The sequence below is a fragment of the Oryctolagus cuniculus genome, chromosome 4 (genome assembly GCF_964237555.1).
Source record: "Oryctolagus cuniculus chromosome 4, mOryCun1.1, whole genome shotgun sequence".
In the NCBI taxonomy this organism is placed as follows: Eukaryota; Metazoa; Chordata; class Mammalia; order Lagomorpha; family Leporidae; genus Oryctolagus; species Oryctolagus cuniculus.
Window position 1 is genome coordinate 89402622 of NC_091435.1, and position 243793 is coordinate 89646414.

Below are 243793 nucleotides of genomic sequence, written 5' to 3' on the forward strand. Positions count from 1 at the left end.
GACAAATGCCAAAATACATTGAAAATTGCATTGCTTATCATAGCTTTAAGGGTAGTCATTCTCCAATCCCAATGAAAAGCAGCAAAAATAAACTCACTGAGGTTACACCATACAATAACCACCCCATATTATTGTATTTATGTATGTTGAGCAAGAGCAAGGCAATTAAAGTAGGTCATTTCATCAATAACTTTTTTAACTGTTGTCCACTCTCTGGTTCCTCCTAACACAACTGTTGAATTCCCTATTACAGTAGTCTATACCCACCATTTGCCCTAAGACTGAACCTAAGTACCATCTTAGATTTGCTTTCCTGCCCCATCCAGTAGAGCATCTAGCCTATTGCTTCTTAGTATTTGTATCTTGAAGCCATCCTTTCCTCCTTTTCCATTACAGTTTAATTCTGGTCACTATATTTCTGTTCAGCCTCCCTGCCTCCAGTCTTCACCTCATTCCAATCAGATACAGTTTAGCCAAACTAATCTCCTTAAACAGAAATCACACTGTAGCTATTGCATTGCTTTAAAATCCTTCACTTCTTGTTTGACTGATACACCCACCTGGCCCTAAGCTCTTTCACTCCTTTTCTACTACAAAGGATAGACAACCTAAAGTGGCTTAGGAGACTTTCTCAATTTGGCCCTTTATCTCATGATCCTCCTCTCTCTTCACCTCATTACATACTCTATGTCCCATGCAGACTTAAAAAATTAAGAGTTCCATGATGTCACCTGCTGCTGCCCCCTACCTTTTCCTTTGGCCTACATAAATGAAATTTCCTATACTTGTTATATCGGTTTACCCGACTCCACACTCCATCTCTTCTACTTGCCAGCTTACCTTCAATGACATCGATTTGTGTTGCCAATCTGAGCCAACAAACCAATTCCTTCAGTGTCACTGCACCCCGGAAACTGGGTGAAAAGGCTCACATGCTAGGCTGATTGACAGCTAGTGTTCATTCATAGTAATACAAATGGCATTGTTTTAAAATTGCATATTTATCTGTGCTCCCTACATTGACACCTATTTTGAGGCCATGCCTTTTAATTATTGTGTAATTCCATAATAATTAATACAATTATTACATATTGTAGGTTTTCTTTAAATATTAGTTGAAAGAATCAACACTCTAATTAGTGAATTAAGGATTTATATCCTGGAGGTCCCAAATGTGATCTGGGAGTATTAACATATTAATACCCTAACTCTTGCTTAATACACTTTGATATAATTGCACTGGGGGGTTTGATCCTAAGGGAAGCTTAGCAAGTGTTCAATTTTGCTGCTTTTCACTGGGATTGGAGCAGAAGATCACAGTTGGTGCTGTGATAAGCAAAGCAACTTTAAAATGTTTTTGGAATTTACCTCAACTTTGCCAATATACAAGTTTTTTCCTGGCCTTATCTTAAGGTTTTATCAGTCATGAGATGGGCATTGTGGCACAGCCAGTTAAGCCACTGCCTGGCACATTCCATATCGGAGCACTAGTTTGAACCCTTGTTACCCTGTGTCTGATCCAGCTCCTTGCTGATGCACCTGAGAAGGCAGCCGATGGTGGCCCAAATACTTGGTTCCCTGCCACCTGCATGTGAGACTCCCGTGAAGTTCCAGATCCTGACTTCAGCCTGGCCTAGCACTGGCTGTTGCAGTCCTTTAGGGAGAGACCTGCAGATGGAAGATCTCTCTCTCTCTCTCTCTCTCTCTGTGTGTGTGTGTGTGTGTGTGTGTGTATGCACACATGTATATCTCTCAGTCTGATTCTCTCTGTCACTCTGCCTTTTGAAGAAATATAATAAATGCTCTTTAAAAAGACATTGTATCAACCAATGGAAATTCTGACCTAAATACTTTGGTGCTAATTAAATAGCTATATTTTTATTAAATGAAAAATGTATAAATGTCTCCCAGAGTCTGTAAGGTAGTTCCTGGTAATCATTTAAAACATGCTTCTCAAATTTTAGCATGTATAAGAATTCTGGAGAAACCTGCAGATTCCTAGATCCTACCATAAGAGATGTTAAGAAAAGTCTCACAACAGGAGTCACTGTGCACTTACTCCTCATGTAGGATCTTTGTCCTTAGTGTGCTGTACATTGAGATTTAATGCTATAACTAGTACTCTGTGGGGAGCAACTCAGACTAGACTAAGTTACTGGAATTAAGACTTATTCTATGCATCTGCTCTCCCACAATATGGCGCTGGGAGAGGAGTAAACAACTTCTACACAGCTGCCTCCAGTTTGACCAATAACCTGCAGGAGCTGATCCTGCTCCTGATTGGAGGAGAGCAGCATACTCGGCGTGTGGGTAGCAGAGTTGGGATTGGTGGAAGAGGACTATAAAGGAGGAGAGAGACAACATGCACCAGGAACATCCGGATAACATCTGAGCAGCTCCTGAGAGAGCCAGCCGGTGGTGTGCCGCTCCCCCGCAGAAGTGGCGAAAGTGGCAGGGGGAGCCGCCCTTCCACGGAGGTGGAAGGATCGGCAGCCAACCTGGGAAGAACCAGCAGCAAACCCAGGAAGGGCCGAGCAGACAAAAGAACAGCACAGGGTCTAGTGTCGTTCCTCCGCGAAGAGGGGGAGCAACAGTACTCAAACAGTATTTTTCACTTTATGTTTCTGTGTGGGAGCAAACTATTGAAATCTTTACTTAATGTATGCTAAACTGATCTTCTGTATATAAAAAGAATCAAAAATGAATCTTGATGTGAATGGAAGGGGAGAGGGAGTGGGAAAGGGGAGGGTTGTGGGTGGGAGGGACGTTATGGGGGAGAAGCCATTGTAATCCATAAGCTGTACTTTGGAAATTTATATTCATTAAATAAAAGTTAAAAAAATAAAAAAAGAAAAAAAAAAGAAAAGTCTCAAGAATTTGCATGTGCATGAAGTTCCCAGATAAAGCTTCTGGTAGCATTTCTGTGACCATATTTTTAGTAACACTGATTTAGGCAGAAATCAGCAGCTGCTCATTGAGAGGTTGCAGTGTGAGAGACACAAAGGATAGGAAAAGATCCTGCCAAATGAATATCTAATCAGTTCCATCTATTGAATCCTACTGTGCCATCAAGTGGGCCACCTGGCTTACCCGCCAGAATTCAGGGGTAAATTAGAAACCACCTATCCTTTCCTAGGCCTATGCCTGCAATAACAAAAACTGATACCAGTAACACAAGTTGTGATGTAAATTATCATCCTTGAGATAAGAAGCTTGTCTCCCCCAGACCATAGGTCAATACATGTGATAAACAAAAATAAGAAAGGAGTTTCAGACCAAGTCATGAAAGGCTTTGCATTACATCTTAAAGAGTTTGTACCCATTTATGCATGCTGTAGGGAAAATAAATCGTTGAAAACTAGGATGATAGTGATAGCTTCTTGGAACACTGAAAGGAATTTACATGGTTATGTGGATGGACTGAGACAAAAGGCATGATGAGGAACTGATTGCTGTTCTTCCAGAATTAAGTAAGACAAGATTAAGGTGAGGATAATGGTAATGTTCCAATTTTAATACAAATATGCATAGCCAACAACAGACATAGCACTAGAACTCCAGGGTATGCTTACTCCTCAGGTAATGTCCCAGGACTCACAAAGGTCTTCTAAAAACAATTTATTGGCTCTTTGTTTAATTTGAAATGCATGAAGGAATCAAGTCTATCTTGTTTACTCATATATTCCTAGGACATAATGAAGTTCTTAGCACTTAATAACTGCTAAAAAAAAAAAAAAAAAGTTGATTGATTGCCAAACTGGAAAAGGTCATAGGTACCATCTAAATTTATCCCTACATGATTTGCTTATAACTTGGGAAATTGAAACCCATAAAAGAGTCATGATTAAAATCATACATCTGGTTACCAATAAAAAGCCAGGCTAGAATCCACATGTCTTAACTTCCATCCAGTCCAGTGTTTTTCAGCACCACCTTAAACCATGTTGTCAGGCTTCTATCTTTGTGTTCTGGATAATGAGCTGCTTCTGCATGACCTCATTGTTTTCTGTTTGTCTGCTACATGCTTTGGTCTGGCAGACAGCAGCTCATGGAAATCGTCTTCTTCCAGCCAGTGGTATCCTTAACAGAGACAATAAAGTATGTTTTTCTCTAGTGTGTATCCCATTGAAAGTAGTTTCTTTTTCTCTACTTTGTATTCTGCTGCAAGTGGATTGTAACTTAATTCCACAAGCATTAAAAGTGGAGAAAAACAAAATAGTTTGACAAGCAATAGCTTCTGAGAGATATTAAATACTCAAACCACATCTTCAGTAGAAAAAATCATGTGTCACATGGAAAACACATCAGGGTCTCTTGGCCAAACCTTGTAAAATATCTCTGCTGTGAATGTTCCTGGCTGTGTCCTCAATAAAGTTCCTCAGTAAATGCATTGTCTTGGGTTCAGAATGTGTGTTCTGGAGAAAATAAAGAAGGAAAGGCACAATGGTACCAGAATTTCTGAAGGGAAACTATCCAGGCTCCTATCATTTGCCCTTTTCCATCTGTGCAATGCCTTAATTATATACGTGTTTGACAGTAATACAGAGCTTCTTGTGTCTGAGACAAGAACTAGCACTGCGTTATAATTCCACAATCATGCTTGTTGGTCACTCCTGATAGGGAGTGCGGCCTCAAGATCACTTACATTGAAGTCTTGATGCATAAAAGAAAACTTAATACCTTGCTGAGGCATTAAGAATATTTAGGCCGGCGCCGCGGCTCACTAGGCTAATCCTCCACCTAGCGGCGCCGGCACACCGGGTTCTAGTCCTGGTCGGGGCGCCGGATTCTGTCCCGGTTGCCCCTCTTCCAGGCCAGCTCTCTGCTGTGGCCAGGGAGTGCAGTGGAGGATGGCCCAGGTGCTTGGGCCCTGCACCCCATGGGAGACCAGGAGAAGCACCTGGCTCCTGCCTTCAGATCAGTGCGGTGCACCGGCCACAGCGCGCCAGCCGTGGCGGCCTTTGGAGGGTGAACCAACGGCAAAAGGAAGACCTTTCTCTCTGTCTCTCTCACTATCTACTCTGCCTGTCAAAAAAAAAAAAGTGGTAGTGTATAAATTCAAATACATTATGTCCAACATGTGAGTCCTAATTTCTTTCTTTTGTCACAATAATGTCAGCCTGAGGTCTACATTTCATTTAGAATCAAATATGGGTATTTCACTTTTTAAAGGATGTAACCAACATTGAGTTATCTGAATGAGTGATTGAAATAGCACACTGCTGTAATCTGGGTGCTGAATTTCCCCAAAAGGTCCTTGTGTTGAAGACTCAGTCCCCAGGAAGGCATTGCTGGAAAGTGGTGGAACCTGTGGGAGGTCATGCTTAGTTAGAGGTCATTAGGTCATTGTGGATGAGCCCTCCCATGACAGTGCTTTCGTGGCTCCTTGAGTTCTTTAGATAGAGTTGTCATAATAGTCTGAATTTGGGTCCATTCTTTCTCTTCCTGGCTCGCCGCGTAATTCCTCTATATGACCTCCATCATCTGCGACTCAGCAGAGCCAAAGTCTAAGTCATGCAATTTAGATTTTAAATCTTTGAAACATTTCTTTATTTTTTAATTAGCTCATCTCAGGTAGCAGTGAAAGACTGACCAATGTACATACTAAATGTTTAAATGTTTTCAGTGATCAAAACATTGGTGATAGAGTTGTTGCAGCTTTCTGATTTAACAGAATGCATAAAATGGAATGAAGCAAACAAATAATAGTGTGATATTCTAATTATATCATCACTGATGTCTTTAAGAACCAATATTTTTCCTAAGTTAAAGAGGAAAGAGAGAGATGTAAGACAGAAGAGATTAAGTAAAAATCTCATAGTCCTGAATTTGGACTGGAAATATTGATATAAATTCTTTTAAGCTGTTTCACCTCCAAATAGACAAATATAAATGCCTTTTTCTTTCATTTCCTGTAATTCTCTTATCTAGATTTGGTTTCAGGATAATTCTACCCTCAGAATAATTCAGAGAATTTCAGTTTTATTGAAGATTTTACATAGAATTCACATTATTTCTTATTTACATTATTGACAGATATCACCAATGAAGCCATGTGGTCTAGTTTGTTTATACTAAGTATTTATCTTCTATAATGACAATTTGCATATTTTCGTAAATACTCATAGAAGGCTATTTAAATTATCTTTTTTGTCATGTAAGGATCACTGATGTGTGTCATTCAAGATTTTTTTTGTTTCATCTGTGTTCTCCAAGACATTCTCAAAGACTTGATCATCTCTTTTATGTATAGAACCAACTTTTTTTTAATTTTTTTTAAACATCTATTCAAGATACACAGAAAGAGAAGGTGAGGCAGAGAAAAAGAGAGAGAGAAAAAGAGAGCGAGGCCTTCCATCCCCTGGTTCACTCCCTAGTTGGCTGCAATAGCCAGAACCAGGAGCCAGGAGCTTCCTCCAGGTCACCCATGCAGGTGTAGGGGCCTAAGGACTTGGGCCATTTTCTACTGCTTTCCCAGGCCACAGCAGAGAGCTGGATCAGAAGTGAAGCAGCCGGGACTCAAACCAATGCCCATATGGGATGCCAGCACTGAAGGTGGCAGCTTTATCCACATTGCCACAGCGTCAGCCCCAATAACTAACATTTATACTGTCTGTCTCATTCTTAATTCTGGTGATATGCTTCTTCTTATTTATTACCGGACCAACCTTGCTACATGTTTAAAAATTATTAGTTTTCTTTAATCTTCATTATTGTTTTTCTATTTTAATTTCATTGATTTTTTTTCTGTGATCTGTGATTTTTCTGTGATCTTCATTATTTTATTTTTTTCCTTTTTTTTTTTTTTTTTTTTGACAGGCAGAGTGGTCAGTGAGAGAGACAGAGAGAAAGGTCTTCCTTTTTTCCGTTGGTTCACCCGCCAGTGGCCGCTGCGGCCTTGTGCACCGCGCTGACCCGAAACCAGGAGCCAGGTGCTTCTCCTGGTCTCCCATGGGATGCAGGGCCCAAGTACTTGGGCCATCCTCCACTGCACTCCCGAGCCACAGCAGAGAGCTGGACTGGAAGAGGGGCAACCGGGACAGAATCCGGCGCCCCGACCAGGACTAGAATTCGGGCTGCCGGCACCGCAAGGCGGAGGATTAACCTATTGAGCAGCGGTGCCAGCCTTTCCTGTTTAACTTAGTTTAACTTTGCCGTACTTTTTTCAGTTTCTTAAAGTGAAAGATGAAGTCATTGATTTAAGAATTTTCACCTTTTCTAATGTAAAGAACATATATTTAGGGCTATGAAATTCCCTTATTATGAAAGCATATTACAAATTTTGAAAACACCTTAATTTTCATCAAGTCCAAAATATTTTCTAATTTCCCCTTTGAAATCTTCTTTGACCCATAGATTATTTAGAAGAATGTTATTTAGTTTCCAAATATGAGGAATGCTCCCAGATACCTGTCACAAATAAAACCCAATTTAAGCCTGTCGTGGTCAATAACAGATACTATATGATTTGAATCCTTTTAAATTTGAGAATTTTTATGACTCAAAAAATGATCTTTCTTTGTAAATTTTCTGGGTACACTTAAAAAGAATATGTATTCTGACATTGTTAGGTAGATGTCATAGAAATGTAAGTTCTAACAAGCTGGTAGATAATGTTGTTCAAGTTTTCTATATACTTATTGAGTTTCTCTCTACTTATTTTATCAACTGTTGAGAAATGGTTATTAAAATCTCCAGCTGATTGTGAAACTGTCTACTTAGCCTTGCATTCTTATTTGATTATTTTTCCTATATTTTGTTATTAGATGCCTAATGTTTTCTTGATGAATTAAAAATTATTTATTAATGAAAAATCTGTATTATTCCTAGTAATAATCTTTGCCCTAAAATCTATTTTGTTTGATTTTAATATAACCATTGCAGCCTTCTTCAAATGTGCATTAGCTTTTATGTATTTTTATGTCAATTTATTTTTAACCTATGGCTTTATATATAAAATGAATTTCTTTTAAGCAGTATATAGTTGAAATTTTCATCAATGGACAGATCTCAACTAGACAGAAAATCAACAAACAACAGAGATATTCGACACTATGGACCAAATGGACCTAACTGATTTCAATAGACCTTTCTACTCCACATTTGCAGAAACTACATTCTTCTCATCTTTGCATGGAGCTTTCTCTAAGATAGACCATATGCTAGGTCACAAACCAAATCTCAGCAAATTTTAAAAAATCAAAATCATACCATGCTTCTTCTCTGACCACAATGGAGTGAAGCTGGAAATCACCAATTCAAGAATCTCTAGATCGTATACAAACACATGGAGACTGAACAACATATTCTTAAATGAACAGTGGGTCATAGAAGAAATCAAAAGAAAAATCAAAAAATTTCTGGAAACTAATGAAGACCACAATACAACATAACAAAACTTATGGTATGCAGCAAAAGCAGTGTTAAGAGGAAAGTTTATAGCAATCAGTGCCTACCTGAGGAAATTGGAAAGGCATCAAATAAATGAGTTTTCAGTCCATCACAAGGACCTAAAAAGACAACAACAAACCAAAGCCAAAATTAGTAAGAAGAAATAATTAAAATTAGAGAAAAACTAAGCAAATTTAAAAAAAAAAATCAGTGAAATGAAGTGCTAGTTTTTTTTTTTAAGGTAAATAAAATTAATACACCATTGGTGCAACTAACCAAAGGAAAAAAAAGAGGAAGAAGACCCAAATCAATAAATTCAGAGATGAAAAAAGGAAATGTAACAGATACCACAGAAATAAAAAGAATCATCAGGAATTACTACAAAGATCCATAGGGTACAAATCAGGAAACCTAGAAATAATAGATAGATTCCTAGACATATATAATCTACCAAAATTGAGTTATGAGGACATAAGAAACCTAAACAGATCGATAACCAAGACAGAAATTGAACCAATAATAAAGACCTTCCCAACAAAGAAAAACCCAGGACGGATGGCTTCACTGCTGAATTCTACCAGACATTTAAATAAGAACTAATTCCAATTCTTCTCAAGCTACTCAAAACAATTGAAAGGGAGAGAATCCTTGCAAACTCCTTCTATGAAGCCTACATCACCATTTCCTAAGCCAGAAACAGATATAACAGAGAAAGAGAGCTATAGAACAATATCCCTGATGAACATAGATGCAAAAATCATCAATGAAATATTAGCTAATTGAATCCAACAGCACATTAGAAAGATAATTTACTGAGACCAAGTGGGATTTATCCCTGGTATGCAAGGATGGTTCAACATTTGAAAATCAACCAATGTGATACATTACATTAACAAACAAAAAGTGCAAAAATCATATGATTACTTCAAGATATGCAGAAAAAACACTTGATAAAACACAACATCCTTTCGTGATGAAAACCTTAAGCAAATTGGGTTTTCCCCGATTTGGAACTTTCCTCAACACAATCAAGGCAATTTATGACAAACCCACAGCCAGGATCCTATTGATGGGGAAAAGCTGAAAGCATTCCCCCTAAGATCTGGAACCAGGCAAGGATGCCCACTATTACCATTGCTATTTAATATAGTCCTGGAAGTTTTAGTCAGAGCCATTAGGCAAGAAAAATAAATCAAGAGGATACAAATTGGAAAAGAGGAACCAAAATATCCCTATTTGCACTTGACATGATTCTACATTTAGGGGATATGAAACACTCCACTGAGAGACTATTGGAACTCAAGAAAGAGTTTGGTAAAGTGGCAAGATTAAAATAAACACAGAAAATTTTAAAAGTTAAAAAAATAAAATAAACACAGAGAAAACAATAGCTTTTTTATACTCAAACAATATCATGGCTGGGAAAGAACTTTAACGATCAGTTTCATTCACAATAACTCCAAAAAGAATTAAATACATTGGAATAAATTTAACCAAGGATGTCAAAGATTTATACAATGAAAAGTACAAAACACTAAAGAAAGAAATAGAAGGAGACATTTAAAAATGGAAAAAATCTTCCATGTTCATGGATTGGAAGAGTCAACATCCTAAGAATGTCCATACTACCAAAAGCAATTTACAGAGTCAATGTGATCCCAATCAAATTACCAAAAACATTCTTCTCAAATCTACAAAAAAGGCTAAAATTCATATGGAAACACAAGAGACCTTAAATAACTAAAGTAATCTTATACAATTAAAACAACGCTAGTGGCATCACAATACTTAATTTCAAGACATACTGCAGGGCAGTTATAATCAAAACAGGCTGGTACTGTCACAAAAATAGACATGTAGACCAACGGAATAGAATAGAAACTCCAGAAATCAACCCACACATCTATAATCAACTTATCTTTGACAAAGAAGCTAAAAGCAATCCCTGGAGCAAGAACACTCTTTTCAACAAATGGTGCTGGAGAAACTGGATCTGTGCACTCAGAAATATGAAACTAGACCCGTACCTTATCCCTTATACAAGATTGCATTAAAAATGGATCAAAGAGCTAAATCTATGGCCTGCTACCATCAAATTACTAGAAAACATTGGGGAAACTCTGCAAAACATTGGCATAGGCAAAGATCCCAGAAGCACAGATAATCAAAGCTAAAATGGCAAATGAGATTACATCAAGCTGAGAAGCTTCTGTGCTGCGAAAGAAACACTCAGAAAAGTGAAGAGGCAATTGATAGAATGGGAGAAATTATTTGCAATCTTTGCAACTGATAAAGATATCCTGAATCTATAAAGAGTCATGAAATGCAAAAACAACAGAACAAATAATCCAGTTAAACATGAGTAAAGGACTTGAGCAGGTATTTTTCAAGAGAGGAAATTCAAATGGCCAAAAGACACTTGAAAAAATGCTCAGGGTCACTAGCCATCAGGAAAATGCAAATCAAAATCACAAGGAGGTTTCACCCACTCCACACAGAAATGAAGAAACAACAAATGCTGGAGACTGTGTTGGGAAAAAGGTACTGTTAAAAAATCCACTGTTAGTGGGAATGCAAACTGGTGCAGCAGCCGGGGAAGACAGTATGGAGACATATCAGAAATCTAAATATAGACCTACCATATGATCCAACCATCCCACTCCTGGGAATTTACCCAAACCAAAAGAAATCAGCATCTGAAAGAGTTATCTGCACCCCCATGTTCACTGCAGCACAATTCACAATAGCTAAGATATGGAATCAACCCAGATGTCCATCAACTGTTGACTGCTTAAAGAAATTATGGTATAAATACACTATGGAGGATTACTAAGCTGTAAAAAAAAATTGAAATTTTGTCTTTTGCAACAAGATCTACACTTAGTGAAATAAGCCAGTCTTCAAAAGACAGGTATCATATGTTTTCTCTGATCTGAGGTAACTAATAGAGCACCTGAAATGTAATGTTTAGGAGTGAAATGGACATTTTGAGATTCCATGATTGTTCATAGTCCTTTGTCTCTCCTGTTGGGGAACATTTTTTTTTTCCTTCATACTACTTGTTGAACTCTCTTACAGTATAGGGTTAACTGTATGATCATTATGTAAACTGAAAATAGATCTTTGTAAACCATAAGTGTGGGAATGTGAGAGCGAGGAGGAAGAAAGGTTGGAGCTTGGGTGGGAGGGAGGATGAGGGGGAAGTATCACTATGTTCCTGAATCTGTATATATGAAACATATGAAACTTGTATTGCCTAAATAATTTTTTTAATTAAAAAGGTGTATTAAACAACCAAACTACCAAAAAAAGAAATTAATGAAAGAATACTGCTGCTAAGTTTATATCCAAAGGTCCCAGTATTATGCCTGAGAGTCTCCAGTGCAGAACTAGATAATGTTTACATCTTTAAATAATAATTATCATGATCATCAAATTGGGTTAGTCACCCTCATTATTTAGAAATCAAAAGTGATTTGAAATAATAAAATTTTACTTTTAATTTACTATCAAAAACATACTATTACCTAAAATACCTGAAAATAAATTTTTCTGTCTGGAAATATTTGTACTAACAAATAAAGGTACAATAGAATTATAATAGACCAATTTTGTACTTCCTGTTAAATTAATAGATTTGGCATGGATCATTAGTTACTGCTAACATCAGATAAAGAAATACAATGAGACATTATATATCTACTCATGGAGAAAATCAACAATATGAGTTTGCCTTGTCAAATAAATTAAATCCAAACCTGATTGGGCCTGTTAATCTGACTACCATTAAGGAGATAATGATTGCAAAAACCTACTTAGTAATACAACAAAGAGATACTATCAGCAAAAGCCATCCTGTGATAAATCTCACACAATCAGTGATATGATTATATAATAAATAGACTGTAAAAACAAAGATAGAGTGGCAATCATTAAAGAGACTCAATGGGCATATTCAATTTCTAAAAGTACAAAAACTATAGTATTCAGGGATTCACACTTTGTTGTAAAGCCATAAAGAAGAGGAAAGAAAGTGATTATCATAAATATCAAGGTAGTGATTGCTTTTAAAGTGGTAACATTTACAGGCAAGGGGAAGCGGGAAGAAGGCTGTGAATGATTTTTGGAATTGCCAGCAAAGTTTTGTTTCTGACCTGCATTTTGGGCACAATAACATGCACATTTCACTTAACCATACATTTCTTTCATATTTTTCTTTGTATCCTGTAATGTTTTATAGTAATAAAATCAATTTAGGAAAAGTATACACACAACTGAAAGTAAAGTGAGATGTGAAAGTACATATTTATTAAAATGAGAAAAAATCCTTTGTTACCACAAATTTAACTGTTGGACATAAATCTATAATCTGTGTTTTATGTTTTCCTTACACTCCGGTTGCATGCAATTTGGTCTCTCTTTATGAGACAATAGTTTCACAGTACTGTTTTCTATATACAGTGGAAAGACAATTCAACATTTGCTCTAGCATGATTGATCAAAATTTGTTTTCATTCTTGGATTTTAAAATGTTTCTTTCAACTTTATAACATAGGAGCAATTTAAATGTTTGTGAAGTTGCCTGATACGGTATATTGGGTTACATAATTGCTTGATCAAATAATTACTATACTAACCTGACTTATTGATGGAAATGTTTAGGAGATTTGTCACTGGAACATATTTTTCTTCAGGCCATTTCACAGTGTCAAAAACAATTTTTTGTACTATTTCATGGGGAAACTGCGACTTGTCAGGGCAGGATAAGGCACATATGCTCAGACATGATCCCACTGTTGGGATATATTAAGCATGAATATGCACTCACAGATGCACTCACTGTGCAAGTATGCCTGCAGGTTTGTCCCACCAGCTACAAATATTACAATACATTTCATTTTGCTCAGTTCTTACTCAAATTTTTCAAAGAAGGATGGTGCTTATAAGTGTATATCCTGCAGTATAAAGCATATTTCTGTCAGTAGAGAGTTTCCTTTTAATTAGGAACTAATGAGAACTTAATTTTCTACTTACAGATTTTTTTAGATCTAATATCTGGAAGAGTTTTCTACACACACTCTTCTGAATCAATATGTTGCAAGCCTTGTTTTCCATTCTTCAACCTACATTTCATGTACTGGGTCCTACAAGGCCTATTGTATCACCCTATGATCCCTGTCTCTGCATTTTTATGCCTCATTGCTGGATGAGCGCACAAGTGGCAAAAGAAATACTCCAGAAAATCGTTCATAAACAGGAGAGGTCAGTACTAGCCAACTTTTTATAAAGCTCTTAATGTGGAAATAGCTTCAAACATGTGGAAAAGTTTAAACATAAAAGTGGTAAGGAATAACTTATCTACCTTCCTTGTCTAGATTCACCTATTGCTGATATTTTACCCCATTTGTGTTATTACTTTGTATACTTCTTCTCATTTACTCTAGTTATTTACTTATTTATTGGTTATCAAGTGAGCTGAGAAAGTTCTCTTTATTCAATGGCTTATATTTATTAATGTGTTTTTATTATTTTGGCCAGCAAATTGTCACATAAATATACAGGAGGCCTTCAATTTGGAGGCCACTTTACTTTTTGGACTAACAACTTGTTCAAAAGGCTCACTTTGCAACTGCATCACCTCTGGTACCATCCTAACTCAAAACAGCCTTGATTCCTTTTAGCAGAGGTGGTATTAGAGATCAAGCTATGTAAGGGCTCCTCTTAAGCCTCCCAAAGGATCAGTAAAACATGGATTTCATTAGCTGTGTGGCAAATCTACCTTGGTCTGATGAAAAGTTGATTTCATCCTGATGATCTCTTATTAATTGAGAGGAATGTGTCATTAACAACAGCTCTTACAAAATAAAAAATAGGTTAATCAACTAAGAATCCATGCAAGTTTTACATTTTACATTTGCAAATTTGTTTAAGCTCCTCATCAAATTTTTGGTGTCCAATCATCTTAACTTTTCTCAATGTTTCACTTTTCATCCTTGTTTCTTTTTTATTATAGTGTATTCAAAATTACTGGGAGAGGGGCCTGGCATTGTGGCAAACTGGGATAAGCTGCTGCTTGCAACATCAGCAAACTATGTAAGACTTTCAGTTTAAATCCCAGCTGCTCCACTGCTAATCCATTTCACTCCTGGGAATTTACCCAAACCAAAAGAAATCATCATATGAAAGAGTTATCTGTACCCCCATGTTCATGAAGCACAGTTCGCAATAGCTAGGATATGGAATCAACCCAGATGTCTCTTAGCTGTTGTCTGGATAAAGAAATTTTGGTACATATACATGATGGAGTACTATTCAGCTGAAAAGAAAGAGAAAGAAATAAAGGAAGAAAGAGAAAGAGAGAAAGAGAGGAAGGAGGGAAGGAGGGAAGGAGGGAAGGAGGGAAGGAGGGAAGGAGGGAAGGAGGGAAGGAGGGAAGGAAGGAAGGAAGGAAGGAAGGAAGGAAGGAAGGAAGGAAGGAAGAGAGAGAATGAGAAAGAGAAAGAGAAAGAGAGAAAGAGAAAGAGAGAAAGAGAAAGAGAAAGAGAAAGAGAAAGAGAAAGAGAAAGAGAAAGAGAAAGAGAAAGAGAAAGAGAAAGAGAAAGAGAAAGAGAAAGAGAAAGAGAAAGAAAGAAAGAGAAGAGGAAGGGATGGAGGAAGGAAGGAAGAAACGAAGAAAGAAAGAAAGAAAACCTGTCATTTGCAACAAGATGGATACAACTAGAAACTATTATACTTAGTGAAATAAGTATTTCCCCAAAAGATAGATACCATATGTTTTCCCTGATTCAATATAACTAATAGAGTACCTGAAATGTAATGTGTTGGAGTTAAACAGACATTTTGAGATTTGATGATTGTTTACAGCCCTTGGCTCTTCCATTAAGAAACTTTATTTTCTTCATACTATTTGCTGAACTCGTTTACTTAGTGTAGGGTTAACTGTATGATTTATTTTTATTTTTATTTTTATTTTTATTTTTTGACAGGCAGAGTGAACAGTGAGAGAGAGAGACAGAAAGGTCTTCCTTTGCCGTTGGTTCACCCTCCAATGGCCGCCACGGCCAGTGCACCATGCTGATCCGATGGCAGGAGCCAGGTACTTCTCCTGGTCTCCCATGGGGTGCAGGGCCCAAGCACTTGGGCCATCCTCCACTGCACTCCCTGGCCACAGCAGAGAGCTGGCCTGGAAGAGGGGCAACCGGGACAGAATCCGGCGCCCCAACCGGGACTAGAACCCGGTGTGCCGGCTCCGCAAGGCAGAGGATTAGCCTAGTGAACCACAGCGCCGGCCTAACTGTATGATTATTAAGTAAGCTGAAAATAAAATTATTCTTTTATTTGAGAGAGAGAATGAGAGAGGAAGAGAGAGAGAGAGAGAGAGATCCCATCCACTGGTTCATTGCCCATAAAAGCCTGGGCTAGGCTGGACTGGAGATGGAGCTGGAGCTGAGAACTGGGAAGCCGGAACCCAAATACTTGAGCTATCACTGCTGCCCCCAGTATCTATACTGGCAGAAAGCTGGAATCAGCAGCTGGAGCCAAGATGCTCCAGTGTGGGACACGCGCATCTTCATTGCTAGCCTAAATGCCCACTATTGTTCACATTTTTAAAATTAACATATTGCTAATAGCAATGCTAAGGTTCTACAGTTCTCTGTGTATTATAATTCAAATATTTTACATATTAAATAAATCTACTTAGTGGTTTGGGTACTATGGAATTAATGCATTGATAAGTTAGACACTGAATATATTTTATGGTATTTTCAGTTTTAATGAACATGGTAAAATTTGTTCAATATTGTTAATTTTTCTAATTTAATAGTAATGTGTAAACCAAGATGAAAATTAGGAACTTCAACTAGGTAACCTGGGAGTTCATACATTTTCAACATGCAGACTTATCTATGGAATGGTTTGTTTTGATGATGTTGATGATTATTTGTTTATTCATTTGAATAAATCAGAGTTGTTTATTCATTTGAAAATCAGAGTTGGGGCCAGCGCTGTGGCTCACTTGGTTAATCCTCCAGCTGCGGCGCCAGCATCCTATATAGGTACCAGGTTCTATCCCAGTTGCTCCTCTTCCAATCCAGCTCTCTGCTGTGGCCCACAAGGGCAGTGGAGGATGGCCCAGGTGTTGGGCCCCTGCACCCGCATGGGAGACCAGGAAGAAGCGCCTGGCTCTTGGCTTCAGATCAGTGTAGCTCTAGCCATAGTGGCCATTTAGGGGGTGAACCAATGGAAGGAAGACCTTTCTGTCTCTCTCTCTCTCACTGTCTAATTCTATCTGTCCAAAAAAAAAAAAAAAAAATCAGAGTGACAGAGAGGCAGAGAGACAAGGAGAAAGATATTTTCCATCCACTGGTTCACTCTCCAAATGCCCACAACAGCCAGGGTTGGGCCAGCCAAAGCCACTTGGGCGATAGGAACACCTCCCAGGTGTATTAACAGATGTTCATCTTGGGTGGATTGGGAGCATGGAGTAGTCAGGACTAGAATAAGGCACACCACTCCAATATAGAATGTGTGGGTCCCAAGCAGTGGCTTATCAACTATACCAAAATACTCATGCCATTTCTTTTTTAATCTTCTTCTGTGAATACTTAATGACACACCACAATTACCAGTGTTAGATAGGAAGTCTATTTCATTAGGAGGCCAAAATATTGTCACCAGTTTGACCATCAGTCTGCATGCATAAAGGAAAAAAAAAAAGAAATGCATGAATTACATGGACTTATACATTCTGAGCTCTTAGGTAAAATCAAATGTTTAAGTGATTATATTAAAATTAATTATTCAATAAAACTAATACTCCAGCTTTTGAATATAACATAAATCTTACATTATTTTTCAAAGCATTTTTAATCTGTCAAAATAGTATCTGAATAAATTATCAAGAAAACCAACATTGAAGTGCTTTGGAATTTATACAAAAGTTGAGCCTCTGTGAGCCTAGGTGAGCCAATTTCCCCCAAGTTGTCTCAGGGTTGCTATATATAAAATGAAGCCGTGATCATAATCAATGCTATCTAACACGCACCCACAGACTGGGGTCAATTATTAAAAATTTTGCTACTGATATGAGATGAAATGAGTACAGATATTGAAAGCAAATATCTAAAACCATTTCAAAGCATTGTGACAAAGAAATTCTGTGTCTTCTAGATCTAATAAACCATGGGGCCTAATGTTGAATATTTTTTCAGTAATGACTTTTTATTTAATTTTTCCAAAAATACTGATATTTCAACTAGTAGGGGAAAAATACAACCAAAAGTCTGATCCTTTCTACAAAAACACAAGAATAAATGATCCTAAGAGAGCCTTTTTTTGTTCTAATATAGTGTACCACTTTATGATTCTATGAAGGTCAGAAATGTGCAATTGTCTAACTCTCACTACCCTCTAAACTCGGCAATTTATAATAGCACAGGAAAACATAGCTTGAGCCAAAGTTATTTCCATTTGCCAACCAATTTTGATTATGAAAGACTGCCTGAGCTAGTCATGTAGTAACTAATCTGGACCTGTCCAGACTAAATCAGAAATGGAATTACAAAACCGGTGCTGGTGTGAAGCAATGAATAGAACATGCGCTGTTTCCAGTTGTTCCAGGAAAAAAAATTTTCCTTAGCTCTAGTTCAGGAAGAAATGCAAAGTTTATGAAGGAATATACTCATTAGTGTTGAATGTAGAGATAATGAAAAGATGCCCTATATTAAGTATAATAGACCGAGATACTCACACACTTTAACATTTGAAAAGTAGTCAGGAGATATTTATACACTTACACCACTTGTTCTTTAATCTTACAAGTAGAAATAGTGCATAGACTTCTAGTTGGCCCAGGTCTTACTTTAAAGGGAAATGACCAGACTGAAATTTGGGAGAAAAAGCTCCATTTCTGCTAATGATACTTCATCACTTAACCCTCCAGAACACAGGGTAGATATATGTTGAATGAGAGATTTAAACAGATAAATTGAAAAATGCCTCCTGTCCCAATATTCTGAATTCCAAAATGATCTTTCCTCTGGCTCTAAAGGAACAACATGTTTTTCTTGTTTTTATTAAACATAAGCTAATGATTGACCTGAGCTTTTAGAAAATGAGCAGTTGTTTAAAACAACATCCAAAAAATAGTTTTATCCTTCTGTTTTTAAAGGTTCCTAAATGTTGAAGGTCAAGATTAAAATGCCTAACTCAGCCAGTGTTCATAAATACCAATGATAATGCCACTAAGTGCTGCTCACAGCACACATACTCTTTGTCATAGTAGGAATGGGTATGGGCTGATCTACTTTTATTTTCTCACTTCTTTTCATTTTGTCATCAACATTTTGTAGTAACTCAGACTTAGGGTAAAATGGAGTAAAATCAATTTATCCCTAACTCAGATCTATTAGCTAAAGTGGTTAGTATTATTGGACCAAAGCTCTGAAGTTAGGCATGGAAGGTATTGCTGTACGCTTCTTTTTTTCCCCTCATGATTATTCTTGGTATTTTCTCTGCATTTTAAATATCCTAAGACTTATGTCACATTCTAGAGGAGCTGAAATTAAGCAGACAATGATGACAATACTTATAAGTGCTTCATATAAAACCTACATTTAAAATTATTTTAATTGTATATTAGAAAAATGTCATTGTCTTTTAATACATTTCCACTTAGTCAATGTCTGTGGATTCTGTATCAGGATTCAATGGTAAAATTTTAGAAAGTAGAGATTTTTTTCTCTATGAAACATGCTTCTTCTATTTTCAATATTCCTAATTTTAATATTAAGAACTGGGGTCTAGAAGTCTATTTCTAAGTGCTGCACAGGTACAAGCATTGTGGCACAATGGCTTAAGCTACTTCTCAGGATGAATGCATCCCACATTGGAATGTCTGAGTTTAAGTCCCATCTGCACTTCTGACCCAGTTTCCTGCTTTTACACAACCTGGGAAGGCAGCACATGATGACTCAACTACCTGGGTCCCTGCTATGCACATAGGAGACCAGATGGAATTCCAGGCTTTGGCCTAGCCCAGTCTTGGCTGTTGCAGACCTTTGTGGAGTGAACCAGCAGATAAAAGACATTCATATTCTCTCTCTCTCTCTCTCTCTCTCTCTCTCTCTTCCTCTCTGCCTCTCTCTCTCTCTCTCTACCTGTAAAAGACATAAACATTTTTTCAAAAGTTGCACAAATTAGCCTAAGATCAGTAGTTTGTGGAACATCTAATCTGAAGATTGGATTTCCTATATGACAAACCCACCAGCAGATGATCAGTGTGGTTAGTTCTTGACCCTCTGTTTAAAGACTTTCACTGATGGCAATGATTCATTTGGCACTGGGATGGTTTGAGAGTTGATATCCGATAAATGTGTGATAAATTATGAGATATACTTAAGAAGAAAGAAAGAGAAGAATAAAGGTAAGGAAGGTAGGACAGAAGAGGAAAAGAAAGAAGGAAGGAAGGAAGGAAGGAAGGAAGGGAAATGGAATGGAACATAACTATCTCAAAACATCCAAGACTGTACTAATACTGGACTGCTCACTATGTATGTGTTCAGGATTTCTTTGTCTTCTCCATAATTCTCACACATTCTTCCTACACTACACAACAATCAATTTTAAAAATAATGTGAGGAGCAGTAGTTTGGCACAGTGCTTAGGACAGCCTGCATCATATATCTAGTGCCTTGGTTTGAGTTTTGCTCCACCTCTGATCCAGTGTCCTGCTAACACGTACCCTAAGAGTCAACAGATGATGACACAGGTCTCTGCAAACCATGCTGAAGGTGCAGATTGGGTTCCTGGCTCTTGACGTCAGCCTGACCCAACCATGGAGGTTAATGGTTATTTGGGGAGTAAACACAGCATATCAAAACATATGAGATACAGTAAAGTAAACATTGTTTAAAGAGGGGAGTTTATAATGATAAATGCTTACATTCAGGAAAAACAAAATAAAACATTACTTTTTACCTAAAGACTGGATTGGCTCCAAGACCATGATAAGTAGGTCTTATGGACAAGAGTCCACAGCAGAGTCTACAGATGGTAAATAGCTGGACTGTCACCAGGGGTCCCTGGGTGAGCTTCCACCAGGTCACTGAGTAGATTCTTGTGCAAGTAGGCCGGGCCTGAAACCATGGATGGCGGGGCGGCCGGAACTGAGTCTCAGTGCTCTGTTAGCATCCCTAACTGAGACAGATCTGCATGCCCACCTTTGAGGCCACAGATAGGCATGGCACCTGGTGAGTCGGGACTCCTCTCAAACTACTGCATGGTGATGGTGGGGGAGGGGGTAATGCTGAGTTACTAGGACTCTTTTGGGTCCACTGCCAAGACTAATGTTGACAGGCAGGTCACCTGAGGCATAACTCCTCCCAGGCCTCTTTGCAGAAAATTCTGGTAGCAGGCCCAATGCCTAAGATGGTTGTGTCTGCATCTCCAGAGGGGTTATAGTACCATAACCTGTGCCATAATCAGTAACCCTGTCACCTGGATGTAGACCTGCTTTCTTCAAACAATGCTTTCCAATCTAGGGCTTTGCGTCCTGCTATTTGGATTCCAAAGCTTACAAAAAGCTGCCAAATTGTTTGCTATGGGGAATACTTATGAGGGACTTCTCTTTTGTAGTCTTGTCCTGCTGGCATCACTAAGAGAATGTTTTTAATTAAGTTCTTTAATCCAATGTTTCCAATTCAATCAGAGTTGTTAATTAATCCAATGTTCTCTGTTTCAACTCCACCCTCTGAGATCCCTTTCAGCAAGGATGCGTTAACTCATAGGTTGTATGCAGCAGTCTGTGTTAGCAGCTGGGTAGTTCCCTTAGCCTATTGTTTGCCCACAGAAATTTCAGGACCCAAAGGGATTATTTTTCCTTTTGGATATTTTCAATCTCTTTTAACTAAACCTGATGTGCTTTTCTCATTATAACTTCTTTAAACTCTGTATTTCTGGCAAACCTTATTGAACATCACGGCCTACCCAAAAATCTACATCTATAATTTTATTGAGAAACATCTCTATTCCAGTTTGAATGTAGGATAATGTCCTTTATAAGCTTAAGATTGTTTTCTAACTAAGAAGGTATTGAGAATCAAAAGAAGAAAACAGAAATAGTCGATTCTGATAGTGCTGATTCTAAGTTAAATAGCATTAAGACTGAGAACTATTTTTTGGATTTGTTTCTTCAAGCTTGTTTGTGACCTTGATAAGTGGTTTCTGTGTAACAGTGGGATGTGTTTCTGATTACGGTGTGTTTAGAACTGAATAACAGGTAAGAGGTAGCATGTATAGACTACTTGCTGAAGGACATAAAATATGAAGCCTACAAGGTGTTTTTTAAAGATAAAATATATTTTAGCAGGTTTACGTTGATAGGAATGATTCTTGTTGGAAGTGTCAGATTTATGAGGTAGCAGTAAAGTCCTTGAGAAGAAATAGATTTCAGTACACAAATAAAAATTCTGACCTTAAACAGGAATGGAACTAGCTCATCACTTTAATGGAAAAAGCAACACAGAATATAAATTCTGATGGAGCTAAGCTATAGTCTGTTGGAGGGAAGATGATAAAGCTCTATTCTAATCAGTTATATTTTTCAGGAGAATATAAAAATGAAAGTCATATGCTTTCAAGTAGGAAGTGTTTCAGATAGGAGAAATGAGAGGAGGAGGTGGCATTGACTCCTAGGACTTACATTTTTTAGTAACCCTGAGGTTACATCTGAGGTCTTTGTAGCAAATTATAAATGAGCTGTAAATCTTTTTTAAAAATATTTATTATTATTTACTTGAAAGACAGAGTTACAGAGCGAGGTAAAGACAGAGAGGTTTTCCATCTGCTGGTTCACTCCCCAAATGGCTGCAATGGCTGGAGTTGAGCTGATTCAAAGTCAGGAGCCAGGAGCTTCCTCTGGGTCTTCTACGTGGGTGCAGTGGCCCAAGGACTTGGGCCACAGCAGAGAGCTGGATCGGAAGAGGAGTAGCCAGGACTAGAACCAGTGCCTATATGGGATGCCAGCACTTCAGGCCAGGGTTTTAACTCACTGCGCCACAGTGCTGGCCCCTAAATTTTTTTTTTAAGATTTATATATTTATCTGGGTGGCAAAGTTACAGAAAGAGAGAGGCAGAGGCAGAAAAAGAGCCGTCTTCCATCCTGCGGTTCATTACCCAAAGGGCTTCAATGATCAGGGCTGGGCCAGATCAAAGCCAGGAACTTCATCTAGGTCTCCCACGTGGGTGCAGTGGCCCAAGCACTTGACCATCTACTGTTGCTTCCCCAGGAACATTAGCAGGGAGCTGGATCAGAAAAGGGGCAGCCAGGATATGAACCAGCACTCATATGGGTTGCTGGCACTGCAGGCAGAGGCTTAGCCTACAGCACTGGCCCTGTGAGTTGTAAATCTAAAGTAAGCCCATATTCTTCTCTAGTTATGTTTGGTTACAAAGGAATGAACACAGAGGAATCACGATTGGCTTTTCCTTAACAAACTCAATAGAAAGAGAAGAGTATAAAGTTTGTGATGCATGAGAGCAGTCAATAATGCTACTGCCAGTTGAAGAGAAGATTTGTAAATGAGAAAGTTAAACTAGCGTCCCACCTCCTGTTCTATGCTATTCCCACATAATGTAGCCTATTAAAAGTAACCACAATCTTTATCTCACAAACAAAACTGAAAAAATAACTCATAAAATTTCAGCTCTGAAGTTTAAGGTGGCTACTCAGATGCAGCAGTATTTTTTCCTTGGGTGATTGTACTGAACAATACAGTAATTTGAGCTTATATACTATATACCTCCTGTATTCCAAGTTCTCTTACATGAATCCCCTCCCTCAAGTGACCGTCACAACAATCGTTATAATTAGATATTTTGTTTGATTTTAATTATAAATAATTTGAAGATATTGGAAAGCAAATAATTTACATAAATTTCCACAATTAATAAAAAAAAAGACTTGGTGACAGCTTTTTCCACCTCCTTCTTCCACCACCTTTTTCTGCCTTCCATCTCCTAAGTATGGAACTGAAAGCCCTTGGAAGAGTTAAGATATTGGCTTCGAAATGAGTTTTTTCAAGTAAATTTATTTTTATTTACTACAGAGAGAGAGAGAAAGGAAGAGAAGTAAAAGAGAAAGAGAAAGAGAATCCATCCACTGGTTCACTCTCCCAGTGCCCAGAACCAGCTGGAACTGGTCCAGACAGGAGCCCAGAACTCCATCCAAGTCTCCCTAGGGATGGCAGTTACTCAAGGATTTGGTCCAACATCTGCTGCCTTCTAGGTACATTAGCAGAGAGCTGGACAGAAACAGAGGTGAACTAGATCCTGGGCAATAGGATATGGTATGTGGACATCTCAAGTGGAGGCTTAACCCACTGTGCCACAATGCTGTGTCTGAAAGGACCTCCAGATTACAGGCTTTAATTTCCTTTTTAAAAACACAGGCCTCGGGGCCAGGGCTGTGGTGTAGTGGGTAAAGCCACTGCCTGCAGTGCCAGCATTCCATATGGGCACCTGTTCGAGTCCCAGATGCTCCACTTCCAATCCAGCTCTCTGGTATGGCCTGGGAAAGCAGTGGAAGATGGCCCAAGTCCTTGGGCCCCTGCACCCATGTGGGAGACCTAGAAGAAGCTCCTGGCTCCTGGCTTTGGATCGATGCAGCTCCAGCCATTGCAGCCAATTGAGGAATGAACCAGTGGATGGAAGCCCTCTCTCTACCTCTCCTTCTCTCTCCATGTAACTCTGACTTTCAAATAAATAAATAAATCTTTAAAAAAGAAAAAAAAAAAAAAACAAGCCTTACTTTAAATTCACTAACAGAAATCTAATGTGAAAAATGGGTAAGACCTTCAACCTCATCATAAGAGAGAGGAAGACTCTTTGATGAGACCAGATGATAGAAAAAGAAATAAGAAATATAAAAATAGCCCAAGGGGACAGCCAAGTCTGTAACTTGTTCTTGAAGGAGTTCTCTGGGAAGATTCTGCCCTAAGCAATGCAAAAAAGTTCAGAGAATCCACCCACATACTACTGGAAGAGTCACTTAGAGGAAAGCTCTCAAATTCTTTGGCGTCAAAAAGGCTACATCCATGTACATCAGACTGGGCCTGAACTACCGAGCTCGGCGTGCAATCCTCTAAAGATCTGTCGCCACAACTGAATCAGCACCCCTCTCAAAAAGTAGAAGGTATAGAACACTTTTCAGACACCTCCAGCATAGCAGCCCCTTTGTTTGAGTTGGTGAAAAGGATGTCAAAGAACACTGAATCAGCAAGTCGCATGAAAAAAACTACTGGGTAATGTGATTATCAGATTCTGTGCTGCAATGCCAAGATTCAATTAGTTGAGAGGGAAAAAAAATGTACTTTCAGATGAGGGCCCTAGAGTTCAGGGAAGTGGAGCAGTTTTCTAAAGAACTCATGGGATGAAAGAGTATAAATAAGGCGAACTCAAAGGCCTCTGACATCCAGAGCAGTGTTCTCTGTATAGTTTGGGGGAGAGTGGGGTGGGTGAGAAGGCAACTAAAATATTCTATCTTGGTGCAGAATGTTACTACAAGAAGTACCAATGTCTCTCAGACAAGTGCTTTCAAGGTCCTTGGTGGTTTATTGCAAATCCCTAATTTTCCTGTGGAGGAGTCAGTCTGTGTTACTTTTCCAGCCGTAGGGACCCACCCTTTGGCAGGTTCACTGTAGTCTTAAGGGTGCAGTTACAAAGGGCTCCTGTTTATAGTACAACCATCTGAGAAATCTGGGTTTGTGTCACAAATAAAACCCTCTTTGCCTAGAGAGTTGATTATATATTTACCTATTCATTTTAATGAGTAATAGATGGTCAACAGAAAGCTTTCTCTATTGGGTTAAAAGCAATTTTGTGCTCACTTTCCTGGTTGTTTTGAGGTTGTTACCAGCCATCAACTGGTAAATCCTTCCAGTTCTGACCTTCAGTTCACTTGTAAGATGTGGAAGCTATATTTGGCAACAAGTAAGTTACTCCACTAAATACTGCCCAGTATCTAGTAATGCATGATGGACATCTAACTTAATTTTTTGATTCCTCCTTCTAGACTCACATTAGGTCAATCTATCCTTCAAATCATGAGCAATATATATATATATATATATATATATATATATATATATATTTACTAAATACATCCCTGAACTCCAAGCCCCTTAAGTGACCTGGATTAGGCCTTTTACTAATTATCTCCAAGTTCTAGGTCTATAGTCCTGCCACTTGTCTCTATAAACCATATGACCCAGTCACACTTAATAACTGTTATTAAGGTTGTCTAATTATTTTATATCTCCACACCATTATTCATGCTATTGCCCTTTGCTTAGCCGCATTTGCCTGCTGTAAAAACTAATCTTGCCAAATGACCAATCTAAATAAAGATTTTCCTGGCTTCCTTGTAGTTTTTCTTGACTTTTCTTTCCTTAACAAAAACCATTATCTGCTTCGCAAGCACTTCTGTGTTTATACTTACCCTTGTAAGTGTGTGTGCATGTGTATGTGTGTGTCTGTGTGTGTTTTCCTTATATATCATGAGCTTTTGGGGGCATGAACTAAATATTGTGGGCTTTGGTATCTTTAATTGTACTATACAGTATTCAAAAATTTGAATTAATGCAGTGTTTAGCAAATATTGTAGAGAGTAGCATGTGATTGAGGTTTTATTTTTATTTTTGTATTTGTTTTTTCTTGGTTTGCCCCTAGATGAAAAAAAAAAGACAATATAAACACCAATGAGACTACCAACGTGAATTTACAAATGATATTGTATTAAACAAGAATCAGGTTTTTTAAAGATTTATTGAAAGACAATGTTACAGAGAGGCAGATGGAGAGAGAGAGAGAGAGAGAGAGAGAGTGTGTGTGTGTGTGTGTGTGTTTCATCCTCTGGTTCACTCTATAAATGACTGCAATGGCTAGAGCTGGGCCAACCCAAAGCCAGGAGTCTGGAGCTTCTTCCAGTTTTCTCACATGCGTGCAGGGGCCCAAAGGCTTTCCCAGGCACATTAACAGGGAGCTGGATTGAAAGTGGAGCAGCTGGGACTCCAACCAGCATCCATATGGGATGCTGGCACTGCAGGTGACGGCTTTACCTTCTATGCTACAGCATCAGCCCAGATCAGAATCAGATTTTTAAATATAAAGTAGCATGCATAGTTCTGTGCTATCATCTTATAACCCAATTCTCTCTCCAGAGATGATTGTTGTCATGGGTTTGATGAGACAACATATAATGCATACCTTTTCTAAATATATGTATGCATCAATAAATGAATTATATTGCTATTCTAAATATTTTTAAAATATATGAATGTTACCATACTGTATATGTATTTTGCAATTTTCCTTTTCATTTATTACTTGTGTTATTTCTCATAAGCTATCATAAAGAATAAATCCAACTTATAATTCTTTTTAAAATTTTTATTTATTTGAGAGACAGAGAGAGAGAGAAAACACTCCCATCTGCTGTTTCACTCCCTAAATGCCGGCAATGTCCCTGAGTTGTGCCTAAAACCCAAAGCCAAGAGTTTAGTCTAGGTCTCTTTCCGTGAGTGGTAAGTCTCAATCACTCAATCCGTCACCACTGCTCCCTAGGGTCTGTATCAGCTGGGTGCTGCAGTCAAGAGTGGAGTGAAGTCTGGAAACCAGGCACTCTGATTTAGGATGACAAACACCTGCCTCTAAGCTACTTTTTAGATATGATGTATAGTATTGTTCAATATAAATAAACCATATCTCATCACTTTTCAACAGAGATTGTTTCATTTTTTAACTTTTATTTAATAAATATAAATTTCTGAAGTACAACTTTTGGATTATAGCGGCTTTTCCCCCCATAACCTCCCTCCCACCCGCAACCTTCCCATCTCCCACTCCTTCTCCCATCCCATTCACATCAAGATTCATTTGCAATTATCTTTATATACAGAAGATCAATTTAGTATATACCAAGTAAAGATTTCAATAGTTTGCACCCACACAGAAACACAAAGTATAAAGTACTGTTTGAGTACTAGTTATACACAATTCACATAGTACGACACATTAAGGACAGAGATCCTACATGGGGAGTAAGTGCACAGTGACTCCTGTTGTTGATTTAAAAATTGACACTCTTATTTATGAAGTCAGTAATCACCCGAGGCTCTAGTCATGAGCTGCCAAGACTATGGAAGCCTCTTGAGTTTGCCAACTCTGATCTTATTTAGACAAGGCCATAGTCAAAGTGGAAGTTCTCTCCTCCTTTCAGAGAAAGGTACCTCCTTCCCTTCTTTGATGGCCCATTCTTTCCACTGGGATCTCACTCACAGAGATCTTTCATTAAGGTAATTTTATTTTATTTTTTTCTTTTTTTTTTTTTTTTTTTTTGCCACAGTGTCTTGGCTTCCCATGCCTGAAATACTCTCATGGGCTTTTTAGCTGGATCTGAATGCCTTAAGGGCTGATTCTGAGGCCAGAGGGCTGTTTAGGACATCTGCCATTCTATGAGTCTGCTGTGTATCCCGCTTCCCATGTTGGATCATTCTCACCCTTTTTGATTCTATCAGCTAGTATTTGCAGACACTATTCTTGTTTATGTGATCCCTTTGACACTTAACACTTAATCCTATCATTATGATCAATTGTGAACTGAAACTGATCACTTTGACTAGTTAGATGGCATTGGTACATGCCACCTTGATGGGATTGAATTGGAATCACCTGGTAAGTTTCTAATTCTACCGTTAGGGGTAAGTCCGAGTGAGCATGAGATAAGCATATTTATAAATGTTTTCTTGTGTATATATGTAAGAATTCTTACATCTAAAAGTTTATTGTTGTATCATTTTCTGGGATATAGCAAATGGGACCAAGTTACTCTTCAAGGATATTTTAGAAATTTACAGTATATGAAATAGTTGTGACTTTATAATCTTGCCACATGAGGACTAAAAAACTAAAAACTAAAACTAAAACTAGTTTTTACCTCCTAATACTTACTGGTATTTATATATGTCAGTCTTAGAACTTTTAGTCCTTCTAATTTTCCTTGTCCATAAGTAGTAACTCCATGGATTTGATGCTATTAGCTTCCCCACTAAGGAAGTATTTCTTTCTTGTTTTTCTTCAATAATGTGTTTTAGTTTTGTGGTTCATTTACACTGGGAAAATATGTAAGGATTGTCTCTTTACATTTTCTTAACTTATTCCATGCTGATTCTGATTGGTCAATGTATATGATCTTTCCAGCTATGCCTTTTTGATTTTTTAATTTTAGCTTCCACATATAAGGTGGTATTTGCCTTTCTCTATCTAGTTTATTTTTTAAAATATTTATTTATTATCTGCAAGGCAGAGTTACAGAGATGCAGAGGCAGAAATGTAGGGGGATCTTCCATCTACTGGTTCACTCCCCAAATGGCCACAATGGCCAGAGCTGGGCCAATCCAAAGCCAGAAGCCAGGAGCTTCTTCTAGACTCCTATGAGAGTGCAGAGGCCCAAAGACTTGAGCCATTCTCTACTGCTTTCCCAGACCATAGCAGAGAGCTGGATCAGAAGTGGAGCAGTCAGGACTTGAACCAGCACCCATATGGGATGTCAGCATTGTAGGTGGCAATTTTACCACGTAGGCCACACCACCAGCCTCTATCTAACTTATTTCACTCAACATAATCGTTTACATTTCCATCCATTTTTAGGCAAATAGCAGGATTTCATTCTTCTTATAGATGACTAATAGTCCACTATGCGTGTATATGTGTATGATATTTTCTTTATCTGTTCACCTGATGATTGCCACCTTGGTTGATTCCATATTTTCACTCTTATCAATAGTGCAGCTATAAACATGGTAGAACAGCTATCTCTTTGGTACAGTGAATTCACATCTTTTGGGCATATAGCCAGTAGTAGGATTGCTGGTTTATATGGCCATTCCATTTCTAATTTTTGTAAGAAATAGCCATACTGTTTTCTTAGCAGCTGCACAAATTGTATTCCCACCATATAAGAGGGTAACAGTTCCCCTTTCTGCCCATCCTCACCAATATTTGTTATTTTCATCTCAGTTTTTATTTCAGTATCATGGTGTTTTAATTACTATTGCTTTGTAGTACACTTTGAAATCAGGCATTGTGATGCCTCCAGCTTGAGATTTTTTTTTTTTTCACTAAGGATCATTTTGGTGTTTCTGTCTTTTGTGATCCCATATGAATTTGGGATTTTTTTTTTTTTTTTTTTTGGACAGGCAGAGTAGACAGTAAGAGAGAGAGAAACAGAAAGAAAGGTCTTCCTTTTCCGTTGGTTCACCCCGCAGTGGCCTCTGCGGCCTGCGCGCTGCGGCTGGTGCACCCCCCTGATCCGAAGCCAGGAGCCAGGTGCTTCTCAAGGTCTCCCATGTGGATGCAGGTGCCAAAGACCTGGGCCATCCTCCACTGCACTCCCAGGCCACAGCAGAGAGCTGGACTGGAAGAAGAGCAACCAGGACAGAATCCAGCACCCCGACGGGGACTGGAACCCGGTGTGCCAGCGCCGCAGGTGGAGGATTAGCCTATTGAGCTGCGGCGCTGGCCAGGATCTTTTTTCTACTCCTGTAAAATATCCTATTGGTATTTTGGTAGGAATTGCACTAAATCCTCAGATTGCTTTAGGCAGTATAGACATTTTAGTGATTTTAATACTTCCAATCCATGACCAAGGATTCTTTCATCAATGATTTATAATTTTTACGTAGAGATTTTTCACTTCTTTAGATAAATTTATTTCTACATATTTTATTCATTTTTAACTATTGTGAATGGGACTTATTTTGTGATATCTCTTTCCAATAGGTCAATGTTTGTGTATAAAAAGTGCTACTATTTTGTTTCCTAATTTTGTTTACTGCAACTTTATTCAGTTGATTTTTCAGTTCTAACAGCTTTTTGGTGGAGTATTAAGGATTTTCCATATACAACATCATGTCACCTGCAAACATATATATATTCTGACCGCCTCCTTTCCAATTTTGATTCCCTTTCTCTCTTGCTTTCTTCCTTTTTTCTTTCTTCCTTTTTTCTTTCTTTCTTCCTCCACCCTAATTGTTCTTGCCATACTTCCAGCACTGTATTGAATAAAAGGAGTGACAGCAGACATCTTTGTCTTGTTCCATTATTTGAGGGTACATGCTTTCAGCTTTTCCGTATTCAATGTAGCTGGCTGCTGATTTGTCCTATCTAACCTTTACAATTATGAGATATGTTTGCTCTATAACTAATCTGTTGAGGGGGTTCGGCCTTCAGAGTCTCTGTGCTGTTTACACATCTTGTTGTTTCCTCACTGAAGCTTTTCCCTCAGTCCTCCAGTTCCTAATTTTTATATATGGAACCCTTTCCCTGGCAACATGGCAACCCCTGGCCAGGAGCCAGAGCAGGAATGAGGGCAGCGGCTGCAGCCACCAGGTGACCATGTGCTGTGTTTCTCTCTCTCTCTCTCTCTCTCTCTCTCTCATGGTTTTCAGAGTCTCCGTGTTGTGTATAGTCCAGGTCCCTTCTTCACTGCAGCGTTTCCTCAAACAATCTTCTGGAAATGCAGTTCTCCCCTCACTCTGAAACTTCTGGCTGAGGTGGGTACAGATATTTCTTATTCAGCCATCTTGATGAGCTCTTCAAAGTGATTCTTTTTTAAAAAGATGTGTTTGTTTGAAAGGCATAGTTACAGAGAGAGAGGGAGACAAGCAAACACAAAGGAGGGGGAGGAAGAGAATGTTCCCTCAGCCAGTTCATTCCTCATGTGCCCCCAAAGAGCCACAGCTGGGCCAAGCCAGTCCAGGATTCTGGAACTCCATCTGGGTCTTCAATGTGAGTCACAACGACCCAAATACTTGGGCTATCAACTGATAACTTCCCATATGCATTAGCAGGAAGCTAGTACTTGATCTGTTACTCTGATATCGGATGTAGGAGTCCCAAGGAGGAGGGAGGGCTTAACTCATGGCTGCTTAACTGGATACATTGCAATGCCCACCCCAGTTATGCCTTGTACAAGTAGCTTAGGATCAAAGCACCATCAACAACTATGCCTAAACTGGATGTTTCACTTTACTAATATGAGGGCAGATTCCTCATGATGTCACTCCTAGGACTTCATCTCTAGTTCTACCCAGCTTGCCCTCCCAAGAATACTATGTTTCCCCAAGGATACTATGAAATATTAGTCTAAATTCCTGCCTAGTCCCGTTCTAGTCCTAACAGGCCTCTAGTCATCCTCCTACTTCACTATTCCCCGAAGTTTCCCTCAGCCTTTCCCTCACCATAATCTGGCATGCTACACTGATTAGCTGATACATCATCTTCTTAATGTCTGTTCCCCACAGCCTCTGGGCCATGGCCCAGGAACAACAAAATTCCCAGGCTGCCTCCACCCACTTCTGGTCATCACCAGCAGCTGGGACACCTAGTGTATGTAAGCTCTAGACAAACTGATGTGCTGACAGTTTAAACCACTATGACTTCCAAGGGCGTTGGCCTTTAACACCTGGATAAAAATGTGGGTGTGGTGCACATACCATGATTCATCCAAGAACAGGCACTCCCAAGGGAGGATGAATGTCTCTAAGTGACAAGTTCACAGTCCAGTCCCTATAAGGAACAATCTTGCATCTCTCATCTGACTCCCTCCTCATTATCACCACTATAGACAGGCCTCTGACCAAACACAGAGAAACCCATGGCATCCAATGATTATCTAGCCCATTGGTTGTTACCATGATTGAACATGAGGCTCACCTGGAAAGCTTTTTAAAAATTCACCAATTACAATAAACATAAAATAGAATGAACTGGGGCAAAAGGGGGTGTTAGGCATTAAAAATAATCACCAATTACAAAGTACCTACTCTAAAGAAAATTTTTAAGCCTTGGTCTGGGATGAGCTGCATTGTTTCAATGTCTCCCCTCCTCCAGGTGATTTCATAAGACACAGCAAGAAAATATTGAGAACTAAGAATTGGCAAAAAGAAACCATCTAACACACATCTCGTTGTGTAAATTAGCCTTTACTTAAGGAACTGTAGCCCTGTAGGATAAAGTGCCAGATGGCTTTATTGTTTTAAGAACTAGTCCCCAATCCATGTATCTAAACAAAAGATTGTTCAATTAGCTCTCCTTAGCCCTTCCTTATTTCAGTGGCTCACTTCAGTAGGCTCCTCACAAGAATGTTTCCTCTTTAAGATTCTTGGACACTCTCAACGTCACCATTTCCGATAACCTTGAATTACTATGTTGCAATCATGTCCAAGCCAAAGTTGTCCCAGACTGAAAGCTTCACCTTTAAGTAGACTTCCAAACCCTAAAATCCATTTCCAAAATCAATCCATTCCTCTTTTTTTAAAAGATAGATTTACTTATTCAAGAGGCAGAATTAAAGGGTGGGGGAGCTAGAAGAGAGAGATCTTCCATCTGCTGGGTCACTCTCCAAATGGCCACAAAGGCCAGCGCTGGGTTGATCTGAAGCCAGGAGCAAGGAGCTTCTTCCAGGTCTCCTACAAGAGTGCAGGGGCCCAAGTACTTGGGCCATCTTCTACTGCTTTCCAAGGCACATTAGCAGGGAGCTGGATTTGAGCAGCTGGGACTCAAACCAGGGCCTGGAATGCCGGTGCGGCAGGTGGTGGCTCTACCTACTATGTCCTAGGGTCAACTCCCATCCTCTCTTTTAAGATGTGACTAAGATTGTCAAAATTCTGGTCTCCCTTGTAGTGAACAACAGACTCTGTTGGTCTTCATCAAAATATTATTTTGGTGGCCAATAACTGTCTTGATGGTATTTTCAGGGATCTGGCAAATAGATAGATGTAATCTGGGCTAATTTGATCATATATGCTATCTAAGAGACCCAGAGAATATTGCTAGCTGAAGTTAGGTGCTGCATCTAAGAAATCATGGGGCATAGCCAGGGATCATACTCATGCTGGATTATGTGCAAAATGAATTAGAGAGGAAGTCATATAGCCAAGAGGAGAATGGAGCAAAACTGAGTGGAAGGAGAAAGTAGTGGGGGAAAGGGTGTGGCATCAGAGAATTAGACTTTTCAGTATTTGGTATTCTGACTGTATTCTCCATGAGGCCTGAAAGTCGTACCTTGCTTCCTCACATGGAAATCCCTGTGAACACCAGGGGTATTGACAAGGCAGAGCAATTCTGCTCATATTTTGGTCTTTTACATACTTAACTTAATTTTGTTGTTTTAGCAAGAAGTCCTCACTGCCAACTGTTGATATAGGAAGAATATAAATCAATCTCTCTTCTGCCAGATAGCAAGAAAACAGCATGCTTTCTAAGATTTGACCCTGTTACATTCAATGAAGGTATAAAGAGCATTTTATGTTGCTAAGTCATGGGGCACCATATAGTGAACTATGAAACTTATTCTGACTTGTCATTAAGCCCATGAGAGACAGAAAACCAAAGGAGAGCTTATGAAAGACAAAGTCTAAAGAAGACAGGTCATGAAAGCCGAAAGGAAGTTAGGACGCCTCATGGACTACATCCCTTTTGGGGGACTGTGAATGGTACATGACTCAATCCAGTGATTCCGCACCTGGATGAAGACAATTTGAGTGTCCAGTATTGGGTTCAAAAGAACTGACTCTGAATCTTGAGCAGCTGCTGACTGCTTAGGAAAAACATTATTCTTTCTGTATTTCAGAATCAACATCTGTTCAAACTGTGACTGAATTAAATGCCCTTGTTATTGTGCCAAGATTTTCATACACCAAAGTAAGTGTGCCTTTACCTCAAGCTGAGTTTTGGTTCCTTCTGAATCCTGACTGTAGGGACTGGCATTGTGGTTCAGCAAATTAAGCTGCTGCCTGCACACCAGCATCCCATATCAGAGCACCAGTGTGAGTTCTGGCTGCTCCAGTTTCCTGTTGATGTAGCTAGGAAAGCAGTGGATGATGGCCCAAATACTTGGGCCTCTTCCACCCACGTGGGAGACTTGGCTGGAACTTCAGTCTCCTGGCTTTAGCCTAGCTCAGCTCTGGCTGTTGCAGTCATTTGGGATGTGAACCAGCAGATTGAAGATCTCTTTCCCTGTTTCTCTCCTTCTCTCTCTTGGTTACTCTGCCTTTATAATGATAATAATAATAATAATAATAGGAATCTGGACTATAGTACATTAGTGTATCTCAAGTTCAGAACAGAAAGAGGGAGGACCCATTCCCTCCCTACCATCATGAAGAATGTTACCCTGGGGGCCGGCTCCATGGCTCACTAGGTTAATCCTCCACCTGCAGCTCCTTGTTCTAGTCCCGGTTGCTCCTCTTCCAGTCCAGCTCTCTGCTGTGACCCGGGAAGGCAGTAGAAGATGGCCCAAGTGCTTGGGCCCCTGCTGTACCCACATGGGAGACCAGGAAGAAGCACCTGGCTGCTGGCTTTGGATCGGCGCAGTGCCGGCTGTAGCGGCCATTTGGGGATGAACCAATGGAAGGAAGACCTTTCTTTCTGTCTCTGTCTCTCTCTCTCACTGTCTAACTCTACCTGTCAAATAAATTTTAAAAAATTAAAAACTTAAAAAATTTTAAAAAAGAATGTTACCCACCCACACCTTTATTCAAATTAGTTTCTCTTCCTTGTAAGTAAAATCCATTAGTAGAATAACAATAATCTTTCTTCTATAGGGCATGTAGAAATTTCCTTTCTTTTACATTTTTATTTGTTTTATTTCAGAGATAGAGAGAAAAATCCCTCACACCTCCAGAAACTGGAACTCAATCCAGGTCTCCATCAATTAATAATCAGTACAACTATTAGAGCCATCACCTTCTGCCTTCCAGGATACACAAGAAGGAAGAATCAGCAGGAAAGCCAAGACATAAACCAAGGTACCCCAATATGAGATGTGGGTATCCCAATCAGTATCATCAACACTATGCCAAACACTTGCCCAGGGCATGTACAATTTCTAAGTCACTTAATAAAGATGGACTATATTGAGCTTTAAAATAACTTTAGAAAATAAACAGACTCAAATCCAATTTACTAAACAAACATTCTATTTTATAATTAAAGTTGAGGTTGAATATTGTAGGAGCCCAAAGTCAGATAGCATATTGAAGGTGGAAAGAATCTAACCTAAGTATTCCTTCTCCATATTACCATCCAACACTTTTAGGGCAGTTTATCTTGTTAGGACTTAATTAGGCAGGAAAATATTTCCACAAAAGGACACACTCAAAGTTTCAGCATAAGATTCACAGCCGTTCTTTTTTTTTTTTTTTTTTTTTGACAGGCAGAGTGGACAGTGAGAGAGAGAGACAGAGAGAGAAAGGTCTTCCTTTGCCGTTGGTTCACCCTCCAATGGCCGCCGCTGCAGCCGGCGCACCGCGCTGATCCTGGCAGGAGCCAGGAGCCAGGTGCTTTTCCTGGTCTCCCATGGGGTGCAGGGCCCAAGCACCTGGGCCATCCTCCACTGCACTCCCTGGCCATAGCAGAGAGCTGGCCTGGAAGAGGGGCAACCGGGACAGAATCCGGCGCCCCAACCGGGACTAGAACCCGGTGTGCCGGCGCCGCAAGGTGGAGGATTAGCCTATTGAGCCACGGCGCCGGCTCACAGCCGTTCTTAAAGAGGATCCACAGGGAACTGTGGGCCACTCATGCCCCAGACATTCCCAAATTCTTCAAATCTTATGGAACTACTTACAGGGAACATTTTGGCTTAAGAAGGAAAAGCAAATGAGCAGACTTCACTGTTGTTTTCTCCTAATGATTATTAATGTTTTCTAACAGTTCTACAGCTGCAGAGAGTATCCATTTGAAAAATAACTAAATCATTTCTTAATATCAAAGAAATCAATTTCTTGTCTGTTGTATTGTTAGTCATTCTTTATTTTTAAAGAATGAATTTAATACTAAAACTTCTTTATGAAACCAAAGAAAAACTAATATAATTCTATATTTATATTTATTGGAGTCTTTCATTCTTATTCATTAAAAGCATCAGACAACCCTAATTAAATATCATTTCTAATTTATGTATACCTTTCAAAGTTAATACTCAGCAGTTTCATTATCTAGCCAATTTGATCAATTATAAATTTCCAGGTTCTCTCTGAGATCTAGCATATGATGAAAAGCTAGAATTATTCTTTTGTAATAGGAAGCCTTTGGCTACCATATTTTAGAACAATATTATTTCAAGAAACTACTGCAATGGAATAATTATAGAGATATTTGCTTTTCTTTCTAAATGCAGCTCAGTATCATCAAACATCTAGCAAAGTCCAATGCTTTCTTAGTCTGTTTTTGTTACAAATTCTTATGGCTTTAATAGGAAAATATTGGCACAGTCATGAGTAAACTGTGCATATTTCTGTGCTTTTTGAGACCTTTCAGAGACTTGTTTGTTATGCAGGCTTTATTCATTCATTCATGTACCTTGGTAATGTTTAACATCTACAGATGCTGTTAAGTAAATTGATCTATCTATTCTCAGGATTTAGTCATCCTATCCATCCTGCCTGCTTGTTCATCCAACAAACAAGCTAAATGCTTTGGAAACATAAACCAAATAAAGTGCCTCATTTGAAAAGTTAAAGGGGAAGACAGACATGTGAACACCTAGTTAAAGGAATATGATACATGACTTTGAAAACACAGAGACAAAACCCTCCTAAGTTTCTTGAGAATACCCAGGAAGGCAGACTTAACACTAACAGAATATATTAAGGAAAGCTTATTAGGGAGAGGTCAGTTGAGTTGAATTTTGAAAAATAAATAGAAACAGCTAACACTGAGTTCTGATGACAAGCGAGTCATGTTCTAAGCCAACACATATATTATTAGCTCATTTAATACAACCAACCTATGAGTTAAGTACTATTTACGCTTCAATTACCTCATTCATCCTTATTTTAAATATGAAGAAATGGCACAGTGGTTGAATAATTTTCCCTATGCTATTTGTTCAGGTAACACAGGAAATCAGAATGGAATTTTCCATTCTGACATATTACTAAGGCAGACATTGGTTACCAAAGCATAAAACCATTCCCTACCCACCAGTACAGTGAAATGATACCCAGTCTACATCGAAGTGGTAAGGGTTTCTGCAGAGGCTTTTCTTTGGAAATAAATCACTAGGCTCCAAATCTCAACTCCAGCCATTTGTGGAGGGAAGCAGTAAACTTCTAACACAGAGAAGGGTTTCAAGGAAATAACTGAAAGTACTCTGAAATGTTCTCACAGTAATGCAGAGGTGTGCAGCACTTTGCCTCCATCACTCCTGAGAGTTTGATGTAGATTTAAGCTAGGAAGTCTGGAAATAAAAGCCAGCCCTTGGTGTGGTGGTGGAACTGGAGACAGTTTCTGCATTGGCATCATTCATCTCACATTGGGTAAGAAGGCTGAGACTTCCCAAGGGTAAGGTAAAGGTCATATGAGATAGACAGGAAAGGATCTATTTAGTCCTGCCTAGTAGGGCTATCTAGAGTTGCATAGTGACCCCAGAGAATGAGTCTTGCTATGTAATGACAGATAGCCGGATGCTGAAAGAATTGCAAACAGCAACCAAAAGAAGGGGTGTGAAAGATATTTCAGGCAGAGATTCAGCAAGGAACCTTCAAAGAAGTCTCAAAAACTTCACCAGGGTGGGTGCTGGGGTGGAGGAGGTTAAGCCTCCACCTATGGCACCGGCATCCCATATGAGCACCAGTTGGTGTCCCGGCTGCTCCTCTACCAATCCATCTCTCTGCTTATGGCCTGGGAAGGCAATGGACTATGGCCTAAGTGCTTGGACCCCTACACCCGCATGGGATACTGGAAGAAGCTTCCAGCTCCTGGCTTTGAATTGGCCTTTCTCCAGCCGTTGCAACCATTTGAGGAATGAACCAGTGGATGGAAGACCTTTCTGTCTGTTTCTCCCTCTCTCTGTCTATAACTCTACTTCTAAAATCAATAATTAGAAATCTTAAAGAAAAAAAAAAAAGAAAAGCTTCACCAAGGGAAAGGTTCTCCTCTTCTCTGTTGCCCACAAAGGGCAACAACTTAACTCATCTGTCAGGTCCACAGAGAGGAAAGCCAAGTAAGAAATGTCCTATCCCTTTATCTTGACTTCTTTTTACTGCTTAGACTTCTGTAGGAAATGAAAGCTGAAAACAACAAGGGAGAAGGTGAAAAAGCAAACAGGGAGCAGAGAGAGAAAGAACTTTACAGTCCTCAGTAAACGCCTCCAGCCTGAAGTGGACCAAACTTGACCAAGGAAGCAATGGGCTGAGAACGTTAGGTTAGAATTGCTGGCTAGTGTCCTGGACAGGACATTATATATCATGCCAATTCAGACTGTTTACACTTGAAATCATTAGAAAACTTTAAGACTTGAAGATTTATTCCCACTGACTCAAAGTGGGAGACACGCAGTTATGTATTATTTATGTCACAAGTTCAAATCACAACTTAGACTAGTAAAAGCTAACATAAGTGTTTCCAACTCTCTTTGTCTTTCAGAACACGAAAATCACTAGACTATCTCCAGGGCAATATCGATTAATAATCAACAATAGGGGCCGCCTTTTGTGGTGTGGTGCATTAAGCCTTGGCTTGGGTAGCTAGCATCCCATATCAGAGCACCAGTTCAATACCTGGCTATTATACTTCCTGTCCAGCTTACTGCTAATGTGTCTAGGAAGATAGCAGAAAGTGGTCCAGTTACTTGGGATGAAGTTCCTGGCTTTGGCCTGACACAGACCTGGGTATTGAGGTCATTTGGGGAATGAACAAGCAGGTGGAAGATCTTTTCTCTCTCTCTCTCTCTCTGTCTCTCTCTCTTTCTCTCTCTCCCTCTCTCTCTTTTTCTCTCTCTCTCCCTCTGTCATTTTCCCTCTCTCTCAGTTACATCGCCATTCAAATAAATAAATACATCTTTACATAAAATATCCAATGATGAAATTTCATTTGGTTCTTAAATTTTAGTAAAAACGCTTTTTTGTCAAAGAAAGAATACTAACCAATTCACTAAGTTTAGAATAACCTATCATAAATCTTGGAAATGCTGAAATCTCAATAATACATTGAACTTGGTAACTTATTGAACATAAAGGCAAGCACACCACCCTTTTTCTTTTTTTAAAAAAGATTTTGTTTATTTGAGAGGTAGAGTTACAGACAGCGAGAGGGAGCGACAGAGAGAAAGGTCTTCCATCTGTTGGTTCACTCCCCAAAAGGCCGCAATGACCAGAGCTGTACCTATCCGAAGCCAGGATCCAGGTGCTTCTTCCCAGTCTCCCATGTGGGTACAGGGGCCAAAGGACTTGGGCCATCTTCTTCTGCTTTCCCAGGCCACAGCAGAGAACTGGATTGGAAGAGGAGCAGCCAGGATTAGAACCTGCACCCATATGGGATGCCGGCATCGCAGGCAGAGGATTAACCTACTGCGCCACGAAGCTAGCCTCACACCACCCTTTTTCTAATGTGTTCACTTAGCAACTTTGTCAGAAATCAGCTGACTATAAATATGTGGTTTTACTTCTAGAGTCTCTTTTTGTTTCCATCTAGTGTCTGTTTTTACATCAATATTGTTTTACTTACTGCAGCTTTGTAATATATTTTAAAGTCAGGTAGCATAGTAAATCTTGCTTTTTTACATTTGTTAAAGATTTGTTTTGGTTATCAGAATTTTCTTAATACTGCTTTTTTTCTCTAGTTCTGTGAAAAATGTCATTGATAGTTTGATAGGCATTGCATTGAATCCTTTAGAATGGACATTTCAACAATTTGATCTTCTAGTTCTTGAACTTAGACCATCTTTCATTGCCTTGTGTCCTTTTCAATTTATTTCAAAATTGTCAGCTTTCATTATAGAAATATTTTAAATCATAATAGTAATGTGAAATTTGTGGGAGATTCATAAAACAAACTAAGTAAATCAAAACAATCCATAATTACATTTCTCAAAGATCATCTTAATTTATTTTTTCTCTATAGGTAATTTATATTTTTCCCATACACTATGCTTCTTGATATTACCTCAGTAATAGCATAAGTCATCTTATGTACTTGAGAACACACTGTCACTTTGATATTCCAGCATATGTTGACAACATAGCTTAACTTATATTCTTATGTTCTCTTTATATTCTCCTATTGATGTTCATCCATTAAATTTTCAATTTCTCACTATTAGACTTATACTTTGATGACTATCCTTTTTTATGTATTTATGCATGTCAGTGACTACTTTTTCTTAGAATAGATTCTCAAAATATCCATAACTTTGATATTTTAAAAAGATAGCATGCTGCCATAACCATTTTCTAGGCAAGACATTTCATGTATGTTAAAGAAATACTTCCAAAGACACTACAATTTCCTTATAAAAACATATTGAAAGCCTCATTAAGTAAAATAAATAAAAAACTATGGGATGGCGCCTCGGCTCACTAGGCTAATCCTCCACCTGCGGCACGGGCACCCCGGGTTCTAGTGCCAGGTGGGGCGCCTCTTCCAGTCCAGGTCTTTGCTGTGGCCCGGGAGTGCAGTGAAGGATGGCCCAAGTGCTTGAGCCCTACACCCCCAGGGGAGACCAGGAGGAAGCGCCTGGCTCCTGGCTTCGGATCAGTGCAGTGCACCTGCCCGCCGCAAGGCACCAGCCATAGCAGCCACTTGGGGGGTGAACCAACAGAAAAAGGAAGACCTTTCTCTCTGTCTCTCTCTCTCTCACTGTCTAGTTCTGCCTGTCTAAAATAAATAAATAAAAACTATGAGTAATCTCATAGGAATTCAAATCAGTTTTTAACACAAAATGAGCTATAAAAAGTTTTTGAATATTGGAAATGTAGATAAGCAGTTGTAGTACCATACAAATTCTACTCCACCCCAAGGTAGATGAGAATGTGATTCATAAAATTTTTATTTGCAACTTTTCCAATTTGATAAGCAGTAACAGAGTATGTAAAATTGAACACAGCTTCATGTTATCCATTTATATTTTCTTTTGGCATTCTTACTATGCCTTGAAGCATTCATCTGATTGATTTGTGAAGATGTTTTATATTAACAATAATAACATTTATAATACATGCTGAAATCTTCTCCAGTTCATTATTTGTATCTAATTTCAAAGTTTAAAGTGTATAAATAGCTAAATCTATTAATCTTTTACTTCATAACCTATTTGCTTGTTTGTGAAGAAATTCCTTCTCTTCTTATCAAATATTGACTTGTATTTGTTCTTGTTCTCATATAGCTAAATATTTTATATTTAACTTCAACTTTGTTGGAATTTTATTTGGTGCATGTTTAACAAAAAAAGAATTTTATATTTCTGTTTTCCATATTAAAAAATGGAGTCATTTCAAAGGATTTTTGGAATTTAATCTTGGACTATATCAATATGGGTGTAAGCCACAGCTCTCAGCTGCATTGAGTTTTAATAAATTTGATGGAAAAGGAATGTTTATCAAAAATGGAGTACACAAATATAAAGTATTTAAAGTTATAAAATTTTCAAAACTAAGTACTATTTATACATATTTGTTTAACTTGTCAATTCAGGTTATACTGTATTTTACATGATTTGGCTCAGCAAAGAGTGAGTAAAAATTAATTCCAATTCTATTCAAAATGTGAAAAATCAATTTTAGCCTTTCCTTATGACTTCCACTGTAAACTTTCCCTAGTATTTGTGTTTTCTGTTATTCTTAATGTCATTTGACTTAGGCTGAATTTCCCCTGAAGCAGATCCTAATCAGTGATATGAGAAGAGTTACCACACTTTACAGGTGATCCCAGGAAGAACTTGAAGGTAAGTGAGGAATGGAGAGAGAGAATGGAAGGAAGCCAGTGAAGTGTGTATTATAAAATGTATTACTGCCATGGCAACTGCAGCTTAATTATACTTGGGAAACCTCGCAGAATGTCAAACATATGTCTCAGTTTTATTGCAACCAAGTTCTAGCTTTGCTCTCCTTACCATTTGCTCCGCTACATCCTAGGTTGCTTCAGAGTGTCACAAACAATTGCAGTAACCATCATACTGACACCCCTTCTCCAGGGGTCCAGGGCCTACCTACTTAGTTAAAGTGAGGTACCCAAGTTGAATAGTTTTAGTGTACAATTGTCACATGCAAATGAGTTTCAATAGATACTCCTTCACATAAAGTCTAAATCTTTGGAATCTTTGACCTCCAAAAATTGTTCTTATCCCTCCTTTCCATCCATATCTGGTGCCTCTCATAACATATACTCCAGGGAAATTGGGCTTCTTCTTGTTTCTCCAAAAGGATACATATTTTGCAAATTTGTTCTTCTTGTTGTAGCTTTTTCTCTCCCTGAAATGCCATTGTCTCCCTCCTCTTGTCCTATAAACCCTTCTTGTCCTGCAAAGTTCAACTCAAATACTACCCCTTTATTGAGCTCTGATCACCTTCAAGCTAGAAGTAATTTATTATTGAAATCTATTTTAACAATCTTAATTTGAATTGTTTGTTTCCATATCTAGAGTATATTGTCTTATCCATGTCCTTATGAGATTTGCAAAGTATAAAAACACAAAGAAAAATATTAAAGACAGAGAAATATATACATAGGGTCAGTGCCATGAATGAAAACAACAGTGTATTGTGCAATACAGTACAAAGAGTGGCTAGAAGTAAAAAGGCAAGGAAAATTTCTCTGAAAATTTGGCAGTTAAATTGACACCAGCAGGATAGATGAGCTTTCCAACAAAGAAAGAATATCATGAAGGAATCTAAGGTGGGAAAGACATAGATCAGTTTAAGAAAGTGAAAGCTGTCTGCAGACTCATCCTGCGAGGCCTGCACCATCGTGGAGAGAGTGGCAATGGTGTTCTTCCACAAGAAGCACCTGGGACAGGCAAGGTGAACATGTCTGCTTTATTAATGACCACGTACACTTTTAAAGGGCAGGCAGAAGGGGCATAACTAATTGAGGGCAACACTAACTACAGGACAGAACTGATACTGGTGCCAGTATGCCTCTCCAATCATCTGGAAGGTCACGTAGCTAGGGAGCTTTCCAGGTGTGCCTGGGCCACACCCAGGAGCAGTTTAGCTGATTGGCAGAAGGCAGAGGTGGGGGGAAATGTGCCTGGGGCTCCCACCACCTGCCAGCAGTCAGGCTAACTGCATGGATTAGGCAGGCAGTCGCAGGTGATCACCCACAGGTGTTCAGTAAAACTGGAAGGTAGTAAGTAGAAAGATAGTTGCAAGGAATGTTTGAGCTTAGAATAGGCTAGATCATGCATTATCTTATAGAAAGTTAAGGTTTCATATTTCTTCTCACCTACAGTGAGAAATCATTGAAGAATTATGAGTCGGGCAAAACATGATCTTATCCACATTATGAGAAATTCTCAAAATGCTTATCAATCACAAAAATTGTTTCTTATAAAGCAACAATAGTTTATTCAAATTTTTTTTATTTTCAATTATCTTTATATACAGAAGATCGATTTAGTATATATTAAGTAAAGATTTCATCAGTTTGCACCCACTCAGAACATGAAGTATAAAATACTGTTTCAGTACTAGTTATAGCATTAATTCACATTGGACAACACATTAAGGACAGAGATCCCACATGAAGAGTAAGTACACAGTGACTCTTTCAGTACTAGTTACAGCATTAATTCACATTGGACAACACAGTAAGGACAGAGATCCCACATGAAGAGTAAGTACACAGTGACTCCTGTTGTTGACTTAACAATTTGACACTCTTGTTTATGGCTTCAGTGATCTCCCTAGGCTCTAGTCATGAGTTCCCAAGGCTATGGAAGCCTTTTGAGTTTTCCAACTTCGATCTTATTCCGACAGGGTCATAGTCAAAGTGGAAGTTCTCTCCTCCCTTCAGAGAAAGGTACTTCCTTCTTTGATGGCCCATTCTTTCTACTAGGATCTCACTCGCAGAGATCTTTCATTTAGGTTTTTTTTTTTTTTTTCTTTTGCCAGAGAGTCTTGGCTTTCCATGCCTAAAATACTCTCATGGGCTCTTCAGCCAGATCTGAATGCCTTAAGGGCTGATTCTGAGGCCAGAGTGCTGTTCAGGATATCTGCCATTCTATGAGTCTGCTGTGTATCCCGCTTCCCATGTTGGATTGTTCTCTCCCTTTTTTATTCTATCAGTTAGTATTAGCAGACACTCGTCTTGTTTGTGTGATCCCTTTGACTCAAAATTATTTTTTAAAGATTTATTTTATTTATTTGAAAGAGTTACATTGAGAGAAGGAGAGAGAGAGAGAGAGAGGTCTTCCATCCACTGGTCACTCCCCAGATAGCCGCAATGGCTGGAGCTGCGCTGATCCAAAGCCAGGAGCCAGGAGCCTCCTCTGGGTCTCCCACGTGGGTGCAGGGGCCCAAGCACTTGGGCCATCTTCTACCACTATCCCAGGCCATAGAAGAGAGCTGGATCAGAAGAGGAGCAGCTGGGACTCGAACGGGTGCCCATATGGGATGCTGGCACTTCAGGCCAGGGGTTTAACCCACTGTGCCACAGCCCAGGCCCCTCAAAATTATTTTTTAAAAGTTAGTGTTGGGGCTGATGCTGTGGCATAGTGGATAAAACTGCTGCCTGCAGTGCCAGCATCCTATATGGGCACTGGTTCAAGTCCCAAGTCCTGTCTGCTCTACTTCTGATCCAGCTCTCTGCTATGGCCTGGGAAAGGATTAGAAGATGGCCCAAGTCCTTGGGCCCCTTGTACCTGCATGGGAGACCCAGAAGAAGCTCCTGGCTCCTGACTTCGGATTGGTGCAGCTCTGGCCATTGAGGCCAATTGGAGAGTGAACCAGTGATGGAAGACCTCTCTTTCTCTCTCCCTCTCTCTGCCTCTTCTTCTCTCTCTTGTAACTCTGACTTTCAAATAAATAAATAAATAAATCTTTTTTTAAAAAAAAGCTAGTGTTTTTCTTAAAGATAAAATAAATATACACACTAAAGACCGGCGCTGCGGCTCACTAGGCTAATCCTCCGCCTTGCGGCGCCGGCACACCGGGTTCTAGTCCCGGTTGGGGCACTGGATTCCATCCCGGTTGCCCCTCTTCCAGGCCAGCTCTCTGCTGTGGCCAGGGAGTGCAGTGGAGGATGGCCCGGGTACTTGGACCCTGCACCCCATGGGAGACCAGGAGAAGCACTTGGCTCCTGCCTTCAGATCAGCGCGGTGCGCCGGCCGCAGCGTGCTGGCCGCGCGGCCATTGGAGGGTGAACCAATGGCAAAGGAAGACCTTTCTCTCTGTCTCTCTCTCTCACTGTCCACTCTGCCTGTCAAAAATAAATAAATAAATAAATAAACAAACACACTAAAACAAAATAATATTATTTATATTGGTTTTAAATATTATGAAGGAAAATAAGTAGAAGAATTATTTTTGGTATATCATCACAGACTTTAATCAGTCCTTCTAGTTTGCTAGAGTTACTAATGTTTTTTACTGGAATATATCTTTCAGTATGTCATTCTTTTGCAATCTCAACAACTGTATTGGCCAATTGAGTGAACCTTTATGATATATGGTTTAATGGGATATCTCTGAATTGAAGCCAGACAGAATTACAAGCTGTTTTAAATTACATACTTGCTATTAGAAACTTATTAGTGATTAATCTTCAGACTGTGTTGATATCCACAATCACTCTTTTGTTGACTCAGAATTCTGTTTCTGTGATATTTTCAGATGGCCAAACCTTAAGGCTGTGCATCTAGCACCCTTTGTATTTTACAGTACTGAAATGTGAATTTTAAAGATTGTTAGAGTAAATAAAAGCCTTCTAACAAATGTGTTTCCAAAGATTGGCTACAACATTGCCTTCATTTCCTGCTCTTTTAACAATGTAATCATCCCTTTCATTCCATACTCTTTCTTTGGACCACATGGATTATGATAATGGTTGCAAGTAACAAAGTATTGTGGAATACAATTATGTACCATCTGAGGTAGGTTCATTATGTACAGCCCTTGCTTATATTTCTGCTGAACTATGGGCTTTTTTACTTTTTATTTGTTCAATGTATTTTTATTTTTTTAATTTTTAGCACCTTTGTTGAAACACAATTTAAATGCTTTAAAATTCTCTGTTCTGGCCGGCACTGCAGCTCACTTGACTAATCCTCTGCCTGCAGCACCGGTATCCCGGGTTCTAGTCCCGGTTGGGGCGCCGGATTCTGTCCCAGTTGCTCCTCTTCCAGTCCAGCTCTCTGCTGTGGCCCAGGAAGCTTGTGGAGGATGGCCCAAATCCTTGGGCCCTGCACCAGCATGGGAGACCAGGAGAAGTACCTGGCTCCTGGCTTCGGATCAGCGCAACGCACCAGCCATAGTAGCCATTAGGGGGGTGAACCAATGGAAGGAAGACCTTTCTCTCTGTCTCATTCTCTCTCTCTTATTGTCTAACTCTGCCTGTCAAAAATAAAATAAAATAAAATCCTCTGTTGTGTTCCAACGATTTTTTTGTCTAGTCTTTCACCAGTACCACACAGTCCTGATTACTATAGTTTTATGCTAAGTCATGATGTCTGTTGGTATCAGTCCTCCAATTTCATTCTTCTACATTGTACTATTCTTTCCCCCCCACTTCATATATATATATATATATATATATATATATATATACACTTTAGAATCAGTTGGTTAAAATCCACAAAATAGAGGCTGGCCCTGTGGCTTAGTAGGCTAAGCCTCTGCCTGTGGCACCACCATCCCATATGAATGCCAGTTTGTGTCCGGTTTCTCCTCTTAGGATCCAGCTCACTGCTATGGCCTGGGAAAGCAATAGAAGATAGTGCTAGTACTTGGACCCCTGCACCTGCCTGGGATGCCTAGAAGAAGTTCCCAGCTCTTGACTTCAAATTGGCCTAGCTCCAGCCATTGTGACCATTCAGAGAGTAAACCAGCAGACAGAACACCCTTTTCTCTGTCTCTCCCTCTCTGTGTCTATAAGTCTAGCTCTCAAATAACTAAATAAAATCTTTTAAAAAACCCACAAAATAACTTTCTGGAATTTTGATTGGTATTTCATTGAACCTATAGATCAAGTTATTAAGTTTTCTTACCATGAACACTGGGTATCTTGCTATTTAGTTATTTCTTTGAATTTTATTAATCAAAGTTTGTGGTTATCCTCATGTATATCTTGTATATAATTTGTTAGATTTCTAAGTGTTTCACTTTGTAAGTGCTAACATAAATGGGATTTAAAATATGTTTATTTATGAGACAGAGATAGACGGATAGGAAAAGAGAGCTCTGATCCACTGGTTCACATCCCAAATGCCTATGATGTTCAGGGACTGATCAGGCTAAATCTTGCAGCCAGGAACCCAACTCCAGACTCCCAAATGGATGGCAGAAACCCAACCACCTAGATCATCACCACTGTCTCCCGGGGACCACATTGGTAAGCTGGATCAGGAGCTGGAGCCAGATATCAAACCCAGGCACTCTGGTGTGGAATATGAGTATCTTAACCACAAGGCAAAATGCCCATCACTGACATTTTATTTTAATTTCCACTTCCACTTGTTTTTTTTTGTTTGTTTGTTTGTTTTGTTTTTTGTTTTGTTTTTTTTTTTTTTTTTTTTTGCTGGTATATAGGAAAGTGACTGACTTTAGCATACTAACATTGTATTCTGAAAACTACTATAATTATTTATCAGTTCCAAGACAATTTTATAGAAAATTTTGGCTGCTATATTGAGGCAAAAAATAAAAAGGATAGGAATGGAAGCTCAGAGACCAGAAAGGCAACTATTGCAGTTTCTCAAGTGAGAGATTATGTGGCTCTGGAGTGGAGGCATAGATTAGACACAAAGAGGATTGTCTAATGATATGTTTTTAATTTTGCATGGACAAGGCTAGAAAAATAGATTTCCATAATAATTTTAACATTTTTAGGGGCCGGTGGTTTGGCTACCACCTGTGACACCAGCATCCCATTTGGGTACCCGTTCACATCCAGCTGCTCCACTTCCAACCCTGCTCCCTGCAAGTGGCCAGGGAAAGCAGAGGAAGATGTCCCAAGTACCTGGGGCCCAACCACCCATGTGGGAATCCCAGAGGTAACTCTTGGCTTCAGCCTGGCCCAGGGCTGGCTATTGAGGCCATCTAGGGAATGAACCAGAGAATGGACTCTCTCTCTCTCTCTTTCTCTCTCTCTCTCTTCCCCTCCCACTTCCTCTCTCCCTCCCTCTCTCTGTTTATATCTTTCTTCCCTCCCACTTCCTCTCTCCCTCCCTCTCTCTGTAACTCTGACTTTCAAATAAGTAAATCTTTAAGGAAAAAAAATTTGATTTGACCAATTAGGTGGATACTGATAGATTTAATTATATGGGGAAGACTAGGAAAGAATCATTATATTAAGGGCCAGGCTCAAAATATGGAGACATTTCTTCATTACTCTGTTATTTCCAGGGCAATTTTGTGGGATTTGCCCAGTGGCAAATTTTTCCGAGTCACTTCAACTTGCCTCTTGGATTCAAAATTATTCTCTAGAGTCCATACCTGAGCCTTCCTTGAATATCCACTGTGTTTAGATTCATTTTCTTACTTTGGTTCTGGATCAAATTTCTTTGGTTTGTTTTCTTTGTCATCTTGACCTATAGCCTGGAAGTAAATGAGAATATCCTCTTCCATGGAAATCTGAGCATACCACAAATGCAACAAAAAGTAAAAGCAAAAGCAACTTCTAAACTCTTATGCAATTGACCAATATTGATGTTTTCAGCTTTGTGTCCTTGAGAAATTTTGTGTGTTTTCTTTGTTCCCAGGAATGTCTTCTGCATAGATCCTGCCTAGAATTTCACGGGGATGTATTTGCTAAAAGTGTGGCACCTTTGCAGTGAGAATTTTTTAAAATTTCAAAGCACTAATATCTTGTTTCTTTAATATATTATATGCAAGTAAAATCTCTGGCTGAGGTGAGAGATGTCCAAAAAGCCTGAGGGATTCTAAGTCTAGAGCCACATTTAAGGATCCCATAAATTACAGTAAAATTATGATTTTTTTAAAAATTTATTTTAATTGAAAGATTGCTGATATAGATAGATGATAGACAGATAAAAAGACAGAGAAATTGACCCAGATGGAGTCAGATCTTCCAACTGGTTAACTCTAAATTCCCACGGCATTCAAGGCTGGGCCAAGAGCCCAGAGTTAATTCATGCCTCCTATGTGGGTGGCATGGACCCAAGTACTTGATTCATCACCTGCTGTCTCCCAGCATGCACATTCTTGGGAAGCTGGTATTGGAAACAGAGTAGGGACTTAAACCCAGCATTCTAGTTAATATGTGATGTGGTTCTCCCAGGTAATCTTAACCACTGCCCCAAACACTCACCCCCATACTATGATTTCTGTCAATGAGTATAAACTCAAACTCAGTCTTGATAAGATGATTCTCCTCAAAACAGAGCCTTATCTATGAAAGTGTTATTTTCATGCCAGTTTATTCATCAAATTTCAGTATGCTTGTATGTTACCAAGTCACTTTAGGCTAAACAAGTGACCTGGGCTAGATGATCTTACACATTGCTCTCAGCCTGGGGCATCCTATGAGCCAACCTATTCAAGTTGGTTTCCGTTGAGTTTCATGCTCAAGACAAGTTCAACTTTCCCTTTGGATAGTGGGTGAAAAGGAAAACAGTGGGAACTTAGGACAAGTGTGATAGCAGGAAGCTGTGTGGTTGAGCCATCCACTATTAGAAAGCTAGTTGCTGAACCTCGTTCACTGACTTTGTTCCAGAATCACTGTGCGATGAGATAAAGCAACTCCTCAGGTCATGAGCCATTTCATTATCAGGAAACTTTGAGAAGGATTGATCTATGCTCATGAGGAAAAGAACAGACACTATGAACAAATTCATAGTGTTACATTGTTCTATTCTTTTTTTATATATTTTTATTTTTTATTATTTTTTTTGACATGCAGAGTGGACAGTGAGAAAGAGAGACAGAGAGAAAGGTCCTCCCTTGCCGTTGGTTCACCCTCCAATGGCAGCCGCGGCCAGCGTGCTGTGGCCGGCGCACCGCGCTGATCCGATGGCAGGATCCAGGTGCTTCTCCTGGTCTCCCATGGGGTGCAGGGCCCAAGCACTTGGGCCATCCTCCACTGCACTCCTGGGCCACAGCAGAGAGCTGGCCTGGAAGAGGGGCAACCGGGACAGAATCCGGTGCCCCGACAGGGACTAGAACCCCGGGGTGCCAGCGCTGCAAGGCGGAGGATTAGCCTAGTGAGCCGCGGCGCCGGCCCATTGTTCTATTCTTAAAATGTCAGAAGAAAGGCCCTCTTAAAAGGAAAGTCACTGACAAAAATGAATAAATAAAAATTTATCTCTGACTTCTAATGTCCTTACCAGAAGGCTTCACTGAACTATGGCATAATCTTCTGAGGAAACCGCTGTAAGTTTTGCCAATTAAAATAAGGCAGCAAATGTAATGCAAGGATAAACTCCAGTTTTCATCTGTTCTCTGGTATCCTGCAATGATACATAAACAGATCCCTGGAGAATTACAAATTCTGTCTGACAAAATTTGAGGTTTGGCAGTCTTTCAGATGCAGAGTGTGGAAATTATTTACACTTGTTTCCTTGTGAATTTATCAGAATGAAGTGGGAAAAATAACAAAAGGAGACATTCAACAGTAACTTTTTCATAGATCCCCGAATTTGAGATACAACTTATTATCTTCTTCTCAAGCCACAGCAAAATTCTGGAATTCATAGAATATTCCCAGAAAGTTAAGTGTTTTGCTTTAACAAAATTGTTTCCCTTTTGGCTAAAGTTTTCAATGATGAGGAAGACTTGGTGGGATTATAGCAAAAGAGGAGAGGTGTTTTGGCTTTTTTTTTTTTTTTTTTTTTTAATGTTGAGTCCCTGAGTATGGGTGAGCAGATTGTCTTTGGTTTGTTAAAAGCAGTTCTAGATGGCAAGTGAGATTTTGACTTTCCTCTGCTTTACAACATAATCTAAAACCTTTGGGGCTGGTGTTGTGGTGTAGCAGATATAGCTGCTACTTGTAGTACCTGCATCCCATATGGGTGCCAGTTTGAGTCCTGGTTGCTCCACTTCCAATCCAGCTCTCTGTAATGACATGGGAAAGCAGTGGAAGATGGCCCAACCATCAAAGAAGGAGGTACCTTTCTCTGAAGGGAGGAGAGAACTTCCACTTTGACTATGACCCTGTCAGAATAAGACTGAAGTCGGCGAACTCAAAAGGCTTCCATAGCCTTGGCAACTCATGACTAGAGCCTAGGGAGATTACTGATGCCATAAACAAGAGTGTCAAATTGTTAAATCAACAACAGGAATCACTGTGTACTTAATTCTCATGTAGGATCTGTCCTTAATGTGTTGTCCAATGTGAAGTAATGCTATAACTAGTACTGAAACAGTATTTTACACTTTGTGTTTCTGTGTGGGTGCAAACTGATGAAATCTTTGCTTAATATATACTAAATCGATCTTCTGTATATAAAGATAATTGAAAAGGAATCTTGATGTGAATGGAATGGGAGAGGGAGCGAGAGATGGGAGGGGTGCAAGTGGAAGGGGAATTATGGGGTGGGGGGAAGCCATTGTAATCCATAAACTGTACTTTGGAAATTTATATTTACTAAATAAAAAAAATTAAAAACAAACAAACAAACAAACAAAAAGAAGATGGCCCAAGTCCTTGGGCCCCTGCACCCACGTGGGAGACCCGGAAGAAGCTTCTGGCTCCTGGTTTCAGGTCGGCGCAGCTCTGGCCATTGCGGCCATCTGGGGAGTGAAGCAGCAGATGGAAGACCTCTCTCTCTGCCTCTGCCTCTGTAAATCTGCCTTTCAAATATATAAATAATCTTTAAAAAAAATAACTTTGTATAGGAAATGTTCAGGAGACCAGACCAATGGGGCAACAACAGTTGTATCACTATTATTTCACATGTGTGGAATGGTCTTGAAAATGACCAAGCACTACACAAATTAAGTTGGTATTATCTTTGAAAAATAATAATTATTATTAAATAGAAAATGATTACTCATGATCCAAAGGAAATATTCTGACTTTAGAAGACTGGCTTTAGTCACCAGATTATTTTTAATAAGAGCAAATCTTTATCTTTCAAAGTGCAATTGAAACAGTGTTTTTTTTTTTTTTCATACTATTTGTTGAACACTTTACTTAGTGTAGGGTTAACCTTATGAGCATAAAATAAACTGAAAATAGATCTTCATAAAAGTTAAGAGGAGGAATAGGAAAGGGAGGAGGAAGAAGGGTTGGAGTGTGGGCAAGAAGGAAGTTAGGGAGGGAAGTATCATCATGTTCCTAAATCTGTACATATGAAATACCTGAAACTTGTGTACCTTAAATAAAATTTAAAAACAAAAACAAAAAAACAAAGTGCAGTTGAATTCTGGGAAAATTTAAATGTCATCTGAAATTGGTTTTGGGGATTAAACTGAGTAAGACCCTCTTTTGGCAAAAATTTAGTTTTGATTATACAATAGCATTCAGAATTTATCTACAATTCTTTCTCAGATCATTGGTATCATCAAGGGATAAGAAGATAGCATCCAAATGTGTCTTCTTTGAAGAAAATTAGCTCTACAACTTTTTCCATTTTTCTTTCTAATAAATCAACCTATTTTTGCATTTTGTGTGGAAGTCTTAATTGTGGCTTCATCACTATGCCAAATGTCTACCCCCACATATGTATATTCTTGTGGTACCTCAACACTTGTGATGAAAACTTTAAAAGTCCTTTAGATTTAATTAACTTAATTTTTAAATATAAAATGTCCTCTTTTCCCAAAATTATACTGGCCCAGGTTGGGCCTGTTTACATCCTGAATTTCTCCATGGGACAGAACGATAAAGGAGTCAGTTTTGGTGGAAGAGAGGTGTTAAGATGCTCATTTGACCAATTATTTACTATCTTTTTTTTTTTTTTCAGGTGAGTCACTTTTTATCACTCAGTCTGGGTCCTAGGTTCTGCATTTATAAGGTGGGGTGTGGGAACAGGGCACCCATGCCACTACTATTTTGCCTCGGTCCTGGATTCTTTCCACAATTTTTCTTCCCATAGGTCAAGGGAGAGAATCTGAAGGAGCAGTCATGCTGGACAGACTATATAAAGGAGGTTCCCCAGGGCATATGCATCAACTCCATGGTGCCTAAAATTGTTACTATGCTACCAGTTGGCTCAAAACAATAACAACAGTATCCTGCTCTACTGGCTGAGACCAGCTGGTATTTCGAGGCAAAACCCACAAGCTCTGAGTAAATTGAGACTTTTAATAACCCCAGAGGGAGCTTAGAAATTTGCTTGGGAACCAGAGTTTAACTTTATCCCAGAGATAGAAGAAGAGAGAGGGGCAGCAATGCTTTGGGCACCTCTAGGGATGTGACAACATTTTATTTTTTTAAAGCAAAGAATCAGAGAATACAGAGATCTGGTAGGGGTCTCAGAGGTCTAGTTTCATACCATCCTTTACTGGCAGAGGGTGGTCAAAGAGCTCCAGGGAGCAGTGACATATCTAAGGTAACATAACTACTTAATGGCAGAAGCAGACCAGAGCTGAAATATTCGGATTTCCTATCCAGGACAGTTTCATGTGCACATCTCTCGAAATGAACATTCATTTTTAGTCACCCATCTGAATATTGTTTTTTAGAGTATTGACACAGTGCTGAGATCTTATCAATCTTGTTCTTCCAAAGAAGTTGAAAGGATGATGATCATTAATTCATGTCTTTGAATAAGTTTCCACAGGGGTAATTTGCACATGGTCAGGTACTGCTAATGAGAGAATCTGGAAATGAACACAGTAGGAAAGGATTAGTGTAATCAACAACATGGTTTTAGAAAACAAACACATGCCGGCGCCGCGGCTCACTAGGCTAATCCTCCGCCTAGCGGCGCCGGCACACCGGGTTCTAGTCCCGGTCGGGGCGCCAGATTCTGTCCCGGTTGCCCCTCTTCCAGGCCAGCCCTCTGCTGTGGCCCGGGAGTGCAGTGGAGGATGGCCCAAGTCCTTGGGCCCTGCACCCCATGGGAGACCAGGAAAAGCACCTGGCTCCTGGCTCCTGCCATCGGATCAGCGCGGTGCGCCGGTCGCATCGCGCTGGCCGCGGCGGCCATTGGAGGGTGAACCAACGGCAAAGGAAGACCTTTCTCTCTGTCTCTCTCTCTCACTGTCCACTCTGCCTGTCAAAAAAAAAAAAAAAAAAAAAAAAAAAGAAAACAAACACATATAGCTAGGCAGCCTGCCACACAAGTGAGGAGCAGGTGTCAGGTAGTCAGGAAAAGGGACTCTATTTATAGAGTCAAAATAAGCAGTGAAGTCTGAATCTTAAATTCTTAGCCACAGCATGTGAGAAGTTCTCCCTCACAGCAGTCTCCCTCAGAGCAGACTTCTATGGGTTCTGCCAACGTTTGTATTTGAATGAATACTTTCAAATCACTGTGATAAACAAATAATCCATTTTAATGGCATGTGTTTAGTATTTTAGCTTTGGTAATATTACTTTGATCACTTTGATTTATTGAGAAGCTTGAATTTTCCATAAATTTGACATATTTCTTTATTCAAAAGCCAAGCAAATTTGTTTCCTTTTCTTCCTAACATTCTTCCTGTCATAAAAATATACAAATAAAGTTGATTGCTTATCTAATTGTATTTTATTCTAGAGTTGATCATAAATCATATCAGTTATTAATCTTTGAACTAAAAATTATATTTTGGTAAAATATGAGTTACATATATATAAACATATATATATATATAATTTACCTAGAATGTAACTTATTCTAAATTTGCTATAGACAAGATAAAATTAATGAGATTCTGACATTTCTGAGGCCAAGTAGGAAAGACTGTGTGTTTACTTGAGACTTGGAAGGATCTCATCCTTTAGCTGGTTGAGATAGGCTGTTAGTTATCCATCAGGCACTAGAGAACAATTGAGAATAGGTGCATTAGTCCATGGAAGAGCTCATCTAGACACTATCCAGAGACATAAGGGCAGGTGGAGAGACTCAGACATACAGTGTATGACAAGATAGATCATGCATGATGTAGACATTGCTAAAGAAGGTCTAAAAATGGAAAAAAAATGATGGGCAAGAAAGCCTAGAATGATGAGAGAAGCAGGCACTCAATAATAGAATTTTGGAGGTCTTAGTAGCTAAGATTTTACTGCCCTACTTTCCGGTTCTTTTTATTTCCTGTGATCTGACCATAAAATGAGAAACTACCAGAAGGCTGGAGAATTTGACTAGAATGAAGCTTCCTGTTGATGGATTTCTGGTCTGGAAACCCTTTTAAGGGAGAGATCTTCAGTAAATTCGGCTCTGGAGTCAGATTCCGTTCTTTATACACTAACTTACCTGCCCATGGACTTCTTTGTAACCATTTTCATCCAAATTTCTTTTTTTCTTTTTTTTTTTTGACAGGCAGAGTAGACAGTGAGAGACAGAGACAGAGAGAAAGGTCTTCCTTTGACGTTGGTTCACCCTCCAATGGCCGCCGCGGCCTGCGCGCTGTGGCCGGCGCACCACGCTGATCCGATGGCAAGAGCCAGGAACTTATCCTGGTCTCCCATGGGGTGCAGGGCCCAAGCACTTGGGCCATCCTCCACTGCACTCCCAGGCCACAGCAGAGAGCTGGCCTGGAAGAGGGGCAACCGGGACAGAATCCGGCGCCCTGACAGAACTAGAACCCTGTGTGCCAGCGCCACAAGGCGGAGGATTAGCCTAGTGAGCCGCAGTGCCGGCCCCTCCAAATTTCATTTGTAAAATTTGCATAATATATCCCTTCATTCCTCTCCATTTCCCAATCCTAAGGATCAAATAAAAAAAAAGTTTCCAGTTTAGAATCCTTAGCTAGTATGAGTTGAACCTTGACAAAGATGAAAATTTAATGTTCTGAGGGAAGTTGATGTGAATTCTCTATCAGTCTTGTAACATGTTTGCATTGCTTTCTGAACTTTCAATGAGTTGGATTTCCACCTAGATTTCCAACAAAATTCAGAAACCATAGCAGCCTATGTTTTACAGAAATAAATATAAGATATAATTCATTTTGAAGTGGGCTTGTCTACCTTTTCCTTTTGAAGCGGAGGCAGGAGGAATAAACACACCAACACCCTTACATTAGGCAGCCCAGGACACTGATACGGCAGAGTGTCAGCTTGAGCCTGGGAGCCTTGTTAGATGCAGAGCAGGCTGGATTCAGAGAGAAGGTCTTGACAACTGCTCAGAACAACTCACTGGGCCATGGATACACAACTTTCAAGTGACGAGATGTAATGAAGGTTTCCAGCGGCAAAGCAACCGTGTTCGGGTGACTTTAAGAGGAGAAAAGAGGATATCATCACAGAGACATGATGCTAACCTACAAAGAATCTATTAGCAAGAATTGTGTTCTGGTCAAGGAAAGTAGGTGGTATTACTGTTCACTTATGGTTGGGAATAGGGACCTGTGTTTAGAAATAATGTCAGTTTACGCCAACAGGAGCAAGGCAAAGGTTCCATTTCAGAGAAAATGAGGTGACGACTGTTCTAGTTACATGAGTAGAATGTTGAAGAAGAGCCTTTGTTTCCCATTAATGTTTCAGTGAGACAACTTCTGGAGTAATGCTGCACACTTCTCCAGCTTGGCCTGGGAGTTATTGCTAAGTTTGATTTGAGGGTGTGGGCAGCAGAAGTAATAGACCATTTGCTGAAGATTAAAGCCCACGCTCTTCAAAGCTTCTTTTTCAGCAAAAAAGTTGACATTTGGATATTTACCTCTCCCATTTCTAGGTTGAGTCAAGTGGTTCCCAAATTGAATTTGAGAAAAGATGATTAACTATCAGCTCTAATATCCCCAAACAGAAGAATTTAAATGGTTCAGTGTTTCAACCAAGGTTAAAAGGCAAAGAAGGTCAATTGGAAAACAGTGGAGCCTACTTAGCCATGGCACAAAGCCTCCTTGAACTGTCAACCAGTGCCAGAATCAGCTCCCAGGGGCTGCAAGCAGAATTGATCCTAAAATGCCAGGTCCAGGGGCCTTAGCTAGGAAGACTTAGAGAACGGAGAGGGGAATGGAGTCTCAAAGATGGGTAGGGCATGAATACTGTTTCAGCATGACAAATCACTGCATACACATTGAATATGCTCTCCCAGAACTGCTGATTGTTAAGGTTTTTCTTTGCAAGCAAGCACGGTGATCTGGTAACTCTTGTGTAGGAATGAATTAAAACCTACTTTTGTTGTCATGACTATTTCTATTGACTTCATGTCACCTGTCAACTAAACTTCACCATCATTCAAAACATGTGGACATATGGCTTCATACACACACACACACACACACACACACACCTTTGCCCATATTTATTTTGCAGGAGAATTCTATGACTCTGCGATTCTATCTGAATGATGAATGTAAAACCAAGTTGATGATTAAAAAAAAATGTTGTCTGCGTAAGTTAAACCAAATGAGAATTTTGATAGAACTGTGAAGATATTTTGAATATAGAAGTTTGTGTAGTGTATTGGGGAAAGCATTACAGTTCTAGTCCTTTGACTTACAAATTTAGCCTTGGGCAAGTCCTTTTTCTTTTAGAAGTCTCAGATTTCTCACAGGTAAAATTGCAGTCCTAATACCTTACTGAAAAGGACTCTTACAAGTTAAATGACCTAATATTTGTGAAAAAAAAAAAAAAGCATAATACTCAGCACAGAGCATATATCAACTTTTTTGGATTTCAATATAAATTATGTTTTTAGTAAGTTATTTTGGGTAATATTTCACACCATTTGTTTTAGTTTGCTCTTGTAAGTTTTCCAAGGAATGAAGTTAAAACACCTACATGACAGGAGTAGTAAGATAGTGTTGGCACATTTTGTTTGATTTGGAATTTTAGTGTTCAACCAGGAATTAAGGTAAGCACAGGAATGGCGTTATTAAGGAAATTAGAAAGGAACAGACAGTCCTGGAATGTGGCAGTCCCTTTTTGATTTTAAATGTAAGTTAAATATTAATTTTTCTAAAAAAAATCCCTCTTCCTCACTCTCTTATGTTGACAGATTGTTGGTTCCTAGCCTTTCACACTAATTTATTTGAGGAGGGGAAAAAGTCTTCAGATCATCTTATTTGTGCAAGGGAAAAAAAAAGTTTTCAAAACAAATCCCTTGTTGCCAGCATCAACAGTAGTAGGGTTGTTGCATAGTCAGAATTATTCCTTTCATTTCAAAGAAATCAAAAATGTTTGGGGCAAACAAGAGCCCTGGTTAAACATGATCAAAATAAACTAGTATCAGATTTGCTTATGGAAAGTGTTAATGAAGTTTACTGTTGGAGTCTGAGTGCACTTGTTATTATTCCTTAAGAATATTGTAGGAAGGTGAAAAGTCAGATTTAAAAAAAAATTACTAAGCTATTTGGAGAAAATAAAAAGCATTTGAAGATATTTTATGAATTCCTTCCTGCTGATGATTCCTTAAAACAAGCCAGTGTATAGACACTGTTGACTTGTAAACAGAAGTCACAAAGAAATTCAAGCTTCTGTCAAGACAGATTCCAAATACAAGAAAGGAAGTGATAGAGTCCATTTTGAAATTTTTGGATGGGCTCTCTTATGCTTTGGCTGTTCTTTGAGTTAGTAAGGAATGGGTAACAAGAGTGAAATCTCAGGATCTTCATTCATAGCTATCTTAGCAGAAGTTTCAACATTTTATTTTTCCGTTAGCTCTTTTCCTCAAATTGTAATTGCTTTCTTAACTTTCATGTATTTTTTTCATTCTCTTCTTAAAGAATAATTTATAGAAATATTTTACTCAGTCTTCTATGGCATTTAGCAAATATATTTTATATTTTCCCATCTGAAATAAATCATGCTACTGCTGCCACTGCCTATTCATGTTACCTGAAGGTGTAAATTTCTTCATTTATACAGTAAGGATATTGGGTAAGGCTTATAGTATTCAGACTATGCTCTGTCCCAGGGTTCCCCAAGTTCAAGTTTGGTATTATTAACACTTTAGGTTGGATAATGCTATACAATAGAAGTTGCTTTGCACCATCCCAGGTTTTTAATCACTTAACACCGATAGTTTGAGTGTTTCCAATTCACACTTCTCCATTGTGACAGCTCAGAGTACCTTAGGATATTGTCAAATGTTTCCTGGCAGGAAAAGTCACCCCCAGTTGAGAACCATTGCTGTAACTAAAGCTATGATTCTCAAACCTTAGTGAGTATCAGTACTCCCTGAGAACTTTAAAATAAAAAAGGTCCAAACTTGGTTCTGCTCTAAGGACTCAGGGACTCTGCTTTTGTGTTTGTTTGTTTGTTTGTGCCTGTTTTTTCTTTTTTATTTTCTGCTTTCATTAGCTCCTTAATCACACCAGAAAGTTTGAGAACCACTGTTAATGAATATAGTTAGTGAATATGATTTCTTCACCAAGAACTTCTACATCATCAAGCAACTTGTTAGAAATGCATATTTGAAGCCTCCACCATTGTTGCTGTGGATTCATTCTGAGAGGAGGAGCACGGTGAGGGCAAGAGGTATGGAGTCACCACACAGACCCCGGGAGTTGGATGAAAGCAGGCCAGAGGCGAGCAGCCTGCAGACTCATTTATTTTAGTTGGTACAGCAGCTTATATTGCTGAGGCAGCCAATCCAGTCAAGGGGCGGTTTATGCCCTAACCAATCACAGCCTGTTGCCAGGCAGACTCCGTTGCCATGTGATTTCCGAAGCCATCCAATCACAGCCTGTTGCCAGGTAGGCTCTGTTATCAAAGACCATCTTGGCATGGCCTTCTCATTCCACCACCTAAGACAGGCACAGCCGCATACAGAGACCACATGGAAATGGCGTCAACAATGGTATGGCCAAGAATCATGCCTTCAGTTGCTCAAAAATAAACGAAAAGGGGGAAATGTGGTGGAATGAGAAGGCCATGCCAAGATGGCCACTGGCAACAGAAACTGACAACAGGCTGTGATTGGATGGCTTCGGAAACTACACACCATGATTTGGGAACTCTGAGATAAGACCCAGCCAAGAAATGGCCCAGCCAATGCAGGAGTATATTCTTGGCACATTCAACAAGAAATTCAGAAGTGTAAGAGTTCCATAAACTGTCCATTCCAGCACACAGAAGGTATCATTGGGCAGAGCATAACCTGGAATTAATTTTTCCACACTGCATGGCTTTACCATCAAAAGGTCATAGATTTTCTGTTTTGATTTAGTCTCAAAAGACAAGTTAGATGGCCTTCTTCAGGAAGGGAGATCTGAAGAAAGCACAAAACTCTGTCGACTCCCACGTCTTGGATGCATGAATCCTAGGCACTGATAATAGACCAGTGTTTCTCAACCTTGGTTTTATATCAGAATTACCTGGGAAATGTCTAAAAATCTCAGGGCTCAGATTATACCCCTGATCAATTAAATCAGAGTCTCTTAATACTTTAAGTTCCTCAGGTTATTCCATAAATGAAAGGTACCAATTTAATGGTGTTTCTTTTTTTTTTTTAATTTTTTTATTTATTTTTTTGATAGGCAGAGTGGACAGTGAGAGAGAGAGACAGAGAGAAAGGTCTTCCTTTGCCTTTGGTTCATCCTCCAATGGCCGCCGCGGCCAGTGCGCTGCAACCGGCACACTGCGCTGATCCGATGGCAGGAGCCAGGTACTTATCCTGGTCTCCCATGGGGTGCAGGGCCCAAGCACTTGGGCCATCCTCCACTGCACTCCCTGGCCACAGCAGAGAGCTGGCCTGGAAGAGGGGCAACCAGGACAGAATCCGGCGCCCCGACCGGGACTAGAACCCAGTGTGCCGGCGCCGCAAGGCGGAGGATTAGCCTAGTGAGCCGCGGCGCTGGCCTAATGGTTTTTCTTAAGTTAGGTGGAAATTGTATAAGGAGAAATAAGGTAATAGGACAGCTAGAAGGTTTGGACGTATATGGCAAGCTTGAGAATAACCAGTATGCGAGCTCTAGCTTTAGACTCTTGGCTTTTGATTCCATGTCAGTGCCAATTCATTCACTAAATCTTCCTAAATCCTTCCTTTCTGAACCCATTTTTCATCCTCTGTACTCCTATAGCATTCTATAGGAGTATAGTATATAACTGAATCTAACAGATACCCCATTCTATCCTGTACATTATGTTTGTCACCCTCACAATACTGTGCGCTCCCACAGGGGAAAAAAAAAAAAAAAACCCTCATTGCTTTATCTCCTTTTTCTTTAGAGTATCTACTTTGAGAGCAGGCATCCAAAGATAGGAATGTAATTGACATAGATGAGGATTAAACAGCATGGAGATGTTACCCAATACAATGACATAATACAGCAAAGCTTCCTGGCACCTTAATGGCAATTCCATAGCAGGACTTCCTATACTGATATACTTCAAAGCCCTTCACAAGTGAATTGTTAACTCTAGACTCCAAAGTCTTTATCTGAATGCAGAGACAAGCCCTAGAGAAAAAGTCTGGGTAGATGACCCAAAAGCTAATTCTGCAATACTGAATATCCATTTGTTCAGCTCTAAACTAGAGTTTTTCCATCACTGGAATAAGATAAATTAGTGAGGGTTGGTGGAAAAAACAGTAAGAGCATGACTCTTCTGTGTCCTTGGAGTTACACAGCCAGAGGGATTAAACCTAACAAAATAAGTGAAGCAGGAAACTCTGGCAACCGAGACACTATTTGCATAGTAGTTAAGACGCCCTCATCTCACATGGGTGAGCCTGGATTTGATTCTGGAATTTGGCCCCTGACTCCAGCTTCTTGTTATTGCAGACTGGGGATGGGGGTGTGGGGCAGTGGTGATGTCTCAAGTAGTGGGTCCCTGCCATGTGGGAAACCTGGATGGAGTTCTGAGCTCCTGGCTTTGGCTCCAGCCCAGTCCCTGTGATTGGGAGCATTAGAGGAGTGAACCAGTGGGCATGAGTGCTCTCTCTCCCTCTCAAATAAATAAATAAATAAAATCTTTTTTTTTTTTTTAAGGAACTTCTGGCAGCCACCTCAGCATAGGGTGATTCCACAAAAAGCCTTCTTGGAGAAATCCCTTTCAACTAGATGATGCATGCTGTCATTCTCATCTCTTTCTCTCTCTTCACCACCCCAGTGGCCGGAGACCAGCAAAATTCCCACAGGCCCTACAGGAAACCACAGAAATGCCTCCAGGAGGCAACAGGCTGGAAACCAGAATTCGGTATACAAGCTTGTCAGCATCCTTCTGAGCGTCTGGTGCCAAGGAACAGGAAAGGGGAGTATGTTGGCTGGGAAGGATTTATGGGCCAGGGGAAGCGAGGGGCAGGAAATCTTCCAGCTATTCCTTGCAGTCTGGCAGCCACTTCGGTCAGTTTTCCCATTCCTGGATGGAAGCTCATTTCTTACGCCCTGGGGGTAAGGTGCTTATAGTTCATTACTTACGTCCTGGAGGTACAGGGTTTGTGAAACTGCCTCTTTGTTAGGGCCTTACCATAAGAACTTATATATGCATCCCATTTGACATGTTGGAGCGTTTGGCTGTTGTAAAAGGAAACTAAGTCTCAATGCCGAATCTGGGCAAGATCACACAGTGGGCAACCTGATGAAGGCAGAACTCACGCCCAGTTGCCCTTCTTCCAGTGGTCCTGGGCGTCCTTGACACCAGGGTGTGCAGAGCAAAGGCAGAATGGGAATATTATTCTCACACCCCAGACCCTGCTCAGGTGCACGGGGACACGCGTCCACATCCAGTGGAGTGGGAGGCAAGGGAGAGATCCTCCCCAAAGGAAGCAGCAGTAACTTCAAAGGTTGAGTCTGCTTGGCCACTTCTCAGCTCTATAAACTTGAGCAAATGACTTTTCTTCTGCTCTTCATCTGGTCTCAAAGCCCCTCTAGTGCTAAATGCACAGCCTGAGGTGGACTTCGACTTTCATCTGAAGGTCAAGTACTGTGAAAACCGCGAAGTCATGGACAGAGTCAGAAGATGCCGAGGGTCCAACTCCCAACGTTCAGTTTTCAGCATCTCTGAGAAGGAGAGTAACAATATCCACTTCTATAAGCTACAAAGGAACCCAGGACTTGGCCCCAAGCAGCGCCCGCTCCCTGACTGGCCCTAGAGAATGCGGTGCAGCAGGGAGCCTGGGAGAGCTGCTCGCCGAGGTCGGGCAGCAGGAGGAGCGTGTGAGCTGTAGGCGTCCCTTTAAGAGCGGCTGGCCCGGCAGAGCCTCCGCCTCTCAGCCCGCGGAGCGCCGGCAGTCACCTGGGGCTGTCGGGGCAGCCAGATCGCGGCGGGACCGGGGCGCTTGCCCTCGGAGGTGGGAGAGGGGGCCCGAACGCGAGGAGCCCCGCCGCCGTCTCAGAGCGTGGCCGTCCCGCGCCTGTTTGAGGCGGAGGATGCGGGAGCGCATCTGGGCGCCACCGCCGCCGCCGCTGTTGCTGCTGCTACTGCTGCCGCTGCCTCTGTGGGGCGGCCCCCCGGACAGCGGGCGCGGGCGCGGGGAGCTGGAGCCCGAGCGCGGGCCTCTGCAGCCCTTCGACCTGCTCTACGCCAGCGGCGTGGCTGCCTACTACAGCGGGGACTACGAGCAGGCGGTGCGCGACTTGGAAGCGGCGCTGAGCAGCCACCGGCGCCTGCGGGAGATCCGCACGCGCTGTACCCGCCACTGCGCCGCCCGCCGCCCGCTCGCGCCCCCTGGGACCGGCCCCGGGGCCGAGCTGCCCTTCTTCAGAGCGCTGCTGGAACGGGCGCGCTGCTACCGCAGCTGCGAGACCCAGCGCCTCGGGGGACCCGCGTCCCGCCACCGCGTCAGCGAGGATGTGCGCAGTGACTTCCAGCGCAGAGTGCCCTACAACTACCTGCAGCGGGCCTACATCAAGGTACCCACAGCGCGCGCGCTTGCACTCCTAACACCCACCCCGCCGCTCCCGGAGGCTGTCTGGAGCCCTCACCACTGTTCCCGCCAACCTGCCACAGTACTCTGTCTTTCAGTCTGTCAGACTGGGTCTCCTTAAACACCTCTGTCTCCTGTCTGTGAACCTGGACACCTGTGGCCTGAGCTCTGGGTTCTCTCAAGAGCACTACGTGAACCTGGGCGAGTCCTTTGCTCTCTCAGCATCCACTTCACCCTGGAAAGCAGGGCTGTTCTGACAGGATGAGACTCAGTACAGTACCCAGGCAGCGCTCATCATGAGGTTTTGCCACAGGTGGGTCTAGTTCAAGTGCTCTAGGGGATGCTTTCTTGGCCCACCTGGTCCCTATTTCTCTTCTGCCTCCACTCCCTCGTCTCCCCGACACTGTGGTCTGCACCCCTTTTCTGAAGGTTAAAGAATCTTGGAAATAACAGTGTTAGAAGTAGTCAATCCTAAAGAAATTTCTCTTCTCCCTTTCACCTATGAAAACGTGAAGTTCAAAGGTGAGAGAGAAGGTAGGCTTGGAGGAGGAGAAGCTACCCAAAAAGTGCCCTCCCCAAGTGGGTACTCCTCCTTCTCTGGAGGGCTTCCCACGTCTGGAGAGTCACACTGGACTGGGGTACTGGACATTGCACCCCCAGTATGCTCTTTCCGGTTTTATTGCTGTGTACTTAACTCGCCTGAAGTTAGTGTCAGGAGGTATTCAGTGTTTTTTTTTGGCATCTTTCCCACATCCACAGTTTTGAAGAACTATTTAGTTCTGTCGGCAGAGAGAATTTAGAATGAGTTGCGCTCCTGCATAGGTTGCTGTGAATTTCTCCCCCTCCCCCCCAAACGTCCTGGCTTTTCCGTGTCAATATATCAATGTCTCCTCAACAGCTGCTGGCAAAGCAGCCCCACTAGGGGATGGATGATTGCAGCAGCCAGTGGACAAGACTGCATTTCTGAGGAGCTGAAAACACACACCGTGTTCAGACATCCAAATGCCTTTTGCAGCTCTTTCCACGGGTCTCTGCCCTTCACGGGCGGTAGGGTTCTCAGATTTGCAGTTGTCAGTGGCATTCATGGAGTCACAAACTGAGACTAACTGTAATCTCCTAGTATGCTGTGACTAACAGAATTCACTGCGCTAGTATCTGGGGCAAGTAATGAGGGGAAATCCTGAACCCTTTCCAGAACTTGTCTTCTGCTTCCTTATGCTTCCTAATAGATTTGCTAAAACCTCTATGAAGGTTAACTCTGATTTCTCTTAAAGAAGTCACACAATGCTTGGTGGACCTGAAGAAGTCAGTCATTACTGGGCAGAGAGAGGACCTGGAGAACCTGACATTGAAGACTGCCTAAGCTAGTTCCCAGAGCAGGGCGTGGGTGGTCCCGGTAGCCAGGTCCTCCCAGGAGGCTGGCACGTGAGGTTGGCAGTCCTGCTGATAATCTGTCACACATCTGGACAGATTTTCCTTTCTTGGGTCCAAGAAGGAGTACATGCTCATGTTTGATCCTGGAAAAACAAACAACCATGCGGTTGGTAACTGTCCATGTGTGGGTTTGTTTAGTTCTGCCGTTACATTTACATCCCTGTCGGTGTTCATGTCGGTTTGTCATTCCCCTGCTCCTGTCAGCTGTTTGGAGGTCACAGGAGCTGAAGCCATAGGTTTAAGTGCTTCAGATCTTTGCGATGAACTGATTACAGGAACAAATCATTCTTGGGAAGCTGTGGGTGAACTGCTGAGTGTTGTCTCTTTAACTCATGAACATTGAAACTTAAGAAGGTTTTTCAAAAATGTGTGACTTTATGCATTAACTTCTGTTTTACCAGCAGTTTTCAGGGAGTGTGATAAGCTTTGCATCTTCTCCCCACTTGATACTTTGTACCCTAACAAGTGAAGCCCTTGGGCTTCACATCATTGATAATCTCTTAAGGGAGAAATATTTTCAGTCCTTTGAAAAGCCATTTCTGATGGCTGGAGACTGAACACCCAAAAGATGCAACAGTTCTTTCCTTTCCTGTATCCACCAACCCTCAACAACTCCACAACTTTACCCTTTCCTTGGCTTCATGGAAATTTCACAGACTTACATACATACATACACACACACACACACACACACACACAGTCATACCACTTTTTTGAGACTGAAACAAAACTTTCAAATCTTTCAAATAATACTGGAACATCTGACAGATCTGGATTCTGGGGTACTCTGAGTTCTCTGCATGGCTCTCAAAATGGTCATAGTGCCTTGTACTGTCGAAATGCTTTTGACATTAGTGATCCTGTTTGCACTGAAAGTGATAATCCTGGGCCAAATCATGTTCGGTAAGGATTCGAAGACTTTGTAAAGCTGGGGAAGTACAGCTAGGATGATGTTTAAAGTCCCCGTGCAGCACTAACCATGACACTGTGGCGCAGGCGGATCTATTACAACTCCTGGGAGGTTTACTAACTGCAGAAGCTCTCAGGAGGTGTTATTGCCCAAATCTTGGCTGATGGGCTGCTGACAGAAGTATATCTTTTAGGTTAGTGTGTTGGAGGAGAAGGACTGAAAGTTGCAAAACGGAAGACGTGTTGAATCAATTCCTCATTTCATAGAGGGGGAAAGGAAGTTCAGAAAGGGAAAGGCATTTGCTCAGTGTCTCATGTTGTGTGACAGACCAACCCGATATGCACAGACTGGGAGGCAGGAGTCTGTGCTCTGCCCACGGCCTGTGGGATCAGCTCTAGAGTGTTGCATTCCCCAGGGCTACCTTTATGCCAGATTTGGACAGCTCCAGGGATGAGTAGTTCCTTTTCCTGCGGGGTCACAGACACTGCATTTTTCTTAGAGACTTTTCTGTAGACTCTTCCTCAAGGCCTGGCATGTTGAAACCTTATTCTGAATGACTGCGAAGTGCTAATCCAGCCAGACATTTCATGTAGAGGCAGGGTGAAACTCTTCAGTTTTTTTATTTTTATCATTTCGAATTGTAAGATGTAAGTCACAATTCATAACCTAAAACCATAGACATGGTTATATCTTGCATTCTCCGCCCAGAAACCTTCAGTGGTTTCCTCTTGCTACCATCCATAGTCTGACTTCCCCTTAACCTTTCCAGCTCTGTCACCATCCAGCCAAAAGGGACAATGAATGCTTTGTCTTGTGTCTGACACTTTTGCTTCTCTTGGCTTAGAGGTGTATAGGCTCTGGAATAGGATTGATCTGGGATTATTGTTTACCTGCACCAAATCTAGCTATATGATTATGAGCAAATTACATAAGCTTTCTGAATTTTAGTCCTGCCACCTGAAAAATGAGGAAATAATAGAACCTACCTGCTTGCTTTGGGTTAAGTTTTGAGATAATTGGAATAAAATGCCCAGAGCAAGCCTTGGTTCTCAGCAAACACTGTGTTTCTTCTTATTGGTGGTTATTACAGTAGACTGTTCCTCTTTTTGGTCCTGTTCACAAATATACCTACTTTTGAGAGGTTTTTCACACCCTCCACAGCTGCTAGCAGTTCATTATTTCTCCCTGGCTGAAAAACTTCAACAAGGAATTTTTTCCTTTTTCTATCATTTTTCATCTTGTTTTGGAAAATGGATATAGTGCTATCAAGTATATGAACTCCTTAATATTGAGAACTATTGTTTTTGTATCTCTTAAAGTGAAATTTACAGATCTGATTTATTATTAGGTAGACAGTTATTGTTAATCATTTGGGTATTAAAAATATGATTTAAGATGCAGACTTGTACTACAGTAGGAAAAATGTTTCATGGAACTCCCATCCCATACCAGAGTGCTTGGGTTCAAGTCCTCACTCCACTCACTTCAGAATCCAGCTTCCTACTAATACTCCTGGGACATGGGAGACCCAGGAGTTCCAGGCTGCTGGCTTTGTCCTGGCCTACTCATTCCAGCAGATGGAATCTCTCTCTCTCTCTCTCTCTCTCTCTCTTTCTTCTCCCTCCCTTTCTCTCTCATTAGCTTTCAAGTAAATAAAATTATATAAATAAAACTTTTAAAAATATATGCCTTTTTATTTATTCAAATAAGGTTAACAAATTTCATATATTTCACATACACAGATTTAGGTGCATAGTGATACTTTCTACCCTACCCTCCCTCCTGTCCATGCTGCCACCCTCCCTTCTCCATCCTTTCTTATTCTTAATTTTTGCAATGAGATACTTTCAATAAATTTTTCTAGAGATTTAGGATTGCCTGGTGTGAGTTGAGTCATCAGCCACCATATTCTCTCCAAATACCTACCTTGGGATGATAGAAGTAGATAAGCAGTATATGCGTGTTGAATGAATAGTAGCTCAGCTCTATGTGCTTGAAATATTGCTGTGAAAGATTTCTGTGTAGTGGCAGGAGGTTTTTTCATATTAGTTGTTTGGTTCCTTGCCTGCAAGTAGTGACACCTAGAAGGACTGTGGACTGCCTGACTTCACACTATTTTCTACTCACAACTTCTGGCTGAGGTTACAATCATGCACCTCCCCCTTCACCATTTTTTTCTGATTTGGTTCTTAATACTTAAAACTTCTTGAGAAAATCTTTGACACATTTTTCTCGATTTTTGTGTATTTGTAAAATTTAAACATTTGTAACAAAGATACTTGCTTATCTGTGCCCTTTATAATCAGGAATGGTTTCCATCCACTTAAGAAAGAAAAATAACTAATGCTGTTTATTTTTTACTTAAAAAAAGCTTGCCTCTGTGTGTTTTGTTTCTGAGTTGATGCTTTGTGCCATTTGACCTTTGCTTTTCTTTTCAGGATTAAAGGGGGAGAGGGTTGCTGAGGAATGCAATTAAGTTAGGCCACTCTCTCCCTCTGGAGGCATCTCCCTAAGCTCCCTTTATCTCTACCAGAATCTATTTTTATTAGTGGTTTACAGAATAGAAAAAAAAAAGTAGGCTCAAGGAATTTCTCCACCCCTACTCTATCTGTTGACTGCCTTTCTCCTTCTAGAATGAATGTCTTAAAAGAGAAATTAAAAACTAGACAACTGCATCACATAAGTCCTGTTAGGTCAGGATAAAACATTTTTCTGCATCCTGTGTTTAAATCTCTTTTCTTACCTTGTGTTATGTACATTTATGTAACCTGTAGAATATGTACATTTATACCTCTTTAAAAAGCTGTTCTGGAATTGTTCTAATGGTCATTTCCGCAGGAGACAAAGCTCATTTTTTCCCCTCTCAAAATTAAAATGTTTTTGCACATGAATCATCAAATGTCACAAACTCTATGTCCTGCTTCTTAGGGAGGGAACCTGGGAGTGTCTGTCTAGGCAGTTCTCAGGTTCATGTGCTGTGGGTGCAGAATCACAAACATTTCCTTATGGGAGGTTGTCCATTTGAAGGCCTCATCAGCTCTTTCCGAGCCATCCCTTGCCTCCTGAAAGGTAAGTGTCACAGAGGCGTAGATGAGATGAGTATCTGCATATAAGTTTTCTCCCATCTTTACCCAGAGCGTCAGGAATTCCTTTCCAGGTTTTAATAAAGGAAAGTAATAAACTACTAGTCTCTCTCTACAGATTCCATCTCTGAGAATCAAATGGATTCTGTAACTGATAGCATTTGCTCACTGAAAAATTCCAAGGGAGATAGCTGTGTGGAACTCACTTGGAAATGTTTGATAAAAGTTTAGCTTGCTTCTTGGGTGGGATTTATAAATTCTGAAAGGTTGTTAGGTCCACTGGAAGTGAAAATTCATTAGAATTGATGTAATAGTGTTTTTTTTAATATTATTAAGGAATAAGTAAACTGTGGATTTATTAGAATTACGTATCAGAACTGAAAGGGACTCTAGGAGAGCACCTTTTAGATAAGTAATTGCTTATGGGCAGTGAGGTAGGTGTGAGAGGGGAAGGGATAACTGTTTTGTTCAAAACATGTGATCTAGCAATAGTAGGAGTAGGAATTATTGGAACTATGAAAATGTTGTAGCATAATGGGTCCTTAACATATTGTGACACCGGCCTGGATGTTGCACGACAGATCAAGAAGGGTCATCAAGTGGAGCTGTGTCTAGAATGTGAGTATTCCATCTGTAGCTCTGTGCTCTCTCCACACTCTGTGTAATGGGCATGGCTACCTCCCGATGGCAGTCTGGCGAAACAGTCCTGCAGCTGAGACCTGCAGTGACCGCTTGTCTTCAGAGGCAGAGCAGACACAGGCACATCCTCCTGGACAGCCCCTTATACGTACCATTTTCATTCATATGATAGGTCATTCAGCCAAGAGTCACAGTTGTCTGGTGGAAAATCTTGCATTTCTCATTAGGAACAATAATTTTTCCATCTTTTTTTTCCATTTAGTTTTCCTTTGCAATTCTTTTTCTGTCTTTTGCTTTATCCCTTCTTTCCTGCTGTCTGACTTCCTCGCTATGAAATTTCTGCCAGACCTGGCCATCATTTGCCAAATGGCCTAGACACATTCTTTAAAAAAAGGTGTTTCTGAGTGGTATGCCTAATACTGTGTGGTATGCCTAGTAGTGAAGTGGGTTGAAGAGTATTGCTGGGAGAAGCTGATTTCAATTGACCACACTGCTTTCTACTTCACCATAATATACAGTTTCCTATATTTATGTCACTGTTTTCCCTCACCCCTTGCCCATACATGGCCCTGTTTGGTGGTCTGCACAGTGAAAGTACATCTGAAAATGAGATGGTTAAGATGAACAAAGAGTGAAGGAAAAAGAAGATAACGGTAGAGGCAAGGTCAGGTGTCTGGTTCTAGTGAAACAAAATTCTTAGAACCTTGTATTTAATTTGATAAGCAGCCATACATATCTGCTTCTTTGAAACACTTTACGTCCTTAACCCCCACTTCCTCCCTGCGTCAAGTGTGTGGTACAAGACTCTGGGCATGCATAGGTCAGGGAACGATATTTACTGTTAGCTCCTCATTTTTCTTCAACTACCCCTGCTATATTCATGAACTACTAGGGCTGTAACCATTCCATTTTACAAATGGGAAAACAAAGTCCCAAACAGAAATCAGTTGCAAAATTTTAATATAAAACTGAGTGGAAGAAATAATATTAAAATTCAATAACCCAGATTCCTTCTTACTTCTGAGACCTTGTCATTGACCAGTGATTGTCAGATCCACACTAAAGTAAGGCCCACTGGGTAGGCATTTGCATAGCAGTTAAGACATCACTTGGGATACTCGCATCACATTTCAGAGCACCTGGGTTTGAATACTGGTTTAATTTCTTTTTTTGACAGGCAGAGTGGACAGTGAGAGAGAGACAGAGAGAAAGGTCTTCCTTTGCCGTTGGTTCACCCTCCAATGGCCGGCGCACCGCGCTGATCCGATGGCAGGAGCCAGGTACTTCTCCTGGTCTCCCATGGGGTGCCAGGCCCAAGCACTTGGGCCATCCTCCACTGCACTTCCCTGGCCACAGCAGAGAGCTGGCCTGGAAGAGGGGCAACCAGGACAGAATCTGGCGCCCCGACCGGGACTAGAACCCGGTGTGCCGGCGCCGCAAGGCGGAGGATTAGCCTAGTAAGCCGCGGCGCCGGCCTGAATACTGGTTTAATTTCTAATTCCAAATCCCTGCACATGATGACTCAGGTAGTTGGGTCCCTACCATGCAGGTAGGAGAGCTAGATTGAATTCCAGTCTCCCAGCATCTATCTGGCCTAGCCTGGCTGTTGTGGGCACTTGGGGAATCAAACAGCAGATGGAAGACACCTTTCTCTCTCTCTCTCTTTCTCTCTCTCTCCATTTAAAATAAAATAAAAAATCCCTACTCTAGATGAGCTCCTGTCTAATATAGAGGATTTTAGGAAGCACATTGATTATAATTCAAGGCCCGGGGGGTATCAACCGTAATAACAAATTAGAGGATATTTTATTGTGCTCCTAATATTCCATAACAATTAAGAAAGTAGCTTAATTCTAGGGACAGCAAGCCTTTCAATAAGCTTCTTTTTCTCCCTCTAGCTTCATCTGTGATTATCTATGGATTGACCAGCTTAGTTCAAGTTCAGTGACTTTGAGATTGATGTTGTCAAGGATAAATTTTAGCTGAGATTTCATGCCTCAGGTATAGAGTCAAATTAGATGATTAGAGTTCTTTCCAAAATTCTGCCTCTGGAAATTCAAAAGAAAGAAAAAGTCACTTCCAAGTGGGAAGTAGGAAGAGCCAGGGATAGGTTTCATGGAAGAAGTTATGCTTAAAATAGACTACTCTAGAAGGCCTGCTCTTAACATTTCCAAATAAGAAGTTTAAAGAATAGAGTTAGAAGCTAAATAAACTATATTACAGAAGAGTCACTCTGGTTAAATACAAGAAGGCATCTCTACTCCATATTCTGCATATTTCCACAGCTGTACTATGCCACATTCATAAAATATTGGGATTCTAACCATTACACTCATAGATGGAAGAAATTCCCAAAGAGAATTGAGGTGCCCAAAGTTATCTAGAAATTTGGTGTACAAGCCAAGATTAGAACCAAGATCTCTAACTTCCACCTCTGTGAATTGACTGCTACTACTCTAAGATCCACACTGGAAACACAAACTCAGGAAAAATGAAAGGAAACATATAGCATGTCACATACATTATTTGCAAGTGAAAAAGGCACTGAAAATAAAAAACACCATCACTGGTTGCAATATTAATACCAGCTTACTCTTTTGCCTACTTCTAGAAAAAATACAGAAATGGGAACCCGGGTCAGTGCTGGTCCCCAGTAAGCCTGATGAAAATGAATGAGGCAAAGAATCTTCTTTGGAAGGGAAATGAAGGAATAAGAGCCAGCATCAGGGAGTTCCAAGATGTCAGAATTTCCAGAAGTCAAGACTAATTATCCTGCTGGAATTCATTATCTGCAAATAATGGGTTTAGTTTTTGTGCAAGTAACAGGACACTGCTGGAGACTGCAGTGTAATTGTACTGGGAACCTGGAAAGAAACAGATAAAGCCAAAGATATAATAAAATAAATTTATACAAAACAAAGAAACTGCTAGCAAACGCTGAAGCACAGGAAAGGTAATTGAGCCAATTCTGTTTACTCTTTTTTGCCTGAATGCTAAAAATTTAAATTTAATTCTGACAAGGTCAATAGGCTTCCATGAAGAAATCAATACACAAGTAAGCATCCAGACACAGAAAATTACCTTAAAACCAGATTTAGCTGTTTATGAAAATGATCTCCAATTATATTATCAAAGATGAATTCAGTAGACCATACAAATTATTTTCATTCTAAAGAAAGAGCTGTTTCTTAATAGTATTTTTCAGATTGAATCTAGGATTAGAAATCAGCATTAGATTCTAACACATGGCATTTACAAATGCCACCAGGGATAGAGACATTCAAAATCATTGTTTCTATAGGATTACCAGGAACTCAATGAAATGGTGGAGTCTGCATGTTTTCCAGTCAGCAGACATATAGGCCAGGGTTTCTCAGCCTTGGCTTATTGATAATTTGAGATGAGTAATCCTTTATTGTGGCTGACTGTCCTGGGCCTGTTAGGATGGCAAACCACATGCCAGGCCTTTACCTGTTAGTTGCTTGTAGCAACACATCCCACCCTACTCCAAGTTGTAATGATGAAAAATATGTCCATACACTGCAAAATGTAGCTCTGAGTTCCAAATACCCCTAGTTTGAGACCTGTTGATTTAAGTTGTATTTAAGATGAATGGACATCTAGGTTAGACAAGCACAATATGCATTTTTACAATACATATTAGACAACAACTTGACCACTGATAAATCATGATATTTTGAAAAATTTTGGCTACAGTCTGACATTTTTATGAGGGGACATCCATTGGAAATAGAGCCTGTGCTCATATTCTTTAGCTGGTTCCTCACAGCTGCAATGGATCTGCCTAAGAAAGCACCAGAGGATCTGATCTCTCTCTGCTTATTGTTCTAATGTGACAGGGCAGATTGTTTCTGCAATACCAACACCTCTTAGTTGTGAGTGCCAAACTCCAGAATTAATATATTTCTCATTCAACTTGAAAAGTATCCAAACCCAATCATTTAAAAGTAATCCACCACAACTTACAAGTTTCTTGGCATTAGCTCTGTGTTACAAATATTCTTAGAAAGACTCAGCTTGACTCAAACCAAAAATGTCAACTTAAAGAAATCTGGGAAGTAGTGGGGAAAAAAGAAGTGCCCAGAAGAAAGAATAAATGTTAGAGAGAGAAGGGAGAGATAATAAACAAAAATTAAGTATAGGAAAGCAAGAACAATCAAATTGAAGTTCAGGCAGGGTCTTAGGCATGAACAGAGACCACACACACACACACACACACACACACAGAAACTTGGGTGTTACACACTGTGGATCCATGTCTCTGCAATAAAACCAGTAATTTGGAAGTAATTTTGGTCTCCAACCCTGTATCACCACACTTCTGCCTTGGCAAGGTCCAGTGCTGTAGAGCGAGTCAGCTTCCTCAGTAAAAGAGAAGGAGGCAATCCTCTTGGGGAGAGATTTCATATGCACAGCACTGAATATTTACCAAATGATATAATCCCCTTCAGGGAAACCAAACCGGAGAGATACTCACAATACAAAATGTGAACTATTAATTTGCATTAAAATATACTACTTTCTCAGAGAGCAATCAAAGAATGTGTTGGACCATTTTAGATAAAACTTCACTGCTAATCCCTGGAGACATGAAGATGAATAAGATGTTTTCCCTACTTTCAACTAGGTCACAGTTTGTTGAGGGGAAGAAATATGAATATAGCTATGCTATTGATCCTAATTATGTAGTGGTAGTTCTGGGATGTTTTGAATTACAGTGATGGAATTCGATATGGAAAGACTTAAAGATTTATGCTGTATGAGAAATTTCATTTTAAAATATTCATAATTTTTGACACTTATATAGGAAAAAAGAAAAGCATGATGAAAATTAGAGATGGGGTCAGTGTTGTAGTGCACCATGTCAAGCTGCTATCTGCAGCTTATGGGTAGTGGTTCCAGTCCTGGCTGCTCCTCTTCCAATCCAGCTCTCTGCTAATGCTCCTGGGAAAGCAAGAGAGGATGGCCCAAGTGCTTGGGCCCCTGTACCCATATGGGAAGCTCAGAAGAAGTTGTTGGCACCTGGTTGGGACCAGCCCAGCTTTGGCTATTGCTGCCATTTGGGAAGTGAACCAGAGGATGGAAGACCTCTCTTTCTCTCTGTTTGTTTCTCTCTCTCTCTCTCTCTCTGTAACTGCCTTTCAAATAAAATTTTAAAAATCTTTAAAAAAAAAAAAGTATAGTCAATGGAAAATTTGAAGAATTAAGTTAATCAACAGTACAAATAGTTTGAAGGATAAATTTGATTGATCATATATTTTTAAAAGAGTATACTGTTAATATAATACTAATTATTAATTTTATTATTAATATACTATTCTGGGGCTTGATAAAGTCAATATATGATAATACATCTTTTGGAGAATTTTACTAACAATTATAGTTGTTAAACACACACCTTTTACCTCATAGTTAAACCCAGGGAATTATAGTTTCAGTGACATTTTAGGTTTCTTAAATGAAATGTCATTTTGCTATTTTAGGTCACTCATCAAATGGCCACAATGACCAGGGCTGGTGCAGGAGCTTTTTTCAGGGTCTCCCATGTGGATGCAGTGGCTCAAGCACTCAGTTGCTTTCCCAGGCAGATTAGCAAGGAGATGGATCAGGATCAGAAGTGGAGCAGCTGAGGAACCAGTGCCCATAAGAGATGCTGGCATTGCAGGAGGCAGCTTAACTTACTATGCCACAATGCTTGGCTTTAGAGTATCCTGGTTTGAGTTAAGTCTCTTCTTTCTGCGAACATAAACCTTGGGAAGCAACAGATAATGACTAAAGTACTTGAGTCCCTGTGGCCCAGGCCTGGCTGTTGAAGACATTTGGGTAGTGGACAAATGGAACTTTCTCTCTCTCTCTCTCCCTCCCCTTCAAATTAAAAAGAAATATATAAATTTGCAAACATTTACCTAACTCAGAGGGCTGATTAAAGGAGAAAATAAGACAATTCTTGTGAAAGTCATGTATGAGTGATAAGCCACACAGAATGAGGAATGAGAAAGGGAGGAATTATAACCCCAGTTAGTAGGTAAATCAATCAGCTATGCAAGAGTAACAACAAGCAAACCCTCCATTACTTCCCACAGCTGAAACCCACGTCAAGTAATTTTCTACATTGTCAAAATAACATTGAATTCTTTTTTTACCTCAAAAGATAAAAAAAATCAAGAAATTGGCTAACTAGTAAAAATCTTTTTTGTGTGGGCATGAAAACTCAATAAAATAAACACCTATATACAGCAAATGATAGTTAATCTTCAAAAATCATCTCATATGATCTTCATGATACATTTTATTTATAAAACAGATTATAAAGAAACCTGAAATGGCAAAATGACATTTCCTTTAAGAGTCTCTGAAACCAAATGCTTGGAGTTAGCATTGAAGTAGAGTATTTTTATTTTATTTTTAAAGTTTTGATTTACATGTAATATTTGCACATTCTTAGGGAGTATAGTGCCATGTTTCAACACATATACACAATGTAAATTAGGCTGTCTAGGCAGCAGGTCTGTCCATTTCCTTATCTGTTTTTGTGTTTCAAATCTGATAGTTCTTTTTTAGTTTTTTGTTTTCAGTATACATTACTATGAACTACAATCATCCTGCTGTTCTATGGAACACTAGAATTTGTTATTTCTGTCCGAATGTCCATTTTCCTTCTATTCCTTCTCTCACTCCTTCCCTTCCTAATCTCTGTGAGTCAGTATTCTACTTTTACAGTGTCTGCTTTTTTTTTTTTAAATGTTCACCCATGACAGTGAACATGTATTTGTGTTTCTGTGTTTGGCTTATTTCACTTAACATAAAGATTTCCAATTCCACTTATTTTGCTACAAATGTACTTTTTATAGTTGAATAATATTCCATTGTGTATGCATACCACATTTCCTTATCTGTTCATCCATCCATGAACACAAGGGTTGATTCCAAGTCTCAGCTATTGTGACTAGGACTGCAATGATCGTGGGAGAACAGTTACCTTTTTTGTATACCAATTTCATTTCCTTCAGATATACAGGAAAGTGGAGAGCCATGTCATTTCCATTTTTAGCTTTTAAGAAACCTCAGTACTGTTCATAATGGATATACTGATTTGTTTTCCAAATGACAATGCATATGGGTTGCCTTTTCTTCACCTCTTCTCCATTATTTGTTATTTTATATCTTTTTGGTGATAGCCATTCAAGCTGGAGTTAAATATTAATTTGCATTTCCTTGATTTCAGAAGTCTGACAGAGCTTTATTGCCAATATTTTATGACAAAAAGCTACAGAAAATCCTTTCTGATTCCTTATAAAAATCTCCAGTCTTTTTTTTTTTTTTTTTTTTTTTTTTGTCACCACCACTAAATCAACCCCTAGTGTGGACCAACAGGGTTGTGCTGCAGTTCATCTCAGGTTGTTAAGAGTCTGCTTTCTTACTTCTGCTTGTGAAGTAGGTGTGAAAATCTCCTCAACCTCTCCAGAGTTCCACCAGCCTGCCCTTTCAACTGTTTATGGGTCCATAGAGGTGGCTTCTCTGGAACAGTGATTTCACCCTTTTTTAATAAATATCTGATCATCTTGGTCCATTTTCCCAAAAGGATAGTTAACAAAGTTTTACCTAATATGTATGTATGGAAAAACAATTTAGTTAGGATTTGGAATAAGACAGAAAACTGTACTGATTCTTTTTTAGACCATTTTGTTAGACAAATATAGCATTCCCATGACCATTATCTCATACATTCCAAATTACTATGCGTGGTCTCCCTTACATATGGGAGCTAAGAGTAAAAAGAAAAAAATCAAAAAAAAAAAAAAGGAGAAAGAAATGTCCATTAGTTTTAATTTCAACATTCATGCATGCCTGATGTCACAGTTTGAGTCTCAACACATGGTAGTAACTTGATACATGCTCCTAAAATTTGAATTATCAATTCTCTTAGAATATGGGTTTGTCCCTATGATTCTCTGGATAGTTGGATATTTAGAAATATCTAAATAATTAAAAAATACAACTCTGTGCACTTGATAAACTCTTTCATGGGGCATACCAACTTCTTAGGTCAATTTAAGATTAATAGTCCCAAATTGGTGGGATATCTTGAAAACAGTATTAGAATTAGGAGTCAAGAAATTGCGAAACTAATTTGCACTGTGCCACTAACTCTGCGGGGCTCCAAGAGAACTAACCCTTTCTCATCTTCAGTTTCTCCATTTATAAAATGAGAAGATATAATCTAGAAGTTTCTGTCAACTTCAATATATTTTAGCATTTGCAGAATACTTCTTCAGTAAATAAATTCATTAAATGTTACTAAATTTGAAACCCTCAGTAGTTGCTTGGCCTTAACAAATGCTAGTAGCTTCCCCTCGATGCTAAAAATCATGATACTAGACACCAAAATAATAGCCTTTGGCAGTCCAAACTATCAACTATATTGGAGAGGAAAGCTACATGGGCAAGCTCTTTGCAATCATTGAAATGGTTTTTTGAAGCACTGTCAGTGTCCTGAAGAAATGTTTGTTTCATCACTAATTTAAAAACTGACCTCAGGATCGGGGTTTGGTTAGGTTGTTGCTTGGAGGCCAGGGAAGTACCAGCTCCTTTGCTTTAGATCCAGTTTCCTGTTAATCCACAATCTGGGAGGCAGCAGGTGATGGCTCAAGTACTTGAGTCCCTGCCACCAAGGGGGAGACCCAGATGGAGTTTTGGACTCCTGGCACAACCCTGACTGTTGAGACCATTTGGTAAATGAATTAGCTGATGGAAGATCTCTTTCTGCCTCTCTGGCTCCCTCTCTACCTTTCAAACAAAATAATAATAATAATGCCTCAGTGTTTTTTTTTAAAGATTTCTTTTATTTGCTTGAAAGTTACAGAGAGAGAAGGAGAGGCAGAGAGAGAGAGGTCTTCCATCCGCTGGTTCCCTCCACAATTGGCCACAACAGCTGGAGCTGCACCAATCCAAAGCCAGGAGTCAGGAATTTATTCCAGGTGTCCCACGTGGGTGCAGGGGCCCAAGGACTTGGGCCATCTTCTACTGCTTTCACAGGCCATAGCAGAGAGCTAGATCAGAAGTGGAGCAGCTGGGGCTCAAACCGGCACCCATATGGGATACCGGCACTGCAGGCTGGGGCTTTAACTGGATGCACATCAACGCCAGCCCCTAGGCTCAGTTTCTAACTTCAGTGATAGGAAAAGTGTTGTGCTTGTTACAGACTCCCCTCTGAAATAATGTAAGCCAAAGGTTAAGACAGAATTTTTCAAAACATTCATTCTTTCCTCTAATGCTAAATCAAGATCAGGATATCAGTTGTTAAAATCAACTGTGCTCTATAGAAAAAAGCATTTTATGGATTGGTGTTAAGGTAAGAATTTGAAGTATGATCTTTTTGCTGCACTAAAAATAAATCTCCTGAGGCCTGTGTTGTAGTGCCAGGTTCCTATTTGGGCACCAATTTATGTCCCAGCTGCTGCATTTCCATTCTAGCTCCATTCTAGTGGCCTGGGAGAAAACAGTGGCGGATAGCCCAAGTGGTTGGGCCCCATTACACACTTGGGAGACTCAGATTAAGCTGCTGGCTTCAGCCTGCCCAGGCTTAGACTTTGTGACCATTTGGGGAGTGAGCTGGCAGATGCAAGATTCTAATTCTTTCTTCCTCTCTCTGTAACTATAACTCTCAAATAAATAATAAAATCTTTAAAAAACTCAGTCTTCCATCATCTACTTTTTTGGGGGGGGGGATTTTTAAAAAATATTTATTTGTTTGAAGGGCAGAGTGACAGAGAATGGTTGGGGGAGGGAGAGAGAGGGAGGGAGGGAGGGGGAGAGAGAGAGAGAGAGAGAGAGAGAGAGAGAGACCTTCCATCTGCTAGTTCACTCCTCAAATGCCTGCAGCAACATTTCAGTTAAATTTCATCACTTAAGAATAACTGTGTATTAATTACAGAATTAAACCAGTCATATTAAGTTGGGCAGACAAAAAAAAACTACTAAGAGGGATAATGTATTAAGTTGTTCATTAACAGTCAGGGCTATGCTGATCAAGTCACCGTTTCTCATAGTGTCCATTTCACTTCAACAGGTTTCCTTTTTGGTGTTCAGTCAGTTGTCACCGATCAGGGAGAACATATGGTATTTGTCCCTTTGGGACTGGCTTATTTCACTCAGCATGATGTGTTCCAGATTCCTCCATTTTGTTGCAAATGACTGGATTTCGTTGTTTCTTACTGCAGTATAGTATTCTAAAGAGTACATATCCCATCATCTACTTTTATTTTGACACATCTTGGTTCAACACACCTATATTCTAATTCACACAGTATTGTTAAGTACATCAGAACAGCAGAGTTGTCATGATGAATGGGTGTTTAATGACAAAGAAAAAAGAAGTTTTTCCACAGTTCTTCCTCACATCTCTCTCAGTTGTCCAGATGTGATTCTTCTCAAGTGGTTTGTCCAAGTATAAACAATATCTCTCTCTTTTTTTTTTTTTTAATTTGACAGATAGAGTTAGACAGTAAGAGAGAGAGACAGAGATAAAGGTCTTCCTTCCATTGATTCACACCCCCCCCCCCCAAATGGCCGCTATGGCTGGCGCGCTGCACTGATCCGAAGCCAGGAGCCACGTGCCTCCTCCTGGTCTCCCATGTGGGTGCAGGGGCGCAAGCACCTGGGCCATCCTCCACAGGCTTCCTGGGCCACAGCAGAGAGCTGGACTGGAAGAGGAGCAACCAGACTAGAACCTGGCGCCCAAGCGGAGGATCAACCAAGTGAGCCACGGCACCAGCCCCAACAATACCTCTTATATCTAATCATGGGATAGTAATTGTCCTCCCCCAGTGTATGTCTTGTATTATATATGTATTCTCCTGCAACAGTAGTTGAAAATGGAGTTTTGCCAGAAATTTATTCTTTTCTTTCTAATCATTATATATATATATACTCACACACACACACATATATATATATATATATATATAATATTCGAGGACTTTTTACAAGTTTCCATGAAACAATATTTGAGGTAACTATTTTTGTAGTAAGAAGTATAGCATTGCAAACTACTTTTTTTTGGTTACATTATTTTTAGGTCTAGTTTTAGTTTTTAGTTTAGTTTTGTTTTGTTTTTACTATTTTTGTCACTACCATTAGGCCTCAGTGAATCACTTAGGATCCGCATACCTTTTTTAAAATTCTTATAAAATGGATCCATAATAAAGCATGTCAATGGTACTAAAATTACAAATATAATCAAGACAAACACATTGTACCCTGATAACTAAGTGATTGCTAACAGGGAGCACCTAGTAGTATCTAGTGAAGAGATTGTTTGACATTAAAAATATCATAATTATTAAGAACACATTGGGACTGCTTTGCAAATTATAATAAAACTTACACTTGAAATTAGTTAAATGTGACTGAACCAAATCACTTTTAAGTCTGAAACTGTTTATATTCCATGTAATAAGCAAGGGGTAAATGATACATTTTGAGAAATAGAGATCTAGTGAATTATATGGGTAGCGTTTTCTGACCTAAGGCGAGTTACTTAGAACTTCTGTGCTAGTTCCTTCCTTTGGGAGAGAAAGGTAGGTTATAGTGCTCTCGTGAAGGCTTCCTTAATGAGTAATGTTAAGCACCATTTTCAAACCTCATTTCTTAATTTTTATTTTTAGTAGCATGAGAATAACTCAAACCCATTATCCTTTACCACCTAGATTGTACACATTCTAATGATAAAATATTAAGGTTAATTCCAAGGATTCCTCCAAAAATTCCTAATTTTTTTAAATCTCACTTCCCTTTTCTGTAAAACCAGGGCTAATATTTATTATATCTATGAGGAACAAGTTTGTAAGAAGAATTGAAGAAAGTATTTTAAAAATATTCAAGTTCTACACAATTCTAAAAGTAAAGCCATTTCTGTTTCATATGAAAATTTTATTTATAAAATTATTTTACTTTTTAAAATTACTTTGTATTAATAAAATGTTTCTTTTTATTTTTCACCACATTAAATTGCTTGTTTTTACTTTAACAATGATAATACCTGCAGTGGCCATAAAGCTTAATAATATGCCCTAAAGTATTTTTCCAAATGCTTTTGAGCTTACAGAAATCAGATATGAGTAGAGCAGATTAAAAAAAAGAACATATGTAGAGGTTTCCTTTAGTCCTTGAAATTTTTAAGGTCTCTGACCTCCCTTAATACATTCCAGACCCTGCATGCCTTTATGATTGGGGGTGGGGCACAGAGAGTGGAAACTGTTTCTTAAAACAACACTTGAAGCAGGAATTGTTTGATAAGGCCCATGGCTGCAGTATTTGCAGCTTCTTGTTTTGAATTCCTATAACATTAACTCCTAAAGATTGTCTAGCAATTTGTGAGAAAACTAACAATAAAAATTGAGCTTTCGAGTAAGACAGTCTAGATATAACACATAAGGCAGAAAAAATGAAGGGAAATGTGAACCTTCAAGGGAGGTCAGAGTTTGCCTAGTAGAAAAGGACGTAGGGGTCTCTAACTTTTCAAGTCACACCAGACAGTTCATCATAGTCTGGGGGAGGAGATAGTAAGAGAGAGATTGATCAATTGTTTGTTAGAATGTGGGTATGAGTCAATCTCTTATTGACTTCTTTATTGAACTACACAAGGAAAGCCAGCATCATTATTTCTGATTTTCATGATTTTGCATGGAAAGAATGCTGGGACAATCAGAGCGCTTCCTTTCTTTAAGTCATGCAGGACATCAGTGAGTCCATCTTTGCATAAATATGTTCTAACACTCAGCTTCCTGAATTGATTCGCTTTGCATCTGAATCATGAGGATTACAATGGGTTTGAAGATAATCACCTCTCCTACATCATGCTTTTACATTTGCAAAGTATAAACAGACACACCTTCCCTTCCTCCTGAGAACTCTATGAGAAAGCTGAAGTTCAATGACTTGAACAAGTGGACACTGCAAGCGTGGCAATGTATGAGTCAGTTAAGGTTTTGTGACTCCAAGGCCAATGTTCTTGCAAAATGCCAAAGTTGTTTGCTGTCCAGATTTGAAATTCTTTGTTGACAACATAGAAGTATAAAATCTAATAAACTTTCATTTCTAGGTCTTCATGATGATGTGATAATTCAGTTCACCCTTTAATATGAGGGTACTTCAAAAGACTGGGGGAAAGTAGGACTAAGTGATATTTATTTTGATGCAAAAAAAAACCCTACATTGAAACCCAGGCATAGTTTTTTTAATATGTGTTTTTCATACAATTTTTTGCACAACCTTCTTATATGAAGACCGTTGACCTTGTTGAGATTCTGTGTTCACTGACCTGTGGTAGTCATGGGAGGAGCTAAGTGTAAGCCAGGAGCTAACTCAGTGGCACGATTGAATGGGGGGGGGGGGGTCATCCTAAAGTTTCTTCCATCTGAGGTGGAATCCACACCCTCTCTTCCTTTCTTGAGCCCCCCTATAATGTTCTCCATTGCTCATTACACTTTTCGGAAATGACAGATGGATGGACCTAGTTGTATTTGTTCAGTTCTTGGTGTATGTCTTTATGTTCCTTTTCATTTCTCTTGTGCTCTGTGTAAATGCTGATGCACGGTGCTGGATTTCCTTCTCAGATCAGCTGAAGGGCTTGTATGATTCTTCACATTTTAAATCGGACACTGAAAGAGATGCCTTTGAGTTACAGATGGCTTTGTTGTTATTGGTGCCTTGTATGCTGTATTTACTTGCTTTTCCCTTGAATTGTAATGAGGTAGACTTACAATCTGTGTTTTCTCATTCCCCCCTTAGTTGACATATCTTCATGGATGTTGCCTTCTCTAGTTGTTCACTGTGGAATCCAAGATAAATTTGAAATTAAGTCTCTACTCAAATCTCTTTCGAAAAATTTCCCTTTGGAAAATGCTGGTTCTATTCTTTGAGCAAGTTTTCATATTTATGATATCAATGATATTTGGCTTGTCTATCACAGAACTTCCTTGATATAATGACACAATCATAGATGAAAAGTCAAGAATGGATCATCACCGTAGAACTTCCCTTTCTAATGTTTCCCTTTATACCAACAATCTTATATCTTTTATCTGTCTGGTAAATAAGTCTGTATTTGATCTCTTTCCATGTAGGATTGTTGGGAGAATGTTTTCTTATGTTGCCTGTGTTAAATGCTTTGCAAGTTATAAAGTACTTTCTATTTATTGCATGTGTCTTTTTATTTTTTCAGCTTTGTCAATTCCAATTTTGAGTTGGGCAGAACATCAAAGGGACCCAGTACACCACTATTGTGGTCTATTGTACTCAGGCATCAACAAATTGTTACATCAGGACTGTAACCTTGGGACAGTTTTCCTAAGGCCACCATTGTCCCAGTGCTCATGGAACTGTGCCTAGGTTCCATGGAAATTGTAGAAAAAAATTGTTTCATAAATCAGAACAAATCTGTCCAGTATGGTGTTTGTTGCTGCTATCAACTGGGGTCATAAAATTGAAGGACATCAGATATGCAACACAAATGGAAAATAGCTTCCTAAAGTAATGCCTTCTGCAAGAATCCCAAGACTAGTTGCAGTGCTGCAGAAAGCTAAATAGAAACTGTAGCTTGAAGCTTGGGATTTCCTGCCCGTAATTCAAAACGGATGTGGGGATACACATGAGGATGTAGTCCAAGGTTTTACTTTCCTGAGTGGAAAGAATAGCATTAGTATTGGGTTGCTGGTTAATATCTTTGTAATACACAAAGGACTTCAAAAAGTTCATGGAAAATGAAAATAAACAAGTTTATTTTGATGTGAACATTTTTAAATCATATGTCCTGATCCACATTTCCTCAGTTGCTGTCTAAAGAGCAGAGATCAATTTTCCGGAGCATCTCATTCTCAATTCTGGTTATGCTGTGCATCAGGTTGTCAGCCTCTGCATCAATATCTGTGGAATTCTTGGAGTTAATCAGAATATCTTTAGTTTATGCTAAAGAGCACCATTTCTCTTTCTGGACTCAGAGGTGATAATGAGAAAAGGATGTAAATTTTTCATTATGTAAAAAGAAATCTAAGTGATTTCACTGGAAACTTTCAGTGAACCATATAAGCTTGAAACATTCAATATTCAATTCCTATGCAATTTTCATTTAAATATTAATATAGTAAGATTTGAAAAACTTAGAAAATGCAATGAAATTTTTAATTATTTTCAGTGTATTTACTCCTAATCCTGGTGATAACTATATTAAATCAAAACAAAGTGGACAAAAAGTCCAGATTGTAGCCATTACTTTTTTTTAATCACTACAGCCTGCCACTTTCTCACTCTTTACCTTCTGCCTCCTTTGTCCCTATCTTGATGACTTCAGCTTCTGATTTGTGGTTCATTACCATCTTTGCTTTTTGCCTGCTCCCCATCTACCAACTTCTGTGAATTCATCAACTGTAAGGATATTGCTTTGATAGTTTTTCCTTAGTTTTCTCACATTTCTTTATCTGATTTTTCCCCTCCTCGATATCCAGCATCTCGGTTGATTCCTGAGTTCTCTGCTCTCTTGTATCCACCTTTCTTTCCAAACCATTCCATGGCCAGCCTCTTTAGATATTCATTCATATAGAAGTATATGGCCATTTGCATTGTGATAAAGAGTGACAATCACTCTTTTCCTTCACTTTGTGTCTTGTGAAACTTTACAGTGCTTAACCCTTGTTCACTGTTCATTGCAGACAAATGACTCACAACCATGTCTATCATCTGCATATTGTCACTGTGTGAACACAGCTAAGGTTTAGAGTTATTAAGCAGGTTTCTGCATTTGCTGCTAAATATTTTTTCCAAGAGTTGATGTTCAGAATTATTTACAGCCTTCAAATCTGGAATCCTTTATTCTCTGCCTGTCTTTGTTTTCTGCACTCTAAGGTAAATGTTAATAAGGGAATGTAGGGAGGTATGGTGGGAAAAGGAAAAAAAAAGGCACATATAGGAGAGACTGAGAGAGTGAAATTAGCAAATGTTAGTGTCTCTTTTTATGACTAGCAATGTAAAAGTAAAGGAGAAGGATCTGAACAGAATTCAGCTACTTAGAGCCTGGGTGGTTGATGAATTATGATTCTAAAAAAAAAAAAAAACAGGAAATGCAGGAGAAGATGTGGAATAAAGAACAACAGCAAGAAAGGAAGGAGAGGTTGTGGAAAAAGAGGAAGGAAATTGATTTTCCTTTCTGCTTCAGTTCCTGTTTGCATTTTCTAAAAAGGGAAATTATTTGTGCTAATTATTCATCCTTAATTGCCTTAAATGAAATAGAAGACTTCATTACTTAAAATGAATGCATTGTCAGAATAATAGGTCTTGGCTTTCAGAAAGAATACTCCTCCTGAAGGTAGGTTTAAGTTCTCTAAGGTTAGAAAACTAGAACAGCACTCTGCCTTTAGAAAAAAAAATGCCAGTGTCTCTTGTTCTTTTTCTTAAACATATTCAAATAAGTGAGAAGTAACTCTCATGAGAATATTTTCTCAACTTAATGTCTTCCTTTAAAAACCATCTATTTTGTGAAGCAACTGTCTGCTTGAAGGATTTTGATCTTTAGCAAAAGATTTAACAAGTCAAAGATTGACAGAGCTGGTGATTGACATTTGACATTGAGATTATTTTAGTATCAACTACCTTCCGTAGCCTTCTCCTTGGCCTTTTTATAGTATTTCAGCAGAAGCATTTCCTCTGATAGAAACAAGATATGACTCAGACCAACTGGAACATATTTTACTCTCTATCATAGCCCCACATTTTTAATGACACATTAGTAGGACCCAGAGCTTGTTCCTACACTAACACATCAAGTTAGGCTCTCTCTTCTGTCTTTAGTGTTTCCTTTAATATGTCTACCTCTTTGTATCAAACCTTCCTCACTTCAACAAGAATGGCAATGATAAGAAACAGATGCAGATTTTCCAAAATCTCTTTGCTGTCATACCATCAAAATGCTGTTTTCTATTGCCAGTGTGTGTATTCTTTAAAAATTTCATTTGCCAAGATTCTTTTCAGAATTATCCAAGGAATCTATTTGTTAGGAGTCTGGCTTGAGCCATCATTTCTTGAAACTTATATATGTTGGTATTTTTTAAAGAAAGATTTATTATATGTATCTTATAGAATATATATATCATATAAACTATTAAATACTCTTTTATATTTATAACCTAAATCACCTCCTGTACTAGTCCTATATTTTAATAGCATTGCCTTTCCTTTCTTAGCCTGGGAATTAGTGAGCTAATATTATGTATATTTTATATAATCTAATGTAATGAATTGCATTATTTCCCTTAACTATGAACGTTGAAGAAGCATGAAATTGAGACTGTTGGAATTATTGAAATAAACTATTGGTAAAGTATTGAATGTGTCCATTTTTTGTTTTTACATGGTTAGTATGACTTGTTAGGGCCACTTCTGCCAATCCGAATGCTTCACATCATACCACAAGACATTCGGCAAATTTGAGCATAATATTGTCACTCAACAAATGTAATCTAGTCAGCAAACTTGTCTTCACAATCATAGTTAACAGCAAACCCACCACACCTAATTTTGGGGTTATTTACATTTTGATTTACTCATGGATAATATTCTTCTTCACTTGTACAACGAAAAGCTACCTTCAATATTTAGAATATTTAGGATATTCTTAGGACACACATTGAATACTAGGCAAGACAGAATTGCTGTCTCAGCACGTGGAAATGATTTACCTCAGTTGATCATAGTTTTAGCAGACAGCAGACAGATGCATACCTCAGTGTTCAAAATAATATATGCAGGGGACTAGAATAGGACTTATGAGGGAGTCAGTAACTCTTGGTAAGCCAAGGAAAAGTTCTTGAGAAATTGGCATTGAAGTTCTGGCTTGCAAAGAAGTGAGAGGTTTCAGACAGAGGGAACAAGGAAGGATCCTGCAAGTGGTACATGAAATAATACGTATAATGACTTGAAAGTGTTTAAGTGTTTACTTAGGAATCCTACAGATGCATAATCCATTGAGTTTAAAATATATCCAGCAAGACCCACAGAAATTATAACTATAAAATATTTGCCAAACCACCTTTCTGTACATTATGACATTTTGTTTTGGTTAGTATTCTAACCAGCATATTTACATAGTGCCTGTGATCTGGTAGACCTCAGAAGGAAAGCAAGAAATGGAAAGGAAACAAACAATATCTTCTAAAGAAATCTCCCATCTCTGTGAACACATAATCATGCTTATTTATTAGAAACACATTTGACCTGATGCTTAACGAGAAATGAAAAGTCACTGTTGGGGCACAGAAGAGAGATGGTTTAAAGACTCACCCACAGGCCCTGGACACATGGACCTACAGAGAGAACTCACAGACTTCAGATTCTTTCCGCCTTATGACACAGACACCAGACCACACGTTCTTTACCTCACCAACCATGGAGACTCTGCCAGACCCAGAAAACTTCCTTAACAAAGGCTCCCATTCATCATTTCCTCACTCTGTGATTGAAATGTAATGTGGTGTCAGGCATTACTGGCTAAATATGGGGTCAAAAACCTAAATTGCTCTAGGGTGGTAGCTTTGTGGTATCCAGGTCTTTTTTAACAGAGCCCACAAATAGGACACCCATCTTGTCTTGCCCATATTATTGTGACTCCAAAGGTTAGGAAAGCCCCAGCAAGACAACCAGCACTTGTCTCCCAGTTGCTGATGAGCTTTCCCTTACGTCTCAGGTGCCGCCAGGACTTGTTCCTTTAAATGCTGCATCCCTGCACTAAGAAAATACAGGGAGGGAAGTGGAGAATGGGGCATAAGGCATGCATTTATGTCTTTCTCCAGGGTCGGACCACCCACTCCCACCTCTGGTTTAAAGGAGAGGAAGGAGAGATTAATACAGCCTCAAGACATGGAGACCCATTTTGTGTTGCCTTCTTTCAAAGGACACTTCTGCAATTTCTCATTAACTTCAACATCTGATTCTATTAGTTGGATGCTTCCTTAATCATTTTACATGAACGGTGGTGACAGGTCCTAGGAGATAAAATAAAGGCTAGAGCATGTTGTGCTAGAGTGGAGCCCCCAACATCTGCCCTTGGACACTGCACAGGCTTCAGGAAAAAGACTTCAAACAAAAACTGGTCTATTTCTAGTTCTGTCTGGTCCTCATACACATCATGTATTCAAGGTGGTATAAGATAAAGGTTATGTAGCTGAAGATAAAATACTGCATGCTTCACAGGTGGGGGGAAGCCTGTTTGTAAACATTCTTGTACATGCCCACATATTGCAGGAACGGTTTTCTTGGCAGTAGTATATATAAAGATGTTCCCTGAATTTTTCATTTTAGTAAAAGATTCATCTCATTGAGTTTCTTTTTTAAAAAATGATAAAATTAAGTGTTGGAATCTTTGTTATTTTTAGGTGTATTTATATATTTGAAAGAGTTAAAGAAAGAGTGGAAGAGAGAGAAAGAGAGAGAGAGAGAGACAGGGAGAGGAAAAAGATCTTCCTTGTACTGGTTCACTCCCCAAGTGGCTACAATGGCCCAGGCTGGGCCAGGCCAATGCCAGGAGCCAAGAGCTTCATTAAGGTTTCCTATTTAGGTGGCAGGGACTCAGGCACTTGGACCATCATCAGCGGCTTTTTCCAGGCCACTAGCCAGGAGCTGGATTGGAAGTGCAGCAGCTAGGACACGAACAAGCAATCATATAGGATGCTGGCATCACAAGTGGTGGCTTTACCCTCTACTTCACAACACTGGCCCCAGGAATCTATCTTTTCAATTTTGATGTTCTCACAAGTCTATACCTATTATTATGGGAAAAAAATACCCTTTTCCCATCCTTCTGATCTGGTCTCACACATTCTACTAATTTTTACCCTGATACTACAGTAATGAAGAACAAACCAACAGCAGAACATGTCATTAGAGTCCATTTTTATCCCTTCATCCCCAACCTTGATTCATTTCTGTGACAATCTAATTAAAAGAGAGAGCCATGCTTTTTTTTTGTTTGTTTGTTTGTTTTGTTCATTTGTTTTACATCAGTATTGTAGAAAGAGCACACTTAGCACTTTTCAAATCAACCAAGAGATTTAGAACTTGTGGGGGCTGGCATTGTGGCTTAGCTGATAAACCCGGTGCCTGCAAGTCCAGCATCCCATATGGATGCTAGTTCATGTTCTGGCTGCTCCACTTCCCATCCAGCTCCCTACTAATGGCCTGGGAAAGCAGCTGGGCCCCTGCCACCCATGCATTGGCCAGACCATGGTCTGCCCTGGCCATTGTGACAACTTGGGGAGTGAACCAGAGACTGGTAGACCTTTTGTTCTCTCTGTCTCTCTCTTTGTAACTCTTTCAAATAAATAAATAAATCTTTTTAAAAAGAGAGAGACATAGAACTTTTGAACTTAATGAGTAACCTGCATTCCTTCTCTTCCAAGTCATCTCAGAATAGAGTCCAGCTCAGTTATTTCACTTGGCATTGACAAAGGACTTACCCCAGCATGTGCCTATCCAGATGTAATGTATATGTCCATGTTCTGAGGAAATAACATTTTATGGATTTAGATTTTTTTAAAAGGGTGTGTTTATTTTAAGAACATAAGAAAGAACTTTAAAAATGGCTTTAAATTTTATGATTATCAAGTGAGACCTATGAGTATTGAAATAAAGATTATTTCCATATGTTCTATGTGGAATTTTATGTTTAGTCTCAGTTGAGTTTACCTTGAATAAAGTCAAATTGAAACTATAGCACATAAGTTTTGATAAGAAAAAATTCCACAATATAATTCACGTGTAGAGATCAGAAGGCAATTTCTTTTAACAACTTGTTGAAAACTCAGACCCATGCCCTTATTTCAAATATTTACCAATGTGTGAAATATAATAAGGCATCTTTCAGATTAGTTACCTGGGAAAGTATGGGTGGCCAATTCTGTCTTTAATGCACAATAATCCAGACAGCTTTTATCTCTAAGCTTGTTCTACTTTCCTGCACTTTCTTGCCACTCATCCTCCATGCAAGAATCATCATTACAAACAAAACTAAAAATAAGTCCACAAAAATTGGGATCATTATTAGACTTTATGGGTCTGAATTTGAAATTATTGATATAATCATCAAATATTGAGTTGTACAATTCAATAAGATCTTTAATTTATATTGAAGAACTGAGTAGATAGATGTCATTGACTTTTCTTTAAAAATCTCCCATTAAGGCAGTTTAAGTAATTGTATAAACGGCAATGATTGAATTTTGAAGATGGGATGGGTATTTGATACAATATGTAAGTTGCCACTCATGAAACCCACATCCCATGTCATCTCAGCTTCTGATTCAGCTTTCTGTTAATTAGCATCTTGGGAAGCAGCAGGAGATGATACAAGTACTTGGTTCTCTGCCACCTACATAGGACACCTGGATTGAATTCTAGGCTCCCAGCGTAGACTTGGTCCAGCCATGGCATTTGGGGAGTGAACCAGAAAATGAAAAACTCTCTTTCCCTGTCCTTCTTCCTGCCTTTCTCTACCTCTCTCTGCTTGGCTGTGATTCTGAACAGAAGCCATAATTCTTTTCTGGGCCTCAGTTATATCTGTGAAATGAGAGTTTCAATAGATGCAACGCAAGAGTAAACCAATGTCTATCCCTCAAACAAACAAAAACCTTAAGAACAAGGAGCCACAAGCTCTTTAATTCCACATTTGAAATTAACATGATTTTGAATTTTTCTCCAAAGTCTTCTGAATCAGTTTATTTTTTAAACTCTCAGTGAAATCTGGGAAAAGGAATTATCCTTAGGTAGAGTGGTATTAACGTCATGTATGCAGTAAGTTAGTGAGAGAGATGTTAAGTCTCTTCTACATGTTGAGACTGTAACCCAAAAAACCCAATTCAGAAGATATTGAAATCATTGTCTGTGTTACTCCAGCGTTTGTGTGTTTTTCAAAAAGCATTTCATAGAATTGGTATATATAATTTTACATTTAATATTGATAAGATTTTTAAAATTCTAAACTAGTTCTCAGAACAACAGTTTTAGCCTTAGCACCCTTGATTATTCATTCATTCAGTTTTTGGGCCAGCAGCATATTAGCTTTTGTAGCATTTCCATGTTTCCTTTCCTTTTAAGTATCATTTTAGATCTTGTAAATAATGTAAAGTGGACCAAAGACATGCCTTTTGGCCAAGACAAGGAGAAAATTGAGACAGCTTTCTGAATAATTTAGATTCAAGGGAATACTATTATACTATATATAAATATATGCTATTTAAAATGAGGGCAACAGTTATGAACAGGCATTTTTCAAAGGATGAAATAAAAATGGCCAATAGACATATTTTTCATGTGATGCTCAGGATGCTCAGGGAAATGCAAGTAAGAACCATGGTGAGGTTTCAGTTCAACCCAGTTAGAGTGAGTATCATCCAGGAGCCAGCATTGTGGTGTAACAGGAAAAGCTGCTACCTACAACTCTGGCGTCCCACATGGGCACCAGTTCCCGTGCCAGCTACTCCACTTCCAATCTAGCTCCTCACTAATGGCCTAGGAAAGGAGCAGAAGGTAGCCCAAGTTGATGTGAGTCCCAACTTAGAGAGTTAGATTCAAATTCTGACTTTACCTTTTAATAGCTGTGTCTCCATGGCCAAGTCACTGGGGGAATACACCATTCTTCAAACCTCCTTCTACTTGAGATCTCAGGTTGTTCTGATTAATATCTTACGATTTGACGCATTTTTCATCCATAAAAAGCATGGGGCAGTTAAATGTCTTTTAACCTAATGATTGTTTTTTAATGAAAAGATCCATGTTCTCATTTTAAAATCCATCAGGTATGTGGTATATGGTGGTTTATTCATTTTTAAATAAGAGTTAGCTTTTGTGAACATAGTAGTGGACCCAGTGAAAACCCACAAGGCAAAACTCTGTATAATGGAGTTGAGGGTTGCTATTGGGTCCAATTGGTAAAGGGAGGGAGGGGGAAAAGATTTGGTGTTAATTTAAAATGTCTCCAAGAGGGGAAACATGATTTGAAAATGAATGGGTTATCAATGAGTGTCTAAAGAATTTTTATATTCAGTTAATTTTAGCAAGCACTTTTATTTAGAGTGCCTTGTGCCTGTGATGGCAGGACTTACCACAATTACACATTTTTAGGAAGGAGGATCTTTTGATGACAGATGTGATTTCTACCCCCTCATTTTTCTCCAGTTAAATGATTACCACTTAAAAATCCTTTGAAAATGATTTGATCCTTTTGGCACATGCATATTTTTTCCAGTCTTGAGGAGATTTATGTAGGCTACAGTTTTTAGTCAAAGACAACACACCAGGGAATTTAGTCCTTTCCCTTATTCAAAATAGAAGGGGTGTGGATTTTCTTCCTTTGATGTGGGGGAGACACAAGATTTTCTCTAACACTTTGATGGCTTTCATGTTTTCTGGTAGGAGTTCCCCAGAGCACCACGTCAATTCTCTGCATCTTTCCCATAAAATACCTAAAATGTTTTTGCTTTCTAAGGCTTAGTGTGTTCTTGGATATATCTTGCTGAAGAAGCAGACATATAAGTTATTTTGATAATTGGCTTTTCAAGACTTTAAATATCAAATTTATCAAAAGAGAAAGACTTGAATACTCTTAATTGCTTGATTTTAGTGATCTGATGACTTTATAGAAATATGGATAAGTTTTGTGATCCTCTGCATGTGGGATTCTGATTATATATACATGTTTATTCACCTAAACTTGCACTGTTATGTTCCTCAACCAAAATATATGTATAATGAAATTTTAATTTTTTAAAAATTATGAGTGTGTGTAATGTCTTTCTAAAAGTAATTATCCATTTTTTTCTTGTTATTAGCATTAACAATTAATCTTTCTTGAGCATTTACTGTATGCAAAGTTTCCCACTAAACACAACACCTTCTTAAATCCATTAAGAAACCTGAGGCAGGGGCCTGCATTGTGGTGCAGTGGGTTAAAATTCTACCTGCCCAGTTTGTGAGCTAGCTGCAGACTGGCCCAGCACTGGCCATTGCTGGCATCTGGGGGAATGAATCAGAGGATAGAAAATCTCTTTCTTTCTTTGTCTCTCCTTCTGTCTCTCTGTGGCTCTGCCTTTCAGATAAAGAAAGAAATATTTTTTAAAAATAACATGTAGGTAACTATTATTATTAATCTTTTTAACAAATAAAAAAATGAAGAGTAACTTCTGTTTATTCATACAATTAGGAGAAGACAAATTCAGGACTTGTATCCAGGTTCCTCTCAACCCAAGGTCAATATTTTCACTGTGGTTAGTTAGCCCTTTCAGCTGAATGTCTTTTGTCTGCTGTCTCAGAAAATCTTAGCAATTGAGACCATTTGTGTACCCCATGAATTGTCATTTTTGTCAGAATGAGTAGCTGGATATTCTCCTGCCCCACCATATCACTGGCTCTTCTAGCTATTTCAGCTTTTCTGCATTTTCTATGTTAACCTAATTCATGTTCTATATAGAAGTGATTTCAAGTAAAGTCATCATGTAGGGGTGGGAAATGCCTGGCTCATGACCACATAAGACCCAGGAAATCATTTGGTCTGGCCCTGACAAGGAAGCTGCAGGTAGAACTTGAAATCCAATAAATCTATAGCAGGCTAAATTTTAAGTTGATAATCTTATATGGCCCCTGAATGACGTTATAAACATCCAAATACCCCTTGGTAGGTAAAAGGTTCCCCACTCAAAGATTCTGAGGAAGATCATGCAGTGCACAGGAGTATTACCTAGGGCTAACATAGAAAAAAGTTAACAGAAATCTCATAGTGACTTTCCACTGAACTAGAACAGTCACTTTAGGAACAGTCATTTGTTCTCTCAGGAAAGGAGAAAACAATCAAATTGGATGTTCACCACTTTTAGGATTCATTTCCTTGGAAAAATCTGGAGGCTTTTCTGTTTTTGCACATTTTCATTGTATACCTAAGCTTAAATAAAAAAGATATCAGGCAAAAAAATCTTAAAGACTGCTAAGTTTATAATACTACAATCTTTATTTCTAATCTTCCCTGTGCCAAAGTAGTTTACATAAAGGATTTCACAATAAGAAATGTTACATATATATATATATAAATTCCTTATAGTTTACAGATTGCTTTGTATTAATGATGCATATATAAATTGGATGACTGCTAAAGCTCTATGAAAAAGAGGGACATTTGTGCTTTTTCCACAAGCTAGAAGGAGATACTGTAGTACAGAAGTGCCAGTTACTTGTTCAGCCACTGTTAGCATTGTTGTAACTGAGTGTGAATGTCAGCCTCGGCTGTTCACATTGCACAGTTATCTGAGCCTGGAGCTTCTTTCGAAGTAAATTATTGTCAGTTAAAGAAGGAAAGAAACATCAGTATGTTTCTTTTTTATTATTATTTGACAGAGTTAGACAGAGAGAGAGACAGAGAGAAAGGTCTTCCCTCCGTGGTTCATCCCCAAAATGGCCGCTGTGGTCGGAGCTATGCCGATCCGAAGCCAGGAGCCAGGTGCCTCCTCCTGGTCTCCCACACGGGTGCAAGGGCCCAAGCACTTGGGCCATCCTCCACTGCCTTCTGAGGCCACAGCAGAGAGTTGGAGTGGAAGAGGAGCAGCTGGGACTAGAATCCAGCACCCATATGGAATGCCGGCGCTGCAGGCGGAGGATTAACCAAGTGAGCAACGGCGCTGACCCCATCAGTATGTTTCCAATTAAGAGGTTCCAGAGGGTTCCTGTGAGTCCAGCAGGTGGGAAGACCATTTTTAATACCATTCTTGCTTATTTCTTGTTTACAGATGTTGCTTTCAGGTTTGTTGATTATAATATCTTTTATGAGTTGCCCCTCAAGTTTGGAGATCACCTACAGTGGGGATTAGAATAATTGCTCAGATCTCATTCTCTCCCAGCTCTGTCAGTAATATCAGATGTTGGGTACTCATCTCAGAACAATGAGATAACTCCTAAAACTTTTAGCATTACCCCAAATGTCCCCCACACAATGTAGCCTGGCTTACCTGTAACCTCAGTGCCCACTACTTATCGCCGTATTTTATTCAGTAGCACCAATCAAAATACTGGGGTTGCTTGAGTGCGTCATGAACTCACCTAACTGTGACTTTTGTCTGTCCTCTTCCTTTTGCATGGCAAGCCCTAATACCACCACTAAATGGATTTTTGAAACTGGGAGGCCATTTTCTTAACCCAACCATTATTTTGCTTTCTCATACTACTTGTTTTATTCTGACTCTACTTAGCATAACATTTTTCTACTATGGTATTAGTAGGAAAATGGTCAAACATTTATTGAGTAGTTTTCCAGAATAAGCACCATCTTAATCATATATATATATATATATGTGTGTGTGTGTATATGTGATGTATCTGAAGTGGTTTTTAATATGCTCCCTTCACTCCTTCATATATGAGAAAACAGAAATCTAGTGGGTTGGCTGTGTAGGTTACAAAGTTAGCAAATGGCAACCAGTGTTTAGATTCAGGTCTATCTACTTTATTTTTTTTTATCTTTTATTTAATGAATATAAATTTCCAAAGTACGACTCATGTGTTACAATGGCTTCCCCCCCATACCGTCCCTCCCACCCACAACCCTCCCCTTTCCCACTCCCTCTCCCCTTCCATTCACATCAAGATTCATTTTCGATTATCTTAATATACAGAAGATCAGCTTAGTATACCTTAAGTAAGGATTTCAACAGTTTGCTCCCACACAGAAACATAAAGTGAAAAATAATAGATGATTTTTTTTAAATGATGATGAAATCAGATCAGACCTATTGTCATGTTTAATCCCAGTGAGAGTCAAGTTGGGAATTGATAATTTCTTTCTTTCTTTTTTTTTTTTCTTTTTTTTTTTTTTTACAGAAGATCAGTTTAGTGTACATTAAGTAAAGATTTCAGTCGTTTGCACCCCCATAGAAACACAAAGTGAAATATACTGTTTGAGTACTCGTTATAGCATTAAGCCTCAGTGTACAGCACGTTAAGGACAGAGATCCTACATGAGGAGTAAGTGCACAGTGACTCCTGTTGTTGACTTTACCAATTGACACTCCTGTTTATGGCATCAGTAATCTCCCTATGCACCAGTTATGAGTTTCCAAGGCTATGGAAGCCCCTTGAGTTCTCCGACTCTTATCTTGTTTAGACACGGTCATAGTCAAAGTGGAGGTTCTCTCCTCCCTTCAGAGAAAGGCACCTCCCTCTTTGAAGACCTGTTCTTTCCACTGGGATCTCACTCACAGAGATCTTTTTGCCAGAGTGTCTTGGCTTTCCATGCCTGAAATACTCTCATGGGCTTTTCAGCCAGATCCGAGTGCCTTTAGGGCTGATTCTGAGGCCAGATCCGAGTGCCTTTAGGGCTGATTCTGAGGCCAGAGTGCTATTTAGGACATCCGCCATTCCATGTTGGATCACTCTCCCCTTTATTTATTCTATCGGTTGGTGTTAGCAGATACTAGACTTGTTTATGTGCTCCCTTTGACTCTTAGTCCTTTCATTATGATCAATTGTGAACTGAAATTGATCACTTGCAGTAGTGAGATGGCATTGGCACATGCCACCTTGTTGGGATTGAATTGGAATCCCCTGGTATGTTTCCAACTCTACCAATTGGGGCAAGTCAGCCCGAGCATGCCCCAAATTATACATCTCTTCCCTCTCTTATTCCCACTCTTATGTTTAACAGGGATCACATTTCAGTTAATTTTCAACACTTAAGAATAACTGTGTGATAATTACAGAATTAAACCAGTCATATTAAGTAGAACAGACAAAAAAAAATACTATGAGGGATAATGTATTAAGTCGGTCTATCTACTTTAAAATCAAGGCTATTGACAACTAAAACTTACTGCCTCAAGTCAGCTGATTAGGAAAAGAGAGGTTCAGTGTCTTACTTCTTTTTCATATATCAGTTCCTGTCCCATGTGTGGTGTGGATTGGTGTTCGGTTCAGGAGTTGGAAAGTGTGATGTACACTGGGCAGTGTCTTTCTGTGTCTTTGGAATATTAGGGGACTCTCAATTCCAGGAAGTCAGTTATTAAGGAAATAAGGTGTTATGAGCTGTGGGCATGTGGAAGGAATCTTCAGAAAGTTCATGGCAAATGCCTATTATGAAAAAACTATGTATGGATTTCAAAAATTATTCATACCAAAATAAACATACTTTTCAATTCATATTCTACAAACTAAGTACTCTGTATGTCTAAAGGGATTCTGTCAAATCACAACCAACTAAAAGCAAAATTTAAATTTTTATTGTTCATTTCTTCTTACAAGTGTTAACTCAATTCTCATAGCATTGCTTAGTGCTGAGTACCATTATGTTCCCAGCCTTACAACTGTGTATTATTGAGGCACAGAGAGATTAAGTTGATGTTGATAGTCCCAGAGCTACTGAATGATTAAACTAGAATTTGGGCACAGTAAGCATTGAGACTCCAGCGCCCATTCCCCATCACTTCATATACAGCCTCCATGCAAGCAATCCTGTCACCTGCCTGCATCTCCTAGAGAAGAGCTGAAGGGGGATGTCTGACTGGTATTTCACCCTTTAACTAAGAGCACTAATACATGTTGATTTCTTTGCTGCTTTTCCAGAAGAGCAAAGTCTTAGTCTATAAAGGAAAATGATGATCCTGTGAAGAACAAAACAAAACAGAGCTGAAGGAATTGAGCCTATTTTGTCTTATCTATAAAATTAAGATGAAGACAGTAACACCTGAAATTGGTATAATCCTTCCTAGAGTGTGAACACACATGCAGTTTGGTCTGGACATGTGCTCTCCTCTCTCACAGGGGCTATTTTGGCTTGCTGGTCTCCATTGCTAGATTATCAAGCTCCTTCAGCATGACTCCTTATAATCATTTGCTTTTAGCTGGTAATAAATGATAGTTGAATGGGATAGTAGTAGAAGATAAAACACAGCTCTTATTTGGCATTCTATCATGTGCCAAATTATTGACAGATATTTTCTTATTTAACAGTACTAAGCATATGAACTTTAAAATGCAGTTCATCTTGAATGCAATCAAAACTTAACCAATTTCATGGCCCTACTATGGAATTTTTTCCATTTTTCAATATGTGTATTAAAAGTTTCCAAAATGCTGTATGAATACTGAAAATACAATTTAAAACTAAACAAATTTAAAAATAAAAAACTAGCATTTCTGGATTCATGATGCTTATATACCATGAATTTTTTAAAATATATTTATTTATTTGAAAGTCAGAGTTACACAGAGAAGGAGAGGCAGAGAGAGAGAGATATATCTTCCATCTACTGATTCACTTCTCAATTGCCACAAAGGCCAGAGCTGGGCCTCTCTGAAGGCAGGAGCTAGGCGCTTCTTCCAGGTCTTCCCACAAGGGTACAGGGGCCCAAGGATTTGGGCCATCTTCCACTGCTTTCCCAGGCCATAGCAGAGAGCTGGATTGAGAGTGGAGCAGCTGGGACTTGAACCTGCATCCATATGGGATGCTGGCATTTTAGACAGTGGCTTTAGCCACTATGCCATGGTGCTGGCCCCATAGACCACAAATTTTAACAGCAGGACAAGTTCCACTTCCTCTTAGCTATTCTCCCATGCTACCCACCTGAAACCTCTAATTCTACTTTATTATCCCACAAAAAGAGGATAGAGAGGATTTAGAGTTGCTCTCCACCAGTGCTTCTATATTTTGAGTGATATTGCAAACAACTGGAAGAGCTCTGAATTTATTTGCATTGGGCCAACAGAAACAGTATGAGTTCATCCAAAAAGTATTAGATTTAAGAACATTTTTCTTGCTGTCATCTTATATGGCCCATAAGTTGCAATAAGTGCTCTGTTTGATTCTTGGAGCCTCTGCAAAAACTTAAAAATTGGATGCTGAAGAGAGGATAAATAGACCATTCAGAAGCCTTGATTCTGAATAATGAAGAAGGGAGCTTTAGATTTCTGGAGAATATTTGAAATAGCCATTTTGAAGAATGAAGGTAGATTGACTGCAGAAATACAGAGGGTTGAAATACAATTACTAAAAGTATGAGTGGTTTTTGTGCATATCCAAATTTTATTTGGTCCCAAATCTATTCCTAGACATTCTCGTTTGAACAACAGCCTTCTAGTCTTTGTTCTTCCAGCCTTGAGTGAAGTGACTTTATATTTTTGCTTATTTCTGAGTTCAATTACAATTTCAGATGGGTTTTCAATTTTTTGCTCATCAGTTCTCACATGAAACACAAAAAACGATATGTTCCAAGACTCTAGTGGATGCTTGAAATCTCAGAGAGTGCAGAATTGTATTTTTCCAACATAAATACCTAGCATAAAGTTGAATTTATACATTTAGCACAGTAAAATATTAACAACCATAACTAATAATAATGTAAAACAACTATTTAAAAAGAATAATGACTGAATTTCACTGTCTTGGTCAATTTTGTCTCTTTCTAAATACATGTCCAAAGGGTAGTGCCTCTGGTTAGTCTTAAAATTAATACAGTTGGTATAATAACTAACATCTCTGCAGCTGTTCTTGTTATAAAATCCTTGATCATTCTTTATATCTTTTTAGTCTCAAAATAACGCTGTAGGATGGGTATTTATCATCTGCCTTTCACATGACAAGGCAATCAAAGAGGCAAAGAAACATTCCTCGTCTCAGCAGCAAGGAAAGGGCATTGCACGGTGTTTATACGAGTCTTGGAAGACCTGGCATTGTGGCAGACTACATTAAGCTGCCACGTTGGCATCCTATTTGGGCACAGGTTCAAAACCCAGCTGCTCCACTTCCAGTCCAGCTCCCTGATAATGCACCTGGGAAAGCAGTGAAGATGGCCCCAGGGCTTAGGCTCCTGCACCCATGTGACCCAGAAGAAAGCACAGCCCTGGCCCTTGAGGCCGTTTAGGGAGTAAAACAGCAGATGGAAAGATCTCTCTCTCTCTCTCTCTCTCTCTCTCCCCCCCCCTCCCTCCCCCATCCCCTCCCCTCCCCCAGTCCCTCCCCTCTCTTTCCCTCCCCTCCCCTCCCCCCATTTTCCTCTCTCCTCCCCTCCCTTTCCTTTCCCTCCCCTTCCCTCCCCTCCCCTCTCTTCCCTCCCTTCCCTTCCCTTCCCTTCCCTTCCCTTCCCTTCCCTTCCCTTCCCTTCCCTTCCCTTCCCTTCCCTTCCCTCCCTTCCCTTCCCTTCCCTTCCCTTCCCTTCCCTTCCCTTCCCTTCCCTACCTCTCCCTCTCTCTCTGTAACTCTGCCTTTCAGTTAAATAAAATCTTTAAAAAATAGTCTTAGAATTACCCAGAACAAATGATTTCAGGGCCATACTGTTTGCTGGTTATGTGTGTGTGTGTGTGTGTGTGTGAGAGAGAGAGAGAGAGAGAGAAGGACGGAAAGAGAAAGAGAGAGAGAAAGTGAGAAAAGATGGGACAAACCTGGGGGAGGGGGTTTAGACAGTCAGTCTCAATTCATTTTCCAGGTCCTGCATCCAGACGTCAGAGCCCTTTGATGGCATGGAAGGTTTTTGGTTTCTCTAGACGGAGGATGAGAGAACAGCCATGAAAAATAGCCAATTGCTACAGATGACTAAGCAGAGGAAATGTTCAGTGTTGCTAGGAGACCAGGTCTGCTGTCGGGCTCAGGAATGAGAACATGTCGGATGGAGGGCACTGGGCTGGAATTTGTGTTTGACATAAACCATTGAATCATGCATGCCAGTGAGACTGAGTCAGAATCAACCAGAGCTAGAAGCAGCCAGAAAAGTTTCCTACCTCTTTTTCACTTTTCCCTTTTTAAATTTTTTTTTTAGATCCAAACTCCTAATTAAAGATTCAACAGCAGACATAGGACACTTAGAATGTTTTAGGGACACTCTTGGATAGATGGCACTATGGTTTAAACCATCATTCAGAAAGAAAAATCTTTTCTGCAGAAGTCATGAACATATGGGGAGATTTAACTTGCTTGGATTCAGAGTTCCTCTGAGGTGGGTGAAATTACTGATCACATGAATAGTCATTGCTAGGTTAATATTTAGATTTTGCACTATTTAGTAAAAAATAATAGTGTGGTGTGTCCTTCCTTGGACTAGGGAGAACTCCTAACTAAATTAATGTGTTTCCACCAAGCAGCTGTGTGGCCTTGGACATGTTGTTTCTCTATAGCTTTCCATTTTCTCAGAAAAATGAGGTTGAACTGTGAATGACCATATCTTAAAAAATATTCAGCTTCGAGGATGGCACCGTGGCTCACTTGGCTAATCCTCCTCCTGCGGCGCCGGCACCCCAGGTTCTAGTCCTGGTTGGGGCGCTGGATTCTGTCTCGATTGCTCCTCTTCCAGTCCAGCTCTCTGCTCTGGCCTGGGAGGGCAGTGGAGGATGGGTGTTTGGGTCTCTGCACCCACATGAGAGACCAAGAGGAAGCACCCAGCTCCTGGCTTTGGATCGGTGCAGCGCCAGCCGTCGCGGCCATTAGGGGAGTGAACCAATGGAAGGAAGACCTGTGTGTCTGTCTCTCTCTCACTGTCTATAACTCTCTCTGTTAAAAAAAAAAAAAATCAGCTTCACTTGGTTCCAGGACCACAGACAGGTGTCACCAGCCCAGACCAGCTTGTATGAATGGATGCGCACAGGTGTGGTGTCACAAGGTAGTCTTCGAGAGGGACATTACGTGGCTGAGTAGCAGGCCTTCTACCTTTGCTGCAGCTGTGATAGCCGCCTCATCTTTGTACAACGAGGGTAGCACTTTGCTGTACTGAAGAAGTGCCCAGCATTCCATTTCCTGGAGCCGGGAAGCAACTTCAGGGAATGTTCTGCATTTTGATACTTTATGTTCAGACACATTCTCTTTCTTGTCAAGATTCCAGGAAGCAGGGATCACTTGGCTCTCAAAATCCAAGGTGTGTTCCTGCCAAAACACAAAATATCTCAAAATTAAGGACATTTGTCCTTAATTGTTTCAGTGTGTGAGTATTTTATAGACGTAGATATGGGTATATAGATACGGTACATTTTTGAAATCTGTATTATCTATTTTTTTACTTCTCAATTGTTTAAAAGGCCAGAAGCCATCACTGCCGGCATTAAAGGTCAAGCAGGTCAAGCCCCTAAGCAAACAAACAAAAAAACCAGAGTTGTACAGGAAATATCAACTAAATAGATAAAGTCTGCTCCATTCATGCCCTGCAGAGTGATTGTATTTCCACGAGCAGTACAAGACAAAGGTGTGGTCAACTTTCCTGGAGGATTTTCCCTGAAAGTTAGTGGATACATTCACAGATAGAATGTTTTAATTTTTGGAAGTATATGGGAAGTTTAGTTATGGGAAATCATTCTAAAATACAGATTCAATCATATTGTTCCTATAAATTGCAATTTATAATGATTACCTATATAGAAAAAAGCATTTTAGCACTCTGACTTCAGAATCAGCCCCTAAGGCATTCAGATCTGGCTGAAAAGCCCATGAGAGCATCTCAGGCATGGAAAGCCAAGACATAGTGACAAAAATGTTCTGCATGAAGGATCTCTGAGTGAGACTCCAGTGGAAAGAAGGGCCATCAAAGAAGGATGTACTTTTCTCTGAAGGAAGGAGAGAACTTCTACTTTTCATATGGCCCTGTCTAAATACCGATGGAGTTTGTGGACTCAAAAGGCTTCCATAGCCTTGGCAGCTCATGTCAAGAACCTCAGGTGCTCACTGACATTAAAACTAAGAGTGTTGGTTGTTAAATCAACAACAGGCGTTACCGTACACTTATTCCCCATGTAGGACCTCTGTCCTTAATGAGTTGTACTATGAGAAATAACTGTAAAATTTGTTCCCAATCTGTACTTTATACCTGGTGTGTATGTGTGTGTGGAGGGGTGCAAACTGTTTAAATCTTTACTTAATATAGAGTTGGTCTTCTGTATATAAAGTTAATTAAAAACGAACCTTAATGAAGAATGGGATGAGAGAGGGAGTAGGAGGTGGGATGGGAGTGGGGGTGGGAGGGCTGGAATGGGGGAAAGAACCACTATATTCCTAAAAGTTGTACATATGAAATTTGTATTCATTAAATAAAAGCCTTCTAAAAGAAAAAAGAAAATAGAGTTTTACTGTCTTAGCCTAGGATTCAAAGCTTTCCAGATCTCAGTAAGCCCGTCTTTCCAATCTGATCTCCCATCAATCTTTTTCAAGTATTCCAAGTACCAAACAATATGTTTCCTACTTTTCCATAGGACCTCTGTCCCTTCATCTTCACATGTCCAAATGCTACCCTTTCCCTTTCTAGGGGCCGGCACCATGGCTCATTTGGTTAATCCTCTGCCTGCAGCGCTGGCATCCCATATGGGCGCGTGTTCTAGTCCCAGTTGCTCCTCTCCCAGTCCAGTTCTCTGCTGTGGCCCAGGAGGGCAGTGGAGGATGGCGCAAGTGCTTGGGCCCCTGCACCGGCATGGGAGACCAGGAGAAAGCACCTGGCTCCTGGCTTTGGATCAGTGCAGCGCCGGCCATGGTGGCCATTTGGGGGGGTGAACCAACAGAAGGAAAACCTTTAAAAGTAAAAAATAAAAAAAAAAATGCTACCCTTTCCCAGTGCTCTTCTCTAATGCATATCTTTCGGGAAGATTTCTCTGTGTCCTGCAGTTGGAAGAAACTTTTCTCAGAGAAGATGACATTTTGTACTCATCTCAAAGCACTTATTCTTTTCTGCTTTGCATAATATTTATTTCATGTTCTAGTCTTCTTTTTGCTACTAGGCTGTGATCTCCTTCAGAACAGGAATTTTGTACCTCTATCTTGGGACAGCATCCCCCTCATTATGCAGTACAGGTGGGGTTGATGAATAAAATTTGAAGAGTGTGCTATTTTTCAGATATCCTCATTCAAGGTAGTAGAGCAGCACTCTTCTAAGTTACATGAAAAACCCTCTCAGAGGTTTTAAGATGTCATTGAAGAGAAAAATTGTAATTGTACCAGGATTTGACTTTCTCAGTATATTTTCCTCTCTGTAATGCACATTAAAAGCTTTCCTTTCTTATTTTTTTAGAATCTTTTAAATGGAACAGGAATATGGAAATGAGAAAAAAAGACATAAAATAATCAACAATCAAAAGAGACATTGATAAAGAGGAAAGGCTTGCATTCAGTCCATGCATCCTACCTGTCTTTGGATCTTCCCCCTGTAGTTGTAATGAGATAGGATTGGTTGTATAATGTTTGTATAGATACAGATTTTGTAAGTGTGGGAGTTACATTATGTTTTGAAAAATTAGGAAATTTCTTTCTTTTGTCATGCTTTGAGAATGAGATTATGAAAATTTAGAATGATAATGTTTGTTTTGTTTTGTTTTGACAGGCAGAGTGGACAGTGAGAGAGAGAGACAGAGAGAAAGGTCTTCCTTTGCCATTGGTTCACCCTCCAATGGCCGCCACAGCCGGCGCGCTGAGGCCGGCGCACCGCGCTGATCCGATGGCAGGAGCCAGGTACTTATCCTGGTTTCCCATGGGGTGCAGGGCCCAAGCACTTGGGCCATCCTCCACTGCACTCCCTGGCCACAGTAGAGAGCTGGCCTGGAAGAGGGGCAACAGGGACAGAATCTGGCGCCCTGACCGGGACTAGAACCTGGTGTGCCGGCGCTGCAAGGCGGAGGATTAGACTAGTGAGCCGCAGCGCCGGCTAGAATGATAATGTTTTAAATTTAAATTAGAATCATTGGAATGAGATCTTAAGATTAAGTGATGCAATACAATTTTGTGATTAAGAAACGGAAACAGCAAATGATTTGGTTATAGTCACATAAATGCAGTGGTAAAAATCCAAGTCTTTTAACTTGTGTAAGTGTCCTGTCTTTTCCTTAAATGAGTGTATTTCTTAATCTAGTAACAAATCATTTGCTGCATTATCTTCTTCAATGGCTGAACTTTCCTCAAAAGATTTGAACTACCCTCTATAGTATTTTTCACAAGTCTTGTTTATTGTTTGAAAAATCCAGACAATCTTTGTACAGCTGCAGACATGATTCACTAATCTTATTCATTTGAGGTATGGCCCAAGTACAAAAAGAGCAGGCATCTTTGATTTCAACTTGAACTGTGTACATTATTGCAGACATGGCTTCCTTCTGCAAACAGTTTTTGGACAAACATATACCACTGATTTTGATCACCTGAGTCTTGGAAATTCTGGACCTATTGTTGTTACTTGTCCTACTTTCCTTAATAACACCACAGCTTCTGGGTACATTGTTGTATCATCCTTGAGTCATACCCAACAGAGCCCCAGTGACCAGGCCAAATGGCAGGATGCATTCTAAGTCTGGTGAATGATGATCTTCTTACTGTCTGTGTTTAAGCATGCTCATTGCTTTTTAGCTCAGACTTGCCCGGAAATTGAAAAGAGGCAGATTGTTTGTGGTTCATCATAATAAAGAGGGCTTTATGAGGGCTCTGCAGCAAGGGAATGACATCCAAACTGTGGCAGAATTTCTCATCTGCAGCACTGAACAAGTAGGGTGAGAGTTTGTGATCAATGACCTCTTGGTTTCCTTCTAGATCTGCCATGAGTTTGTAGAAACAAGCCAGGGGTCACAGGCTGAGATTATTTTTAACCTCTTTAATTGAAGTATAGCATATATACACAATAGTGCACAGATTATATGTCACAAAGTAATCATTCATTTGATGGTTATTTACTGTCACTTGCAATCCATTAAAACTCCAAAACAGATATATAAGAAATGCTTGAACAATCCTTTGAGAATCTTTGCCACTAGAAGTTAAACTAAGACAAGGATGTCTTGGTGAAGTAGGATGGAAACAGAATCAAGCCACAAAATCAACAATCAAAATACACAAAACGAGATATAAAGATCCTTGAAGATTTCTTTAAGGAACTCAAATAATGAAAAAAATTAAGACAAAATAAACTTCTACTATATCATGTCAAAAGGGAGCTTATTTTTTTTCTTTGACAGGCAGAGTTAGACAGTGAGAGAGAAAGAGACAGAGAGAAAGGTCTTTCCTCCGTTGGTCCACCCCCCCCAAATGGCCACCACAGCTGGTGCTGCACCGATCCCAACCCGGGAGCCAGGCGCCTCCTCCTGGTCTCCCATGCAGGTGCAGCACCCAAGCACCTGGGCCATCCTCTATTGCCCTTCCAGGCCACAGCAGAGAGCTGGACTGGAAGAGGAGCAACCAGGACAGAATCTGGTGCCCCAACCGGGACAAGAACCCAGAGTGCCGGCGCCCAGGTGGAGGATTAGCCTAGTGAGGTGTGGTGCCGGCCTAAAAGGGAGTTTATTAGACTTCCTTAAGAAAGGGGATAGAAATTATTTGAAGCTTCCACAACTTGTAGATATGGCAACTCAGATCACTGATGGTATAACATAAATTGAGAGTATTAAATATATTCACTGAGATCTTGAGGCTATCAATATTCTTTTAGGAGAAAATCTTGTGTTCAAAATAGCAAATTTTGGCTTAGCAAAATTAATTGAGGGCAATGAATATACAACAAGACCAGGTGCAAAATTTCCAATCAAATGGGTGGCTCCTGAGGCTGCACTGTATGGTCAATTTACAATAAAGTTTAATGTGGCCGGCACTGTGGCTCAACAGGCTAATCCTCCGCCTTGCGGCGCCGGCACACCGGGTTCTAGTCCCGGTCGGGGTGCCGGATTCTGTCCCAGTTGCCCCTCTTCCAGGCCAGCTCTCTGTTGTGGCCTGGGAATGCAGTGGAGGATGGCCCAAGTGCTTGGGCCCTGCACCCCATGGGAGACCAGGAGAAGTACCTGGCTCCTTCCTGCCTTTGGATCAGCGTGGTGCGCTGGCCGCAGCGTGCTGGCCGCGGCAGCCATTGGAGGGTGAACCAACGGCAAAGGAAGACTTTTCTCTCTGTCTCTCTCTCTCTCACTGTCTACTCTGCCTGTCAAAAAAAAAAAAGTTTTATGTATGATTACTTGAATTCTATTGACAGAATTGATCACAAAGGGCAGAGTGCCATATCCAGGTATGGTGAACAATGAAGTGTGGAACAAGTAGGAGGATACAGGAAGCCCTGCCCTCAGGGCCGTCCAGAACCCCTCCATGAATTGATGAATTTGTGTTAGAAAAAGGGCCCTGATGAATGACCAACATTTGAGTATATTCAGTCCTTCTTAGAAGACTGCTTTGCTGCTACAGACCATAGTACCAACCAGGAGGAAATTTATAATCTAAGTAGGCTATATTATGTGCACAGATCTGCCAAAATGAAAAGAAACTTGTGTAGAGTTCCTCACTTATGTACAGAAATCAAAAGAAAATCTTCACTCTGCATGTATTTATTGGTAAACTGGGCTTCCAGCTATGGTTGTACAAGACCACTTTTTTCCCATATGTTAGGTGCCAATGATGACTTTTCCAACTTATTCCAGGGTCCAAAGAAAGCAGAGCTGAAATATTAATAACAGCATAGGTGATAGTCTGATACTGAAGAGCAACAAGGCTACTGTGCAGAAACCAGTTTATTCTTTTCTTCCTCAAACTCAGAATTGCTAAGACAAAATATTTATTGTTATAGATATTATAGACAAAATTTTGGAGATAAAAGTTATACAATAGTAAAATCCAAAATTAAGGAACTTAAAAGGATCAAATGATTCCATTACACTTTTTAAAAGTTCCGTGCATTTATTGTCAAATTTTTCCTTTTTTTAAAATCTTGTCTTTTTTGCTTTTAAATGCACTTATGAAGTATCTATTATGTGCCTGTCCTGTTCTCTCTCTTTTTTTTAAGGTTTTATTTATTCATTTGGGGGACAGAGTTACAGAGAGAGAGAGGGAGAAACAGAGAGAAAGGTCTCCTATCCACTGGTTCACTCCCCAAATAGCCACAATGTCCAGGGCTGGGCCAGTCCCAAGCCCTGAGCCAGGAGCTTCTTCTCTCACATGGGTGTATGGGCCCAAGCACTTGAGCCTTTCTCTACTGCTTTCCCATGCCAAAACAGAGAGCTGATTGGAAGAGGAGCAGGCAGGACATGAACCAGCACCCATATAGGATGCCCACTCCACAGGTTGAGGCTTAGCCCAGTATGCCACAGTGTCGGCCCCCTGTCAAATTTTTTTCTAAATCAAACAGTATGCGATCTTAACATAGGCCTCATTTTTGATGGAAATGGGCCATGTTTTAAGGAGCAAAAACAAGAATATAAACAGAATCAAAATCTTTATTAAATATAAGGCCATCCCAGTGGATTTGAAGTATAATTTCACTGTGTTCATATTCATTATCATGGAACTGGAAAATTGAATCACACATTTTTCACTTCAGTCATTTTCTGAATAGTTCAATTTTGAATCATGATTGTAACTAGTAAATCTTTTTAAAGTTTGCGTTAATTTTTTAAAGATAATATATAATTGAAATTGTACTATCCTGTGCAAGAGAAAAGCTTTCAATCTTTAAATAGCATGAATGTAAAACACACTTAAATAGTGCTTTAAAAATAGATTTGGCACTGTGAGCAGTGTTGCTAATATGTTGTTATGATTATGGGTGACACAAATTGAAAGTATCATTAGATTGAGGACTTCAATGTACTTCTCCTTGTGTTGAGTATAGACTAACACAGAGAGAAATATATTCAAAAGAAACATGAGAAATGATAATGTGAAATTTTTATAGGTAAAGTATGGCATGTAATAGTTAATGTTGATGTCATGGAGTGACAAAATGACTTTATTGGCACTCAGAACTCCTCCCTTATCTATTTTCAGAGAATTGAAGAGTTTATGAATACAAAACTAATTTTCTTTAGCATACACACTAAGTGAATATTATATCCTCAAAATAGTGAAGTAAGGGCTTCACAGTAATTCCAATGACACAGTTTTGATATAAAACATTTTTAGAACTCCAGTCTTTAAATCCATATTTTAATCTATATTCATTTTATTAAAAGTATTTATTATTTATTTATTTATTTGAAAGTCAGAGCTATAGAGAGTACAGGAGAGACACAGAGAGAATGATCTCCCATCCACTGGTTCACTCCCCAGTTGGCCACAAAGGCCAGGGCTGAGCCAGGCCAAAGCCAGAAGCATCATCTGGGTCTACCACAAGGGTGCAGGGCCCCAAGCACTTGGGCCATCTTCTGCGGTTTTTCCCAGGTCATTAACAAGGAGCTGGACCAGAAGCAGAGTAGCTGGAACAAGAACCAGCGCCCATATGAGATGCAGGTGGAGGCTTTACCTGCTATGCCACAAAGCCAACCCCTCACTTTTGAAATATCTTTAATGGTTATCATTTTTTTCTCTTTTAGAATATAGAATTTTGAGTAGGAAAACTATTAACAATGGTGAAAGAGGAGAAAATTTTTGCCTACTTGAAGTGCAGAGTGAAATATGTAATATAACACTTATATTATTAACTTAGAAAAAATTCCAAAATATGAATTTGAATGGCAACATTACTGCTTTACACATATAGCAGAGGAAAAACTTAATCTGATCATTAAAACAAAAGTGGTATTTCTCTTTTAAAATAATGTTTTTATAGTCATACTTTAAATAGCATTATATGAATCCCAGGTTTTCAGGATATAATTTTTAACCACTATCACTTACCTAATTTCATCATTATATTTCTTCTTTTTTAAAAAAAATATTTATTTCTTTGAAAGAGTTACACAGAGAGAGGAGAGGCAGAGAGAGAGAGAGGTCTTCCATCCGCTGGTTTATTCCCCAGATGGCCGCAACAGCCAGAGCTGTGCCAATCCGAAACCAGGAGCCAGGAGCTTCTTCTGGGTCTCCCACGTGGGTGCAGGGGCCCAAGGACTTGGGCCATCCTCTACTGCTTTCCCGGGTCATAGCAGAGAGCTGGATTAGAAGTGGAACAGCGGCCGGCGCCGCGGCTCACTAGGCTAATCCTCCGCCTTGCGGCGCTGGCACACCAGGTTCTAGTCCCGGTCGGGGCGCCGGATTCTGTCCCGGTTGCCCCTCTTCCAGGCCAGCTCTCTGCTGTGGCCAGGGAGTGCAGTGGAGGATGGCCCAAGTGCTTGGGCCCTGCACCCCATGGGAGACCAGAAGAAGTACCTAGCTCCTGCCATTGGATCAGCGCGGTGCACCGGCCATTGGAGGGTGAATCAATGGCAAAGGAAGACCTTTCTCTCTGTCTCTCTTTCTCACTGTCCACTCTGACTGTCAAAAAAAAAAAAAAAAAAAGTGGAACAGCTAGGCCTCGAACCGGTGCCCATATGGGATGCCAGCGCTTCAGGACAAGGTATTAACCTGCTGTGCCACAGTGCTGGCCCCTCATCATTACATTTCAAAATCTCTGCTATGGTATTCATGTTCAAATTCAAGCTATTCTAAAATCTCACAGAAGAACTTCATGTAAGATGGCTTCAGTTCTGGTGCTAAAAACTATGGTGGTTTCTTCTATTTATATAACCTGTGTAGCATCTAATTCTGGCCAGAAGGTTTTTCTAAGAATAGTGCTGTCATTATTACCTATAACATCTAGAACCTGTGACATGAGATTTTTAAAGGGCTTTATGTGAACTATGATATTGTAACTTCTCTATGCATTTTTAAAATGGTATCAAAAGTGTGTTTGAATAATGCTGATCAGAAAAATAAGCCAGGAAAAGTTGATGGTATTCATTAGATTTTAAATAAATAGCGCAGTTCCTTGTAATAACAAATGTATAGTAAGATAAAACATTAACTTAATGTGTATTCAGTTTAAATTGTTATGTATTATATATTTTTAAATTGTGAAGAAAAATAAAGTTTTGTTCATTTAAAATTTTTTTCCACAACTTTTTGTTGTCAGTGTTTTAATGTGGAACTTAATTAACCCTTACCAAAAAAGGAAGTTGGCAAAAGCAGCTTTCTAGCTTTTTCTTTTTTTTTAAGATTTTATTTACTTATTTGAAAGGCAGAGTTACAGAGAGAGAGAGGGAGAGACAGAGAGAAAGGTCTTCCATCTGCTCATTCACTCTCTAAATGGCCAGAGCTGGGTCCATCTGAAGCCAGGAGCCAGGAGCTTCTTCTGTGTCTCTCACATGGGTGCAGGGGCCCCAGCACTTGGGCCATCGTCTACTGCTTTTCCAGGCCATATCAGAGAGCTGGATTTGAAGAGGAGCAGCCAGGACACAAACTGGCACCCATTTGGGATGCCTGCGCCACAGGTGGAGGCTTAGCCCACTAATTCGCAGTGCCGACCCCAACAATTTCTAAAATGAATAATATAACTTAAAACTTAATATTTTATAAAGTTTTCAAATGTCATTTTGTGGATAACTGAAATAATTATTGTAATTGTTTTATTATTTATTATTATTGTTGAACGCAAACTGTGCATGGGAAATGTGTTTGGTGAAAAAATATGCATGGATTTCAAGTTATTTTGCCTGAAATAAATTTATTTTTTTTTAAATTGCCTTTGTGCTTATTTATTTGAAAGCTAGAGCAACACAGAGAGAGAGGCAGAGACAAAGAGACAGAGAGAAATCTTCCATCTGCTGTTTCACTCCCCAAATGCTTGCAACAACCAAAGCTGGGTCAAGCCAAAGCCAGGAACTTGGAACTTCATCTGGATCTTCCATGTGGGTGGGCAGCTCAATCAAAAGTGGAGGCGGAACTTGAACCCAGAGACTCCAATGTGGGGTGCTAAAGGCCTGCTCTTCGCCTTGTCTCAGTATATATTTTTTAATCTCAACATGAAAAATACTTTTAAAATATATTTATTACTCATTATTCATATTTTGTCTATTTTATCAAGATATTCATTATTTACCTTGTTGCTGTATGAGATTCATTATGTGGGTAAGTTAATGCATAATTTTCCTGTGCATTATTGTCTCTTGAATTGTCATCACCCATACTCAGACCTGAGATTAGTTATTTTCCCAGAATCAATTTAAAATTAATCCTAGATAATGGCTGGTGCCGCGGCTCACTAGACTAATCCTCTGCCTTGCGGCGCTGGCACACCAGGTTCTAGTCCCGGTCGGGGCGCCGGATTCTGTCCCAGTTGCCCCTCTTCCAGGCCAGCTCTCTGTTGTGGCCCGGGAGTGCAGTGAAGGTTGGCCCAAGTGCTTGGGCCCTGCACCCCATGGGAGACCAGGAGGGGCACCTGTCTCCTGCCTTCTGATCAGCACGGGCCGCGGTGGCCATTGGAGGGTGAACCAACGGCAAAAGGAAGAGCTTTCTCTCTGACTCTCTCTCTCTCCCTGTCCACTCTGCCTGTAAAAAAAATAAAAATAAAAAAATAAAAAAAATTAATCCTAGATAATAGAAAAATAAATCCTCTTTTTAAATCATTCTCAGATGACCTTTTTGTATTTTTAGCTTTTCTTTATTATTTCAAAGTATATATGCCTAAAAAAGTAATGAATAATATAAGAAAATGGTTACTGAAATTTCCTGGAAGGGAAAGTAGTAAAATAGCCCAATGGTAGTTTTAAAATTCCCACTGGAACAATTGGAATAAATGTAATTATATTTTGTTTAACTTTCCTAATTCATGCTGGCTATCAACCAATATTTATTCACTGATTAATGTAACTCACGATTAGAATAAAAGTGGACTGGAATTACATGTCCCAAGAACTGAAAGTGAGTTTAACTAATTTGCCAGAAAGAATTTACTGAATATTTTAAGTTTAATTCAATATTTATTCCAGGTGACAGATTCCTTTTAGAGACTGGCACTGAGAAACCTGCTTATGGTTGTTTGTAGTAGAGATTTCCAAATTAATACAATCCCTTTGAAAGTTATTTATTTCAGCATTCATTTAGTAAACATTTGGATACTGTCTGAGTGCCTAAAACAAATGATGACAGCTAAAGCCAATGGCATAGGGGTTTGCTTTAGTTCATAAGTGCAGATAGGTCATCTTGGAACATGTTGGTATTTATTGAGGAAATTAGGTACTTCAAATTTGATGGATTGCTTAGAAGCTAGTGGAAAACATTTTAGAATCCAGAATAAGAGCCAAAGATTATCTTCCTAAAATCTCTCATTATTTTTCTTGATTTAATTTATTCAGATTTTAAATCATTTAAAAAAGATCTTGTGCCAATTACATGCACCAGATTATGATGTGCTATTTCGGTCAGCTTAAAGATGAAAGTTTGATTCAATTACCAGAAGTTAATGAAGTGAGTGCAATGCATAAGCTTAAAAACTGAAGCTGTAGCAGCAGACTGGGGACTGAGGTAATGGAAATTCCCACTGGAGGCAGACAATGTGTTTTTACTAAAGATAGCTTTTTTGAGAAACTGGTTGTTCTTATGAATTGTTAGTAGTAAGAGTTTTTAACGTGGGAAGGAAGCATGGTTACACAGGATAGTCAAGATTTATTGTCCTTTAATTTCTTCTTTGATGTAATTGTGGCCACTCCCTATGCACTGCACAGGGGGTCCTTGAGTGCACCCGGACTGTTAAGGATGCAGGAGAAAAGAGGAGGCAGCCTGGTTAAGAAGAGAGGCCCCTGGGTACTCTCAGAGAGTACACATTCACCTTTTAGTGGCGTGAGGCACTCAACTGACAATCCTAGAACTCAGTTACCCCTAATTCAAGAGAAGACACTTGGACTAGATGCTTTCATGAACCACTTCAACATCTTCTACCATAGTTCTGAGTTGCATGTTACATGTTGATTGTAAGATAATAAGAAGAATCATATGAGAAAAATCTCATCCTCTCACCCCCAATTCCTCCAACCCACTTCTCCTTTTATCGTGACAATGATGATGATGATGATGATAGTTTGCTATATATGATCAATATGAGTTCACAGTATTTGACTGGTATCCTGCTTCTAGCCTATTTCTTATAGTCTTGTAGAGAATTTCATGTTTGAAATTATCCTAATTTTTTTGTCACATCTTCAGTTTCTCTCTAGTTACACTTGCATGATTGCTGTCAGTACACAAATCCACCTTAATATATCCATCTTAAATGAACCCCTTCCACCTCTACAAATTTATCTGTACTTGCTATCTCTACTTCTCATTTTCTCGACTCACATTGAATAGATTTGCATCTATGCCACTGCGTTGACATGCCACTTATGAGTCCTTTACTGTCTACATCTTGAGCCGACATTCAGTTACCTGCCTTCAGTATTTCAACGTTCGTGACATTGGATCTTGGACCCTTCCTTCTCTAATTATTCTTTCTTCCATTTTTGCAAGATTGTCTCCTTTCCTCGCACTCCCCTCATTGCAAGATTGCCTTCTACTTAAATGGAAGCTTTCTGTCTTCTTTGTTGGCTCTGACCATTGAATTCAAGTGCCTCAGCATCTTTATTACTGCAAAATACATGAAGCATTTTGCAACACAGGGATGAAGATGAGAAGGCCCGGGAAAAGATGGAAAAGTGAACAGTGTCACATATTTTACAGGGTACAAGTTCTGTTTGGCTGGAGGTTAGAGTAAGTTAAGAGTAGATTCACTTACAGAAGGAATTTAAAATATCCTATCAAATCTTAATATTTACTCTGAAGCTAGGAAAATATTCCTAGGGATTGTGAGCCCTTAATTTTTTCCTATCTCCATAATCAGTAATATGAAAAGATGCTAACTCAGTGAGGCTGGTAAGCTAATAGGCCTAATAGAGAAGGTAGAGATTTCCTATTATTGGAAACTCAGGTCTTAGCAGTGTCCCAGAAGAGAAACCAAGAATGTGTCACCACAACCTCCATTGTTCTCTTGATATGCTTTCCAAAAAGGGTACTCCAGAATCTGGAACCAAATATCGTGGAAGGTGACATTTATTCTTTAATTACCTAAATATTTATCGAACTTCCACCATGTGGAAGACACTGATAGGTGAGTCTGTCTTGGATACATAAACAGAAAATGGAAAACCACCAATTTACTAAACTATACAAAATGTTCATATTATACTATGTTTATCTTTTTCAAATATGGGCATTTTTGCTTTTATAAATATATAAATTTAGACTGTTAACTTGATGAAGCCTGTGGCTGTGATAGTTTTTGCTCTACATCTGTTCTTAGTGCCTCTTGAAGTACCTGGTACACCGCTAAGTCCCGCTAATTACACATACGAATGCATGAAGATTACAAATTCAGATACAATATTAATTGTACTTTTACCAAACTACAAGATACCCCCTCCTTGAATCTGTCAACTTCATCCTGTCAATATTTATATCCTGATGAGATTTAGGTAGTAGCTATCAGTCTGGCCCTTCCAGCACAGCCTTGGGCACTGAAGGACCAGAATCAAAATTACCTAGTTATATCATAGAATTTTGTTATTAAGAATATGTATTTGGAGCTGGTGTCATGGCACAGAAAATCAAGCCACCACCTGCAATGCTGACATCCAAGATGAACACAGATTTGAGTCCACACTTCTTCATTTACAGTCCAACTCCCTGGTAATGCACTTGGGAAAGGACCGGAACATGGCCCAAGTACTTGGTTCACTGCCACCCGTGTGGGAGACCTGGGTGGAATTTCACGCTCCTGGCTTTGGCCTGGCCCATCCCTGGCACATCCCTGGTGGTTGTCTGCATTTGGGAAGCGAGCCAGAAGGTGGAAAATCATTCTCTCTGTTTCTCTCTTTCTCTGTATTCTGCCTTTCAAATGAACAAAATAAAGTTGATAAAAGAAGAAGAATATTTTATTGAGATCGGCATTGTGGTGTAGAGGGTGTATGTCGGCAGAGGGTGTAGCTCCCTTTTTGCAACACTAGCATTTCATATTGGAGTGCCCATTAGAGTCCTGACTCTTCTGCTTGTGATCCAGCTTTGTAATAATTCACCTGCAAAGCCTTTACTCTGCCATTCACATGGGAGACCCCGGTGGAGTTACTGGATCCTGGCTTCAGCTTGGCCCAACCCTGGTTGTTGCAGGCATCTGGGAAGTGAGCCAGAAGACGGAAGATCTCTTTCTGTGTCTGTCTCCCTCTCTTTGTCACACTGCCTTTTGAATAAATAAATGTTGAAAAAATAATCTAAAATTATTTTGTTTGTGGTTAGGCATTGATTTTTATTTCAGATTGATTTAAATTTAAGTGTTTAAATCAATATATAGTTAAATAAAAATGCTTATATTTAACTAAAGATAACAAGAGAGTGGAGGTTCCCCAGATTCCTTTCTTGCAGAAATAAGGAATTACATCTCTACCTCTCTACTAAGTCTTTTTCCTGCAGATCCTGGGATGACAGCTTAAGTTCCAAAGCAGTTCAGAGGCCACCACACTGGCATCGCTCACTCCACTCAGCTATTAGCCACCACACTGGCTTCACTCACTTCAAGAAACAAAATTAATTATAATAACAGCAATCACCACAATGCTGGGAGAAGATTTGGACATATTTGTGTCACAGATCACCAAACTTGGAAACTTTATTGGGGCACTATTATTTGAACCTCTCATAAAGTGCATACTTGGTGTTTAATAGCACATTAAATGTGCAACTAGAGCCTTTCATATTTAAAATTTTCAAAACAAAAGGCTGGAAGCAACAGCCAATATATCTGGGTTTAAAAAAAATAACTTTTGTACCAAGCAGTGATTGGTGTGGTTGTCCTACTTCAAAGAGAACTGTTAGTGCTGTGATGTAATACCCAAACACATTGACCAAATCTAGAGTTTAGCAAAATTCTTTTGTCCCAAGAACATTTGCTTTTGTCTTTGGCATCCTAGGAAGTAAGATGCTCTTTTGCAGACATGGAAATGATTAATTCCTTCTCTTCATGTCTCTTACTGTTTACATTTTAATAATCCACAGTTCATGCTATCTACAAACTATCCATCACTGGCTAACTAGAAGCAGTCTGTTTTGTTTTGATTTGTTTTTTACCAGTAGCTGTATTCCCCTCACTGGGACATTTTTCATAGATTATGAAGCAATTTATAAAGGTGGAACTTTAAGTTTAAAGTAAAACATCTTGGGGCTATTTATGGATAATTATGGTTTGCTCGCAAATAGACTGGTTTAATAGAAGAATAATGACAAAATTCTTAAAGTGAGTAAAGAACTCAGTAATGGAAGCTTAGAACTAAACATAAACAAATTGTCCAGTAGGATTTGAACATGGCTTCCTACTATCACCTGCCTGCACACTTTTACTACAATTCTAGGATTATCCCCTTCTGATATTCTCTTCCCTACAGTTCATTGCCAGAATCTTGCTCCCTGTTAAAGTTCTTGGTGATGTTTGGAGAGTGGGTTTGAAGATATGAGAGTATATAGATGGGAGGGGAAAGCACTCATATTGAAGCCAGATGTTATAATTAGTCTCATTTTATAGATGATAAAACCAAGGTTCAGAAATATTAAGTAACTTGTCCAAAGTCACTTAACTACTAGGTAAAAATGTTTGGATACCAACACAGAAAGTCTGTCTTTGCATTCAAAATGCAATGTTCCCCCTTGATAATAGTTCCAGGCTTATTTTTCATAAATAAATATTCATTATAAATATTCATAGGTAAATATTTATTGGACACTTACTAAACTCACAACATCAGTGTTACAGCAGTGACAATATATGGGCCATGGCATTTCATTTATCATTGGTAGTTATTGAGTAAGAGAAATTCTTTATATATATTAAATTTTAATTTGTTAAGTGGGGCTATTCAATGCAAGTCACTTTCAGATAAGAGAATCAAATGAATGATGTTTACATTGAGGATTGTGTTGGGAGAGGTATAGCATATACATCTGTTAAAGATACAGAGCACAGAATTGGGAAGTAGGAAAATAAAGACAAGGAGCTGTGGTGACATGGGGTAGATATTAGAACTGAAGTGAGTGTGAGAGAATTCTAGAAGAAATAGAATTTTGGTCTAGTTTTGAAGGAGGGTTAATACTTGAACACAATTCATACGAGATGGTTATGATGAGCATTGCAGAGAGATGTTTTAGGCAGCTGCAGAGGGTAGAGGGATTTGGGAAAGACTAATTGTCTTGAAATGATGTTTGTTGAAGAATAGAAGAAGGCTGAGGTTGTAAGAGTAAATTAGCATATTAAGGGGAAACTTTGATGAGAAAAAAAATCCAACTATCCTTTCTGAGGATCTAATAAACTCCAGCATTTCTCTTGCTTTATCTCATGTAATTCTCACAACTGCAAATAGTTACATTTTTCATTGTATAATTTAGGAACTTACTGAAAGTCCTTAAGAATATACCAAGATTTGAATCCAGGCTTGCCTGGATCCTGACATATATCCTTTTTATTCCATCACAATCCATTTCTTCTGAGGGTTCTCAGGATCTATTACATGTTTATTAGCAGAAGAGAACATAATAACTGGCACCGGTTTGCCTAAGGAGTTGGAAATGAGGTAGGACTCGGGGCCAGCACTGTGGAATAGCAGGTAAAGCTGGCACCTCTAATGCCGGCATCCCAATGGGCACTGGCTCGTGTCCCAGATACTCCACTTCTGAACCAGTTCCCAGCTAATGGTCTGGGAAAAGCAGCAGAGGATGGCCCAAGTCTTTGTTCCCCTGCCACGCATGTGGGAGACCGCGATGAAGTTCCTGACTCCTAGTTTAGCTTGGTCCAGTATTGACTGTTGTAGCCATCTGGGGAGCAAACCAGCAGATGAATGATTTCTCTCTGTTTCTTCCACTCTCTAACTCTGACTTTCAAAATAAATCAATAGAACTAAAAAGGAAAAAAAAAAAAAAGTCAGCAAGGCAAGCATAGAATTTGCAGGGGGGTGTAGAACAAGAAGTGGTTGGCAGCACAGTGTTGAACTGCTCTTCAGTGTTTAGTGTTGTTTGGATTTTGCCACAGTATAGTAAGAGGTATTGGTAAACACAAACTAGGTGATCCATTTCTCTTTTTGAATTTTGTGATTGAGCGCAAATTCCCATCATAAACCTGTTGCCAGTCTATATTATCTGTGAGCTTTCATTGAACCATGGTCACCACTTCCATCTTCTTAGGAGGTTTTGTGTTAAAAAAATATAGATCCATGTTTCACTAAAGAAAATTTACTCATAAACTTCAAGCTTCAACCGTTCAAGGGATTGTGTGTTCTTATGGACGTCACGTCCCCCTCAGTTGGGGCTGGTACACAGGAAGCTCCCTAGCATAGCATATTATGTCAACACTGTCCAAAAGTCTGTGGAAAAGAACTGGAGGAAGCATTCTTAGGCAATGGCAGGGGGGTGGAGGAAGAAGGGGTTAGGAGAAGGGAGAGGAGAGAAAGAAGGTGTTTCAGTTTTGTTGTTAATTCCAGCTTACTCCCACTTTGAATGTGTGATATGGCTGGAAACAATGGCATTGGATATCCTGAGAGTCCTTGAATCAAACTCCTGGATGGAACAGGCTGTTCGTGTTCCATAAGGGTGATTTTTTTTTTTTTTTAATGCAAGATGTCTAAAGCCACATGTCTTCTTCTTTTTTTTTTTTTTAAGATTTCATTTATTTATTTGAAAGTCAGAGTTACACAGAGAGAGGAGAGGCAGAGAGAGAGAGAGGAGAGGCAGAGAGAGAGAGAGAGAGAGAGAGATCTTCCATCTACTGATTCACTTCTCAATTGCCACAAAGGCCAGAGATGGGCCTCTCTGAAGGCAGGAGCCAGGCGCTTCCTCCAGGTCTTCCCACAAGGGTACAGGGGCCCAAGGACTTGGGCCATCTTCTACTGCTTTCCCAGGCCATAGCAGAGCTGGATCAGAACTGGAGCAGCTGGGTCTCAAACCGGCAACCATAAGGGATGCCAACACTTCAGGCCTGGGTATTAACCTGCTGTGCCACAGCACTGGCCCATAAGGGTGATCAAAATAAAACGTACTCTTTGCTTCTATTCCTACTCTCCCCTTCCCTATATTTCTAGCTTGTGTGGGGAGCAACCCGGACTAGACTGTTACTGGAATTAAGACTTATTCTATGCATCTGCTCTCCCACAATATGGCGCTGGGAGAGAAGAAAACAGCTTCTACACAGCTGCCTCCAGTTCAACCAATAAACTGTAGGACTTGCTCCTGATTGGAGGAGAGCAGTGTACTCGGCGTGTGGGCAGCCGAGTTGGGATTGGCAGAGGAGGACTATAAAGGAGGAGAGAGACGGCATGCACCAGGAACATCTAAGGGGAACATCTAAGGGGAACACCTGTGCAGCCCCCGAGAGAGCCGGCCGGCGGTGTGCCGCTCCCCTGCGGAAGTGGGGAATGTGGCCAGGGGGAACCGCCCTTCCACGGAGGTGGAAGGGACAGTAGCCAACCCGGGAAGAACCAGCAGCAAACCCGGGGAGGGCCGAGCAGACAAAAGAACAGCGCAGGGTCCTGTGTCGTTCCTCCACGAAGAGGGGGAGCGACAGCTTGTTAATAATTGGATTTTGGTTTATGACCCACTGTTTTTTTCTCTTTCTGTAAACATATTTTCCTTTGCATGTAATAGTAGAACAAAATAACACCAAATTATAGTTGATGTGAAAACTTCTTGTTGTTTCTTAGAGATAGATTTCATCTGATGATGCAGAAATCAGAGCCTGTGTGAGACCATGAGACTAACATACAAAGCATCACCCAATTACTTAAAAGCAGAGGAGTTGGGGCCAGCACCGTGGTGTAGTAGGTTAAGTCTCCACCTGGGGTGCCAGCATCCCATGTGAATGCCAGTTTGAGTCCCAGCTGCTCCACTTCTGATCCAGCTGCCTGCTAATGTCCTGGAAAACCAGTGCGAGAAGGCCCAAATGCTCGGGTCCTTGCACCCATGTAGGAGACCCAGAAGAATTCCTGGCTCCTAGCTTCAGATCCACCCAGCCCTGGCATTGGCAGCTGTCTGGGAAGTGAACCAGTGGATGGATGATCTCCCACTCTCTCTGTCTCTCCCCCTTTCTCTCTGTAATTCTGCCTCTCAAGTAAATAAATAAATCTAAAAAAAAAAAAGAAGAGTTGTGACTTAGTGACTTCATAGAAAGCACTGGCAACTAGTAAAAATAAAATAAAATAAAATAAAACTTGGAATTAGAGAAATCAAGAGGGAAATACTTCTGTGAGTCACTATTTAAAATATCCAAGAAGTTTTCATATTGCTGATTTGGCTTTCATGGTCCCATTAATTTCTACAAATTAAACATGTGAACTTGAGCAGAATTTGTATTCAATTGTAACCTCCGGAAACTTGGCAGCTTTGGTACTGAATGAGTTGCAAGTTAGATATGAGCTTCCTTACAAATCCCAAGCCTAATTTTAAAATAGATGCCTTGGATTTGAATTTAGCCAAATACATCATTAGTAGTGGCATTTGTTGTATTTTTTTCTATGGCCATGGCTGCTGCTTAATCTCCAGGCATTTTATGAACTTTCAAAGCAATGAATTTCAGAAATATGGTGCTTCCAATGGCTGATTTAGGACAAATGTTTTAAGCTATTTGTTGCAAAACTCAGGCATTTCTCAAGCATTGAATTAGCCTTAAACAAATTATTCATCAAAATGTTTGAATTCTTAAATTAAGCAGTGTAATTCATTATATTAGAAGAAAATTCTAGATTTTGGGCAAAGCCTTAACATATCAGCACTCCATATTCCTCTGAACTTCTTATCCATCAAACTCATATCTGAAGCAACTTCTTACCTGGTCTCCTAAAAATGGAACTTTATCTATTAAGGTTTCCCAGCATAATGTAGTATCATAGTACTTTGTGACTTTTCAAAATCTCAGATTGTGAGCAGGAATCCTCACCTCCACGGTGTGGAAAATAAGGAGTCAAATAGATGAGATGTGAATGCGAGTACAATTGGGATTCTTGCGGGGTACTAACAGGGTGAAGGATATTCCCAGCAGCTCCTCTTCCAATCCAGCACTTTGCATTGGCCTGGGAAAGCAGTGGAAGATGGCCCAAGTGCTTGGGCCCTTGCACCAGGTGGGAGGCCTGGAGGAGGCTCCTGGCTGCTGGCTTTGGATCAGCGCACCTCCAGCCATTGCAACCATCTGGGGAGTGAACCAGCAGATGGAAGACTTTTCTCTCTGTGTCTCCTTCTCATTGTATGTAACTCTACCTGTCAAATAAATAAATAAAAATCTTAAAAAAAAACACTTTTGGAATTAGTGGAAATTGATGGTGAGTGTGGTTGGCAAGGTGGGGGCAGATTCAGTGGAGGTGAATGATGCTAAGAGGGAGGAGAGCAGTGCAGTAAGGACATCATGATGAATAGGAAAATGTCACTTTTTCCAAACCTGGCAGTTCAGTTTTCTCATTTCTTTGGTCATTGTTTCTTTCAACATGACACTATGGCTGGGGATACAGGGAGGGGTAGGATTCCCCGTGACTAAAACCATTGACCTTTCCAATTTTCCATCATACACTGCTGGATGGTGATTATGTGTTTTTGATGCTGCCTGGTGCAGCTGTGCTGGGAGTCCCTTGCTCACAGGGACTGCCTCTCAGGAACACAGTTGTACACACATAGTGACCGCATACCATGCCTACCAGCACTATAAAAGTGTCGATTATGCAAACGTGCCTCTCAAGAGGCCCACTTCCAGTGGGAAAGACAGATGTGACTCCAGAGAATAAGGTCATTATGGCACACATTATTAGATTTTAAAAGCATGCCCACAGGCTACAGAAGCAGAAGATAGAAAACCATTGCAGTTTCTGCTGTCACAAAGGCTGTACTGCTGTGTGAGCCTGCTTCCACTCTGTGGTCCATCCTTTGTCCAGGAAAGGTTTAAGTAGCAGGAAGCAATTCAGAAAGAGTTATCGAAGCAAAACCTCTGCAACTGAATGTGCGTTGCTGATGTCCAATAAGAATGCCATCCTTCCCCAGACCATCAAGATAAAAAACATGGCCAAGGAAGAAGGAAGCCACAGTGTGTCACTGTGAAGACTCTCTGACAAAAGTCATTTTTCTCCCTGAGCTAAATCTGGCCAAGTTTCCCTTTGTGTGTGTCTGTTTTTTTTCCCAGCAATCTTCTATTATCAGGGACAGAACACTGTGACCTTTTGCACAGGGTTAAAATAACAGCAGTAGCTCAGTGAAAGCTGAATTTTGCTGACCATTTTGCATCCTCGCTTTAACATATGATCTGCACCAGCCCTTTCCACTCGCAGCTTTCAGCAATTAAGTCTCTTTTAAGTTGGTTTAAACATTTCATGTTTTCTAATCCTGATCATCCCCTTTTTTCCGCCCTCTGAATTTGTTACCAAGTTTTTCTAGCATTCTTGGGACCATTCACTCCTCATTCCTTCTGTGAACTCAGAACCTTGTTTGAAACTCCGAAAGTACGGCTGTTGAAGTTCCTGTGGTTCCTGGCAGTTTCTGCCTTGTTTACGGGGAAACATCTACTTCTTTGGGAAGGGGGTGTCATCAGTACCCATTATCTTCACGGTTAAGAAGTTGATCCATAAGAAATTTGCTAAGTGCTGCTGACCTGTATACAGGACAATATAACTTATCACCACCTTATCAGAGAAAGGATAGTTCTTCAAGAAACCATTTAAAAGACGGGCAAAAATCTTCCATGTACTAGACATTTTCCTGGTTGTTTAGGGCAATGTAGAAGCATGTGCAATCTACTAAATTACATTGTCAAGAACTTTTGAGTTGATATTGTGCTCCCTTGTACTGTTTTCAGGGTGTAGTGTGGGAGTAGAGAGGGAAGGGCCATTCATGCAGTGATTCGCCCCAGCTGCTTCTCAGTCTCTAAAATACTCCCCCTGACTTCCATAACCAGATTTCCTTTTATTTTCTCATTTATGGATGTTTCATGTCAAAAGTTTCCATGCCTTAGGGTTGGGACTGACTGGATAAAGAAGGAAAGAAGGGAAAGAAGCACCCAACATGACCTCTCCCATCTTCCTTATTCTAAGAATGATTTCTGCCAATGAATAATTTTCCTTTTCCTTCATCTGTCTCTTTTGTCCCATGTGTCTAGGGGAAGATGCTCTTAGTAGACAATTTGGGGGTTTTTCACTAAAATGCAGTTGAATTTAAAACTCTGGCGTAAGCAAAGACCCTACACTCATGCTATCTCTACTTAGCCCCACCCTCCTCTCTGCAGGGGGATCTGTGAGATAAAGGGTGGCAGCTTCTTTTTTTTCCCTCGCACAGCCCTAAACCCTGTCCTAAATACTCATAAACACCCCTAGGAAACCTCAAAGCACCAAGTGTTTTCTGCAGATGGAGGAGCATTGCAGGATTCTGGTTCCAGGGAAACAGAGGAAGGAATAGTCTTGGTGGAAGGGTGGCCTTAGGAGACAGCTGGGAGAGGGATCATGGACTTCATCCCAGGCATGTTTATGGATCAGAACTAGTAGGCTCAGATGTGTCACTGGACTGACCCTCCTACAGTCCTTACTCCTATCTCTCAAAGCCTATGCTTCTCAAGCTTGGAGAAACGCTGTTTTGGTTCAGTAGATTTGGGCTGGAGTCTGGGATTAGTATTGCTAATAAGTTCCCAGATGATGCCTTTGCTTCTGCTCTGAGGAACACAGTTCAAGTACCTTCAGCTACCCATCATTATGCACAAGAAATAGAAAAAGAAGATAAGGTTAAACCTTCCAAAATTTGCTAAATTGATGTGTAGAGCGTGCAGACATCCCTTTTAAATTCTGCCTCCTTCTGCTCCAGTTCCCCTCTTCTTTCCTCCCAGGCCTGAATGGTTGGCAACAGCTTCATCAGTCCTCTCTGCTGTAAATGAACCTAAGTTACCCTAGGATGAGGTCACATTTTCCAAAAACGTGTTTCTAGTCCGTGGCGAAGTGGGAGGGTCTGTTTGATGAATTGAGGCCAGGGAAGTATAACCTTTGTAAGACAGAGCAGAGCTGGGCAGAGCCTGGGTTTGAGGACATTCCCAAGGCAGAGAAACAGGGGAGGCCCCAGGCAGCTGCATGTACTTTTCTAATCCAGCCTCCTGGATTTGTGGAAAGAGACTGTGCTAGTCTGTTTAAATCATCCCACTGAAACTGCAGCTGGAAGAGTGTCTGTTATTTCTATTGGAACCTAGACAACCATAGTTAAGGACTCAGGAAGAAGGGATGAGTTGAGTCAGGTTATCATCCATGACTTTTCAAAATTATTTTACCTATAGATCAGGTTTTTTTCTTTCAGAGAGGCCCCACATCAAGTGTTCTGAATACACTAAAAATATTAAAGTTTTTCTAAAATGCATTTTAAAAAAAGTCTAGTTTAAAACTTCATATTTTTCCATAAGTTTTTATTGAGAACCTGCAATATGGACCTATGTCGAATACTTGGGAATATAATTGTGAATCAAATAGAGGTAGGAGCCACTCTCATGGGACTGCCTGTGGTTCAGATCAAGGGGACAGCCACATGAAAAGGAGTATTAAACGTCGCTAATTGCCACGACAAAATACCACTTACTGGATGACTTAAACAACACACATTTATTTTCTCACAGATGTAAAAGCTAGAAGTCCAGAGCAAAGGATCCAGCTGATACTGTTTCTGGTCAGGGACGTCTTCTTGACTTGCAGATGACCATGTTCTCTCTGCATCCTGACATGGACTTCCCTTTGGTGTGTGTGTGTGTGTGTGTGTGTGTGCGTGTGTGTGTGAGACAGACAGAGAGAGAGAGAGAAACACAGAGAGAAACACAGAGAGAGAGAGAGAGAGGGAGAGAAACAGAGACAGAGAGTAACAGAGAAAGAGCGAGAGAGAGCCTTCAAGTCTCTTCTTACGAAAGCACAATCCTATCATGACAGGCCCCACTCTAATGACCTCATTCAACCATAATTATTTCCTTATGTCTGGGGAGCTGGATCCAAGTTTTTGTCCCTGACATAAGAAGGAATTCAAAGATAAGACATAGGTAAAGATCAGCAGAGAAGCAAGATTTATTTGCAAGCAAAGTGAAACTGCGTACTTAAGTAGAGCAGGCAGGTTAAGGGCCGTTCCTTTATAAGCTGGAGGCAAAGGAGTTGATGTTTGTGGTGGAGTTCAACAGAATATTTATAGTGGTTGGAGTTTGGGACAGGGCTTGAGAGCTACCCATTTCCTTGCATGTTGGGGAAAACTCTGGAGTGTCATGGTGTCCAGTGTTTGATGGGAGTAGGAATGTCAGCCATGGTGATTTCATTATAATGATACTGTGATAAGCTAACAGCCATTGCAGGGATGAAGCTGGCAGGCAGGCTGAGTATTTTTGGTCTGTGCCAGTCCTAAGCAGTGGTTAGTGGGTGTGTTGTTTGGGTGGTATAGGCAGGGCTGCAGTGCAGGCAGGGGTACAGGGAGGGGCTGGAGACTTTAGCTTCTCCTTGCTAACTACCTCCCTGCCTATGTCACTTAGAGGCCCTATCTCCAAGCATAGCCTCATAAAATTAGGAAATTAGCATATGAATTTTGATGGGACACAAACATCCAGTTCATAGCACAAATAAATACACAAATAAAACCATATTAGAAAGTGTGATACATACTAAAAAAGAAAAAAAAAATTAGAGGCTCCTTATTGAAGTATTTTCCATGGAATCACTTTATAAGGATAATTTTTTATTATCCATTAAAAATATAAATAAGAAAAGCCGGAAGAATAAGTTGAGAATGATGCCATATTATATTTTTTGTTCTTTTTGGAACCTAGAGTCTATTTTGTTCATACTTGCCTTAATTTCCTCATAATAATCTTCAACTTCCATAAACAGAATATGATAATTTTGTGAAATATAACCATGAACATTGTCTGACTCTTGAGGTATAATTACTAGATGCCTTGCATATTTAAATACTGGATCTTTTGGTATTCAGTGAAACTAGAGAAAGGGAAAAAACAGCACTTCCTCTCTGGCAAGTGTTGCTTTCCCAGACTTTTGTTTACATTTTGTTTAATAGCAAATGAATTGAAAAACTGTTTTGCTATGGTGCTTGTTATTTAAGAAAAAGGGATGAAATAAGAGCACACTCATGTGAATTTCATTTTTTCAGTGTTCTATAAGTCAACTATAATGAACTTTGGCACAAGAAAATCAGTTTGGGGGATTTTTAGAAGTTTGTATTCAAACCAAAGCAAACTTGGGTAAGTAAGAAGGAAACTGCTGAACTTGAGAGTATACATTATGTGTATCTTGATATTATTCCTGCTACAGCTTGTTTATGAGCCCCAGGTCAGTGTTCTCCTTAACCTGGGATGCACATGTTACATATTCCTGTTTATATTGGAAAAGTCAAGGAAGTCCCCTGATTAATTGAGGTCCCTCCCATTCCAACTACAGAGGGCAGGAAAAGGGCCCCAGGAGGACCAACGCATTTGAAAATCCACTTCATTTTGCATTTCCTGTAGAATAGTTCTTGGAAAAATGTTTTTCTTTGGGGCTAGCCATTTATGATGGATTTTGAAAAGGAAGAGCTCTTCAAAATGCAGAACAAGATGATAATGAGGCAATACAACCCTACCATGTGAAGGAGGAGGAACTTTAAGCTTAATTTGCAAGCTACTTCCCATAACACCTGGTGGAGTGGCAACATCTGGGCAATACTTGATAGTGTGTTCCTAGGCCTGATGGCCAGGCAGTTTCCAGGAAGGGCTGCAAAAAGTGGATTAGTATGGGAAAAAGCCAGAATCCTCAAGTTTACCAAAAAGAAATTGTGTTCTCTCAAGAATTCTTTCCCAGGTTGTTACCAGTCACAGAGGGGAGGGCGATTGCCAGAGTGAGTCTCGTGGGTTCTTTTCCTCAACTTAGTGTAGAAACAAAAAGCTGGGAAGCAATTTGCAAAGAGGCAGAAACTTTTATTAGAGGGAAAAGAAATTTCTATTTGGCAAGTGCCAGAAAAAGCGTTTGGTTGAAGAGGAGACCAGGTGGAGTGCCCAGGTGGGACACTGGCTTTGAGGAAGTGTCCCTGGTTTTTAAGGCATTACTGTCTGTTCATTGGGTCATTCTGTAGGGGTGCCCACTAGACAGGGGGTTTCACATATGTATGTTGCTTGTCTTGGAGTTCATGGAGATAGTGGGGAACTCCTGGAGACTGTCTGTCTCCTTAAGGGGTCAGCACCCTCCTCTGCTAGCCGTGGGTGGAAGACTGCAACTAACTTGAAGGCATGATTTAAAACCACAAGGGTCACACAAGATGGCCAGGATCTCCTAGAGCCAGTCCGACTCTCCCCAGGGCTCAGCCCTTTCCCCTGCCAGCTCTGAGTGAAAGATTGTACCCACCCCCACCGAAGGTGTGATTTAAAGCTGCAGGGTCACACACGCAGCATAAGAAGCTGTTAGTGGGGGAGATGCCAGTTGGTCTGGAGACAGGCTTTCCAGCTTGCTTGTGAATGACATTCTACCTATGTCTGAAGGGGTCCACAGACCCCCAGCCCCACTGGACAGCCTCACAAGTTTTGTAAGAGTGACTAGAACAAATGGGTGACAAAGCCTTTCAAAATGGCATTCCCAGCTCTGAGACAGGAAGTCCTTGTGCTCAAAAATTTTCCATCCTCCCCCACAGCTGAAATGCCTCCCTTGAATTGCCTCCCTCAGCACTTCTATTTTTTAAGTCCTTTCGTGGGGGATCCTAATCCAGCTGCAAGAATTCACTGTGGGCTGAAACCTGGCAGCTTCAATCTTGGGTAGGGAAAGTGATTTGAAAGTAGTATTTGTTCTTAAAAGGATAAACAAGTATTGCAGTTTCCTATTATCTACTTCAGTGAGATTGTTGGAAATTTTGCAGATCATCTATAAGACAACTGAATTTACCCAGTAGCAGATTTCCTTTGCTTCCTTCAAAAGAAAATAAAATAAGCTGTGTCATTGTTTTATAAAAGCTCTTCTTTAAGGAAGATATCATTGTTAACAACTACTAAGTTCTCAATATTTGTATCTATTTGGTTTTTAACTGAGGAGTACAGTGTATAGAAAGTTAAAGTATTTCATCTTTCTCATATTAAACTACATTGAGTAAAGATTGAGATGACATTATCTTTATACTTTTTTATTTATTGGAGAGACAGAAACAAAGAGGAAAAGAGGGAGATTTAGATGAACTGAGAGAGCAAAAGATGGGTAGGTGTATTAAGAGAGTGGGGAAGAGAGAGAAGGAGAAGGCTCTGACCCAGGGAAAAGAAGAGGGACGGTGGAGGAGGGAGGTAGAAGGAGAAAGCTCCCATCCAGTGGTTCACTCCCTAAATCCCTGCCAAGGGCAGGAAATGGGCTGGGGCCAAAGCAGAGAGACCAGACTGTGATCTCAGTCTCCCATTTTGGTAGCAGAAAGACAATTACTTGAGCCATCACTGCTGCCTCCTAAGGTCTGCATTGGCAAGAAGTTGGAATCAGAAGACAAGAATCAAAACCAGCTACTCTGACATGGGATGCAGCTGTCTTACCTGCTAGGCTAAACACCTGCTCCAACACTGTTTATCTTAACACCATAATGTTCTATGTCATTTTTTCCAGTCCCATTTTTCATACAGAAAAATGAAACATTCTTACTTATACTGTTTATCCATCTTCATGACTATAATGAAGTTTTCAATTGCCTCCTCCCTCTCCTGTTACCTACAATAACCTCCCAAACTATTGACAGCCTATTTCCTTCTGATCCTAACCTGCACCTACACTGATTGCTATTAATACTTCTGTTTCTAAGACATCTATGACAAATCAAATTGCATGATGATCCTATTATTTATGACATAGATGGTGAATTAACAAGAACTGTATTATCTACAGCTTTGGGACTAGGCTATTTGAGATTGGAGATTAAGAGTTTGCTGCAGATTCATATCTCAATTTCAAAGGGCACCTGACTGTGTCTTTCATTACATTCTGATGTTCATGACCAGATAGAAAAATATTTCCTGATTGGTATTATCTTGGTTTGTATCTGCATGAAAGGATTTACCAGGCATCAAATAATGTATTAGTTTCAAACTGGAGGGGGACTCTACTTGTGAATTTCCAGGTACTACTCTTCATGCTTTTAAAGTGATGAAAATTCATGAAGCTGAGATAAAGCCAATCTATAAAATAAGGGAACTGAGAAAAGATAACCAATTTATTCTAAAGCAGTGTTTCTGTGATGCAGTGTAAATTAAATCTACAGGAGTTATTTCCCTAATATTCCTCAAACAATTCATCTATATACAAATAATTAAGCATACAGCCAAAGAACTGTATTGAACTGACAGTCCATTTATGAGGACTCAAACATTTCAGTGCATTAATGATGAGCCATGCCTGGTTAAAAAGGAATATAAAAGTCCACAAAGAAATGAGATTTAGGGCTGCATCTCTATAAACCTGTCTGAATTTCTGTGTTCATTTCTGAATGGCTTGTCTCAAGACAAAGAGAGAGAGTTGAGTCTTGTAATTTGACACATTCATTTAAGAACTGGTGACCTTTTATTCTGGGAAAATGGAAGATTTTGTGGGAGTATGATTATTGTGCTTTGAAATATTTTAAAAGCTCTCACAGGAAAAAGGGATTACATTAGTCTTCTTTTTTTCTTTCAAATTGAAAAACCAGGAGCAATGGTAGATGTTATAGGAAGTAGATTATGGTTCACTGAAAGAAAAATATTATGTTTTCACTTAGATCTTTTGTAGGACAGAATGAACTCTTTTGCAGTGTAGTGATTTTCTTCACACAAGGAAAATTAAACCAGAGATTGGACAAATACCTTGGGTTAATTTGGATCAGCATTTCTCACAATATGCCCTACAGGTCACTGTCCTCTCAAGATATTTTGCAAGATTCTGATCAACTAGCTCTGAGAGATTTACTCATGTAGCATGAATACATTAACTTCTTTTCAGAAAACATTTATTTATTTATTTCAAAGGAAAAAATGAGAGCGAGAGAGACAAGGAGAGAGATCTTCCAATCTGTGGTTTATTCTCCAAATGCCTGCAACAGCTAAGCCTGTCTCAAACCAAAGCAATGAGCCAGAGACTCCATCCTGGTCTCCCAGGTTGTTGGCAGTGACCCAAGTATTTTATCCAACATATACTTCCTTCCAGGTTGCATTCGCAGGATGCTGGATCAGAAGCAGAGGAGATAGGACTTGAACAAGGCTCTCTGCTCTAGGGTAGAGGCATCCCAATAAGCAGGTTAATTCATTGTGCCACAACCTCACCCCATTACCTTCTTGAATATTCACAGTATGCATCATTATATTTAAGACTGAAAATTCACAATAAGGAGATCTGTTTAATTTTATGTATCCCAGCATTTCCTAAATTTATGTAAACCTCAAGACTTTCTATGTATTTTGGAAAAAATATGATTAAGAACATAAATTGGGAAATATACTTATAGAGGTAGACCAAATGACTTTGATTATATGAAATGATTCTCTGCACAAGTATTAATACATGCTTATAAACACACAGGCATGCACACACACACTATGTGCATGTATGTGTGGCAAAGGATGAGTAATAAGGCTTATTTATACATAGCTGACAGTTTTGAAAGTTTTCATGAAGGTTGATAAATTGATGTATGATGAAAAAATAATTCTCCAAGAATCTCAATTGCTTCAAAAAAAATCTTAGCTTTCCCTCAGAGAGGTCAGGAAAGCCAAATACATTTACCACACATCACACACATCAACAGCCACTCATCAACAGGAGAGCAAGACCATATCCCTACAACTCTTTTTTTTTTCTTCTTCTTCTTCTTTTTGCTTCTCCTCCCCTGGTGTTCAGGCAGAAAGCCAATTTTCTGAAAGAGGTATAAGAGAGTAGGAGGAGATGTGAGCAAATATAGGGTAATGGTTGAACCACATCTTAAACATCTGGTTTTATTTATGTGTAGGCACTGTGCATTGCACTTAATTAATGTGACTGAAAATAACCATGTGCCTGTTGCAAACTTAGGTGGTATACCCCGTGTCTTTTCTAAGCAGTCTCTGAGCCTGCTCTCCTCATCATAGGTTTCAGTTATGAGCAAGTCTTAAGGGCGTGCAGTTTCTCTTACTCTTCTATTTTCTGACTTTCTATTTTTTTTCTTTTCTTGTAGTCTTCTATATAGAAAACTACTATTTCGGCAAGAGTTGAGGCCGATTCATGGATATGCCCTTAATCATGTCTTGTGTAATTTGAAGCCAGAATCTGAAGCAGATTCCAACACAGCTGTGATGGGAAGCCATTATAAAGTAAATTGAACATATGCTATTGCAAAAATTAAGGAGTGGGGGAAGAAAGGAAGGAAAGAGAGGGGTTTGAGGGAGAAAAGATGGTTATTTTCTTAGAACTGTATCTATTAAATACATGAAATCTGTTCACTTTATAATAAAAGATTTTGAAAAGAAAAGAAATGCTACCTTGACACATTTGCACACACCTGCAAAGCTATTTTTTGTCTCTGTGGAATGTTCTAAGACTGAAATGACATATAGATAGGAGATGGCAAAGGGTAGTCCCTTCCTGTCTCTTACAGGGCTTTTTTTTAGAAAATACTTGTGAATGATATGATACTGACCCAGGAGAAGCATTGCTTCTAGTATGTGTTGCAGCTGATCTCCAGCTGTTGTCCCTGTAGTCCAACCAGGCATTAAAAGTCTCCAGTTCTGACTTCTAATGTTCTATAGCATAATAGGGTAACCACTATTGACAGCAATTAATTCTGTATTTCAAAATATCTAGTAGAGAGGATTTTGAATGTCCCCAAACAAAAGAAAAATGTCTAAGATTACCCTGATCATTATGCATTGTATAGATATATTAAAGTTTTTTACTATAGTCTATAAATGTGTAAAATTACTATTTATCAATTACAAGTAAATATATATTTTAGAAAATAAAAAAAATTTCAATTCCAGAAACTTCCTCCAGGGTGATGATTTTGTGAAAATCATATGTAAATCTTTACAAACGTAATACAGTTAAAAAGAGATAGAAAGCAATAGCTTTTAAATAGGTTAACAATGGCAAGCTGAAGTTTATGGCAAATAATAGAAAATTTTAATTTTTAACTTTCTCTTTTTTTTTTTCTGATGTAGTTGGTTATTAATGTCATAGGCTATCAGAAGTCTTTTGGTACACTATCAGGTGAAAAGAATCTCTAATAAAATGAAACAAAACCCAGTGTGATTACTTGCATTTTTAAGTCTCTTTCTTATTAGTAGAAACTATTTCAGAAAATAAATCTCTTGAAAAATTTTGATAAAAAATAAGTGAAAAGAGTCATTTTGGTGACATAGCCAGCTCTGCTATATCCTGCAAAGTGGTGTCACTGAGGGCTTTCTAGGAACGAAGTATAACAATCCCTGCCCTGGAACATGGGAAATCACAAGCCCCATGTACCTTAGGAGGGGTGGAAAAGGACACATCTTGATCAACCTCCATCCTACCATCAAAAAATTACCTCTTGTTTTTGAATAATGTAGTGGTGTGTATTTTATTTTTTTCATTGCCCTAGATCCCAAATCAGTGAAATAGATAAGAATACCAGATCTTGAGAACATCTAGAGCTTTTTAAAACACAGGTTTCTCTGTCACATTCCTGAGCATTATGATTTGATGGGTCTTATGCTGGGTTGTGGCACTGACATCCAAATAGCTAAAATAAGTAAACTAATAAAAACTTCCTACTCAAGTTTTTGCCCCCCGCCCCAGATTTAGAACTATTGGCTTTAGATTATTGATCTTCCTTCCTGCAAATGACTTTTATAGCCACTGAATGAATCTTCAGTCCAATATAGTCAAACCTGATAGCCAGCATTATAGTAATGGTTGAGGAAAAAAGATAGAAGGCATATTCTATCATTTTATTTGCAACGTCTTTAATATTCACCCATATTGCAGATCATTTCAGTTCTGTTAACTACTCATTAGGAGACTAAAGGAAAAATACTTATGAGATTAAAAATAAATAAGATGGATTCAACTGTCCAGATTGAAAAACAGGCTATCTCAAATAGCATCGTAGTTCAAAAACACAAGTAGTTCAAAAACACAATTCTTTGAGAATTTGACATGATTCACTGTTTGTGATTACAGGGATCTGGAAAGAATTCAGGGAGTAAGTGATAATTGAGTTCCCTTTGAAATATGAGTAGATCTCTGTGCTTTGTCAAAGTGGGTGGACACAGAAAGGAGCCTAAAGCAGAGGAAACAAAACCAGTGACAAATGTGGGAGTTCATGGCATGTTTGTAATGGATAGGCTGATGTCACTCCTCATCAGAGAAGAAGTACACAAGACCCCTCAGGATCAATGTGGGTAAGGTTTGGGTTCTCCTTGAAAGTATCTGGCAAAAACACCAAAATGAAGATTGTGGGCATATAGGGATCAGCAAATAAGCAAATAACATGAATAGGATCAGGCCATATTAGACATTGCGGGAGATTTATATCCATGTTAAAGGAGTCTGGGGACATAGAGAATAAATGAAGTTGGGGAAAAGATACTTAATTGACATGGAGCTTGTGAAGCTGTGGCAGCCTGGCAAGACTGAAGATGCTCAGAACATGAGGAAGTGTAAGGTAGACACAGTCTTACCCCGATAGTGCAGATGGGTCAGAGCATGGCTGGATGATGCGACTGGGCTATAAACACTCAGCGTGGACTTTTAATTAAAAAAAAAAAAAATTCTTGTTTTAAAATGAAAGGCATACTTTTTATTATAATTTTTTAAAATAAACAATATTTACTTTTTAAGAGAATAATAAGCATTACTTGCAAAAAAAAAAGCTTGCAGCATAGAAATAAGAAGAAGAAAATGACAATTATCAGATAAGGTCAATGCCCTTGGATAATCAATGATTACATCATGAGGTGTATCTTTCCATTTTTTTTTCCCTATGCTTTGAACTATTTCTTTCAAAACGGGTGTCATTTTTTGTACTATCTGTAACCTGTATTGTTACATTCTAATATAACATTTTTCAATATTCTTAAATCTTTCTTCCCCAAATGGCTGTAACATCAGGGGCTGTACCATGCTGAAGCCAGGAGCCCAGAGCCTCCTCTGGATCTCCCACGTGGGTGTAGGGGCCCAAGGACTTGGGCCATCCCCCTGCTGCTTTCCTGGGCTCATCATCAGGGAGCTGGATCAGAAGTAGAGCATCCAAGGCTCCAATTGGAGCTCATATGAGATGCCAGAGCTGCAGGGGGCTTAAGCCACAATGTTGGAGGGGTGGGAGGAAGGAGGCAATAAATTTCTTTAATTCACAGATTCTGGGTATTTGGTTATATTAACTCTTTCATACAGTTACAAATTTGAGCAAAATCGCTTTGTATATTTTTTATGTTCATAGCCAATTATTTCTTTAAAGTAATTCATTATCTGTGAGGTTTTGTAGTTGAAATATTTGTTTTTAGCATTACTGGTCACTATGACAAACTATTCCAGCAAAGGCATCCAGCATTATACTGACTCACATATCCAATTCATGAGGGCTCCCAACCGCTGCTCCTGACTGCATCATCATCTGCCGGGAGTTTATTTGACAAGTGCTATGGAATTTGACAGCACTATGCCTGAGGAGACTGTTCTTCCTTTCTCCTGCTCCCACCAAATAGAACCCATGTTGAATGGGTCACAGAAATGAAATTTGAAATTATGTTGACTTCTACCCTGTTAGTGTTTGGCACTGATCATCTTAAAGACATTACTGTAACATAAGTGTGACATCTTGGGTTACTCAGAATTCAACCAGAAAAATAGAACCTGGTGTATAAGGGCTGTATTGTAAGGAAATGGCTTGTATGGTTTGGAGGCCTGGCAGGAACATCTTAAATCCTTAGGGCAGGCCACTAGGAAGGGCAAGCTTGAATATGTGGTCAAGTGCTGAAGTTTCTGTCTACAAGAATTTCTTTTTACTGGAGGAAGAAGAAATTCTCTACTAAGCCCCTTCAACTTTGTTCTTAAGGCCATTTAACTAATTGAACCAGGCTTACCCAGGTTGTGTGGGATAATCTCCTTTGCTTAAATCAACTGATTATGGAATTTAATCACATGTACAAAAATACTTCAGACCAACACCTACATTAGTGCTTGACTGGGAGCTGTTGTCTTGCTAAGGACCCATAAAACGGTCCATCTCATCCTTGTGGTTAGTCTTTTCCCTCTGCAGAGTTAGAACAAGAATATCTGAAGGAATTTACTGAGAGTAGGATGCGGGGCAAGAGTAAAAGCCAGTAAGCAGGAATGCAGGTCATAGGGGAGAAAAAAATGTGAACTTTATCTTCAGTTTTTTTTTTTTTTCCTTGCTGTGACTGCTCTAATTTCCTTACTGAGAGAAAAACAAATTTACAGATTTCACCTGTCAGGAAGCTCAGATCTAAGCATAAAACCAAATTGCGTTACTTTTCTCATAATTTAGTAATCGATCCAAGCAACTTTGTTTGGCCTGCAATATCTTAGATGATGTGGATCCTGTCTGATTGTCAAGCCTTCCCTCATGTTAGTCCCGTACAATTTCCTCTGTTTTTCTTTCTCCGAGGTGTCATAGGGCTCCTTCCAGGAACCTTTTATACTACTTTTTCTCTCTGCCTTAGATACATTGCTTCCCTGGCCTTGTTATCCCCTCTCAGAGTTCTTCCTAGCCATCCTATCCAAAGGTGTCTCCTTCTTCCTGCATGGCTCTTCTCATGATCAACTTTCGTTTTTAGAGTGAAATTTATAGCTACTATAATCTTATCAATTTAACATTTTCCTCTCCATTGCATACCTTCTTTTTATCTACAACTTGTGGCTCTCTTTTGTTTTCCTCTGAGTTACTTGATAAGAGCCTCCTCTAACATGTAGTAGGCATTTCCTCCATACTTATGGAATGAATGGATGCATCCTGGTTGATTTTTCAAGTATAACTAATCAGTTTCCTGTATGATTTTTCTAATACTTTACTTCTACCATATATTTATATGAATATATATATTTTTTCTTTTAACATTATATATTATGTCATGTTCCAGTATTAATTTTGGAGGTTATTGGTGTTGGTTCTCTTGATAAATGCGAGCTTTTGCAGAATTAGTGGAGTGTCCCTGGTGAGGAGTCTTATGCCTTAGTTCTAAGTGGAGTGTGATACATGATGTCTTAGAATTCTTATTGGGACCATAAGGGAGACAAATGTCAGAATTATAGTCTGTGTGCCATCTGTTTTAGAAAAAGATGTGGCAACTGAAAGGGGCACAAGAGCAGAGGGAATGTGCCTTGGCTGGAATCATATTTCTATATCATACCAGTGGGCTGACTTCTCCGTACTGTAAAATTTCTCCCATTTGGAACTGGTTCTGCTAAAACTAATATGTCATGTGTTAGGATTATGAAGTGCAGTGAGAAGTCAGTAAGCATCTGGGGATTAATTTCTACTTCTAGCAAGCACTGAAGAAGTATTGCTTGATAATTTTCAAAATATCTTGGGAATGGAGTTGGACACCTAATATTTCTTTTGCTTTCTTATTTTGTTTTTATTTTATAAATGTCATTTGTTTGACCAGCAGATGTGCACCATCTTAACTAAAATGAAGTAAGTTGTAACAGTTTTTTTTTATTTTATATTTATTTTCAGTGTATACCACAATCTACAACCTGGAAAGTGGAAGAATGCAATATATTTCAGTTGTTCATTTTATTATTGCTTCCTGGAATATATCCAGATAACATTACAAAACTCCTATCTCAGTAACAAAAACAGATTTAAAACATATTTGTCAAAAGTCTGCTAGAAACAAATTTCTTTTTTAAAAGGCATGCCTCTTACTCTACTATATTCTATCACATTGATTTTTGTGTATGTTAAAAAAATAAGTTAGCACTTTCTTCTAGGCTTTTACAGTTTGGGTAACATAGTTAGCAGTCATTTTATGAAAAAGTTGTGCCCTTCTCTCTATTGCCTATGTTGTTTTCTCGTCAGAAGGACACGAACTTACATGTAGACATTCAGGATACAGTTAGGGCATTGATTAGTAATGGATTAATGACTGTGTCTCTCCAGGAATTTCTCAAAGAGAACTTCACCAACTCCCATTCTGAAAATCATAATGGAGGTAAAACAAGGCAGGCAACAGATAGTAAACTTAATTGAATTCAGAAGAGATAGTGATGTTCTCCAAGAAGTAATTTTCATGAAGTAATACTTCTGATTTATGATTGCCCTTCTACAGAAGTGAGTGTTCTAGTTTCAGAAGGAGAAATATCCCCAAATGTTATTTGCTTTTGTGAAATCACTCTTTCAAGAATGTGACTTTCAGTCTGCCTCCTGAAGTTCTAAGACCACCTATGATGTTAATAGTTATATTACTGGAATTATGCAATAATTCAGTTGTCTGGATTTTGTTTCTTTCTAGAAAATTTTTACTAGACATAGATAAAGACTGGTAACATATTTTTGTATCCTTGACCCATTATCCAGAGCTTTGCCAAGTTTCACAAATTACAAAAAGAGTATTTTTGCTAATGGAAGAAGATTTAATAACTGTAAACCTGGAAGAAGAAATGAAAGGAAAGCTGCAATAGAGTTCCAAATTTCAACATGTTATCAATAGAAAATTTTGGATTCCCTTTAGACAGTATTAAAAAAAAATGCATCAAGTAACTATCCTCCAAACTCCCTGACTCAATGCTCAGATAGGGTCCTAAAGAATGACATCATTGATATGTCCTGGTTCTGTACTGTACTCTAAACACAAGTCTTGGTGGTTCTTGATGAGAAAAAGAGAACTTGTTAAGCTCTACGAAAAGGGTATGTTTAACCTGGAGGAGGGAATGACATGAGGATTTGAGGTCATCATGGGTTCTAGAAAGATTATAAAGGAGAAATGAGAGGGGTTTCTGAGAAGTGGTTGGGTAAGTTAGAACCAGGACATGGAGGAGGATTTCACGTGGCTGTAGCTCAACACAGTTAAACTGAATCTACAAGGTAGTGGGTGCCTCTCCCTGGAAGCCTGTACACAGAGCCTGTGCAGTTCTATGGCAGGATACAAAGATATGTGAAGAGACTGGTTGGAGTATTTGTAAAACCACATATTTATATTAAAGCTTCACACTTCCCTCTTGCACAGCCACTTACTGAGTACTTGCTAAATGAAAAATATTTCCCTAGAAAGTGGGAACAACATGTATGTATGTGCTATATCCTAGATAAGATTTTGTTATGCAAATAAGAATCACAGAGGATTAATGGGTAACTGTAAGGTAACTTTCAACTCAGGCTTTGCATTGCCTTGCAACTCCAGGCCTCTCCATCTGGCCCTGGGAGATGCAACTGAGGGTGTTTGCTACACATTGTCATAGGGCTCTTTATCTTCACTTTCATTATGGTTCCCAGTCATGATATGTAAACACTAGATTGATGTCTAGAACAGGATAACAACTTGATAACAGGTACTGTGTGAGGTGAGGGTATGTAGATTAACTTGAATGTGGTAATCGTTTTATGACAACACATAAAATAAAATATCAAGTTTTACACTTACATTACATAATTACTACTTGTCAGTTACAATTCAATAAAGTTGTGGCAGGGGTAGGAGGGAATCAAGAGGAACTTCCTATATAACAAAAAATTATGCCAGGTCTTCCTAGGCTACCTACATTCTGCCATCATCCTCTACTAACATAAAGTGCTAGTTCAAGGAGAATCAGATGATTCTGAAAGCTGTGAATTACCTGTAGTATACTAGCACTCTTTCCACTCGTCACTCTTCAACTGCATCCTCTCCATTCATTGGAGAGCTCCACGTGGCATTCTGGATGTTAGATTTTGGTTCCTTAATTTTGATTAGTGACTTTGAATCTTACAGGATGAAAACTCCCTTTACCTCTTTGAGGGCATATAATAACTCTCATATGAGATTTTACCGCAATTAACTAGAAATGTGATAAATTTAATATTATATTTTAACACAAACACACACTTCTATTATTTTACCAAAATGAAAATTTAAAAGTGTCTTGGGATTCTGATTCCTTCTGTATATTTCCAAGCACTTTCCTATACTTACCATCTCATAACCATTCATTACTAGGCCATGTGCATTATACTGTCCTACTCCTGGAGATTATTTTGGGAAAAAATAATGACCATCTGTGATGGTTACATTTTAAATAAAAAGAACTATATGCCTTCATTTTTAGCATTAAGAATTGATTATCCTTCTTAGTTTGACTTCTACCCAAGGTGTTTTTTTTTTTTTTTTTTTTTTTGACAGGCAGAGTGGACAGTGAGAGAGAGACAGAGAGAAAGGTCTTCCTTTGCCGTTGGTTCACCCTCCAATGGCCCCCAAGGTGTTATTTATGACTATAAAACATCTATAAAGGCCGACCAGTTTTCCCCAAATGTGGAGCTCTGGGGATGAGATTTTACTGCCTTCTCCTGTCTCTTATTTCTAAGACCAGTTAGCATCTAGAATCCCACTTATCTTTAAAAGGGAATGGTAACTATGATAATGTCAAGTAGCAATGATTCCTTTGATTTTAGACCAATAGGTTTAATGTAGGACTGAAAAAGATGCAAAGTAGTAAATACAGTATTTTAGCCATAAGGTTGCTCTGAAGGGAAATGCTACATTTTTGTTTAAAAATTTTCCTCACAAATGTAATCATTTCTTACATTTTTATATATATTTAATGTTTACAGTACGTGTGATTCATTCCATATATTTATTAGCACTTTCCTATACTTACCATCTCACACACACATTCACACACACATAGACACACAAAGGGACTTCAGAAATTCATTGAAAGAGAATGAAAAGATCCACTTATTTTAGTGAAAAAATATTTGAAATTAATGTATATGAAGGGTCTTCAAAAAGTTCATTAAAATGCATATATGCATGGATTTCACTTTTTTGCAGTAAAATAAACATATCATTCAATTCCATTTTCCATGAACTTTTTGATGTACATTATGATTGATTGCTATCTATACTCATAGCTATAGATATATTATGAGAGACAATGAAGTTATTAGGATGTCTGGATGCCTTGACTAATGAAACAAATGAAGTTTTTTGGAATCATGTCATATGATTCCAAGTGCTATGATCTTTTTGCTGTCTACACCTTGATTTAATGGTAACCTGCCCTAATTTTTGGACTGGATCAGTTAAACCAAAAGCATCATGTGTGACCATAATCCCTAGTCCCCAGCTCAATTTAGAATTTCATATTCCCAACCCTTGGGACATTCAGACCTGACTAAAATGTCCATGAGAGTCTCACAGGCATGGAAAGCCATGACACGGTGGCAAAAAACAATCTAAATGAAAGATCCTGGTGAACAAGACCCCAGCAGAAGGAACAGGCCATCAGGGAGAGAGGCGCCTTTCTCTGAAGGCAGGAAAGAACCTCCACTGTGATACGGCCTTGACTAAACAAGTTCAGAGTCGGTGAACTCAAGGGCCTTCCATAGCCTAGACAGCTCATAGCTAGAGTCTCAGGTGATTGCTGACATCATGAATAAGAGTGCCAATTGTTAAATCAACAACAGGAGCCACTGGGTACATGCTCCCCACGTAGGATCTCTGTCCTTAATGTGTTTAACTATGAAACTCAAAAACAACACTACTAGTCGAACAATACCCTATACCTGGTTCGGTTGTATGAGTGCAGCCTGTTGAAATCCCTGCTTAGTATATACTAAGTTGATCTTCAGTATATGAAGGTAATTGAAAATGAAATGTGATGAAGGGCGGGATGGGAGAGGGTGTGGGAGAGGGGAGGGCCACGGGAGGGAGGGAGGTTGGGGGGGGGGAGCCACAACAATACAAAAGTTGCACTTTGTAAATTCACATTTATTAAATAAAAAAATAACTATATAACAAAAAAAAGAAAAAAAAGAACTTAATACTTTACCCTTTAGTATTTTTTATGTTCTACTTAAAACTATTGGTTGAACTCTGTAATTAACACACAATTACTCTTAGGTGTTTAATTAATGCTATAACTAGTACTCAAATAGTATTTTACACTCTGTTTCTGTGTGGGTGCAAACTGTTGAAATCTTTACTTAATATATGCTAAATTGATCTTCTGTATATAAAGATAATTGAAAATTAATCTTGATGTGAATGGAAGGGGAGAGGGAGTGGGAGAGGGGGGTATTGCAGGTGGGAGGGAAGTTATGGGGGGGGAAGCTATTGTAATCCATAAGCTGTACTTTGGAAATTTATGTTCATTAAATAAAATAAAATTAAAAACAAGAATTTTAGATTCCTATTGCGGTGTACAAGGTTAGTTACATGTCTACTTTACATAGTTCTACAAAATAAGTAACTTTCTTCTGCCTTCCCCTCCAGTTTTCTGCCTTTGCATTCCGACAATAGTGGCCCCTTTACAATATTTGAAGCCACTAATTACCAGATGGCACTGCTTGAGTACTTACAGACTTTAATCATGAAGATTAGGTATTTCCTTTTGAACAATGTGTTTTGAATTTGTATGTGACTTTAAACTGAAAAGCAAACTAGGAAAGAGAAAATAAATAATGACTTTATTTTTACTTTCTTCAAATGCTTTCCTAGATGTTGCTAAGTTTCAAAATTTTGAAGTTCCCATGCCTGTGAAATTTTAAATTCTGTTTACAGTATTGCTTTCTACTTAAAAATTAGAAGTTGTTGGTTGGCGAAAGAAGCGGGGTGTCTCTCTTTCTGTCCTTTAGAACATATAAAGCCATCTAAATGCAACTGGCAAAAATTATTTAATATAGATTTTAACATGTTAACGGAGGGTCAGCAATGACAAGACCAGATACTGAACTCTTGACCTGGGTCTTGGGGCCTTTCATGGCTGCAGAATGGTTGTTACTCCACTTATGTGTTTGCAAGTCAGGCATGGAAATTTTTAAGCAGACTCTGACTAAAGTGCTAGTTTGCATTCAGTAATTGCACTCAGCAGAATCCAGCTGTTAGCCTCTCTGGACCTTGTTATTGGACTGAAATTTTAAACATTTTGCTGAATAGACAGTAATGTTTTCTTCTCTTCACTCCCACCCTCTTTGTGAAAATCACTCTTAATAAGCTTAAAGAAAACAGGATATGAAAATAAAAATGAAGAACTTATGTGAAACACAAGTCTCAGTGCTTAAAGGTCACATACTCTGCCATGTGGAACTTAATTTGTGGCTATTATATACCAGCTTTGTAGTAGTTGTTCATTAAATATTTATTGAGTGGATTGAATGTTGATTGTCTCAGTGCTCAAAAAGAGTAAACAGAAATGTGTCTAATTTATCTTCAAATATAATAGCTTTCCAAAGACAACACTACAATTTTTCTTAAGTCATGGCCCCTTTACATGAGGCCAACAAACTAAAAGATGTTCTTGATGCAAGGCAAAGTCATCACCACTCCTGGAAAATCACTGTGCATTCATGTCCATAAACGTGAAAACATTGTCTTCATAGATGACAGATTTGAATGGTTTTTTAAGTCTAATATCTGAGACCAGAGTAGATCCCACTTTTTGTACCAAAGATGTTGCACTTGTGCCTTTACTGTGATGCAGCAGGCTGATTTTCCGAAGTTCTTCTGCAGGTGGCAGATTCAATAATTATCAGTTGGCATTCTCACCAGCCTCAAGTAACCTCTCTGTGCACATCAGGCTTGTGAGGCTAAATGAACAACATGAACGTTTATAGATCTCATAAAAACTATTTAAATGTCTGGCAGTGCTTTGCAAACATCTCGATCCAAGGCCCTTCAAATCTCCCCTGGAATATGTGCTGCCAAATATGCAGCTGTCCTTTAACTGGTGAGCTGCTGCATGCCTTTTGTTAAAATGTAAGAAAAATGTCTGTGGCGCCCCAACTCCCAACTCTGGACATTGTGACACATACACTGAATTGTGACATGGAAAGGCATTATCCATTGAAGTGACAGATAATGCAACTGTAGGGGGTCGCTGTTCTCATTTCTCCATTGTCAGGAAGATTTTGTTTTGATTATTGTTTCTAGAATGTGCAGTAATCATTTTAGGGATGAATATCATGTCAAAGAAATAAGAGAACAGATAGCTTACTGCATTTTCTTATTCATTCCTCCAACCAACGTTTGTGCCAGGCTCTGTGGGGACTAAAACCTGTTTTCTACCCTTACCAACTTCAAGATCAGTAGAAAATCAACCAATTTCAAGGTCAGTGAAATGTCGCATCACATATTGATTCTTTCCTCCTGTGAGTCCCCATGTAATTTTGGAAGCCTTATGGGTAGACTTTGAATTCCTGCAAGGCAAAGCCTGTGTCTTCTTGACCTTTCAATCTCCGATTCCATGTATAATCAACAACCATTTTCAAGAATGAATGAATGGCCCAATAGTTGTGGCATTAAATTGATTCAAAATAAAATGGTTTCAGATAATAAGTAATTGAGTATCCTTGGCATCTGTTTCAATATCTGTAAGTGAGGATAGTGCATACCTCATCCCAGTTATGTTCTCAGAGTTAGATTAATTAAATAGTACAAACTGCACTGTATCAAAGTATAGAATTTTCTTATTGAAATTGAATGAGTGATTTCATTTAACTGTAAGTGGCCATTCAACTATGGCTGGTAATCATGTTTGAAAGATTATCAGCAGAAAACTTAACTATCATATGCCTGTAAAATTTTCTTTCCTCATAGTACTCAATTGTTCAACAAAATTTCAAAAGTAGTATTTAACAAAACCTGTTAACTCTAGTACATTAAAAAAAAAACTTTTAACTTCTGTCATGACTATAAAATGTGAATTATTGTGGCATATGGTTCCACTCAGGGAATGATAAATACTGTATGTACTTTAGGAATGAAAGTATAAGGTATGTTTCTGGCTTGTCTTGAGGAAGAATTAAATGGCCTATGCAGTCATTTCCATCTCTACTTTCCATAATTGATGCATCCTAGTGGAACAAATTTCTTTAAGCTATACTGCCAGTTGCTATCCTCATCTCATTCCTGGGGTTTTTGGCAGAATGTGAACTGAAAGAACATCAACTTAAAAAATATATATATTTTCCCCACACTTTCTGTGTTTTCACATTCTTTTCCTTATGCAATTAGTTTTTGTGCCTATCTATTCTTTATATAAGAGGGTATGTGGGGTGGCTGAGATGATGCAGAAGTGTGCCTGGTGTTTGGAAGCGGTGTGCATGCCAGGGGAAGGAAGAGACCCCAACAGTCACACATCACAGTGCCAGCAGATTCTGTGCTACCCTGTGTGCTTTTCACTCACATTCTCCAGGGAGCTTGGGACCAATCAAGAATACATGTTTAGCCAGTTCTGCCTTTTTTTTTTTTTTTGGTAAGATTATTTATTTATTTAATATGAAAGAGTGATGGGAGTCAGGGAGAAGGCGGGTGACGAGAGATATTTTTAGTCCAGTGGCTCACTCTCCAAAGACTGAGCCTGGGCCAGGCTGAAGCCAGGAGCCAGGAACTCCATCCAGATCTCCCCACAGGAACAATAGCAGGAAGCTGAATTAGAAGCAGAGTAGGACTATGCAGGATCAGGACTCAAACCAGGCAGTCTAACGTGGGATGTGACCATCACAAATGGTGGCTCAACCTACTGTACCACAATGGCCACCCTCGGGCCAGTTCTTGACTGCTGTGTTATAAGACACAGTAGATGGGCTGACGCCGTGGCTCACTAGGCTAATCCTCCGCCTAGCGGCTCTGGCACACAGGGTTCTAGTCCTGGTCGGGGCGCCAGATTCTGTCCCGGTTGCCACTCTTCCAGGCCAGCTCTCTGCTGTGGCCCGGGAGTGCAGTGGAGGATGGCCCAAGTGCTTGGGCCCTGCACCCCATGGGAGACCAGGAGAAGTACCTGGCTCTTGCCATCGGATCAGTGCGGTGCACCAGCTGCTGCGCACCAGCTGCTGCGCACCGGCCACGGCGGCCATTGGGGGGTGAACCAACGGCAAAGGAGGACCTTTCTCTCTGTCTCTCTCTCTCACTGTCTACTCTGCCTGTGAAAAAATAAAATATATAAAAAAAAGAGATTTATTTAAAAAAAAAAAAGCACAGTAGATGAACATTTGTGTCAACTTAGGAAGGTACCTCAGTTTGTGGTGAAATGGAAATAAAAGATGAGTTTATTCTGTTGCAAATTTTTTAAAATCCATGAATATAAGTACATGTTGATGCTTACAGTACTATAGGAATAATCCATTGTCTCATTTAAAAAAGATTTCATTTATCAAACATTGATTGCCTATAATACATGACACTAAAGGAGAGGCAAAAAAAAAAAAAAACTAGATCCAGTATCCATAATTAAATTGCTAACATATTGATTTTTAAAATGTCTTATTATAGAATCATCTACATTCATCTATGATGGTCAATAGCTACGTGAAGAAAGTAGTTTTACACAAATGGGATGCATGTGTTTGGGATATTGAGTTATTAAAATTGAGTGGAAAAATTCATGGAGTATTACTAAGTCAATCCATATGCTAAAATATGAGATCATAACATTCTTTTTTCTGTGGACCCTATCCAGAACAAAAATTCTTCCCTGAGATCCATATTCTCCTTGAGGCTTCAGTGTCTATGAAGCCCATAAACATGTATATGAATTTGTATATGTTTGAGCATCTTTCCAGGGAGAAACCTAAAACTTATAGTACATTCTAAAAATAATGATCTGGTAATGATAACATTCATTAATACAGATTTTTACTTGTGATTGGCTTCTCTTTTTAGGGAAAATTGTATGTTTAGTGACAATATCCTAAAATTACACTGAAAAGGAATAAATTATAACCCTTGATTGTCTCCTTTCCTGCTGTGTGATCCCAGAGAGACAACTCAACTACAATATTTTTATATATAACATGGGTTGATAATCTCTTTCCCCCAGTGGTCAGATGAAATGCCCTTCCCGACTGATTGTCACATGAGATGCACTATGTGATTGGCCAGAATAAGCCATAAAAGATTTGCAAGCATAGAAATTATTGCTATTGTTTGGGCTTTGCATCTAGCAATCCATAATAACTTTTTTGTTAGTTGAAATTTTATTCCAATACCAAGTAAATATATTCTTCATATCTTTCCAATATCAACTTAGTTTCTCAGAGAATGAAGACTCAGTTTTTCCATGCCTTTGGAAATCTTTACCAATGAATCAATATATTTAAGAAAGCATGGTGTCTGTCTAATTTATATTATAGTATAAAGCAATGATCACCAGTCAATGTCAGAGCAGAGGGTATCCCTGGATTCTCTCAGATTCTATGGAGGGAACTGGACTGGAAAATACAAATTTGTACTTTGAATTAAGGTCAGAAGTATGTTGAATGAGTGAGATTTATGATGAAATAGAGAGAATAAGAATCAATGTAATTTGGCCTTAGATTATTAGTTGAATTTCCTGTTTCGTTATCATGGATTCTTAGGCAGGTAATAATGTTTTAAGCTCAATGTTAATTGTTTTAATTTTTAAAGATTTATTTATTTATTTGAATTTCAGAGTTACAAAGTGTTAGAAGGAGATCCAGAGAGAGAAAGAGAGAGAGAGAGTTCACTCCCCAAAAGGACACAATAGCTGGAACTGGGCGAGGCTGAAGCTAGGAGCCAGGAGCTTCCTCTGGGTCTCCCACGTGGGTGTCAGGGACCCAAGCACTTGGGCTCCTCCACTGCTCTCCAAGGCACATCAGTATGGAGCTGGATCAGAAATGAAGCATGGGGCTGGCACCGTGGCACAGTAGGTTAATCCTCTGCCTGTTGTGCCAGCATCCCATATGGGCACTGTTTCTAGTCCCGGCCACTCCCCTTCCAATCCAGCTCTCTGCTGTGGCCTGGGAAGGCAGTAGAAGATGGCCCAAGTTCTTGGGCCCTTGTACCCTCATGGGAGACAGGGAAGAAGCACCTGGCTGCTGGCTTCAGATTGGCACAGCTCTGGCCATTGTGGCCATTTGGGGAGTAAACCAACGGAAGGAAGACCTTTCTTTCTGTCTCTCCCTCTCACTGTCTGTAACTCTACCTCTCAAATAAATAAATAAATTAAAAAAAAAAAAAAGAAGAAGAATTGAAGCAGCTGGGACACAAGCAGCAACCTTGTGGGGTACTGATGTCACATGTGTAGTTTAACCTGCTACACCACAATGCCAGCCTCCATGTTAATTGTTTTAAGAATGGAGATTAAAAGAAATGATCTCACAAGATTATGCTAAGCATGAAATAATAATATATGTACAAACAGCATGTCAAATGTAAAGTGAGAAACCAAGTAAAATGTTACTAAGTATTAATGAATAATAATTTCAGCAGAATTCAAAGATGTAAAATAATTTGTTCTATTCCCTTGGACTCTCTTATGATGGAATTTCATTGCAATTTATTGTCAAACATATATGTAGTCTAGATGTAGGTAATATGTACTCTTTGGAGACACAAGAAATATAAAATATATCATTGGTTAACACCAAATGTCTTAAATAAGTAATCAGATGCTGAATAAAAAGTGAGAAAATGTTTGAGACAATCATGTGTTTTAGAAAGCAGTTAATTTTAGAGAACATATAGGAAAGAGTTAATTTCAGCAAGTAGGAATTTTAAATGGAATTATTCTGAATGTAGAAAAATGGAAAGTAAAATGATGTGGAAATAAAGAGAGTAGACAGTGATTTTAATAGAATAAAATAATGGGATAGAAACTCATCCAATTGGCAAATAGTTTCCAGAGACTTTTCACTGAAGCCTACTGTGTACAATTTAAACTACTTAACAATTGGATACATAACTTGTCTGTACCTCTTGTGCCCTGCTCCCACTTCAGATCTCACTACTAATTAGCACCACATGTTAAGGGAAAAAGTACCAATAATGCAATCCAATATAAGATCTAGGTTTGCTTCACATCCCCTCAAGCTCAGCAAATTGCTCTTGGCCTTTCTTCTCTTGTTTAAATGGGAATAATTTTGAGTTATCAGTGCCCTTTAGTGTAAATTAAGACAATGACTGTGATTAACTATTAATAAAATAGCAGAAGTAACAAGGAACCCCCTAGGATCATTAATGAATGATTGAGAATTGCTCTGTAGGTCATGGATGATGGATTAAAAGGGACCAACAGTGAGGATGTTTTACAAAATTGAATCAGATATTCAAAAGACAGCAAACATTTCAGAAGGATTTAAGACTCTTTAATCTTTAAGGATTTAAAACTTCAAAATGTCTCTTTAATAAACCTTATATTCATATAAAATTTCAATAGGATTTTTTATGCAATGACTCAAGTCCCAGATACAATGACATTAGTTGGGGTGGTAAATATCCTTTATTTTTTGGTTTGTTTTTTAAATATTTATTTATTTGTTTGAAAGCCAGAGTTACATAGACAGGGAGAGAGAAAGATCTTCCATATACTGATTCACTCCCCAAATGTTTGTAATGGCCAGGGCTGGGCCAGGCCAAAGCTGGGAGCCGGGAGCTTCTTCCAGGTCTCCCATGTGAATAGCCAGGGCCCAGGCACTTAGATAGGTGACCATATGGGATGCTAGCATTGCAGGTAGCGGCTTTACCTGCTACACCACAATGCCAGCCCCTAAACATTCTTATAGACATAATGAACTAGAGAGGTTATAGTGTTTTCCTAAAGTCATGAAACAATTAATGTGGAAATCAAAGTTCAAACACTTGTCTTCTTGCACTAAATTCTTTGTTTTATCAACTTCTTGTTGACAAAGAAGAAAATCAAAAATAAGAAAAAATAGTAATTTGAGGCCGGCGCCGCAGCTCACTAGGCTAATCCTCCGCCTTGCAGCGCTGGCACACCGGGTTCTAGTCCCAGTCGGGGCGCCGGATTCTGTCCTGGTTGCCCCTCTTCCAGGCCAGCTCTCTGCTATGGCCAGGGAAGTGCAGTGGAGGATGGCCCAAGTCCTTGGGCCCTGCACCCCATGGGAGACCAGGATAAGTACCTGGCTCCTGCCATAGGATCAGCACGGTGCGCCGGCCACAGCACATCGGCCGCAGCTGCCATTGGAGGGTGAACCAACGGCAAAGGAGGACCTTTCTCTCTGTCTCTCTCTCTCACTGTCCACTCTGCCTGTCCAAAAAAAAAAAAAAAAGGTAATTTGACCAGATGCATTCAATATTTAAAATTTTTAATTTGTCTTAACTTTTCATATATTGAAGTTCCCTTTTATTGGGGCCTGCATTATGACATAGTGGGTAACACTGTGACACTGGTATCCAATATGGCTACAAGTTTGTGTCCAGTTGCTCCACTTCTGATCCAGCTGCCTGCTAATGGCCTGGACTTGAGACCCTGCCACTCATGTGGGAGATACAGATGAAGCTCCTGGCTTCTGGCTTGGGACTGGCTCAGTCCTGGTCATTGCAGTCACTTGGGTAGTTAAACAGATGGAGGACATCTTACTCTGTCTCTCCTTCTCTTTTTGTAACTGGCTTTCAAATAAATATAACTCTTTTAAAAAGTCTCTGTTTTCGTATATAGATCTATGATTTTTCTAAGAGTTGTATGTTTATTTATTTATTTTGAAAGTCAGTTACAGTGAGAGAGGGAGAGACAGGTGTTGCCACAATGCTGGCCCCTAAATCTATTAATTTTGTCAAATGCATAGAGTCATGTACATATCACACAAAAATCAGGATACAATACAGTTCCATCAGCCCTGAAAATTCCCACATACAGCCCTATCATATTCCCTTTTCCTGACTACTGTTGATCTGTTCTTTATCCCTCTATTGCCCATTGCAGAAAGTCTGTAAGTGGAATTAAGCAATATGAAGCCCTTTGTGTCTGGCTTCTTTCTGTTTTCAAATATTTTATATAGATGGTTGAAATCACATGAAATAAATATGATTATTTCCCGATATTTTTGTTTATATCTGCAACTGTAAAATCCTGTAGAAACTTCCAAATCTCAACTATATTGTGAAAACTAGTGTTCAAATTCTCAGGCAAATCTTTGAATCCAACCCCTTGAAAGCTTTACTACCCAATATGCCTAAGTGGAACGCTACTACAAAAAAAATACAAGTCTAGCTGTCACTTCCTTTGAGTGTCTCCATCAAAAAAAGGAAAGTCCTACTTTTACTCTCTGTGCCTCAGTTTTGTCTTACTTCAATAAGGATGACAATTATAAATTGTTATATAGTTAAATTAATTAGTTTGTAAGTCTCCTGAAAGAATGCTTGGCTTTTAAAAAGGACTCACGTTTGAAATAAAATTTAACTATTTGTCTCTTAGCCTAACCTTCCTCATTTCTTAGCTTCATACAACAACAAATATTCATTAAACTCAGAAAATATAACACATTTCACTGATTGAGAAACTAGATTAGGATACTACCACAATCGATACTGTATGCTACATTTAGTTTCCAAAACTCTTCTCATTTCAGTTTAATCCTTACAATGCCATGAAGAAGATAATGTAAGAATTTCTAAGAATCCCATTTTTAAATAAAAAGTTGAACAGATACAACTGAATTTGCTGCAGTTTACACTCATTATGTAAAAATTACAATAAATTCCTGTTAAGTTTCATTTGAAAAAAGGAAATGCTACAGATTTTGTAAACTGGCTTATGGCCTCTCTAAAAGGGTTGCAGAGTCTAGGAAATAATGGTTAATAAAAATAAAATAAAGTTAGCAACTCTAAAAGTCATCTTCACTTAAAAGATAAGTCTACTTTTTCCTTTGTCTTAGAAAGGGTATTGTAAATTCAGTAGAAAATTTCTAAATTTAGCTCTTCAAAATAATCTTGAGATGGTTTCTGTACATCTGACTTGCAACTCATCTTGATCTTTGTTGGAAGCACAAATAAATACTTCCAAGCATGATGATGGAGACTTGTGTGTTAATTCATTTATAAATGAACCTGTTTCTAAACATACAGTGTGAATACAGCTTGAGTTGATTTTATTATACTTTGACACACACTTCTACTTGATTGTTTTTAACCAATTTTTGGTCTTCAAATTAAAGAAGTATGAGAAGAGTTAGATGAGAAGTAATTAATTGATATCTGAAACAGTTATTTCATGCAAAGGGCAGTTCCAATTCCTTAAATGTCCATTTCTATAATCTTCACAACCCTCAGAGGTGAGTACTATTATTATCTCTATGAGGCACAAAATGGTTAATTAGTTCACCTGAGGCAACAGAGCTAGGAAATGACAAATTTAGTATTTAAGTCCACTCAATTTAGTTTCAGGGCATACAGTCACCAAGCTGACGATCAATAACTAAAGATGAGGAACAAAGATTTCTGAGAAAAAGACAATTTTGTTTTTAGCCAACAAAAGAGAAAAATAAAAGGTGACAGTTTATGGGCTTTGTTCTACAGAGAATAAAAAGGCACAAAAACTTCAAGTGACTGTGAGTAAAAAATTCAGATGGACAAATTATTCATTCAGAAAGGAGACTGTATTTTTTGCACTTTGTATGCACTTTGTATGTCTATTTTTAGTGCCAAGTGAGTTAGCATAAATGACTTGATAAAGTACTGATTATATAGTTTTTTAAAGAGTCTCTTTAAGGTTTGTTTCTATTTTGCTTTTGTTTTTACCTTTTGATAAGTCAGTTTGTTTATTGACACTATTGTTTATTAATACTGTCATAGAAAAGTATAATGCTATTTGTTTTTTCTAACATTATTTGTTTGAAATCTTTTATCTTTCCAAACAGTATTTCTTTATGTTTGGAAAAAATAAAGATTACTCCATTACTAGTATTGTACAGTATCCCCTAACAGTGGATAAATCCCATATCTATCACTTCTCCCAGTGCCTTTAGGGTCATTCCCAAAGAGCTGAAATCACAAATGTTAAACTTGCCAAATTTAAGAACCTAATGTTTGCTATAAGGAATATTATTTGGAGGATATTAACTGACATTTATTATTATAATTTGTTATAAATGTATAGTACATTTCATCTTTAATTATTGAGAGCAGTCTGGTTAGCCATTACTGAATGACATGGTGATTTCAAAACCAGTTTGATGCTATATCTTTTTTTAAATCCTATGATAATTTTTTTCATTAGTGTGCACCTAAAATAGTGATGAACACATGTATTCATAAGGTATTTGTTGAATGGATATGCAATATAGTACCATTGGCAACATTTAGGAACTATTCTGTAATGTCAGATGAAATGGACATACTGTTATGTAATTGTCCACAGTTATTTGTCTAACAAAGTCCAGAACTTGCAAATTAAGTGCCACTAGAAGAGATCAATGAGGTCAGATGTTGCATATATTTTACATATTTGAGTCACTAGTACCTAGGACTATACCTGATACAAGAAAGGTACTCCTTAAAGATTTATTGGAGAAATGAATAGGTTGGTAGGTGGGTGACTGGATGGATTGATGGATGAATGGATGAGTGGGCAGATACACAGTCAGCTGGATAGGCATCTATGTGTATGAATATTTCAAATCTGTGCAACTTAATCCAGAAGTATGGATTTTATTTTTAAAAACTGGACGACAAAGAGTTTACATAATTTGGGAATGAAATATTTGCAGAGAAGAGAAAGTTACTTTTTTTAAAAAAAGAAAATTATGAAAGAAAAACTCCATTTGGTTTGGATTTATGCATCATGACAGTGTTGAAAATCTAATTGTTTTAAAACCCAAGAATCAAAATAGGAAAACTTTAAAAACAAATTAAAACAGGCCAATTGAAGTTCTCTTTTCCAAGCTTAAGAAAAATGCCAAAAGCTAAGTGGAGACAACGGCAAATTATTATGTTAATAAGCTATGCATGAGAAAGGGAACTACATTTGTTCTTTCTGATTATGTTTTTCTCCACTAAGTTAAAACATCTGCATAAAGGGTGTGAAATCCCTGAAATCACCCACATATTTTTGTTATTATATTAATTTTTTAAAGTAAATATCTGATTATTTGGAAATAGTTCACATTATATGTTGTATAAATATGTTTCCAGATGTCTGTAATTTGGAATGTGTTAGACTAAACATCTGGAAGACTAGCCTTCTATAAGGCGAAGATAGTTTGGGTCCTGAGGACTGAAATTTCCCAAGTGACTTTGGGAAAGTTATTTCCCCATTCTAATTCTATAAAATTGAGAAGTTTGTACTAGAGTATGCCTAAAAGTTCCTTACAACCCAATAATCCAGTTTTGAACCAGTTTTGATTTGTAGGCATTGCTTCCTTTTGTTTTACATTTTTGAGACAGCCCATTCCTACTTGGAAAATTACTTCTTAATAAGAAGTCTTTTCAAAAGGCAAGCTAAGTTTCAGGCACTTCAGGAGGCTTAAAGTAATCTGCATATGTGTTATGGCTGCCCGGCCAGACTTTGCACAGGGGAAAAAAAAAAAAAAAAAACACCCCTGGATGACCTTCACACTGGAGGCCCACACTAAACTGTGATCCTTTACTGTCTATCTTGGACTTCTCAGGCATAGGAGGCTTTCTTAATAGGCAAAGCTTTGGCTTTAAGGTGAGACCTGAACGTCAGGTCTGTTGAACCATAAGAGAGATACTGTGAGGAAAAGGTTGAAGGACTCATTGTGGCTTTTTTGATGGTACCACTGGTACTATATTTGTTGTTACAGTAAACTACTTGAATTGGAAAAAAAAATAAGAATAAAGGCTGGATTAAAATGGAATAGGAAAGGTACATTTGGGTATTAGGAAAGTTCTTCCCTTCTTCCCCAAAAGGAATATTGTATTTTACTTTTCTTCTAAATCTGTTTGACTTTTACATTATCAAGATCACACATTTGAGTGCTAAAACTTACTCTTGGTTTTATGCCTAGTGCTTTTGAAATATCTGCCTTAGATTTCTTGGCTGCCTATAAAACTTCTAATAATTCAGCATGATATCAAATGCCTTAACTTTTCTGAAGATGGTAGCCATCACAGGTAATGAAAGAAAACTTTGAACTAATTTGAGAGCTTCCTGCTGTATTATAGAAATAAAGCCTATGATCCATTCTAATCAAAGTCCTCAAGTTTGGGTCCTATCCTGCTGCCAATGATCATGACCACTGGCAGAACTGGGACCCCTAGACAAGGTATGTGAATTTCATTCTCACCTTCTATCACTGACATATCCTGAATGTCTGTCCTTCCTAAGCACTCAACATTGCATGAAACATATGGCAAGTCCTTACATCTCCAATCATGGTTTTGTGGGTGCATATACTTTGTTGTTTTGTTTTCTAAGCAATATTACGTGGATTTTCCCAGTAGTTCCTCACAGCAACTCCTTGAAATAATCTGAGTAGAGATCATCTGTGATGTTTCATGAATGAGATTTTTGAAACTAGGATCACAGGGAAGCAACTTGTTGAGATTCCATAAGTCCAAGACAGACCTGGGTCATCTATCTTCTTACTGTTTCAAAGAAACAAGCCACTGGCATGAAAAATTGCTGTGAAAGGGGTGGGTATTTGGTCCGATGGTTAAGATGCAGGTATCCCATATCAAATGCTTAGGTTCAATTCTAGGCTACAGCACCCAATTCTAACTTCCTGGCAATGCAGACATTGAAAGGTATAAGATAATGACTGAAGGTCTTGGATCCCTGTCATTTATGTGAGAGATGTTCATGGCTTTACAGACTCTTGGCTTTGGTCAAGCCCAGTCCTTGCTGTTGTGTTCATCTGGGGAGCAAACCAGTGGCTGGGAATTCCTTCTGTCTCCCTTTCTGTCTCTTAAATAAATTAAATAATAAATAAATAAAGGTATATTGATATGTATGGATTTAGGGATAGAGAGGTATTCTCATCTGTGAATAAATAAATTATTGAACCAACTGAACCAATACCATTGACTATTTTGACCATTGCTCAGTTCTAGGAACTAAACTGAATTCCAAATATGAAGCTATCACACCATACTTCTGGAATGGAAAGGAATCCTTGGCTTTTTTTTTTTTTTTTTTTTTTTTTTTACTTAAAAATAGACATTCATTCCAGAGGAAAATGTAGGTTAAAAATAACATCAGCATCATTCATCTCCATTGCTTAAGAGGAGTCTGTATTCACAGACACTGGGAGGGCCAGTCCTATTTCAGTTTGCATCTCTTCTGTTTGTCTAACTAACCTTAAATACCAGGTCAAATATTGACTACACCTAACCTTCAGTTATTGAAATAAAGAATAGTTTTGTTGGTTTTCCCAGGGGAGTCCTTGGTCATACTGTGTTCCCAGACTGTCATGTGTGTTTTGAGACAGATGAGCAGTGTAGAATTCAGTAGTTTCTTCTTATATATATCATAGTGGCACTAAGATCACTGCATGTATTTCCATAATAGCTTGGATTGTTACTGTATAAGGAGTTACAGATGGCTGTCTGAAGAGAATATAACATCTGAAGTGATGTATGCAGAAATATAACAACACACACTTATAGTTCACTACCTCCTATGCCTATAAAAAGATAAACTAGAAGCATAATGTAGTATGTTGAGAAGATCTAAAATATTTAATGTATCCAAATATTGTTTTCCTCATTTATAAAAATGAGACTTTTAACTTATACTTTATATTGCTGTTAAGAGATTAAATATGATAATGATCTTAAAGTGCTTACCAAGATGGCACAACACATGGTCACCACTGGTATTATTATTACTTTGCAGAAATGTGCGTCTGGATGAAAGAAAGATTGAACTGGTGGCAAAGTGTGAATAGTTAGTTCAACAAGAAAAACTGCAATGACTGAGAAAATAACTTTTTAAAGATTTTCCTTTAATTTTTATTTACTTGAAATGCAGAGAGAGAGACCTTCCCTCAGTTGGTTTACTCCCTAGATGCCCACAACATCCAGTGCTGGGACCAGCCAGTCTCAATCCTGGCTAGACCAGCAACCAGGAACTCAATCCTGGTCACCCACATGGATGGTGGAGACACAAATACTTGAGCCATCACCTTCTGACTTCGAGGGTATGTACCAGGAAGATGGAATTGGAAACAGAGCAAGGACTTGATGCAGGAATTCCTGTATAGAACATAGGCATCCCAAGCAGCATCTTAACTGCTGCGCCAAATGCTTACCCCAGAGAAAATAACTTTAAGTAGATGTCCTCTTATTAGAAATTATCTTTGCCAAGTAGGACAGGGCTTCCTTAAATTTTCAGATAGTTCTTGACTAGCTGCCTATACAGTTCTCATAATCAGAGACTGAATTCATAAAGAACTACAGAATTGCTATGACCTAAGTCACCTGACAATTCATGAGAAAAGTATTCTAAATGATTTTATTTTGATTGATTTGTTTATATCTGCTATACTTGGATTACTACATACATGTATATGTATGTATGGAAGGAGAGCAAATTTATCTAGAGTATTAACAGTTTTCTCTGTCATAGAGGAACTGTTTTGTCCTCTTGGGATCAATTTTCAGCATTCCAGCATCCTGAGCAATTTAACTTTAATCGCAAAGGCAGGATAATTCAAATAAAAGAAAGAAACCCTTCAGGAAACAAACAGTAGAGAAATTGCATGTTCATCTGTTTGTGAACCCACACAAAAAAAGTTGACTACTGTTCCAAGACTTCCAAGGGCTGTAGCATCAGCAGCACTCAACATCTCAAACCACATGCATAATGCATTGTGGTTTAGGGGTGTGGCTCAAAGGCAAACACATAACTTTGTTCTGCTGGCCCTGAATGTGCTAAGGAGAAATCCAGCAGAGAATTTCTTTTAAATCCATTTCCCATTATCCAAGCTGTCTTTGTGACTTGTTTTGGTTATTGTCAGGTGTCAAATATATTTACCACATTGTTGCTGGCTCCTTATAGTCAACAGATCTCTTGTATCCCATGTGTGTGCTATTTAGCCTCTGGAAATAATATCTCTTCTTTGAAACTCTTTTTGGGCTACTTCCCAAATTTTGTAACTAGAGAACCAACAGTGAATTTTTTTTTTCCCTAGAAGAGCAAATGAGGTGGCTTCAATTTACACTACTAAATAGAATTTCACTGCTTCAGTCATGGCTGATTCATGAAGGTAAAAGGAATGACAGTGCCCTCTGTATCATGTATCACTGTTTCTTTGGGCAAAATCCTTTAGGATATTGAGTGATGATTCTTAAGTAACAGGACATCTGGAAAGGGACTAAAGAACAAATGTAAGGGAACACAGAGGAAATGTGCAGGACTCATGATAATGATAGCACTGCAATGCATCTGGTTTTAAAATGAAGGTATCAACAGCCCAGGCCTTTATAAGATATTCTTAAAGGACCAATACTTTCTATTGAAAGACTCAGGATTCTCATACTTGAATGGCTACCTTAGATTTATTTGGGATGACTGTGATCTGTAGAACAGAGACCAGTTGATTGGAATTCTTAGATTCTTTTCAGCTTAAGAAATGGCTTTGAGGGCCTGGCTCTGTGACATAGCAGGTAAAGCCCCCACCTGCAGTGCGGGCATTCCATGTGGACACCGGTTTGAGTCCTGGCTGCTCCACTTCAATTCTAGCTCTCTGCTGTGGCCTAGGAAAGCAGTGGAAGATGGTCCAAGTCTTTGGGCCCCTGTGCCCACATGGGAGACCTGAAAGAAGCTCCAGGCTCCTGGCTTTGGATCAGCCCAACTTGACCATGTGGTCATTTGGGGAATGAACCAGAGAATGGAAGACTCTCTCTCTCTCTCTCTCTCTCTCTGCCTCTGTAAATTCACCTTTAAAATTCATCTTTAAAAAAAAAAAAAGGGCTTCAAATAACCAAAGATTTCCAACATTAGAATGGGATGTTTGGAAGACAGTAAATTTCCTGTCACTAAGTATATACCAGAAGAAGTCATAGAACAATTTACAGAACACCCAACTCTACCACCAATTCCAGCTTCCCTGCTAATGCACATCCTGTTGGCAACAGGTGATGGCTCAAGTACCTGGGTCTCTGCCACCAATGTGGGAGATGTGGATAGAGCTCCTGGCCCCTGGCCTTAGCTTGGCCCATCTTTGGTTGTTGGAGGCAATGGGGAAGTTAAACAGTTGATGGGGGCTCTCTTTTTCTCTATCTGCCCTTCTGTCTGTCTCTCCACTTCTCAAATAAAGAAATTTAAAAATAATTTTACAGTCTCTGAGATTCAATGTGAATATATTAAACACATTGTGTTTAACTTATTATAGTAGCATTCTTTTCACTACTTTTCATATAAAAACAATAAAAATTAAGATTTGGTATTTTTATTCCCCTTAAGCATATGAAGCAATTGAAACATATTAGGATTTATTTCCTATCAAAACCTGAAATACAATAGGAAACCCACCAACTTTGTATGTTGTAATTTCTTCTCCCTTCAAAAGAAAGGAACCACGGTCATAGTGAACAGTATTTGAAGCAGACATTTGAGAGACAGAACAACAAACTAAAGAGCAGAGGTGTTTACAAGAGACCTACCATCATACCTGAACTCTAAGATAAAATTTTCCACCAGGAAGACAATGTGAACATCCCTTCCCTGTACCTACACAAGACAAGACCTCAGCTTCAGAACTGACCTGTTTACTTCCAATGGACATTTTATATCTGCAGCCTTATCCTTATGGTAGAATTTCAAGCAGGCAGCAATGTAGCAATTGTACCAGACAGTTCTTGAAAGTCACTGGCTAATTCAGGGACTACTCAAAATATTGAAATAGTGAGGAACTCACCCTCTGCACTCTGTAGGATGAGCTCAGGCTCCCCATGATGATGCCTAGCTAAATTAGATCATAGCAATGCCAGCTTGATAAAGATTAGAAGGACTGGATCCATTCTTGAGTAGAGTTTTATCTTGAGCAGTAGTTCAAGGTTGCTCAAACAACAATGCATAAGAAAGAAAGAGTTTGTGTCAGATGAGTGCTATTTCTCTTATCGAACACTGTCTTATTGGCGTGGAAGAAAGGCTCTGGGATGGGAATGAATTATTCTTCAGTGAGTGAAGAGAAGTAAAGGGTCTCTGAGTAATGCTTTTTTTGTACTGCAACACCCTTTCATAGCTTTCATAATGCAGTGTCTTTTTTTTTTTTTTTTTTGGACAGGCAAAGTGGACAGTGAGAGAGACAGAGAGAAAGGTCTTCCTTTTGCCGTTGGTTCACCCTCCAATGGCCGCCGCGCCAATCCGAAGGCAGGAGCCAGGTACTTATCCTGGTTTCCCATGGGGTGCAGGGCCCAAGCACTTGGGCCATCCTCCACTGCCTTCCCTGGCCACAGCAGAAAGCTGGTCTGGAAGAGGGGCAACCGGGACAGAATCCGGCGCCCCAACCGGGACTAGAACTTTGTGTGCCAGCGCTGCAAGGCGGAGGATTAGCCTATTGAGCCGCGGCACCGGCCCCATAATGCAGTTTCAATAACAGATTAACCTGATTAAAATGCCTTTCCTTCTTAGAACTTATGTAATCTAAATATGTAAATGTAGCAGTCTGGAAGTCCTTTAGGGATCATCTGGCCCATCCCCTTCTTTTCACAGATTCAGAAGCAAATGCAGAGGGTAGTGAGCAACTCGCTGAAGATCATCCGGCAGGTCTCCCACAGAAGCAGAACTGGAATCCGTGTTACCTGTTGGCCTGGCTTCCTATGTTCCCTTTATCCAAAACTGCCTCCTTCCTCATACATCTAGAAAATAAGCTGCTATGGTTCTGAAGACATTGGCTGAGGGTATGGGAAGCATGAAATAGAGCCCAATGATTATGATTCCCAGGCAATGGCTGAGACCCTGGAGAAGTTACAGGCCTAATAGGATTGGGAAAGCAGAGCTTCTCATTTTTAGTCAAGCCACTGAAGATGTCAGGGACTCATGATTGGCATCTACACACATACACAGAATACCTGCAGAATGCATCTGTACTTCCCAAACCAATTTCCCATTTCTGCTCAGCCTTTGGCCTCAGCTGCAACCAATCAGAGTGCTTTTCCCAAAGCATAGCTTTCACTGTCTGGGCACTCTACTTCTGTCAGTTACAGTTACCCCCTCCCCCAGATAGCCTGTCAATCTCCAGTTGCCAAACCCTAACTATCCATCAAGTCTGATCCCAAGCACCCCTTTCTTCAGAGTCTTACTTCTGTCTCCCAAGTGGTACACTTCCTCATATAGCTATACCTGTTTGTCCCCTGTCAATTTGCTACTCTGAAGGGATAAAAATTATTTTCACAAAAGTATGGGAAAGTAATTTCAGTCACAAGAAAATCTCTAACTTCACAAAGACTTGAAATATGTATTCATTCATTCAATCAACCTTTTAGAGTAATAATCCTTTGCTGAATACCATTCTTCATATTATTATCCCATCTTTGCATCAAAGGTCAGCATGGATACTGTATTTTTTTAATTCCTCACCTATAAGTAATAAGTACTTCTCATAAGGCAAATATTAAAATATTGTCTATATCTGACCAATATAAGTGTTTTCCCTCTAATAGACATTAAATTGCCATAGAGAAATTTTGTTCATGAAAAATATCCAGAAAGGTAACATATTTTTTCTATTTTTTTAAATGAGATCAAAGCAGAGATTTGCTGATAAACTGCCTGCACCAAATTCTTGGTCTTAGTGCAATATTTCATTAAAGATATGATAGGGTGATGATTTGATTGAATCATAATAGCTTTTTTTTCCCCTGTGGATCTTTCCTAGCCATTAGCATCTGGCAGCCAAGATCATTTACTTACTCTCTGGTCCTGTAAAAGGTATTTGAAAACACAGCAGCAGGCAAACCCACGGTTGTTAAAATCATCATTTCTCTTAAGGATGTAAAAGTTCTGAGGAGAAATATTTACAAGGAAAATCTGTTTTCTCTTTGACATTCACAAGTTTTATTTGTCTGTTTTTCTCGTCTTACATGTCTCACCCTTGTCCCATTCCACGTGGCAAGAAGACAGCTCCACTTTGTCCTTCCAGGGACATGGCCATCACCCAGTAGCTGACTGAAGTCTAGCCTTTTCAAGAGAATGCTGTACAGTTCATTAAAGATGGCTAAAAGACCCTTCACATTGGCATTAGTTTATTTCCATTTAAAAAATTCTTAAAATGACTCACTAGTTTAATTTTAGCTAGACTTAAGAGAAAACAACTATCAAGCAAGTGCTGTAATTTTAAAAACCCATTTAAAAAATTTAATGGTATAATAAATACCACCTATTTTGAATTAGTTGTTCCTTCGGTGAATGCTGATATCATTCTCTTTTGCACTTGAATCATTCTTGACCATTACCTTGTACATTTATTTTCTGTAACTTTCACAATGCTATATCTTATTACATGATATTGATATATATTGAGAGACACACTTGTGTCCCCTGTGCCCTTCATGTTTGATTGGTAACTGAGGAGCCCTCAATAAATGTTTGCTGAATGGACAACTATATGAGCAGCAAGAGAGTTCCCCGGGGAGCATCAACAATCAGGGACACACACCTGTAGAGACACAGCTTTTCATGAGCTGAGCACATCTTCAAATTAAAAGCGAGGAGAAAGCTCCATTTGATTTTTCTACAAACGAATTGCTTTTCTAACTTGCAAATACTTTATGTTTTTTATGTCTAAATTTTAAATTAGTTTTTGCCAGATTCAATATAGTTTGCAATACACTTCTAAGAATATAAAATAGTCCCTCTCTTCCTCCTTCTCTCCCTTACCCTCTGTTCCTCTCTCTCTTCTTCTCCCTCTTCCACTGCCACCCTCCTTCCCTCTTCCTTCCTTCCTTTCTTAGTTTTTGAGATAGGATATTTTAATGTGCATTGCAGTAAAAAGGTTTAATGCTTCACCGAGTAAGAAGTTTAACAAGTAAAAAGCAAAAAGACCCTAGTTTAGTGGGAATATAGACAATAGTTATAAACAATAATTGAATTGAAAAAATGACTTTCACCCATATACGGTAATTTTTAAAGTAATCACAGATCACTAAAACTATAGTAGTATAACATTCTTAACCATTGGTTTGACAAAAGTGGAAAAAAAAGTTATAAAACTCTATTTTCAGTAATACTGATACACACAGGAATTTCTTTTTTTGTTTTTGTTTTTTGCTTTTTCTTTTTTGTTTCTTCAGTTTTTAAATTTTAGCTCCCACATGTAAGAAAGAACATGCAGTATTTGTCTTTCTTTTTTCCACTTACTTCATTTGACATAATATATTTCAGTTGCATCCATTTTGCTCTAATTGTAGAATTTTATTATTTTTATAGGTGAATAATATTCCATATCTATACTACAGTTTCTTTATCTGCTTATCTGATGGTGGCCACCTTGGTGGATTCCATATTTTGGCTATTGTGAACAGAGCTGCTATAAACACAGTGGTGCAGGTATCTCTTTGATACAATGTAATCATGTGTTTTGGGTATATACCTAGTAGTGGGATTGCTGGGTCATAAGTCTTGCAAAGTCTTTTAACATTCTGCATACTGTTAAGCAATGTTTTCATACCTCTGCCCTGGAGGACCAGTGGAGAACTTAGATATACCAGGGATGACTGCAGTACTCTGAGAGAGGCATTATAAAGTGTTCAGAAGCCACCGCCTGCAGTGCCAGCATCGCATATGGGCCCAAGTTTGAGTCCCGGCTGCTGCATTTCCGATCCAGCTCTCTGCTATGGCCTGGGAAAGCAGTAGAAGATGGCCCAAGTGCTTGGGTGCCTGCACCCGCATGGGAGACCCAGAAGAAGCTCCTGGCTCCTGGCTCCAGGCTTCAGATTGGCGTAGCTCTAGCCATTGTGGCCAACTGGGGAGTGAACCAGCGGATGGAAGACCTCTCTCTCTCTCTCTCTCTCTCTCTCTCTCTCTCTGTGTGTCTCTCTCTCTGCCTCTCCTCTCTGTGTAATTCTGACTTTCAAATAAATAAATAAATCTTTAAAAAAAAGTAGAGTGGTAGTTTAGAAAGCAAAGTAATGAGAAAGGGAGACTAGGTAAGCCTGAGACAGGCAGGCAGGAGCTGGTGAGTCTTGTAAGGAATTTTAACTTTAATCTCAAACCAGTGGAGAGCCTTTGAATATTTTAAATTGGAGAGGGGTAAAAGGAGATTTGCACTTTTAAAGATCACTCTGGCTGCAGCGATGGTAAACAGATTAAGGGAAACAGGAGCTCATAAGAAAGTTCCCCACAGCTGTTTTTCTTTATGCATTTAAATATCATACCCTTCACACACACACACACACACACACACACACACACACACCAAGAGTCTGCAAACACATACCTACCTATACCAACACAGTTTTTCCGAATTTCACTAGTCTGATATAAACTGTAGAACCCATTCACTCTGGCCCTGTCAGATCATCTTCCAAGGCAAAGCATTTCCTTCCATGAATGTTTGTTTATTTGAGAAATAATTTTTCTTTTTTTACTTAATATTTCTGTTTCTATATATACCATATACATATATAATATGTTCCTAAAACTAAAAAGCATGATAAAAGCAAATTAGTTAATTATAAATTCCCTGCTTTTACTTGACTATAACTACCATTAACAACTAATGTATAGGGCTGGTGCCGTGGCTCACTTGGTTAATCCTCTGCCTGCGGTGCCAGCATCCCATATGGGTGCCAGGTTCTAGTCCTGGTTGCTCCTCTTCCAGTCCAGCTCTCTGCTGTGGCCTGGGAGGGCAGTGGAGGATGGCCCGAGTGCTTGGGAGACCTGTGTGGGAGACCAGGAAGAAGCACCTGGCTCCTGGCTTCGGATTGGTGCAGCTCCAGCCGTAGCGGCCATTTGGGGAGTGAACCAACGGAAGGAAGACCTTTCTCCCTGTCTCTCTCTTACCATCTATAACTCTACCTGTCAAATAAAAAAAACACTAATGTATAAAATTTTCCTATGAATTACCTACTCTACTATACATAGTATTATAGTCTGCTCTTTTTTCCACTCAAGAATATATCTTTTTTTTAACTTTTATTTAATGAATATAAATTTCCAAAGTACGGCTTATGGATTACAATGGCTTCCCCCCCCCCATAACGTCCCTCCCACCCACAACCTTCCCCTTTCCCACTCCCTCTCCCCTTCCATTCATATCAAGATTCATTTTCGATTCTCTTTATATACAGAAGATCAGTTTAGCAAACATTAAGTAAAGATTTCAACAGTTTGTTCCCCCATAGAAACACAAAGTAAAAAATACTGTTTGAGTACTTGTTATAGCATTGAATCTCAATGTACAGCACATTAAGGACAGTGATCCTACATGAGGAGTAAGTGCACAGTGACTCCTGTTGTTGACTTTACAAATTGACACTCCTGTTTATGGCATCAGTAATCTATCTCCCTATGCTCCAGTCATGAGTTGCCAAGGCTATGGAAGCCTTTTGAGTTCTCCGACTCTTATCTTGTTTAGACAAGGTCATAGTCAAAGTGGAGGTTCTCTCCTCCCTTCAGAGAAAGGTACCTCCTTCTTTGAAGACCTGTTCTTTCAAGAATATATCTTAGCATCTTGACATGCCATATTATTATCAGTGGCCCTATAATATTCTATCATATAATTGTGCCATAATTCAGCCCAATGCTGAATTATTAGAAATTTTGCTTTTAATTTAATCAGAGCAGAGTTTCATTTTGTTTAACTTTTATCTAATAAATATAAATTTCCAAAGTACAACTTTTGGATTAGATTGGCTTTTTCCCCCATAACCTCCCTCCCACCCTCAACCCTCCCATCTCCCACTCCCTCTCCCATCCCATTCACATCAAGATTCATTTTCAATTATCTTTATATATGGAAGATCAACTTAGTGTATACTAAGATTTCAACAGTTTGCACCCACACAGAAACACAAAGTATAGAGTACTGTTTTAGTAGTAGTTTTTCCGTCAATTCGCATAGTACAACACATTAAGGACAGAGATCCTACATGGGGAATAGGTGCTCCTGTTGTTGATTTAACAATTGACACTCTTGTTTATGGTGTCAGTCATCCGAGGCTCTTTTCATGAGTTGCCAAGGCTATGGAAGCCCTTTGAGTTCACCAACCCCAATCTTATTTAGACAAGGCCATAGTCAAAGTGCAAGTTCTCTCCTCCCTTCAGAGAAAGGTACCTCCTTCTTTGATGGTCCATTCTTTCCGCTGGGATCTCACTCACAGAAATCTTTCATTTTTTAGGTTTTTTTTTTTTTTTTTTTTTTTTTTTTTTTTTTTTGCCACAGTGTCTTGGCTTTCCATGCCTGAAATACTCTCATGTGCTTTTTAGCTGGATCCAAATGCCTTAAGAGCTGATTCTGAGGCCAGAGTGCTGTTTAGGACATCTGACATTCTATGAGTCTGCTGTGTATCCCGCTTCCCATTTTGGATCGTTCTTTCCTTTTTAATTCTATCAGAGCAGAGTCTTTTTAAGTTTTTAAGTCTATGGAGTTTTAAAAAATCTGTTTCACAGAGGGTGGCACTGTGGCGCAGCAGTTAACGCCCTGGCCTGAAGTGCCGGCATCCCATATGGGCGCTGGTTCCAATCCTGGCTGCTCCTCTTCCCATCCAGCTCTCTGCTATGGCCTGGGATAGCTGTGGAAGATGGCCCAAGTCCTTGGGCCCCTGCACCCATGTGGGAAACCCAGAAGAAGCTCCTGGCTTCGGATTTGCGCAGCTCCAGCCATTGCAGCCATCTGGGGAGTGAACCAGCAGATGAAAGACCTTTCTCTCTGTCTCTACCTCTCTCTGTAACTCTTTCAAATAAATAAAATAAATCTTTAAAAAAAGTCTGTTTTACAAATTTAAGATGACATTTCTCAGGGCTGGTGCTGTGGCATAGCAGGTAAAGCAGTGCTGGCATTCCATATGGGTGCTGGTTCTAGTCCCGGCTGCTCCGCTTGAAAGTAGCTCTCTACTATGGCCTGGGAAAGCAGTAGAAGAAAGCCCAAGGACTTGGGCCACTGCACCCACGTGGGAAATCTTCGGAGCAGCACAGTTCCAGCCATTGGGGCTATCTGAGGAGTGAACCAGAAGATGGAAGATCTCTCTCTCTCTTTCTCTCTTTCTCTCTTTCTCTCTCTCTCTCTCTCTGATTCTTTCAAAAAAATAAATAAATCTTTTTTTTAAAAAAAGGTAACATTCCCCAGGCAGCTTTCTCTGTCTGCATCTCCAGCATTCTGGGTTTTCAGTGTTTTTCAGGATTTTTATCTGTGAATCAAAGCAATAACAGGAAAACATCTTCACTTTGGGAGTTTTTTTGCATTAGGAAAAACTGTTATTTACAACCAAATGAATGAAGATGCCTAAGGAAGAGGATCTTGACCAAACTCTTTTGTAGAATAAAACAAAATGGGAGGCTTAAGTGCCATGAATAAAAACAGATGTGTCACCCCAGATTGCCTACAAGAGAACACTCATTGGCCTTGAATGTTTTAGTCTTGCCTGGAGAAATTACAAAGGAAAGCAGACATTTTAGTTTTCATCTGAAACTCCATTTTTTTCTTAAATTTCTCTCCTATCCTTTGTAATTCATGGTGGGTCTATCAAGGTCAGTTCATGATGGTTTTCTAAAAATAAATTGAATCAAAAGTTAGAATACCCTCATTCACTGGCAAACGTGGTCATCGATCCTATCATTGGGAAAATACAGTATAGAGATTATGGGCCTGAGTTCAGAGGGGAGACAGAGTTGAAGTTAAAGTCATAGTAGATGACTTGTTGTTTTTAGTTTTCTCAGCTACAAAGGAAGTTATTGATGCCAACCTCACTGTTATTTTCAGTTTTAAAATGTGCTATATTAGTTTGCTAGGGCTGCTACAAAAAATACCATACACTGAGTGACTTAAATATCAGACATATATTTTCTCACAGATTTGTAGCCCAGAAATTGAAGATCACAGTATTGGCAGGTTTCGTTCTCCTGAGGCTTCTCTCTTTGGTTTGCAGATGTCTGCCTTTTAGCTGGGTTCTCACATGGCCCTGTGCACATGCATCTTCGATGCCTCTTTTGGTGTTATAACATTGTCTTACTGGAATGACAAACAGAAGATGGATTGAATTAGACCCCACCATAATGCCCTCATTTTAACTTAATTTCGTTTTTAAAAGTCCAATCTCCAAATTCAATCATATTCTGAAGTTCTGAGGATCAGGGTTTAAACATATAAATTTGAGGAGGCAATTCATATGCCTATAAGGTGATGAAAGCTTCTTTTCAGGTCTCCGGTATATTTTATGCATGTATTTAAAAGGGCAGAATCACACACACACACACACAGGAACACATCCATATCCACACACACACACATACAAAGAGACAGAGACAGAGACAGAGACATAGACAGAGAAACTTCCATTCCCTGTTAAATCCTCAAATGCTACAATAGCTTGGGCTGTGTCAGGCTGAAGCCAGGAGTAAGGAACTCCATTGTGGTCTCCCACGTGGTTGGCAGGGACTCTAATACTTGAGTCATGACTTGCTGACTCCCAGGGACATTAGCAGAAAGCTGGGTTGGAAGATTGGAGTAGTCGGTACTAGAACTGGGCATTCTGGTGTGGGATACAGACCTCCCAAATAGCAGTTTAACCCGTATCACCACAATGCCCCCCACCCCAAACTCTTATATATTAAATATTTGATAGTAGTGATAACTGTTATGATTTGGTGTCTTTGAGCTTCATTCCTCTAACTTGCAAAATTGGGTTATTAATATCTCTCCAGTCTACATAAGATGATGACTTGAGATAATTTATGTTCAACTCTGTGAAATAAGTGATGAGTGGGCTGGCGCCATGACTCACTTGGTTAATCCTCCGCCTGCGGTGCCGGGATCCCAGAAGGACGCTGGGTTCTCCTCTTCCAGTCCAGCTCTCTGCTGTGGCCCGGGAAGGGAGTGGAGGATGGCCCAAGTGCCTCGGCCCCTCACCCACATGGAAGACCAGGAGGAGGCACCTGGCTCCTGGCTTCGGATCACTGTAGCTCCGGCCATGGTGGCCATTTGGGGGGTGAACGAACAGAAGGAAGACCTTTGTCTCTGTCTCTCTCTCTCTCACTGGCTAACTCTATCTGTCAAAACAAATTAAAAAAAAATAAAAAGAAATAAGTGACAAGCAACTGTTATTTTAGGTATACACATAAATATTTACCTTCTTCTCTTTGAGAATATGCAAACTGCAAACAGGCATTTGCTATGAGCTTCTTTTACAGTAAAGTGAGAAGTGTGGGATTTAGGATGTTGATCATCTTCCTTTTATTCTGAAGAGATTTGACCATCCTCAGCATCCTCCTTCCAAGAGCAGAAGGAACAAGGTAAATCATGCCAACGTATGCAAACTTTTCCATAGTGACTTCATCTGATTGCACGGGGCAAGGTGCACAGATTAATTAAAGCCCAACAGAATTTCTTTGCTTTACTGTCTCCAAGTAGAAGCAAGTGAAAATTCCACTAGTGTCTCATGGAGTGTTTTCAAAAGAAAAGAATAAGAATTCCTTGTATTATTTTATAATGGGAGCACATATTCTGCATAGGAAAGTAGAGGTATGAAGTTGGCATTGTGGCCCTACAGGTTAAGCCACCAATTTGATACCAGCATCTCATATGAGTACCAGTTCAAGGCCCAGCTGCTCTCCTTCTGATCTAGGTTCCTGCTAATGTGACTGGGAAGGCAGTGGAAGATGGCCCAACTACTTGGTTCTCTGCACCCATATGTGAGACCTGGATGGAGTTCCTAGCTTCTGGCTTCAGCCTGGCCTAGCCCTAGCCATTGCAGCCATTTGAGATGTGAACCAGCAGATGGAAGACTCTATCTCTCTTTCTCTCTCTCTCTCTTTCTGTGTGTGTATGTGTGTGTGAGTGAGTGTGTCTCCCCCTTTCCCTACAATTCTGCCTTTCAAATCAAATCAATCAGTCAATTATTTTTAAAAAGCGGGGGGGGATAAGAATGCTCAGATTTTTGATGATTTGGCTTAGATTTCTCTGTTCTAAAATTGGCTTTGCAATGTAGTCTCTATAAGGAATTTACACTAATAGGATGTGGGTCTTCTAGACATGAAAAATGTTGCAGTGTAGCAGCTTGTTGTCAAGCTGTCTAATTAACTTTGGAATATGAGTATGTGGCCTGATTCTACACTGCTCAGAATCAAGGCTAGGTGGAGACATGGTTGGAGGGAGTAGCAGGTACTGCCACCTACTGCTCAATGGGACTTGACCTAATCCAGCTCTCTCGTTACAGACAACCTATATCATGAGTACAAACTAGTAAATAGACATTCTTGTTGAGAGAAGGAGATGTTTCTGGAAAGGAGTTTTAAAGAATCAAGTCATCCTTTTTCTCTAAAATGGTCATGTACTACCCCACCCTACTTTGGACTTAATTTTTTATCTTTGACTACTCCAAATCTAATTCTAAACACTTGTTCTTCCAGTAAAGCTGCCCTCACATGTGAAGACAATTTTCCTCAGTTGTTTACTCATGTTGAAATGCCTTTCCCTGTTCTCTATCCTTTGACATTCTACATAAACATCACAGTCTATTATAAATGCCTTATTATTAATAAGATCTCCATAAAGACTTTCCAGATCGAAATCTATCTTAAATAAGTGTTTCTCTTCTACTTTGAATCATTACAGTACTTGTTTTTAATGTCTCTTAATGTCCCTTACTCAACTCTGAATTATAGGTACGTGTCTCTTTCCCCATTGTATTGCCCAGATTAGCTACTTAAAAGCAGGAAATATCCTACTTTTATCTCCACTGTTCCCACCCACCAAATGCCCAACACAGGGCCTTCATTAGATGTTGTTCAGGTTGAATTGAAAGATGAAGTACAGTAGCAACCTGAGCTTCAGGACCTCTAGAAAGCCAAGTTTATCACACTCTATGCCTACAGAGGAAGAACATTTCACTCCACAAGTGGAAGTTCGTGGTGACACTCCTTTCTTGGTACAGATCTAGCATGCAGCTGCTAAACCCTGCCATAGTATAACATTTCAAGGGGGAAGATAGCCAATGTAAACCCACTGTCTGCAAAATCAAAATCAGAATCTCTGAGTTTTTTGACCACTGAATATAATTTCACAGTCTATTTGATATCATTTTTCTAGGCTGTGGTTCAATTCAAACCAGTTTCTTCATTTGAACTCAATCCCATAGTTCTCTTCTGTACCCATGAGCAGTCACTTTGCAACTTTAATTAGGCTGATTCTGGGTGGCATGGAGAAAACCCTTTAATTTAGCTTATTCTGGCTGCCATTGACTTCTGGAGGGATCTATTTAGGGTATCACTTTATTCACTTGTTTAAAATGGTAGACTTTATATTTCTGCTGAGTAGGATTAATTGGTGGCTTTAGTCTCAGATGTCTTATAGAATATTCTAGAAAAAATAGAATACTTTTTCATTAGCTTTGGAATTAGGTGACAAGGTTGTGGATTCCAGCTCTTCTATCCAGACTCATGTAGCCCTGAGAAGCCTCTCTTACTCCTTACCTACTGATCTTAACCCTGTAAGCATGAGTGAGAGGGGAGGCAGTGTTACAGCAGATGACTTCAGAGGGCTGTTTCAGTATCTATATTTTGGGATTCTGGTACAATTTAGGTGATGCTTTTACAACTAAAGGCATTCTTTCATCAAAGTTAGTGAAGTTTGCCATATATGTATACAGAGAATCTCAGAAAGCTATTCCAAAACATATAGGAAGGTTTTTAGTCAGAAGAGTTTGAAAAATGTAGACTATGATATCCCATCCATGGAGATGAACCATTCAATAGTACACTGAAGACTCTGAATGTTCTACCCTAAAGAAATATGCTGGGGCTGGCATTGTGGCACATCAGTTTAAGCTGGCATCTGCAGTACCAGCATCTCATATGTGCGCTGGTTCATGTCTTGGCTGCTGTCATTTCCAATCCAGCTCCTGCTAATGTGTCTGGGAAAGCAGCAGAAGATAGCCCAAGTCCATGGACCCCTGCACCCTATTGCTGGCTCCTGGCTTTGGCCTAGCCCAACTACAGGTGTTGCAGCCATTTGGGGAGTAACCAGCAGATGGAAAATCTCTCTCTCTCTGTCTCTTCTTCCTTCTCTGTAATTCTGACTTTCAAATAAAATAAATCTTAAAAAATACATTTACCTCTTAATATGATTTATCTTATTTTTTAAATTAACATTGAAAGGATTTACCATAAAGTCTTATCCAGGGAATACACTTCTTAGCAAGATAAGGGTTGGCTACTAACACCAAAACGTACTTTGTTTCTGTAATTTTGGGCTGATCTGTCTCATTAGTAGTAATGTATTGCTCCTTAATATTGAAAACTCTTCTCTTGCTTCCTCTAGGCCAAAGACCTCAAGTTTGTCTCAAGTGAATGCTTGCCAGCACCTACTCAATCAGACCTCCAGTCAAAGCTCTTCACTGCTAAGATGTATTTCTTTTGAAGCCTTACCATCATATAAAATGCAACCTAAATCAACATGAAATGATAATTTTCTGTTGCTCACAATCAAATTTGTAATCACCTGAAAGAATATTGATTGTGATTATTGTTAGCACCACATTCCTGGTTGACTGATTTTGAAATTTTAAAGATGTCCTTAACCTTACAATTCTCTTGCCCAATGTGTTTCCTCTCCTTTATGTGAGAAATGGAGTTATGATGATTTTCCAAAGACTTTGATTTTTTTTTAAGATTTATTTTATGTATTTGAAAGACAGAGTTACAGAGAGAGGTAGATACAGAGAGAGAGGTCTTCCATCCACTGGTTCACTCTCCAGATGGCTGCAACAGCCAGAGCTATGCTGATCCAAAAGCCAGGAACTTCCGGGTCTTACACATGGGTACAGGGGCCCAAGGACTTGGGCCATCTTCTACTGCTATCCCAGGTCATAACAGAGAGCTGGATCAGAGGAAGAGCAGCTGAGACTAGAACTGGCGCTCATATGGGTTGCTGGTGCTTCAGGCCAGGGCATTAACCTACTGCTCCACAGCTCAGCCCCCCCCCCTTTTTTTTTGAACTTTGCTTCCTATCCATTCTTTGCTCACCCCCAGTTAACCCCACAGTACCCAGGCTAATGTTTCCATAACTAAAAGGACATCATCAAGTTGATAATATGCCGCTAGTCTCACCCTCTTCCCCATGCTGATAAATGAAGTCTTCCATAACTACCTGATGTTTTAGTGTTTACTTTCAAAATCATTTCTGGAATGAGGAATGAGGCAAGATGCATGCTCATGACAACATTCATATCTAGATAGATAGATATATAAATATATCTGCTTCTCTTCTTTCTAGGAACAAAAAAAAAGCACATCTTAGATTTCTGTCCAATGATCCCTATGATCCAGGCCTTGTTTCCCCTTACTACGCACTCTAGACCTTCCACATGAACCAGGTCAACCAAATTACTACTGGAATGAACCCATGTCAGGCCTTCTTGTGGCTGCTGGCTCAGAATAGTGCATCTGAAACATATACACACTTCTGTTTCTTAAGACCTACACCTCTACTTTCTAGAAAAAACTTTTGTGATTTCATTGTCTGAGTTTTGACTATACCGTATTGCAATCATCCAACTCACTCAACCCTCCTCTGGAGTTCCTTAGTTTTTTATATTAATTGTGTCTTCTAGTCCTAACCAAACTGCATTTAGTAATAGATCAGGACCTTGTAGCATTTATTGTGTATTCTCAGAGGTATGGTGTCTATCACAGTTCTTTCTATGTCAGAGGTGATCGGCAAACACTTGTTATATAAAGAGATGTGTGCTAACTCATCTCTACTTAAAATAATGGCGACTAAAATCCCAAGGATGTGTTCTCAACATTAGTTTTAACCAAACCTATAGGTTTTAATGATAATCCCACCACTCATTTTCAGGGAAATTCCTTTATCCACCTGTAAAATGAAGCAGAGGAACAATAGCATTTAAAGGACCTTTCTAAGCCAAGTTCTCTATGCTTAATGGAAGTTAACATGCATAAGAACAATGAAAATGCCACAAAAGAAACAGAATTGGTGCTACTTAAATATTTAGTCAGTGAGTAAATTTTTTCCCCAAACTTAAACTTTCTTAGAAATTCAAATGGACTGGTGTTTTCTTCCTAATATAGTCTGTTGGCCAAGGTACAGAGAAAATGTTTGGGCTTACATTTAACCTGTATATATGGTAGGGATATTTCATTTACTATACAGCCTCAAGGTTATTGCTGCAGTGAAATACCCTTTTAAAATGCAGATGTGATGCCACTGGAGCTTATGAAACATTGAAAGAACTCTATCATCAAAGCCACCTCTTTAGTGAGACCATGTGCCTGGCAGGTTAGGAGCACCCATTAGTGACCTTGTTGGGTTAAATATCCAAAGGGACCTTAGTCTTTTCCTGATGTTCCCTCCAAGAGAGGCCTTTACAGTGAAAATCCCTTTGGCTTATAGCCATGGTGCATTTCTTTGCATGAGCTGAAGTGGGTACTTGGAAATATTTTTTGAAGTAAATCTCCTTACCCCTAGAAGAGCAAGAGTTTGAATTCCACAGAAGATCATGGCATATTTATACTACCATAAAGGTACAAATGGAAAAGATTTTGATTTGCTTGTTTTTCTTGCATTGCTCACAGTGAAGCATTTGGGATAGGTAAAATGTTAAATTTGCTTGTAAACACAAAATTGTAAGAGAATCAAGCATGTTAAAATTGTAATGACAGCATGTGTGTGTAAACTCACTAAGCCTTGGCATTTTTCAATTCATTGTTCTAGCACTTTGAAAATTTCAGCAGCCGAAGGCAACTTCCTGCATCTGCAATCCACTCAGGAAACACTGAAGAAGCAGCAAATAGACCAATGTGTTGATACCTTCTTTGGGCCTCCCAGTCCTTCTTACATATGATAAGACTTTTGTAACGGTCATTTTGTTGTTTCATAAAATGTTTCATAAAACATTGCACACATACACATACAAAAACTTTTTGATTTGTTTTTATAGTCTCATGGTCAGAAAACTAGGCCTTAGGTCTATATTAAGTTATTTTGCTTCTCATTTCCAAAGGACATTTTAGGAACAGAAATCCATAACTCATTGCCATCTTGCTATCATATTCCACACATAAATTCAAGTGATTGCAGTATTGTATAGTTGGAGATAGGGATGAGATCTGGCTGCTAATGGCTGCAGAGACATAGCACTGGGAATGAGCAGTTGGGGAACTAATTTTTGGCTCTGGTAAACTGAGGGCCAGCTTGAAATTTTTTAAAGGATCACTAGAGAAAGGCAATTTTTATCTCCATTTATCATAATGACAACCAGGCAAAAGAAAAACATAAATGAGCAGATAGCATGACAAAATTTGTTTTTATACCATGAAGTTTCATAAAAGAACTCTATTTGTTCCAGCAAACATTTGCAATTGGTGCTCTGAGCCACTGTTTTTGTCCTAAAGTGCCTTTATAAATAACAATCAATACATCTGTCCTAAACCAGAGATAGATGTAGGATCTCCAATCTGCCTGAGGAATTTCCTATTCCTGTTGAGTAGACACTCAATTTAACAATCATTTTATTGCATTGATTTTTATTGGTAGTATTAATGCTTTGCAAACTATACAACAATATACAAGGGTAAACCCTCCGTGTAACAATCTGACAAACTAGCTTGTGTTCCCCAACATGAGGATCATGTACAAGAGGAGCCTCGTTCTGAGTTCACAGAGAGGAGCACTATGTGATTTCTATTGATTTTTCAATCCCTGACATGAATCAAGTTCTTTAAACAAAAGCAGTGACGACTACAACAATCCTGGGACATCAGCAGAACTTGATTATGAAATCAATGACAGATACCTTATGAAGAATTTTGAAGAGGATTAAAGCTATGTTTCCAGAAACAGTAGCAGGAAGCAAATGTCCGAGAGGTTTTGGCCCAGGCTCACTTTTCAGTAACCATTAGTCATCTACTGACACCTCAAGGGAGCCTGCTGGACAAACACTGCAGAGGTTAAGATGCCTGCTCGGTTGTTCAGTCATACCCTGTCCTAGCACTGAGAACCAAAAACAACAGTAACATACCCATAAACCGCACATACTAATTTCATTTCATCCAAGGAAGAGATGATTTGAGCACATTCCATCACCAAGATAGTGCACTTGTCTCCTTCCCAGCAGCAATCAAATTTTGGCTGTTTTCTTGGGAAATTAGACGACATGCAGACGGCTTGAGGGATTTGAGCCAATTAAGCAAGCACTTATTTTTGGCTAATACTTCGCAGTTTTTTCTAACATCTAGGGCTTTTGGTTTTTAAATAGTTCCTAATCTGAAATTGCACATTTAAAAGCCTGCTTCTTCACTTTAGTGTTTTCCCTTCTCAGAAAGATGGTTTTTATTTAGATAAGAAAACGTCTACTCGAAGCTAGCTGATGGAATCTTCTGTTGCTATGAGCTCATCAGGCTAGCCTCTTTTGGCAGGGGCTATTCACCCTCAGTGTTTAACGTGAAGATATAAACATCAGATTAAAACTTCACCAGAGTGTTTAGAAAGAACAGGAGCCTATTAATCAGGCTCAGGGCCATAGGAAATAGCAGGAAAAAGCCTAAGCAGTTAGGCAAAAGAAAGTATTTTGAAAAGACATAATCTTCCTTTCCAACATACTCCATAGAGGGAATGTTACACTTTAAAAATGCCCTTTCCCATTTATTCTTCAGCAAATCACACTTTGGAAGCTTTAAATATTTACTTATAACCATGACTACATATAAGACTAACATTCCAAAGATAAAAAGATAAGCTTACTTTCTCCATTAATAAGGACACCTAGCTTATCTACTAAGTGTTCTTTACATGTGAAGATATCTAAACATTGTACAATGAGATGTAATAAACAAATATAATTTTGAGAAATTTCCCTTACTCTTAAGGTATTTATTTTAATTTTATTTATTTATTTTAAGATTTCTTTCTTTCTTTGAAAGGCAGAGCAACACAGTGAGAGTGAAAGAGGGAGACACAGAGAAAGAGAGATAAAAGGGAGTTGGGGAGAGAAAGATGTCTTCCATCCGCTGGTTCACTACACAAATGATAACAGCCAGAACTCGGCCCAGTTGGAACTAGGATCTAGGAACTCCATCTGGGTCTCCCACATGGGTGAAAGGTGGCCAAGAACTTGTGCCATTATCCACTGCCCTCCCAGGTGCATTAGCAGAAATGCTGGCTGAGAACCAGCACAGCCAGAACTCAACTGGCACTCCAATATAGGATGGAGAGTAAAGTGCTGCTTATGCTGCTGGGCCACAATGATGGCCCATCTTTTCAGTAATTGTACCTTTTCTCTTTCCAAAAGGACATTGAGTAATTATTTGTGTTATTAGACTTTTCAATGGAAATAAAAACAAGCAAACAAGCATAAAGAAAAAAAGGTAGGGCCAGCAATGTGGCATAGAAGGTTAAGCCACTGCCTTTGACGCAGGCATCCCATATGGCACCAATTCGATTCCCGGTTGCTGCACTTCTGATCTAGCTCCCTGCTAATGGCCTGGAAAAGCAGCAGAAGATGGCCCAAATGCTTGAGTCTTTGAATTCACGTAGGAGACCCAGAAGAAGCTCTTGGCTTCTGGCTTTGACCTGGCCTAGCTCTGGCCATTGCAGCCATTTGGGGAGTGAACCAGCAAATGGAAGCTCTCTCTCTTTCTCTATCTCTCTCTCTCTCTCTGCCTTTCCCGTTCTCTCTGCAACTCTGCCTTTCAAACAAATAAATAAATATTCAAAAAAAGAAAAACTGTTTTCATTTGATATACTGGAAACCTAACATAACATGATAGCTGAAAATAAGATAAAATTTAGTTCTGAGGTTTTTAGGAGTTAAGGCAAAAAATACAACATCATGCAAATACCTAGTATATTGCCACTGTATGCTAAGATTAATTTTATAAATTTATGATGAGAAATTATTATTTTCTATTACTGAGTTGTGAAAATACTTTCAAACTTGAATTTTTTGTATATTATGCTAACACTAAAAATGGTAAAACTGCCAATTATGAAATAAAACACTGTTGTTTTTTCATATAGGTATTTTTTTATCCTCTAAAATATGACTCCATTTTATGGTAGGAAATGCTTACAGATTTCCTACAATAAGCTTGAATTCTCACTAAACAATCTGGTGTTTATATTTGAGAGACTATAATCTAAATAATTTAATACAGTAGGTCAAGTGGTTTTCCAAATTTTGTTTCAAAATTTTATCATTTTTTTAAATGTTAAGATTATTCTTTTTTAAAAAAAAAAAGGTTGTTTTTTTTTTGAAAGTAAGAGTTAAAGGGACCAGCGCTGTGGCGTAACAGGTAAAGCCGTTGCCTCTAGTGCTGGCACCCCATATGAGCACCGGTTCAAGTCCCAGCTGCCCAACTTCTGATCCAGCTCTCTGTTATAGCCTGGGAAAGCAGTAGAAGATGGCCCAGGTCTGGTCACCTGCACCAACGTGGGAGACCAGGAAGAAGCTCCTGGCTCTTGACTTCAGATCAGCACAGCTCCAGCTGTTGTGGCGAATTGGGGAGTGAACCAACAGATGGAAGACCTCTGTCTCTCTCTCTCTCTCTCTCTCTCTCTCTCTCTGCCTCTCCTTCTCTCTGTGTAACTCTGACTTTCAAATAAATACATAAATAAATCTTCACAAAAAAAAGAAAGTAAGAGTTAGAGAAAGAGGGAGAGAAAGAAAAAGAGGGAGACCTTCCATCTGCTGCTGCTTCTCCCAGATGACCACAATAGCCAGCACTGGGCCAGGCTGAAACCAGAAGCAAAGAGCTTCATCCCATGTGGATGGCAGGGGCCCAAACACTTGGGTCATCTTCTGCTGCTTGTCCCAAGCCATTGGCAGGGAGCTCGATTGGAACTGGAATAACCAGGACATGAACCAGCATCCATATGGGATGCTGGCATCTCAGGCAGTGGCTTTACCGACCATGCTGCAATGCCGGCTCCTATTTTAAGTATGTTGTTTTAGGGGCAGACATTTGGCCTAGCTGTAAAGATGCTGGTTGGGATGCCTATCACCACCTGTGGCAGAGTGCCTGGGTTTAAGTTATGGTTCTGTTCTCAATTCTAGCTTCCTGCTACTGTGTACTCTGGAAGGCAGCCAATGATGGTTGAAACAGTTGTGTCCCTGCTACCCATGTGGGAGACTTGGACTGAGTTCTTAGCATATGTTGTGGGCATTTGGGAAGTGAACCAACAGATGGGAGCTCTGTTGGTCTCTGTCTCCCCTCAAATAAAATGTTTTTTAAAGGACATTCTTTTAATGTACTATTCAATTAAAACTTACTTATTTGCTTCCTTGGTTTTGTAAAAGAAAATTAGCTTGAGTTGAAAATTATTGAAACAATTTGGAGACATTTGTAAGTGAATATGATGTCACTAATACTGAGATACACACACACACACACTAGGTTACTTCAAAAAGTTTGTGGAAAGAATAAATCAAAAGATAATCCAAAAGGAGGCATTTAGCATAGCAGTTAAGATGCCTACTTCCCATGTTGGAGAACCTATGTTTGATTTATAGCTCCAGCTCCCAGTTCCAGCTTCTTATCAATGCAGACCTTGGGCAGCAGCCAGTATTGGCTCAAGTAGTTGGATTTGTACCACACATGGGAGACGTGGGCTTTTTAGTTATTGCTGGCATTTGGGAAATGGACCAATGGATGGCAGCTCTCTGTGTCTAGCATTCTCTCTTTCTCTCCCTGCGACTCCATGTCTCTCTCTCTACTACTAATAATAAAGCATGCACATTTCCCATGAGGTTTTTGCAGAAGGCTCTGGAAAAGGAAGACTGATTTTAGCTCATGAATTATCAGCATTAGGTGTGCTGTACATGATAACATCTGATGATTCTGTTTCTCTATAGCTAGTGTGCTTATATCACTAGCTAGCACTAAAAAAAAAAAAAAAAAAAAAAAAAAAAAAAAAAAACCTCCATGATTTAGAAACAGAGTGTCTTCAGTGTCTACTTACATCCTTGTCATTTGGTAAGAAATTCCATATGGGGTTAAAAATGCCCAAATTTGCAACATTGCGAAACTTATGTGAAGAACCAAGGCAAGAATATAGTACCTCATTAAATGTAGTGCATGATATTGGACAAACTCCCAACATTAGGACAAATTCCCAACATTCTCTGTAGAGAAGCAATAATTCCCTTCTTTATTGAAAATGTTGACGTTTAAGGGAAAGAGTAGAAATTGCTTATTTTAGACTTGATGTTTTACTGTGTACAGAGATTAAAAAGTGATGCCAAATGTTCTGCTTCCAAAATGCACAGTGAGCTTTACATGTTTTAATGTGCTTTAGAGTAAGCTCCTTTCCTTTACTGCACATGTCTTACAAGCTGTTCTCAATTTCGTCTTCAAATTTTTGTGTTTTATACTTGGAATTTGTGTATTTTTCCTAAATATGTTTGGAAAGTCTCGATTTTTTTCCTTTTGTTATATATTTGTGCCTTCTGTGTTAAACACTGGGAAAGCAAGGCTGTACAAAATAAAGAAGCAAAAAAAATGGAGGAGGGGGCTGTGCTGTGGCAAAGCAGGTAAAACCGCTGCCTGCAGTGCCAGCATCCCATATGGGTGCCAGATCGAGTCCCAGCTGCTCCATTTCCAATCCAGCGCTCTCTTGTGGCCTGGGAAAGCAGTGGAAAATGGCCCAGTCCTTGGGCCCCTGCAGCTGTGGAGGAGACCAGGAAGAAGTTCCAGGCTCCTGGCTTCAGAAGGGTCCAGCTCTGGCCATTGCAGCCATTTGGGGAGTGAACCAGCAGATGGAAGACTCTCTCTCTCTCTCTCTCACTTCCTCTGCCTCTGCCTCTCTGTAACTCCGCTTTTCAAATAAATTTTTAAAAAAATAAGAAATGGAGGGGAGAATAAAGAAAAAAAGAAGTGTCCAACCTAGGCTATCCTGTTTTTATTTTGCAATATGACAAATTCTGCTCTGAATTAGGACAGTTCTCTCCTGATTGCTACAAAGATAGAAAGATTCCCACATGATAGTCTGAATTATCATTCAAAAATTCATATCAGATATGGTCATATCCTCCTTAAAATTCTTTTTTTTAAAGATTTATTTATTTATTTATTTGAGAGATTGAGTTCAAACAGAGAGAAGGAGAGACAGAGAGAAAGGTCTTCCATTCTGATGGTTCACTTCTCAGATGGCTGCAACATCCAGAGATTTGACGATCTAAAGCCAGGAGCCAGGAGCTTCTTCCTGGTCTCCCATGTGGGTGCAGGGGCCCAAGCACTTGGGCTATCTTCCACTGCTTTTCCAGGCCTTATCAGAGAGCTGGATGGGAAGAAGAGAGCCAGGACTCGAACCGGAGCCCATATGGGATGCTGGCACAACAGGTGTAGCTGTACCCTCTACACCACAGTGCCAGTCTCCTCCTTAAAATTCTGTAATGATTTTCTCTTCCACTAAGAATGACAGTCATTGGCCAGTGCTGTTGCTTAGTGGGTAAAGCCGCCGCCTGCAGGGCTGGAATCCTATATGGGTGCCAGTTCAAGTCCGGGCTGCTCCACTTCCATTCCAATTCTCTGCTTTGACCTGGGAAAGCAGTAGAAGATGGCCCAAGTCCTTGGGCCCCTGCACTCATGTGGGAGACCCAGAAAAAGCTTCTGGCTCCTGGTTTCAGAATGGCGTAGCTCCAGCTGTTGTGGGCAATTGAGGAGTGAACCAGCGGATAGAAGACCTCTCTCTTTCTCTCTCTCTTTCTCTCTCTGTAACTCTGCCTCCAAATAAAGTAAATCTTTAAAAAGAAATAAAAAGAATGGCATTCAAATTCTAAACCATAGGCTGCCAGTGATCTTTCACCAACAGCTTCTCAAATCTCTCTCTTTCGTCATTGCTTTGTTTTTAAAGCACACCAGTTTTTCCACTTCAGGGCCTTTCCACTTTGACTTTCTTTTGCCTGGAATGCTCTTCCTCCTGTTGAGTTCATGCCTGGCTCCTTAACTTTTGGGTCTCAGTTTAAAAATTACCTTGCAGAAACATCTTCCTTGACTTACTTACCTAAAGGCATTCTCCTTCTACTCCAACTGCAGCCAGTGCTCACAATGTGGTTTATTCATTTACTCCCTCACAGTACTTAGCCCACTCGGAAATTATTTTCATTAATTATTTCTTTACTTGAGACTTGTACCCTTTGACAAGAAGTAAACATCCAGAAAGCATGGACTTTGCTTGTCTAGGCCATATAAGTATTCCTCTTCATTATTACCATATCTGGCATGGACTTGGTACAAAGTACTCACTGAATAAATCAATGAACAACTAAAAGAATGTGGGTATTACTGGAATATTGGGCCTATTTGTGTTTTCCTGAATTGGGAGGGATAGTAATTTGTAAAACTTGCAGAATTTCATTTGGCTGGGGCAAATGAAATTGATAGGAAGAAGTTACGCTACAAAGATTGGAGCCAAAGCCTGCAGTTCTTGAATGTCACTCTGCAGAGTGTCTGAAATTTCTTTTGTGGTCAATGGATAGCTACTGAAAATTTCTGAATAGTCAATGTGTGCTTTGGAAATGCTTCCTTTATTACTAACTATGGAAAATTATTTGTATGTCAGAAGAGCCTCATCCACTCACCAGCTCATGACAGCGTAACTTCTGAATGTTAGCAGGGTGTTGACTTAGTCAGTGTTCATTTCTTTTTCCATGCAGCGTGACTGCCACGTACCATCATTGCTTCTGGGCTGGCAGGAGAAAATGTTTGCCTTAGTTCTTCACAGTCTGAGATGAAATGACCCAGTATTTCTGACAGGCATTTCTTGCTGGTATTTCTGACTTCTCAATGGGGCAATGGCCTACCTTAAAGAGTTTGATACCATCTTCCTATCGAATCATTCTCCTTTCCTCAGTTGTTCTTCATTTTGTGTTTTACTTTTCTAAACGCATAATTGCTTTCACACTTGGTGCCCTGTCCTGTGCTATGTCTTTAGCAGGTCTTAGTTTGGACCCTTTACATGCAGTTTGCTTTTGGTTTGCTTCAATGGAGGAGTGTGTATATCCTCCCTTTCCTGAATCCTAGTACTTGAAAGTTCTCATAATAAATGTAGTATACACATGCTCATTTCAGATGTGTGGATTTAATTTCAAAAAGGAGTACAAATATATTAAGCTTCTAGTTAAAACGCGGGTCTGTTTTATAGACTCTGGCAATCAATTGTAGTTTCCTGAAGAGATTTACAGCAATTTAAAAGCCAGGGCCAGGTCATGAAGAACTTTTATTGTACTAAGTAATGGTATCTCCTTAAGTAATGGGATTTCCTATGCATTTACACTGGGGAAGACAATACTATGTTTAATCCTGGGCTATAGAGATAGAATGCACCACAGAAGAAAAAAGCCGATGTTGCAAATTCAAGAAAAGAGAACGAGCTTATCAACACTGGTCAACAGGGGTGGGTATGTGCTACAGCAGTTAAATTGCTACTGGGGATGCCCTGTCCCATGTTGGAGTGAATGACTTGAGTTCCAGCTACCCTGCTTCTTATCCAGGTTCTAATGAGTACCCTGTGAGGTACTAATGAGTACCCTGTGAGGCAGTAGATGATGGATCAATTACTTGGGTTCTTACCACTCACGTGGGAGATCTAAACATAGTTGCAGGCTCCTGGCTTCAGCCTGGCCCAGCCCTAGATGTTAGGGACCTCTGGGGAGTAAACCAGAGGATACAAGATCTCTCCATCTTTCATTCATCTCTCTCTCTCTCTCTCTCTCTCTCTCTCTCTCCCTCCCTCTCCCTCCCTCCCCCTCTCCCTCTCCCTCTCTCTCCCTTTCAATTAAAATAAACCTAAAGAAATTCTTTAAAAATCGATTGACAGTTTCAACAGCTGCAGAGTCACATTCCTCTGTGATAATCAGATTTGGAAACTGTAATAAGAATGATGACTTCAGGCCGGCACCACAGCTCACTAGGCTAATCCTCCGCCTTGCGGCGCCTGCACACTGGGTTCTAGTCCCGGTCGGGGCGCCGGATTCTGTCCCGGTTGCCCCTCTTCCAGGCCAGCTCTCTGCTGTGGCCAGGGAGTGCAGTGGAGGATGGCCCAAGTCCTTGGACCCTGCACCCCATGGGAGACCAGGAGAAGCACCTGGCTCCTGCCATCGGATCAGCGTGGTACGCTGGCCGCAGTGCGCCGGCCGCGGCGGCCACTGGAGGGTGAACCAACAGCAAAGGAAGACCTTTCTCTGTCTCTCTCTCTCTCTCACTGTCCACTCTGCCTGTCAATAAATAAATAAATAAATAAATAAATAGAATGATGACTTCAGAGATGTTTTTATTTAACTGGCATCCTTTTAGCACCATTTAGTTTATGAGGCACACACACATGTAATATTCTTTTTGATTTATTTATAAAAGTTGCATTTCTTACAAGTTAATTCATTCTTTTCTTAGAGAAATCATAAACATCATGGATAGTAGATGCAAATTAAATCCCTATCCATGGACTGCTCTACTGGGAGTGAAGCAAATATACTCAAAGCCATTTAATGTAAGATAGAATACCACTACATGCCTTCAAAAAACTAATGGAAATGCTATTACTAAGAATACCAATCCTATGGCCAGAGTTGTGCCAATTCGAAGCCAGGAGCCAGGTGCTTTTTCCTGGTCTCTCATATGGGTGTAGTGAGGTCTTCAAAAGTTCATAGTAGTGTGTCTTGTGGGGATGCTGTTTGGGATAGCTGTATCTCACATTGGAGTTTCTGGTTCCAGTCCCGGGTACTCCGCTTCCAACCATCTTCTTGCTAATACACACCCTGGATAGCATCAGATGATGGCTGAAATGTGGGGTCCCTGCCACTCACATAGGAGACCTGGATTGGGTTCTAGGTTTCAGATTTTGGCTTAGCCCAGCCCTGGTTACTACAAGCATTTGGAAAATCTCTATCCACCTCTCTCTCTGCTCTCTTTCCCTCTACCTTTCAAATAAAATGAAAAATAAATAATTTTAAAGTGTATTTTGAAAAATACTATGCAAGGATTTCACAATTTTTTGCACCACAATAAACTTATCTTTTAATTTCATTTTCCCACAAACTGTTGGAAGTACCCTGTTATATCATAGTGAGTGTGAACTAGAATTCTGGTCTTGATGCTTTCACCTTCTGAGGCTTTGGACTGATCTGTACTTCTCTGAACCTAGTTTAGAAATAATTATTTTCATTTGCTCCTCTCTCTCTTTCGCTCTCTAGCTTAACCAGCTGGACAAGGCAATGGAAGCAGCCCACACATTTTTCATGGCCAACCCCGAACATATGGAAATGCAGCAGAACATCGAAAATTATAGGATGATGGCTGGTGTTGAAGCATTCCAGATGACAGACCGGGAAGCCAAAGCACACCTGGTGAGCTCTGCTGCCCCTTGCCCTTACTGCAGGGAGCTAAGTGCTCTTAAGTTTCACTTGACTCATGGTCAATTTCTGTGAATGAGATCTCAACTTGATTCTCAACTTCCAGTAGCATCTTTGTAATTTCAGAGTTCCCAAGTAGAATATTAAAATTATCAGAATTGAAAAAAAAAAAAAACTAGGAGAAACTGTTTTTAAAGATTTAATGAAAATTTAAACATTAGAAAAACTAAAAACACAAAAACTTCAAAAATTGAGAGAAAAATAAAATTGGTGCAATATGGGAAAACTACAACATCGTACAAATATCGGTAGTACATTCGGAGGTTTAGCTCCTCTCCAGAGTATTTATTTCACACCTAGGAGTGGAAGCCAGTATCTGTGCTTTTCAAACTGAGCTTCTAAAACATCATATAACTCTTTAGATGAAGTGTTCCTTGAAATCACATGTTAAAAAAAAAGAAAAAAAAAGCCGGCGCCGCGGCTTACTAGGCTAATCCTCCGCCTTGCGGCGCCTGCACACTGGGTTCTAGTCCCGGTCGGGGCGCCGGATTCTGTCCCAGTTGTCCCTCTTCCAGGCCAGCTCTCTGCTGTGGCCCGGGAGTGCAGTGGAGGATGGCCCAAGTGCTTGGGCCCTGCACCCCATGGGAGACCAGGAGAAGCACCTGGCTCCTGGCATCGGATCAGCACGGTGCACCGGTTGCAGCGCGCTGGCCGCAGTGGCCACTGGAGGGTGAACCAACGGCAAAGGAAGACCTTTCTCTCTGTCTCTCTCTCTCTCACTGTCCACTCTGCCTGTCAAAAAAAAAAAAAAACTACTTTTCAATTTTCCATATCACCATTCTTGATGTGCGGCCTCCAAAATCAGGATAGCAAAGGAAAACAGTAAGATTTTAGATGCCTGGTTTTCTTCTTTTTAAACTGGGCAAGGCCTGAAGTGAAGGGGGCACTTCCATCCACATCTGTTGCACCACACATGTTACCTGGTCTGACCTACAAGCAGACGACTTAACAAGTACAGTTTGTGTGTGTGCTCAGAAAGCAAATGAAATCCATGGGTGCTGTAGAGGCTTCTAGCTCAGTAAGTCCCCTCTTATTTACAACTATTTGAAGCCAAGGAAGTGACATTTTACCTTCAGTAAAGACCTTCTTTGTCCCTCTGCAGTACAAGAGTTTGAAACCCAGCCCGGCTGCCTCCATCTTACTCTTTGAAAACATGTTTGTTTGTTTGTTTTTCTCTCTTTTTTGCAGGAGAGCTACAGTGCAGCAGTTAAACATTATGAGGCCGATGATTTTGAGGTAGCTATCAAGTACTTTGAACAAGCCCTACGAGAATATTTCAATGAAGATGCAGAGTGCCGCACCCTGTGTGAGGGGCCTCAGAGATTTGAAGAGTATGAGTATTTAGGGTACAAAGCTGGTCTCTATGAAGCCATTGCAGGTAAAGTGGCTTTTTCCTTTTATTTATTTCCTGATTATAAGAATACTAGATGCAATTTTTAAAAATATTTTAACATATAGAAGTCTGTATGGTTAAAAAGTAAAAGACATAAATGTCTACTCCATCATACTTCCCATAAATACATTTATGTAGCTAAAATTTATATGACTCTCTTCCCAGGCTTTTTTTGGATGAATACATAAATATGTATTAGTTTATTTATAATTATTAGTTCATTTTTGTAAAATATAGCAACCCTATAAAAACTGTTTTTCACTATGTTTTTATTTTTGTTTACTTTATGCTTAACGATACATTGTGGATCTCTTCTCATGTAAGTACATGTAGATCCACCTCACTGCATTTAATGACTGGGTGATAATCCATGGTAAGGGTACACTGTAGTTTATTTGGCCACTCCCTTTTTTACATTATTATTCTTACTTTGTTTTTATTTTATTTGAAAGCAGAGAAACAGAGAGAGACAAAGACAGAGAAAAAGAGATCTTCCATCCACTGTTGCCCAAATGCCCACAGCAGCCAGGGCTGGTCCAGGGTGAAGCAAGGAGTCCAGAGCTCAATCTGGGTCTCCCACATGAATCACAGGGACCCAAGTACTTGAGCCATCATCCTCTATCTCTCAGTGCACATATTAGTGGGAAGCTGGATTGAAAGTAGAATAGCTGGGACTCAAACCAGACCCTCGGATATCAGATGCTGGTATCCCAAAGGTCAACCCCTTGGCCAGTCCTTCACTGATGACTATTAAGAAAAATGTAATTTTTCTGTATTGTAAACAATGTAATAGTGAGTACTTGTATAGTATGCTTAAATTACTTGAAAGGGCCTGCGCCGTGGCTCACTTGGTTAATCCTCCGCCTGCTACCCCGGCATCCCATATGGGCATCGGTTCTAGTCCCAGTTGCTCCTCTTCCAGTACAGCTCTCTTCCAGTGGCCCGGGAAGGCAGTAAAGGATGGCCCAAGTGCTTGGGCCCCTGCAACTGCATGGGGGACCAGGAGGAAGCACCTGGCTCCTGGCTTCAGATCGGCGCAGCTCCGGCCGTTGCAGCCACTTGGGGGGTGAACCAATGAAAGAAGACCTTTCTGTCTGTCTCTCTCTCTCACTGTCTATAACTCTACCTGTCAAATAAAAAAAAATTACTTGAAAGAATATTTTATTATCTATGAGAACTTTATAGTATTGCCAAGTGGCATTTAGAATGATAGATACTGTGCATTATATAGTAATTGAGGATATTGGCTAATTGACAATTTATGGGAACTGAGTCCTCTTCTGTACACCATACACAAAAATAAATTCTATTGTATTAAAAATGAAAGAGTAAAAATAAAGCCATTGAGACAAAATATGGGAAAATATTTGAATAATATTAGGAGAGGAAACTCTATAAATGAAAACGACAAGAAAATGAATAGAAATATAGACTTTATGTAAGATTTTAAAATATATATTTATGAAATAAACCAAGCATATATACAAAACACAAATGGAAACATTGTAAAATATTTTGTAAGCAAATAGGTAATATTCTTCATATTTAAAAGGAGACTGTAAAGTATTACTAATAGTAGTAATTTACTTCTTAATTGATAGTAGTAGTTACAATAACAACTGACATTTTGTAATAATTATAGTATGCAAAGGGCTTTACTGATTTACAACATTTTGATCCTCTAAACAACTCTTGGTAGGCAGATACTATTGCTTTACACTCTTTGGCCCTTTTTTAACTGAGGAATTTTGTGTCTCAGAAAGATTAAGTATTGCTATGCAAATGATGCTGGTAACCAAGCCAGATTTTTCTGAATCTATAACTCAGACTTTTAAGATACAAGTAATTTATTCAATTATAAATGTTTAAAACTATTTTTGGAGCATGTAATATGTTGCTTTATTTATATATATAAAGTTTTATTTATATATATAAAATTTTATATATATAAATTATGTGTATGTGTGTGTATAAACGTTCAGTTTTATGTACTCACAGAAATGCTATTAATGAAATTAGTTTTCTGCCCTCACTTCCCAATGTTTTCTACCTCATCTAGTAGCTCAAACAAATCCCAGGGAGCTATATTTCAGTACAGCATCTCCTTCAGTTCCTATCCCCATCTGATTTGCTGCCAAACTTTGATAGATGCCACCTCCTAAGAGCACATAAGACTTCCTTACCCTCTCCACCCATTTTGCAACCATCCTGGCTTAAATCCTACACCACTGTGATTGCTTTTTTGGTTCCTCATATCCTGGTCAGGTTTTGCTTCAGAGCAGAACAGTCTGTAAAAAGTAAAATTCTTCTCACAGCCCTGCTTAAACTATCCTAGTGGATTGCCTTCTACTTGGAATAAAACCTAAAACCTTTAAGAAGGACATTCATGATTAAGTGTTTATGTCTCTCTCTCTCTCTCTCTCTCTCTCTCTCCTCTCTCTCTCCTCTCTCCCTCTCTCCTCTCTCTCTCCTCTCTCCCTCTCCCCCTTGCTTTCACTGTCTTTCTGATCCATTCCAATTGCACTTCTTTTAATTCCTTGGATAGGCCATGGTTATTTCCATGTAGAGACCTCCAAAGTTTTTCCTCCAGACCTTGGTTAAAGCTGTAGCTTGTTCAGAGCTGAATCCTCAGTGTCTAAGTATAGTGACTGGCAAATAGTCAGCACTTAGAAAATATTGGTTAAATGAATGTGTTGATGGATGAATGAATGAATAAAGGAGATGGCATTTCTAGCAATTAACCATGCTGTTATGCAATATTTTGTCAGATTTACTCTTAGATGCTTTGTAATATTTGCTTGTATCATAATTGGTGTCTATGAGAAGCAAAATTTTCTGATTATTTCTAGTATATAGATATATAGTTAACTTTCATATTTATTTGCCTGGGTAGACTTCATTCCTAATATTTTATAGATTCTGCAATGTTACATTTTCTGCGAATAATCATTTTTTTCTTCCTTTGAAGCCTTTTGAGGCCTTTAGTGCAATGTTATATGCAAAGGAACATAGTTGATATTTGTGTCTTATCCCTTATTTTAAAATTAATGTTTATTTAAACTTTTTTAATATAAGGAGAGAAGATTTAATACAATTCATAAATACAATCCTAAGTATATAATGCTACTTTCTTTCCATCCTTCCTCTCTCCTTTTCCTCCTCCCCCTCCTTTGGTTCCTTCTTTGGGAAAGGAGTGTTTTTAATGTTTTCCTATTTAGGATGATCTTTACTGGGAGATCTCAGATACATTCATTTTGAGAGGAAATCTTTTAACTTTTCTGATTGAAGAAAGTATTTCTTTTGGAGTTTCCTCAAATGGATTTTAAAATAATATGAGACATTTATTCAGTGACCCACTGTGGGCATTAACATGAACAAGATAAAGATTTCCACTTTTATAGAGTCAAGAGCTTTCATTTTCATTTTATGACTTTCTCTGTTTCATTGTCATAGCAATAAAAAAGTTTAATAGATACTGCTAGATTGCCTTCAAGAAGATATCAAAAGTATATGACACTATTTGTCACTCACTCTTTTACTTACTGTCTGTAACAGTTATCCAAAAATAGAACAGTGATAAGGAGTAAATTAGTTTAGTTTGTATCTCCTTAATTTTCAGGGATCACAGCATGTTTTTCACAGTTGATATTAGCCAAAAGGGTAAGTCTTGGGAATTTGAAACATACTCAATGTATTATGAAGAGAAAACTTTCAAAAGTACTCCCATGCAAATATCTTGGATCTCAAACTTATTAAAAACATGATAATTGCACAGTGACATTTGAAATAGAAAGCAGGCAGAGAATATAACCAATAAAAAGTGGCATGACAGCTCTCATTTGAATTTTTGTCTGGTTCAAATTGTCCTAAATTAGGATTAAAACTGGCATTTAAAATTCTGAATATATTAGAAAACCAGAATACTTGATTTTAGAATTAGAGGAGACAATAAACGCTGGAGAAAAGTACAGATGACTCCCAAATGAAGTTATTTTTATTAATTCTGCTTGATGAAGCCCTAAAGGATGTCATTCTGCTACTCTTATTTTGGTGCCATTTATATTTTGCTTTGAAAAACATTTTCATTCATATTGAGTTCTTTTTGGGTGTGTCTCTGACCTTTTCTTTTGGTTTATCATTTGGAATTAGAAGAATGTGCCTTAGAAATTTGTCCCAGTGCTTTAGCAGCCAGCTGGGACACTGGTGTCCTTTATTATATGGCCTGGGTTCCAGAACTCCACTCCTGATTTCAGCTTCCTGTTAATGTGCACCCTGGAAAGCAGCAGGTAATGGCTCAAGTACCTGGATCCCTACCACCTCCATGGGAGCCCAGCAACAGTCTGGCCCCGCCCTGACCATGGCAGGAATTTGAGGAATGAACCAGCAGATGGGAGCTTCCTCTCTCTCTCTCTCTCTCTCTCTCTCTCTCTCTCTGGCTCTCACTCTCGCTGTCATTCTCCCTCTCTAATAAGAAAAAAAAATTAATGAGGCATGTAAAGTTTCAGCTAAGTAGGAAAAAACAATTGAAGATTGTTTGTTGATTTTCTTCCTTCCTTCCTATTTATTTCAAGCATGCTAATCACATAAATAGAACTCATTCTTCCCTTCACAACCTCCAGTTGAGGTTAATAACAAGTAGACTTTAGGGATTCTATTGGCCGTGCTCTATAGGACTGAGTTAGCCAGATTACGAGAAACTGGCTCATTTTACCTCACACCAGAATATGCACATTTCCTCCCTGTTGTATTTTGGGTTCCCTCTGCAATGTCATCAAGATCCAAGCTGAATTTTGACTAAACAGAGAATCTTTTGAAAGAAGGCAGTTGTTGTAGGTTAAATTGTACAGCCATGAAGTCCAATGATTTTGTTGTCATCCTCAGGGGAACCTATTCAGCTCAAGCATGAATGAACCATTCTCTCTTCTCTGAGGCTCAGCCCCTCAGGCTTTCTCAGCTCATGCTTTGAGAACACAGAGCTAAGATGTGAAGGAAGCATGAAAATCCCTACACTTCAGGAGTCTCACCTTGTTTGCAAGCAAGAAAAGTGGAACTAGTAGAAAGGAGACCAGAGAAAGAAGAAAATGCTTTCTCAAGTTCTTTAGATTTTATCCTCCCCTTACTTCACAAGTCCCTGAATAAAAGTAGAAAATGCCATTACTAGAATATGAAATGTCCAGGTTATAGAATCATTTATAACTGGGTGGAACAAAGCCCTGATCAATAGATGAGAAGAAATAATGTTTTTATTTTCCCTTTAGGAAAATTTGGCCTGCAAATGTTAACTGGGAAAAAGAGCATTTTTGCTTGACTTCTCATAATATACTCTCCACATACATGGTGGTTCCTTTCTCTGATCTGTTTCCTAACATCTCTAGGATCTGAACTTTCAATCCTGATTCCAGTACACTTCAGACCATCTCAAATATCCAAAGAGAGGCCCCATCATTGTTAAATAAGAAAGACAATATTCAGCCAAGTATGGGTGGGGTGAAATGGTCTGTCACTTTCAGAGGGAGGAGAAAAGAGAGTGGATGGCCAGGGAAGACTGCAGCACAGAGAAAGGCCCCTGAGCCATAGGATTGGGAACTACTGTGTCTCATATTCTCCAGCAAAGAGGCCTTACTTGCTTGCCCTGTGAAAGTGTTTTCCATTCACAGGATAAGGATTACAATGACTTCTCTGAGTATTGTAAGGTCAGAAATGCCCTATGTAATTGTGGCTTTGAATAGAAATGTGGGTTTTCAAATGAAACATTGCTTGGGTCTTGTTTTCCAGATCACTACATGCAGGTGCTGGTTTGTCAGCATGAATGTGTGAGGGAACTTGCCACCCGCCCTGGCCGCCTCTCTCCAATCGAGAACTTTCTTCCTCTGCATTATGACTACCTGCAGTTTGCCTACTATCGAGGTAAAGTGTGGATCATCTGGGAAGTCCTTTGAAGGGGTTTCTGTTCACCATGACCGATATGTTGTCAACATGTAGTCTTCTGCTTTCTTCACACTACCATCAGATCTATGGAGTTTATATATTTTCTTTCTTATCTCTCATCACTGTGGTCAGAACAAGAAGAGCAGAAGGTGAAACACAGGCAGGTGAAGTGCAGAATTTAGTGCTGCAATTATTTCTTGAAAATTAGACTAGATTAACATTTTATATGATTTTTAATTTAATTTTTTCAACTTAATTTCATTAGCTATATATATATTCACATGATTGAAAGAAAAAAAAACATTAAAAAACCTCTCTCTTCCCTGTCCCAAATACCCAGTTTAATGCCCTATAACCTGGTTTCTTATCTATCCTTCCAAAATTTAACATAGAAAGAACAAATGCATATGCACCCATTTATGTTCTCCTTTACACAGAAGATACCATATTTATTATTTGCACTACTCTGTACATCTTTTTACTTAAAAACATCAGAAAACACATTTGATAACATTCAACACCCCTTAATGATAAAAACCCTCCAAAAATTACGTATAGAAGGAGCATTCCTTAAAGTTAGAAAAGCTATATCTCACAAACCAACAGCCAATATCATACTGAATGGGGAAAATCTGAAAACATTTCCCCTCAGATCTGGAACAAGATGAGGATGTCCACTTTCACCACTCTTATTCAATACAGTACTGGGAGTTTCATCAAGAGCAATTAGGGAGGAGAAAGAAATAAAGGACATCAAAATTGGAGTAGAGAAAGTCAAATTATCCATGTTTGCAGATGACACAATGGTATGATGGTATACATGGAAAAACCTAAACACTTCGACAAAAAATTGTTACAATTGATAAACCAATTCAGTAAAGTTTCAGGTTACAATATAAAAAACAGCAGTTTTTTCATGTGCTAATGATGAACTCACAGAAAGAGAAATCAATAAAGAAATCCCATTCGTGGGGCAGGTGCAATGGCACAGTGGGTTAAAGCCCTGGCTTTAAGTGCTGGCATCCCATATGGGCGCCAGTTTGAGTCCTGACTGCTCCTCTTCCGATCCAGCTTGCTGCTATGGCCTGGGAAAGCAGTGGAGGATGGCCCAAGTCCTTGGGCCCCTGCACCCACATGGGAGACTCAGAAGAAGCTCCTAGCTCCTGGCTTTGGATCAGCGCAGCTCCGGCCATTGTGGCCATCTGGGGAGTGAACCAACAGATGGAAGACCTCTCTCTGTCTCTACCTCTCTCTGTAACTCTGTCTTTCAAATAAATAAAATAAATATTTTGAAAAAAAGAAATCCCATTCATAATAACCACAAAAATCTCAAACACTTAGGAATAACTTTAACAAAGTTAGTGACAGATAATCTATAATAAAAATTATCAAACATTGATGAAAGAAGTCATCAAGGATGCAAAATTTTGGAGATATTCCTTGCTCATGGATTGGAAGAATCAATATCATCAAAATACCAGTACTACTTAAAGCAATTAACAGATTCAATGCAATTCCTATCAAAATACCAATGGCATTCTTTACAGAGTTAGAAAAAATAATCCTACACTTGATCTTAGCCAAAAGGCTGAGAAGCAATAGAAAAAAATAATCCTAAAATTCAAATGGAGTCACAAAAGACTCTGAATAGCCAAAGCGATCCTGAGCAAGAAAAAATGAGCTGGAAACATCACAATAACTGATGTTGAAGTATACTACAATACTGTATAGTAATTAAAATAACTTTGTACCAGCGTAACAACTAATACATAGATCAATGTAACAGAATAAAGAGCCCAGAAATTAACTCACATACATCCAGCCAACTGATTCTTGACAAAAGTACTCAGACTATTCAGTGGAGTAAGGATAATCTCTTCACAAATGGTGTTGGCAAAATTGGATATATGTATGTAGAAGAATGAAAATTAGATCCATACACCTAACCATAAACAGAAATCAATTCAAGATGGATCAAATACATAAATTATAACCTGAGACTTAATGTAGGGAAGACAGTCAAAGGCATTGGTGTAGGGGGTGACTTCTCTGCCAAGACTATATTGAATATCAATCATGAGAGTGGGCATCCTTGTCTGGTTCTAGATCTTGGTAGGAATGCTTCCAACTTTTCCCAATTCAATAGGATACTGGCCATTGGTTAATCACAAACTGCCTTGATTGGGTAGGTATAATAATTTTATATTTTCTTTCTTCACTCAGCAGAGCTTTTTTTCAATTATTTAAATGAGAATCACTTTTTTTCATCAGTATGTAAATTCTTTCTTGCTTTTTGTCCATGTTTTGTCCATGTTCTTGCTATTTGCCCATGTTATTCTCTCTGTGCTCAATAAAGTAGTTACTAGTAAGCTTTGTAAATTATTACTTTGGTTTAATTTTATCAGATGAATACTTTAAAATTTTTTTCATGTTATATGTATTTTTCTGAAATCAAATTAAATATGTATTGACTCAAGAAAAAATAAATAAAAATTAAAAACAGGTAAAATGAAAATGAATGCTTCCAACTTTTCTCCATTCAATACAATGCTGGCCGTGGTTTTGTCATAAATTGCCTTAAGGAATTGTGTTGAAGAATGTTCCCTTGATTCTCAATTTGCTTAAGGTTTTCATCATGAAAGGCTATTGCATTTGATCAAATGCTTTTTCCACATCTATTGAGATAATCATATGGGTTTTGTTTTTCAGTTTGTTAATGTGATGTATCACATTGATAGATTTGCCAATGTTGAGCCAACCCTGCATACCAGGGATAAATACTGCTTGGTCCAGGTGAAGGATTTTTCTGATATGTTGTTGGATTCGATTGGCTAGTATTTTCTTGAGAACTTTTGTGTCTATGTTCATCATTGAAGTTGGTCCACAGTGCTCTTTCTCTGTCGTGTCTCCCTTTCAATTGTTTTGAATAGCTTGAGAAGAATTGGAGTTAGCTCTTCTTTAAATCTCTGGTAGAATTCAGCAGTGAAGCTGTCCAGTCCTGGGCTTGTCTTTGTTGAGAGTATATTTGTTACTGATTCAATCTCCTTCTTGGTTATTGATCTGCTTAGGTTTTCTATGTCTTCATGACTCAATTTTGACTGGGTTTATGTGTCCAGAATTCTCTCCACTTTTTCAAGATTTCCTGATTTATTGGTAAACAGTCTTTGTGGTAAATCCTGATGATTTTTATTTTATTTCTGTGGTATCTGTTGTTACATTTCCTTTTTCATCTCTGATTTTATTGATTTGAGTCTTCTCCCCCTTTTTTTGGCTAGTTAGGTCAATGGTATATCAATTTTGTTTATTTTTTCAAAAAAACAGCTCTTTGTTTCAGTGATATTTTGTATTTTTTGTTTTTATTTTGTTTATTTCTTCTCTAATTTTAATTATGTATTTTCTCCTATTAATTTTGAGTTTAGTTTGTTGCTGTTTTTGTAGGTCCTTGAGATGCATTGATAGTTCACTTATTTGGTGCCTTTCTAATTTCTTAATATAGGTACCAACTGCTATAAACTTACCTCTAAACACTGATTTTGCTGTTTTCTGTAAGTTTTGATAATGTTGTATTGCCATCTTCAATTTTTTTAAGATTTATTTATTTATTTGAAAGTCAGAGTTACACAGAGAGAGGAGAGGCAGAGAGAGAGAGAGAGAGAGGTCTTCAATCCGCTGGTTCACTCCGCAATTGGCTGCAACAGCCAGAGCTGCACCAATTTGAAGCCAGGAGCTAGCAGCTTCTTCCAGGTCTCCCATGTGCATGCAGGGGCCCAAGGGTTTGGGCATCGTCCAGTGCTTTCCTGAGACACAGCAGAGAGCTGGATTGGAAGTGGAGCAGCTGGGATTGGCCAGCACCCACATGGGATGCCAGCACTACAGGTGGTGGCTTTACCTGCTATGCCACAGCACCCGCCCTTGTGTCTTCATTTGTTTTCTGAAATTCATTTCACTTTTGATTTCTTCTATGACACACTCAGGAGCATGTTGTTCAGTCTCCATGTGTTTGTATATGTTCTAGAGATTCTTGAGTTGTTGATTTCCAGCTTCATTCAGTTGTGGTCAGAGAAGATGTATGGTATGTTTCAGGTTTTTTTTTTTTTTAATTTGCTGAGACTTCCTTTATGGCCTACCATGTGGTGTGTCCTAGGGAAAGTTCCATGCACTGCTGAGAATATGTATTCTGCAACTGTAGAATGAAAAGTTCTGTAGATATCCATTAGGTCCATTTGGCCCATAGTGTTGATTAACTCTGTTATTTCCTTGCTGATTTTCTGTGTGGTTGATCTGTTAATTGTTGAAAGTGGGTATTGAAGTCCCCCATTACTATTATATTGGAGTCTATGTCTCCCTTTAGATCTAATAGCCTTTCTTTTAAACAGCCAGGAGCTCTGTAATTCAGTGCATATATGCTTATTATCATCACATCTTCCTGTTGAATCAATACCTTAATCATTACATAGTGACCTTCTTTGTCTCTTTTAACAGTTTGTGTGTTAAAGTCTATTTTCTCTGATATTATGATGGCTACACTAGCTCTTTTTTGGCTTCCATTATCATAGACTATCTTTGTCTATCCTTTCACTTTCAGTCTGCCTGTATCTTTGTTGGTGAGATGTGTTTCTTGTAGGCAGAAAATAGATGAGTCTTGTTTTTTAATCCATTCAACCAGTCTGTACCTTTTAACTCGAGAGTTGAGGCCATTTACATTCAAATTTACCATTGATAAGTTACAACCTGGCCCTGCCATTTTCCCATAAATATTCCTAATGTTTACTTTGGATTTCCTTTGTACTTTTGCTGGGAGATTTTCTGTCTTCACCTTCTTTCATAGTGATGACCATATTTCTGTGTTTCTGTCTGTAAATGAATTCTTCATTTATAATACCTCATTTTGATTTATCTTTAAAATCTCAATTTCATGAGAAAAAAATTTCATTCATGTCATGTATTAATTTCTTTAATTCATGAATTTGCTTCTGATTACTTCTGAGTAATCCTACAATTTTTTTTTTTTTTTTTGAATTCTGATTCTGGCATTTCTCCAATCTTTTCATCTTCACATTCTAGTATTGAAGTGTTGTTGTGTGCCTTTTTCGGGTGCCATGTTGTATTCCTAATTCTTGTTTCTTGAATTTCTGCATCCATTTTTAGGCCTTTGTAGAGATACTTGGTTTTGCTTTTTTTCTTTTTTTATTTTTTTCCCTTCTGATGACTTTTATCTTTGGATTACACCTCTGTGGTTTAGTGGAGTGTCTGCTGTTTCAGTGAATGACCACAGGTGTGTGCTGGGTGTGACCACAGAACTCTGGTCAGTGCTCCAGGGTGAGGTGAGTGTCCAAGGTGACACCAAAGTTGGGCATGGTAGATTTCCTATTTTTTTTTTAATCAGAGAGGAAGGTTTGAGCAGCTCTGTTGGCATTGTCTCACCATCACCTCCTCTTCTTCAAGTCAACCAGTGCCCAGGCACTGGCCCCTTTGGGTACAATATTTATCCATGCTGCTTCAAGAACCACACAAAGTATCTGTGCAATCTTTAGTGTGATCATGCATCCCATAGCAATGACCCACCTCAAGCATCAGGGTGCCCTGAGCGTGTGGAGCTGCCCACAGTGACTGCCCAGAGACCAGTCACACCCTGCACCCTCCCACATAGCCACAATGTTTCCACAGTCTCAGCACAGAAGGCTCCCAGAGTTGCAAAGTGCCGAAGAGCCACTGTGCCCTGCCAGTCTGTCCTGCAGACAGAGAGGCAGAGACACTCTCAGAGCCAGCTACCTGTGGGTACTCTGCCCAGTCAGCCTGAGCCTCAGAGCCTGTGACATACTGGGAGGCTGGGGACAACTCACAGTCTTATGTTGGCACCCGGCCCCTATCAGTCCTACCAACCAGACTCAGGCATATCCTCTTGGCTGGTTGCTGGGTGCATGGACACAAGATGGTACAGCTATTAAGTATGTCCAAAATGGTGCCCACCCTCTCTCAGCTAGTTGCAGGGCACCATTGTCAGGGGGTCAGGGAGAGAGAAACATGCCTCTTTTTTTTCCTCTAGGTTGGCAGGTATACTGTCCCCCATAGGGCTCCAGGCCAGACTCACGGCAGGCTCTTCCTGCAAATTTATCAACAGTGGCTTGGGCTGCTGTGGTCTGGTCTCACCTTACTTTCCAAAGCTGGTGCTGAGGCTCTCAGCTACTAGGGTCCTGGTCATGTGCATCCACACCCTCCATGTAGCTCCACACTGTCCCTCTAACTTTCAAGGAGTTTCCACTGCAGTTTTCTCCCTAACTCTTCCCTGAGATTGCACTCTCTCCGCTGATTCAACTTTTCTAACAATACATAAAGGTCTGGTTCATTTTTTAATTTTGCATATAATTTCACTATTATGCCTCATTTCATATTTATCCTTACTGATGGGCAATTGTATTGTTTGCAATACAATTCACCATTCAAATAAAAATTCTACAAATGTCATTTCACATCTAGACACAAATATCTGTTGGATAAATATATTAAAAATGATTGCTTAGTAAAATGTTTTATTCATTTTTAATTTTGATTTTTTTTGTTTATTTGAAAGACAGAAATAGACATACAAAGGTCCCGCATCTGCCTACAACAGCTGGAGCTGAGCCAGGCAGAAGCCAGAACCTGGAATCAGTCTGGGTCTTGTATAGTTGGCAGGGGCTCAAGTATTTGAATACCACCTGTTGTATCTCAGGGTGATTATTAGCAGGAAAGCTGGAATTGGAAGCACAGCTGGGACTCAAATGCAGACGCTCAGGGGTGCAAATGTTTCTGGTGACATCATAACTGCTTCATCAAACATTTGTTCTTTCTTTGTAATTTTGATAGATGTTGCCAAATTTTCCTCTACATGAAATATATTTCTGTTGCTAAACAGAATATATTTCCAATTTTTATATATTCCCAATCTTTTAGGTGAAAATTAATATTTCAATGTAGTTTCCCTTTCCACTTATATTTTTGATAGAGAGAGAAATTGAACATCTTTTCTCATGTTTAAAAGCAATTAGTAAAATCTTAGATATGTTGTCTAATGTCTTCATTATACTTCATCTTGGAGCATGTCACTTAGCTTGGTATTAGGTCATAATTACAGGTTCATTGTTTTCTTTATTCCTCACTAGCCCCAGCATCATGTTGTCTTGTATAAAGTTCAGTGGTGAACAGCATGTTTCCATGTTAAATTAATAATTGTAAGAAAATATCTCAAGCAAATACCTTAAAGATACTTTGGAAAATCCTCCCCTTCACAAAAGCAGGATATTACTCATTATCCTGGAGTTGATGGCATAAGAAGTCATTTGCTTAAGTCCTGAGCATTGAATGCAAAAAACTTAGGAGAGTTGCTTTTATCAAACTTGTTACAAACCCAGAGTCGTCTCTGTATATATGTGTGTGTGTGTGTGTGTATGTATGTGTGTGTATGTGTTTATGTGTCTGGGGGATTCTTTTAAGCAGACATTGAATGTTGTGGCCATGTACAAACAAGATATACAGCATTTCAAAATTCCTCTTGGGGGCTGGCGCTGTGGCACAGTGGGTTAATGCCCTGGCCTGAAGCGCTGACATCCCATGTGGGCACTGGTTCGAGGTCCGGCTGCTCCACTTCCAATCCAGCTCTCTGCTTTGGCCTGGGAAAGCAGTAGAAGATGGCTCAGGTCCTTGGGTCCCCGCACCCATGTGAGGGACCCAGAAGAAGCTCCTAGCTCCTGGCTTCCGATCGACACAGCTCCGGCCGTTGTGGCCAACAGGGGAGTGAACCATCCGATGAAAGACATCTCTTTCTCTCTCTGCCTCTCCTCTCTTTGTGTAACTCTGACTTGCAAATAAATAAATAAATCTTTTTTAAAAAAGAAACAATTCTTCTTATAGTAGGTAAATATTGCTACATTGAAGCACTCGTTGTTGAAACATCCTTGCTCCTGCTCTCTAGTAGCTTGCTGCTGTTGGAATTGTTGGAGTTGTGTTGTAAGGGGACGGAGGAGGTCTTCCACAGCAAAAGTACTTTAAGTAAGTACTTACATCACAGTACCAGTTGACCACAGCAAGAAGGAATAACCTTTGAAATCACTTGTATCACTCACACATCAGATGATGCAGTCATTGTAGAAGATCACCATCAGGATGTTTAGTTATTCCAAACCAGTACAAAAATCATAATTAACTCCTACAGTCCTATTGTTTATCTATATTAACTACGTTGCCAATAAACTTCTTCAGGTAGAAATTTTCAATAGAAAATTTTTATAGTTTATCCAAAATGTCTAGTGTCAAAGCGGACTGAAAGGAATCCCTTTTGGAAACCTGAAATCATGTACTTTTATCTGTGACTGTTTGTTCTTAATCTGCTCATTCAACTTTCAAAGGCAGAGAGAGGAGAGAGAGAGAGAGAGAGAGAGAGAGATCGAGAGAGAGATCTTCCATCTGCTAGTTCACTCCCTAAATGGCCACAAAGACCCGGAGCTGAGCCCATCTGAAGTCAAGAGCCAGGAGCTTCTTCCAGGTCTCCCACATGAGCTCAGGGGCCCAAGGACATGAGCCATCCTCTACTCCTATCCCAGGCCATAGAAGAGAGCTAGAACAGAAGAGGAGCAACTGGGACTAGAACCGGCACTCATATGGGATGCTGGCGCTTAAGGCCAGGGCTTTTACCCACTGTGCCACAGTGCAGGCCCTATAAATAAAATATTTAAAAAAAAAAAAATCCTTTGGGCTGACTCTAATGTTACAACTGCTTGGTCTTCCAGTCGGTGAATATGTGAAAGCCTTGGAGTGTGCCAAGGCCTATCTTCTGTTCCATCCAGATGATGAGGATGTCCTCGACAACGTAGATTACTACGAGAGTCTGTTAGATGACGACCTTGACCCAGAATCTATTGAAGCCAGAGAGGTGAGACCAGTGTTCTGAGAAGAAGCTTTTCATGTACTGGAGAGAGTGATAAAAACATAGCACTGCTCGTAACAATATCTAACAATTTTGTGAAGGTTTTGGAACTCAATTCTTTCAAACTTTGATTATTATTTTTGCTAGAAGCATATTATTCTCATATTTGCTAGCTTGTAAAAAGCAGTAAATGGGGACATTTTCTGAAGCTCTGAATATTTCTTTTAACTGATTTGTCATGTAATGAAAAATATTTCCATGTTATCACCACTGATCTATCTCATCCCTATTATGTAAATATAAATTTTTCTCTTTCTTTCACCCTCTCTCCTTCCTTCCTTCCTTCCCACTTCCTCCCTCCCTCCTCCCTCCCTCTTTCCCTCCCTTCTTTCCCTTCCTCCCTCAATCTCTTCTTGCCTTTCTGCCTGTCTGCCTGACTTTGTCTGCCCCCCACCCCATTTCTTTGTCTAGGACTCAGCAATGTTTGTGAAACGTCATAAACTTGAATCTGAACTGATAAAATCAGCTGCAGAGGGTCTGGGATTTTCATACACTGAACCGGTAAGAACAAAGAAAGACAAAATGTTTATTAGCAGAACTACCCTGTGGAATTCCTGTAGATGTTTTTATTCCCCAGCCTTATTTGTTAAGTTTTCTAATTCTCTCCTTGAATTACAAATTGTGGTATCGGGTGTTTACTCCACATATGTTACGAACTTTAAAGGCTTTCTGGATTTCTATGTCACTGAAGTCCAAAGTCAAAAATAAATATAGAAATTTATGCTCATTAAATAAAAAAAATAATAAAAAATTTTTAAAAAAGTAAATATATTTGGTAGAACTATTTTATATAGGAATATTTTGTTTCAAGATTCTTTTTTTCTCCTAATTTTGGATGTGGTATACTATAGTCTCCACTTAATGGTTATTACCTAACCTTAAGGAGACTTCTAAAAGTGCAGCATCATTCATAATTCTACCTTCTATTAACACTGACTTTTCTTCATCTTTCCACATTGTCTGCTATCATTGTTCATATGAAAGTACCCTTTTTCCAGAGACTTATGTTCTGATTTTTATTTAAGAAACTATCATAAGTAATTTCCATATTGGTACGCCCTTTAAAATCATCTTTAGCGGGGCTGGTGCTGTGGCACACTAGGTTAATCCTCCACCTGTGGCGCCGGGATCCCATATAGGTGCTGGTTCTAGTCCTGGCTGCTCCTCTTCCAGTCCCGCTCTCTGCTGTGGCCTGGGAAGGCAGTGGAGGATGGCCCAAGTGCTTGGGCCCCTGCACTCGCATGGGAGACCAGGAAGAAGCTCCTGGCTCCTGGCTTTGGATCGCCACAGCTCAGGCCATTGCGGCCATTTGGGGGGTGAACCAATGGAAGGAAGACATTTCTCTCTGTCTCCCTCTCTTACTGTCTGTAATTCTGTCAAATAAACAAATAAAATCTTTTAAAAAAATCATCTTTAGCTACATATCTATATATGTAAATGGATATATAGTATACAAATCACTCTATTGCTACTGCTAGCCCCTTGATTTGTTTCTGATTTTTTTCTACCATGCTTAATGTATTTAGCATTGTCTCTATTAAACTATATCTTCAGAGTAAATTCCCAGGAGTGAAATCACTCTACCTTCAACGGTACTAAAATTCTTGTAACTAAATTGGTTTTTAAGAGAGTTTTTCTGGTATTCCTACTACTCTTTATAATCCATAAACTTAATCACAAACTTTCAACAATGAGAAATAGCATTTATTGCCTGTGTATTATGTATAAAACGATCCACTGTTGCGGTTTTACTTACATTCCTTTGATGATCCACAAGGATAACCTTTTTCATCTATTATTAATAATTTTCCCTCTTCTTTGAAATACCTGGGCTGGACTTACTCATTTATCTGTTGGTTACTACCACACATGTTCTTTATATAACATATATGTTAATGGTTTTTTTAAATCATTATTTATCATATATCCTATTTGCAATATTTTTCCTTTCTTTTTTAGTTGTACCATGATTTCTTTGACATATTTTAAAAATAAAATTAATTTTATTGGAATATTTCTAATGTGACTACTAACATATTTATATGTTTTCCTACCAAATATATTTAGACTTCACACTACCCCCAATAGATCCCAGCAAATGTCTAAGTTATACTTTGCTTCATAATGCTGGATAGATGATTAATCAAGCTATGTTGTCACTGGGTGTTCTATTCATAAACATAAAAGAATTAGACTAAATGATCTTTCAAAGGTCTTTCTGTCACCAAGTTCAAAGTAACTTTCTTTGAAACAAGCATCAATGATCAGGCTAACTCTACAACAGTTTTTTTTTTAATAAAAAATCCATTTGTTCTCCACATTGTCTTTGATAAAACTGCATCAATCTGAACCTTCCTCTTTATTATTTTTTAAATAAATATATATTGCCACTTTATGCAGTATCAAATCACTTAATATTTTAGAATTTTAAGTATATTTATATTTATTTTTTTATTTCATTTCTGTAAGTGTTTTAGTGATAACACCATAATTTCTTTAATTTAAACAGAATTATTGGATCAGATATGGAGGGCGACAGGATGAGAATCGGTAAGTCCTCCATTCAGTACAGAAATTTCTTGTTGCTACTGAGAAGAAATATTTAGAGACAGAACTTATTGTAAGGAACTTAACTCTGTGAGATTGAAAAAAAGCTACAGGTTAAAATTCTTTGAGCTGCAAATCACTAGCTGTTCATCCTGATCCCAGCTCTTCCCATCAGTTTTGTGTGACCTTTTGTAGTTTATCTTCCTCTTTGAGTTTCATGTTTGTTCTTCACCTGAAAGGGTTGATCCAGTTGATCTCTGAGTGCTGACATTCTAGGATTTCCAAATCAGAGAAAATGGGATGCTGTTTTTCATGTATCAACATTTAAAAACATGAAATTTTCTTTTTGATGCTGAATCCCCTTACTATATTTATTTGAATTCAAGACATTCAGAAAGTTGTACTGCAAGTTAAAATATTGGTTTTTGCTAACTCAGAAATGAGGAGAACTCACTTTTCAAAAGACTTAAAAGTCAGCTTCCATATTTTGAATAATTCAAACCCATAGAATGTTTGAATTACATATTTGAGACAACATGGTCCAGCATGTTCATTTTCAAATTAGGAAACAGGGACAAGGCAAGCTACATGTGCAAAGTCTCACCATGTCCAAATTTTGAAGTCTTTCAAGGACCACACTCTTGGGTGGTCTACAGTTGTTACAAGAGATCCAAGAAAATATTTGTATGTTTGGAATTGTGCAATCTGTGTGTATTGAAAAGATAACCTGCTATTGAAAAGTATGGCACAAACCTGTGTCTTTTTTCTCAGAACAGTCAAGAACTACAACATTGTATTTTTTTTTATTTAATGAATATAAATTTCCAAAGTACAGCTTATGGATTACAATGGCTCCCCCCACCCTCAATGACTTCTCTCCCACCCGCAACCCTCCCCTTTCCCGCTCTCTCTCCCCTTCCATTCATATCAAGATTCATTTTCACTTCTCTTTATATACAGAAGATCAGTTTAGTATACATTAAGTAAAGATTTCAACAGTTTGCACCCACATAGAAACACAAAGTGAAATATACTGTTTGAGTACTCGTTATAGCATTAAGTCTCAATGTACAGCACATTAAGGACAGAGATCCTACATGAGGAGTAAGTACACAGTGACTCCTGTTGTTGACTTTACAAATTGACACTCCTGTTTATGGCATCAGTAATCTCCCTATGCTCCAGTCATGAGTTTCCAAGGCTATGGAAGCCTTTTGAGTTCACCGACTCTTATCTTATTTAGACAAGGTCATAGTCAAAGTGGAAGTTCTCTCCTCCCTTCAGAGAAAGGTACCTCCTTCTTTGAAAACCTGTTCTTTCCACTGAGATCTCACTCACAGAGATCTTTCATTTAGGTTGTTTTTTTTTTTTTTTTTTTTTTTTTTTTTTTTTTTGCCAGAGTGTCTTGGCTTTCCATGCCTGAAATACTCTCATGGGCTTTTCAGCCAGATCCGAATGTCTTTAGGGCTGATTCTGAGGTCGGAGTGCTGTTTAGGACATCCGCCATTCTATGAGTCTGCTGTATCTCACTTTCCATGTTGGATTCTCTCCCTTTTTTTATTCTATCAGTTAGTATTAGCAGACACTAGTCTTTTTTATGTGATCCTTTTGACTCTTAGTCCTTTCATTATGATCAATTGTGAACAGAAATTGATCACTTGGACTAGTGAGATGGCATTGGTACATGCCACCTTGATGGGATTGAATTGGAATCCCCTGGTATGTTTCTAACTCTACCATTTGGGTACAACATTGTATTTTAACAACAACAATTTATAAACACAATTTCAATTCAACCATTTTTCACTGATATATTCCATGTTGAAGGCACAATATCTGAATGCTATAAAGATGCACATAATAATTTTGTACTGCTCTGTTGAGACTAAATTCTGATGTGTAGTGGGTGAAGTTATGGATATTTGTTAAGGTTTCTAAGATGATTTACAGCACCAAAATGGAGCATACTAAGTCAGAAAGTAAAGAAAAACTTCATAGACGCAGGGACATACAAAAATATACAATATAGAATCATAGAAAACCTGACAAAAGGATTCTTTGCATTTGAACATCTTTATTCAATGGAAAATTTGCACTGCAACTTTTTGATTGGGCAGAGTCCCTTCAGGAGTAAATGTGGAAGGTGCAGAAGTTCATGGATTATCAATGGGAAAGAAGTCATCACCCAAGATAGAACGAGACCTAAGAGAGGGTAAGTACTTGTGCATGTTTACTCTAGAGGGACGGAAAGGAAAAGTTGGGTCATAGTCAGTTCTTGGCCACAAGGCAGAATCAACATTTTCTGTAAAATAAAAAATAGGACTAAGCTACTACAGTTCATCAAAGTCTGAAAGCAAGGCTTATAAACAAAAATCTTTCAGATTTGTATACAATTACCTTTGGTTTCCGACTGAAGTGCTTTCAGATTCTATTCCTCATCTGTTTCTCAAAGAAATCCTATGAATTGGACAGGGACTGTGTGGACACTACTACCATTAGATGAAAATCTGAAGCTTAGCAAAGTCGCATAACTTAACTTCCGTCTCACAACCAATGAGTGCTGCGTAGTATGACACAAACTGATCCACCTGGAAGTGAGACAAGTTATGTAAGATATTAATTTAGTTCATCTGAGATACTTAAAACTCATATAATTGAACAGGACTTTAAGAGAAAGTGTAATTTAAATTGAAGTCACAGGAGTATGGAAGGAGCAATTCCAGTTGGTAAAACAAAGTAAAAGCAGAGATACAGAGAGTGGAGCATCTTATGTAAAATCAAAGTTGATGGAGATGTAGGTGGACTTGTCAAATAGTCTTTAAAAATACCCAACCATCTTAAAATAATAAACTATTAATAACAGTACCACTAACTACAATAATAATTCTTGAAATTTACTATTATTTCTGTTTTATAACTTTTCAAATAAATGTACATGCAACTCATTTTAATATAATTATCTCCTTGTGTGAGAAAATATAGTGACTTCTCCAAAGTATCAGAGTTCATAATAAGTTGAGCAGGCATGTAAAACCAGGTTTTCATATTCTCTTCTTCACCTGCTTCAGGCAACATAGAAGTGTCCAAATATTCAAAATATATGCTTTATTGGTCAGATAATTGTAGTACAGAAAAAACACTTTCAAAACCCTGCAATAAGAACTACAGTATTAGGGCTTGTGTTCTGGTGTATCAGGTTAGGTCGCCGCCTGCGCTACAGGTATCCCATATGGTTGCCAGTTCTAGTCCTAGCTGCTCCACTTTTTTTTTTTTTTAACTTTTATTTAATGAATATAAATTTCCAAAGTACGACCTATGGATTACAATGGCTTCCCCCCAATACCGTCCCTCCCACCCACAACCCTCCCCGCTCCCACTCCCTCTCCCCTTCCATTCACATCAAGATTCATTTTCGATTATCTTAATATACAAAGATCAGCTTAGTATACATTAAGTAAGGATTTCAACAGTTTGCTCCCACACAGAAACATAAAGTGAAAAATAATAGATGAGCTGCTCCACTTTTGATCCAGCTCTCTGCTTATGTGCCTGGGAAAGCAGTGGAAGATTTCCCAAGTGTCTGGGCCCCTGTACTCATATGGTAGATCTCGATGAAGTTCCTAGCTTTGACCTGGCCCAACCCTGCCATTGTTGGCCATTTGGGAACTGAACCAAGCAGATGATCTCTCATTCTTTCTGTGTAACTCTTTCAAATAAATAATACATCTTTTTTAAGAAGTACAGTACTTCTTTTCCCAGGAGAGTGTGTCAGCACATTCCTCTAAGTAGATTTAAAATTTTCTGGCTCTACAGCCTTCATATTTCCTAGCTCTTTCCTTTCTTCGCTTCCAAGGCAGTTTGGAGTAGTAAACAAGATAACTCATCTAATCTAATAGCTCATCTAATCTGACATGGACTTCAGTCTGTAGCCACAAAACCTAAGCTGCTTTATATTTTCCAGGGAGCTTAATGGTCATCCAGAGTTCATGTTGATATTTAAGCTGAGAAATCACCCAGGAAGTGCATGTCAGTAAGCCAGCACTTGGCTGTAAATGTTTGGGAAACTCCAATGTAGTTGCCAGATTTCAAGGCATTTTTTCTGGCTACAAGGGAATCTGATGTCCAGCAACTGACTATAAAGGTTAATGGGAAGAGTAGAACAGAAAACTACACATGATGGAGAAAAGCACAGTTGAGTGGGTTACCATAATCTACCATTTCTGCAGAAATTTCTTATTTGAATTGGCTACTGGGTTGTAGAGTTTCTCTGGAAACCTACTGGTCTGAAGGGAAAAAATTACTTTTTTGCTACTTTATTCTTACATTCTACACAAAACACTTCTGTGACAGATGCAAGGGACTTTTCCCCACATACACTAAGTAATTCTCTGGTGAACATCAACCAAGCATCTTATAACTCAATCCGATATTGACGCTATCCATCTGTGCTAGGTTCAGATCTTTCATGTTGAAGACTCAACCCCACAAAACTGCTCAGACTGCCCCCCACTTCAGACACCAGTCACAAGCAATAGATTGTCACCCATGCTATGGACTGAACTTTTGACCCAGATACCACAAACCAGGGTTCTACCCATTCCCTGTGTAGTTTCAATTAATTTGCTAGAGCTTCTCACAGAACTCAGAACAAATGTACTGTTTAATCATTAAGAGCCTTATAAAGGATTCAGAGGAACAACCTAATGGAGACATACATATGGCAAGGTACAAGGGCAGGCAAGAGCATCCATACCATCTCTGGGTTAACCACCCCCCGAGCATTTCCACACTTCACAACCAGGGAGCTCCTCCAATTTTGCTGATCAAGAGCTTGTATGGAACTTAATCTCCAGCCATCATCCCATCATAGTCCCAAAGTTCCAGCCTTCTAACCACTTGGTCTTTCCGGTGACCAGCCCCATCCTAAGTCCATCTAGGGTCTATAGCCCAGGTCACCTCATCAGTTTTAACTCAGGTATGATCAAAAAGCGATCGTTGTGAACAACAAAAGCACTCCTATCACTTGGGAAATCCCAAGGGTTTTAAGGAGTTCTGTGACAAGAACTAGGGACAATGACCACATATATTTTCATATGATTCTACACTGAAAAACATTCTAGCCAGTTTTCAAATAACCTAAATAGGATCTAAATTAAGAGCAGTGATAGGTAGAGGCAATTTTTGCAACCAGAAAACCCAGATGCAACACAAAATAAATAACATTTCAGCTCTTTTCATCTTCCAAGAAGAGCTTCTCATCTATTTTGGTTCCATGACAGTGTGTAGTAGTAGTCATGCTAGATTTTTTAGTAACATTAAGATGGTAATAACCCACGCATACATCTCAGAGTGACTGCACTTCACAGAAAATATATGGCAACTTACTAAAAACATGTCTGGCACTTGTACATTCTATTTTCCACCACCATTGTTCCCAAGGTTTTGCTGGATACTAATCTGAGAGTCACTGGGGATACAGTAGAAATAGTATTGAAGTTGGGATCAAGAGGATTAGTTTCTGGGATTATCTTAGTCTGATGTTCCTCACAGTGATTGAGGACTAGACACTCAATCTTTCTGATCCCTATGATCCAAGAGAAGCATGGTAATTTTTTAAAATGAACATAAAAAGTCGTTTGTAAACTATAAAGGGCTGTACTCATAAAAGGTCTTGTTAGTGTACACACCCCTGTGGTGTCTTGTGTGAAATTGTGGTGTTTATGGTAAAATGCTTGCCCTAAGCCACCAGCAGTGAGTATGAAGGGGACGTTCCTGGATGACTCCAGTTTTGTGCAATGGGAGAGTCAGAGCCAGGCACATATTTTGTGAATGAGAGAAGAATTAAGTTGTTAACAAAAATCTCCTTGAACTGTGGTTAGGAGCTGGCCAAAGCCATTAAATCAAAACCCAGGAACCACAACTTGTTGGCCTACATTTTATTTTAATTTGAATGTTTTCCTCTGTCTGGTGTACTACTAGTCATCAATAGGCTGATTGACTCGCCCTTTTGAATGGCAGTATTTATTTTTTACTGTTTTCGTGTGTGTGTTTATGTATGAGTAATTGTGTGTGTGGTTTTTTTTTTTTTTTTTGCTTAAACATGTATATGTAGAACGGGGGGGGGGGGATCTCAATACTTACTAAGAATTAGGTTAATTAACTCCATATAGGATAGGCAAACTTCTAACATAGATTCTCCCTGAACTAGTTTGGATCTATTTAGGACTCTATATTATACTGTTCCTTCACCTGATCTTTGTACATTGCTTATGGCATGGTTAGGGAATGGTTAATGTCTCAGGAGTCCCTTTTAAATATATTCCATGATATGCTTAAGATTTCTCAGTCAGAACTTAACACAGTATTCCAGGCATGGTTAAATGATTTAGTAATAGTGATAATAATAATTGCAAATACTTCTACAAAGTTTAAGAGTGACAAGTGCATTTCTAAATGTTTTCATTTTAATAATTTTAGAAATCATTTTATGTAAATAACCTAAGTATATTTGAAGTAGTACACCCTCAACATAGAAAACTGTATAAACTTGGTAAAGCATAAACCAACCTAGTTTACTAAATCTTTTATCTCTCTTTCAGGGTTCTATTTTTTAATATATTAGGAAGTGTTTTTCAATGAATCTGCAAGTATCTAGTCTTTCTTGTTGAAGGAATATTTCATTTTATATTTCTAAATTGTAGTAGAATGTGCAGTTCCCGCTTCCAAATATTTAAAGGAAGAGCTGCCTCAGTTTTGACTATGAATCTTAATTAGCTATGTAGATTTAAGCAAAATTTCCTAAATTGTGTTCTATGGGACAAGAAAGAGTTACTATTGTTTATTTGTTTAATTTCCATGAAAAGGGCATAAATGTAGCACTAACAACAACATTCATTTGTTGTTTCACAGTTTCTGTAGGTCAGGGTCTGGGGACCGCTTAGGTGAATACATTGGTTAGAAACTCTCCCAAGGCTTCATTCAAGTTGTTGACCGGTATTGGGATCTCCTTTGAGACTTGACCAGAAAGAATCTCCAACTTAGATGGGAATTCAGTTCTTACAGGGTTACTGGACCATGGTCCTTTGGTTTCCAGTTGGTTCTTGGCCAGAGGAAGCCATGCAAGCTGAGAAGGCTTTAGACTGAGCCTGCTATTAACACAGAAATCATAGTGTTAGATAACACAATCACAGAAGTGACATCTCATCTTCCTTGCTGCCTCCTACTGGTTAGAAGCAAGTTCCAGGCCATATCCATACTTGTGGGAAGCAGATTATACATGAGCATGGAACCAGGAGGCTAGGAGACAGAGTCTTTCCATTTTAAGAAAGGAAAAAAAAATAGTGTGTGTGGAGGTGTCAGCATGTTCAATTAGGGGTGAGAACTGCTGCATATGATATTACTGTATGGCCTGCTTACATACAAAAAGTTTCAAGGGGACAGGCATTTGGCCTAGCACTTAAGATGATAGTTAAGACACTCGCATCCTAACTTCCTGCTCATGCAGACTCTGGGAGACAGCAGGTAATAGCTCAAACATTTGTTCCTTCTACCCGTTGGAGACATAGATTGTGTCCCCAGCTCACAGCTTTGGCCTGCCCTAGTCCCAGTAATCTAGGGCATTTGGGGAGTGAACCAACAGATGATTTCTCTCTCTCTCTCTCTCTCTCTCTCTCTGTTTCTCTCTGCCTCTTAAAGAAAAGTTCAAAGAAGTCAAAGTCCTTTTAAATTGCATTCAACCAAGGACTTCCCAAAAACATGTTAGCAGACAAAATTCAAGAAACATTGAACTGTACAAAAACATAAATATTTTTCTGCTCATCCAAAAGATACAATACTAATGCTAAGGATTTGAATGTATATTCTTAGAATCTAAAAACTTCTATTTATAAATTTTGATGCAAATCTTAAAAACAAAGACAAGCAACTACTGTTTCATCTGAATGACCACATTATAACCAAATGTTGCCCTGAGATTTCCTGTGTCAGTGAGTATGGTACAATCATAGTCACATTGTCACCAATTGATAATACTGCAATTGTTGAAGAAAGGCAATGAATGAAGTAGGATGAACATATAAATAATATATTAATACCTGATAAAGGCCAAAGTTCATCATTATACACTAAGATGTTATAATTGCTTCAACAGTAAAAGGTAGGGGAAGAATAAGTCTTTACACATCAAAAGTTCTGTAAGAGATATTGCCTCAAAAGAACCCAAGTGAGGCCAATGAGTATAATATTCATGTGAAATGAAGGCTCTTCATTTGCAGGAAAATAACATTAAGCTTATTGTTAATATTGTACTTTGAACTTGATTGTATGGCCTAGGTTTTGTTTAATATGGTAAATTGGTTTTGGTATTATAGTTGTATAAAACTATTAAAATAAATACTGAATTCATAGATCTATGACAGCAAATATGAATACAGTATTCGAGTAAAAGTAATTTGTCAGCACCAGAGTTCCTTAGGAAACATTTGCTATAAGAGATAGCCATACATTATTCAAGATTCAGAAATATTATTTATTTCTTTTAATATTACATTATTCATGGACTATAGTCAATTGTTTGTTCTAATGAGACTAGTACACTCTTCCCCAGCCCAACAAGTCCACTTTATAGTGAGAAAGCAGCCATCAATGCACGTTTCTCATGCCCACCTCTCAGAGGTGAGCTCTTATTATGGACAAGCACATCCTGGGTCGCTTAGGAGAATTATAAAGAGTGAAAACCACTGTTCCCTTTTGTTCAGCTTTCTGTCTCAGGATGCTTGCTGTTTGCTGTATCTGAAGCTTTCATTACCATCAGAAGCTTTGCTCATGAGTCCTGCTCACCCAAAGTAATGGACTTTGTCAGATCTGGATTTCATAATTTCATAACCTTAAAATGGCATCAAAGCATCTGCTTCTCCCTCTAAAGCACCTTGGCGGAGCTATTTTTTTTTTTTTTCCACTTTCTAAAATATGGGCTCTCTCTAGGGAAGGCAATTGTCTATAGGAAAACTCTCCTATATAGGAAAAAAAAGAAAAAAAACAGCTTAAACATTTCATCCAGTGAATAGAGAAGAATGTCCCCAAATTAAGAACACTTAGCATCAGTTATATAATGGGATGCAGACTGGTGAAGGAATCCGGTGACTTGGCTTTGGGGCTCTGAGTTGCCTGATGAATGCATGGCTGTAGATACCAGGGAAGCTGTGGTGTTCTTATCTTTCCTGGATGACACAAGCCTGTCACTCTGCAGTGCTGTGTGAGGGGTGTGAATTAGGGACTGTGGAGAGGGTGGCTCTTTTGAAAGGAGAATCCTATCAGATGCCCATTTTTTTCGAGATCATCACTGAAATCAAATAAAAAATATTTATTCTTCTGCAAATATCATATACATAGAATACATTTTTGTGACAACTTAGGCAAACCTGATGGTAAGACATCTGCCTTTCTCCTGAATTCATATTACATCTGCCAAGCTTCCTAACAGGTAATTTATCTTTGCATTTTGAAATATTCACGAGGAAACTAACTCTCCCCAAGTGCACATTGGAAACTGTAAGGTTCTGTGCACCCCTCCTTGGAGACAAAGTTGACCAGAAGGCAATGTGCTCTGTCTCCTCAGGTGGTCCTCTGCTCTATGAGAACATCACATTCGTCTACAACTCAGAGCAACTGAACGGGACTCAACGCGTTCTCCTGGATAACGTCCTGTCAGAAGAACAGTGCCGGGAGCTCCACAGCGTGGCCAGTGTAAGAAGAGCAAGCAGGAGTGAGCCCCACTCTGCTGGCTTGTCCTGAGCCTGAGAGTTCTGTGGTCCTGTCTCATTTGGAGCCAGGGACCCAGACCTGAAACAACACTTTTGTTAGGAGAAGGATCTTCAATGTTTGGGGCTCGTTGCTAGCTTTTGCCTTGGGGTGACTTTAATTTTTCCAGGTGGAACCTGGAGTATGGAGAGGCTGAATTCCTAATATAGCAGTCAATAACACTGTGTCTGCCCATCATATAAAGTCACTGGGGAAATCCTTTTATTTCAATCTAGTATTTACCAATATAGTCATCATTTCCATGAAAGGCTACAGTGTTTTATAATGAAAATGCAGCATGAAGACAAAGTTGTTTTAAGTCTTTGGGTTGGAAGAATGATTATAACAGGGTCCTGGAATAGAATAGGGTTCATTCGGAGCATTGTCATTGGTCCTTAGATTTGGCTGCCAAGGCGGAAAGAGAGATGTAATCAATTCACAGCTATAATCAATGAAATAACATCTTGTTTTTTCTCCCAGGGAATCATGCTTGTTGGTGATGGATACAGAGGAAAAACTTCACCCCATACACCCAATGAGAAGTTTGAAGGTGCAACAGTGCTGAAAGCACTCAAAGTAAAGCCCTGGCTTCTTTTGGGTTGGGATTCCTAAGTGTCAATGCAGGAACTGTTATGAATGGCAAATATAGACAAGAGAAGAGTTTAGAATCTACACCCATTAGGACAATTGAGGGAGCCAGTATGAAATGGAGCCTTTTTAAAAAATCATTGCTTCATTTAGTCACTAATTTATCAGTCATTACATTTGCTAACCCTGTGCCTGATCAGAATTATGCAATCGCTATTCTTCAGATGGCACATGACCTAATAGCGAAAATATACCCAAGCAAGTTCTGCTTCTCTACACAAGGAGTGTTGCTGGAGAGGAATGAAGAGAAGACAGGAGGAAGCCATTAGCCTTCCACTTTCCCTCTGTTATTCGGAAGAGCTTATTTCAATGGCTCCTGCCCTAGCCAAATGCCACAAGCAACCATGTGGTAATATTCCCGTTAGTCAACATAAAGATGACCAGCCTATATAGGCCTACTGAAATCTAATGTTTAATTTTTTGTCCTCCATGCCACTTTCTGGTTCCTAAGTTATCTCCCTGTTCCCCCCTTGCATTTCAGTTTGGTTATGAAGGCCGAGTCCCACTGAAGAGTGCCCGGCTGTTTTACGACATCAGTGAGAAAGCTCGAAAAATCGTAGAATCCTATTTCATGCTGAATTCAACCCTGTATTTTTCCTATACACACATGGTCTGCCGTACAGCCCTGTCTGGTGAGCCCCCAGAGTCTGAATTTGGTCCCTTTCACCCACAATGCAAAGGGAAAGAAAACAACACAAATTGAGCTCTATTACATTTTGGACTAATATTTTAAAGGAGTTCTAGTTTTCTAAAACAGAAGAAACTTGCAAACTTACAAACTCTTAGTTTTCCCTTCCTTCTTTTTCTCCATTTTCATCCCTGAAGGCTGTGCCTGCATAACTTCCTTTTCAAATCCATTTCTCTGAAACCATGAGGAAAAGTTCTTTTCAGTTCTAGGTTTCCCTTTACAGGGAACCACACCTGGGAATTACAGTCCCATTATGCCCAGAAACATTGACTGAGGGAAAGAACAGAAGATAAAGACAGGGCTGAAGGATGTGTTCTTCCACTCTGTTGCTTCTTATTTCTTCCCTACATGGTCTCTTCTGTCCACCTGGGTAGCAGAATAATGGTAATGTCATCTTCATACATCTAGACTTGTGAAATGTCAGCTGCATTGAAATCTTGTTTTTACATTTTCACCTCTTCCTCATTCTTTTGCTATCCCACATGAAGTGCAACCCGTGAAATGCACAGAATGTGTGTAATCATATTTATTTCAGAAAACTTTCACAGCTGAAGGCACCAGTGTGATTTGCCCATGATTTCACATCAAATTCATACCAGAAGCCCTGGACTGCTGGTCTATTGTTCTTCCACCTGTTCTTCTCTGCCTTCCTTCTTTCAACAATTACAGAAGGATGCCAGGGATAGGAGAAGACAATTACATTGTCAGTTTTTCTGTTGGAAGTTTTTGTACATCATTTCTCATGTTTCTCTGTTGCTCTTTCTTGGAAGGTCAACAGGATAGAAGAAATGATCTCAGTCATCCCATCCATGCTGACAATTGCCTGTTGGATCCTGAGGCCAATGAATGCTGGAAAGAGCCCCCTGCTTACACATTCCGAGACTATAGGTACAGCCAGCACCTCCTCCAGGACCAAGCTTTTACCCAACAGCTAAATAGCAAGGGGATTAGAAAGCTGCTCCATTATGCCTGTCATTGTGTCCATCTCTATGAAGCCGAGGAATCTCCAGAAGCAGCTGCTACAACTGAAAATCATGCAGATTTTGCATCTTTTTCCAAAAAGTTTCCATTTTGTTTTAATGCAAAACGTTAAGTTTCTATTTTACTTTAACTGCTTTGACTTAACTGAAACATACCGTTTGTGTTCTATTTCTGTTAGTCAGAGAACACATGGGCGTGGTGTCCCAACATGCATCAGGATCTTATCATACCACTTACCTACTCATGTTATTCACACCCAGGAGAAACTATGTCTTCATTTTATCAATCAGACAATAAAACTCAAAAGAAAATTATGTCCTATGTTATTGAAATATATTTTAGTGTGTAAAGAGTCGAGTGCAGTATTCACCATGTATATAATAGTATGTCAATTATCACTACATTGTGCTCCACTAAGAAACATGTCTTAAGCACCATTTATCTACAAGTCTAGGCTTGACCACAAGGAACTCTCCAAATAGTTAAAGAGAAAAATATACCCTTTACACTGACCATTATTAAAAGGAAGAGGAGAGTTATAAATAAAGTGGGCAGCTTCAGAGAGCTAGATTAAATTAAACGAAATCTGATTAAATTAGATTACTGAAAGGTGCGCTTTGAAATATGATTAAAACTTTAATGCACATAGTATAAATAAATACTTCAGGACTATAAACTATATCTGATTTTGGGGTTTGCAAGGTCAATTATTTCAATATCTAATTCAAAGGTACGATTACATATCAGGATGTTCAGAGCACCACCAGTCTTCACTACTCTATAATGATGCTGCTATAAAAGTATAAGAGTATAAATGGTTTCCCCTTTCTGTTTATAGTGCCCTCCTATATATGAATGATGACTTTGAAGGAGGAGAGTTCATATTTACTGAGATGGATGCTAAAACTGTGACTGTAAGTAAACGTCTTCCTGCAAATGTATTTTGCATTTTTATCTCAGTCTTAACATTTTTCCAAGGACCCATAGACAATTGGATTTCACATGCCTCTGAGCTCCAGAATTCAAGAGATGGAGAGAGTCCTAATAATTTATAGATCATAAAATATTAAAAATGGAAAGTGCATTAATGTCTCCTAGGCCGCTTTATAGGTTGTTAAATCAAAGTATAGCGATATGATCTCATAGCTAGTTAGTGTTAGACTTGGAACTTGAACCAAGATCTTCTGATTCCTTGCAAGTAACATGATAGAAATATAACCTTGGTCCCTATGTCTGCAAAATCCAAGGAAAGTCAAGTGAGTCTGCAGTCGAGTAACCTGGTGTTCTACGTGCTTAGATTTAGCATTGTCCTCCACAAACCTAGTTACCGAAATTATTATTATATGTGTATGTATGTGCACATATGCATGCAAGTATGCATATGTGTATACAGAGATGAATAGATATCTGTGATTGTGACTGTAACAATTGTGCATCTGCAAAGTGATTCACACACAAACTTCTGAGTCAAAAGTTAAATTCAACCACCATATTTCTAAGCAAACCAATGCCTTTGAAAATCCAGCCTCCTTAGCCTTCAGAAATCATGTTTAGCATCTTTTCTTTTTTAAACCAAAAACCATCTGTATTGGTAGAAAAACAGGTCCAATTTTGTAAATAATCAAATTACAGATTATGTGTTATTTCTCAACCACACAAATCTAAATAACTTGGGCATGTATGACGTGATCAACTTCAAAGTTTTGCATTATATTACCAATTTCTATGAATTTTTTTCAGAATTTTGTACACTTCTCTCAATAAAGAAACATTCATATAATATTCGTGACACAGTACTTGGCATATGCAGGTAATATAAAAAACTAAATATTACTATTTTTAAGGTGATTCCTACAGTGATTCTCCTTAATATTCTCAGAAATATTGTTATCCTCAGGAAAAAGTATTTCATAGAATCAAATACAATAGTGCATGTTTAAAAAATCATGATGCTTCACACTTTATTGTGAAAAACTTAAATATTAATGTCAAAGCAGTTTCATGCTTTATAATCTGCAAAGCTTTATCAAGATAAGTAGTCTGGATTGGAATTAAAACCCCTACACAAAGTCCTTACTTGGAAGAGCTTGATTTCTGATGACTGCTAAAATGGAAACAGGTGTAAAATATTTCTTTGCTTCTACTCCATCTAGTGGCTGTATTTGGAAATGCTCGATGTTTGAGAGCAAGCAATGCCTGTAATAATGTGTATGACTATTTCTCTAGTTGTTCAATTTAACTTGACTGCTGTTTTCTAAAGATGCAAAAACAGATAATGTTCTCCTTCCAAAACTGTACAATTTTAATAGTGAAATTAATCTGTGATTCTTTCCTGAAACAAACTCTTCCATGCCCCCAAGAAAATGACAAATTGATTTTACATACTTTTTAAACCCAAAAGTCTCAATTTGAGAATATTTTCCCAAATCAGTGATACTTACTATTCTTGCGTATGGCCGAGTTTCAGGACATTTTCTGGGTAGACACAATTCTTCCCTAAGCCAGCTCTCATGTCCTTCCCTTTTTCTACCAATCCCAACAAGGAGGGAATACATACCAGTCCTAAGAGAAAGAAAAACAATAGCTTTCCTTTCTGCTTTCCTTTTATGACTTCAGATGGATGAATGAAGTAGGAAATAACCTAACCGGTGATGATACCAGGAAGTGAAGTCTTCCAAATTCTTCCTTTGGAAAAAATCTGGAAATTGTATAATCAACTGAATGGTGGGCTAAATATTTACATTTGTTGAAGACAACTACATCATAAATGTTTCCTTGACTCCTAACCATTGGTTAGAGGAAAAGTGAAATAGATATTTAGAAATCCTACTTGGAATATAGCATCCTTGGGAGAGACATGGGTTCTTTTCCATTAATAGCATTTATTTGTGAGACGTGAGAATTATAGGCTTTTGCTTTCTGTGTGCAAGTTTAAGAAGATAAAATTCAAAGAACTCCATTTATTTCATAAAAACCAATTCGTTATGAATGAGGCTGTGTTAAAAACATGTGTTCACCATGATCCATCTCAGCTACAAGGTATATTTCCCCACGAAACAACACGGATAGAGCCATGCTCCTTGGGCTTGTTTATTCTTCCACATCCCAGCGGTGGAACAGCCTATATGATGAGGCTGGTCCTAGACAGACTTGGGAACCCACATGCCTGCACTCAGTACCAACTGTGCCAGACCCTTGATAGCTGCTTTTCCTAAACTTGCCAAATGTCTTCACATGTAAATATACTTCCAATCGCATCAGAAAGAAAGCACTCCATTTGCTCACACAGGATTTTTAGGGGGTGGGATGTTGCCCAGAAGCCCTGGTAAGCAGGCACGGAGAAGCAGTGGCCGCCTGTGCTGAGGTGAGTCCCAGCAGCAGCCCGGAGCCAGCCGCCCAGAGGACATGAAACTGCGACTCCCAAGGCCATTTACTGGGAAAGGTTGTTGGTTTTCATCCTACTTCATAGGAGGCTTAAAATGTGATTAATTTTGCTCTCTCTATGTGGAAATATACAAGAAATTCTCTCTCCTGGAAAGCAGAATCAGATTGTTACCAAAGGCCCCAGCAGGGGTAAACTCTAGATTTCCATCAGAAAGGTCACCTTGATAGAGATGCTAATGAAAAACCCATGCTTTCTAACAAAAAATATTTCTCTGCAATTACTGTGAACAGAACACTTACCAGAGAGTGATTGCTTTTCTCTACAGGCCATGAACACGCACACACACACACTTACACACATTTATACACACGTACACACATGCACGCGCGCACACACACACATGCACACTGGCACTCACCTGGGTCTCTGATTATTTGAATTCCCCACCAGCTCCTGACCCTCCATATGTGGTCTCTCAAACTTGGGGTATTTATGTTACATAGAATTCAGGGTCTTCAGAAAAATTGTCAAATATTTCTCCTGAGGCCATCAGTGAAGCAACACTGTCATCTCCTGTGATACAGAAAGAAGCCAAAGGTTCACCTGATGCTCACATGTCCACCCAAGACAATTCAGTAATGGATTGTTAGAGCAGCATTAGGATGGTTCATACACTCTTGATTCTTCCTTTACTAAGAAGTACTATGGCATGAGTGAGTCTTGTGTTATTTCCAAAGGAAGAAAACTTACTCTTCTACCAGACACTTCTCCGACAGAGGAGCAAGGCTCCTACCATTCAGTTGCGTAAGCTCACCTAACTTGAACATCGTGCTTGTCTGACCTTATACTCTGGTTCAGTGACCCCAGCTCTATCATTTTTTTCCCTCATAGCATTCTTCTACCTAAACATTAGTGGACAGCTCTACCGGAGCAATGCACATAACTTGGAAGTGCTGTGTTAATCATCTCAAAAACATGCAGTGGCCATGGGATACATCACCCTAAGGGATAGTGTGCTCTCATCACTGGAGCTGTCCAAGCAATGCTGACATCACCACTGGGCAGGAATATGGTAGAAACAATTAAGTATCACATGGGATTAGACTTGACTTCGAAAATTTTTTGAATTGTGACCCATACATGTAGAATTAAGGAACTGGAGGATACCCACCTGACCTCCTAGCTCAATAATGGAAACTTTTGACACTTTAGTTGTTCTCGTGATTTCTTTTTAATTTCACAACTATTAAATGTACACCTACATTACATATGACTGCTTTGCTGTGCTAAAGCTAAAGAAGTAAATTGAAGCAGAAACCTTTGCCTTCTTGGAATTTGTGGGCTACCAACATCTCAGGTATCAAGAAATTACTATGTGTAAGATACATTTTACTTGAAAAAAATTATTTACTTAGGCTGGTGGTATGACATACCAGGTAAAGCCACCACTTACAATGCTGGCATCCCATATGGGCACCAGTTCATGTACTGGCTGCTCCACTTCCAACCCAACTCCCTGTTAAGGCCTCAGGAAACCAGAGGAAAGTGGTCCAAGTGTTTGGGCCCCTCCCACCCATACGGAAGACCTGGATGAAGCTTCTGGCTCATGGCTTCAGCCTGGCCCAGCACCAGCTGTTGTGGCCATCTGGAGAATGTACCAGCAGAGGGAAGACCTCTCTCTCTCTCTCCTCTTTCTCTTTCTCTCTCTCTCTCTCTCCCTGAATTTCAAATTAATAAATGAATCTTTAAAAATATATTTTCTGAGGAAGATACTATTTTGACCTTATCTTTGTTTTGCAGATGAAAAAAAAAAAATGATACACTCCGTATCTGCTTTAATGCCAGGATTCCATTAACCTTTAAGAGTTTAACCCAAATAATCCCATAGAAGGCCAGAGAAGGGCACAGCTGTATAAACGCCCATGTTGTAAGAACTGAAGGTCTAATTTTCACTTTCTTTCTCAGGCCTCTATCAAACCCAAGTGCGGACGTATGATCAGCTTCTCGTCTGGAGGAGAGAACCCACATGGGGTGAAGGCTGTCACCAGGGGCCAGAGGTGTGCTGTGGCTCTGTGGTTTACCTTGGACCCACTTTATAGAGAACTGGTAAGTGCCTGACACACCTGGAAAGCCATGGGACCTGATTCATGGACTGCTTTAGTAAAAAAAAAAAAAAAAAAAAAAAAAAAGTCCGTAGACCTCAGGGATCAACAAAACGTCTACAGAATTCTTTCTGCTTCCCAACGCTGGTACTGTGTACTAAGCAAGAGCATCTTCCTGGTCACACTCACGACCTAGCAATTACACACCAAATGCTTGCAGTGTGGACCCGAGAAAGACAAGGGGCCTTGAGGAGTTCTGGTAAGGGAGGATGTTTGCAGAAATAGACGTGCCGGTAATAGTTGGCTGTCACGGATTTCTCTGGAGCTTATCAGCAAACTGGAGCCCCAGGAGAGAGGAAGTGCTTCCTGCCGCTCACTAGCAACAATGAATTATTTCCTCAACAAATCATTTTTTAAAAGCACTGGATAATTTATGAAACACGTGGGGGACAAGGTGAGGGCAACGGAAAGCTATTATCTGTGACTTGTATTCAATTAAATATTAAAATACTATTATATTTGAAGGAGCTGGCAACAATTAGACAAGGATTTCATTCTCTTGGATATCCTGGGATGGAAGGTAACACAGAGTCTCTGCGAAGCTACTGACACAAGGCTCAAGAACAATGAGCAGAGAGCCCCTTGGATTAAAATGTGGCCCCTATACAAGCAATAATTGTCTAGTAGTCACCACCACTGCTTGGTAGAATTCTGTGTTTTGGGAGTACTAACTGGACACCTTTAATAGAAGCCCAAGTTGTCATGGAATGCTGACCCTGGGAGACACCACAGAGACTAAACTGGAAGACTTGAGTCTTCTCTAGCACTGACTGTTGATGAAAAAATCCCACTCAAGGGACAGTGTGTGCATGGGTTAAGCCATCACTTGGGGTGCCCGCTTCCCATATCAGAGTGCTGGGAGCGAGTTCCACCTCTGCTTCCCATCCAGCTTCCTGGTAATGCCCCTGGGAGGCAGCAAGTGAAAGATCAAATACTTGATCCCTGTCACCCACGTGGGAGACCTGGCTTAGAGTTCCTGGCTTCCGGCTGGCCCAGACCTGGTGGTTGGGGTGATTTGGGGAAACAGTGGATGGAGATGTCTCTCTTTCTCTGTCTCTTTCAAGTAAATAAAATGATGGCCAAACATAGAAAGAATGTCCTGATACAGATAACACAGAGAACTGACTCCTGAAAGCTTCAGCGGGCTTTAAACAATTTCTTCCTCCCGTAATTCCTTTTTTTCTGTGTGTTTGTCAACCTCCAAAAGGTAAGCATTTCCACAAAACACTGCTTCAATAGCAAGAATCTAGGTAAATGTGTAGATCGTAAACATAACAAATTGTTGAGAAATCCGCTCACTATTTTAGAATTCAATTCAAGAAACATTTAATCTATTTTATCATTCAGCATCTCGACTCAAGGAATTGTCTTATCCAAGTGAGTTTCTCTTTCCTAGTCTGCAAAATTCGCTCCACTGATGGAAAAGTACTGGGGAACTTCTCCAGTCCTCATGCAGTAGCGACATCTAGTGGCCAAAGCAGAAAATAGCAAGTGCTTCTGCAGCGTCTAAAAGAAAATTTAGCCTGTGGGATTTTACCCATGCTTTACTACACATTGGAATCACCTGGTGATCTTTACAAATGACTAACATCTGGACTCTACTCTCAGAATTATGAATAAGCCTGAGTTTTATCTGGGTATTGGGAGTTTTAGAAGCTCCCCAGGTGATTCTAACACGCAGCAAAGTGTGGGAGTTCTTTGTTTACATGTGTTTTCTCAAATAGAACCCCCAAGTAAAGAAATTCTGCCCGTAAGCAAGTTTTTAGAGCTGGCAGAGTCCTGTTCTTATTTTAGATTATGATTTTTGCAAATTGTTAATTTTGTTTATTTGGAAGACAGAGACAAAGGGAGATCTTCCATCCACTGTTCCACTCCCCAAATGCACAGAATAGTTGGGTCAGGGCCAAATAGAAAAGTGACATCTGAGTATCCCATGTGGGTGGCAGTGACTTGACTACTTGAGCCATCACTTGCTGTCACCCAGGGAAGTTTGAATCAGGACCAGAGCTGGGTCTCAAACCCAGGCCTTCTGATATACAATACTGGTGTGCCTCAATTAGTGTCTTTTTTTTTTTTTTTTACAGGCAGAGTTAGACTGTGAGAGAGAGAGAGAGACAGAGAGAAAGGTCTTCCTTCCATTGGTTCACCCCCCAGATGGCCGCTGTGGCCGGCAGTCTGGGCCGATCCGAAGCCAGAGCCAGGTGCTTCCTCCTGGTCTCCCAGACAGGTACAGGGCCCAAGCACTTGGGCCATCCTCCACTGTACTCCCAGGCCACAGCAGAGAGCTGGACTGGAAGAGGAGCAACCGGGACTAGAACCTGGCACCCATATGGGATGCCGGCGCTGTAGGCAGAGGATTAGCCTAGTGAGCCATGGTGCCAGCCCCCTCAATTAGTGTCAGCTGATGTGCCAATTGCCCACCCCTGTGGATTGAGTGGAAGACACTCATTCTCAGGGAATATTTCACAACATAAACTCTTAAGGATGCAAGGATGTTAAAAGCTTCATGTATATCAATCCCAGCTCTTGAATTTCTTTCCCTTCATGTGGGACATGTTTGCACTATGTTCTCACAGTGGCCATCAGATGTGAAAGCTTTGTATATTTGTCAGTTTGTTAAGCATTGAGATTATACTTCCCATATTCACAAAGTAGTACTCAGATATTTTTCATAGATATAACAATTCCCTTTTCCTTTTACTTGCAGTTAGACCAATATTGTTGTCAATCAGAGATTCTTGCAAGGGGCTGTCTTTTCAAGTCATAAAATAGTTATTTTTATTACTTTTTATGCTAGGCACTGTTCCAGGGACTACTTGTACGGGATACAAACTAAGTAAGATATAACCCTAATTTTCAAGGAGCGTAAAGTCAAGTTATGGATATGATACAGGGACCCAAGTAATTAAAGCACAAAGCGAAGTTCAGTAGGAATCATTAGGAACAATTGCATGGTTTAGGGATCTGCAGAAGAGGTCAGGAAAATAAACTTTAAAAGATGAGTAAGGTTTCTTTAGGGTGAGGCATTGTAGGCAGAGAAACCCTTCGTTCACTTATGTGCTTATTCATCAAGTCTCATGGAGTCCTTGCCAAATGTCAGTTGCTTTTCTGGGCACTAGAAATGTGGCAGTGACAAAACAGGTAAGATTCCCAGCGGTGGCAGGGCCCACATCCTAGGAGAAGGTGATGGGCACTAAGCAAGTAAACAAGTATAATACTTGAGAGGTTTATCATATCGTGTGTGATGCTGTGGGGAAGATTCAACAAGATAACTGACACTAGAGTAACAGGCAGGAGTGGAGAACTCTGGGGCCTCTCTGAACAAGTGCCATGTGAGCTGCAACCCAGGGACAAAGAGAAGCTGACCAAGAGAAACACCTGGAGAAGGGTGCTCCCGGCAGAGGACATATTGCAATGCTCCGGAGACAAGAGGGAGCGTGTAGGGTCAGAAGGCACACAGGCCAGGTGGGCTGGGACACAACATGCAGGAGAGAGAGTGAACGGAAGCCCCTTGCTTGAGTTCCTGAATTCTGCCTTCAATCTGTCCCAGCTGATGAAGGCATTTGGGGAGTGAAACAGCAAATGTGAGATCTCTGTCTCTTTGTCTCTATCTCTGCCTTTCAAACAAAAATGCATAAGTAAATTTTCTTAAAAAGAAACATGGATTTTATTCTAGCTATGGGAAAATCTTTGTAGTCTTCCTGGTCACTTGCCCAAGTTCTGGGAGTTACAGGATACAAAAGAGTGTTTTACTTATTACATGGGCTTAGAATAGCAGGGCTAGGGGGATATTTATAACATCACATGTAGGCCATGCAAATTATTAGCTTACACAGTAGCCTGCTGTAGATTTATTGAGTTGTGAATCCACCTGCAGTTGCCTTGGGATGGCCAGAACAAATTATTTCATGGGTCTCACATGGCCCATGGGCCAGATGTTCCCCACTTCTGGACTAGGGTAACACGAGATAAGGTGAGAGGCTGTGGAAGATTTGAGATGCAGTTTAGGGGTAGAATAACCAGACTTGCTATTGGCTGGTGTGAAAGGTAAGAGAAGACAGAGACCATGATAGGGGCACACAGAAGCATACTTCATCCCTACTTGGACCAAAGAGAGGGCTGCTACAGAGACTTTGAACTGAGTTAGGAAGTTGAGTAGGTGGAGGAGATGGAAGACAACAAAGTAAGGTTGAGGAAGAAAGAGAGGTGTGACTAGGGCCACTCCTTATTTGCACACCAAGAAAATTGGACCTGGGACTTCAAGCAGTAGGAACTCATTAAAGTGCTGGGTGCAGAGAGTGGAGAGTGACCTGGGCAGATAGAGGTGAGCAGGATCCATTTGAAGCGTGTAGGGTGAGCAATGGGCAGGATGATCAATTCGGAGGCTGCTGAAACAGCATTTGCACTAGGATATGAATCCCAAAGCAGTAGTTCTCAAGGATTGGTGTTTTCCTCTAGGGGACATTTGACAGTATCTAGAGACATTTTTTTTTTGTTGTCACGACTTAGGGGGAGGTTTTCCTGGCCATCCTGTAGCAGACAGAGGCCAGAGGTGTTGCTAAATAGCCCAGAATGCACAGGACAGTCCCCTACAACAAAGAATTCTCTTATCTAAAGTGTCAATAGTGTAGCCAGATTTGCTACACAGTGGCTTAAGCCTCTCATCCCATATCAGAACACCAGTTCGAGACCCTACTATGCTTCCAACCCAGCTCCCTGCTAATATTGTGATAGGAGAGGGCAACAGAAGATGCTCAAGTACTTGGGCCCCTGCCACTCACGGGGAGACCCAGGTGAAGATCCAGACTCCTAGCTTTGGCCTGGTCCATCCCTGGCCACTGCTGCCACTTGGGGGGAGTAAACCAGTGATAGATGAGTCTCTCTCTCTCTCTTCCTTTAAGAAAATGAATCTTTTAAAAACTACAGTGTCAATAGTGCCAACACTGCTGGCCTAAACTCAGGCAACACTATTGTGTATTGAAGGAAAAGGGAAGCAATAGGAGACAGAAGGGAGAGTAGTACTTGACTTTTCCAAGCAAAAAGACATGGTCAAGCTTTTTAAGAGAAACAGGTGGGCAATGGTGGGCTTTGCTGAGAAAAAAGAATATGCACAGAAGAGCAGAGTGTATAGAGAAACAATAGTGAATTATAACACTGGTCAGAGTTGCAGATGTACACATCGTAGGTGGTAAGCAGTTGGACATAAAAGCCTTCTTTATGGAAAAGAAACCTTGGAAATAAATTGCTCAGGACATGACGAGTGGCTGAATCTTTAACTGGATTTAGCACGATCGCATGTGCAGATGGACGCCTGGAAGTGTTCAGGAAGCAGCTGCTGCTGGGACTGATTATTATGCTGCTAACAGAAATGTGTAAATTGTCTTTTTTGCAGGAGCGAATACAGGCTGATGAAGTGATTGCAATCCTGGATCAAGAACAGCAAGGGAATCATGAACTGAATATCAACCCCAAAGATGAGCTATAAAAATCAGAAAGAATGTTCTATCAAATATTTATTTAAATTGTTAATCTTATAAGAACCTTTTTATTTTTGTACAGAGCCATGGTATAAATTAATAGGTTAATATGAGTCACTAAATCTCCCTTCTGTTCTTAGGGATGGTTGCTTTGCCTCGCTCAGTCTGTCCTGGTTTTTCATCAATTCATCTCTCCAAGCCCAGTCACCCCATTCCCAGAACACACACACACACACACACACACACACACACACACACTTTCTTCATTTGCTGCAGATCTAAAAAAGCTCAACTAGAGAAAGGAAGGTCATTCTTGGAGACACTGCAACACTTCTGCTTGTTCCCAGTCTGAGGTCAGCATGTGATTCCGTCTGGAGGCCTTTCTGTTTCTGTGCGTTTCAGTGCCTCCTGTCCGTGAGCCTCATCTTCCCAGAGTCGGCTCAGCTTTGGGTGTGAGGAGCCCCTGGTGGAGTCCATACCCTAGCAGGTGTTAGAAACACATCGGTTCACCCAGGCTCTAGAAAGGAACCTCTCTGGTGAGGACTGTACGGGACCGAGGGGCCCCCAGTTCCTCCCGGGCCTCGGTGGACTGTTGGGGATTCGAATCCCCTTTCACCGGAAGATTGGTGCACCCCCAACAGTGATCTGGGAAGGACCTGCTCTGTGAGTTGTTTCTTTAAACCGGTTGGTCATGTAGGGGTTGAAGTAGCATGTTCTTTCACCCCAGTGGCTTTGCAAGAAAACCCTTGAATTGCCAAGATCATGGCACTGCTGCCAGGTTGCCTGTGAGTGGTGTCCAGTGATGAACAGGGATGTTTTGGATTTAAATAATAAAAATGGATTTCTGGTGCCTATCTTCATTTGCATATAGTTTGGCAACCCTTGCTCATTGCTGCTCTCCAGCACACAGGTTCGTGCTTGTGTCTGATTTGTGTAATAAAAGGGAGGCTTATTTTAAAACTTGGTGTTCATTTTTCTGCTCCTCAGTGTTTGCTTTGTCTTTGGGTGATGATTTGTGTGATTCCACTGGAGCCTTTGGGACAACCTGGGAGCAACACTGGCCCGTGGCTGGTTCCGCTGGCAGGCACTTGGGGTCCGAGGGAGGTAGGGGCACTGCTTTGGAGGAAGCAGATGTGGTCAGCAAGGAGGGCTGAAAAACCAGAGTGTGTGCTTCTTGCTGTGTATCCTAAGGAGGACTCCGGGAAGACTGTCGCAGGGGCTGGCGTGGGTCTAGCCCAGGGGAGCCCTGGGAGATCCTGCCTCTGTGATGGGCAGTGGTGGAGGTGAGATCTTTCTGCCGCTTGTGATCTCAGTTAGTGGGAAAAACATTCATCTTTTGAAACTGGAAAATTCTGTTGCAGTGATTTATTGTGCCATCTGTTTTCCACCAAACCTTCTGGTGACATTTTCATCATGGGAGAGTGGAAAGAGCATTCAATGATAATCCCAGCCCTATCAAATACGCCCTGCTATGTGACCTGGAGCTACCTTGTTTCTCTTTGTGAGCTTCAGTTTCCTTCTCTGAAAATGACTTACTTGGTGGTCATTGTTCCCAGAAGCCCTTATTCTTGCTGAAAATACAAAACGAAACATATAAAGTTCAAAACCGAAACTAGGTTTAGAAATAGGCGTAATACGAACAACTTCGTTTCTGCTAACATTTCAAGAGTTGTGAATGACTTCGTTGTATGTGTATGTGATTTTAAAACTTTGCACTCAGTCTTACAGCAAGACATTTCTGAGCTTTAAAAAGGTGGATTGCTATTTGTTTGCTCTGCTGTTGTGAAGAGCTTGCTGGCACTCAGACTTGCTGATAGGAGAACCTGGGCAAGGATCTGATTTCTGTTTTCTGGCAACAAGGCATCAACAAGGAAAACAGTCAGAAGCTCCTTGCAGTGCCTGCTTCCTTGGTGCAGTGGGTGCTCTGGGAGACAGATACCGCAGCGCTGATTCTGATATTCAGTCCCACAGAAAGCGGGTGAAAGCCTCAATGGGCGTCGTTGTGTTACTTCCACCTCTTGTGCCATTTGCTGACAATGCAGAGCTGGTCTTCCTGTTCTGCAGGTTAACCATGTTGCTTTACACCTGAGCATCATGTATATACCAAAACATTTACTTTTTAATCTGATTCACATCAAACCATGCACTATTTCATTTAAAAATTTATAGAGTATCATTGGATGACTTTAAAAAATTAAGCTCAGAAATTACAGTCTGTGCTAATTCATCTTTGATAGAAGAATGGTAAAGGCCCAATAGGATTTTTGTAGATCTTAGAGCTGAAAGAGGCCATAGAAATCACCATTCATTTTTATCTTTCTCTGTGTAAGCAAGCTTAGGATCAAAGTTGATCCTATGGCTCCAGAATTGGGGCAGGCAGAAGTAGGGCTACGGCCAGGGCTGTTGAATTGGGTTGTGCATGAATGCTTGGCATGGGTATATGGGGGCTGGGATCCCGGCACTGGGCATCCTCCACCTACAGGAAGGGATGCTTTTCAGTATGTGTTCCAAGATGGTACTTCCACGGCAGTGTGCAGGCCTGGGTCTCTTCAGTAGGGGAGCATTTCTCTGATTCATGCAAAAGTGCTGCATGTACAAGAGCCACTCCATGCTAAACAGCCCTGTCTTTATGTCCAATACTCTTCGTTTGTGTCTCTTGGGGAGCTCCCATTTGTTTCGCTGACTACCTCTTCCTTGTGTCAAAAGCCTGCAGTACGCAGCACTGTTGTTTTCAACTGCTTTTCAAATGTGTCTAACATGGAGCTTATTGATTTGGTAGGGAGTCTGGAAAATATACTGGGCACAGATCATAATGCCCATTTTGCAAATGAAGAAACGGAAAACTTCAAAGTGATTGCCTTCAGCTACTCAGCTCAGAACATCCATATGTAGCTGCATGTTCAGTCTTTTGAGTCAGAGAGGAGAAGAAAACTCCTGGAGCATTTCTCCCTCAGCCATGCACCCAGGCCTATTAAATATAAAAGTATAGAGGCCGGCTCTGTGGCGTAGCAGGTAAAGCCGTCCCATATGGGTGCCAGTTTGAGTCCTGGGTGCTCTACTTCCAATCCAGCTCTCTGCTATGGCCTGGGAAAGCAGTAGAAGATGGCCCAAGTCCTTGGGCCCCTGCACCCGTGTGGGAGACCCGGAAGAATCTCCTGGCTCCTGGCTTTGGATTGGCGCAGCTGCAACCATTGCAGCCAATTGGGGAGTGAACCAGTAGATGGAAGACCTCTCTCCTTCTCTCTGTGTAACTCTGACTTTCAAATAAATAAATAAATCCTTAAAAAGTATAAATTGATGTTAAGAAAAAAGTTTGAGTTTTGAAAAATCAAGAATACCTTTTTTAATAGAAAACTTTTATTTAATAAATATAAATTTTGAAAGTACAACTTTTGGATTATAGCGGTTCTTCCCCCGGTAATCACCCTCCCACCCACAAACCATCCCATCTCCTACGTTTTATTAAAAGATTCCTCTTATTTATTTGAAGGACAGAGTTGCAAAGAAGGAGAGGGAGGGAGAGATAGAGTGAGATCATTTGTCTGCTGGTTCACTGCCCAGATGGTTGCAATGGCCAGGCTGGGCCAGACAGAAGCTAGGAGCCATGAGCTTCTTCCAGATATTCCGTGTGGATGGCAGGGGCCCAAGCCACTGCTTCCCCAGGCACCTTAGTAAGGATCTGGATGGGAAGTGGAGCAGCCAGGACGCAAACCGTCACACATATGGGATGCAGGCATCACAGGGGGTGGCTTTAGCAGCTACACCACAACACCAGCCCCAAGAAAATTCTTTTTCCTCTTTTATTTTCCTGCTAAGTGATGAGAGATGGCTTATTCCCCCTTCTGTCCTCTGAGTAATATTGAATATGGATTGCATAATTCAATGTGACTTAGCTCCATTTTGGGGCTCATAACTTGTGCCCAGTGGTGGTTTCATGAAGTTCACAAAAGGAAAAGAGGATTCTAGTTATGGTAGCATTTTCCTTTCTCTCAAAGGCAGAAAGATTCTTGACCTGGGTTTCTTCTTCAGAAGACAGACACAGGACAGTGGGACAGTTTGGACATGAGAAATGCTTTCTTCATGGCCCTGAATTACTGTTTGACCAGGAAATCTCAGTTTTAATGGAATCTTCATTATTAACGTCTCTGCAACATTTTTGGCACTTACTCAGTTGAGAAGAAGCCATGGAATGAGTCAGTACCATTTAATAATATATACCCATGAATTTTAATTGGAGTACAAATGCTGAATTATTTCACATTAGACAGCCACAGGGAACCAGTCCCTCACTGACGTCAAGACAAGAGGTAATGGAGGCCACCTCACTAGCTCCCTCTGCCAGAGCATTAAATATTCTTAGGTGACTGACAATGGTATGGCTGAGAAGTGGAAAAAGTTATACTGCGCCCACCTCCAGAAGTCTTTGGAGAAACAGGAGCCGTTTGGCAAAAACTCCAAACCACAAGCCCTTGGTTCCCGTCCCTCTCTACCTCCTACCAAGAGGGCTGTGATGTGAAGTGACCTTCCCACATAGTCCCAACAGCCCACCCACAAATCCTCTACTCCGAGATAATTCGATGTTTCCAACATGAGCCATAGGGCGCATTTTGTTTTGGACCTGATGGATTTCTTCAGACACATTGAGACAAGTAACAGCACCCACTCTTGGAGCTCCCTGCTGGTTAGAGCTGCGGACACATTCTGTCAGAGCTTCCCCTCACCTGCTCCTCCCTCTAAATCGCAGTGTTTTCTGTGCCTGCTGTGACCTCTGAGGTCCAGGAATGTGGAGTCTGGAACAATCTTATCATTGATCCTGGTTTGCTCTACAGTGGATGTCATCAGCCATGAGAAAAGTTGGGTTAATGAGTCACCTTTGGCTTCAAAAATCTTGTTAAGGACCGCAATAAAAATAAACAGGCAAGATGTTTCTGCTGTCTCTTTCCCTGACACAGCAGTGGGGAGGGAAATCTGAGTGCTCCGTTTATTCTACCTACAACACACCTTTTCTGGCACTTCATTTGACACAGCTAGGGGAGGGGGAATAAGAGATGAAGAAGACATACCTCACCCTTCCTTTAAGTGGGCCAGCCTGTGATATTCAGAATAGGGCTGAGTTTGGTAGCCTTTCTACCTTCACAGTTCCTTTCCTAATTCTCTCATCTTTTACTCTTGAAGGACAAAACAATGTCGAACAGATATGATCAGGTGCCGCCCAAATCTCCTTTTCTGCAGTGAACTGGTAGAAGTCTCCTGTATCTGTGGACAATCTTGCCCTGGGCCCCTCTTGTCAGACGTAGGTGCTTTCCTTCCTGATGTCATTGTTATGGCAAAAGGTCTTGGAAATTCTCTCTAAACTCTAGTTCAACCCTCTTCATTCCTTCCAAATTTGTGTTTTTATCTCTGAGTTTCTCTGTGGTCATGATTGGGGATAGGAATGGGGACTGGGAAAAAAACATTCCCTGCTGTGTGTTCCATCTTTTTTCACTTCTTAACTATATACCCCATTGTTTCAAAAGGTTATAATCATGGTTGGCACTTACAAGTTGGCACTTTTTTTTATGGTCTTGAAACACTTGCCAATCACACGTAAGTACATAATTATCTTGAGAGACACATCAATGCAATCATCTTATAAATGGGGAAAATGAACAGTCACAAGAGAAGTGGCATAGTAAAGCTCTGGTCACTTATGAATTCACCCCTAAGATAGTTTCTGAGCGGTTATTTAGTAGTGGACTTAGGGAAATATTCCAGCGAACACAATCCCCTCCCTTGTTTTAAGGAACGCAAAGTATAGCAGAAAAATATGCATAAACAAATAGTCACTATAAGCAGAGTAAATGCCGTGGTAGAAGGATTATGATAGAGGTAGGCAGAAAAGGCCATGTGAGTTCAGAGAAGGGAGTGGTTGGAGACAGAGAAAGGTTTCAAGAGAAGGTGTCTTGAAGACATGTTCTGCCAATAACAAGTAGAAATGTGCCACATGACCTCTCATTTCACCACAATGCTCTCAACTGAAAAGTGTTGAATATGAACTTGATGGTTTCTTGGTTTCTAAAAGATGGAGCCTTAAAAGAAGTTGGGAGAGTTCATATTAAAGTTGGTATTTTGAGGGGGAATGGAATGAGATCTTTTTGCAGATTGCCTTGGGAAAGTACTTTAATGAATGCTATGAAAATCCCAATAAATACCAGGTAAAGAGGAAGTTTAATTTTCTTCCTTTGCAAGGGAGGTATTATTTAAGTGGGTGGGGTGAAGCCCTCAAGGATCATGCTTCCTATTGCAAAGTGAATGAGCAGCCTGTGTCAGAAATGGCTGAAGGAAGCCCAGCACTCTGAAGAAAGTCAGTGGTCTCTGCCCACAGTATTTCCCTCTGCACTTAAGTCCATGAAACTTTCTACCATTCATTGGCTAGAATCCTGGAACCAGCCCACTCACTCAAACCCTGCACCTTTATGTCAGAAATATATGTGAATGAAGGATATCTTCCAGTCCAGAGATGGGTTGTCTGGAAAGCCTAAAGCATTTGGTAAACTGAGTCGGTCTTTCAACCAAGCCAGAAAACCATGCAATGCTATATTAGGGACGTGTCTTCCAATGTCAAACAGGGAACAGGCTTCAGAATCCTTGGGAATACTGGAAGCAAACCATCTTTAGCAGGAGTTAATGGGGCTAATTTGCCTGTTTTAAAACCGAAGTGTCAAATAGGACATTACGCAACAAGTGTCCAATCACAATTATTTTGTTTGTTCTCTGTACCTGTTTTTTGGTTTGCTGAACTTTGCAGATGCCTTTGAAGGTCTTAGGCAATCATACTCCTTAGACTTGGAATAAATTATAGAGTCCCCAGGGCTCAGAAGCCAACTTCAAGGCTTCTGGTCACCAGACTAATGTTGTGGTCTCTCATGATATTCCAGTGTTTAGCAACACTCACTAAACAGGCACCAATGCTTTTACTATACTTGAAGTTCAGAGTTTCAGGACATGTTTTTCTCACAAGATAATATGAACTAGAATTATAATTCTTTGAAGTTAATATTGGTAATTAAATAAAGACTACTTAGGGTTTTCCCCCTCTGTACCCAAGATAAAGGTGTAGCAACAATTTTTTGGCACAATTGGCTTCTGAGTGGCCTTAATTTGCAACTTGTTCTGCATTTAACTACTTAGTGCCAAGTGAAGAGAGGCCAGGAAAGCACTGTGGGAACAGTGAGGACTCCAGAGAGAATGCTCAGCTGCCTTGGTCATTTAGAGTGGGAGCTATTAGACTTTTAACATCACCTCAGTGGACTGGATCATTGTTGGAATACAGGGAAAAAGGGAACCCAGGGCAAATAAATAACTTGACAGAAGTGAAATTTACAGTGGATTTCAGCTCTCCAATAAAGAGGTGGCTGCATGTTCTAAGGACATTTTACAGTTGTGTCCATTTTTGAGCTTTTGAATGCATGGCAGACAGGAGTCTGTAAGAGCTGCTTTAAGCCCAAGTCTCGCCCCCTCCTCCACACCCCAGTGGAAACCCAGAAGAAGGAGCCTGTCTCCAGAGAGGTGGTTGCTGCTGCTGCTCTGAGTCAGTCAGGTGCGATTAAAGCTGTGTTCAGACACGCTCTGGCTTCCTCACAGGGAGCATTTTGAGCCTCTCTGAACTTCCAGGCCGCAGGGCTGAGCACAGGGTACAAATTTTTTCTTCCAGACGTTTGGCCTCTGATTGATGTGTTTTTGTCTCTAAGGGTAATAAAGTACATCAGATGTTGCTCCCTGTACCAGGAACTCTGCTTTGAAGCACCAGTGAGCCACTTCAAAGGCACAGCACCACGTGGAGATGCTCTCCCTGGGGACTCCACTCTTCGGAGGGGTGCTTATCAACCTGGGACACGTTGCCCACCCAGGCACTTACCAGCTAAAGATTGATTGTCAAATATGTCAAGTGTGACTAATTGGCATGCTGAAAACTCAAATCTGCTTTGCCTTCAGAATCAGTATCGAATGTACCATCATGACTAGAATTCCTCACCATCTGTGGGGGGAAAAACATCATTAACATGCGGGAAGATTTGCAAATTAAATAGAAGAGTTGTTGGAATGGCTATCCAATCTCAGCATGGAATGCTTTTCATTGTTGATCTGAGGTCAACAGTTAACTCTCTAGGGCTGATCAGGTGAGGATGATCAAGTCTGTGATGGGGGCTCTAAGGGAAAACGGGAGCCACAGTTGGGCTTTGCATTCATAGTTCAGCACATGAAGCTGCTGTAGTTGTTTGACTGCAAGTTAGAAGGGCCAGAGAGCGCCTGTTCCTAAACTCCTTATTCCAGATAGTGGGACACTCAGGCCCAAAGAGAGAAGGGATTTGCTCAGCTTTGCTCATCTTTGCTCAAGTTTATTAAAAAATGTTAGTGGCAAATTGTGGACCCAAGTCCCCTAATGGCACCTCCAGACATCCTCATCGGGATCTACAGAACAGCAGAGACTATATAGATACAGTGTCACATAGACTCGGCATCCCTTGCTGCCTGTTCTAGCTGTTTAATCAGGATACATTCCTAACCGCCTCATTTTCAATGAGAGAAAAGAAGACAAGTCACTCCTATCCCAAGATTCAATTGAAACAATGGAAAAAACTGCCAAGCACACAGCAGGCAATCATTAAAAGGGAATGACTACTTCTACTATCTCAGAATACCCCCCAAAAAGGGAAAAAGAATAGGACCTTGAGCTCTCTAGCAGTGTTTGTGTCACCTCTCCTGGCTTGTTTTTGTTTTATTTTGTTGTAAGAGTATTATTCCACAACCTTCAGAATGTTTAGAGTTAAATTTCATTTAAGTATATTTAGAAATGGTTTCCAGCCACAAATGACACACTTATTGCTGGGCAGGGGTGCAGTAGAAGATAAACTTCTCACACTGAACTGACAGTATGTTTTAACTGCAAACTGGATGTCAGTCACCAATATAGAACACAGATGCTTGGCTTTCTGACAGCCGTCTTTGACCCTCTGACTCACTCCCTTCATCTGCACAAGGACTTCCCAGCTGCTGCCTCTAGTCCATTCTGTCCCAACCACTTGGCAAGCCACAATAATTTCTATCTATGCCTTTTACTAAATATTCACTCCCTTGATTTTCTACTGCATGGAAAACAGAATTCTTGGTCAGCAGCAGAGGGCACTATTAGTATATTTTGCTTTGAGGGGCTAAAAAAATTAGAGATGAATTCATTCATTCATTCATTCACTCACTGTAGCCCCTCTTGATTTAACATCTATTGTGTGTTCATCATAAAGAGAGATGCTAAATATACATAAGATACAGCAGGTGCACTCCTGGTGGGAAGACAATACACAATACTAGATGATATGTACGGTACCTGCCTGAAGGCACAGTGTATATGTGTTGGGGGGTTTTTAGAGAGCAGAGTTTAGGGTAGACATGGGTAGCCCAAGAAGAATTATTGAGATGGTCTAGAGTTGTTTCTTAAATGTTGAGAAAAGTGTGGAATGGTAAAGAAGAAAGATATAAAAGGTCAAATAGAAAACACAAGCAAAATCAGCCATGCCTGACTGTGAACGTCAACACTATAACCATGACAACCACTGCTCTAACAAGCATTACCTCTACTGCCCGTAACAATCATCAGGGCTCGTGTGGGTGGCTTCTTTCACAACCATGATGTCATTTGGCCCTTTCTGCAATCCTGTGACTTTAGCTTTGCAGGTATTATTATCCTAATTGAACTAATGAGAAAATAGAGGCTTGTAGAGGGAAAATGACTCGCTTAAGGTGGCACACGCAGTCATTGGTAGTGCTAGTGCTGAGGTTCAAAGCTAGTTTTCTTCCCTGATAATGCTGCAGGAAAATGAGTTTTTGAGACAGACTCTCATTGAAAAGAAGGTTTAGGACACGGAGTGAATAGTATAAGTTTTGGCTGTCATGCTATCTTGGGGTTACTGATGTCTTGAATTAAAGCTAGACTGCAGTATGGGGCTTGATCCTGTAAACTTCAGAGAGCAGCCTGAGATTCGGGGAAGATAGAAGCAGGTAGTAATATACCTTCATTGGTAAATTAGCAAAATGAGCTTGGAGGACAAGGACAGGTGTCAGGGAGACTAATGAAAAACTGCTACAGTAATGGAATACTTGTTCCAGTGGGAAGGAGATTTATTATTATTGTTAATTATAATACTTGCATATACAAATAATGCCAAGCAGACTGACTGCTTATTGGTTTTACATTGGTTTTTAAATTCTCTAAAGACAACATTCTCCCCTTACTATTTGTACCCAAGGCGCCCCAAACCCAGAAACACCCCCACCTTAGTCCACCATGGGCAAGGCTCATGTGAGGAGAGCATGAAACTGGCAACAATGGGACTTGAGAGTCAGGGCTAAGAAAGGATATTTTGAAGGAAAAAATTACTGAAAAAAATAGTTAAAAATGATGAGTCTAAGAAGCTGAACTTAGAAAAATAGTGATATTATTAATGTAGTAGGGAAACAAGGAAAAAATAGTTTCATAGGAAACATGACCTTAATGGACATGAGGACTTCCAAGTAACATCTGAACACTCAGCTGGAATGCTTTGATGATGTCTTGAAATCCATGCATAGTTTTTTCAAAATATGTATTTTTCATGAACTTTTGGAAGGCCCTACATATGCATGGATTTCACACATTTTTGCACCAAAATAAACTGAGCTTTTACTTCCATTTGTTCCACACTTTTTGAAATACTCTTGTATTTCCTACTGTTTATTAATTTCTCACTTTCACCTTGTTCTTCATCTGAAAATTCACAAATGATTTTAATCAGTTATTTTTAAAGATTAAACTGAGGTGAGAGATAAAATTGCCGAGTTGTCAGTTATCGTTTATTGCCTAAAACCCTCCTGAAGATATTGGGACAAATTCCAGTACTTTTTTTAATTTTTAAATTAAAAAAAAATTTAAAGGTAGAGTTACAGAGAGAGAAAGAGAGAGCTTCTATCGACTGGTTTACTCCCCATATAGCTGCAATGGCCAGGGCTGGACCAGGCCAAAGCCAGGAGCAGAAGCTTCTTCTGGATCTCCCATGTGGCTGTAGGGGCCCAAGTACATGGGCCATCCTCCATTGCTTTTCCCAGGCCATTAGCATGGAGCTGGATTGGAAGTAGAGCAGCCAGAACTCAAACCAGTACGCATGTGGGATACGAGCACTGCAAACAGCAGCTTAACCCACTGTACCACAGCACTGGCCCCAAATTCCAGTAACTTTATGGCCTGCAGAACTCTGCTCAACGGGGTCCTTGGCTACTTCCTATACCTTATGTATAGCCACTCTCCTCCCCTTGATTATAACCTCTAGCAGGTCCCTCTCCACTCTGCCTAGAATCTACTCATCTTCGACCACCACCCCAGTTTCATGGCGAAACTGTCACACTATGTTGGCCAAATATCCCAGTGCCCCTGGGACTGAGGGGTGATTCTTTTTTTAAAATAAATGTATGTATGTATGTATGTATGTATTTAAAATGCAAGGTTACATAGAAATAGAGAAAGAGAGCAAGAGTGAGAGAGAAGAGAGAAAAATATCTTTCATTCCCTTGTTTGCTCCCCAAATTGCTGCAATAGCCATGGCTGGGTCAGGCTGAAGCCAGGAGCCTGACACTCCATCCCAGGTCTCCCACATGAGTGGCAGGGGCCTGAGCACTCAGGCTTCCATTGCTTTTCCAGTCACATTAGCAAGGAGCTTGATCAGAAGTGGAGCAGCCAGGACTCAAACTAGTGCTCAAATGTGATGCAGACATTGCAGGTAGTATCTTAACCTGCTGTACCACTAGCCCCTAAGGAGTGTTAAAACCAGGATAGTCCCAGGCCAGCATGGACATTTGATTGCCCTATCTCACATATTAGCTTCCTGTAGGCGATATTCCCTGACCGCCTGCACTGCTAGGCTAAGTTCCATCTCCTTACTAAGTAGTTCAGTCCCACCATTCTTTTCATGACCCTCCTTACTCTCCTAATTACTGAATTCATGTCCATTCCTTCTGCCATGTTCAGCACTTGCCTTTCTGCCACCACTACGCTGAGCACTGTGGGCCAAGTAACCATCATCTCTTGGCTGAATTATTACAGTAGCCTCCTATCTTTTCCTCCTTACTTCCACTTGTCCTCTTTCAGTGTATACTTGACCCAAAACCAAGACTAAAGCTGTTAAAGCATCAGTCCTATTGTGTCACTCCTTTACACAAATCATTTGTTGGTTTCACACATCACTGTCTAAGTCATAAAAAGAGGTGAGGCAGCCAGCTCTGCGCCCTTATGTTCTGCGTTCTCTCCCCTCGCTCTGTGGGCTCCTGTAGCACTGACCTCCTTGCTGTTTCTTGAGGTCAACTAGCATGTTCTGGCCTTAGGGTCTTCGTGTTTACTATGTTTATTCTTGAACCATTTTGTCCTCTGCTATTCACAGGGCTCATTCCCTAAGCCCATCAAGTGGAGATGAGAGTTCAACATCCTAAGGTCTTTTCTTACAATTGAACTCCCACTTAGTTTTTTTTTTTTTTTAATAGCATTTATCATGTAACATCCTATTGAAGTTTTACTTATTTTGTTTACTGATTGTCACCCTCTCCCCAGAATATAGTTCCTAGGGAAGGAATTTTATTCATGGCTGTATTTCCAGAGCTTAAAATACTACATGACACAGATAAGAAACTTGAGAGTATTTAACATGTGAAGAAATGACTGCGTGATTACATGAGTAAATGAAGGTATGAACACAGTGCAAAGGGCAACTGACTGACAAATTTTCTTTCAGCTACTCAGGATATGGGATACTTTGAGAAAAGTACTTTTGAACTGTAGTTACTCTTTTAACTATGAAGTGAAGGCATTGGTCTCAATACTTTCTAAGGTTACTGTGAGTCATGATATTCTCAGTGTTCTTGAGTCGGTGATAAGTAAGAACCAGAACCCAAATGTGAATGGCTCTGATGCAAGTAACATTAGCAAGAGAAAGAGCAGCATTTTGCAAGTTCCATCTGAGAAAAAACATGTACAAGAGACATGAGAATTCCATAATACATGAAGAAATGCAAAGGTGGCAGGTAACTGAGCCAAGCTGACACAGATGATTCATTATAGGGTGAGGATAGAGCCTCAGCCCTGGGACAAGTTGCACCAGCAGCCTGGAAAAGGACACCAAGGGAGGGCCAGTCCCCATCTGGTTACGAAGCTCTGGGCTGATACAATTTGTGACCAGAACACTGCCTGGAAATCTTTCTTCACACCCGCCTAATGGCCCCCAGAGTGGGTGGATTCTTAAATTAGTCATATGAGAATAGAGGACTTAAGAGAAGTCAGATGTAAGATCTAGGCTGTTCCATTTGGGAAAGTGACATCCCCTTTGAAAAGGAAAGCAGTTAATCATGCACACACCTTCCTGTCTACTGTCAGGCTGTCTCGGGTGGGAGATGCAAGTCAGTCTTCACCTTAAAGAGGGTACCTGGAAAGAGGGCGCAGGGGGCTGGATTAGTTCATGTAAGGGAGACACTTCAAGTGCTACAGCTGCCACTCCCTGAGCACCAGGCAGGGACCAGACCGGTTATTCCACTTCCCCTGTGTAGCTACTGTGTAGATTCAAACTTGAGCCCAGCAAGGTCAGTGAGTTACTCTGCAGTAACCAAATCCATGGTGTTGCGTTGATTATCAGGCAGATCTCCCTCTGCCGTTGCGGTTGAGTAGGATTTTGCTGTTGTCACCTTGTTTGGTAACACAGCAGTGGCAAGTGTTGCAAGTCTAATTGTCACTGTTGAAATGTCCTCTTGGCAGTGTCTGAGCGGTGTGTGTGTGTGTGTGTGAGTGTGTGTGTGTGTGTGTGTGTCTCATTTGCCATCCTCCTCAGTCTTCACAGAGCGCCCCTGGGAAGGTGGTTTCCACCTCAAGGAAGTAACCATGCATTGGACTTAGATTCCACAAATAGATAGCAGATTCCTCATTCATGCTAGATGCTGTTATCGCATGCGTGGTGCCACTCTAAGACCTTGTGAGCTGGCACCATTGATTCCACTTAGAGATAAAGAAGCAGGGGCTCAAGGAGGTTTAGCAGAATACTCACGGCCCTACTGAGAGCAGATTGCTGGGTCAGATTTAAGATTTTCAGATTTGCTCCCCAGATACAGAACACGTTTTCAAGTAAAATCAAAAGTGGAATAGCACACACACAAAAAATGGGAAATATCAGGACTACTTGGGTTGAAGCAAGAATCTGGATTTCAGAGCCCAACCCACTGCTCTCTTCTTCCTTCTCTGTTGTCTCTAGAATTCTGGGGAATACATCCAGAAAGGCTTGCTAGGTAAGCTGTGAAATGCTGTGGACTTAAGTTTCTGAGAAGTTCCTACTTAGTTTGCAGCTCTCGGTGAGTACTTCCCCATCCCACCTCAGATATGGAATCTGAATTTCTCCACCATCTACAGAATCACAGGCTGTGAAGAGTGGAAGAAACCTTGTAAGTTAGCAAGTCCAATTACTTCACTCACTTAATAAAATAACAATCGTTTTGTTTTTGTTGTAATCTCAGGACAGAAAGAGGAAATTATTTGCCCAGAGCAGTCATCTGGTTGGTCAGTTGTTCTCTATCTTTCAAAGAGATGATGTTTACAATGTGTAGCAACCATTCCCTTGCAACCAATCAGAATGAGAAAGTTCGGGGCTGGGCCCATGGACTCCTGCCACCCGAAGCCTTGTCCCTGGAATCTGGATTATGAGGAGGGCCCAGGGTTCTAGAATAAGAACTGATGCGAGAGCTACTGAAGTTGTGGTGGCCCGGGGCAAGGGCTGGGAGAGGTGATTGTGTATAAACAGTCTGGAATTATTTAAGTGCCCCACAATTGAATATCAGTAAGAGCTGCTCCCTATTCTTTCATGGTGTGTTCAAAGTTGTAGGGTTTCTTGTAATCCCCAAGCCCTCTCAAGATTCCTGGGGCTTTCCCCTACTGTTGATCCCATTTCCTTTTCAAGAGGGGAGAAAAGAGGCAGGCAGAAACAAACTTCCTGCCAGTCAAATGTCACATCAGAGATTCCACCCAGATCCACACAGGTGTAGATACCCGAGGGGCACTCCATGCAGATAGCACTGTCTCCAGTAATTGGGCTGACATCATCTAGCAGCCTCAGAGGATTTGAATCCCTTCCATGACTCCTGTCACCTCCCATCTGGTGGTGAAAACCCAGGGTTGGAAGCTGGGTGATTATGCAAAAGCAAATGCAAAGAGACTAAAGGTCACAATCTGAAGAGAGGTCTTTCTCCGAAGTTCTGATCCAGACTCCCAAGGGGTAGCAAAGGACTGAAGCTCCAGTTGCTACAAATAGGTACAAGCAAGGAGCCAAGAATCACCATAGAATCATGCATACAGA

The 243793-nt window shown here is 39.6% G+C and overlaps 1 protein-coding gene, 2 long non-coding RNA genes and 1 pseudogene across 4 annotated transcripts; 2 read left to right on the forward strand and 2 right to left on the reverse strand.

Annotated features, from left to right (window-relative positions):
- Positions 1-63569: 63569 nt before the first annotated feature.
- Positions 63570-229364, forward strand: P3H2 (prolyl 3-hydroxylase 2). The gene is made up of 15 exons (XM_002716510.5): positions 63570-64226; positions 186217-186369; positions 187624-187813; positions 193604-193735; positions 202522-202664; positions 203130-203219; positions 205228-205268; positions 207383-207477; positions 214882-215009; positions 215544-215639; positions 216193-216343; positions 217170-217287; positions 218219-218294; positions 222731-222871; positions 228320-229364. The coding sequence occupies exons 1-15, from the start codon at positions 63744-63746 to the stop codon at positions 228410-228412; spliced, it is 2130 nt and encodes a 709-aa protein (XP_002716556.3). The 5' UTR covers positions 63570-63743; the 3' UTR covers positions 228413-229364.
- Positions 101552-184768, forward strand: LOC138849320 (uncharacterized). Its single transcript, XR_011388005.1, has 4 exons — positions 101552-141341; positions 141449-142832; positions 145228-145300; positions 173328-184768. It is a non-coding gene; the product is annotated as an uncharacterized lncRNA (long non-coding RNA).
- On the reverse strand, positions 195185-195356 carry LOC138849539 (U2 spliceosomal RNA; annotated as a pseudogene).
- On the reverse strand, positions 207363-236427 carry LOC127482915 (uncharacterized). Of its 2 annotated transcripts, none has more exons than XR_007908834.2 (5): positions 236302-236427; positions 221184-221338; positions 219822-219942; positions 207663-207853; positions 207363-207500 (listed from the first exon to the last, which is right to left on the reverse strand). It is a non-coding gene; the product is annotated as an uncharacterized lncRNA (long non-coding RNA). The 2 variants fall into 2 exon arrangements; XR_007908835.2 differs by having other exon boundaries at positions 207437-207567.
- Between the last annotated feature and the right edge of the window lie 7366 nt (positions 236428-243793).

Bases quoted from the DNA above. Each gene is read 5' to 3' on its own strand.
- P3H2 (XM_002716510.5), top strand. From the start codon at position 63,744: ATGCGGGAGCGCATCTGGGCGCCACCGCCGCCGCCGCTGTTGCTGCTG. The intron at 187,814-193,603 runs GTAAAGTGGCTT...CTTGTTTTCCAG, and splicing joins TCTCTATGAAGCCATTGCAG to ATCACTACATGCAGGTGCTG. The intron at 215,640-216,192 runs GTAAAGCCCTGG...CTTGCATTTCAG, and splicing joins CAGTGCTGAAAGCACTCAAA to TTTGGTTATGAAGGCCGAGT.